At 46.3% G+C, this 288358-nt stretch overlaps 1 protein-coding gene across 1 annotated transcript; it reads right to left on the minus strand.

Annotated features, from left to right (window-relative positions):
- Positions 1 to 9850: 9850 nt before the first annotated feature.
- Positions 9851 to 146919, minus strand: LOC147733253 (choline kinase alpha-like). Its single transcript, XM_086957815.1, has 13 exons — positions 146326 to 146919; positions 126240 to 126348; positions 109790 to 109843; positions 107383 to 107496; positions 105048 to 105181; positions 101023 to 101127; positions 83998 to 84056; positions 72283 to 72370; positions 58252 to 58360; positions 51821 to 51927; positions 33299 to 33380; positions 12110 to 13084; positions 9851 to 11920 (listed from the first exon to the last, which is right to left on the minus strand). The coding sequence occupies exons 1-12, from the start codon at positions 146562 to 146564 to the stop codon at positions 13025 to 13027; spliced, it is 1260 nt and encodes a 419-aa protein (XP_086813941.1). The 5' UTR covers positions 146565 to 146919; the 3' UTR covers positions 9851 to 11920; positions 12110 to 13024.
- Positions 146920 to 288358: the final 141439 nt, after the last annotated feature.

The raw sequence follows: 288358 nt of genomic DNA on the forward strand, positions 1-288358 counted from the left end.
TGTGCAGATGGAGGGCACACAATGCACACAGAGTGTGGGTCAGCCAGTGCCATCTTCTTGTCACAAGAAGGACATTTCCGGAATAAAGTGTTGTGAACGTATCTAGGACCCTAATTAAATATTCCCGATTTATGCCCTTATGTGGTTATAACACATCATATCCTTATAAAGGCATAAGAATCATATCCATATTTAGTCATAGCCAATGCAGTCCAAATACGGCAAGGCTACTTCCCTAGACTTCTAGAAAGTACAACGCGTTCTTTAAACAAACCAAACCTCCAGCAGCCCGGGAATTCCCCCTGCTTCTGTTTTGATATGTCCTAGAACTCCTGAGAGTCCTGAAAGAACTGCCAGTTCTTAGTGACAGGGCTTAGTGACGTCTTATGTCCTTACGTCAAACACGGCACCTTCCAGGTATAAATATACCAGCATTTGCCTTAAGCAAACACACGTTGGTTTGGAGCAGAGCGGCTATCTACTTACCCAAAGCCCAGCTAATGCGAGTGCTGAAGGAAGCCGCCCCTCCCATTTGATGCACTGAGAAAGACGCTGTCTTTTCTCCTGCTGAGAAATCCAGCTCCAGTGTTTCCAGTCACTCTTGCTGGTTGCTGGGAGATCGAGTCCTGAGAAAGAGATACAAGACCTCCTTCATTGTATAACCAAGGTACGGAGCTGATTAGATCTTTAGAGAATTCTTGATTCAGATTCTGTGCAAAACTAACTTAACTTAAACTGCAGCTCACTTACTCCTTCCCACGTACTAGGCTTAGGTTAGGTACACTGGGGTAGGCCTATTTTAGAAGCACCAGTTGAGTAAGTTTAGTCAACTTTTATCATTATATGTATTGTATATATTTTATCCGTTTTAAGTATCATACGGCTCAGAAACCATATAAATGCTTTTAAAGTATTATTTCATAATACTCCTTTTACTGTACGCACTTTACTTTATGATACGTATTGCAATTGTGGCAATTCATTTCTCTTGCATGAGAAAGAAGACTGCTCAATAAACAACAACTTTAATTGAAAACGCCCGTCTCTCTATTTCTCTGCACTCTGGTGAAACTAAGCATGCACGACTGACTGAGTGAAATAGCTATCTATTGTTTTCACACAACTCTGGAGATATACTCCTTATTCTGGAGGGAGCAAAGTTGTCATGTTTATGCGGTTGTCAGAATCTAATCCCTTCTTGTCTAATCAGGAAAGTTAACTCCTTCCTGTTCATTCGAGAAAGTTTCTAGTGACCTCTGAGCTAGCTGGCATACCTAATTAAGTCTAACATATTCAGTAGAGACCTAGTCAACCTCAGTCCTACGTCTAAACTACCGTTTATGTTATTCCAATGCGCAGAGCCTATTGGGAATATAGGAACTACACTACAAAAGCAGGCATTCTGACAGGAAATTTTTGTGGAATGCCACAAAAAACCAAAGTAGAAGCCTTAATAAACTAGAAGATGTCGAATTTTCTGAAAAAAATCAGTCAAATTAACAATTTCAGTCAAAAAATGAAGAGCTCAAGCTCCAGGATCCTCACAGAAGGAGCCAGAAAAAAGAACTGGCCCAACTGCCACCTGTGGTGCATCATGGGAGCAGGGGTCGCCTTCAGGTCTTAAAGGCACGGTACCCCTACTCTAATGCCTTAAAGGCAAGGTGTCAGTCTTTCTTTGTTTCTTTATACTCTACTGCAGCCTACTGGCAAATGCCTGCAATTACAGGTTTTTCTATGACAATAAAGCATTGTTGTATGCAAATGTTTACTGCTCCCTTTCTTCCTTAGGGGCTGGGAGAGTACTACTGTGTGTAATTCATGTAATTTTGCGGCAGATTTGCCAGTTGGGAAATGTTTTAGGCTGCAAATATATGTTTTCACATATATTATATACATATATATTTATATGTATTTTCTATATGCTCCGGGATCCCGCATATAAGCGGGGATTATTCATAGGTTACGACTATTGATGAGTATCCCCTGGATGAGAAAAATACTTAACACCCCAGATGCAATGGGGAAAACACGAGCAAAATGAGTAGTGGATGTGGGTGATCTCAGGGACTAGGAATGGCAGGAGACACTAGTGTCACCCTAAGAGGAGGCGATCCGAACCAGATTTAAGTTTATCCAACTCAAACTCCTACATAGAGCATACTATACAAGTTCAGCATTGGTCAAAATGGGTGCCCTGGACTCCCCAAAGTGTCCTTGGGGCTGTGGGCAGAGAGGAACGTACATGCACCAGTGGTGGGAATGCCCGCTTCCCCAGACATAGTGGGGGAAGGTAACATTGGCGCTGTATTCAACATGTTAGAAAACAATGGAGATCTCGCCCCGATGGTGCCTTCTTAACATGTGGGGGGCTATAGACCTCTCAAGGGCTGAGAGAATAAAGGTCTCTCTGGGGTGCATGACAGAAAAACACAATATAGCGAGATCCTGGAAGGTAACTACTAGACTCAAATTCAAAGACTGGGAGACAGATATGGACTGGTGCATGCAGACAAAGCAGGAGATATACGAGGGAAGAGGGTCCCCGAAAAATGGACCATAATCTGGGGAGCAAGGAACAAAAGTCAGGGAATGCCATGTGCACTGTTCAACGACACTTCTCACCATGCAAGGGACCACTTAGATCAAAAAATGTATAAGATGGAGAATGTCATCAGAATTGATGTAATGGAACTGGTCTCATTTAGCGTATTGTTGGATATTGTACTGAAAAACTTGGCTTGGACAAAGACAATGATAATGCACTGTACTTTGTTTTTCCTGGTTTAATAAAAAAAAAAAAACTAAATGTGATGGCGGTGTGCATGGACTGGCGCTTTGCTAGCGGTGTGAGTGGGCCCTTGGCTGGTGGTGTGCGTGAACTGGCGCTTGGCTGGCGGTATGCGTGGACTAGAGCTTGACTGGCGGTGTGTGTGGACAGGCGCGTGGCTGGGTCTGTGCGTGGACTGGCGCTTGGCTGGCGGTGTGCGTGGACTGGTGCTTGGCTGGCGGTGTGCGCGGACTGGCGCTTTGCTGGCGGGTGTGTTGACTGGCGGTGTGCGAGTAGTGGCTTTCTGCTGGTCACTACACACACTGGTAGCCAAACGGAAATCCAAACAATCAGTCAGCTGGTGTGGCTGCTGTGTCAGGCATGTGAAAGTGATGGGCCCTTGAATGGCGCTGTCTGCTGATGTGAGACTAGTAATGTGAAGGGCCCGCGGCTGACGGTGGGAGCGGTTTTGTATGTGTCACACATATGAAAGGTGTATGAATGGCCTGTAAAGAGGTTGGTGCTTTATGATGGCTTTACAGCTCACGAGCTGCGAGTCAATGGTTCAGTTTCTTGTCTTTTCAATTATTAACAGTGCATTTCATTTTCGTGAAATCTTGTTAATAAAATTGAATATACTGTACCATCACTCACCCTCATGCCAAATCCAACCAGTGTGTATGTGTCCTTGGGGAATAGATGGTTGTGCAGTAATATTTCTTTTCTGTCTTTCTCAAGCAGGGTGTACCTTGTCCCTCTTTGTGAAAGTTGTAATGTGTTGGTTCCGTGCCTCGTGGTGTGAATGGTCTTGTGTGTATCAAGTACGAAAAGTATTTGAATGGCCTGTAAAGCGGTAGGGGCCTTGATGCCGCTTTATAGCTCATGAGCTGAGTCTCACTGGTTCATTTTTTTTATCCTTTCAATTATTGACAGTGCATTTAATTTTGTGAAACCTCTTGTTAATAACATTTTATAGATGAGCCATCACTCACCCTCGTGCCAAATACAATGTGTGTGCTTGAGGAATAGATGTTTGTGCAGTAATTTGTCTTTTCTGTCTTCCTCTGCCAAGGTGCACATTCAATCTAAGAAAAACCTACCAACTCTACATAGTCTCGTAAACTAAATACCCAGAGGAGTACATGGTGAGGTCTCTCTTGTGGATCCCAACAAGTCATCTTACCCACAATGTCCTGCAAAGCTCAAAATGTGACTGTCATATTTTCCTTGTATTACTGTGCCATAATTTCCATGCTTCAAAAAGAAACAACACATTTCCTACCACCCAGCATTTCCACAAGTCTCTCAAAAATGGTACCTCACTTGTGTGGGTGGACCAAGTATTCTAATCTGCCGAGGCATCACAAGTTTTTATATTTTTACAGATATACACTCAAAGGAGACAGGACTCCTATAACTTTGTATACTCAGGATACTGACAGAATTCAAAAGCTCCTACAGTTCAAGACCGAACAATACTAAATCTTTATTTCTGAAATATTCGGTCAGAAGCTCCAAGGCACTGCGAAAGCTGGTTGTTGGGGATAGTCAACTCACACGTACAGAATTTGTACACGCTTTAGTATTCATGAGTAGTAGGTAGCAACCCATTAATATACCATTCGGCTATACACTCAGGACTGCATCGCCGTGGCATCTCGCAAAGCTCCAGATGGAGCAGGGCTACAGGTTGCATTTCAGCTTTTTTTGTTTAAGCGACACATACCAATCTGGTGATACATCTTGCGCAGCAACATTCTGATGTTCTTCCTAAAAGTGGGTATATAACATTAAATAACAGTGAAGTCCAGGTACCTTGGACTCATGATTTTTTTGGCCAAAGAGCTGCTTCTTCTATTTCCAAAATTACTATCACACAAGTCTTACTATGACCCTTTCCGTCATCTTTTTATCAAAAAAAGTACACAACCCTTGCATACGACCAAGTTTATAGCTTGGTCCGCTCAAGTTTCGGAGCTGAGAGCACTGAACAAGACCTTTACCATATCAGGGTAGACATATTTCTTTTCTTCGGACAGCCCATACACCACCCTTACCACTTTATATACCTTGTTTTTTTCGCTACTTGAGGGTTCCCCCCTGCTGGCTCCCTATAGGGGATATCAGTCGAGGCAGATCCTTGAGGCAGTGCACGTCCATCCCACAGCAGAGGTTCTTGTGAAAACCTGTAATGTCATAATCCCCATCTTTAGGGGTGCTCTGCTACGCATTCTCACCCATGACCTCCGGTGTCAGGTTACGATAATATCAATAGTGTTCAAGCCACCATCTAAAGTATCCTTTTTGCTGAGATGGTTGTAAGTCTTCATAATGACGGAGCGATATCTTTCTACAGGACAGCTCTTGGTTGTTGCATTGCCCGCATAAGAGCTCCATATGCACAAGTTACTTACCTTCGGTAACGATTTATCTGTAAGAAACAGTAGTTAGTATTAGATTCCTTACCTTAGAATATCCCCAGGCGTCGCACTGGATCTGGAAGCTTTTGCGTAGCAGTACCCTTGCGCGTCGGTAGTCGTTGTCTGCGGCTCCGCGTCCGTCGTCGCCGCCAGGATGACGTCGCCGGAGTACTTAGACGCCGCCCCCGCGTGCTGACGTCAGTTCTTATACACAGCTTTTCCGCGCCAGAAAATCTGAGCCATGATAAAAACCAACAATGGTGCCATGAAACTAGGGCCCTGAAAGGGGATGACTGTAACCCTAGATATTGGTTCGCAGAACGGGGAGGATGGGTGGGGCGGTAAGGAATCTAATACTAACTACTGTTTCTTACAGATAAATCGTTACCGAAGGTAAGTAACTTGTGCATCTGAAAGAAACAGGTTAGTATTAGATTCCTTACCTTAGAATAGATACTCCAGCAATACCAGCCCCGGTGGTGGGTCAGCAAACCCATAATCACACCAGAAAGTCCTGAAGGACGGAACGGGCAAAGAAGCCATCCATCCAGACTTGACTGTCCAAGCAGTAGTGTCTTGCAAACGTGTGCTGCGAGGCCCACTTAGCTGCCTGACTGATGTCCTGCAAGGGGACTCCCCAGCCCAGGCCAGAAGTAGCAGCCATGGCCCGAGTGGAATGGGCCCTCAGCCCAACAGGTGGCTCCTTCTTAGCCAAGGAGTAGCATGCCTTGATGCACAACACGACCCACCGAGAGATGGTCCGTTTGTGCACCGCCCGTCCCTTCTTAGCGCCCACGTAACCAACAAAGAGTTGGTCATCCACCCGGAACTGGAGTGTGCAATCCAGATAGTATGAGAGCGCACGTTTTGGGTCCAGACAGTGAAGTCGCTCTTCCTCTTTAGAGGGAAGCGGAGGCGGAAAGAAGGTGGGCAAGGTGATGGACTGCCCGATGTGGAAGGCTGTGAATACCTTGGGCAGGAAAGAGGTTCTTGTCCGCAACACAACCGTGTCCGGATGGACAGAAAGGAAAGGAGGCTTGGAGGAAAGAGCCTGGAGCTCACTCACTCTCCTGGCAGAGGTGATGGCAACCAGGAAAGCAGTCTTAAGCGTAAGAAGACGGAAAGAACAGTTATGAAGCGGCTCAAACGGAGCGCACATCAGGTAAGTCAGAACCAGGTTCAAATCCCACTGGGGCATCACGAAAGGAACAGGGGGGGAACATATGAGTGATGCCCTTCAAGAACCTATTTACAATCAGGGACTTGAACAAATAAGGTTGATCAGGTAGCCTAAAGGTAGCCCTTGATAGTGCCCAGAGCAGAGCCCTGCTGGGCAAGAGAAAAAAGGAAGAGAAGAACCTCAGAAAGGGGGGCAGAGAGTGGATCCACAGCCTTTGCTGTGCACCATGCCACAAATCTGTTCCACCTGCAGGCGTATACCGACTTTGTGGAGGGACGCCTGGCTGCCAGAATCACATTACAAACTTGAGGAGGCAAGTCAAATGGCCTCAACTATCACAGAGGTGGAGACTGGACAGGTTCGTGTGGAGGACCGTCCCCTGCTGCTGCGACAGAAGGTCCTCCTGAAGAGGCAGACGAATCGACAGACATGCGGAGTAGTTCGGGATACCAGTATCTTCGTGCCCAGTCCAGAGCCACAAGGTTAACTTGGGCCCGGTCGCATCTGATCTTCAGCACTCTGGGCAGAAGTGGTATAGGCGGAAAGGCGTACAACAGACCGCAGCTCCACTTGCGACGAAAAGTGTCTCCGAGCGAGTGCCGCCTTGGGAATTCCAACGTGCAGAACTGATGACATTGCGCATTCTCTTCTGTGGCAAATAGATCTAACCAAGGCTCTCCCCACTACTGAAAGAGGCCTTGCGCCACGTCCGAGTTCAGACGCCATTTGTGATCCATCATGCTCCGACGGCTGAGTTTGTCCGCCCTGGCGTTCAGGGAACCTGCCAGGTGTTCAACCACCAGGGTCACGCCCTGATGTTCCAGCCACAGCCAGAGGCGCAGAGCATCCTGGCATAGGGTCTACGACCCCACCCACCTGTTTGTTGCAGTACCACATGGCGGTGGTGTTGTCCGTGAACACTTGCACTACACTCCCCCGGACAGAGGGGAGGAATGCCTTCATTGGAAGCCGGATCGCCCGCAGCTCCAGAAGGTTGATGTGGAGCCGGGACTTCGCCGGAGACCAGAAGCCTCTGATCTCCGCCTCTCCCATGTGGCCCCCCCCCAGCCCTGGAGGGACGCGTCCACCACAACTACGTGCTCCGGTTGGGGTAGGGAGAGGGATCTGCCGCTGACCCAATCGCGGTCAGTGAGCCACCACTGCAACTGTCTTGCAGTGCCCTCCGAGATCAAGACATGGTCAGACAAGTTGCCCTGATGCTGGGCCCACTGAAACTTCAGGTCCCACTGCATAGCCCGCATCCGCCACCTGGCGTGAAGCACCAGAAGGATGCAGGAGGCCATTAGCCCCAGAAGCCGCAGCGTCAATCTGACCGAGACTCGGGACAACGGATGAAAGATCGGAATCAGAGCCTGAATATCCAGAACCCGCTGTTCGGGAGGATGAACCCGAAACTGCGGCGAGTCTAGAACTGCTCCGATGAAGAGGAGATTCTGAGAGGGACACAGGTGTGACTTCGGCACATTGATGGAGAACCCCAGCAGGTGCAGGAGGTCGATCGTAGCCTGGAGGTGGCGAACCCGCCTTCAACAACCAGTCATCGAGGTAGGGGAAGACTGAAAACCCTAACCTGCGAAGTTGAGCTGCGACCACCACCATCACTTTTGTGAAAACCCGTGGGGTGCTGGTAAGGCCGAAGGGGAGCACAGTAAACTGAAAGTGCTTGTGGCCTACCGTGAACCGCAGGTAACGCCGGTGGGCCGTTAGGACTGGGATATAAAAATAAGCATCCTGCAAGTCCAGCACTACCATCCAATCTCCCGGGTCCAGGGCAGCTAAGACCTGAGCCAGTGTCAGCATCTTGAACTTCTCCTTCCGGAGGAAGCCGTTGACGTTTCACAGGTCCAAGATAGGGCGTAGGACCCCTTTGCCCTTCTTGGGTAACCAGAAAGTAGTGGGAGTAACAACCACACCCTACTTCTGGCCCAGGAACGTGCTCGATGGCCCCCTTGGCCAAGATGGCCGTAACTTCCTCTTGTAGAAGTTTCAAGTGATCCTCCGGCATGCGGTGGTACTGCGGTGGCATGGCTGGAGGGGTCGCCTCGAAGGGGAGGGAGTAGCCCCTTTGGACGATTTGCAGCACCCACTTGTCCAATGTGACAGTGCGCAAGTGGAGGTGGTGATGGCGAACCATGCCCCCACTGGCATCACATGGGCCTGAAAGCTCGGACTAGGAGGCTTTTGAGGCAGATGCTGTAGGGGCAGGTGTGGACTGGCCTCGCCGTTGTCCCCGACCGCCGCCACGGCGGTTTCCACGTCCACCACCGCCCTGGATGGTAGTCTGCGGCCCGTGGCTGGCAGGACGTGTGGGGGCGCCCCTTCCTTGGCACTGAAAGGAGCGAAAGGCAGCCGTTTGCTGGCGTGGGCCGAGAGGCCCAAGGACTTGGCCGTAGCCCTGGAGTCCTTAAAGCGCTGAAGTGCATGGTCTGCCTTGTCGCCAAAGAGGCGGCGGCCATCAAACGGCATGTCCATAAGGGTGTTTTGGACATCAGCTGAAAAGTTGGCGGAGCTCAACCAGGCGTGGAGACGAATCGCCACCGTCGTTGCGATCGCTCTGTCCAGTGAGTCCATGGTATCCAGCCCACACGGATGGAATACCGTGCCGCATCTCGACCCTCCGCAAAGGCGTGGGCGAGTTTAGTACGGACCCCCTCGGGACATTGTGGCAGCACGTCCGAGGGCGGGGTGCCCGTCACTTTTTGGTTTGATAGAAGGTATCCCAGTATACTACCACTGGGTATGTTGCCCAGTGGGCCCAAACTTAGTCCAGTACCCAGCATGTACCCCATAAAGGTTGGCTTGAACCTGTCACTGTGTCCTGGTCCGGCACGGCCAGAAAACTCAATTTGGCGCTGTGTTTCAACTCTACGGATTGCATTTTTGTTGGTCTCGTAGCATGTTATTTATTAAAAAGCAGTTTAGATTTCTAGAATGTTGTGGGTTTTTTCTGGTGTGGTGTTTTCACTTTATTACTATTTGTGTGCTGCATAAATACTTTACATATTGTCTCTCAATAATGCCCGGCTGCTTTTGTGCCAAGCTACCCAAGGCCTATTTAGTACCTTTTGTGGTTCACCCTGACCAGGATAGTGGTTGTTGCTTGAGAAGGGTTAACACACCCTTAACCAAGAAACCAATATCTCCCACCATGCTTTAAATGAATCGGGAGGTCAGTGTAAAGCTTTGTTAAACATATACAGATTTCTCTTACTCTTACTGCAAAGTACTCAAAAACAATTTGTTTGGAATATATTTACCATACTTGCCATTTTTCAATCTTCTTTCTGTTTAACCCCTTGGGTGCTGCAATTCCATAAATCCCACTTTACATGACAAAGCCAGCTCGTCATAAGCACAGCGCAGGTAATGCCCATGACGAGCTGGCTTTGTCATCAGCGCTGAAGGGGTTAATTAGGGGCTGTAGAACATTTTTTTTTCAAAAGTCAATAACCACATCAACAATATCTCAATGTTTTTTATTCTTAAACATACAAATACATAAAAGGGTAGCAATTACAAAAATGTATTTCATTTTGCTGACAAAATAAGCATCTTAGATTTCAGAATAATTTCAAGATAGGCTGCAAGAGAAAATAGCACAATTTAAAGAATACAAGTCATATTAGAAATTCAACAACCGCAGATTCACAGTACACATACATATCACAAATACGTATTTTAAAAGAGCATTTCTCAGGGGGTTGTAAAGTTTACCCCTACTCCAGCATCGGCAGTTACTACCCAGAACAACAAAGGCTCACATAATTGAACCACATTTAAAAGCTGTAAAATACTTCAACATGCTTGGTGTTCCCATGTGTCACTTAATTCAACAAATATTTGCATCATTAGAATAACGTTGTTGGCCTGCTTGCATAACCAGACTGCAGAAAAATGAATAAAACACATGTCTTACTTCAAGAAGACAGTTTGGCAACAGGTTCTGAAAGTGCAGTGGCAAAATGTTCTTGCTACCTAACATTCTGATAGTAACATGGAATAATAAATGTGCTAAATTCCAAGTTATTACCGAAAGTGTGCAGGTAACTAAGCACATCCTCCGCAAATGAAATTGCCCCAGCAAAAACAAGGGAAAAAGCGACTTTCCTTCAAACTGCACTGCAGAAATATAAGACGTTTTACCCTTTTAACCGCTTTCATATTATTTCCAACTATGGATCCTGAAGTTGTAAGTTATTTGCTGCTTGCAGAAGACACATTCATCTGGACAAGTTAAATACAAAGATGTGGTATCTGTAATTGCAGCAGCATTTATGAGTTTTCCGCTATTCCAAGAAGAATTTGACAATAGGCATCACAGTTGTAGTAGGCAACTTCATTTTCTATCGAAGTCAGTTTTGGTATATCGAACACTGGTTGTTACCAATTAAAACTTACTAACTTTTACAAACTTATAAAATGTGTTATCGAACATAGCAAACTATAAAATCTACAAACCCAATATAACAGTTAAATTATCTATGTGCAGCTTACTTAAACCTCCTGTTAGTTAGGAGTTAACTTTCCCTCTGACAGAAGGCATTCATACATAGTGCATTGTAGCCAATGCAAAAAAAATAATTTTGATGCAAAAATTTGAAGCATTCAAACTATGGCTCATTGAGGATAAAAAAAAGAAGACAACCGATAACCGTAACGATAGACGAGTTAACATTAATACATTCACTATCATACAAAGTGCGTTAGTGGGTGGTTTAGAGCTAGTGGTAACATTACACCAGGCCAGGAATCAATTCACACTTTCGCTTTTTAGTGACCAACGGGTCAGAAACAAAAGTTCTTTTTAACCTCAGGCTTAGCCAGCCTAATGTACAACTGAATAGGTTTTTAGAAAAACTAAAGTTCCATGCACTGGAATATCCAACCATTTGTTTAACTGTAAACAAAGGTTGTATTCTATATTTCTGTGCACACAAAGCATTTAGTTCTGAGGGTCCTAATCACTAAAAGGACATACTATGTGAAATGGAAAACTTTTTCCAATTGAGTCTACAATGTAAAATGCAGTAGACTACATGAATGTTATAAACCAAACAAAAAAGAAAAGAAAATACCACCAGAAGTGCATTTGTTTGTGGCTTTCAAAATGTGTGCAAACTGTAAGGTACATGATACCAAGCTCATATAAACCATTACACTGTAAGCCGCTTGGTAAGCTGTTACCAAAACTAGCTTCAAGAAAGAATTGACACTGGCGATTTAGGCACAAGCTATATTCCAATTTTGCAGTTTCAGCACACATCCCACTATATGTTTTTTTTGTTTTTTTTTTAAACAATCCATGTTTGCCTTGGTTGACTAAGAATGTTAAAGAGGCAGCTGAATGTTAAATGAATATCTGTAAGGCAAATGTCAGTGTTCAAGATTACTAAAAAATTGCATTTTTACTGAAATGCTCAAAATACCTCAAATTGCATTATAAACAGCAGGGGAAAGTGAGACGTCATAAAAATTCCAACACTGAAACACCAACAAGAGCCACTGAAACATATCTTCTCATGGTCGGACTGACTGCTACAAATTGTTGGAATATGGATTAGTCAAATGAGAGGAAAATAATGATGAAGCGACATGGTTAAAACTGAAGTAAACGTTAAATAATTGGAGTAACGAAAGATAAACGAATGGAACTAGCATCCATAAACACGCAGTGCAGCTGGGGAGTGGAGGGTTAGCCATACCCTCCCCACAGACATGTACGAAAGGGCAATCAGGCAGAGCCCAAAGGGACGGTCTGACAGATCAGTGTGTGGGTCGTTTTTTTAATTTAGAAATTTTTGGGCCTGGTTTATGGCCAAATGGGCCAGTTTTTACTGTTGATTTCCTGGATAGTACATCAAACAGCCTACAGCAAGCACAAATGCGTGTAATCTCCCATAACTAACAAAATACTCACACATAGTCTTTACAAGTTCAAAACTGGCATGGTTTGCAAATGTGGGCTACTTTTTAGCTATTTTTCGATAATGGGAGCCCCTTTTATTTTGGTGCCCGGGTATATTTATTTGTCCCTTTGCGACCCAGTCTACTCTTAAAGACATTCCAAATTAAAATGCAAGTTGTAGACACGGTAACGATAGTAAGCGAGCAAGGGAGCTTAAAACAGCCATTATAAAACAAAATGTCTCCTTTAAGGAAAGCCGCAAAATATGGCCAACCTGTTTCTTGCTGAGTCAAATGTTCAACATGAAACAGGATAGTAAATTCAAACTATATTCTCCTGAGAAGCCAGCAATGGCAGAACATAATAACGTTTTTATTTTATCATGTTTGCTTACATCAAAATACATCTTAGGTCCTCTTCATACAAATTCTAAGATAATTATACGTTTTTATCTATTTGGTTAGATGGCTGTTACATTGAAGTGTAATTTTGTTTTAACCCGTGCCCTGATGCATCAAGCTTTCAAGCTACCATTTCAGGATTCTACTGAAACAGTATACAAGATGCCAAATAAATATCTCTCTTTCTGATCTTCACAGTATTTCCACATTCAATGAAATCAGTCAGATATCACCAAGCAATAGAGGACCGTATACTCTGGGTTGACGTTCCTGCACACTAAGTTCAGGATAGGACAGATTTTAATTGTCTTTCTGTGAAACATCCCGAGATCACAGACCCAGCTTCCTTTTCTGAAGAAAGTATGCGTCAAATCTTGCCATCGCATATTCCTGCAAGACAAAACGGTAGATCAGTTTAGTAACGTTCAAAGAATGGTGAATGCACGCTAATGAAATGATTAATGGTGGGGATTTGTCAGCTACAGAATGGTTTAGTATAAACCAAAATGATACTTACACTTGTACGTGGCATGCAGTGCTGTAGATTCAACATGCTGTACACACTCCTGCCATCTAGTGTTGGGCTTTGACTTGTACAACTTGTTTTCCTCAGAAGAAGTCTAGCCTATTACTGAAAATGGGCATGGACAACGACCCCAGTGATTGTTTTTTCTCGCATAGGGTGAAATTGAAGATGGTGCATAGTAATATAGCACCGAAGACAAAGCAAAGTCATTTGAAGATAACATTAGTAAGGAACATCTGGAACAAACCCAGGTGACCCGGGAGTGTTGGTGCATGTGAATCCACAGCACTACACACCACAAATAGGTGCTTGCAGGCTAAGTTTTATTTTCCGTTCGTGGCATGTGTGGCTGTAGATAAAAGAGGAAGGGATGGTTGACCCGAGTGGATCAATGAGGCACCCCTAACTTTGACTGTGTCGCAATCCTTAAGTTGACCTAGAGATGCTGAACTTCTGGCTTTAAACCAGAAACAAAGTAGTAGTAACGTTGCCGAGATACACATTTAAATCAATCAAGCATCACCATGACATCAAAAATAAATGCATTTTAATTTTATAATCATTGCATGGTTATAGAAGACAGCATGATTGTCTGTACATTTGGTAAGAACGGTGCTTGAAAAGAGGGGACAGAGTGCTCAGGAGGGAATGTGTGTTTGTGAGGGTTGTAGAAAGGGAAAGGCAATGTGCAATATGTACATCAAGGTTAACTGAAACCTATTCAGCCTGATGAAGGCAACATAATACAAAATAAACATAAGAATTATATACACACAGATGATAAATCGAAGTCATCTGAGCTTGAAGATTAAGGATCATCGACATTTTGACCGCTATGTGCAGTGAAGGTAATTGGATCCTTAGCCCGGAGTCTTTATCAGGACGAGAGAAGGGGAGCATTGATTAAATGACAGCATGATACATCAGGCATGTGATTAATAACGGTGGGCCTTCAGACTCTGCAATTAGTGAGGTTGGATCATGAGCTATCATTTGAAGTGAATGGGCGCAGAGGCCTCGTATTCCAGGGGGTTGATGGGTCACGAGCGCCACAATCCAAAACAGATTGGTCACTAGCTTCCTTCCAAGTAATTCATAAGGAGGGGGACCCTCTTTGAAGATGGTGCGAATCAATCTGCACCAGCTGTCCAACTGCAAAGATGGACAGTTGGACGGCTTTCAGTGCCAGCTGGATCATTCAAAGCCCCAACAGGTATATATGGACCCAGGACTCTGCCGGAGACCAGAGTCCTCTGATCTCCACCTCTCCCAGATGGCCACACCATCTCAGAAGGAACACATCTGTCACTACTATGAGGTCTGAAAGTGGGGAAGGAAAAGGGGTCCGGGCCTGCCTCTGACTCAATAAGTGTTTCATTGCCACCACTGCAGGTCTTTCACAGTGCCCTCCAAGATCTGGACCAGGTCGGTGAGATTTCCCGGAAGCTGCGCCCATTGGAACTTCAGATCCCATTGCAGAGCCCGCATGTGCCATCTGGCATGGTCCACAAAAAGGATGCAAGAGGCCATGAAGCCAAGCAACCTCTGAGTCATTCGAAATATCCAGGATAGAGGCTGAAAAATCTGTATCATAGCCCGAATTTCCTGGACTCACCAATCAGGAGGATAATACCAACACTGCACCATGTCCAGAACTGCTCCGATAGAGGGGAGTGTCTGAGAGGGAGTCAGGTGTGACTTCCGCACATTGATCGTGAACCCCAGTGAATGTAAGAGGTTTGCCCTGGTCTAGAGATGTGGGAGACGGCTGCCTGGGATGAGCCTGCCTTCAAAAACCAGTAGTCGAGATAGTGGAAGCCTGGAACCCCTAATCCCTGCAGAGAAGGTGAAACCACCGCCATCACCTTGGTGACAATGGTGAGGCCAAAGGGGAGCACAGCAAACTGAAAGTGCTCCTGGCCCACTGTAAACCGCAGAAAGGGACGATGGGCCGGCCGGATGGGAATGTGGAAATAGGAGACCTGCAAGTCCAACGCTACCATCCAGTCTCCCAGGTCTAGGGCAGATAGTACCTGAACCAGATGAGCAGTAGTTGAGGGCTCAGAGGTCGAGGAAATTTGGAACCAGGAAATAGTGGGAATAGAAACCACAGCCTATTTCTGACCTGGGAACTCTCTCTATATCTCCCATGGCCAAGAAAGCCTCAACTTCCTCGTGGAGTAGCGTGAGATGAGCCTCCGTCAGCTGATCGGGAGTTGGATGCATAGAGGGAGGGGTAGTCTTGAAGAGGAGGAAGTATTCCATTCAGACTATGTGCAACACCCACCTGTCAGAGGTGATGTCGCACCAGTGGTGGAGGTGATTGCGTATCAGGACAACCACTGGACGCTTGTGACCCCAAAGGACTGGACTAGGAACATTTTGCAGTGGAGGAAGGGATGGTGGCTTTGCTCGACTTCTGGCCTCCCGAACCTAGAGGTCGGGATGAACCATGGCCTGCAGAGGCTGCTGAACTTGACGAACCCGCTGGCTGGAATAGGGTGGCGTGGTTGAAAGCCCCTTCCATATCCACGAAAGGAGGGAAAAGCAGATGCAGACCGGGGTGTAGTACTGTAGCTCAAGGATTTGGCCATAGCCTATGAATCCTTGAAGCGCTCAAGCACTGCATCAACCTAGTCTCCAAAGAGATAGGAGCCATGAGAAATGAGGTTTGCCTGGACATCCCCCATAAATTCAGAAGTCCTCCGCCACGCGTGGCGCCGGATGGCCACCGAAGAAATCTATCTACACAGCAAGCCAGTCGTGTCCAAGCCACAGCGAATGGCGGACTTCGCTGCATTTCTCCAGTCTAATATTGCTTTGGGAGAGAAGGATCGGACCTTCTCTGAGAACCTAGGCAGCACCTGCGCAGCCATATCCCATATAGAATGGGAATAACAGCCCAAAAGGCATGCAGTGTTCACCGACTGCAATGCGAGGCTGGCCGAGGCGAACAAAGGGCTCCAGCAGTTTAGAGTCCCTGTACGGAGAGGTGGAAGGGAACACCACGAGAAGTGGAAGCCTGGACCCCCAGGCTTAGGGGGGTGGGTAGTGAGGAAAGCTAGGTCATCCTGTGCCAGACGATGGAGGTGGGCAATCATCCTATTCACAGGATTCCTTGTGCTGGGTTTGGATGAGGTGGCCAGAAGAACATCTGTTAAGGCCTTGTTAAAGTTAAAAATCAGCAAGGATTCAGATGAGGAGACACCAGACTGCAGGACCTCCGTTAAGACATTCGTCTTGACCTCCACTGTAGGAGGCTGCAGGCCCAGTACCTCTGCAGCCATATGCACCACCAAAGCAAACGATGCCCTTTCCTCCGTAGCCAGCTTAGGGCGAGACAGCATGCCAGAATCTGGGTTAGTGTCCAGGCCACTGGCATTACACAGCTCCTCAAATCAGTCTATGTCCTGGGGCTGCAGGATTTCTAGGGGATCCAGCTACCCCACCTAATCTTCTTTCTCCAAACATAAACCTTCAGAAAGGGGCTGGTTAGATGGTAGGAAGCCTCAATGGACGCCAGACCGGCTTTGTATTGTCAGAATGGAGGAGGCGCCGCCGGAGACCTCTGCGTCGGAAGAAGTGCCATGCAAGGTCGCTGTGGAGGTTCAACCGGTGCTGGTCCAGACCCAGGAACGGGTCTGACAGGAGGCAGTGGCTGGAGCGGAAGGTGCAGGACCCATGCAATCTCCTTCACCTGGGCCTGCAAGGCGCGCGGGCAGTGTCCGACCACCCAAACAAAGCACACATCGTAAAATTCCTAAAGTTGGGTGGGGGTCGCTCCTGTCCATGGAAACGGAGGAAGGCGCGGAGTCGACCCAGGTGACAGCTCCACGGAATGTGTCCTAGAATGCAGAGGCTCCTCAGTCTCATCGTGAGGCGGACAAGACTAAGTCGAATATGAAGCAGTACCCTAAAATTTGTACTGTCGGTAGTGGATGGAGGGAGACATGCAAATCCTAAATGCATCAAGTCAGTCCATTAAAAAAGAGACGTGTAAATATGCAAATAGCCTTCCCATCCTAGAAACTTTAAAACATGTCCACAACAATACATGAAGCACTTACATCCTGATATGTACATGATGCAATCAATGAAAAGTTTATCAACGGAAATTGAATTTTTTTTTTTTTTTACTTGCTAGAAATAACATTAGCAAAAGATATTAAGCAATGCTATGCAAGTTGCGATAAAGCATAAAATTCCTCCTTTCTAGAAAGAGGGCCACCTTAAATAAAGAGATGCAGCTTTGGGTCAAGCGGTTCCGCTTCATCTTCACGTTGCATAGATTGCAGACAGTAGTACTGCGTCAAAGTGTAGCCACTTGCCCATGCTGCAGCACAGCTAATTTTCTTCAGCATCACTCCGGCGAAAAGAGCTGCCGACGTGATCACTACCTTGGTGGAATGTGCTTTAGTTCTTCTTGTTAAGGGCTTATTGGCCTTGTCATGGCAGAATTATATTACTGAAGAGACCCATCTTGAGACAGTTACTTTAGTAACTGATGTTCCTTCCCGGTCCTGTCGTAGGCCACCAGCAGCTGATTAGTTTATGTCTTTTGTAGGTAGAATTTTAAACATCTTTTTACATCTAGCTTGCTCTGCAGGAGTAGGCTGCTTTGGGAAAAAAGACTGCAGTATTACTGGTTCGTTAAGATGGATCTGCATCTGGACTTTTGGAATAAAATTTGGGTTTGTCCGCAGAACCACATAATTCTCTGAAATGAAGAAATGGTTCTTGGTCTGTAAAAGCCTACTCTCCTTAAAGAAGTGAGACCCAGCGGAGAGCTACTTTGCAAGTTTGAACCAATTCACAAAGCTGAACAGAAGTTTCTAATGGTTGTCTCATCAGTTGTGGGAGGACTAAGTTGAGTTTCCACTCCGGAGGGGGTGCACGAACCATGGGGATGGCAAGGACGAGGCATCTCATTAATTGTTTCACAAGACTAGAAGCACAGAGAGATGCAACTTGAGGAGATCTTCTGCATCGGAAATCTGAGCGAGGTGCACTGAAGAGAATGTGCGATAGCAAAATCTAATCCGGAGGCACTTGAAATGGGTGCAAGTTGTTCTTTTGGCACCACCAGCTGAACTGTTCCGACTTTAGGCGGTACATTTTGTTAGTCCCATAGCTTCCTTAAGATAATATCTGGGAAGGATTGATGGAAAGTAATTCCCTTTGAGAGATTTGGTTTGTGAAACCACTATTGCAGGGCTTCTTTCATGCGTGTTGTCATCTGTATTGTATCGTCGAGGGATCGCGAGGCCTGCAACCATTGCCTCAAGTTCTTCCTGAAGAGGCCTCATTTTTAGCTTGACTAGAGGCACTAGATCTATCACTAATAAACACATTCACAGGAGCTTTTTGTATGTCCGAACTGAAACTGACCCTTTTGTGACAATTATTTTGCTAGTTGCTGCAACGGTATCTGCATGTGTTGCGATAGGAAAGCTTTGCAGTGGATGGTGTCCATTGTAGCTCCCAGGAACGTTATGACCTGACTAGGAAGAAGGGAATATTTTTCTTTGTTTACAGTGAGGCCTAGAGACCCGAACAACTGAAGGCAGGCTTTTGTAGTTTGTGTGGCCTTCAGTGCTGTTGGTGCTTTGAGCAGCCAGTCGCCCATGTATGGAAATACCTGGAGACCTTGAGATCCAAGGGCTGCAGGTACTGGGGCTAGTCTCTTTGTAAAGATTATTGGCGCTGACTAGAGGCCAAACGGGAGTACTTTGAATTGATAGTGGGTACCAGCTACCGTAAATCTCAGATGTTTCTGATGGATAGGGATGTGAAAATATGTGTCTTCCATGTCGAGCGTGGTCATGCAGTCTCCTTTGTAGAGACCGCAAAGAACCTCAGAGAGCATTACCATTCTGAATGTCTGTTTCCTGAGGAAATTGTTGAGACCCCGGAGATCCAGTTTTGGTCTCCATTAACCCGATTTCTTTTCTATCAATAAAAAACGAGAATAGAAACCTTTTCCTCTTTGTGATAAAGGGACCTCTTCTATCGCTCCTTTGGAGAGCATGACCTGGGCTTGCTTGTGCAGTAAGTGAAGACGGGGTGAAGGCTCCTCTGGGGGGAGTATTCGGTGGGCAATGAGTGAATTCCAGGGTGTGTCCAAAGGTGATGAGGTCTCAAACCCACTGATCTGTCATTCTATTGTGCCACTGTTGTACATGGTTAGAACTGGGGGTCTCTAGTTGGCAGAGGTAGGTACCTTTGACCAATTAGGGACCCTTGCTTCTAGTCAGGGAAAGAGGATTACACTCCTGGATAACTCCTGCTCACCCCCTTTGTAGCTTGGCATGAGCAGACAGGCTTATCTCAGAGACAGTGAGTTAAGCATTTTGAACACATACAGTAATACAGTGAAAAAACTACAGATTGACACCACACAGGTTTTATAAAAATAAGTATCCTTTATATAGACTTAACACAAGACCACAAACCACAAACATCCACAATACTAAGTCTAAAAAATAGACTTAAAGATGGTGGAAGTAACTTAGTTCAAGTTGATGATAAATGCAACACGTTTCTCACAACAGTACCTTGGAGCATAACGCAAAACAAACAAAAGGTGAGTAAGGAGGGTAATGAGTCGGATCCTTGCTTCGGGGGGGTGGGAGGGGGGGGGGGAGGGTGATGAGTCACGTCTCAATGCTTGCGTGGAGTATGGGATGAGTCTGTTCCTTACCGGAGAGGAGGCGATGCGTTGATTCTCGTACTGCGTTCCAGTTACGATGCGGCTAGATGGCGCCTCGATGCGGTGCGACAATCCCATGCGATGCGATAAGATGGCGCCCTTGATGTGATGCGACGATGTGAAGATGATGCGTGCACGCCCGACGGCTGTGTGGCTAACTCTGTAACTTTGGAGCCGCGGCAGGCCCTGCAACACACTTCTTCAGTGATGCGACAGCGACCCTTGCAGTGGCGACACGCTTCTCCTGTGATGCGACGGCAAACAGCTGCGACGAAGACACGCTTCTCCAGTGATGCGGCAGCAACAGCTGCAACGGCAACACGCTTCTTCTCGTTGAGCCGCGCTTCCAGCTCCCAGTGACACGCATGCTTCTGCAGACAGAATTCCCAGCACGGAAATTCAGAGGGGAGCTGGTGGTAAAGTCTTGTTGCCCTGAGACTTCAGCAGGAGGCAAGCACAAGTTCAAGCCCTTGGAGAAATATTTTGCAGGGTGATGAAAGTTCCTTCTCTATTCCTTGGCAATGAAGAAACCACTGCAGGCCAACCCAGCAAACAGCACACTGGCATAGGAGCAGTCCAAACTCCTGCAGCTTCCTTGCTTCTTCTTGGCAAAGGTTTGTCTTGTTCCAAAAGTAATCCAAAGTCCTGGTGTCTGGGCCCCAATATTTATACTGCAAAATCCTTTGTCCTCTGAAGGCAGAGGGTCCTGTACCTAGTTCAAACCAGTTCAGGGTGCATTCTGCCAGTGCACACCTTCTTCCTTTGTCATGGTGAGCCAGGGTCCTCAGACTCACCACAGGAGGTGGAGCCAGCATTATGGAAGGCAGGCACAGCCCTATTCAGGCCCTGGTTCTTCTCTTATCACAACTGTACACGCAGATAGGTCTATTCAGCCCTGTGCTGACACACCCTGTCTCCTGGAGCCTCCCTAGCCCCGGTCACTCACAAACCAGACATGCAATGCACAAGCTAGCAGAGGCAGGCTGGATGGTTAGGGAAGAAAATACCCACTTTCTAAAAGTGGTATTTTCAAACACAGAATGTTACAACCAACTTTACTAAAAAATGTATTTCACCATCAGGACATGCCACACACGCACACCAGAGCATGTCCTACCTCTTACACCCTGCCCTTGGGCCTACGTTAGGGGTGTCTGATATGTAGAAAAGGGAAGGATTAGGGAAGGCATGTGTGCGTACTTGCCAAGTCGACATGGCAGTACTGGACTGCACACAGGCTCTGCAATGGCAGGCCTGAGTCACACTTTACAAGCTGCTTTTGTGGGTGGCACAATCTGGGCTGCAAGCCCAACAGCAGCATTTGATTTACAGGCCCTGGGCATACGTGGTGCACTGTACTAAGGTCTGAAAAATAAATTAAATAAGCCAATCATGGAGCCACTATTCAATTCATCAATTTAACATAGGGAGTACTTGCACTGTGGCACTGAACAGCAGGGGTGCAGTGCCCAAAGCATCTAAACCAGCAAAACATATCAAAAAAAAAAAAAGGCAACCAGAGGAAAAAATAGAAGGGGGACTCACGCCAATGGTACAAAGTCTAACATATATGGTTGGAAATTCACACCCACAGGTTAAGAGGGAAGGGAAGCTGGTACCTGGGCGAGATCATAATTTCCTGCTGGAGCCACGACCTTTTGCTGCCCCCTTGGCGAGAGAAACCAGCTGTTGAAGACTGGTGGTAAGTTGGGAGGTTGTAACCTTGTCAGTATTGAGACTGATAAGGTGGATTCTGTTGGGTTCTTTGGTAACCTCCTTTATACGAGGTAAAACCTCGTCCTGTAGCCCTCTGAATGGCGTTTTACGATATTGCATCGTGCCTAATAATTTCGCCATATCAGTATCCATCTTGATTGCCAAAAGTGACTTGTCAATATACTTTTCAAATAGTCAATCCCCGTCAAAAGCCATATTAAGGTTTTCGTCTGTACCTCTGGCCTAAAGGTGGTCGCCTTCAACTACCCAGTCTTCTGAGCACAGTGGCACCTGCCAACTGTCAAAAGCCAGTGTTTACTATTTCGAGGGTGCAGTCAATGGTTTCCAATGCTGCGCGTTCTCCTTTTTACAGGATTTTTCTTGCCATCTGTTTTATTATCTACTGGTATAAGATCCACCCGATCTACCATATCCGACCACATCTGTTGGTCATATGAGCCGATGATGGCTAATGCATTATGCATGATGGACTATGAGCTACACCAAAACCACCATCATCATCTTCATAAGAGTCCTGTATGTCTAAGAGATGTGATGGGATCAACGGTGACCATACTGTACTCAGCCATGGAAGTACGTAATAAAGGAGCAACCCTTGTTGACTGTGTCGTCGATGGAACAGTCTAGCAGGAAGAGCAGATTCCTTCGTAAACTGTATCATTGATGGTTGACTGTAGTGCAGTTGATGTGGTGGCCATCCAAGGGACGCCTGCCGACAAATCGGTCATAGATGTTTACTCATCAACAGGAGAACGTCAGCGGCCGTCGATGAAGATCCCAACTTCGACAGGCTCTTAAGTGAAATTATAGTAATTGGAATAGGAGCCAGTATTGCCATCGAAGTCACGGTTGCTGTCGTCGATGGTGCAGACGATGTCACACTTATCGTCGTCGTCGAGTGTGGTAATGTCAGACTATCGTTTTTTGGCAGATTCTGCCTCACATTATCTGAGAAGGAGGTTCTTGGATGGTCTTCGTCCTTTCTGGAAGGCTTGGAGAGCCTTTTGGTGTCATGAGAAAGTTTATGGTGTTTCCTACCTTCTCCAGAGGAACTGTCCCTCGACCTGGTCCTCTTGCTAGATATGGAGGATCTCTCACTTTTATCAGAAGAAATTGTTTGAGGCATCGGGAAAGCTGCTTTTGTGGCTCCAGACCACTATCTATCCTTGAGAGTTTTTTAGGAAAATTTACAACAGATATTGCGTTCCCTGACCTCATGTTTAAGATGGAGGCTACATGTGTTTCCACACAATGTGTAGTGAAATTCTGAAGGAATCTGCCTCTGCTGGGAGTGTTCTGTAGGGTGCTGAAAGTCATAGATAAGATATCAATAACATGGCCTAGAGCGAACTGCTTTCTTGTAAGTTTTCTTGAAGTCATAGAGGAAGCATTCAGACTGCACCGTGGACATGGGCAGTTCAAATCTCTTAGCGGCCCTTTCTATCAAATTATGGAAACTCCCTAGGTCTGCAGGGGGAGAATCAACTGTCGCGGTGAAGGAGAAGCTGGAGCTGGATCAGGAATGACAGTCATCTCACTCTGCGTCTGGATCTGGTATTGTGACGTTGCCCTGGTCCTCATCAGAGCTTTCATCCTGAATGAGAGGCACAATAGGAGGCACATCCTGGGCCACAGGCATTGGCTGAGGCGGTGGCAATTGAGGGGTAGCAGGTCGAGCAGGAGGAACAGCTGTAACTGGCAACACAACTGGAGCTGAAGGTTGTGTTGCGAATCTCCTCCTATAGTCAAAAAGCATAGACTACAAGTCCGCCAGTATGGAGGAAGGCATAGAAACCATCTCCTGTTGGTAGTTTTCCTGATAGTCTGAGGAAGGATCATATTGCTGTTTTTTTTCCACGTATTCCCCATCCGAGTCCCTGTCCTGACACTTGACGTGTAATTGAGAAGGGCTATCTGCATGGGCAAACGGCCCATCATCCTCTTCAGATCCCTCTTCTTCGAGGAGGAGTGCAGGAGGTAGAGGAGTCACCCTCCTGGGTGAAGTTCTCTGGTCTAATCTGGCACTTTGACAGAAATGGAAATTTTTTCCTTCGTCGACAAAGAAAGGGACGTAGTCCAATCCGTCGTCGAGACCATCGTCACCACAACCGTCGTTGTAGACGTGGTAGCCGTCATCACCATCGACGCCAACAACCTCGTCAACGACATAGCCACCACCGGCGTTGAAGTCGTCGATGCTGAAGCGTCAGCGCCGGAGACGACGAAACCGCCGTCGATGAGCCCGTCAAAGGAGTCCGCGTTCAAGAAGAACTAGACTGTACTTTTGATGATTTAGTCGACAGAGTCGTAGACAACATCGTCGAAGAGTGGATTTTCTTCACAGATTTTACCTCAGAAGAAAGAAGACTTTTTAGAAAGTTTTTGGAGGCTCTGGAGGAGAAGTTGGAGGAACAGAGCTGGATTTCCTCCCAGATACCACTCCTGCGGACAGTCCTTCCTTCTCCTTTACACCTCAGTGAGGAGTTTCGCCAAGACTATGCCCTTCAGACCTATGAGAGGTCTTTTTCAAGGAAACCAGAACGTTCTTCAGAAGGCGAAGGAGAAGCTCTACCCCTTTTGAAAGACCTTCTGGAAGATATAGCAGAGGATGCCTCATCACTGTCACTGGAACCTGGTTCCTTCCTTGACTTGAGCTTCTGTAGCCAGGTTAAGAGACGCCCCTCACGGTCTCGCAGAGTCTTTGTAGAAAAAAGGCGACATATATTTTACAGAGTGCTGCCTTATGGTCTAGGTACAGACAGTAAATACAATTCTTGTGCTTGTCCTCTACATACAACCTCTTCTTAGCACAAGTTGCACAAGTCTTAAAAAGGGCTTTCTTCTCCTTAGCAGACATCTTGACATGAAGTCCATGCAGGTTTTGAAGAAAAACAAGTGAAAAGCTGCAGTAGCAAGGATAACAGGAAAAAACCTGAGCAGAGCTCAGTAGAGACTCCCTTGCACAATGTGCGGTAAAAAATCTGAGGCTCTGAGCTTCTCTCAGGAGGGTTCTAAGGGGTGAGGCTGATCTGATTGTTCACTTTATTTGGTCTCTTTTACAAAAGGAGGTGGATATGTTACAAAACTAGAATGGGTCTAAGACTAGTTTCTGTTTCGGTAATGGTTTCTATTGCTATTTTATGTATACCGGCGACTCCCAATCCGACGACGGGCAATGATACAAGTATGGGAATCTATTAAAGTTCCAATACTGGAGTAACTATTTTCTCCTTTAAGGATCTTTTTAATAGTAAGCACAGTATATGGCATTCAATCCAGCCATATGCACCCAACAGCCCGAAGCAGCAGGTGGTTACAGTAATATGAACAAAGGCAATCTGGTTCAACCTATTGATGGACAGATGGCTAAGTAGATTCTAAGGTGAGTTGACACTGCAACAAGGTTATTACATTGTGCCGTGGATCCACATCTTCCCAAGTATCCAGCCTCTTCGATTCCCTGTCAGGAGGAGTGGTATGGAATGCACCAGGATTTAAATTGGAAGTAGAGTCTTGGACCACCAAACTCTCCGGGATGGAATGTGTTGTAAGTAAACTTGGATCCTTTGGGTGGGAGACGACGGCTGGTAACCTACCTAGTCACAGGAGCTCATGTGCGGCGTTTGGAACAGGCCAGAGTAGGACGTCTGGGAGGCCTTTGTTAAACAGGAGAAGCAGCTCACATGTGGTGACTCCTACCTGAAGCACCTTTGTCAAGACATTCATAATGACAGCCACAGTGAGGAGCTGAAGGTCTAGGACCCCAGCTGTCCTTCTCACCACCACAGGAAACAAAGCTCCTTACTCCCACGGCAGTTGGAGAAACCAAACCGATATCTAGGGAGGTACAATCTGCAACGGACAACACCCATCCGGCTCTGTATCAGAGTCGTGGAGTAGTATAGGGATTGTACCATGGGTGGGTACCTGGGACGTCAACAGTGGAGCTGGCCCGGGGGAAGGTTAAGGAGACCCGACCGGTGCCACTTCAGATTCATCCATCCATGGATCCAAGGGGACCAACTGGTGCAAGGGGCGTTCCACCGGCAGAAGATCAGTAGGGGCCCCTCCCGAGCCCACAGGGCCAAAAGGCACAATAGCAGGGAAATGCTGCCCTAATAGGAGGTGCATGGCCTCAAAATTAATGACATTGGGCAAGAGTTGCTCTGGCTCCTGAAAACTTGGGGGAAGCCAGAGATGGCACAGGCTCAACCATACAGCCAGGTTTCAAATGCCAATGCTCCCTCGTCTCATCGGATGAATATGACGAACCGGGTAAAGTCGAAGACCTCTTTGACTTCTTGCTCTTCTTCCGTTTGAGAGACTTGCCTGAACGCCTTCGATAAAGAGCACTTGGAATGGCTCAAAAGCCGATCCCGGGATCTTCCTCTTGACTGGGATTGAGCCTGTGGCGGCGTAACACATCAAGCAGCCAGGAGCTCGAGCAACGACTCCCTCAAGACCTTACGGTGCACAGCACAACTGTCTACGCAGGTCTTAGCTTCATGGTCACGCTAGAGGCACCAAGAAAGACCAGGTGTGGGTCTGTCATCGACATTTGCTTGTGACAGGCGCCACTGGGCTTGAAACTAGCTTGTAGACATGCCTGCCACAACAAGAGGCAAAGTTTCAAAAATTTGTTGACAAAAATTAAAGTCAGTCAAAAAAAGACTATGGATAGCTCTTCTCCGGAAATGCGCTGACTGGCACAGGAAGAAAAGAACTGATGTTGGCGCACTGAGGTCTGGAGGCAAGTTAAGATATCCGAACTCTAAGACTTCAGGAGCCAGATCGCTAGGTTCATCTGATTGGGAGCTGTAGCGATAGGCGCAGCCTTTGGTAAGGGACTACTGAGAGTTCTAGGAGTGTTGTGTACCATGGCTGTCTTGCCCATGTGGGAGCAACTAGGATCATTGTGAGGGACTGTTGCTTTAGTTTGCGTGCCACTAATGGAATCAGTGGGGTTGGCGGAAAAGCGTACGCAAATCTGCCTGACTAGTTCATCCATATCGCATTACCCTGTGACAACGGGTGTGGGAACCTGGCGGCAAAGGACTGGCATTTTGAGTTTTCTTTTGTGGCAAACATCTATCTCTGGATGCCCCCACTTTTTGAAGAATGGTTGAAGGAATTGAGGGTGAATCTCCCATTTGTGTATCTGTTGGCTGTGTCTGTTTAGTAGATCTGCGATCTGATTGTCTATTCCTGGTAGGTGTTCTGCCAGGAGAAAGATGTTTTTTGGAATTGCCCACCTCCATATGCTCTGTGCTAGGTGAGACAGCTGCGGAGAGTGTGTCCCTCCCTGTTTCTGTATGTAGTACATGGCTGTCATGTTGTCCATCCGGATCAATACAGCCTTGTTGTACAAGTATTTATGGAAGGCTTTCATTGCTAGAAATACTGCTAGCAACTCAAGGTGGTTTATATGCAGTGTCTTCTGCTTGACTGTCCAGAGCCCTTAGACTGTTTATTGAAGTAGGTGGGCTCCCCAACCTGTCAGTGATGCGTCCGCTGTTAGCACTACCTGTGGAACCGGCTCTTGAAACAGTCGCCCCTTGGAAAGGTTTTGTGGGTTCCACCACTGCAGAGAGTTGTAAGTGCGACTGTCTACCAACACTAGGTCTTTTAGTTGTCCTTGAGCTTGGTTCCACTGCCGTGCTAGGCATTCCCGCAATGGACGCATTTGAAGTCGGGCATGAGGGACAATGAATATGCAGAAAGCCATCATGCCTATGTGCTTCATGAACACTCGAGCTGGCAAGGAGTGTTGTGGGTGAAATCTTTGAATTAGAGACTACATGTTGGCTATCCTGGCTGGATGTGGATATGCTTTTGCTACTGAGGTCTCTATTGTTGCTCCCAGATATTGTTGTATGTGGGAGGGCTGCAGATGTGATTTTGTGTAGTTTATGGAAAAACCCAGACTGTGCAGCAGCTGAATTGTCTGGGATGTGTGGCTTGCACACTGTGCGTATGAGTTGGCTTTTATGAGCCAATCGTCCAGGTAGGGGAACACATGGATGTGTTGCCTTCTTAGGTGTGCTGCTACTCCTGCTAGGCATTTTGTGAAAACCCTTGGTGCTGTAGTTACCCCAAAGGGGAGAACTTTGAATTGATAGTGTTGACCTTTTATCGCAAACCTGAGGTATTGTCGTTGACCTGGCTGTATAGGAATGTGAAAGTATGCATCCTTGAGGTCTAATGTAGCAAGGAAGTTGCCTTGTTGGAGTAACGGGAGTACTTGTTGAAGAGTGATCATATGGAAATGCTCTGAGAGTATGTATTGGTTCAGAGGTCCAATATTGGTCTGAGGGACCCATCCTTTTTGGGAATAAAGAAGTATAGAATATACTCCTGTCCCTTGGTGTTGAAAAGGGACTGGCTCTATGGCTCCCCTTTCTCGCATGGATGTTACCTCTTGTTGTAACAGCGTGACGTGTTCCTTGGCCATAGGAAGGTGTTTGGGTGGTATGTTGGGTGGAGTAGAAGTTAGTTCCAGGTAATAACCATACTGGATAATTTGTCTCACCCACCTGTCTGTGGTAATTACGTTCCAGACTGGTAGGAATTGTGCTAGTCTGCCTCCGACCGGTGCTGAGTGGTCTGGAGGGAGTGTGAACAAGTCACTGTTTGGTGACGGTGGAGGCTATGGTGGTGTTGTTGCCACCACGTCCTCTGCCCTTGTTATTATTGCCTCTATAATCTCCTCTGTTGGAGCCTTTATTAAAGGTTCTCTGGGTATTACTCTTGAAAGTAGAGGAAGTTTGTGATGTGTTGCCTCTACCTGAGCCTCGAAAGGAGAAGCGACAAAAGGAACTTCTGGATTGTTGGAACTGAAGTGCGCCCATTAACTTAGCAGTATCAGTATCCTTTTTCATCTTTTCCAAGATGGTATCTACTGTAGGGCCAAACAGAAAGTTTTGGTTAACTGGTTGGTTGAGTTGGTAGTGTTAATCGACCTAGCTGCTGTGTCAGCTGCATCAAGTGCACATCTAATGGAAGCATTTGTTATAAATTTGCCTTCCTGTATTAGGTCCTTAGCTTTAGATTTGAATGGTTCTGGGAGGTGTTGTAGTGAACCTTCCAGCTGGCCATAATGTGCTCTATCGTATCATGCTAATAGAGCCTGTGTGTTTGCAATTCTCCACGTGTTTGCTGCTTGGGATGCCACTCTTTTGCCTGAGGATTCTAGTATCTTTGACTCTGTCAGGAGGGGGAGCATCTCCTGTTGTCTGTGAATTAGCTCGCTTTCGAGCGTTTGCTACCTCTAATGAGTCTAAAGGCAACTGTGATTTAATAGTGTCTGTAGGGGCTGCCTTATACTTTTTCTCAATTCTGGGATTGAGGACACACCCTCTGGCTGGATCTTTAAATATGTCTGGCGCGTGTTTTAGTACCCCTTTTAACATAGGGAGTGTACGTACGCTCTTTTCTGAAGTAGGAAAGGTGTCTAATAGGAAATCTTCTATTGGATCAGTGTGCATGTCTACATTGTGATATTTAGCTGCCCTATCCACTAGTTGGTTAAAGACAATGGTGTCGCCAGCAGGTAACGGCTTTGTGGGATATGTAGAGGTGTCAGGGATGGGTTGTGGGTAGTATGTATCATAGGGATCATTTTGTTCATCCCATGAGTTATCCTGCACATCCTGATCCTCAGGGTCTCCAAAGTTATCTTGAGGATCGTCCCCTATGTTTTCTGCCTCATCATAATGTGAAGGAGAGTAAGGTACATAAGGCATGTCAGGAAAGAAAGGAGGAGGAGTGAAAGGCCTTGAGGGAGATGTTGCAAAGTCTTTCTTCTTTGGAGGAGCAGGGGAAGAAGTGTCCGTGTCCAAAGGTCTCTTCTTCCTATGGTAAACTGTTACCCGTGCTGGTTTAGGGTCTATATACAGTTTAGGTTGTTCTTCCACTGGATCAGGGTGGAAAAGTTCTTCCTCAACTGTCCGTGGTTTTTGAGCCGATGATTTTGGCTTAGTCACTTGTTTTTGAGTCTTTGGCTCGAGGGCCTTAGGCTGTGGAGCATCTTTCGGCTCGACTGCAGTTTTCGGGTCGTTGACCTTTTTCGGGTCGGCGACTCCCTTTTGTTCGACGTGTTTCGTCTTTACCATCTTTTTTGGTTCGACGACCTTCTTTGGTTCAACGACCTTTTTCGGATCAACCGTGTTTTTAGGTTCAATAGTTTTTTTCGGATCGACCAGTGTTTTCGGTTCGAGCCCTTTCTTCGGTCGACTGGTGTTTTCGGTTCGATAACCTTTTTAGGATTGACCGTTTTTTTTCGTCGACTCGGCTGCCTTCTTCGGGTCACCAGGAATTTTAGTGTGACCAGTTTTTGGGAGGTTGACGCTCTTTTTCGGCTTGACTGCCTTTTTCGGGTCGACTATTCTCTTGGGATCGACAACCTTTTTTGTTTCAATGGTTTTCTTTGGGTCGACAACCTTTTTTGGTTCGGCTGCCTTTTTGGGAATAGTGTAGCTAGTTCCCGGGGTCGCAGAAGGCTTTTGTTTGGTCTTGGGAGCCGAGTCGACGGAAGGCGGTGTCTCTGAAGGGGTTTGTCAATCTCGGCTAAGGCCTTTAGGCGACGCTTCGACCGAAGCCTTGTCTTGATATGGAAGCGGGGTAGAGTCGTGGTACTCGCGGTTTGCCCCGGTGTGATCTGGTCATAGGAGTCCGACTGGTCTACTACGGTGACAATTTCGAGGTCGGAGTCCGCCGCTTCTGGGAGGTCGTGTTAGTCATCGAAAATGTTCTCCGGTTCCTGTGCCTGCTGCTGCATCTCTCTGTCTAGCAGCCTGTCGGTTCCGGATAGTTTTCTTCGACCGGAACTGAGCACAAGCTGGACAATCTTCCTCGTTGTGCTCGGGAGAGAGGCACTTGTTGCATACTGTATGTTTATCAGTATGTGGGAACTTGGAGTGACATAGTGGGCACCTTTTAAATGGGGTCCTTTCCATTGGCAGCAGGCCCACGTGGCGTCGAAAAGGCCCAGCGGCCCACGTCGACGACCGGATCGAGATGGAAAGTGTAATCGACTATAGGTTTACGGAACAAGAACAATATCGTCGAGGTAGAAGGCCTTTTGGCCTTAGAAAGTTGAAAAGTTTTGGTTCCGAAGTTGGAGTTGCGGAATAGCATCCGAACCCAATGGCGGAAAAAAACAATCTGAAGATGGAGAAGATGCCCATGCGCACTGTAGTCCAGGGGAGGAGTCACCTATCTCGTGATACTTCGAAGACTCATCCAGGACAACAAATTGCAAACATCCGGACCCAACACTAGGCGGCGATCTAGGCTAAGATATGAATTCAGCAGCCCACATGCCTCGAACATAATGGTTTATTATTACTATGAGCTCGCATTGCTCCAATGTTAAGCCACCATTGCAGTATTATGCCTCCATCGCAGTTGCTCATTTTCATATAATGTTGGAATTGTTTTCACTATAGACGGTTTCATGACAAAGGCAGAAGTGCTGAAGACGCTTCTATAATAGTTTCTTATTACTATGAGCTCGCATGTTAAGCCACCACTGCACTATCATGCCTCCATCCCAGTTGCTCGTTTTCATTTATTGTTGGAATTGTTTACGCTATAGACTGTTTCCTGACGAAGGCAGAGTGCCGAAACGCACATAGTTGTCATCTACTGCTAGCCTTCATCAATTTTGTCCAGAAAGAAACAATAATTGATTGCACCAATTGGATTGATTTCTTTTAATGATTTTGGTGGATATGCAAAATTATGCAACTGATTAAGATTATATATATATATATATATATATATATATATATATATATATATATATATATATATATACAAAAAAAGATTTAATAAATTAAAAATATTTTTATCATAAAAAATAAGATCTTGCTTCAGTTGGTTGTTATCAATGGTTTTTCGTGTGGTTATTCTTAACGATATGATGCCTAGAATGTTTTAACTCCATATCTAATTGAAAGCTTGCTATTGTTTCTTTACTTAACAGATCCAGTCTGTCACCTGGGGAGGATTCGAAGGCAAGCATTCTGTAGCTAGAAGTCTCCAACAGATAATGTTTCAAGGTCAACTGTTGTTAAACTGAACCAGAATTTGCTGCTCTGGTTTCCTGAGTAGGTGGGTAAGTTATGTATGAATTCAGCCAATAGTTCCTTGATGGATTACAAGTAACCCTTCCTTCTTCAACATGGATATTCATGAGCACAGAATAGAGCATGCTCAAATCTCGTAATTGTGAAAAATATTAGGAGATCAATGAAGGAGGACACCTAGAAATGTACCAATTATTTGGAGATGCCTATACCATTTGGGGATCCAGACAGAACGTAGTGATGTCCAGGCACAGGCTCTGCAAAAGCCTGCAATAGTTATGTTTCAGAGTACAGATGCACTAGCTGCCTTTTTTGTGGACAAAACCTTTGGTCTTGCGGTCAGTGGTTTCTTAGATTTTAGCCTAAAGTTATTATAAAGGACATACTCTATCGCCATAAAGACTACTTAGAGGTTGCCCTGCAAGTATGGGCCAGACAATATTTAATGAATTGTTAACTTCAATGGTTTGTCTAAATAGTGCCTTAGTGTTAGTTCAGACTTGTCCTTGCAGGAGACGAATCAGGGAAGAACGCAAGTATCAAAATGGCCTTAACTATGAAGATAATGTTGCATTATTCTGGCTAAATGGGCTTCCTGCTAAAAACACTTTCAGGAGTCGGTCCATCCAGATATGGAGTTCTGAAAAGGCCCTTTATTCTATGATGAGTTGCTATTGACAATATGCACTTTAAGAAGACTCACTGTAAAGATTTGAAGCAACGTGGTTCTCCCTATGGCCTCGTGTGTTTCTCGGTGATGGGCATATAAATATTTTTTAAGACGCATGGAACATTTCCGATCTATTTGAGAGGACAATCTAGTGAAGGTATTCTTATTTTTCACCCATGAGTTGATTACTCTAATTCAGAATAGATTTGAATTCCCTCTTCAGGCATTTTTTCCTCAACAAAAAGTAACTCCAAGAGAAACTTTGCGATCAGAAGTACTCATTGTGGACAAGAACAATTTGTCTGTGTTAGGCTGTTGCATTTTATAAACTGGATTCCTAGAAGTCATGATTTGAGCCTTTTTGTGTGCATTTGCCTCAATTTGTCTTCCAAGTAAGATGACATGGTCTCACTTACCAATTGTGTGAGGGTGAGGATGTAGAGACAACGCCACTTGTTGGCATTAGTCTGTTTTTCCTGCTACGGCCGATAGCTTTGGCTTCCTTAGTATGAAGGTCACTGTTAATGGAATTTAGATGTATGTGGATATTGCTGGAACTGATGTTCAGAAGCCTGCCAGAAGCAGTGATTAAAGTGACAATGGCATCTGCATTATGTGTGCCATCAGCAAGTACAAAGGTATTCTATGAATCCCTATTACTTTAGTGTGTTAACTCCTGCTTTAATCTTACAAATTGAATTACCAGTATGAGATCCACAACAAACATTGTTAATCCTCAAATCAGTCTCCATCAGTCGAATGACAAGATTCCAACTTATTTAATAGCTCTACTCACTTTGTACTTTAAAAAAAATTCAATTATTTGATGCACGTTCTTTACAAAGGGGAACAGGGGGAGGATGCCTTTGCTTACCATGTATCCAAATTCGATAGAAGAGATCTTTGCCTGCACTGCAGCCCAGAGCCCCCAGAAGAAATGGGATGCAAGTGCAAACCTGCAAATCAGAAAACAATTATTTTTCAAAATATATTTTGAAAAGAAAATGTACAACTTTAGTAATGGTACTAAATCAGCCACTGTCTGCTCCATACTCTAACTGATTTGCATTCATCCACTCCAAATTATTGCAAAATAAAAAATACTCGAGAGTATGGACAATTAGGGTCACAGCTTAGGACGTTCAATGGAAGAGCAGAGTGTCCCCTTACATTGCTTCAAACTCAAAATAGCTACTTTTTCAGCTTATACATATTAGCTACTACTTAAAAAAGTTAAAATGTAAAAAAAAAAAAAACTTGGAAAAAAAGCAGTCTCTCACCATATGTTCACAACACACCATTCCTTCAGCCCAATCAATATTAAGATACCCTTAAAATAATGAAAACCATCTAAACATTGAATAAACCCTACTTGTATAGGAGGTAATTTCCTGTTTTAAAACCTTCTAAACATTGGACACCTTCTTAAAATGGTATTGTATTTTACATAAACATTTATAATTAAAAGACCGAGTTAGTAATAGAACTTTGCTAAAAGTATCACAGCTATATCAAATACAAAATGCGCCACTTGAATTGATACAACTAAAATGTGAAAAAGAAACTACTAACACTATAGTTTTGGAAATACCTTCTGGTTAATAAAATGGCATAGTCCTCAATCAATCAATCAGGGGTTTATCAAGCGCGCAACTCACCAGTGAGGGTCTCAAGGTGCTGTTGGGGGTGTGGGGGTGGGGTGCAGCTCCGGATCAGTCAAAGAGCCAGGTCTTGAGGCTCTTCCTGAAGGTGTGCAGAGTAGGCGAGCGTCTGATGTTGACTGGGAGCTCGTTCCAGGTCTTTGCTGGGAGGTAGGAGAAGACTTTTCTGCCTGCTCTGGTTCTGCAGATGCGTCGGAGTCTCAGCCAGGGCGAGGTCGGCGAAGCAAAGGTTCCTTTTGGGTACGTGGAAGGAGACTCTTTCTTTGAAGTATTTGGGTCCGATGCTGTGGAGGGATTTGTAGGCGTGGGTGAGTAGTTTGAAGGTTACTCTCTTCTCGATGAGGAGCCAGTGGAGGTCTTGTTGGCTCTGGGTCATGTGCTTGTGTCATGGGGTTCAGAGGACGAGCCTGGCTGCGGTGATCTGGATGGTTTTGAGCTGGTGCAGTAGGGTTTTGTTGATTACGGCGTAGAGGACGTTACCATAGTCCAGTCTTCTGTTTATGAGTGCGTGGGTGACAGTCTTTCTGAATTCATGGGGGATCCACTTGAATTTCTTGTGGAGGGAGTTGAAGCAGGTGGAGGCGACTGCGTTGATCTTGTGGATCATTGTGAGGGAGTAGTCTAGGATGATGCCAAGGTTTTGGGCGTGGTCTGGAGTGGGTGAGTGTCCGAGGGAGGAAGGCCACCAGGTGTTGTCCCAGGCAGTGGAGGAGGGTCCAAGGACAAGGACCTATGTATTCTCAGAGTTGAGTTTAAGGCAGCTGTTCATGCAGGCTGCAACGTCTTTCATTCCTTCCTGGAAGCGGAGTCTGGTGTTCTGCAGGAGGGAGAGGATGAGCTGGGTGTCAGCGGCGTAGGATACTATGCTGAGCCCATTCTGTCTAACAATGGCGGCGAGGGGGGCATGTAGATGTTGAAGAGCGTGGGGCTGAGCGAGTATCCTTGGGGTACTCCGCATGTTGATCCCTGTGGGTTCGGAGAGGAAGGGTGGGAGTCTGATCCTCTAGGCTATGCCAGTGAGAAAGGAGCGGATCCAGTCGTGGGCGGTTCCTCGTATGACGGTGTCGTGTAGTCTGGCTGTGAGTGTGTGGTGGAAGACAGGGCGAAGGCTGCAGTTAGGTCTAGTAGGATGAGGGCCGCAGTGTGGCCCTGGTCAAGTACATGCAGATGTCATCGATGGCGGCGAGGAGGGCGGTCTCGGTGCTGTGGCTCCTGCGTAATCCAGACTGAGGAGTCGAGAATGGCGTTCTCTTGAGAGTGTGGTGGAAGACGGTGTCGAAGGCTGCAGTTAGGTCTAGTAGGATGAGGGCCGCAGTGTGGCCCTGGTTGGTCAAATACATGCAGATGTCATCGATGGCGGCGAGGAGGGCGGTCTCGGTGCTGTGGCTCCTGCGTAATCCAGACTGTGAGGAGTCGAGGATGGCGTTCTCTTCGATGAAGGTGATTAGCTGGGCGTTGACGAATCTCTCTGTGACTTTGGCTACAAAGGTAAGGAGAGAGATGGGCCAGTAGTTTTTCAGGTCCGTCGTGTCAGACGAGGGTTTCTTGAGGAGGGGCTTGACCTCTGCCCACTTCCCGTCGTCGGGGAAGATGCCAGATTCGATGGAGGCGTTAATGGTCCTGCCTAGTTCGGGTGCTATCGCGGAGGCTGTGGTAGATGTGTGGCGGGCAGAGGTCCAGGGGGTTCCTGAGTGAATGTTCATGGTTGTGGCGGTGTGTACGGTGGTAGCCAGTTTAAAGGTGGTGATGGTGGGCTGGTTGTCAGTGGATGAGAGGGGGTGGTGTCTGGGGTCGGTTCGTTGATTTGGTCATAGAGGGCCTTGATTTTCAGGTGGAAATAGGAGCTGAGCTTGTAGCAGAGGTCCTGGGATGGTGTGACGTCTGTGGCTTTGTTGGGGGGTTTGGTGAACTGCTGTACAACGTTGAAGAGTTATTTTGCGTTGTTGATGTAGATTTTGTTCTTGATAAAGGTCTGCTTGGTGGCTCTTATGCGCTGGTGGTATTCCTAATCTTTAGTATTTTAAATGTTTTGGTCTCACCTGAGACAGTGCATGTCGCTTGAAGCCTGCCCATTGCTTACCACTGGTTAGTTTTGTTGTCACTCGTATTTCCATGCTTTTGTTTGGCTTGTGCTGGTTTTATTTCCTCTTTGTGAGCTTGCCTATACCATTGTGCATATCCAAAGTACTGCTTTTGTTCTCACAGAGTGTCCTTCCCCTGCTTGTTCTTTGATGTCTGTCCTATTTTTTCTTTAGAGAAAGAAATCCATAATATTACATCTGTGAAGATGCTCTCCATAATACTTAATATGTTTGCAGGCGTCACCGTGGCAAAGAAAGTTTATTTTCACCTTGCACATGCTCATATTTTTCAGAATTTTGTCTTTCTTGTATGACTATTCCACACAAGTGCCCTTAACCTGAAATCAGACTCATCACATAGAAGTAGTCCTTTACTTATAAATTCACAGTTGATCACGATATTTGCCACAATGTCTATTAATGCATTATGGTAATAATTCATATGTGTGTGCATTCAGTGTAATAGGGATTATATCGAATGTTTCCATATTATTATGATGATTTGTTTATATAACAAACCTGAACTGTTAAAAACAATTCCTTCTTTCTTTCTAAAAAAAAGAACTTGCATACAAAACTCTCGCAAAATTAATATTACGAGACGTTTTTCGTCCAAGGGTAGTTCGATAAAATAATAGTTCAAATATCGCCATCACTTTTCCAAAACAACGGGTGAACAATAAAGTTTTCGTTGACATCAATATAAAAACGAAAACGCACGTTGTAGTCCTTTTTTAGTGACTACCATCCAGTTGCTTAAGTGTAGGATCATTCTCAGTCCGTTTTTAGTTTCCATTACCCTGGTCTCCATCCTGATAATCAAATAAGTCCTTTGTTAGTGTTTACTAATACCACCAAAGAAAAAGGACTTCCCTTACGTGTCGACACACGAAGGAGAAACGCTGTCTATCCGAAACTTTCGTATTCACGGATAAGCTTCTATGCGACTTCTTTTTTGGACAAGAATTGCCAAGCACAGAGATTTGTTTTGGAATTAAAACCGACCACCCCTTCTCATTTTTTCAGCTACCGTGTTCATGAGATCACGCTACCACCTAAATCTGAATACCCCGTACAGTTTTTTAAGTTCACGCAGGTGAGTTTAAACAAAGCGTACTAGTGTTGTTAACTCACAACACTGTTGCAAAAACTCGATATTTGAATATATTTCATTCAAATCCTCAGGTTGCCATCGTAATTCCACACTTCTAATGACTGTTTAGACAGGTAAGCCCCAGTTTTGCGAGAAAGTATTAAGCAAATCTACACCAATCACTGTTTTAAACGACATATATGTTCATTCGCATACAGATCCAAACAATGTCGGATTTATCGTATGGCATTTTCGTGTGTCCTTGAAAACCAATTGTTCTAATTAGGTAAGAGAACTACTCTTTTTCCAAAAAATTTTTTAAACGAGTCAGGTTATCAATATCAGAATTTAAATGCCAGGCAGTATAAAATCAGCTAGTTGCGTTTGAGTATCACATGATTGATCATTTCGCAATGCAAAAATCATCAGCTAACAGAAATCTATTTATAAATTGAGCATTAAACATATAGCAATTTCATACAAACGACTAATATATAAAAGCATCGCTTTAATACGTTTCCTTTCTTTTCTTTTCTCCTCAACAGAACCCCTGACGAAGGAACAATAGGTTCCGAAATGCATTGGGTCATTCATTTGAAATGTATTTGATTGTATGTATTATGTTTTCATCGTTGATGTAATGTAGAATGAAATGTAAAACAAATGATTGATGAATAATGATAGCTTGAATTCCTGTGATACATGATTAAAATGTTATAAAGGAATACCACTCTTCGTTGTTGCATGTCAGAGTCCTAGCAGCCACTTACGGGCTAGGCCACTTCCAATTTCTTGTATGACAGACATGTCCCTTTGTTTTGCCTTTGCAACATCCCTCCCACTTTCCTGTAGTGTTGCTTTTGCCTTCTCCCTATTACGGTCTGTCCCTATGGCTTTTGACTCCTCTCTCCGTACCTTGGTTACTATTTCATAGACACCACACCATAGTTAAGAAAGCTTGTTTTTGGTGTGCGCACGTGTTAGACCCGTCATTCTTAGGGTAGCCTTGCCCTAAACATTTTGCCTTCTTTACCTCTTCTTTTTGTTGGCCATAGGACTGAGCACTTTACCACTGTTGACCAGTGCTAAAATGCAGGTGCTTCTCTCCTAAACATGGTTGCATTGGTGTATACTCAATTGATATTTAGTTTATTTGTAAGTCCCTTGTAAAGAGGTATACCATATACCAAAGGCCTGTAACGTAAATGCTACCAGTGGGCCTGCAGCACTGATTGTGCCACCCACACAAGTAGTCTTTCAAACCTACCTCAGGCCTGCCATTTCAAGGCCTGTGCGTAAAAGTTACTACCACTTCGACTTGGCATTTAAAACCACTTGCCAAGCCTTAAACTCTCCTTTTATTGCACATAAGCCCTAAGGTGGGCCCTAGGTATCCCTATATCCCTAAGGGCAGGGTGCTATACAAGTAAAAGGTAGGACATGGACTGTTAAGTTTTGCATTCCATGGTAGTGACAAACACCCAAATGTGTTTCTCACTGCTGAGGCCTACTTTTCTCATAAGATAGCATTGGGAATTAGTTACTTCACTTTTAAGCTGCAATTCCTAATTAGAAAGGAGAGGCTGCATCTTGCGTCATATCTTAAAAGGTCATGATAAATTCTCTTTACTGTTAATGTTGGATTTAACATTACGATTGTAGAAATGGCACTTTTAGAAAGTGGCCATTTTTCTGCTCTTACTGCTCTGCGTTCCTTGCAGCCTGTCTCCAATACACATCTAGGTGGGGGGGCGGCTACACTTTGGGCATTGCCTCTAGACAGCCACAAACACAGAAAAGGTGAGTGTGACAGAACTCAGATAGCTATGTCGCCATATGTACGAACACAACAATCACATTGGCACTGCATATGTATAAACCTTGAATATGGTGTCAAGGTAGCATGATGGTGTTCCTGCAAAGTTGTTTCGGTAAGCAAGTTTAGTTTTCCAGGACACAAGTCCAAGCTGTCACAAATGCAAATGTGTGTCAAAAGTTATTGTGAAAGGGTGTAAGCAACTTTAGTAAGAAACCTGTGTCATATAGAAAAGACAGTGTTTCCCTCTAGGCCTAACTGGCAAATATGACATTAGGGGATCCCGCATGGCTAGTTCCTCACATAGAACACAGGCAGATGAGCAGGTACACTGTATAGCCTTCTGCTGGCACAGTTATACAATCTGACACCCAGTCACTAAGCAAAGTGGGGGACTGGCCTTGCTACAGTGTTTAGGACCAAGCAGGGGGGCAGGGTTGTGGCCCAGGTCGAGGTGGTGTCCCCGCTATGCGTGCTTCACACAATTTAATTATGTTCCTCAAATGTACCCCTCCCCACTGAGAATATACAGCAAATATGGGAGCTTGCTTAAGGACTTCCAAAGGCGTGGGCAGGCAGATGTGGGGTTCTACCTCATTTGGTATTGCTTGGAGATGCAGGGTTTGGGGGCACAAATAATGACCACCTTTGGGATAGCAGACCGCCCGATCTAGTGTACACTTGTGCTCTGCCTACTGGGTTTCATGGCTCGATCCAAATCCAACCGGTTGGAATGCAGATTTTTGGATCGGGCATTGGTATTGTTTAAGAGACAAAACCACCCCGGCCTGGAAGATGTCAACATCCCCGGCGGTAGCCCTATGGACCTGAGATTTACTGAAATCGGCTAGGGTGGAGGCTGACATGTTAACGTTGCTTAGACTATAGGGTAGCTGTGCACTAGAGGGGCGATTGTGGGATGTGTATGTTGAGTAATCGGTGGCTAAGGATTCCAGACCACCCTAACTTGCAGGACAGACCCTAGTTGCTTTGGTTTTATTACATTCTGCTACTGATCGGAGTTGTGTCCTAATTGCAATAGGGGGACGAGAGTGTACAGGAGTTTACATGAGAAGTCTAATTGTGCAGTATTCTGCATGAATGCACAGTTGTGTTACTATTTTAAAAGCAGTCAAAATATTTCAAACAAAAACTTTGGAGTATATATTAGGATTAATGACTTGGCATTTCCCACCTGAAATCTTCCCTTCCTATCTTGTGGCCAACTGAGCCACTACAAAGGGTCGGGAAGTTTTTTGATAAACCAATCCCACCATGTCCAAAGTAGTAATTTGTTTTATTTTTACTTCTTTTGGTACTCTGTCTTGCAATTGGCAAGAGGGCACATGGTCAATAGTCATCTGCCTTAGTCCTCCTTGTCCTGCATCAATTTGTGTGACAAAGAGCAGTAGGGCAGAAGACAGTTGTCCCAGTATTGTGTAACGATTTACAAACTGTGTCCAGTGGCAGATGTTATTTGTCTCAGTCCTCCTTCACCATCCAAATAATGAAGTAGGAGAACCCCCATAAGTTAGCAATTGCTCTGCTGCCCTATTGGCTGCTGTGAACAGAAACAGGGGCAGATCTCTACAATTTGAACATGACAGCTAAAAAATTAAAATTCAACAGACACTCCTCTTGGGATGAATATGATGTTAGTGGGTGGGGTAAGGATTTGGGGCAAGACCAGGATATGGTTTTACTAATGATTCAGGACATCCCTCGTCTCTCGCAGAAGATTAAAAATAATACTAATAATGAAAACAAATTATGCTAGCGCCAGTACGACAACTGCCCCCATCATTACATAGCAATGAAGCATTTTGCGAAACAAAGAGGTGGAAGATTGGCTGTCAGACAACCCTCCCAGCAGAAGGCTGGGCTGGCTGTTTTCATATTGGGCCAGCTCCAAGCAGTCCTGGAAAAACTGAAATAAAGTGAGTGACAAGCAACATCCTGGTGGGAGACAAACATCACTTTAGCATTGGGCAAGGGTTGGAGGGCTGGAAGACATCAGGAAGTGCTTCATCCTCCCTGGATAAAATCAATGTAAACAGGGCGAGGCCTAGCAGGGAATGGAGTAGGATGTGTCTAGTCAGTCCTCCAGGCCCCCGTAAGCATCCTAGCGGCATTCTCTACACTAGGATGGCATCCTGGCGGCTGCTCCCACAGCAAATCGTTGGCGGGGGGCATGTTTTCTGCTTAGGTGGCCGCCCCAAGCATCAGCAACACAGCCCGGTGCCACTGCCTATTGGGACCAGGGCCGTCATCTTGCGGGAAAGCCTACCGCATCCTGCAGTCAGTAGAGTGGGGAGTGAAGCCCAGCCGAAGCAGAGGGACCCGAGGCTATCTGCCTGGCCTGGGAATCAGTGCAGTACAGAGCCGGAGTGTGCCCGCTCGCACCTGCTCCTGACACAGTGGTACCCCCAGCAGCAATGACTAATGAACATAGGGCTGCAATCTTGAGGCGCCCCATGCAGTGACTGTGGTGAGCACTAAAGCCCAGCGGCGCTCCTTCTGGTGAGAAAGCCGGGCGGCAGACATGGGTGACGTCAGGCCTGACTGGGGTCGCTCCGCACTATGTGGGGCAGAGGACTGCCATGAGGGGCAGCAGCCAGTAAGGAGATTGTTTACCACACTGAGCCCAGAGAGGCCCAACAAGGTCAGCGCAATGTTGCACAGAACCGACCCCACCCTGCTGTGAGGACAAAAACGATAACACCAGACTGGGTGGCGGGCCTACACTTCATAGAGCTTCCATCCCCCAAGTGAACTTGATAAGCTCTATTCTGAGGGTGTGGCAGGCAGGAGGGGACAGTTGGAATCCCTCTAGAAATTTCCCCATACCAGTTTGTGCTGGGGGCATCCTGGGGACCTCCCGTGGCAGCCTTGCTGGGCTGCCCCTTGAGGTATATGCAGCAAAGGGTGCCTGGCTCGTGTGACCCTGCCACCTGGCTAAACATAGCGCCTGAGACCCTGACCAATAACACAAAGCTGATCAGTGCTAAGTGTGGGACTGACCCAATGGCATACTGTGGGCAATAGCCTGTGGATCCCCCGGCGCTGAGCCTTGCGGCCGCCTGTGAGAAGAGAAAGGAGTTAGGCTGCTGGATCAGAGGAAACTCAGGATGGCACTGAGCTTGTGCTGGCATTTACACTTCTAGCAGTGAATGAGACAGGTGTGGCCAAGCTGAGCAACAGGCACTCCTTGAGGAACTGGTCAGACCATCCCTGGTTCCAAAACGTGCTTGTCTGCCGAAGCGAACCAGTAGCCAGAGACAGCTCCTATTGCGGCTCCCTAGGTTGGGAAGGTCAGTGTTGCGGACCAGTCTTGTACATTTACTGTTCTGGCCAGACCAACTAAAGCACTCCCATTTTTTTCCAGCAGCTCAGGTATTCATATGGGTTGCCCACGTCCCCGACAGTAGTGAGGCCCAGATCTTCACCATTAACTAAGCACTTCTAGCTCGGATGGTACTGCACCTTGCTGCGCTTCAAGGCCACCAAAGACAATCCAATTACTTCTCTGGAACAAAGCACCTTGGTGGCTTCAGAGACGGCGGGTCCTTCTGATGCATCCATGACCGGGGACACAACCTCGCTGCCCATATCACAGTATTACATGGAGCAGTTTTTACATAGAGATTCATTCTGAATGTGGCTCGCTCAAGGCAGACTTTAAATCTTGTATTAAAGACATCCCCTGTTATGTCCCTGAGATGGGGTACGGATCGATGACCTGGAATGTACAGTGGATGCTATAAAGACCAGGAGATGCTCTGGTGGTGAGTAGTGACACTAGAAGAACAGCAAATAGAGTTGCAAGCTAACTAGGAAGACCTGAATGAATGAATGAATGAATAAAAACTCATAATGTGCGACTTTGCCAGAAGGCATCAAGGCCCCTATAAACAGATGATAAAAGAAAAGGCAATCTGATGACTAAGGATAAGCTTTGGCAAAAAGCCAGGTCTTCAAGGCTTTTCTGAAAGACTGCATCGATGGCAGAGTCCTAATGTCGCAGGGTACAGAATTCCACAATCTAGGGGCGAGGTTCGAAAAGGCTCTGCCTCCCCACTTAGCTCTTCACACTCGGGGAACCAGAAGAAGAAACTTCTTTGAGGAACGAAGGTGTCTAGAAGGAGCATAGGGAGTCAGCAGATCTTTTACTCCTCCTGTCTCCTTTCTGGACAGGGCTCCATATACCAGACAGAGGACCTTGAAGGAAATCCTGGCTTCAATTGGGAGCCAGTGTAGAGATCTCCGGGCAGCAGTGGCTGATGACCTCCTAGGCAGATCTAGAACAAACTTAGCCGCATCATTTTGCACGATTTGCAAGCACTTATTTATTCCCGCAGATAGGGCATTACAATAATCAAGCCGAGAGGCTATCAGTGCAACCACCGTTTGTTTACGGGCTTGTGCGGATAGATAATGCTTAATCTTCCGCAAGATCTTAAGAGTGCCCCAACAGGTGGAGATTGTCCTATTGACTTGACAATCCAACGCAAGGGCTGGGTCAATCATGACCCCCAGGTTTCATGCTCGGAGGGTAGGCACAGGGCAGGTCCCCAGGGATGTAGGCCACCATTCCGTTGACCAGATGTCATCTTTCCCGCCGAACACAAGGATCTCCGTCTTCTCGCCATTTAGCCTCAATGAATTGTCAATCATCCATTGAGCCACTGCCTCCATACAGTGTCTAAAATTGGAGGCAGAAGAGCTGACGGACTGGGCGAGAGACAGCAAGATCTGGGTGTCATCGGCATAGGAAACTACCTCCATCCCAAATGATCTAACAAGCCTGGCCAGCGGGGTCACATAGATGTTAAACAGGGTCGGACTTAACGCCGACCCCTGTGGGACTCCATACTTGACCGGCAGGGATGGAGATAGAAACTCCCCCAGCTTCACTCTCTGTTCCCTCTGGCACAAGAAGGAGGCCAAGAGACTAAGAGCAGGCCCCTCCACCCCTATCTCCCTCAATCGAGATGTTATTACGAGGGGAGATAGGGTATCAAACGCAGCCGAAAGATCTAGCAGGATCAGCAGAGTACTTATGCCCTTATCAACTGTGGTGCGGATGTTATCAAGCACCACAGTGAGGGCCGACTCAGTGCTGTGTCCCTTCCAAAATCCGTGCTGCGAGTGGTCCAAATGGCCAGAGGCTTCCAGAAAGGATGCAAGATGCTGGTTAAGATGGATTTCCAGCATCTTACCTGGGTCAGGGAGCAACGAAATGGGGCGAACGTTTTTAAATACCTCCGGGTCTAGGGTTGGCTTTTTCAAGAGGGGTTTGACCACCGCTCTCTTCTATTGAGAAGGGAAAATGCCATCCCTCATTGCCCTATTCATAATCTTCAATAAGGGGGGCAAGAGGGTATCCTTACACTGCTTAAGAAGTTTAAGGGGGCAAGGGTCGAGAGGAGAACCCGACCTAGTCTTAGCCAGGAGAACATCCAATTCCTGCAAAGAAAGAGGGGGAAAGTTAGATAGACCGACCGTGATGGCGGGTCCACCAGATAATTCAGAGGCCGTGGCCTGAGATGTAGCAGCCTGAAAGATGGGGGAAGATATCGAGGCCTTTTGTAACTCTAAGGCCGAGACAATGTCAGCGATTGTAGTGTGAAAATAGAGGGCAATATCATCACACATCTTCTGAGTGCAGATGACGGGGTCCAGGGTCTGCAAGGTAGTCAACTAGTCAACAATATTGAATAACTTTCGGCGAGGTAAGGGCAGCGGTGAGATTCGAGAAATACTCCTGTTTGACTTTTATCACCTCAGCCTTATATTCCCTCAGAAGAATTTTATGAGTTTTCCTATCATGTGTGTTCCAACTAGCCCTCCAAAGTCGTTCCTGCAGCCCTGTCTTAGATGTCTTAATGACTCCGAATACCATGGGGCCGACGGCCTTTTTCTGGCCAAATAGCGTAGGGAGGCAGGTGCTAATTCATCCATGGCCACTATGATAGCATTTTCAAGCTTACTAACCGCTGAACCCACATCCTCCTCTGAGGAAATCGCCATGAAGGGAATTAAGGGGGCCAGTAGGTCATTTGTTATTCTCTTCAAGTTGTGCCTTGATTCCATTTTACTAGAGCCCTTCGGGATGTTATCTATAGAAGTGATATCCAGTTTCACGGGAACTGCAGAGTGATCTAACCAGGTAAGTGGAATAGGAGCTTCTGTGGTCAACCGACTATCATTTGAGAAAACTCCATCTAATGTATGACCTCGAAAACAGGAGTCAGCAGAACAACATGCATATCAAGGGCTGCAGAAGGTACCAACATAATGGTGTTCACTAATGAACTCCTACGAATGATCCAAGGAGACAAAGAAATCCCACAACCGGCTCTAGAGAGGGCCCATCATGTAGCCTCAGCTCCTGAACCCCCTGCCACCATCCCAGACATCTTGACACGTGTCCACTTCACAGAAAAAGAAGCTATCCTACAAGCCTACAGGGGCAAAGTGGATCTGGTATTCTGGGGCCACACCATACCACTGTTAATAGGTCTCTCCCCCCAGTAACCCTATGACGCAGGCATGACTTTCGACTGATCACAAACAGGTCCCACAAGATGGGGAATAAGATACCACTGGGACATCCTTTTGCACTCTTGTACACCTGGAACGGCAAGAGGTAATCCCTGCATTTTTTGGTGGAGGCGAAACAGCTCCTGGGGCTCTCCACAGACACCCTGAATAAGGACATCTTACTATTACAATCCTATGTCAGATAAGACCTGCTACCTATCTGGACCACGGTACGGCCTACTCACTCTGACAGGTGACTGAAGGAGGTGGCATCACAGGAGACGAAACAAGTCATACAGCATCTTCAAAACATGAAAAAGATCCTTCGCCGCCCCTGTAATCTACTGCTGCTACTGGATATAGAGACGCTGACCTCCCCCTTTGCTGGACCACTTGAAAGCATAGCCGCCCAACGTCAGACACTTTGTGCTGCGGGGGCCTGGAAACTAACTAGATTTGCCCGCTAGTACAAACTGGAACACCTGCTGATGGCGGCATACCACTGAGGGTGACTGCTCAAGCGGGATGTGGGCACCTTGATGAAGATTTCCATGAGATGGGAATGACTGTTGGACATAGCTGGTTGGTTGGTTGTTATGGTCACCATTTTCCTTCCCAGAGTCAAGCATGACATTCACTAGTGACTCATTTAATGAAGGCTAAACAGGGTAGATTCACCCCTCCACTAATCGTTATATCGTCAATTTGAGTTATGCACAGATAATTGCCGCATCTATGTCTCCGGGGAGGAGCATGTCTGCCCCGCACACAATGTTGGAGGGTGAAAGACTTGTTCGCAGACCCCTACTGCCTCCCATGCCCTGGCTGACCCTACAGGTACCTAACCTACAGTCACTCATTTCTAGGGTATCCATAAATGAAACTGCAAATTACTCTCACTTAATTTTAGTGACTTTAGCTCACCCAACAAATGCAAACAGGTATGGCCATACCTATTGTAACATGATCCAGACATTCTCCTGCTGCAGGAGATTCACCTCCTAGGGGCCGATGATAGCAAACTTTAAGTACCAAGTGACATATTGGGCGCACATATCCAAGAAAACACTAGGAGTAGGAGAACTCGTTAAGGCGAGCTTCCGTACCTCTCTCTCTCAAAACTAGTGAAAGATAAAGAGGGACAACTACTGGTACTTCACATGCAGAGACCACAGACCTTTCAAGATTCTCAATATGTATGCTCCAAACCAATTCCCGGACCTTTACATGCGATGGGCATGTGGAAAACATTGTTGGTTGGGACTTCAATTTAGTGTGGAATGCCGACATCGACTGAAGTACAGCCACATACCAGGGCACTGGGGCCGTGTCTACACAACTAAAAGGGACATCACAGGGAGCCAAAGCGGGATCGATGCTTGCTAGACTGCTTAGACAGGCAAAGGCAAAAGCCCACATTGCCAAATTGCGGGTAAAGGACACAGGATGGGCAAACTCTGAACATGACAACAGTGGGTGTTTCAGGACTACCATCAAACACCATGTGAAGGAAGAGGACGTTCATTCCTGACAAAGGAGTACCTGTACTTTTGCGATTGGGAGCCTGTTCACGCCCAACACGTGTAGCTACTTGAAGCTCCAGTCACCCTGGCAGAGCTTCATAGCAAGTTTCAGACTCTCCCTCTAAGTAAAACTGCAGGCCCTGATGGACTACTGATCATCTTGTATTGCCTGTTCTAATTGAACTGGAAAAATATGCTTCAGCAGAATCCAGGTCTTACTCCCAAAATGACAGCAGCAGCGATATCCCTCATACCCAAACAGAGGAAAAGCCCAACTATGTGCTCTTCCTACTGCCCCATAGTGCTTCTTAACACGGATGCGAAGATCTATACCAGAATACTGGCTACCCGGTTAGAGCGCTACATACTTCCAGAACCCAATCAAGTGGGCTTTATCTGGAACCGATAGGGAGCAGACCATTTGAGCCGGATTGCGCACCTAATTGAGAAATCACATACCCATAACATCCTGGCTTGCCTTCTCTTACTTGATACAGAGAAGGCCTTTGATAGGGTTAACTGGGCCTTCCTCCTGGTGGTATTGATCAAGTTCGGTCTAGGACAGTGCACAATAGCCAAAATTCTGGCCTCCTATGTCACTCCTACTGCCACAACACAGGTAAATGGGCACCAGTTGGCCGTATCAACAGTATTAGGGTCACACGCAAAGGTTTAATCTGGTGGTAGAACCCCTCACCATCACCATTCACCATACAAATGTGATAGGCATCCCCTTTGGGGGTCAGCTGTACAAGATAACTTTACTGGCAGACAATCTTCTGTTCAAACACAAGGAGATGATGGACGGAGCGCTGAAACTTTTCAGACACTCATCCCCAGTCACAGATCTGGGTTGAATCCTTCGTTCTTTAGCTCACTTCGCCACCGTAGTTTAGACCAAACTATATGCAAATCAGTCTTGACCCTGTGCCTCATGGGAACAGTACAGGCCAAACTGCCAAGTCAGGGCTTCCCTGGACCGAAATATGCATCCTGGGACCGGTTTAGGGGTAACACCTCTCATCAGCCAGGCGAGCTTGAATCCAGTGGCAAAGTGAGCAAGGGACCGCGATAATGGAATCAACCCAGATCTGTGACTGGTGGTGAGGGTTTGAAAAGTTTCAGCGCTCCGTCCATCAACTCCTTGAGTTTGCTTTGTTCGCCCTCAGTTGGCAGAGTATGCTCAGACTTGGGTCCCTTGCTCACTTTGCCACTGGATTCAAGCTAGCCTGGCTGATAAGGGGTGTTACCACGAAATCGGTCCCAGGATGCTGCTTTCCGGTCCAGGGAAGACCTGGTTTGGTAGTACGGGCTGACTGTTACCATGGACACATGGTCAAGACTGATTTGCATATAGCTCGGTCTGAACTGGAGTGGCGAAGTGAGCTAAAGAACAATGATAAATTCAAGCCAGATCTGTGTCTGAAAATTAAGCGATACGTCCATCATCTCCTTGTGTTTGACAATCTTCTGCTCTCCATCTCCCAGCCTGTCACCTCCCTATCACAAATTATCACCAATCTCGCTAATATTGAAGCAGTATCCGGCTTCAAAATAAATATGTCCAAGTCTTGTGTGCTTAACCTGACCATCCCTCCGCAAGCTCTCCCCGCTCTGCGAACACTAGCACTATTTCAGCAGTCACCTGGCAAGATAAGATACCTGGGTCTCAACTTCACATCTAAACGGTCTTCTTGGACGCAGGCCAACTGCCTGCAACTTCGGAAGGCTAATCTGGAGCACCTCAGAAGGTGGAAACACCATCACATCTCCTGGCTAGGCCGCAATAATGTCAAAGATTAACATCCTCCCATGAGTCCTATATCTGTTTCAATCCTTACCTACCACGGATCCCCGAGGATGACATATTTGGCCTACAATGGGACCTACCGATCTTCCTTTGGAAAGGGAAGCTGCAAAGAAACTCTACCTCCCTGCTATCAACTTAGGGATAAGGGTGGCCTGGCCTCATCTCCTTCAATATTATTGGGACACACACCTATGATACATCTCGGGTGGGTAGTGCGAGAGATTGAGAAGCACTGGTTCCATATGGACAGTGTTGTGGGGGGGATGGGGGGGAGGGGGATTTGTCCGATACGGAGCAATCTTTGTGGGACTCTCCAGGAAGTCCTTTGACCACTGTAAAACTGACTTCCATCTCTCTGAAACCGCCCGGCTACAGTATGTCAGCTATGACACTGGCCACTTCACCCTTTCAATTATTCCTACACCCCCTTTGAACAAATTTGTGAGAGCATACATGGGCTCTAAGGAGCTGATATCAAAAACATCACCTACTCCAGCACTCATCAGGTCCCGGTATGTATCCATAACAAACTTACTGGCAGATTACCACCACAAAGTGCATCTTGCTTAAACAATGGGACACCCTATGGAGGGATATTCCCAAGACTTATAGGAGTCTATCACTTCGAGAGTCGGCATACAAACCTATATACCAATGGTATTACATGCGGGCCCGTCTCTTCACTATATACCCCTCTACATCATCTCTCTGCTGGCACTGTGGGGGAGCAGTAGGGGAAATCCTGGGACACAAAGAACTACAGGATATCCCATACTGCCTTCTTATCTCATCCTTGGCATGCAACCTCTTACACTAGATGCAATGGCCTAAACTGATTTGGAACTCATTAGTCACATGCTCCATGCAGCATGGCAGATCGTTCCTCGAGTGGAAAAACATAACAGCCTACTCTAGCGCTCAGTGATTCACACGCCTCTTAGCCATGGAACTACTCTCATAATCTCCCACACACACACAGTCCAGATTTCAGTGCTCACCCACTGGTAAAATCTCACGCGTCAAAGAGTTGTGCTTTCAAGCCCCACCTCGGATTGAAAGCACTACAACTCTTTGACTGACCCCCCTTCAACCATAGTACTGAGCACCTAACCTTTCATTTTGCCTTGCTACCATCTCTCCCTTAATTCGTGCCCCACACTAGAGCACCACATCCGCATTTAGTCCTACCTATTCAGCTTGGACCAGGACCAGTTATATTTTACCTGCTGGTCTATTTCTTTTACTTAATCAGCCTGAATCACACTGGATAGCACTGAGTCACAGTGGCTTTTCTGGTGTGTATTACTGCAATACCATGTAATTCAGAATTGCAGCCGATTACTGCAGGTGAAACATGTGCCGATTGGTCTTTTGTAATACTCAGCAAACTAATACTGCCAGGTCGGCCTGTATTTCAAAGAAAATATTCAGTTAAAAAAAAAAGAAAAAGATGCTGAGGAAGAAGAACAATGGAAAATAGGGTTAGAATGCTTCAATCAAAATTGCCACCCTGTAGATCTGTACTCTATTGTTTTGAATACTCCATTATATATTAGCAGACATACACACAATACACAGATATGCAATGGCCAGTTTGTCACTTAAAATGGGTGAAAGAAAATGCACCCCACCTAGTCTGACAGAACAAGACAGTTTCCACAATATCAAAAGAATCTACACCACTGAATTTTAGATAATAAGTGAAAACCAAAAATGTTTTTAGTGACCAAATTAGGGACAAAAGTGGATCCCTTGATCACTGTGCCACTGGATTCAAGCTAGCCTAGCTAATGAGGGGGTGTTACCCCGAAACCGGTCCCAGGATGCTTGTTTCTGGTCGAGGGAGGTCAGACTGTTCCAATGAAGAGCAGGGTCAAGACTGATTTGCATATGGCTGTACCCAAACTATGGTGTGTAGTGAGCAAAAAAATGATGGAGTTAACCCAGATCTCTTGACGGAGGTGAATGTTTGACTCATTCAGCATCCCGTCCATCATTTGTTAACTTAGCACGCAACTCATAGTGAAGTCAGCCAATGGCAGAAGTGGTTGGAGCAAAAATGTGAATGACACTAACCACATACTAATGGATGACGTCTGGCTGAAATTCTTGTAAGTAACTATGTATACACATAATTTTACTATCATTAAAAAGGTCTTGGCTAACAGACCTAAAAATTTCAGTCTGCCATTTGCTGCAAGCCTCTTGCCTTTGAGAAAGAAGGAAAGTCAGAAACAAGTCAAGAAAGAAAAAAACGAAAGGCAGAAACAAGTCAAGACAGAAACATGTAAAGAAAGAAAAGCAGGATTAAGTCAAGAAAGGAAAGAAAGAAAGAAAGAAAGAAAGAAAGAAAGAAAGAAAGAAAGAAAGAAAGAAAGGCAGTCCAAAATGAATTTACAACAGCACTGGCAGGAGATGGCATCTGATAAAGATGGAATGTGCCCTGTGTTCACATCTGCAGGGACAACTATCACATCAGCCTGTAAACAGAAAGGCAAGACTAAAGTCATTATAAAGTAAAAACAAAAACACTGGCACTGAATGGAACTAGCTTGTGTGCAGAAGTGCTCCCTGTGAAAGAGCAAATGTAGTGAAAGTGAAATTAACCAGAAAGTTAAGTAGGCTGACCCACTGCCCTATGCATAGTAGGTGAAAGCAAAATGTTAATACGAAATCAGACCAACGGATGGAGGAGGCTGAGAGCCCCTATATACAAGAATTTTATACATATTTTAGTAAAATTTACAAGTAGACCAAAATGATTTTTTTTTAAAAAGCAAATGTACTTATCTAGCGAAACAACCAGAGCACAATCACATGTAAATTAAACATTAGCATCCATCAATAGCTGGTGAAAGGATCAGATTACCTGTTTATTTCATTCAACATTTCATTTTCTATTTTAGACTTCTCTTCATTGCTTATATTCTCATACCCATGTTGGAACTCTGCCAGGTAACTAGAGATGAAATGGATCTGACAAATATAATAAAAACAATTGCAACAGTCAGTGCATTCAATTTCACACAGCTGGTCTTGCAGATGATACCCAAGGCAGATTGCATCACATTTTGAATTTTACTCGCTTATAAGATAAACCTCAGAAAGATGATCTGTTTTTGTGAGACCTAGTAAACGCAAATCTAGTCAGAACAATTCTCTCCTTAGACCTGTTCAAAAAGGCAACATTTACCTGCTATTTTCAATAGTAAATAAAGGATCAGAGCTGAGGACCAGCAATTTGAATCATCTTCGAGTACCACATTAAAATTGTGCATAACCACACTGTAGTCCTTGGCTTAAGACTATTAATAGTCACTTAAATTAGTCCCACAAAACAAACAGGAGGATGTGGCTGTGGGGGGCCTGGTGGTAACCTAGATAAGTATATATATATATATATATATATATATATATATATATATATATATATATATATATATATATATATATATATATATATATATATATATATATATATATATATATATATATATATATATATATATATATATATATATATATATATATATATATATATATATATATATATATATATATATATATATATATATATATATATATATATATATATATATATATATATATATATATATATATATATATATATATATATATATATATATATATATATACACACATATATGTATGTATATATATATATATATGCACACACACACATATATATACACACACACACACACATATATATATACACACACACACACATATATACACACACACACACTATATACACACACACATATATACACACATATATATATATATATATATACACATGCACATATACACGCACACACACACACACGTAAAATTCATAGAAAAAACAAAGGTTACAGGGACGTTCTAGTTACATTCAGAAATTATACACACAAAACCAGAAAAATTCAGTAGTTAGAGTTATATCGAGAAACTAGGACTTGTGCCCTAAGGTAACTACAACTCGTTGACCATGCCATGCACAGTTTTCTCCTCGGTTTTACAGCAAATGTTGCACTGATATCAATTATGTCATAGAAGAGGTCATGAGTGTTGCAATAAGTGGGGTAATAACCAGTGCATGTCGAGGGCAAGAGTTATAGTTACCCGAGGGCACGAGTTCTGTTTTCTTACCGCAAAATGCATCCTTCTGTCCATTCTGGACAAGAGTATCCATTTTGCACTTAGAAACAAGAGTTAAATGCTGGAAGTATGTTGGAGGAAAATACTACCCCAAGTGCACATTTGGCGAACACGAGCAGCTGCTCACAATCGCTATTCGTGTTCTGTTGCATTTAGCGCTATTTCTTAAGAGCGCAAAATGCATCCTTGCAGCCATTTTGGACACAGGGGGCTTTTTGAGGTAAGAAAATAGTGCTAACTGCAGAAACACTTCTTGCGTAATCGCACAGAATTTGAGTAATTCTGCATGAGTGTGCTACACAGAACAACAAGAATTACACCCACCCGTACTCATGACCCATCAGTTGGTTCCAACCCACAGATTAGGAAATGCTTCAATCACACACTGTGATAGAATGTATGGTTGACTCACTCAAAGACTGTTCAACTTGCTGTCTCAGAATTTTCCCTGGATATTTGAAAATAAATTACTGCACTTTGAAAGTCTTTAGTTTTTATAGAAAGTCTCTATAGCACTACATACCAACCCTCACATTTGCATATTCCATGAAAGTAGAATAATGTATTATAAGGATAAGCTTTAGTTTTGTTCACATAGGTTTAGTAACAGTGCTTTGAGTTTAGGCACAACCTACTTGAAATGCACCACTGCAACCATCACAAGTTGTGCTCATTCTCTATCTTGCTTTACAGAAGTACTGCTTGCACTTAAAATTTCACGAGCAGCAAAAATGTGAATCATAAAACTTTCACCATTCTGAATGTGACTTTTCTCCAGTACTACAATATTTATAGTAGCAGAACAGTAGCTTGGATGTCAGCATTATGAGACTATTTGAGATGTCAGTGATATCAATAATGATGTCATTTACCATGTGATGAGAGGCTATATGTAAGGTTATAAATAGTACATGGTTGGGGGTTATAGTTAGGTCATTGAAGATTTAACCTTTGTTTAGTGATTTTACATACATTTAAGGAAACAAAACACAGAAATAAATTGATAAGACCACACTTAAAGTGAAGTTAAGGTCACAAAAGAAAACCTATAATTAGGTATGCTAACCATAACATGCACCCCCATCATGCTTATGCCTTCCATATAACACTAACAATGGCATTGTTATCGTCACAAATTACATCACTAATGATATTTAAGATACTGCGGTGGACATCAAATTGCAAAATAATGGTATGCAGCAGGGCTCAACTGTTTGCAGAGGTATAAAAAATTTGTGTGTGTCCAAAAGTGATTCTAATTTTAGGTGGTTGAGTTAATAGGATGCTGTAGCGTATTAGTAACAGTCTTGCATATGGATACAAGAGTGGCATGTAGTTTGTGACCTTGCATGTGAATAACTCATTGTCATGCCCTTTGTGCACAGTCTTCACATCACTATTTTAGAACAGATAAGAGATCGTGTAGTAGTAAAATGATCATAGGCATGTAGATGGCACAGGTACGAGCTCGCAATTAGGCATGGGCAAGCATTGTTTCTCTGACCCATAGGTCAACTGATTATGTATCTTGAACAAAAAAAGGAGTTCACACTGAGAATCATTTACCTCCCTAATGTGTAGGATCAACTTTGAGTCCAAGACAGTCTCCCTTCAGGCTTATTACCCGTTCAAAAATATGCAATTTGGTGCAAAGGTTGGTGATGAGCACTTCATGGTCGCAGTCAGCGCCTCAAAGTATTGCCAGTAGCAGCCCTGCCTTTTGGATCTCAAAGCTTGGGAAGAATAGCATGGAAAGTTTCGACAGCTGCACACGTTCAACCGTTGTGGCCTTCAAGCTGGTGGGTAGTCCTCCGCTGTGGCAGTGTTGCTTGGACGCAGAGCACATCAATTTGACACTGAATGATGCTTCAACATAGGATTCATCGTCCTTGACGTCAAGATTTCTCGCCATCAACAAAGTTCTAGAGAACAAGCACATTGATGGATATCTGACCTCTGCATAAGGACTTCAGTGTTGAGTGAGAGCAGGATTAGAAGTTGACTCTTCTTGGATCTCCACTACACGTGAAGGCCAATAGTGTTTGATAAACTGACTCATTTGCAAGCATCTCTAGACTTCAGAGCATTCTTCCTCTGCTTTCAGGTGCTTCTGAACCTTCTCCTGCTTATCATGAAGTTGAATCTTCTCACTGTTATTCAAGGTCCTCCTTAACATTTGCAGCAAAAAGGACACACCTTCACTGCGTGGGACTATAACAGAGTACATAAGGTGTAAGGATCTGTTTAGGCCTGTTTGTGACAAGTGCACTTCACAAAAAGAAGCCATTTTGAGGAAGATAAAAAATCAAGTCAAGTGACAATAACAAAATAAATTCAAAAAGGATGATTTTGTGAGACTTTGCAATGAATAGAAAAATGTTAGAATTCAATGCTACAGAATCCAATTTACAGAGAAATGAGGCAACTACTGGAAATAATGGAATACTGGTGCTAAAGACTCACTAAATGGTGTAGTATCACTTTACAGTTTATACAGGCTGAAGTCTGACTAGATTACCCTTTTGTTCTTCATGTACCCATTAAAAAAAAAAATGTTTAAGGCTATGTATCTGTATAGGCGGCAACAATAAAAACAATTAGAGTAGAATACTTTTCCTGTAAGGGCTTCTTGATCTTCCGTATCCTATCATACCTTGGAGGCCACAGTTGAGCCAGTTCTTTAAGAGGATAGGGTTAACCATACTTTAGCTCTTCCATTGGGGAGGAGGAAGAGTAGCTTATGATTTCAATGGAGATTCCCTTGAGAGAGAGAACTAGGATTTCTGGTAAGAAACCATTCCTTTTCTCTCAGGAGATCTCCATTGACTATCATAAGCACTTAAGAGATTAGAAAGCTCATCCCCAAAAACCCCTACAGGGTAAGAAATAAATGAAGTAGTATTTTTATACAAATAGAATTCTTAGAGAGGCTTGCCCGGGCATCTGCTCTTGCATCCGAATGAATACAATGGGGTCTTTTAAAATGGTGAACAGATCTCCAAGTTGAACGTTTGCAAGTCTCAAGAGACTGGAATGTTTGAAAGTAATGCAGCAGTAGTTGCTTTACCTCTGGTGGAAATGGCTTTAGTTTTCCCATGTAAGGCTATGTTGGCTTTTTGGTAACAGGTTTATATGCAGGAGACAATCTAGAAAAGGATTATTTGATAGTGGCAAATCCTGGCCCAAAAAAGGACCATAGTTTAAACAATAGTAGTTTTGACATTGTGAAAGTTTTATGTTTTATCTGGATAAGAATAAACACCCCCCCAACCCCAATAGTTTGGAGAGCTCTCTGCAGGAGAAGTTGGGTTTGGAAAAAAGCTAAGTAAGGAGAAAGTCCGATTGACGTGAAAATCTGAAACTACTTTAGGGAGGAGATTTGGATGTGCCCTCATCATACCTTATTATTATGAAATACTGTGTAAGGTAACTGGGAAGATGGGGCCTGTATTTCACTAACTCTACGTGCAGAGGTTATGGCTACTAAGTTGGAAGCCTTCTAGGATAATTGTGAAGGGAGACTTTATGTATAGGTTCAAAGGGAGAACCCAGAAAGCTAACAAACATATTGGGCTCCCACAGAGGGGAAGGTCTTCTGAGAAGAGGTTTTAATGCCCACCATGAAATCCTGGACTACAGTCATTTTATAAAACGACATCTGTGAAGGACATCAAAAGGACTTGATTGCTGAAAGATGTACTTTAATAGATGAAAATAGCAGCTTTGTTAAATGTATGAGGTACCAGAGAAGGTAAGAGGACTGAAACTGGTTTGAGCACACTATATGCAGAATCCTCACCATTTAAAAGAATAGGACATTGTTGTAGATCGTCCTTTGGTTTCTCTCAAAACATCTATGCACTCCTGAGGAAGATTAAGGTGACTATACTGTTTAGGAGGCAAGCTGCTAAGTTCAATGTAGGAAGGTTGGGGTGTTGAATTTGTGAAGAATGTCGGGCCTGCACAGAAGCCTCCTGTGTAGACGCTAGGATAGGTGAAGAAGGTCTATGAACAACCAATGCCAGGCCCACCCAGGAGCAATGAGAATCATTCTGGGCTTTGAGTGCAACAACCTGATGAGGACAGCTTGATCATCACTGTTGGCAGCAGGGGGATTAGAGGAAAGGTATAAAGCAATTTGCCTGGCCAATCATTCACAGGACATTCCCCAGTGTCATTAGTTGGTCAAACTCTAGGTGAAGTTTGTGCATTTCTTGTTTCCCCATGTGAAAAAAGATCTATTTGAGGGAAACCCCATCCACAAAAAAGGGCTTGAAGGACCGTGTAGTTTCATACGCATTCACAATTCTCTTGAATGGTTCTGCTGCGAGAGCCCGCTTGAACCTTTTGGATTCCTGGTAGATGCACCGCGTGATCCTGAGATTTCTGGAAATTAACCATTTCCAGGTTCTTTGCGCCTCCAGGGACAGAGGTCTGGATCTCGTCCCTCCATTCTTGAGATAATGCATGGATTATGTATTGCCTGTTTTAACATGAAAAGAGTTAGTCTTGAAGGCCGGGAGGAAAGCCTTCAAAGCTTGGTGCACTGCTTTCAACTCCAGTAGGTTAATATGGAGACCACATGCTGTGAATCTTAAGTGGTCCATGTGAACACCCAGGGAATGAGAATTTGTATCGCCCGACGCCCTGGGCATGAGAATTTGTGTTGTGGACAAGAAGTTTTATTGTCTACTTAGTCCTCCGGACAAGTAGACATTCACTCTTGCCCTTGGGCACCTAATAAAGTCACAAGCAAGTTATTCCAGATTGAAGGCTGAAATTGTATTAAATGCGCCTGTTTTATAGGCGATTAGGGTAACCAAGCTAAGCTTGGCTGCAGCTGTGAGCATGTTCATGTTCACTGATAATCAGAGAGTGAGCGAAGCCAGCTCCCATACTAATATGGTCCCAGTTGCTAAAATTGTTGCTGTTTCTTTGAACGTTAAGGCTACCAGACAAAACTATACTCTACTATATTACTTATTCGGACTTGCATCTTGAATATGAATAAACATTTCAATGTTCAACAGATTGCATCCTTGCCACACCTAAAACAGACTGAGTGCACAACCAAAGAAACCTAATACAGGAAGAGTTGTATGAAGAATTAATGAATATTAAAAGCGGTCCACATACCTGTTGCTTCTTGTTGGGGTACCGTGCAAAATTTGCTTTGAAAAATGGATATTTCTCATAGGTGTAGTCATAGATCCATTCACAGAAATGATTTCCTATGTCAAATCCCCTAGAAAGAGAACAATGTGGTATCACAAATTAAATGTTAGAATAAGAAACAAACATGTTGCCTACTCAGTGTCTCCAACAATCAATAGTTGCAGTTGAATGGTAGCTAGAGGGAACATATATTCTAGCAATATATTTTCTATGGTGTTTATTTTTTTATGACTACCAAACTAGACAAATAAGCATTGGTGTCTTGAGAAGAATCTGGAGCCCAATACCCAATGTCCAGGTGGTTCTCCTCTCAAATCAGGGAACCTCCATCTGCGAACACATCAACACAGCTTATTAGGAGCTTGTTAGCCATAAAGATTGAATAAAGCAAATCCTCCTATCAACTCAGATATTGGCCCTTACTGTCTACCTAATTCTGAAACCTTCAAATAGTGGATCACTGTAGCAAACCCATCTTTTTCAAGTGTGACCGTAAGTTTGATTTTTGCAGACAAGACTTCCTGATGTTTCTGAAGTATGGGTAGTGTGGAATTATCAAAAATCCTCAAAGCAAGTTTTCTTTAAGTCAGCGCACTATAACTGCATACAAACTGTGTAAAAGTCAACTCACATGTGACCAAAAACATGAGCTGAGAAGCAGCCACATGGAACTGCAGGCCAGGCCTTGGTACTGGGATACCAGAAAATACTTTTTTAGGATTCTAAATAGTAAACCTGAAATTAGGTAAGTGAGGTGCCGTGTGTCTTTTAATAGTTCCAGCAGCAAAATGTCTTAAAACATACAAACTGTATGCACTGGTTTGCTAAAAGAGTAACATGGGCCACCATATCAGCAAAGCTACAACACTTTAAACATATGTAAACTTGTGTGGTTTCAAACCCCCTTCAAAGTTTCAAAGGTTCTTTAACCTTTGACTTGGAAAAGAATGGGTTTGCTGCATATAAACAACTGCCAAAACTAAAGTAAACTATCAACATGGATGTTTAATTTATGTATCACAAGAATAACATTTGAAGAAGTGGTTATATTTCTGCTTAAGTAACAAAAATTGCGGGGGCGTGGCTAAGCAAGCCACGATGGCGGCTGTGTCTTGCTGAGGCTCCGCGATCGGGCTGGCATCCTGCCCATTACCTGTGATCGCCGGGAGCCTCAGCTTCCACACATGTCCTCTATGCTGACCTGGGGCATCCCCCAAACGACCTTCGGGAGCAACTGACGGACAGCGCGCCCTGGAGGGTCTTCTCCAGAAGCCGAGCGCCGATTTGAAAATGGCGGGCGCAGCCCCGTCTCCCGGGCGCGGAACCCGCTAAGAGCCGACACCTTCAGCGACGGCCGCAGCAGATACTGCCAGCTGGCGGCAGTGAGAAATCCCGGGGATACTGTGGGTCCGACCCTCGAGGGCCCACCTTGAACGACGATCGGGTCCACCCCTGCACCTCCGGTGCACAAGATGGCGGCCGCCTGCACCTAGGCTCCGCAACCCCGACGCCTACACTGCATCGGAGGCCGGATCAGGCCGTGATATCGACCGACCCGCCGCAGCGGACCACGAAAGGCCGGCGGACGTGCCGCCCGAGCGGGGCTGTGCCTCCGGGGGCCCGCAACACTACACTCCTCGAGGGCGGTGAGTGCCCCCCCCCGGAGCCCCGACACCGATGCCTGGCGGGACCCCCCCCCACCTATACGAGGCCCTGCAGGGGTGCGCAGCCCACATAGCCACCGGACGGAGGGACCCGGTACAGTCTGCGCTGGGAGCTGGGTGGAGAGCCCGAGTGCCTGACCCTAACATGGCGCCCACGGAGGCCTAGGCGCCGGGAACGCTACGAACCTCGCCCCCCCCGGGCCGCTACCACCTGCACCAGCCGGCCGGACTCTGACTCTGTGATATACATCAGCGAGGGACAGGGCGCTCCCGCGACCTCCTGGCACCGGGCACTACCGGCCCTGACGAACCACCTCTGACACCCCGGACCGATGGGGAGCCCCACTTAGAACCCTTGGGGCCCCACGTGGGGACGCGGCGCGCACCGCCGGCTGGCCTGGGGACCTGGGGTGCTCCCACTACCCTGCACCGTTCGGCGGACCCGAACGCCTGACCCTAAGGTGGCGCCCACAGAGGCCTGGACCTCGAGATCAGCGCGAGCCTCGCTGTAGGAGTGGGGGAGAAGCTCGAGGCACTACCGGTGGCTGCCCGCCGCCTGAACCCCCCTTGGATTCCCAACACCTGACCTCTGGCCCCCCCGGACGGTATTGACGCTGCGCCACACACCGGGGGGTGGCCCGCAAGACCCTCTGACACCAAGGCTGTTGACCCCAGCAGCCGCGGGCCACATCTGGCGCCTTGGACTAGTGGAGGCCCCCTGAAACGGAGGGGAGTTGTCCTGAACCCGGAGGGGACAAGGGGGGACCGGCTGATACTAGCCTGCCTCTGGCCCAGCTGCGTCTGCTGTCCCCGGAGTGCGCGAGGGCCCGGTGGCCCACTCCACGACAACTATGGGGAAACCAAAGGCTCCGCAGGCGACGTCTGTCCCTGAAACGGCCATTGAAAAGATGCCTCACACCAGGATGTGGACGCAAGCCAATGCGTCGCAAACGGACCCTACACTGACGGCGAAATTGGACCAGGTGTTGGCGGCGATCGAAATGTCTCGCCTGTCAATGGAGGAGAGGTTGGGCGTCCTGACGACGGACATCAGCTTGATCCGCGACGAACACCGTAAGCTGGCGGACAGGGTGAAGGAGGGTGAACGAACAGTGACCGAGTTACAACCAGTGGTGAGAATGCAAGAGGAAGACATGAGAGAGGTCCTGCGTCGTGTGGAGGCCCTAGAAGAACGCACGGTGGACTTAGAGGGACGCTCGAGAAGATGCAACATCCGCGTTTTGGGCCTACCGGAGGGGATTGAAAATTCGGATCCTCTGACCTATATGGAATCCTGGACCAGATCATTCACCCCGGGGAGCGAGAGATCGCCGTACTTCTCCATCGAAAGGGCCCACAGAGTCCCGGCCCGGGAACCCAAACCCGGCCTCCCTCCACGGCCCATGCTGGCTAAATTCCTGCATTTCCGAGACCGAGACGCGGTACTCCGAGCGGCCCGAACAGCGGGCCCTCCTGCAGGTAGAGGATCAACATGTTATGGTGTTCCCGGACTACGCCAGGGAGGTCCAGCAGCGGCGATCCACCTTTCTGGAGATCAAGAGGCGCCTTCGTGCCAACGACCTGCAGTATTCCTTGCTGTTCCCAGCCCGCCTTAAAGTGCTGCACAATGGGAAAGCCCTATTCTTCACTACGGCGGCGGAGGCACAGGATTGGACTGAACTACACTGCCCACTGATCCCTAAACCTGGACCCCAGAGGCCCCGCAACAACGACTCCAGGCGATCTAGAAGACGGGGTGCGAGCCGTGCCCGGTCTGGCCGCCCCAAAAGCCAGACGTCCTCCCCCACAGGGTCACCCGACCTCGCGCAGATCATGAAAGAGCGACGAGATGCCCTGCGGGCAGTAGCCGACCTTCACACGTCACCCCCAGCGTCGGACCTGGAGAGTCACCCACACCTGTTCACCCCAGAGAAAGACCGTGACAGCGATGGAACGATGTCGGGATTTGGCCCGATCTCTTCCCCACTTGTGGCGGCACCTGTACTGGACGCTACCCTGGCCGACCAACCTAACACCTCCTCATGAACAATGAACTGTCGATTTCTGTATCCTTCTAATGATTACCCGCTGTATTGCGCGATGTCTAGGTGCCTAGACTGCTTTGCCTGATTATTGAATGCGCTCCCGCGCGATGGACTCTTCTCCTGCAAGAGCCCGACCCGCGCACAGGCCCAGCAGCGACACATGCCACCACCCCCGCAGTTCACTGTTGTGTTTCTCCCCTAGTGGGATACTAGTTTGGATATGCCACCTTTGGTGCTGTATCCCCAGTATTGGGACTGTTGCCCACCCAAGGTTTTACTAGTTGTTACTCCCCCTAGTCCCTCCCCTACGATTGTGGAAGCTTGGCGCGCAGGAACACACGTGACAAATACATGCTGGCGACCCTCGGGTACTACAGGGGGGCCCTCATCCCTACCAAGACACCCCAGGAATGGCAGTTCCACGCTCAGACATTAATGTCCTCACTCTGAATGTACGAGGCCTACATACGCCCAGCAAACGATACTCTGTGTACGCTTACATTAGACGCATGTCAGCCAATATTGCACTCCTACAGGAGACTCACATAAACGCTACCGAACTCACTCGCCTGCAATCTAAATGGCGTGGGACCCTCTGTGCCACGCAATACTCAGCGTTTGCGCGCGGCGCATTGATCTGGGTTAGGCCGGGTACTCCCTTTCGGGTGCTCCGACGGGTGGTGGACAAAGAGGGCAGATATGCGCTTCTAGAGGGAATACTGGACGGACAGAGTATACTCCTGGGCAGCATTTATGCGCCTAACACAGACCAAGATAAGTTCTGGGATCACCTCACGGGCGTTTTGGCCCAGTTCACCACAGTCCCATGGGTATTGGGAGGCGACTTTAACTGCACACTGGACCCCACCCTGGACCGCTCACATCCTCCTCCCGCACATTCCCCGGCCCCCCGGCAGGCAGAACTATTTAGGACCTGGGTCACACACTGGGCGCTCACTGACGCATGGCGACACCTCCACCCACTGGCTCGCATTTACTCCTTCCACTCGATCCCACACAACCTCCGGGTCCGCCTGGACCGCTTCCTCTGTTCTGCACCGATTCTCCCTATGATCACGTCTACGGACTACCTAGGCCGGATCCTCTCGGATCACGACGCTCACATTATACGTCTCACCTGGCGCCCACCCCACCCACCGGTCCCCACCTGGCGCCTCCCTCGGGATTGCCTGACCGACCCAGTATTCAGAGACGCGCATAAAACTAGCATACAAGACTACTTTACACATAATGCGAGCACGGCGTCGTCGGTATTAGTGGAGTGGGACGCGTTTAAGGTGGTGGCTAGAGGAGAATGCATCAAACAGGTGGTGGGGGTACGCCGCACCCTAGAGCAGACACTCCTGACCTCGGAGCAGACTTTGGCCGCACTCACCAAACGGCTGGACGACTCGGAGGAGCACGCTGTGCTCACGGCTGAGGCTAAGACAGAATACCAGGCCGCCTGCGCTGATCTCCGGAAGTATAACTTTAGGGCTTACGCCTCTAGGATGCATAAGGACAGGGACAAAACGGGGGCGCTACTGGCTTGGATGGCGAGGCAGGACACTGAAATTAAGCCAATCACGGATATTGTCAACCCAGACGGTGTGCTGGTGCGCTCACAAGCCGAGATTCTCCTAGCGTTCCAGCGTCATTATACACAAGTGTACGGGACCCCGACCCAATACTCCCCAGCCTCAGTGGACAATTTTCTAGACCCTCTGACCCTTCCCACAATATTGGACGCCGATAAACGCTCCCTCGACGCCAAGATTGCCCCGTCTGACATCACCCAGGCAATACGAGCCATGTCTCGTAATAAAGCACCGGGGCTGGACGGCTTCCCACTGGAATACTACTCGACATTCTCTCCCCTGGTGGCCCCTCGTCTGTCGCGGGTGTTCGGGGCGTCTCTTCATCTCGGCAGGCTGCCCCAGTCACTACGGGAGTCCGTGATCGTCACCTTTCCCAAGCCCCACAGAGACCCACTCCATATGGGGTCGTATCGCCCCATCACGCTCCTGTCGGCCGACTGCAAGATACTGGGGAAAATCCTGGCGGACCGATATGCGCAGATCATTCGCCCATTGGTCCACCCCGACCAATGCGGCTTCGTGCCGGGCAGAAACACCTCCCAGAATCTCCGTAGAGTCTTCCATGTTCAGGATCAGGTGCGGGATCGTTTTCCTCGCGCCGCCTGTCTCATTATGGACCTCGAAAAGGCATTCGACACCCTTACATGGCCCTACCTCTTCTCTGTCCTGCGGCGCCTTAATATCGGCCCGACGCTCATGGCATACACACGCCTCCTGTATACCGATCTCACCACTCGAGTTCGGATCGGGAAACGTATATCACCAGCGTTCGGGGTTCGGCGGGGCACAAGACAAGGGTGCCCCCTGTCGCCGCTCTTATTCGCGTTGGCGGTCGAACCGCTGGCCGTTCGGCTACGCCTGGAGGGGGTGGACTGGGGCATTCCCCTCGCGGACGACATGCATTGCGTGTCCATGTACGCGGACGATCTCCTTATATACGTCAGGGACATCGAAGCGGACCTGGCCCCCATAGGAGCGACATTGGTTGACTTTGTAGACGCCTCGGGCCTACAGGTGAACTGGGACAAGTCCACAGTTTACCCCCTACACCCGGGCCTACCCCCCCGGGAGGTCGAGCTCGGTCCGCACAAACTCTCGTGGTCCGCGGAGGCTCCCCGGTGGCTTGTACCACTCTCCGGCGGCCATGTTTGAAGGTAATCACCGCGCAGTGCTCGCTAGCCTGCGCCCGACTGTCGCCTTCTGGAATAAACTCCCCCTAGCCCCGATAGGACGGATAGCCCTTGCTAAAATGGTGATGCTTCCCCGGCTCCTTTACCACTTCACAAACTTACCGGTTATACCGCCCAGGTCCTTCTTCCGCGCTGTCGATTCCCTCCTGGGTACCCTTATCTGGGGCGAGGGCCGACACCGGGTCGCCCTGAAAACCCTCCAGCTTCCCACAGCGCAGGGTGGACTCGGGGCTCCATCCTTTGAGGCGTATTTCCTCGCGGCACAACTCCAATGGCTGTCTTACTGGACAGCGGACCGCTACCCTCAGGAAACGGTCACTTCGGCCGGCAGAGTCGCAACCCCAGAACTCACCCGTCTCCTCCTCCCGGGCACCAAGCCTCGGCGCACATACCCCCTTCAAGTGGCAATAGCGCGCCGGTGCATGATGCGAATCCACCGGCTGTCCCCCAGTAGGCCTCCGTACTCCCCGCTACTACCACTGATAGGCAGCCCCAGGCAGGACTCCTACTTCACCGCTCCACTGTTCACCGAGTGGTCACTCTGTGGCATCACGGATCTAGAATCGCTCTTCGAGGAAGGCCAACTAAAATCGCTGGACCGCCTGACCGCTGAATACGGACTCCCCCCAGGCCAATTCCTCAGATACAGACAGCTACTCGATGGATATCGGCCCCATTTTAATCTCTGCACTGGCGAGCCAGACACGCATCCAGTAATACACACAATCCTACACATGGGGGTGGGACGCCACTTAATCACTTGGTTGTATAAATCTATCCGGGAACTCTCACATGCTCCCCTTACGAATTTGAGAGCCACATGGGAGGAGGATATAGGTCGCGCACTACACGATTCTGAATGGACTAAAGCCCTGGAAGCCCCAAAACGCGTCTCTAGGAACGCCCGCTTCAAAAACATTCAATACTACATCCTACACAGGGCATACCTCACCCCAGCGCGACTACAGAAGTTCTATCCCTCCACACCATTCCTCTGCCCCAGATGCTGCTCCCCTACGGCGGATTTTCGGCACATGTTCTGGAGTTGCCCCAGCCTTCACCCCTTTTGGCGGGCGGTACACGACACACTAGCGGACCTTACGGGTCTCACTACACTAGCCACCTGGGAGTCCAGTGCACTAGGCATCTTTCATGTCCCCAGGGGAGACCCAGTCTGTAAACGCTTTGTGTCATTAGCACTCCTGTTGGCAAACAGGTGTATAGCCATGCGCTGGCGTTCCCCGGAGGGTCCCTCTGTGGCGGCATGGAAGGGTGCGGTCGGTAAATGGGCGGCGGCGGAAGAGGATGCCCTTAGAGAGGAAGAAGCCAGGGGCGCGCGTAAAATTCCCTTGTCCATGGAATGGGCCATGCTCCTCCACAGCTTCCGACAATCCGCGCATGCAGAAGACCAACCTACTCCACCCCTCCCCCCCACTCAAGAGAATCCATGACCTCCACATGGTAGCAAACATCCCGGGACCGTCTCCCGGAACCCTCTCCGTCCTGCACAAACTCTCGTATGCCACGCCACCCACCTCGATGCCCGCATCCCTGGGGGGTACTCATCCCCTGCTCGCCCCTCCTCCCCCCCCCCCCCTCCCATGGGGCACAGACCCCCTAGCCCCGAGGCCCCCCCCCTGACACCCGTCGCCAGTATCCCCCTGATTAGACCCTGTTAGCGCCCACATACTTCCCACCCACGGTTTTTGTCCCCCTGGTTCTCAGGTGCCACCACTACATAGACAGTACAGGCCTTGATCCTGCGCATTCAAGGCGGGATCCAACATACTGGCTACTGTCCACCGCCCTATCGGCGATATAGATTTACTGTTTCCCGGCCAGCGGACATGTTTGTACGATCTACACTGATTGTTTGAGAAAATGTGTGTTTGCACCAGTTATATAGATTCTAGAAAACGTTGCACGCTTAGCTGTTCGTGGCTGAATGTTGAGGCCACGTCAGCAGATCAATTGCACTGTACCTATATACTTTGATGCAACAATAAAATAAATTTCAGCAAAAAAAAAAAAAAGTAACAAAAATTGCTGTGATGGCTGGGATCCTGACAGTTCAGCAGTATGTATTACTCTCACACCTCCCTCCAACCTGGCTCGAAAAGGTGTGAGGAGATATTAAGTTGGAAGCAGATCTAAAGCTCCCCAGGACAAAATATTTCCTGAGCTTCAGATTTCTCCTGTTTGACATCAAAACAAAATCAGAATGCTCAAAGGACTGAGTTTGCAACTGCCTTGGTTTGTCAACTTCTGATGGATGATCTTGGACATATCAAAAGGTCAGCATTCACAAACAGCATTTGGTCTCTTGCTTAGCAACTAGACTTCAAATTAGAACAACCACACTGGATACATTTGAAACTATGAGGTTTAACAAACAACCAGGAGCCTCACTATGAGCGGAACAGGACAGTAAAGTCCTGAAGTTTGTGCATTTCAATTTGACTTTGTACAGAAAGTCAGCTACTTTTAGGCTGTCCGCATCCCCGGCATCTTGAGATAACCAGTGTGCAGATCTCTAAATTGGGACAGTTTTAGATGGGGAAAGGTGTCTAATCCACAGAATGAGGAGCTGGGAGATTTGGTGAGGAACATGCAGTTAACAGTATCCACCAGAAAGATCATTGCTAAAAAGGTAAGTAACTTGTTCTTTTGAAGGATTGTTCAGATCACAGTTTCCTCACCAAGTAAATAGATGCCATATCAGTACCTCCAAAGTTAGTGAGTCTGTAAACTGGTGCAGACCAAAAGTCCTGCAGGGCCGAGTGGGCAAAATACTTCTATCGACAGACCTGACTGTTATGATAGTAGTGCTTTGTGACTGTATGAACCAAAGCCCACATTGCCATCTGATAAATGTCCCAGACAGGCCCTCCGCATGCAAACGCAATAACAACAACTTTTCTTCTGGTTGAATGAGCGGTATGTAACTGTTACCACAGATTTTTTAGCACGCATTACCGTTACCACGGATCCATTACCACGCAGGATCCATTACCACGGATACCTTTACCACGCATTTTTTTACAACGCAGGTACTATTACAACGCATACCAGTTTAGGTAAGTTTAAAGGTAAGTATTGGGGTATTGGGTTTGGGTTTTGGGGTACAGGGGTATTTTTAGGTTTTAGGGCTGGGTTTGGGGGTACAGGGGTATTTTTAGGTTTTAGGGCTGGGTTTGGGTTTTGGGGTACAGGGGTATTTTTAGGTTTTAGGGTTGGGTTACAGGGGTATTTTTAGGTTTTAGGGCTGGGTTTGGGTTTTGGGGTACAGGGGTATTTTTAGGTTTTAGGGCTGGGTTTGGGTTTTGGGGTACAGGGGTATTTTTAGGTTTTAGGGCTGGGTTTGGGTTTTGGGGTACAGGGGTATTTTTAGGTTTTAGGGTTGGGTTTGGGTTTTGGGGTACAGGGGTATTTTTAGGTTTTAGGGCTGGGTTGGGTTACAGGGGTATTTTTTTCGGTTTTAGGGCTGGGTTTGGGTTTTGGGGGACAGGGGTATTTTTAGGTTTCAGGGCTGGGTTTGGGTTTTGGGGTACTTTTAGGTTTCAGGGCTGGGTTTGGGATTTGGGGTACAGGGGTATTTTTAGGTTTTAGGGCTGGGTATGGGTTTTGGGGTACAGGGGTATTTTTAATATATATTTTAAAAAATTACAATTAAAAATAATGTCATTAAAAAAATTATTTAATGATTAAATAATGAATAATTAAATTAAATATTTTAAAAATAATTATTTAAAATATAATAATGAATAATTAAATATTACCAAAATATATTTTTTTTAAATATATATACTTACCTATACTTACGTTGTAATGGTATGCGTTGTAATAGTATGTGTGTTGTAGTGTATTGCGTTGTAAGGGTATCCGTTGTAACATGACCTGCTTTGTAAAAAATCTGTGGTAATGGTATGCGTGCTAAAAGTACGCGTGGTAACGTCATATATCCGAATGAGCGTGTAATTGAATGAGCTGTAAGCCTTCTGTGGGCTGTTTTTTAACGAGTGTGTAGCAAAACGTTATGTAGAGAACAATCCATCATGAGATGGTCCATTTGTGTACTGCCTTGCCCTTTTTTACCCCAGAGAACATAACAAAGACGACTGTTCACCCGATGCTCTCTGGTGCGATCATAAAAAGCTTAGTGTCCTTTTAATGTTCGAATGATGAAGACTTCTCCTCAGAGGGTTTGGTTGGAGCAAAGAACACCAGAGTATAACCTAGCATACATGAAATTGCAAGATAAGAACCAAGGATTCTCAACAACAAATTATCAGTGAAAAATGTTGTGTAAAGAGGGTTAACGGTACAGGCTTGCAGCTCGCTCTCAAATTACCTACTATTTTAGTGATAAGGAAGACTATGTTCAATGTCAAAAGTCTCAACTGACAACTATGCAGCAGATCAAAATGTACGAACATTAAAAAAGTGAGTACTAAATTCAAGTCTTATTGAGCCATCACAAAGGGTTTGGTGGAAAATAAATATGGCACACCTTTGACAAATCTCACATGCAACAAATATTCTTTTACAACACCCAAAGCAAATTCTTGTTGGGCCAGAAACAAAATGAACGACCAAACCTCAGACAAATTAGCTTGTAGTGGGTCAGACTATCGAGTGTAGCACCAAGCCACAAATATGTCCCAACGACTGACATAGATCAATTTTGTAGAGGACAACTTCAGAAGTAATGTCAAAAGAGGTCAACTGCCAAACTCCAAGCATGCAGCTAAAAATTGTGCAGGCCTGGGTACAGCACCCCATCCTGCATCTGCAACAGAAGATCCTCCTGAAGTGGCAGCTTGATCGAAGGGCAGAGGTCATGCCCAGGAGTTTTGGGTCCCATTCTTTCCTGGCCAAATTCAGGGCCACTAGAATGATTCAGGCCCGGTCGTTCCTGAACTTCAGAACTAGTGGCAGGAATGGAAGCAGAAGAAAGGCATGCAGGTGTCCAGAGCTCTACTCCAAGCAGAGTCTGATTTTCGGTGAGCTTCTTAGGAACTCCAAAATGCAAAAGTGCAGACATTGCTGTGCTCACTGTGACTATTCCGGGGGAAAGGCATGAAACTGTACTGTATCCAGAACAGTTCTGATCAACTTGAGCATCTGCAAAGAGTCACACGTGACTTTGGTGTATTGATAATGAACTCCAATAAGGTTAGGTTACCAATCATGTGGAGGTGGTAGATGACAGCCTGGGGCAATCCTGCCTTCAGCAGTCAGCCGTCGCGATGGGGAAGCCTCTGAAGGTGCACTGGGACCTCTTCCAACACTTTCGTGAACATCAGAGGGCACTGGTTAAGCCAAAGGGGAATGCAAACTAAAAATGCTCCTTGCCCACGATGTACTTCATGTAGCACCTGTGACGAAGACATAGAGATGGCACATCCTGCAGATCTAATGCCACCATCCAATCACGGAGGTCTACGGCAGACCGGATCTGTGCTAGTGTGAGCATACTGGATTTGTCCTTCCTCCAAAGGCTTTGAAAGGGCAAAGTTCTAAAATAGGACCAAGGACTCTGTCCTTGGTCACAAGGAAGTAGCAGGAGTAACACCAGTACCTACCGCTGAGACCGAAACCCTCTCTATGGCCCCTTTGGCCAAAAGGGCCTAAATTGCTATTGCAAGAAGGACAGGTTGTTGTCCACCACCAACTGTGTTGGTGGTGGAAGGTGTGAGGGTAGAGAGAAACTGAAAACAGTGCAGCCCCAATGTACAGTTTGGAGGACACATAGCAGGGACAACTAATGTAGTTTTGTGGCTGCGGATGCTAGAGGCGCGGGTGACTGAGCTGCACATTGTTGTTGGTGCCCTGGAGGTTGTCTGTGTGCTGAGACCTCAGCCATGAAACGGGTGAAAGGCCTTCCGCATTGGCAGAGGTGAAACTGAAACCCCTACCATAGCCACAGATGTGGTGAAATGTGCTAATGGGGGCTGAGAGACAAATGTGATTGTCCCTGCGCTCTTTAAAGCATTTTATGCTGAATCTCCCTCGTCGCCAAAAAGGCAAGATCAAATGGCATTAGGGATGCTTGTACATCCCCGGAGTAGCCCATAAACCTCGTCCATGCGTGGCTTTAAACTGGTACCAGTCTCAAGACCAAAGAAAGTTGGCATTCACTGATATCAGGGCCAGCCTACGATTGCCAAAGGTTGCTTTGACTAATGATCAGGTGGGTTGGTAGTGGAAGGCGTTTGGATTTACCTTACTGGTAGGGGCCTGCATTGCCAAGCTCTGGCCTAAGATCTTGCATAAGAAAAGCTGGGTATATTGCCACTGGCCAAAGCGGTGAGCAACTGGATGACTAACCAAAGGTCCTGAACATGGTTTTGCCCAAATGACCGACGGGATATCAACAAGAGCCTCAATAAATAGTGATAAGTTTGTGTTTTTGATTTGTACGGCGCATGGATGCTGGAGATGAGGCGCCTGAGAGCTAGGAAAAAGTCTTCATTTGGTTGCGGAGAGCAGAAGCTATTAAAATAGGTACGTTTTCAATCGCTTTCAAAAATCAGGTGGAATCTGGTGAAAATGAAGTGGAAGACTTTCCAGAGTTAGTCGGTCAGATATCTGAAAGAGAATCCCTTCTTGCCTGGGTCACTTTATTTTGATCAAGAAACTGCATTTTTCTTTCTGTGATGAGGACTATTATGGCAACTGTCATCGGTTTGAGGATTATGCAAATAGCATTTACCTGGGCCTCCCAAACTGTGATATTGCAAGATGACAACTGCTTCAGAATGCAGCAGCAATGGCAGATATTCAAGATCCCTCACAGATCACACACCTCTTTTGAAACTACTTCACTGGTTAAGCACTGGTGAAGCAGTGTATTTAATTTCAAATTAGCTGCTTAGTTTAAGGCTTTGGATGGGATGGTCCCCAAATTTCTTGACCAATCGGGTGGTGAGATATGCTTCGCAGAGGGAACCCCACTCGTCTATAGCTAATCTCCTGGTGATGACGAGATTTGCATCCATGAGTTCGAGGTCGCAGGTTATCAGTGATAGCCCAGACTGCATGGAACTCCCTCACACTGAATATTCGATCTCTTACTAAAATAAAAAACTTCAGGACTACTTAAAAAAAAAAGACCTGGCTCTTCATAAGAAGGCATTTGATTTGCACTCTTAAGGTGAGCCTCACGCCCTAGTATATAAATCCCTCTCTCAAGGTTAGTACCATAATATCCTCGGGTGAACAAGTGCTTTGCAAATATCAGATAGCATAACATATAAATTAGTAACCTATGTAGAGAGCAACAAAATATCAGTATGCTGCAAGGGCTATCCAACAATCGAATTTGGGTTGTGATGACTCCTACTTTCCAAGTTATCAAGCCCAAACATGAAAGGCTTGGCTAAGGATAATACACAGTAAACCACATTATTAGTGACATGACCAATGTTGCTTTTTTGTAAACCGTCATCTACTAAAGATATTGCAACAGTAGATATTAATCAAAAAATCATACCTATAATTGTAGCTGCTATATTCAAAGTCAATCAACATCAGTTTTTGTTTGGGCGAATTTTCCCGACCATCAAGGAGTAAAATGTTGCCTGAAAGAAGTAAGCAGGATAAATAAAAGTTAGAAAGGAGGGTTAAACATAAAACGAACATGCTTGTTTGAGGATGTTAAGGTGTCCGATACAATTCAGAAAAGGAAACATGACTTTCCTGTTGAGACTTTGGGACTCTCAAGTCCTTGATCTCCTTAACATATTTGGAATCATCTGTGGTTACAGACAGCACCAAATATTTCTTGCAAAGTAGAAAGCTACCCTTTCAAAAATCCTCAATGGCACCACAGTGCATCTCATGTAGGCGTTCCTTGAAACGAAAAGGCAGGAGTGAACCTCTTGGTTTCTTTTTTGGGAACAGCTTTGAATAATTCCTGTATCAAGTAGTCCAAATTGATGGGCTCAGTCCACTCAAGTAAAATCTGGAGAGAGGAACCAAACACTGAATTTTATGCCCATTATGCATGCTATCTAGTACCCATCTGTTATTCACTCTGCAAACTATCAAGCACTCATCTGTCATTTGCTATCCTCTGTCATGCCCTGAGATAGTCCTACCAAATGTCTTGCAGACTGCCTCCGATTTAAGAGGGTTTTAGGTGCTAGAATTACTTATCTGGTTCTGCAGGCGGTCAATTGCAACAGAGATCATAAAGACACTGGGGAAGGTTTACCTATTTATCAGCATTGGATCCAACGGGAGAAGACCCAGTGACTAGTAGATTCACACTATTTTGCTGAGCTTGTGATGATGAATAACCGAGACTGAGGAAGTATGTGTACCACACAGAGAATAAAGTGGTTGGTCATGCCACCTGCTCAACTGGTTAACAAGCTAGGTACAGAATAGAATAGCCATTTCTGGCTGGTGTCGGGTGTGTAAAGTGAGACCTGCGAGGGAAGTCAAATGGGGGTGCAAACTACAATTGCAATCAAATATCTGCGTCATCAGCAAGGCATAATAAAAGTGGTGTTTGCACAAGTCACTGCAGGTAAAACGATTAGGAAACAACAGTCCAATCTGCTTTGGTAAAACTGACTGCAACTTGTGAACACTGGCTTTGCTGAGGTTTTTTTTCCTCATTTCATTTATTCAAAGTGCTGCCAGTTTGTAAGGAATATTTCCCTTTACATAATTAGCCCAACATGGAGGCGGATATCGCAAGACTAATCAAGCAGCATTTGCTTCAACTGCACCTTAGTGGGTCAGTTACTCTTCCTCACACCTTCTGTCCATGATCTCCTTTCTCTAGCCGCCACAACCTAAAGTTGCCAGTTAAGTAACACTCAATACTGGTCTACCGCTATCCTAAACTCTTAAATCTCTCCTCTGCTCCCTGGGCATGCAGGTAAAGGGCAGAGAGGGCTAAGGGCTTAAAGGATAAGAGCAGAGAGGTCAAGGACATCCCTTCCTATTAAAGCCTGGGCTAAAGCGGACAGTCTACATATCCTTAGACTTGATGTCCTCCTCTAATAACTTTCATGTTCTTTCCACAAGTAAAGTTAACAAGTTACATTCACCAAGCCTAAAAGCACCCACTTCCATGTGTTGCTAATGTACAGCTCTTGGCTGGACTTGATAGTTTTCAGGTGCCTATTTCTACTGGCTGTTTTTCTTAAACTTCTAAGTGGACATGCTAAACATGCTACGGCTGGTTGTATAATAGCGATTCCTATGAATATGCTTATAGGCCGATCAAAAAAGCATTGAGTACAATGGGTATAAACCCCTTTTATTTGGGTTTCTCCTGAAGCTGTTGCACAATCTCTACAACTAACAAATTGAAATGCAGATTGGAACATCTTAAAAATGCTGCAAGACCAGCCATGATCGGGAGTTTAGGATGATCCTCACTATCAGAAAAGGTAAACAATCGAGTTTCTCTGAGGCACTAGTGGAAGGCACCTTTTCTAATCTCTTTAATTTACACAAGTTTCCTTTTTAATTAAATTTCCTATATGGATATCAGTTTCACCAGATGCTACACTTTTCGTACTGTTGGTCTTTAAATCACTGGAAAGCCTACCAGAAATGCAGTGTGCAAAACATCAGAATTGTACAGGATTAAACGCAGATCTGGGTAATCCACAGTAGAAGCAAATTCTTTACTTGCTTGGTGTCATGTATATGGAATGTTGACCTACTCAGATTTACAAAGTCTAAAACTATTGTTTATATTCCAAAACAAATTAGAAATACAAGTCCCTAATAGGTTTCTCACATATGAAGTTCCCACCAACAAGTATTTGAAGCGATCAACCAGCCCTTTCCCATTTAACTATAGGAGTCTTGCACATCTTTTTTTGTCTACGAGACTTATTTTATGGAGTATTATTCCTGGTATCCTTCAGACCCTTATCTTGCCTCCACCATGGTACTTCTTGAATCATACCACAAACATTCGGAGGTGCAGTTTGTGATGGACCTAGTGCTTTAACGTCTACATATTTGTTCATAGGGAGAGGCAGCCAGAGATTTTGTACAATTTGCAGAGGAAAAAGAGGAGTATGGCTGGAAACTGTGCACGAGTATGCCAACCACAACGTAGGCCATAAACTATTTTCTGAAGTTCCTAGATGACGTGTTCTTCACGGCCAAACTGTCTGAAAGGACTATATGTAGGGCTCCCGGTTTTATGATATTTATTAAACATTTCCGTCTGTATTTATCAATATTTATTTTTGGGCCATCTTATTGGTATTTTTTCATGTTTATTTTAATTTTTTGAGACTAAATGGAGACGAAAAATTGTATCTTTCAATATTTAACTCCTAAGCATGCACACTTTGATACCCGTCACGTTTTAGCTAATTAAGCAGCCAAGTATAACAAAACACTACATCCGCAGGTAAATATTAGCATTGTATACTAATATTTATTAACCTGCTTGTATTTAAGGAAATTTAATTTTTTTTACCTCTCCATGATGCCGATCTGCTGTTGGCCTAGAATTCATGAAGGATAACATGGAGGGACACACAAGCACAATTTTCTGTATTTTTCAACTTTTAAAAAGAAATACAGACTGAAAATCATTGTTTACAGACTGTATTTATTTGTGAAAAATAAATACAGACTGGAAAATCATTGTTTACGGACTGTATTTATTTCTAAAAGAAATCTGTAAAAACAGAACACGGAGCCTTTTTAAAATAAATGTGTTTATTGACGTTTTTCCAAACAAAACACATACAACACAGTAGAACAAGCCAGCAGAATATCAATCATTAAAGTAGCTTATAAAGCACAGTCTCAATAATGCACAGTTCTTATCAATGGCACATACTTAATCAGCCCACCTCCATCAGTAGGATTAATGTACATCAATAATCTAGACAATCACAGAGAGCAGCAAATCATAGCATCAGATTAATAGGATATTTCTCAGTACCTCAGAAAGGGCTTAATAACTACTTGTACATTACTCTCAGACCACATTTCGAAGGTGCTTCAACACATAGATAGAGACTAGAGGCAACAGTAGGGTTAAGTTGCATTATGGCAGTGTCACATTCTGAGTGTCTCCAATGGCTGGTGTAACATTCGATGTCAGCTGCTTTTGGAGCCATGTTAGAAATGGTTCCCATATGTCACGGGGCCTGGAAGAAGGCGGCATCAATTCCCCAAATTTACTCAATTGCGTGTGACCATAGGTGACCTCCCTAATCCACTCTTTAATGGAGGGCACCCGTCTCCTGCCACAGTGGATTGCAACTTGTCTTTTTGCAAACAGTAAGAGGAGTGCATGAAGCTTGCGCAGCTTGGGCGGTGTGTCTTTGATGTATCCCAAGAGACCAAGAACGGGGGATAGGGACTGTGATGCATCCAGGATGCAATTTATGGAGTCAGAGACTAGTAGCCAGAACTCGGCAATTCTGGGACAATCCCTTGCGACATGCAAAAATGCAGCTGGGGTGTACCCGCAGCGCCAACAACTATCGTTTTCACGTATACCCATACGATGGAGGCTCACGGGTGTCCTATAAAATCTATGTAAATATTTTAAATGAACCAGCCGCAACTTGTAATTTGGTGAGAGTTCGGTTAACTGCCCACAACAAAATTCCCATTGGGCTTCGGTCAGGAGGGTCTCGAGAACTGGGAGCCTTAATTATATAGTTCTTGAATAAAAACTGAATTTCCCGCACATGCCACTTTCCACAAGGTTCTTAGTGTCAGGTCATGTGGGAGTGATGATTAGACGAAAGGAGTGAGTTAAAACAGTTATTTATTAGAGCTAACTTGGTAAAGGCCATTATGGCAAACTCATTTTTATTTAAATCAATGTTTAAATCTGTCTCAGACATTGAATGATACATTATGGACAAAGTCATCAAAGTACATCTTTTGTTCACGAGCAGTCCTCGCATCCTCCCTCATCCGCGGATGAACTAATGGAAGTTCCATGTACCCCTCTTCCAGACCGGCTCATGGTGCACTGACTCCTATTTATTCCAGCCCACGACTCAAATACTGACAGGGATATAACTGTTCAATATTGAATGCCATTTTGCAGTTGTATTATAATCTATTTTCTATTCACTTGTATATACACATAGCACACATTGTTGCCAACCTTAGTGAGTGACAGAGGGATCTGACCCTTTCCTGACGAAGAGGCAGTCAGCCTCGAAACATGTTGACAACACCAGGAGAACTAGCCCATTGTTAAGCTAGATTGTCTCAGCCACACTATTTTTAACGATACCAGCCTATGACTAATAAAGAATGTTTTGCTTTCATAAGGCTAGGTATTCTTTTAAATCTCACTTTTCCATATCACTCCTGACCCTACTCACACTCACTCAATACACTTCACATAGCACTTACAATATCTAAGTGCTCCAGCGTAGTCGCTAGTAGTAGCACGCCCCGTCTCGCAGCGGGGCAGGAAGACCCCGATGATGAAGCATGACACCAAGGGCCCTTTTGGTGTGTGAGGGGTATTTTAACAAATACTGTGTATGCCTGATATACTCTGGCTCACAGGAAACCTTCTAGAGGTGGACCTTGTTGTTTATTTATACCATTAACTGGAGGAGGGTGTGCCCACCTGAGTGCTTTGTAGCACTTCCTCTTCATTCCCCCTTTTGATTCTTTGTTGACATCTTTTATACCACAGCTTACCATATTATGGCCTCATGGGATCCTTGTCTAGACCCCGTTGTCTAGGGGTCTGACAAGGATCCCATGAGGGATTTACGATTTGAGTCTTCCTGTGATGATATATTGGTACATATGAGGTAGTCTGCGGGATGTGCCCTGTTGGCATTCTAAATGCACCGCATTCTGTAGACCTCATAGGTCCCATTTTTTGAAGTCCTTGGCTAAGCAATTCAAGAGACATTTAAAAGAAGCGCTGTGTATAAGCATGTACACTATGCCGTGATGTGACACACACATCGCATAGAACATGTGACTACTCTACAGTATTTGACAGTCAAATCCCTAATGCAGAAAAAAACACTGATTCTCCAGTTATACGTAACCAACCTGGGTATTACTACCACCGCTATATGCCCCCACATATTACATCAATGGTGACATTTGAAATCTATGGCGGTGCAAGTTATGCTTGGGTCATTTATGCATCACTGGTGAATTTCAGTTTTTTTTTTAAAGCTGCGTTTTTACTATTAGAATACCTATGTATAACTCCACTTTAAACGTTATTTTCAGTGAACAGTATATATGTATGCATGCATCGGACCCCTGGATAAGTGTTGTGCATCTCTGATTTAAACAAATGTACACACTGGATTATTTCTAATTTTTTTCTCCCGCACACTAAACTTAACACTAAATAAACTCCTGTCCAGTCAGTGTCCCAGCTCAGTGATGATTTTATGCTTTACAACGCACTCTTGTCTCCTGAGACCACGGGTCCTCTTTATCTCGTGGTTCAGAGGTTCTGAAAACCTCATTTATCCAAGACTGTACCTGTCTCGTATATTTTCTTTCAGATCCCACAGGGGCGAGCTCTATCGATCCGCCTCTTCCGCTCCCTTTGCAATGTACTCCTGTAAAGAGAGGAAGTGTGGGAGTTTGATTCTTTGGGTTCGGCAGGTAAGGAAAGAGCAGATCCATTCGAGGGCATTCCCTGTATGCCAGCTTCGTGGAGTCTGGCAGTGAGTGTGCAATGGGAGACTGTGTCGAAGGCTGCAGAGAGATCTAGTAGGATGAGAGTCGCCGTGTGGCCCTGGTAGAGGAGAGTGCGGATGTAGTCTGTGGAGGCTAGGAGGAGTCGAGGATGGAATTAGTTTCGATGAAGTTTGTGAGCTGGATGTTGACGATCTTCTCAGTGACTTTGACTGCAAAGGGGAGGAGAGAGATGGGTCTGTAGTTTGAGGTCTGTCAGGTCTGTGGAGGGCTTCTTGAGGAGGGGCTGGACTTCTTCGCATTTCCAGTCGTGGCGGTGTCTTCTGTAGAGACCGGAGTCCAGGCAGAGATGGTAGGCTGGCTGGCGTTGCTGGAGGTAGGTGTGGCTTCGGTCTCAACTATATGCTCGATGAAGTTGCCGTAGAGGGACATGATTTTGAAATGGAAGTAGGAGCAGAGTTTGTTGCAGAGGTACTGGGAGGGCGTGACGTCTGAGGCTTCGCTGGGGGTTTGGTGAATTTCTGTATGATGCTAAAGAGCCCCTTTGAGTTGCAGGAGTTGGCGAGGATCTTGTCCTAGATGAAGTTCCTTTTAGTGGATCTGATGAGTTGGTGGAGTTCCGTCATGGCATTCTTGTAGCTGGTTTGTGCTTCCGGGGTTTTCTGGTTTCTCCGTACTTTTGAGATACCTGTAGATGCGTCTGGATTCTCAGGAGGTCACCGGTGAACCAGGTGGCGTTCGTGGGGCGCTGTCTGTCAGAGTTCTGGAGGGGGGTCGAGCTTGTCTGCGCAGTCGGTGATCCATCTGTGGAGTTCGTTGGCTGCAGAGTTGACATCGGTCGCGGTGGGAGGGGTGTGGCTGAGGGTGGACTTAAGGTGCTCTTTGGCGACCTTGCTCCAGTTCCTGTGCTGGGAGCGTGGTGTAGTTTTGTGTGCAGTGGGTTTTGAGAAGGGGAAGTGTACACAGTGGTGGTCCGTCCAGAGGGGTTGTGTAGTGTGGCTTAAGAGGATGTTGTTTCCTCCTGCGAAGGTGGGGTCGAGGGTTTGTCCTGCCTTATGGGTGGGGGTGGTGATGAGCTGCTTCAGTCCGATGTTAAAGAGGTTGCCCAGGAGGGCGATGGAGTTGGGGGGGGGGGGGTCGCTGAGGTTGTCGAAGTGCCAATTCAGGTCTCCGAGCAGTACGTAGTCCATGTAGGCGATGGAGTGCGGCGCGATGAGGTTAGTGATGGTTGCGGCGAACACGGTTCGTGGTCCGGGAGGTATTTAGGCAAGGGTACCACGTAGGATCGTTCTGGGGTTGGTCTGGATCTCGAAATGGAGGTGTTCCGTGGGGGACGAGTCGTACGTGTTGGAGGTAGTGAGTCTAAGGGAGTTCTTGTATACGATGGATAGTCCTCCTCCCAGGTCGTTGGGGCGGTCATTTATCTGGATCTTGTACCCGTCAGGGATGGCAGTAGAAATGTCGGGCAGAGGTGGATTGGTCCAGATTACTGTGAGTAAGGAGACGTCTGGTGAGATGGTGTCGAGGAGGACCCAGATTTCTACTGCGTGTTGGTGCAGGGAGTGTACGTTGAGGATACAGTTCAGGGGTTTGGGTGCTCAGGCATCCGGTGGGTGGTGGTCCTGGGGGTCTGTAGGTGGGTGAAGGGGAGGCTGCAGTGTCGGCAAGAGAACTGGCCGTGGGTGGTGTTCGGCATCAACAGCTGTTCCTTCAGGGTTGAGTGTGTGGAGTGAAGCTGAGTCGTAGCCGTGGGAAGTTGGATAACAAGGGTCCCTGGCGCTGGTCAGGTGCAGATGGGCTTGACTTTGGCATGCCAGCAGCCGCCATTAATTAGGGAAATGGGAGGGAGCACATCTGGGAGGCGGGAACTAGTAGGAACAGCAGCGGTGGGAAACCAGGCAAGGGGAGAGTGAAAAAAAGGGCACAATAAGACAAAATAGACACAAAGAGCACAGATAGAAAAAAAGGTAAAAGCACGAAGCACAAAAAAGGCAAGAGTACAAAGCACAAGAAAAGGCAAAAGCACAAAGACAAAAAGGCAGAAGTGCACGAACGGGGCAGAAAAGACAAAAGGCAGACAGACCAGGCTGGCAGAGCGGACCAACAGAAGAGCAAGGCTCTCCCACTGGACCTCCAGGTATGAGGTGCAGGCAGGAGCCTACGCGTGGAGGAGGGCCTCAAACACCTACCTGTGACCAGAGTGGTGCTGGGGCAGCAGCGTAACGACGGAGCTGCTTACTGTTATGTTAATTTTCTATTAAAAAATTACTTGAGCAGTTCCCAGCTCTGTGCAAGCAAGCCAGAGGGCCTAACAACGCACAAAACATCACTACTTTGGGAAGATATGGGTGTTCAATCCTTTCCTAAAAGTCAAATGGTTGCTTTCCACGCGGAGACTCAAAGAAGGGAATTCCATTTCCTTGTCACAGATGTATATATTGTTTAAATAACAGCATATTGCCAATTAAAATTCCAAGGTTTTTGACCAAACAGGAAGACAACCAAGTAGTACACCACACATCAGATGGATCATATAAAACCAGAATTTCTATCTTTATGGAATTGATCTGGAGCACATTCACTGGCATACATAATGCCACTATGGACAAACATGATTTGAAGCTTTTCTTAGTATTGGTACAGAGTCATCAAGCCTAACGACAATCTCATTGTCATGACATAAGTCGTAAAGAACCTACAAAAATGCCAAGGGGGTGATACATATATTAGAGTTAGACTCAATGACAACCTGTGTGGAATGCCTTAATTTTCTGGATGCAAAGCCCAATGAAAGGAAAATTGTAGTCGTTAAATTCTGTCAGTTAAGTAGAAAGCAAGTCATTACAGTGAGCTTCCACAGATGCCTGCTTGATGAAATTTAAACCGAACATCAAAGGGTATGGTTTTGAAGGCTCAGACAGATCTAATAAGATCAAAGCAACTCTGTCACCTTCGTTCAACATTCATTTAAGCTCAGTGACAGACTAAAGTGCTGTTTCGGGGCTATGTAATGGTCGAAACGCAGACTGAACGTGGTCCAAAAGATCATTTGACTACAGCTAAATCTGATGCCTAAGCGTCATTATGTCAGGTTTCTCTTAAAAATATATGAATATTGTGGTTACATTTTTTTTTGTAAATTTCAATTCTAAGCTTTGCTAGGGAGATCATATTTAAGAGGGTCAGTATCTAGCCTGATATTTCTATGGCCACAACAAGGATTTAATGTAACTGGAATATGAGACTATGTGCTCTTGGTTCTGTCAAGGTCAAGCAGCTACTGAATGTGCTCCAAAATGCATGGTTTTTAAACAGAGCTATTCACTAGCACTCTTACTCCTTTGAAACAAACACCTCATAAAACTAACGAAATCTAGGCAATCTGCATTAGCAAATTAGGTTAATGCACAAGCAGCACGATTGGTAAAACCCTTGAGTAATAGCACGCAAGACCTCATCTGTTACAGTTAAAAACTACATATCAACCAATTCCATTACACATCAGACTCACATGATGTGTAGACTGTTCATGAAGGTACTGCATTGAAACAAATACTCCTATAGTTAGCACTCATGGCATTAAAAACAAACCAAACTAGTTTACTACACTTACCAGGCCTCCAACAATTAATTTTTCATTTAGGAGTACAGCATTCATTTGCTGTGCTGGTTTCTCAATAAGTTAACATTATTGTATTAAGTGGGGCTCAGAAAACCTAAGCATCTCCTGCAGTAGTCACTACATCAGGTTCAAAGTCCAATGGCCCGACTCAGTCTTCCATTGTTCAAAGGTTGATAAAATGAGAACCACTGAGCTAGGGAATAACAAGCATCTCATTTGTCAAAAGAAAACAGTCTCCTTAAGGCAACTGCATACTCTACTTTTTTTAATCCCTACTTAATTTTCATTGTGGGATACAGCAGTGTTGTGGTAGTCACAAAGCAGGAAATAATGGACTCTGGCCTAACTGCATAAGCAAGTCTTTTCAGGTTATCCGGACATGTGTTCCCAACTCTACTACTCCTTCAGTGACATGTTTTTTAGAAGCAAATCTGTCATGTATTTCAAAACACACCCGTCCCTAGTGTCATTTACAGACACAAGAGACTATTCCTCAGTTCAGCTAAAATTCAGATGCAATTGCTACCACATGGTCAATTCCTCTCCAAGACAGCTCACAGGGCCAGATGTACGACCCTTGCAATTTGCAAGTCTCAGACACTGTTTGCGATTCCTAATGGGGTCGCAAATTGAATGCCTCATTAATATTCATGAGGCAGATACAATTTGTGACCCCATTGGGAATGGGTAGCACTCTCAGGGATGGCGGGCTGCTGGGGTCAGCAGACCACCATGTCTGACTGCTTGCAGCACGTTTTTCTTCTTTAAAATGCATCTAGTTTTTCCTTTAAGAAAAAGAAAATGTTTGTTTAATTTATTAGGAGTAGGCAGTGGTCCGTGGGACCACTGCCTGCTCTTAAAAAATATTTGCGCATCCTTTCACAAAGGGGAAGGTGTCCACTGAGGACACTTTCCCCAGTGGCTTATCACATACTTCAAGTACTGCAAGTGTTTTGCAACCAAAATTGAGGTGGCAAAACAATCGTGCGTTGAAGTGAGAGTTGCTACTAGGAAGGGCCTCTTCCCAAAAGGAGTCAAAAAACCCCTTTTTGTGAGCCAGTAATACCTAAACGACTCGCAAAATAGGGTTTCTACATGGGGCAGACCAATTTTGCGGTCGCAAACGTGCAGATTTTCCGTTTGCGACTGCAAAAAACGGTCATACATCTGGCACACATTTCAGAAATGATCCTAATAAATGATGGTTGTGCTGTCAAGTTGCCCCATGTCATGTTTAACACTTTCAAGCCAGTATGAGCTCTTCAGCCAGCAGCCACTGCTTTCTGGGATTGACATATTTGCAGTTTTTCTATTCACATGAGCTCATTTTCCCCACCAAAAATAAATTAGAAAAAAGCATGAGGTGGCTACGGTTGTAGTACTTGAAGGGCAACTAACAAGAAATCAAATCACTGCTCCCAGCCCTACCACATTGATGTTTAAGGGGAAGACAGTCATACATGTAATAACATATAAATTAGGTTATTTCCACAAGTCAGATAAGTATTGACTAGGTAAACATAAGAATTACTAAGATTATTTGCACATGAAAACGGAGCATGGCATTTCCATTCTTAGATATATGGAGTGTTTTGGATACTTGCCAGCACATGAAAAGCAAACACACAATCAAGTTGTTAGACTCACAGTACTTGTAACTGGCTCTGAAAGGTTCCTAATCAACTTAAAGGGATGTTGGCACTGGCAAATTTATTTTTCACACATGCGGAGATAGTCATTAAAAATTAAGAGACCATTATTGGAAACACTTGTTGTGGTCATTTGAATCAATTACACTATACTTAAACATTATACAATTAAGGATACAGTTGCGTTGTCTGGTTCATCTTTGCAATAGAATATATTGCACCTTCTTTCCCCACAGTACAAACATTTTTGTCATGTAGCCTTATCTGCTATCTAATTAAATTTAGAGGTGCTTACCTTCCTGGCAGTCATTGTGACAGAACACAACGGGCGATGAGGTGGCTGTCAGCAGAGATCTGAAAAACATGAGGAAATTGGCAATTTTTTAGGAAAGCGTCAAAGTCATGTCATTATTTCATTTGAAAGAGTCTTCAAAAAGAAGTTAGAACAAAGTACTGAACCAGTAACAGAACTACACATAATGGATAAGTCCATGGTTTCACAATCTTTTGTGAAATATCTAATAAGCCTGGTTTTAAAAATACAAGTTGAAAAAAACAATACGGTGTGTAAGCCTCAAAAAGTCAGATTTTACTTGTATGGAGGCAAGTGACTGAGTTTGTAAGAATATGCGAACGGATTCCAGGTCAAGGTTAAGAATATGGTCTTCATCATGACCTTGTAAATTAGTCTTCGCTCTTCCTGCTCCCAAAATGTTAAGAATTGCCTGCAAACACTCTGGATACCAGATTCTAAAAAGATGTAGCTATTTTTTTTAAAATATTTGATGGCCCAAGAGTGTGTTATTTTATCCCACTAGGCAAGATTGAAGCTTGCCAAATGGTTCAAGTGCATAAACAAGGACACTTATCAAGATGAAGCTCGGACTGTGCCAGAATCTGCATTAAGGAAATTGTTCCATACACCACTCATTTCACAATCCATAAATGTTGTAAATGGAAGACGGCACACATTAAACCAGTCTTTAGGCAAAAAGGCGGAGTAAAAACCCATGACAGAAATCTGCATCTTTTCTGGAACATGCATCATTAATAATGCTTAAAAACACTCAAAAGGATCATGTTGCTGTCCCATAGATCTGGTGGGGTCACCTTGAAGGAAACCATCACTCTGGCAATGGTATATCTTCCTACCTGGCAAGTGCACACTAAATTGGAAAGGGCAAATTCCTTGGGAGTTTCTCACCATTTGCAAACAGTATTTAGGAGCAGGGTTAGCATCTAGACTATATACAATCTCCCAGGCCAAGAAAAACTTTTCTGTACTGGGCACAGTAAAGATTAAGGACCTTATTATGAGTATGGCAGTACTCGCGTTGGCAGTCCGACCACCACCACCCGTCCAACCTTGAACAAGTGTGGCGGTGGGACCGCCACATTACCATTGTCTCTGCTGGGATCAAGGATCCCGCTGCAGTGGTGGTCAAACAAAGGCCTGAATTTGCTGGCAGTGCTCATGCCGGCACTGCCGAGCATATTCCGACCTGCATATCCACTGCACTTTTCATGGCAGGGACCATAACAGGGCCCCAGCTGATTCGGAGTATGGGGGTGCATGCAGAGTGTGTGGGGGCACATGTTATGCCCCCCCTGTAATTGCACCCTCTTTCCTACATAGTGTGGCATGCACGACATGGTGCATGCCACACCGTGGAGGAATGTGCTGCAGGAAATCACGGCAGCAGTATGCGGGTTAGGCTCTCCTATGTGCCTAACACAGCCACTCCTGTGACAGCCGCAGCACCACCCGCTCTGGATTACACTCATATTCTGACGGGTGGGCTCACCAGAGCAGTGGCGGTCTTCCTCGGGGGTATGATGTGTAGAGGGTTTGAAGCTGGTTTAATAGGTAATGGTGAAGAAGGTGGAGGGGTTTGAGGAATATTAATAGGGCTAGTAGCCATTTCCTTTTTCTTTTTAAGAGGGATTTTATATTCAGTGTCTATTTTCCTTTTGAAAGATGGTATTACTGCATTAGTTGTAATGTGTCAAGGTTTATATGGATTTTCTTTTGGATCCAGCTATTGATTCATGGTTTCTAGAATACGCTCCGGGGGCTTTAAAGGAGCATCTTTAGGTTTCAGTGGCGAGCTGGATTTGTCCTCTTAAACGTTCGAACGTTTCAGAATCGAAGGAGTGTCATCTCTGCTCAAGCATGGTCCGGAAGGCTCGACTTGCTGTTTCGGTGCCGAGCAGGAATGCGGGGAGTTGGAATCAGAGTCTCAGTGCCTACCCTGGGCTGATGTCAGTGGTGGCCCACCAACCTTTTGTTTGTTGGAAGCGGGTTTGGTGGGCAAAGGGGTTTTGGTACTCATGGCACCCTGTCCTGCTGGAACGTCGTGGGAATCTAGCTCAATCTCCCATTTCGAAATCAGAGTCATGGATGGAGAAGGTGTCCTCTTCCGCTGCAGTTTCCATTTCTTGGTTCTCAATATCTTCTCCAAAGATATCGGGGTGTCCTCGATACTCTGTTGCATCTTTGTGAAGCCAAACAGTCCCGCAGAGGCTTTTTGGATAGAGACGACTGAGCAGTGTCGCCATCTTCTTCTTTATGCTCCGAGGAGAAAGAGGTTACAGAGCTTATGAAGGGCGGTATACAGGTATTTGGAATTGCACAGAGGACAAAACTGAAATGCCGCCCAGTCCATCGGCAGAAGACTCGACCAAGGATTTTCGAGTGGAAGTAGGTTGAGGAAAACGAGCTAGGCCACAATCCTGCGGTTAAAGTTTCCAGACTAGATAATTAAAGTTTTAGAATTTCGCCACGCAGAAGTTGGTCGCACTATCACCAAAAGGAGGAGTCACCTTACCTCATGGCTGGAAAAGGCTTCTTCAAAGAAAAACAACTGGCAAACATCTGGACCCAAAACTAGATGGCAGGAGCAGGCAAAGCATGTGTATCTACAGCACACATGCCTTAAACACTTGTTTCTTGTTCTAGCCTTTCCAACCCTTTAACATGTACACATAGGGCTCAGTCTTCAGTTTCCGTACTCTTCTTGGAGAGGCAAAGAGCTCTACAAATAAACACTACATGGTTATTAAAGTGTCAAATTTGAAGTTAGATAGTCCCTGACAAGACGACTGACTAACTCTTCAATGAATCACACAAATGTTCACCGTTTTATTGTATTGTTTGTTTTATTGAAATCATTAAAAATAAAAAACTGTAAAAAGTCCGTAGGGGAGAAAAATGGAATGCCCCAGAGCAAACTGCTTTCCCATGAGCCTTTTAAAAACGGACCCAATTTTTTGGCCAGTAGGAGGTGGATGGGGATAACATCTTGATCCCAATCTCTCATTTGGTGTATTCTGGACTCACTTCTGCAAAAAAAATGTTATGCCTTTCATGCACTTCCCATCATGTTGACAGATAATGGATCTGCAACATGTTTACTGCACAGGTTTATATTGTGTGAACAACTGTGGACAATGCAGGTATATCAATCGATCAATCAAGACACCTGAAACATTCCCACTGCTTTTAGCATGGTTCATTGTAGGCATCTAAAAATGGAAGGTCTGGAGGTTTTTTTAAGGTTGTCAGATCAGGTTTTTGAGGAATGGATTTCCAAAGAAAGGCGCTCTAAATATAGAAATCAGGTCCTCAGTTTATAAATGTTAACCTAGGGACATCCACAAGTCGCTGATCCAAGCCTCTAAGCTTTATAATTAGGTCAAACGAAGCCAAATTGTTTATTGCATTTAACACAAGACAGTTCAAAACCGGTTCAATCTTGAACTGGAAGCAAATTATGTGCAAGCTTGGACTGTGTGACACGCACCCTTTGCCCAAGCCCAGAGATCAATAAAATAGCAGTATTTCAGACATGTTGTACATACGGATTAGAAGTCCACTTACTATTGGTGGCAGTAGTCTATAGCCAAGTTTACACCCTCTCATATGACTACAGCTTTATGTTGGAATGGGGCAAACTAGGGTGTGAATATGTTTTAATTTACTTAGTTGATGAAAGCAGCTCCTACACCAAAGTGCACATCTTTAAGTGAAATCCTAAGTGTCTCAGCATAGCAGAAAAAGTAAAAGGTTACCTAAATAGTTCATTGATCGGAATAGTGACTAGGGTGATGCATCTACCCCTAGTATCTGTACAGGTGTTGTAAAAAGCTATTGTACATCTCAACTTACAGGAGATTTTAAAGCGCCATACAGGGCCTCTGTACAGGTGTTGTAAAAAGCTATTGTACATCTCAACTTACAGGAGATTTTAAAGCGCCATACAGGGCCTCTGGTCTTGTACTCATTAACCATAAACGTGGATGTTTCGAAATTACGATTGAATGATGAACTGTACATGCCAAGAGATGTTACAAAACGTGAGGGATATTTTAATAAAAAAAGGCAGAAAAAAAAAGATATGAGAACTGTGGAACTCCACAGGTTAGCTGCACTTCCAGGAACAAACATTTTTATTCTGACCTACTCAGACAACTATGTGTACTTCTTTGATTTTATCTACAAGACTGTACCACTGCATCCTCTGCAAAGCACTCATAAACCTGAGCTATGTACAATTGATAATGTATAAACGCAGAAGGAAATCCAGAGAGGGGGACTATTTAAAAAAACTGATTCACTCATTTGCTGTACTTCCTTACAATGACAAAAGTTAATACATTACTTGAGGAGAAGCAGAATTCTGTCCTACTCAGGCCCTCATACTGATAAAGCCAGTAAAATAATGTAATACGGCACAGGGAAATATAGATTCAGAAATGTTTGGTTACTTCCATATGTAGTATCACACTGCAAAGACTTTAACAGATGGAAAAGGGAATTAAACTATACCACGCTTTCCCCTCTTTGAAGCCTCCAAACTGGGATTAATAAGGGTCAAGGGGTTGTTTCTGCACGCATGTTATCAGGTTTTAGCTGCCAAAACGTGTGCAGGGAAAACTACATAGTCAATACAATACTTCCTCACCAACTGCAAACTCAAATCAGGCAAAAACTCCCATATCCTTCCAAATCAGTTTACTGTTGCCCTTAGACTCAAGCCCATTACAGGTTATCGAGAAATTATTTTTAAAAGTGAGTCTACATATATGTTATAGGGAAACAAAATAATGAGACAGCAGAGCAGAACACGTATGGGAACTCTGAGAACTTTTCCTGAAAAAGATAAAATAGGAATAGAAATCTATCAGCTAACATCTGTTTTTTGCAAAAAGAATATTCATGTGTGCCCTTCTTAACTTTGGGATTCCAATATCTGCACATGAAGCAATATAACTGTCACTTAAGCAGCAGCTAGAACATCTATGTGGAAAATACTTCTTGACGAGTGGATCAGTGAGAACATTATTTCAAAAACACCTTCCTCTCCACCTTTCATCAGTGCAAAGCATTTGTTTCTGCAGAGTAGTTATCCCAATCTCACAACAAGACCTAGATTGAGGAGGAAGTCATGGTATCACAGAAGAGACACATCTACAAAGAAAGTGAGAAGACCAAGAAAGACCTCAAATGTGATAGAATGTGGCTGGAAACAGACTAGGAAAAATGATTGGTTTCTCATCTATAATCCTAGTACTTTCTCAGGGAAATCTCCATTTAAACGGTAAGCATTGAATAGTGCCGCCCATGCGGATGGATCCCGAAGCACTCATTTAAAATCTCCTCTGAAGTGTAGATTTTGCAGGCATTGAAGTGGGCTATATTGGCAAATCCTTTAATTTACTTTCAAAAAAGGTCCAATAAGTAATAAAATCTAGGACAAATTACAATAATCTATAATGTTTCCTTACAATTCTCTTCGAAGAAGGAATAGGGCAAAGTAGACACATAGGGTACAGTTATGTACGTATGAAAACTGACTCTGCGCCTTTAAGGGCTCATAGCTATCCAGTATACCACCATACCCAGCAGGTGCAAATTAGAGACAGAGAGGAGTACTAATGAAAGTAAAATGTCAGTTAATTATCTTAGTCTCTTCCACCAGGGAGGAGGGAGGGTTGCTTATGATTTCAGTGGAGATTACACTGAGCGAGAACAAATATTACAGGTAAGAAACCTTTACTCTTCTATCAGGGGATCTCTAATGATAATTGGAAGTACAGAATATAGTACCACACCCATACCTAAAAGAGACAGTGGAAGAGTAAGTTGATCCACAGTAGAAACTAGTCAAAGAGAATCCTTAAGTTCTAGCATCTGAGTCAAGACAATAGTGTCTCGTGAAGGTGTTAACAGACCTCCATATGGCTGCGTTACAGATTTCTGCAAAAGGAATATTTCTATTCAAAGCAGCTACAGAAGCTTTACCTCTGTTGGAATAGGCTTTTAATTTGCTAGTTAAGATCTAGTTTGCTTTTAGATTGCAAGACACTATTCACATGGATATAAATTGTTTAATTAGACATGGGTAGATCTATACGCAAGGGTCAATAATTCACTAACAATTGTTGGCATTAACGAATATGTTTGCTTTTGTCCAGACAGAATTTTAAGACCCATCGCACAAGTGTAGAGAGATTTTTCTGATACAGTTGACCGATTCTGAAAGAACGTTAGTAGATAAATGGTTTGTTCAATGTGGAAATCTAAAAATACTTTGGGCAAGAATTCTGGAGGAGCTCTCACAACTACCTTATTGCTATGAGGTATTGGGTATGGTTCATGAGCGAATAAAGCTTGAATCTGGATTACCCTAGTGCTGAAGGGATGGCAACAAGAGAAGAAGTTTTCCAAGAGATGTTGCAATGAGACTTTAAGAACAGGTTCAGAAGGAACTGCCAAGAGGTGTGAAAGTATGATGGTCACCTCCCAAGGAGGGAGAAGGGCAGTGTATTGGGGGAAAACATTTTTGATGCTTTCTAAAAAGTATTTACTATTTAAAAAAGAAAAAAAGTTTGTGAATGACATTTTCAACAGGCAGTTATAGCTGCCAAATGGACTTTAACGGAAGAGAATTGTAATAGCTGCCAAATGGACTTTAACAGAAGAGAATTGTAAACCAGATTTAGCCAACTGAAGTAAGTATGAAACTAAAACTTCTTGGCATGTTGTTGGATTAGTGTTCTTTTAGAGTACCAGATACAACATCTCTTCCATTTGAAAGAACAAGAGTTTTGTGTGAATGGACGCTTAGCCTCTTTCAGAATATCCATACATTCTTGTGGCACATTTAAGTGTTGATAATGTATGAGTTCAGGAGCCGTGCTGCCAAACTCAAAGATGGAAAATTGGGCTGAATCATCTGGCCTCCAAACTTCACTAGAAGGTCTGGTCAGCACAGAAGCCTTATGTGGATATTCTGACATGTCCCACATTCTGGCTTTTGAGTAAGATGGCTTGAGGATTACTGCTTGAATCAGGGGTATCGGTGGGAAAGTGCAGAGAAATTTCCTGGACTAGCTGATCTATAGAGCATTCACCATGGTCCTTTATTGGTAAAACCTGGGTACATTTTTTGTTCTCTGTGGTTTGTGAATCAGTCTATACGAGGAAAACCACAGGTGCAGAAAGCGTAATGAAAGATGTTTAGTACCCACTCGTGGTTTTCTTGACAAAACCTGCAGAGGCAACCTGCTTGGGTATTATAGAGGATGGGCTGTAGTGATCCTCAGGTTCCTGGCCAGCAACCAATTCCATATTGTTTGGGCTTCTATTGATAAGACACTGGACCTCGTCCCTCCTGGTTTGTTCAGAAACTACATTGTGGTCTGCCTAAATAAAGAGGGAATCCGTCTGGGAGGTCTGGAAAGAATTTAGGGCCAAAAGAACAGATCTCAGTTCTAGAAAATGCATACGATAGGTCACTTCTTTGATGGACCATGTCCTCTTTGTTTGAAGATGAGCCATGTGCGCACCCCAATCTGAAAGGGAAGCCTTGCTTGCTATTGTTTGTTATGGAACCTCCTCAAACATATGCCCACATCGATTACTTTTTTAGCACATCTGGACTTATTTGTGACACTGTCTTTGTGGACATCGGGCGGCAGCCCTGTCTGACTACTCGCCCATCAGATTGCATCTTGAATTATGGGGGCAGGCGCGGGTTACACCAACCTAGCGCCTTAACACGAAACATCACATATGAGCAAATACGATCAGACACCCTGGGCGCTTTAACTACTTTCCTGGACATGAACACCACACATGCGACCACTCTGGCTATATCATGGGAGACACATAAAGCGGTGATTAGGGGTCACTTCATCGCAATAGCCATGGTTCATAAAAGGGAGAGGCAAACTAAATGCTGCCAATTAGAAACACAGGTTAAGGAACTTGAGGCCAAACCTGAGTTCAGGATCGGCGGTAGCACGCCACCAGCTAACAGCTGCCCAGAAACAACTCTGACAGATTGATATTGGTAAAACAGAGTACGCGCTACTTCACATCCGCCATAAATATTATGTTGGTGGCAACAAGGCAGGGCGGATGCTTGTACACCGCCTCCGAGCTCAAGACATCGAGCGGACAGTCCCTGAAATAGTGGGAGCAGATGGTGTTCCCCTTTACCAAGATACGGAAATAGCAGATGCTTTTAGCATTCTCCTAATCTTGCTACACCGCGGAGCCCCTACTGCGGTCGGACACGCAGACATACGTGTCTTAAGTGTCTCACACGGATGCAGGTGTGACCATGATTTCTGCATTGAATGCGGATATCAAAACCCAAGAGGTCTTAATGGCCATCCAGAAGTTACAGTCTAACAAGGTACCAAGCCTGGATGGCTATAGTGTCGAATTCTATAAGGCTTTCGCCCTACGACTTGCTCCCTCCTGGCCCACTTGTTAAACACGGTCAGTGACACAAGCACATCACCTGACTATGTATTTAGCCACAATCACAGTGAGCCCTAAATCCGTCAAAGACCCTAAATGCTGTGCTTCCTACTGCCAGATCCCTCTCCTCAATGTTGTTGCTAAAATCTTTACCAGTGTACTCACCCACAGACTAGCCCCCCATGTACAAGGATTAATAGACCCCAATCAGGCTGGGTTTTTTGCCGAGCGGGGGTGTAGTGATAACTCAAAGCGGTTGGGCCATCTGTTCGACAAGGTGTTGTGCACTCACACACCAGCAGATCTCCTTTCTGATGATGCCCAAATGGCCTTTGATCAGGTGCACTGGCCCTTTCTGCACAGTTTCCTGCAGAAAGTAGGCATGGTCTCCTGGTTATGTAAAGCGGTCTGGTCGTGCTACCATGTTCCTCGAAATAGTGTGCAAGTAAATGGGGTGAAATCCACCCAGTCCTCATTACACACGGGACAGGGCTGCAACCTCTCTCCCTTGTTTTTCTTGCTCTATATGGAGCATCTAGCTGAGAATATAAGGAATTGCAGGCATATGGATGGCTGGGAGGGAGCACAAGATCATGCTCTACACAGACAATGTCCTTCTGACCCTTACGGACCCCGATCATTCTTTAACAGCTGTAGTGAGTGAGATAACTGAATTCAGTGCCACCTCTGGATTTAAGACTAACCTGAAAAAGTGATTAAACCTTAGTGTAGCCATCCCAGTGACGGTGAAGGCTCGATTGGCGCTACTCATGCCCTTTCAGTGGGAGGAGAACGGGATCCCATTTCTGGGGCTTCAGATCCACTCTACACTCCTGGCTACAGTGGCTCAAAACGATGGCCTCCTCCTAGCCAATAAATGCTCTACTCTCACCACTCCCACAACCTATCCTGGCTCGGGCGAAAGCAGCCATTAAAATGACAATATTAACTAAGCTACTCTATGTGATGCAAACTCTTCCCTCCAAACCCGCTGCCCCGGTCCCGTCCGACACTCTTGGACAAACTGCAGACCCTGATCTGGGACTTTATCTGGATAGGCAAACGCGCTAGGATGGCCAAGACTCATGCCTATTTGCCATTACAAGGAGGTGGCTTGGGGATCACGGAACCTTACTGCTACTATCAAGCAGCACAATTGTGCTACATGGTGGAGTGGCACGGAACCTTAACTGAGAAGCATTGGTGTTTTGTGGATCAGGCGATTGCGGGCATGCCCATTTGAAAAATTCCCTGGCTTCCAAAAACTCAGCCTGCCTAGTGTCTAAGTCTTAATGGTGATCCGAGACACTATTGGGGTTTTGGTCAGCATTCAGCTGCGACATAGGCTCTGTACGCCAATATCCCCTGTGACTCCACTGATAGGCAGTCCACATTTCCCACAAGCTGCCACAGGTGTGGCATATAGACTGGAAGGATGCCAACTGCAAAGGTATTGGGGATTTGACTCAGATGGTCTCATGGACTTCCCCAAGCTCCAAGCCTCTTTTGGCCTCCCTGAAGACACAAGCTGGCAATACTTGGAGGTAGCCCACTGGATGACAACCGTGGATCCGACTGCACGCCAGCAGTGTTGACACCCTTTGAAAAAATGGCTGTTCACGACACAGTTAACAAAATACTCTGATATCTACATCTTTCTAAATGAATGAATGAATGAATGAATACCCTCTTGTATAGCGCATGGCTACTCTCGAGCATCCCAGCGCTGTAAGATCAGAGGACATAGAAAGACACTATTAGAACAAGAGTGTCTTTAATCGCTTCCTGAAGGCAAGATGGTTAGACTCATGCCTGATGTTGTCTGGGAGTTTGTTCCATTCTTTGGCTGCGTGAACAGAGAGCCGACGGCCACCCATCCGCGCCCGCTTCACCCTGGGGGCTACAAGCAAGTTCCGCTGGTTAGATCTCACTGATTGATGGCGACGAAACAGGGGATCAAGAATGGACGGGCCAGCATTATGGATAGACTTATGCGCCATGCACAGGGCTTTAAATATAATCCTTCCCTGGATGGGTAGCCAATGGAGAGATTGAAGTGCGGCCTTAGCTGAGCATCTTTTGGGGACTTTCATGAGCAGCCGAGCTGCACAATTCTGTACAGATTGCAGAATTGTTATGGTGCCGACTGGAGCCCCCATATAGACGGCATTTGCATAATCCAGCCGCGACAAGATCAGCGACTGGACCAGCAATCGTCTAGCTTCAAATGGCAGGAGATCTAAGACTTTTTTTAAGACTCTCAGCAGTCCATAGCAGGTCGCGGCTACCTTCTTAGCCTGGTAGTGAAATCCTAGCGAGGAGTCTAACCAGATCCCCAGGCTTTTTATTTGGGTCTTAGGTACCGGAGGGGGTCCTAGGCAGTGCGGCCACCAAGGGTCCAGGTTAATTGGGGCTTTGTAACCCAGAAGCATGATGTCCGTTTTGGCCCCATTTAGCTTTAAAAAGGAGGAGGTCATCCATTCCAGGACCTTGGTGAGACACGGGGTCAGATTATTGATCCCCTGATCTAAAGCATCGTCCCTCACCAAAGACACAACCAGCTGCATGTCATCGGCGTAGGTAACAAGTTGGATTCCCCAGGGAAGAACCACCTCAGCCAAAGGTCTCATGTAAATATTAAACAAAGTAGGGCTGAGGGAAGATCCCTGGGGAACACCGTGATTCAATTGCAGCTGGCTGGATGACACCTCTCCCTCAAAGACGGAGAAGCTTCTGTCTGATAGAAAAGAATGGAGCCATTTGATGGCCAATCCAGAGACCCCTGTGAGATGCAGCCGGTGCAGCAAGAGAGAGTGGTTCACAGTATCGAAGGCTGCGCTGAGGTCCAACAGGACCACAGCAGCACAGCCTCCTGCATCCACAATACCCCTGACTGCCTCAACTACCGCCACCAGAGCTGTCTCTGTCCCTTGTTTTGCTCTGAATCCTGTCTGGGTGGAGTGTAATCCATCAGTGGATTCAATAAAGGAAGAAAGAGCCTGGTTCACATGTTTTTCAGCTATTTTGCTGATGGCTGGTAATAATGAAATAGGCCTGTAATTGGCCAGGTCTTCAGGGTCCAAGCTGGGTTTTTTCATCAGGCCTCTGACCTTAGCCTCCTTCCAGTTGGGGGGCACTACATCCGAGGCCAGAGACGCGTTAATGACCTGCATTATCACTGGGCATACTGTCCCTGATACCTGTTTAAGGACTGCCGGGGGGAATGTACCGTAGTCCCTACTAAAATCACCAGGGCGCACCGTTTGCTGTCCCCTATAGGTAAACCGGTCCGGTCCTCGGATGCTTGATTCCGGTCTGGGAAAGATATGGCTGTGTAGTTCGGACTGGACTGTTCCCATGGGGCACAGGGTCAGAGCTGATTTGCATAAAGCCATTATCTAACCCAGGGTGGTGTGGAGTGCAAAAAACGATGGATTTAGGCCCAGATCCTTGTACTGGGGTGAATGTAAGACATTGATCTACATTCTGTCCATCAAATTGTTTTTTGTAATTTTCTCCCTGAGTGTACTGGGGTAGCCCAGACGTGGGTCCCAGAGCCTCCACACCACTGGAGTCAAGCTAGCCGGGCTGATGAGAGGTGTTACCTCGAAACCGGTCCGGTCCTCGGATGCTTGATTCCGGTCTGGGAAAGATATGGCTGTGTAGTTCGGACTGGACTGTTCCCATGGGGCACAGGGTCAGAGCTGATTTGCATAAAGCCATTATCTAACCCAGGGTGGTGTGGAGTGCAAAAAACGATGGATTTAGGCCCAGATCCTTGTACTGGGGTGAATGTAAGACATTGATCTACATTCTGTCCATCAAATTGTTTTTTGTAATTTTCTCCCTATAGGTAAAGCCATCACTCTCGCACTTCCTCCTCCGTAGCAAATGGGGCACCAAAACTATCCCAACACATTTAAATTAGCTACACAAATTATGGGACATAATCGGAATGGAGAAGCTAAGGGCATTGGCAATGCAGCGTCCTCCCCTTTTTGATAAAATGAGGCAACGCTGCCTTACATACCAGACTACAGAGTTTCAGGAGCTATCCTGTCCCTGCTACCTACAAGTTCTGCGTTTAATACCAGCAGTTTCACCCAAATAATATCACATTACCTGATTGCACCCCCTAGACTTTACTTCCAATGAGTAACGGCCCCCCATCTCTCTCCTTAACTGACTAAACAATATCTACACCTATAATGTTCCCACAGTCTGATACTTACATCACCACCAGCCAATGGAGGTAGGTGGGCAGTATTGTATGGAGTCTAATTTGAAATAATAAAAACAGATCTAAATCCTAAAAGGCTACTTAAGTGGGTGGTAAAAGGTTTGCTGTGGATCCAACTGAAGTATGTAATTTACAGGCCCTGACAACATGAAGTACCACTTTACTAAGGATAAGGACTTACAAATAAATAGAATTTGCTAATTGGCTGTAAGTCAATTTTACCATGTTTAAAGGAGAGAGCACATGCAATTTACAACGGGTTAGCAGTAGTAAAGGGTACAGAGTCCTAAAGGCCAACACACACTGGTGCAGAAAACAGGAGGGTCAATGCAAAAAAAGTTTGGGCAGGATCCTGCACAGAGGGCCACGACCAACACATTTTCTTTTTTTTCTTCTTTTTTACACTGCTTCATCTGCAGGCTGATGGTGTCCCGTCTGCGGGTGTGCCCAAAATTACCAGAGATTGTGAGCTTGTCTGCAAATAAGCAGGGGTGCAGACTAATGGCTTTGGAAATAATGTAGCGTTTTTTGAAGGTGCTGTGGGCTGACAAAGGGAGCCAATAGAGTTCCTTCAGGGTATAGGTGATGTAATCAGGTTTTTTAAGGCCCTGGATGAGACATTCTGCAGATCCCCCCAAGTGGTGCCAGTGAAGTCTGAAAGGCCCTAGAGTTGGGCATTAGCACCATCCATATGAGACAGTACAGTAGAACAGAACAGTAGTTCTGAAGCAATGGTTAGGCTGGTACCAGGTCCCTGTTATTTTTTGGCACTGTGTTTCTTAAAGGAGAGATTGGTGTTTGGGTTGAATCCAAGTGATTTGGTATTCGGGGAGAGTTTGGATTCCAAAAAGCCATCAAGCTTCATGTCATTGAGCCAGATTTGTACTGCATCTGGTTTGTTGCTCTTGGCACATAATAGAAATTCTATCTTGGCTGAAAGGAGCTTCAGGTAGGTGCTTGACAACCAGGTCTGAATTATATGTAAGCAGTGTTTGAGGCACTGGGTGTCTGAAGCAGTACATACTGATACGTTTATCTACGAGTAGAGCACCAGGCGGTTGAAGAGGAGAGGAGATAGTATGGAACACTGAGGGACTGGATATATGGGATAGGGATCTTTTGTGACCTGGAGGTGTTCATGTAAGCTAACTGATATTGGCTGAAATGGAAGGAGTATCACCAGTCAAGAGCACGGTTGGTAAATCCCATTCGCAACTCTCAGAGTGCGTATGGGAGTGGGATGGTTGACTGTCAAAGGCAGCTTGTAAGTCCAGCAACATCAGGGGGATAGGGACATCTTCATCTATGGTCAAGAGGGCATTGTCTACAAAGTGCAAGTTGGCGTTCTCCATGCTGCAGTTTGATCCTAAGACAGCCACGTAGTAGTATAAGTGATGGATACCATTAATATGATCTTAGAGTTGACCATAGACTGCTTTTTCAATGACCTTGCAGATGAAAGGCAGGTCAGTGACGAGGCGTTATTTATTGAGGTCATCAAGGTCTAGTGTCGGTTTCTTTCGGAGAGGGAAGATCTTGCAGTATTGAGAGGTTAAGAAAATGCATGGAGTACAGGAGGCATTAACAATGGTAATCTTTGATGAAGGACAGTGGTTTATAAGTGGCTTTGGAGAACATCAGTCAGATTTAGGAGAGCTAGGGCTTTGAATGCTGAGCAGTGTTGGAATGGGCTGGATGTGAGAGATTAAGCAGGCTTTGTATCGTCAATACGCAAGTGGGATTTCTGTATTTTTTCACTGAAAAGATTGAGGTATTGCACTTTTCTATGAAGCGAGGAACAGGCGGGTCTGGCAGGGGTGGATGCAATGCTTGATTGTTTTGAATCATTTTCTGCTTCTGTTGGTGGCTTTATTTATGGTGTTGTAAGAGTACTGTGCTTAGGCAGATGCAAGGAGCTGTCTCTGCTGCACGGAGGAACTTTGCTATCAAGAAGTCCTTGAAAGTTTGGTTTTCTTATATTTTCCTGTCTGCGCAGTCCGCACAATAAATGCTGTAGCATGTGGGAAGAAAATCCAGGATGTGCGAAGATATGGGGGTGAGCCAGGTTTGTTAAGAAGGCGTCAAGGTTTTCATAGCGAATTAGGTTTGAATTGTCTGGTATGTGGAGTACTGCAGGATGAGCACTAATGATTGAGATTTCTGTTTGAAGGTGTCTGGTAGTTAGTAGGATATGTATGAGGTTGGGTCTATGTGTTGTGCAAATGCTATGTAAATACCTAAATAAATATTCATTAGGAAGGAGAGCACAAAACCCTTTGTAAAGTGCTATATTAGTTCCAATCAAGCGTTGGTGTGCGCTACACAGGTCAAAATGTTTTATCAAAGATATTAGTGTTGCATGCCAGGGATTACGGTCTTGGCTACCCTAGGCTAAAATCCCTATGTCTCTCAGACCTAAGTGAATAGTCTTGTAGTTCTGAATAGTTGAGAAAACAGGTAGGCATCTCATCACATTGTGCGGATAATTAAAGAGGTTTCTTCAGAACCTGCCAAGACTTGCAGGGTTTTTTGTACTCAGGAATTTTATTACTTAAACACTGAAAAGCAAAGTATTACCATAATTGAACACAAAGTAGTATTATACACACATACACTATCATTAAAGATGCAAAATAAATACCACAATTGTTTAACTGGAATTTTTCCCTCTTTTTTTAAATGCAGCAAACAAATTCAAAATAATAATGTGAAAGATTTTACTAACACCTTAGCGCAGGAAATTATTACATTATGAGAAAATGAAACGGAATCCTAGCATTTTAAAGTGGTCTCGAGGAGCTTAGATCATGTTATATGACACTATTGAGAAATACAGCCTATCCCAGAATGCCTCTCCCCTTCAATAATGAAGATTGCCTTCTTAGCAAGACAGACTGTGCATTATTGGAGATGTTCTTATTCACTGAAACATACTCAATATCAAGACACTTCATAAAGCACAAAAGCAGTAGTTTGCAAAAAATAAAAACACAAAATGGCTACAAAGTACTACTTTGATCAGGAACGTTTTACTGGCTCTGTCACTGTATTGTTGCAAGTAACTTATCTACATCTAACACTAATTGGGACTAAATAAACTGGTTTGCTGATTAAATAAAATTAGTTATGATGATCTACACTGCATCTGTGCTTCACTGTTAATCATAGTTATTATGAATGGTCTCTGGATTAGCTATTGTCCTTTGAAGACCCTAGCAAACATGTGTTCTACATTCTATCCCATTACCCTGGTTCCTGATAGGTCTAGTCGGTAGCCTTCTTCTGTTACAATTACATTAGTAGGGCATTCTCCCAATCAGCACTGACTTCTCTTGCATGAAATGACCTCTCAAACGTTTAAACCCTGAATTTATATACACAGTTTGAAAAAAGCACAAAGTAGCTTTCCTACTTCCAAAGCTGATCATGTGTACATAATGTGAAGAATTTAAAAGCAGTAAAGGGCAGCATGTGTTGAATGAAGGCAATAAAAATGCCCACTTATTTAAATTCCAAATATTTTCGCAATCGTATCATCGCTAAAATAGACTTTTATAACACCCCACTGTAATGACTTTATATTATGTGTTATCCTACACTTAGACAAGCACTTGTGGTCAAAGGTTATCTACACTCAACTCTTACAACCTAAATGAGGCAATTAATGCTGCAACGGCCCTATGTTCCTAAACAAATCTTGGGCGAAATCTCTTAGCCCCTTACTTGGTGATCTTTACTCTTTATTTACATGCCCACTGCAATAATTGTGCCCTCTGATTGTACCCCCACTCATTAAAACGAAGGATAATTTTTAACTTCGAAAGTACTGTTAGGCGGTCTATTCAGCCCTCGGTCAAATAGCAAGCCATGTTTTTTTAGCAGCCAGAACAAGTTTAAGCGCCCCTCTGTCATAAAACATTATTTAACATTATATCAAAGGAACTCGAGATTGAACAATAATTACAGGTGCAACAGAGCCCTCTACAGAAATAGGCTTGCATGGTGGCAAGAGACTAGGAGGAGAGCATGAATGAAAGTTACAGTAAAAAGACAATGTCAGACAAATGTGGAGGGGTGGGGGGTGAGGGGACATGAGGACTTGCTGCAGGTGTAGCCTGCTGTACGCTTAGGGCTGAGGTAGTGGCAAAATCCAACAACAAACTCCAGAATTTCACAGAAAAATCAACTTTTAACGCATGTTGGATTTCAACCTGCATTGATGGCAGTTCTATTGTCATAAGCAAGAGAATGCAGAAATCATACTCAAAGTTAAATATAGCTTTTACAGAGAAACATCTGCTACCTACCTTAGGTTTTCCATTTCCATTGGCAAATTGTAACTCAGAAGTCTGTCCAGCTTTCGAATATGAGATTCTCTAGTGAACTTAAGTTTCAGCACTTGATTTAGATACCTGTAAGGAAAATGTATACTTGCTTCAAGAATATGCATATACAAACACATTTGCAACTATTTCAATAACTTTTTTTCTTGTTCAAGTCATGGCTATTGAGGAACTGAAAGACGAAAAAGGTATTTACAAGTTACCATGAGCAGAATGCTATTCCAAAAGAAATAAACACTAGAGGCAAGGTTTCCTTCAATCAATAAACTTGCTTAATCTCAATGAAAAAAGTTTACAGTAAGTGACATTATGGTTGAGAAACTATGAATCAGTGACATTTGCTGCTCTCTGCATCAATCTAAAGCTACTGGTCCCTGAATATATGCTGTGCGTTCCACCACAGACATTCATTTAATGTGCCTTTTGGTGCACAAGCAGGGTTTTTTGGTCCATATGCGACAAGCTATAACGATTAAAATAGTTCATGAACCAGTTCAAGGTGTTTTTAAACCTTACATGATTACAATCAGTATTTTGTTAATCAACACAGACTTCTTTTTCCATTCATGAAATGTTAAAATTGTCTTCCCTTCATTTTCCATTCATGAAATGTTAAAATTGTCTTCCATTCAAAAAAACAACAAAAAAACACCTTTCACCATTTCTTTCTTTTCCAGTTCGGATTATACCTCCTTAAATAAGAAATGGATTGGTTCACAAGTTGCCCTAGGGTTCACAAACAGATTCAAACTTGTGAACAGTCAAAAAACTGAATTGAAGAGAAAAACTGATTTTGTTATGGCATCTAAGACATACAGTAGGGGTTTGCAGGTGGGTGGTACTGTAAACATTTGATTTTTTTGACTCGCTAGAAAATGGCTCTTGTGTAAAATGTATTGTTTACCATTTTAAGTGACCATAGTAATTTTTGCTCTCCTGTTACAGCACAAGCTGCTGAAAGAATTACAAACTTTGCATTAAGACAGACAAAATAATTTTCCTGTAACTCCAGTTCTCTTGTGGGGGAATTTTCATTACAGTCTTAAGGACTGAATAGTCGCAACCACGTGCGGGGACCCCAGGGCACTTTCAATATACATCTTATTAAATGTTAATTTTCTCCTCTGTTTGGAAAGGCCTGCAGAGACACTTAAGAAAGAAAACAGATAATGCAGCCTATAGACATAGGCTACATTGGCCCACTTATTCATAATGAGCTAAAAAAACAAAAAGGACACAAGGAAGCATATATGCATCAATTTATGATGCCTTAGCAAACAGTTTAAATCTCCCCTTTTTATGGTCGAGTAGACCAGACAGTGTAGGCTACCATTAGATGGTTAAAATTGTAACCATCTTTAAGAATCCAGAGACCACCAGTATCCCACCTTGTTCAGCAGATGGCAGTTGCTTCAGTTCCTTACCTTTGTAATGCAATGCTTGATGATACGTAGCTCACAAGGTTACCTCTATTCACTCCACTGTGCTTACACCTATAATGAAAATTCCCCTACAAGAGAACTGGAGTTACAGGTTAAGAAACTATTCCTTCTCTCGTAGGGGATTTCTGTTTATAGTCATAGCACTGAATAGAGTAGCAAACCCATCTGACTAAGAGCGGCGGAGAAGACAAAGAATCCACAATGGTAGTCTAAGAGAATACATTTCTGAGGGAAGCCTGCCCTACATGAGCATTTGCTCTAGTGTCTGAGTCTAGGCAATATGGTGCTTGGTGAATTAACAAACAGATGTCCACGTGGATGCTTGCAAATATCTGGAATTGGAATATTACTTAATAAAGCAGCAGTAGCCACTTTAGCTCAATTTGAAGAACCCACTGGTGCGAAGTGATGGTCTTCCAAGTTGGGGAGGTCGAGGGGGGGTGGGGGGGGTGGGGGGGGGGTGGGAGAGCAGGACCCCCCCACCCTTCCTCCTCCAGATTCAGGTTGGTATTGGGGGAGAACACTAGAACTACTGGTGCAGCTTTTGCAGAGGATAGTATTGAACTTGCTAGCAACATTAGAATCTCCCTTGAGAAGCCATAAAAAAGCCAAAATTGGTGAGAATCTCACAGGGGATGGTAGCTGTAGCGCGAAGGAGAATGCTTTAGCTTTACTGGTGTGGAACCACTCCAGTGCCAAATCAGCTTTATCATCTAACAGTACTACATTGAAAAGCAGAGCCATTATATTGGCTTGGATGTAAGGGGAAAAGTTACAAGTTCAGAACTAGGCATGTCTCCGGAGAGGGACCCAGGTCTCAAAATTTGCTGTGCCCAGACCAGATTTGAAAATGTGATGTAGGCATTTTGGCATTCTTGGAAAACCTCTTCAAAATAACCCTTCCACTACCATTTGTGCCCTACCCCACAAGGCACAAGTGTACTGAGCAAGGAGGACTTGGAGTAGATGTACTTCTGGGCCATGCTTTCTGCTGAAAAAACGTCCTTCCCCATCTGCTTTAATTCTCTGTCAGAAGTTAGGGAAATTCCCCGTGGACTGACCAGACGAGTAAGAGACTTCTATAATTAAACTTTCTCCCTGAAGTTGAGAAGTTGATTAAAATACTGTCTAAGATTAATGTGCAGCATATTTTGCCCTTTTTGAACCTTAACGTAGATAACCTTGCCACAATCCTAGTGACCAGGACAATAGGAAAGATATACAAAGAGATTTGGAGGCTGTCAAGATGACAAAAAGTATATTGCACAGAGAACAGTTCCTATATGTCCCGGTTCCCTGTGAAATACGGTCTTATACATTGCAATTTGTGCAATAAAAGCACCCAAACATTACATACTTATGCCATGACTGAAAAATGTGGCCAAGAACACATTTAGCGAGTGTACTAAGAAAAACACTAATACATTTTTGCACTACATCAGAGCCAGCCTGGCATGAGAATGTACTGCAAAGTCCTTCATACGCAGCAAATTACAATTATTCTACACTGTGAAAAAATTCTCCAAATTGCTACAAGGTCTCTTTAATGTGTTAACTTCCAGCGCAAATGTTTATAGCTATATATATATATATATATATATATATATATATATATATATATATATATATTTATTCCCCAACTGAATTAAATTGAGGAGCCAGCACACGTTGTTGTGGGGGTTCTTCCCGTTTATTTTCTTAGTTACAGCATTCACACGAACATATGTGTGTATATATATATATATATATACACACACATACACACGTGTGTATATATATATATATATATATATATATATATATATATATATAGTGTATATATACACACACGCACATACACACCACACACACACACCCTTATATGCATGAAAGCTTTCCTAGCCAGATTTGGTGCTCCGGCAAAGTAGTGATTATGCCTGTGAGTGCAATTTCAAACTTTTAATTCTCAGATCTAACAAAATTATTTCATGAACATTTTGTCACATTGGCTTTTGCAATATGCAATGCAAAACTAGCAGGATTTCGAAGTGTTACTTTAATCATGCTAGTAGAGCAATAAAGACATCTAGCTTACTGAAGGTCAATAGTTTGAAAATTCCTAATCTTTGCACCTAGACATGTATACATTCATTTTAAACAATTACACAGCATATAGCAAACTGGGCAAAAAAGTATGTGTTTTTTCTGTGCATGAGAATTTGGTACCATGCTGTTTAGGCGGCTTAGTGTTCGCCATCGCAAAAATGTGTATTGATGTTTCAGCACATCCAAATTGACACTGTGTTGTGCTATTTGAAGCCCCAGGTAAAACCTTGGAAAACGTTAGATAATTTAACAAAAGTAAATAACATTTTGTAAGGTTTCATGCACACAAAAAAAAAAAAGTTGTCCAAAAACAAACCACATTCACAGATATAAGATCCTCAAATTCGGGACAATTAATATTTCAAGTTAAATAACAAAACTACATTGAGAAAATGCCCAGTTGTGCCCTTAAGTTCCTCCCCTCAAGATATTTACTTCCAATACAAACTTAAAGATGCTTACTTTTCCATTGTACCGAAGAGCCACTTTGGTTCCTTATTAAATGGCATTCTCATGCCGTGAAACCGTGCCATCTTCTCTGCTATTTCTGCAGATAAATCCGGCAGACCGAGTTCTTCTACTTCCAGCTTCCGACTCTAAAACAAGAAGAAATGTAGCACTTTACGAAACCCTTCAGCATTTGTATGGCATCACCAACAGCAGGAGGGGAATGTATTTTAAGACATTAATATGGAATGAAACCCGGCTAGCCTACTCACCCCATTCTCAGCAAGTAGCGCAGACCACATCCACACAAGTATCACTAATATACTTACTTTCAAAACAGGTTGCTTCTAGATGGCCCACTTTTACTGACAAACAGATATAAAAGCTTTTGTTTGGTTTGGTTTACTTTTGTTTAAGGAGAACATTTATTAAAATAAGAACTATAGAGTGAGAGCACTGAATGACTCCAGAATATGGTTGAGATAGTTTTCAATTTTTATGGTGTAGAACTCTGTAAAATGCAGAAAAAGGACTAATCATAACTCTTCAAACTTTACATGAGCAAAATAGAAAGTATGCAGAGCTCCACTTTAGCAGTGCCATTTAATTTTTCATGTGGTCATTAAGACACCACTTTCTCTAGTGAGATATTTTTCATTCCCTTTTCGGTCATTGCAGGTTTTCCCAGCACCTTTGTCCTGTTCCCAATGTAATTATCAAGGAATGTCACAAAAATAGTTTTCTTTATTTTTTTTTACAATAGTGACAGTACCACTTCCATCCTTTTATGTTGCATTTGCAGTTTGGAAAAGTACACCAATACAGAAAGTCTACTTTTCTGCTTTAAGTTCACCAGTATGAAAAGTTATAACAAAACTAAAAGCTAATACTTTTGTATTTTTCAGTTCCCGCCAATATCATGAATATACTCTTTTTTTTAATCAATGAGCAGCTCTTTCAGGCTGCAGCTGTGCCCACCAAAAATCATCCAGTTTTGGTGTGCACTGTTGGCAATACAGCAACAAGGGACACCGAGGATGGGATGGACGAAGAGGTTCTGGCCTGGGACTTGTATTAGAATTTCACTATTTAGCATAAGCGCAGTAGAGGGTCAAGACCAGCATAACATCAACAAGTGATGGGAGGTGGTAGTAATGTGGACTGTTAATGCATTGTGATGTAGTGTTTAATTGGAGCAGCGTTGGGGCGGTCTAGATGGATTTGGAGATGTTGTTCCAGATTTCTGGTACATAGATTGAAAAGGCCAAATACATGTTTTTTTCTTTTACACACTTAAGTCTGCAGTCTGACAGTGTTCTGGATACAGATGTGCAGAGAACTACCAGAGTTTGTGAGCTTGTTTGCATTATAAGCTGGGGTGCTAGTGTGGATGGCTTTGTAAATTATGCAGCTGGTTTTGAAGATGATGCAGTCAGGAAAGGGGGGACAATTGAATTCCATCAGGATGGGGGTGATGCGATCATATTTGTCAGGACCAGGACGAGATGTGCTGCAGCATATAGTATGCTCGTAAGTGGTGTCACTGGGAAGCCTAGGAGTGGAGCAGGGCAGAACCACCATCCAGATGTAAGTAGAAGAGCTTGAACAGCAGATCAGAAGTCACTTTCTGGATGTCTTTAATTGGAATTGATTTGGAACAGGCAGTCTGTTTTTGGCAGTGTGTTCTGGAGGCACAGTTTGGTCTCAAAGGTGAATCCAAGTGACTTGGCATTCAGTAAAATTGGTGTTTAAAGCCGTCAATATTCAGGCTATTGAGCCAGGTTTGCATGGTTTGTTCTTCGAAAGTATTGATCACTTTAGAAGTGACAAAATCATATGTATGGCAAACTAAAGAGAAAATCCCTGGCACAAATTTACTTGAACCTAAAGCACAGTCACCATTCTTTTTTTGCAGCTGAAGCTCACCATCAATCGGTAGCTTTGATTTTATTTTAAAACTGCGATGGACTAAGAAAGGCATGGAAAAGGAGATCCTGAAAATGAAACCTAACTTCATTTTATTTAGGATGCTTTGAGCTTAAATATGGAGAATCTAGGGTGTTAACAAAAGCTTGTAAAATACTCCAGGAGAAGCCAGATTCAGTAGGAATTAGCCTACAAGAATTTAGATTGCCAATTTTGCACCAGTTTGTATTCAAGTGCATATTGTTTGAACTCCCTATATGTTATTTGCAATGAAGAGCAAATGGCCTTATGTGACCATCATTACTTTGATTCACAATTTAAATGTTTCGAATTTACCACTCGTAGTATACAAATTAAAGTTGTATCCAAAGTTTGTAGAAATCTTAAAGAAATTCACAGTTGAAAATAAACAATTACTCCTCACCGGAATGAACTGCTCGAGGCGACCTTGGGGAAAGATGCCATATAACTTTGGCCCAAGAGACCTCTCAGCCAAAATGGCAAACATTACTCCTTCCATTACCATGGCTTCTGCACCCTGTAGAAAAAACAGATGCTGGCTAAATACAAACAAAAATACTTCGGCAAGTTGAGAATATACAGCGCAAAGTTTGTAAATGGACTATTTAGTTTAGCAAAGATCATACATACTTTATTGATATGAACTTTTACAATATTCATACAGTAACATCTTTGACTACTTTTGCCATCTTATTCCTGTACAGACTGCTTCATGAAAACATCCATTTCATAGAAACATGCACTAACAAAGCGTAGGGCACAAATTAATACTATAGAATATCATGACTGGACATTAAAGATCCAAAGCCACATGTATACTTTTTTCTGATTAGCTAATGCATAAAAAAGCATTTTAAAACTGCATTACTGATTGGTCGCAATACTTGTGCTTTGGATACCATGTGTGAATGTTTGTGTAGAAGGAGCTTGTTTTTTGATTATACCTTCAGCTACAACTTTCCAGCATTGGTTTTTAAAAATAAATAAATTAAGATGCTGCAAATAAACAATGGTCTGGAAGCGGAAGTGCCTTATTACCACCAATGTCTATTGTATTCCTCCAAATGAAATGGGTAGTTCCAGCCAAAAGACCAATAAGCTTTAACTCCACCCTGAAGATTTAAATTTTTTAAAGATGCTTGTACATGGAAAGTACAAAAACATTATCCACCTCCCAGCAAGATACAAAGTAGGATGAGTGAGTATCTGACCCAGGCAGCTTTAATTCCAAGTAAGACACATTCTTCTCAGGCACTGCATCTTTGAACCCCTCTTGTTCCTTAACAGTTCAATATGCTTGAAGCTGTAAATAGTAGTTATCACTATGTTGTTGCCTAGGATGAGAATGCAATGGATGATAAAAAAAGATGGCGGTTTGAAAGTTTTTCGTTTGGTATATATATTTAAAGGTCCTACAAAAATTCAGGTTCTGTATTTTTAGGCAAGTAAAAAATGAGCTATGATCAAAAACTCCAAGTTATTTCAAGATCAAGTTCTGTGGAGGCGTGGCTGCTTAGTTTATTCCACCGAAACCTCCAGCAACGGTGAAGCAGCGCAGCTGCTTTGCTCCTGTTTTGGCCATATGAAGGTAAAGTTGGCGCATTCTTATGCACCACATGTGTCCAAACTGCTTGCATCTTGTAAAGTCTGTAAGCTATAAAAACCTACCCTTCACCACTCTGCTCAATAATAAGACAACAGAAGTCTGCAAATTGCATGTCCTAATCACCTATACCAAACCCTTCCAACCACTCCATTGAATTAGCAGAAACAACAGTCGCAGGAACTGCTATTTCCAACCTTGATTGTCCATGGAAATGAAACAGCACCATGAGCATCAAAAAAGCCCCCTAAAATGCTTTAGGACAGTTATGAATAAATACTACCCAAGGTGACTCCCCTTGCTACGCAGCCTCGTCCCCAGATCTTACTCCTTGATATGGAGACTTTGATATAATATCCATAGGGTCATCTATGGTGAGCCTAAGCTGCATCACTGAACATTAAAAAAGCCCTTGTTGGGGTTTGAAGGGGCCAACAACTTTCTTAAATAGTTAATGATTCATGGATCCTCCTAAATTAGTAGTGGAAAGCTAATTGGCCACTAACACCAAAGTCACCTTGTCCTACCTCTAAAAAGAGGTCTCCTCTTCCTTTTTTCAGAGGAAAAACAGTGACTGAAGACTGGAATTTACTCCCAGAGCTACGAGCATTCTTCCGCTTTTTGGCGCTGATTCCACTGAAGGACACCAGTCGGAGAATTGGTTCCAGAACACGCCTTTCCCTCACTCAGAAGCAAGCTTGATCAAGCTTGCAAAAACTGCTCTTTTGAATGTTGGGCCTTCAGTGCTATCAGGAGAAGCATTTAATTTTGGGCTGGAAGGCTCAAATACCACATATCACTGTTCAAAGATGAAAGTTTATAAAATTCAAGCATTTGCTACAATCATGGGAACCTGAAGTACATTTGCAAAAAACAAGAATAAAACAATTTGAAAATGGAAAGCAGGTAAGTGCATTTTTGAATTTCAACTCCTCTGCTTAATATAGGGAAAAAGAGGGTTAGAGGAGCCAGCACACTTTATGTACTAGGGTGTATAAATTACAGCTCTAAATCATGTTACAGCTAAAGATCCAAAATCCCATCGCGGTTTGGAATAGTCAAATAAAAGAATCTGCAGAGGAAACTGAATCAATAAGAAGTGCAATGTTTATGTAGAGTAATCATGACTGCATGATGGTGCAACAACTAACCTAAGAATGCTCTACAGAAATACTTTAAATGTATTACAACAATTGGAAATGCTTACTTTAAAGAAGTTATCCCTCTGATCCTCTTTGGTTTCTCCTTTATTACATGACATCTATCAATGAGAAAATGAAAATATTTTACAAACAAGAAAAATATTACATGGCAACCAAAGTGAAAGGTTAGGGCACCTACCTGATTTTCTCCACAACCCAAATAAATTCAGCTCTTTCAATTTACTAAGAAGTACCAAAGGTCTCCTGAAAACCTCATCCATTACAACCCTGCTGAAAAAGTGAGCATGAAAGGGCAGTTTCAAAAGACTGTGCCATGGAGAATGCCAATTAAGGACTTGAAATTACCTTTGATTGCTTCTAAATGTCAAACAATTAAATTCATTGCCGAAAAGAGGAAGCATTATTTACAGTTAACGCATATATGTACTTTCAGTAGTCACTAAGTGAGCTTTATTTCCTTATGGTGAATGATTTTGAAAATTAACGGAAAATACAGGTTTTTTTCACTTTTCTTCATTCAAAACACAAAATCATAGTAGGCTAAAAATGTACCCATATTTCTTCTCCACCCCAACCCCATCTAAACAAGAAACTTTCCAGTGCTACTGTGGATCAAATATACGATTGAGCAGTCTCTGAGCTGCTGTTGAACACAGGAATTTAGTTGAAGTTCAGAGATACAAAGACACACGCTGCTTGTCATTGACCGCTGCAGTTACTAAGCCCATGAAGCCAGACTATAGAGAGTTACTGCTAACCACAGCGTTTGGTCTCTGCTACCTCTTATTGTTTTTTAAAATATTAAGTGGAAGTCTGAAACTGGCTATTTGAAAAAGAACATATACCATGCCATTTCTCACCTAACTATTCTTATACTCCGCAAGCGCCGAGATGCCCTAGGGTGAGTCGAGCGCTATTTAAGAACACACATACATACATACATATGGTATGATGTGTTATCTAGGACTTCATAGACTTGATATGCTCACTCAACATAACATCAGTATCATACTTTGTGGTACCCTTATTCTGAAAATAGCACCGGAGCAGTCTAAATATACTGGACTGCATGCAGTTGTGTAAGCAAAACAAATATATTCCCACTGACGGAGAAGGGAAAAGATGCAGGATGGTTCAAGGTGGTCTGCAGTTCTGTGTATTTATATATCATGTCGACCACAAAACTGTGTCCATACAAAGCAGGAGTCAGCAAAGTTAGGCAGTCTGAGAGGCAGACACCAAACAAAATATCTTGCACTGCTCTCAGAAACTGAAGTGAATATTTTGTTGATTAATTCTCCTAGCTGGCAATCTTAACATTCTTGATGAAACAACTGCAAGAACATTAACCTGCATGCATAATAGAATGAAAGGAAATTATAAGTTTAGTAGTTTATCGGACAATTTATGCCGGTTTATATTGGTATGGTTGTTGTGTAGCTCAGTATGAGGACTGGTCCAGTTACCCCGAACGGTGGTACAAGAGGATTTAGATCATACTGGTGAGGATCCCTTCCCTTTATGAAGTGTGTATGGGTCCTACAAATTAACAAAAGCGGCTATAAAAATACAACTTCATGAATTATGTGCTATGGCAATTTGAATCACTGGAGTGAACAGAAGGAGCAAAACTAGTGCTGCTAAGCAAAAGCTTATGAGCAAACAAGAAAAAAAGATAAGCTAACCAGACCTTTTTCATTGTATTAAGCCAATGGTGTCTCCTAGCACTTAGACACCATGGTGGTTAGAGCAATATATTAAAAATGCGGAGAGGATTGGGTAACATTTTGGATGACGCGAGCGTGAATATAGTCAAGGGAGAATCAGCCTTCGACCGTTCCAAGATCAGTAAATGGGGTAGGTAATTTACTCCATAGAGATATTGCAGAAAAGAAAAAGAGGTTAATTTGTTGAAAATGGTCTATAAACAGGGTCTACTTATTTGACATAACAAGCTTTCTCAGAAGCTGGTAATACTAGCTCATAGCTTTTTTTTTAAGGCAATATAAAAAATAACAAAAACTAGGTCTAAACATTTTGTAAATATACTAGTTTCATCTCAATTATCCTATCAAATTTGTACTATTAATATGAATATTTTCATTGTAAATTAAGATTCAATCTAAAAATCTATTTACCAATCATGCTACATTTTAGCTAACTTGCAGACCTCCATGGCACAATCTTTTAATTTAAAAAAAATGTGTAAGGTGAGAAAAAACATTGGAAGTTAATTTGTCAACAGTTGATGGTTGAGGGGAGTGAGATTCCATATCCAACACCAATAATGTTAGACATCCTGTGGTACGCATGCTTTAAGAGAGGCCAGCTTACATGTATCTAAACATGGACAGCATGTGCACTACCAGCCCTTCCCTCAAATGCAGAGAACTTAGACACCAAAGACTTCAATGTATGAAACAATGCACACGTAAATACAGTAAAAAATTCACTTTTCTCGGAAAAATAGAGCATGGCTGTGGAATCTTTTCCAAACGTTAATTAAACCATGTCAGCTGTACAATGTGCCAAGAGCCTCTGATTTACCCAGTAACTTGCACAGCCTAAATTAGATTGTGACCTGAGAGCAAGCCAAGTGGAGCATGCCTTTCGTGTTTACATATTTTACTGAGAACACAATCTTAAATGAAGAGGGTCAGTTTATGCAATTAATTATCTTAGTTATGAGCAACATTAATTCTTTTTATGTATACCAGACTATAATCTTAAAATAGTCTTGTTTGTATAACATGTACCAGATATATTACACACAATTATGGGTTGCTCATATACTGATACATATAAATAGTTTCAACCCAATAACTATTGGTGCCCTCTTAAGATGTGGATACTAGAAGCACACAAAGACTCAGAACATAATGTCCAAATTAGGATAAACTAGAATCCAATTAAAACCTTGATATTGGGCGATATTATTCATGAAAAACATCTTGAAAAGATATAAAGGCTTGTGATTTTAATGGAAAAAACTAATTTTGGTGTACATAATTTCGGATGCCCTACTGTGTTGTTTTCTTGATGCCACAAAGGTTTGTTATGAAACCAAACATTAAAATACATGGTGTGGCCTCGATATATTAAACAAGGTGTGGCCACGACTGGGTCTGCAGAGTCAGACGGGATTAGATAAAAGAGGAATAATCTTTTATAAAAACAATACATGTTGGTAAAGGTGCTGATTTAGTTACTGTGTATTGCAAGAATCGTGGCACAAAATGCTCTGCTGATTACACAAAAATAAAAGAAATTTTAAAATATTTCTCCCAAATATGAGAGGCATAATTGAAGTAAAATCGGTATAAAATGCTCCATTTCCTAAGATCTCATACTATACCGTGAATCGTGTCTGTCACCTGGAAACCAGAGTGCTTTAGGCACGATAGCATGGGTAATCCTGCAGCAGAGAACACATGCACAAACAAACTACAGTGGTACATTACTCCAGCTCATGCTCACTCCCACCCCGCACCCCGATGCTACCACAAAGTTAAACAAAAAGAAAATGGCGCGTCTGTCTTGACCAGCAATGAAACAGCTCAATCTGATGAAGTGACAAACATGAACCTGCATGCTGGTAGTATTAGTCTGTTTATGCTATGAAGCAATAAGACACTTATAACTAAATACAAATAAAGTCCATGATTGGACCCTCTTTCTTTGAGCCAAGAGGTAAAGATCTGCTTTCCAAATTTAATGGGCTGAGGAACTTGAGGGTGCCGTTGTGCAAACAAACTGAATATTTTTACCCCTGCGGGAAACTCAAAAATCAAATGCAATTGCAAACCACTATAGCAGTAGCAGCCAGTGCAAGTTCCTCGCAACCAGATACATGCCTGGTTTTCTGGCGAACCACTGAGTATTCACAATAGATCAATTTGCATAAACTGTATGCAAACCGCCAACCAACTGAATGCCATTTATAAAAGTCAATTGTAAAATGTAAATTTAACTTACGTGGACATCTTCAAAATAGAGAATGCAGTCCTGCATTCTTGGAACTTTGTTGGACAACCCTGCATTAATCATCTTGCACTATCTGGAAACTTCAGAAGCCATGGTGAAACATGAGAAATCATGGCAACTATTTGAAGACAGTAATGGCCACATGCACAAAGCTTGTATGAGGTAGCAACCGGCCCAATTCCGTGAATTGGGCCAGTTGCTACCGCAAAAAATGTTTTGTTTAATGAACAAAAGTCAAACTGAAAATGGGTAACTTGTTATCGAATTGCAATCTGAGTTTGCGATTCAGTATTTGTAAGGGACATGCCTAGGACATACTTTCCGAATACCTATTCGCATTTTTTGCAACAGTCGCGAAACATTAATATTTTACATACACCAAATGTGGTAACCTATTTGCAAATATGAAGGGGGCTCTCAAGGGAAGAACGTCAAAAAAATTAAAAAATTTAAGAGCAGGCAGTGGTCCCACGGATCACGGCCTACTCCTAAAAAAATTTACCTTTTTATTTAAGGAACATGGGCTGCATTCTATAAAAAAAAGTTGGTTTTATTAAAAAGCAATCAGACATCGTGGTCTGCTGACCCAGCAGGCCACCATCCATGTGATTGCTGAGATTTCCAGTGGGTCACAAATTGCGATCTAACTCATTAATATTAATGAGGTAGATCGATTGGTAACCCCACTAGGAATCGCTTTTTTTAAAATAATTCTTTAGTACATTAGGAATTGCGATTTCCAAATTGTGATTCGGTAAGAATCTCAATTTGAAAATCACAATTCCTAATGTTAGTACTCACAAATGCCCCAAAGAAACAAGATGTTTGTGTTGTGGACAGCCTGCTCCGAGAAGAGACCTTGCTAGAGCTTTTAAGTCAGACCCCACCTTTAAATGTAACCAGACTGCTTTACAGTTTTGTAGGTCTCCCACATAAAACAGGCTTTTAATCTAGGGGCTATACTGCAGTGCTAACATTAACTATCTCTGAGTATGTATTATGTAAGGGCTGCCAAACATGAATGCAAGCCAATACAGAATAGAAGATTGAGGTCGGTGCATTGAGTTTAATTAACCTATATTAAATTTAACAGAAACTAGAAATGGCACCAGACTTTAGATTCATTCTGTTTGCGTTTCTTATAATGTACTTTGTTTCCACTATACTGGTGCTTTAGATTGGTTATTATTATGAGTGCTTATTACAGAGTTCAGAATGACTACATACAGTTTAACACAGTTTATTTAAGTCCAAGTGTAGAATGTTGCCAAGACTGTTTTACTACAACGGCAGCCCTCTAAAGGTTTGTTAATGTTCAAATAAATAAAAGAAAAGGGGATTTGTTTAAATAACCTGAACAACCTCAAGTCGATGGATACCACATGCCCTTTAAATTTGTAAGCGTTTATGACACAAAAAACCCATTCCCCCGTTTTGTCATCGGAGAACAGTAACACAACTTTAAACACCGATGCCACGAATTAAGTATATATGCATAATTAACAGCTTTAAGCTTCAAGGGAGTCATTCATGGTTAAAGCAAGGTCCAACGTGCATTTATAAATCGGTTTGTCAAATTTGTTTTTTCACAGGACTGTGCGAGATACAATAGCCATGTCATAAGTACACATAACGGAATGCATAAAAATGGACAACCATTCTAATACGAGTTCATGCAGGATTACACAGAGTCTTTTGCCATTGCTACAGAATACTGTAATGCCATATGAAATTTGGACAACAAGGTTTCAGGTTTTAGCATCGAGCTACTGGACTGTAGATAACACTACTGTCATTAAACAGACTTTTTCCATCACCAGTTGAGTAAGATTAGCGATACTATCTTCACGCGTACATCTACATGCCTGTCCTAAAAAGCAAGTGCAATATAAAGCTTGGCAAAGGTCTTGGCCCAAAATACTGGGCAGCTCCCAGGACCAAGGCTAAATGTCTAACAAGTTTGGAAAATATATCTTTTTTAACTTAAAATACATTAAACACTAAGGTCGGCACAAAGGCATTAAAGAAGGCTTTTAATTTATAAGGGCAAACAAAGATTTGGATTGAACGTTTTACTCATCACAAGTCACTGATGAGGTCTTTTAAGTTTGAGTGAATTCATGAGATAAGAGACCCTACACAGATACTGCATATTGTATCAGCTTGGTACTGGATAGAAGGGTAACTACTAGGATTTATGAATCCTTTATTCCATGACCGGTTTGTCAAACCTAATATTGTTTAGATCATGGAATCCACGTAAACACACATGTTCTGGAGTGCAGAATACATTCAATCACTAATGGATAAGTATTTGTGAAGGCCTTTAGCAGGTGGAAAGTAAAATATGGAGACCACAGCTCTTGATATGGCAAGAAACACCAATTTGATTGGAGCTCAAATTGTCAGGGATCTTGTTAAAGGCTCCATTTCCGTTTTACTGACAAGGCACTCCCTTTTGAATGCACATTCAAAATCAATGGGCGACTGCTTCAAGAAAGCCTATAGAAAAGGCTGGAGCCCCACATCTCAACATCCATAAGGATTATCAGATCAAAGTTGAAGCAGCTCAAATCACACACAGCAACCTTTAATTTTGATGTTCTGAATGCTTAAGCAACATCTATGATGGCTACTGCAAATGATCCACAAACGTAAAATGAAGCAACTTTTTTACAATTTTAGAAAGATTTGTCTGCGGAGGCCTTTATCGGAGTCTGGTTAAAAATCTGCTTGGTGCAAGAGATTAGCTCTCTTTGAAATTATAATTAAACAAGAGCACACTCTACGATAAAATAAAAACATAATATTAAACTCATTGAAACACATGAGATGCTCCAAATGTGAAAGATGCAGGTTATTTTTTTCTTTGAGCCTCGTGATCCTGTGGCATCTTTTAAACCTAAGCGTTTTACAATTATTGGATGTTAAGTGTGATTTTATGAGTTGAAACCCAAAAGCAAATAATTAGAGGCTGGTTTAATGACGGGAGCAACCTGTGTACAAATCTACATACAGTTTTAAGAGCAACACGTGACAAATGCCTGAAATCTTGCTTGCCAGGATTAAATAGAAAGGCAAATCTTTTCACCTGTGCACGTTAGTCCTTTGAGTAATGCTGCATGAATCAGGATTGACATTTTCTACAATTTAATCCCGCTTCTGTAAATTTAGTGAACAACGCTAAACTAGGCTGAAAAGTCAGACAGGCAGACTATGAAATCTGTTTGAAGGACTCCGAAACATTAGCTCCCCAATTTTATATTTGACAACAATATTCTCACCTCACATGTACCCCAGTGACTTCAATGTAATATCTTGAACACGTTATCAATTAGCTAAAAAACAAATAGCAAGTGGGGGTACCCTTCTCATAATTGCCACTTACTTTGTTTCGACATTCAGAAATCCTGGCCATCTTGAGGTCACTGTCAAAATCCCCCAATCTTATTTAATTCCCCTTTACAGGAGGTGGTTAAAACAACAATGTGTTGTAACTAGAGAACGCCTCAATATAAGCTGTGAATGTTTACCTTTAGGCGGCTTGCTATAACCTTAAGTGAGCTGGACAAACAAGAACAGTCGTTTCACAGCCACTAAGGAAATAAAGGGAGTTAGACATCCAAAAAGGCATTCTTGTCATTAGCATTTACACACCAAACAAAAAAAGGTCTAAACATTGTACTTTCAGGCATGCTAAACAAGCCCTACAACACAGCAAGGAAAAGCTACTAACCTGTAATAAAGGTTTTCCAGAAGTGATAAATTACAAAGCAGGTTCAGATCCTTATTCTTAGCCCGTGAAGCCTTTTTTATTTAGGATTTATTCCGACTAAATGTTTTATAGTGAAGAATGGAAGCGGTCAGATTTAAATACGATTGTGCCATCATCTGTTGCCCAGTCAATACATTAATTTAGAGAAGTAGCAGGACTCTCGGTGAACAAATGCATCATTAGAGGATGGTCAATGAGCAGTTGATCATCCAAAGTACGATCAATTTATGGGTGATGGCACGACCATGAACACTGCATGTCTAATCTGAGTGAGAATTGTACATAACATAGAGCCTGGTTAAAAGCGGCTCAAGAAAACTTTTCACACTAATGTTTCCCTAACACAGTTGGTTTTATTAATTCAAATAAAAGTAGCAAGTGATCTAAAAGCACATTTGATATAGTTTATCGTCACAAATATGCCTAAAAGTTCATTGAGCAATTAAGTTCATCAAATTTGAATTGTTCAGTGTGACAGCTTTGTATTCACGACTGATAAAATATCGATAAATAACTTGTGGGCACATTTTTGGAATGATTGTGTGCCACGCATTAGCTTTTGGAGTTAATCCTAAATGTCAATGTACACTCTTTCCTATATTAAACAAACTGGTCTGTGTGGATTGGCATTCATTTTTGGGGAGTATTCATTTGTAGATTTCTTACTACCCGATCTCAAAATAGTTAGATAACCCTTTGATTGATAAGAGTGCTTTGACGATCTACTGATGTTCCCATACCACCTAATGTATTGACTTCAGAATTTGAAAGAGTGAAACCAATCCACTAGAAGGAATTTGGTAGTTTTACTAAACGATAATGGGTCCAATGCTCCAGGCGTCCCTAGGGGGAAATAAAGAAACTGGAATAGAACATATTACTATTTTCTTTTCTGATGTCTGCCATATGCCACTCAGGAGAGCATTCTTTATCTCCTGAAAGAGCTCTTACAATGTTTGAGGAACTTTTAGCAGAAATGCTGAGAATGAGAAAAGAAAGTGCAATTCCCTTATTAACTGTTAAATCCTACCAATCCCAAGTGATTACCAGCCACTTGAATGGAAAGCAGACTATCACCTGACCCAGCCACAGTGGGCATGCATGCTCTCTGAAGGCAGTGGCCGACAGATGCAGCAATGTATGAGGCAATGTATGCGGATGCACTTTAGATATGCTGCAACTTGTTTCAATAGTGGACAAAACCAGTTTATCAGAAGAGTATTGTTTCACAGAAGAGATGCAACTCAAAGAATTTGCTTTTGCCAGTCTTGCTTTACATTACTCTAGATTATCTGAGAGGCGGGGTGGTACAGTACACTGTAACCACAAATGGGACTCTTTCTCCTGAACCTTGTGGTGTGCATTATACAATACAATGACACTTATAAAGCGCCTGGTTACACCAGCTGGTGGGTCCCTGTGCTTCATGCTGCTAACAGACAAAACAAAGGGGGGCAAGCGGAACCAGGAATAGTGACAGACATATCAGAGCTTATAGTTGAAAAAGCCAAGTTTTTTGTTTTTTCCGGAAAAGGTTCTCCGACTGTTCCGCACGGAGAGCCAAAGGAAGCGTATTCCAATTTTTAGCTGCCAAGAAGCTAAAGGATCGTGCGCCCATCCTGGTTTTTCTAATCTTGGGAACTCTAACCAGGTGAGTCCCGGTGGATCTGAGATGTCGGCCTGGACTATAAGGAGTGAGGTGGTCCGCAGATAGAGCGGGCCTTTCTTCTGTAGAGTGCGGTGGCAGACACACAGGGCCTTAAAGAGAATCCTCTTAGCTCTGGGTAGCCAGTATAAGGATTCAAGTGCTTTCTTAGAGAAAGCTTTCCTGTGTAGATTCAGAGCTAGGTTTGCTGCTGCGTTCTGTATGCATTGCAGCCTGTGTAGACATTTAATTGTTGCACCTAGGTAAAGCACATTCCCATAATCCAGTTGAGATGTCACAAGAGCAAGGACCAGGGTTTTCCTAGCAGGTTGAGGCAAAATGTCCAAGGTTTTCCTCAGCATTTTCAGGGTTCTGAAACATTTGCTTGAAACTTTCCTGGTCTGAGTTTCGAAGGAGAGAGTACAATCCAGCCAGAATCCTAAGTTTTTCACCTTGGTCATGGGGCTGGGGACGGGACATAGAGTTGTTGGACACCAGGCTGAAGACCAGATTGATGGAGATTTCCCTACTACCAGGATTTTTGTTTTGGAGCCATTCAGTTTCAGGCAATTGCTTGTCATCCAGGATGCCAGGTCTTTTAGGCAATCTGCAAAATTGTTAGCTGCCTTCGATGAATTAGGAGAGAGTGACTACTAGTTGCATATTATGTGCATACTATAGGATGTTGACCCCATGGTTCTCCACAATCTCTACTAAGGGGGGAGACGTGGGGAGACAAACAATGAAGAGGGTGTGGCTCAAAATTGATCCCTAAGGCACCCCTTGAGATAAAGCAATGTTTTGGAGGTGTGTGGAGGTTAAGTGGCCCAGAAACTGCAGTCCTGTAGGTAGGAGGTCATCCACTTCAAGACAACACCGTCCAGACCTCCTTGTCTGAGACGGTGTAGGAGGATTGTGTGGGACACCGTGTCAAACACTGCACTAGGGTCCAATAGGACCAGTGCAGTGAGCAGGCCTTCATCCACCCTCATACGTACTGTCTCTGTGGCAAAGAGTAAGGCAAACTCAGTCGAGTGGGATGCTCTAAAACCCGATTGGGACGGTGGAAAAGGTTGTGTTGGTTGATGTGACCCACCAGTTGTGTGTTAGCCACCTTTTCTGCTATTTTTGAAAAATAAGGGAGCAGTGAGACAGGTCTCAGGTTCTCATGTAGGTTCATGTCTGCTGAGGGTTTTTTTTTCAGGGGGAGAATAGCTTGCTTCCATGTGTCGGGTAACCTCCCAGTTTGAAAGGAGGTTTCTAAGAGCTGCTGCACACAGGAAATTATGCTCTCTAGCCCTATGCTGATGACTTTAGGCGTGGTAGGGTCTGACTGGGAGCCTGATTTAATGCTTAAAGCTATCTTTCCCAGATCTTCTAGATAGGGAAGGGAAAATTCTGACAGACAGTTCTCCCCCCACTCCGGTTCTCAGTGTGGCTAGGCACTCAGTGCCATTGCAAGCCTCAGCCGGGAAGGCGTCAGATTTTTGATACCTTTGCGGCAAAAAAAGTCGGCAATTTCATTTCATGACTCCTGCGAACTGGAGGCTGGAGCCACTGTTCTCTCTAGAGATTATAGGTCCTTGAGAATAGCAAAAAGTTATTTGGTGGAATTATCTGCTAGCTCAATTATATCATTGTAAAATGCAGTCCATGGCTTCTTGATCAGGGAGTGATAGTGTTTTAAATTTCTCTTGTAGGTCGCCTTGTTTATCTCGGAAAAGTCTGTCCTCCATTTAAGTTCTAAGCGTTTGCAGGATTGCTTAGCCATCCTTAAGGCATCATTAAACCAAGGTGCAGATTTCGTACGTCTGCAGGGGGCCCTGGATGGCCATGGGGCAACCGCATTCAGTGCCTCAGTAATCCATTTATCAACTACTCTACTTGCCTCATTAATTATGAATAACTGTTGCAGGAATGGGCTATTTCCGTATGAGACACAGCTGCACCAAACCCAAAAACAGGAATCACTGCTACCAATGGTTTTGGTTTCTGGAAACCAGATGAAGCTTAACTAAACCTCAAACAAAACCCTTTCCCTGGGATTTGGTGGTGGTGTTCGAAGGACTGAACAGTTTGTTTGGTGTCATTACATGTCAGGAGTTGTTCCTCCGAGGAATACTCCTAATGCTGTATGGTGAAAAGGAATTTTGGCATTACAGGAAGACAAGTTTGGAAATCCTAATTTTCCACCAAACCTTACACACAAATGCCGGAGTCAAAAGAATGGCCATTAAGAAAGGGCAGTTGAGAGCTATGATAGCCATGCTACTGAGTGTGATACAAATCAGTGATTTGAAAGTGAGTGTGTGCACTTGTAGAAACATGAAAGAGCTGAAGTTCCTGGTCTTGGGTGCAATCCGAAAAAGGTTCCAGGACACCAGCAAGTTCTATTCTGCAATTATCACCGCTTTCATGTTTACAGCTCGGTTCAGAGTCGCAGTAAATTAACAGGACTCACTAACCACACAGGAGGCTGCTGCAGTGTATCTGAAATTTCTCAGACCTACTGTGCCTGTCAAAAACTAAAACTCTACATGACGTCATAATCTAGGTTAAGGTTCCAAACATATTGCCCAATGTTGTAGATTTGGTGGCCATTTGTTTACTTTATTGCTTCTTCCTAATCTCTGCCTTTGATCCGGAATCTACATTTATGGCCTACATGCTGTAAGAAGGAGCAGTTGGGTGGTTTAATTTAGCTTTTTATAACTTGTAAACTTCCCCCAAGGAGATCATATCTGTTTTCAGGTCATTATATCCATCCTCAGGTTTTTTCAAGATTTTTGCACCGGTGATCTGATGGTATTTTGTAAAGTTAAATAAAAACTCAGATGTTTATTAAGAACAAAAACAACTTGGATTGGAAGAAAAGAAGCAACAAAAAAAAAAAAACAATTGTACCAGAAAGGCATCCCCTTCACCAAAGTTGCATTTGGCACTCGCTTTAAAACAAAACTCTGTTCCAATGGTCCAGAGGGTAGTTGGACTCAGTTAACTGGAAATTATGGTGAATCTACATGAATTCAATAAATATGCTTGTAACATGCAACGTTTCCTTCTAGGAAATTACCTTAAAAAAAAAACAGCAAGTTTATGCCCTAAAAATGAAGGAACAATAAAACTAATCATAAAGCTAACCGTTTGTGACTTAGGCCTAGCAAAGTGTCAGAATCCATTAACGAATATATGGCAAATCAATAGACTCCTCTTCAAGTGGCCATGTGCAAATTGAATTGATAAAAGCATTAAAAACATTAGTAGCTGCTTTACTTATTGAGGTGTTAGCTATAGAAGTGCCCGAGAGGCACCTCTTCACCGCATGGCCAAATGCAGCATTCCATGGCAGCATCCAACTGGGAATGGATTGTTTATACCTACCTACGCTAGGACTGATAATTCCATTATTAAGAAAGAGTTCTTTAGATTTTCTAATAGAGCTCTTTATATTTTTTTGTTTCTGTATTGGTACCAAAGGGCTTTTATACATCCAGTGTATGAAGCAACATCTTCGCAGATAACATAAGGAAGAGAAACAACTTGGTTCAGATAAAAGTAAAAAAATAAGAGTTGGGAGAAATGAAGAATGCGTTCATAAGCAAACTGCATTGTTATGCAATTCATCATAAGGCTTATGGAAACAATCCAATATTTTGCTCAGCCATCTAGTTAATGAAATGGCAACTAATAATACCTTACAAAACAGACGATGAAGGTCAAATCTGCGTATCGGTTCAAAGAAAAGGCCATTCGATCTACAAAACTACATTTATTTCCTGGGTAAGAAAGTTCTGTCATTGAGAAAGCATCTTCAGACCTTCTAAATGATCATTTTGCAAGCTGCAGTGACCACCTACTGACATTTTATACAGGAAACGAGAAGGTAAAGAGGGAAGTATCGCAGTAATGTCTCTTTCAGACAGGTCCTTCAATCAATAGGTTTGTATCCGCACCAGACTAGCATATTCATTTTAAAAGCTCAGAGGATCTTGAAGTTAGCCACTTCACCACTTGAATATTCATACACAGCATGGCCTGACAGGGTCAGATTAGTGATACCTTATGGTCAAACTCAGCAACTAAGACTGGGGGTGAAAGCTTCTGCTGTTTTTTTGCCCAGGGTATTCAGTCTGCACAGGAATCTCACATGGATGTATTCATCAGAAGTAAATCTACATGCCACCACAGGGATGACCCGTCTGGTATTAGGAGGATATTAGGAGGATACTCCACACCGTAGGCTCTGTTTCATAAGTACACAAGGGAGATTTCCAGAAAAAAAGTTTTTCAACAGCTGAGCAAAGGGGTGAGCTACTCCTATGAGGTCGGTTTTGGATATATGGATGTCATACCATGTTGTGTTTTCCTGCCATACAAATGAGGGATCTATTTCAGGGGTAAACCACTGCCAGATCAGTGAAGTTCTACCATGAGATTTCTGGACAACACATCTGCTTTTACATTCTCCTCCTACAAAAGTAGGATTACAGCGAAGGTAGGGGTCAATTCAGAAGCAAAGGATTGTTCACCATTCTCCGTAGAGAAGGTCCTTGCCTTGAGGCCTCTCCCTTTGTTAACATAGCACATTTTGTTGTTCTGCTCAATGACTAAATTAGGAGTATCTCCAATGGAATAGCTGGCCGCAAAGGTTTGAGATCTAAAAGAACAGCCTTTGACTTTAGCACGTTGATGTGGTATACTTGTTCCTTTTGAGATAAAGTTCCTTGAGCTATCAGATTAATATGCAAACTTCCATTTCAACATCAGGGCATCAGAAAATCAACTGAAACGGTAATCTGCTTCTAAAAAGAAACTCACTTCAATACGCAGTGTATATCAGTAGTAGGGGGCCCGGTTTCCATGGCAGGGTCCCTTTAGTCTGGTTTCCTATGCCTTCACCTGAAAGAACTCTGGATTGGATTTTTAACATCAGTAGAAACCAACAGCTCTCCGAGGCCACACTACTGGCAAAATGTGCAATATGCCAATAACTTAGGGGCTCATTACGATGGCTCATAGATGCAGGGACTGTGACGGCCCGCCAGGCAGCGGTCCCGCACGTCTGATTACAATGAGACAGCTACGGTCAAGTCAAGTCAAAAATTGTATAGCGCACTACTCACCCAGAGGGTCTCAAGGCGCTTGAGGGGGGGGGGGGGGGGGGGAGTTCGCTACTTATCATATAGCCAAGTTTTGAGTTGTTTTCTGAAGGAGAGGTGGTTCTGTGTAAGGCGGAGGTGGGTGGGGAGAGAATTCCAGGTACTGTGATGGTGCATCATGCATGGTTAAAATTGTGGCGGGTGCTGCTGGTTGCAGCACCCTCTGCAATGCTAAATATGCATGTTGTGCGTTTCCCTGCACTACGCGACAGGCACTACGTGGTGCCTTCCACCTGGTGCAGGGAAATGTAGGACGGTACCCTAGGTACCCCCCCAGTGCACACCCACCTCCCCCAACACAAGGGGGGCCTGCAACGGGCACCCAAATCCAATCCCCACCAGCTTTTCCATGGCGGTTTCATGTTAATACTGGAGAGGAACTTAAAATTTGCATATCAATTTTGTAAAGGATGCTTTGATACATATTTAAATTGATTACTCAGATTATAGATGAGGCTGGTTGTGAGAAAGAAGGTACGATAGTGACAAATTCCTGAGTATCATACATTTTCTCATGAAAATATTACCATACATTTTTGTGGATATAAGAAATGCACTGTTAATTACTTTTGTTCTTGCCTAACACTTCATAAATATTACAATCCTTCCAGGACATTGACCACAGCCTTTATGCCTATGTAATAGTGCAGACAAATCAAAGTATAGCTGACCTTAATCTGATGAAGTTGCAACAAAATGTGAAATGTTAAAACACATTTTAATACATTTTAAAAATGACCTGCAGTTCTATGGTAATGTGGCTAGCATTATTTAGTTTGGTCTCATGAGGGTTATATCACAAACTGCGTACCAGGGGGAAGTAAAGAGCAAGGCGGATTGTGGGAAATAGGTGATCCTGAGTAAAGAGTAAGCAGTCCAAAATTTTTAAACCAAATACTTGTGGCTCAGAGACTACCTAAAGTACTAATTTAATGTATTGTAGCCCACAATCTTAAATTTGATTTGTAAGGATCTGTAACTGGTGCGAGATACAGTCCAGTTTCCATTTAAAACCTAATTCATAGTTCAGTGAGTCAACATTACCCCAACCAGTATAAGGTAGGGAGGTGTGCGTTCCAAAATGGAATTGTAGCAAGTGTGGCATTCATTTAATTCTATTTATTGTAAAATGATATTTAAGAATCTACACTGCCAACCGAAAAGACATACAATAGGTTTTTTCTTTAAATTTAACAGCAGCATTCTGCAAAGTCTATATAGGGGCAACTTGTTCTGTAATATACTTTACAATTTTCTCTTTTCCACGGGCCATTACAATTTGAGTGGGCCATCATTAAAATTGCACTGAATTTCATTAAACAATTTGCACTGTAATGTAATACAATTTAAAAAAACAAAAAGTAAACAGCTCACAGGTACAAAGCATCTGTGCCTTTTTAAACCAGTCAGGAAACGTTATAGGTAATGTTACTGACTGACATGATCTTACTGAGGAGAAAACGTATTCAAACATGTCGACATACTGGCTACGACAATCACTTATGGAGTAGAACAATAGATCACTAATTGATCAAAGGAAACGAAACAGAACAAGACTTTATGAAAACTCTAAATGTACAAGTGACGGAAGTATTTAAAGAGGGTAAATAAAAAAAAGGTGTGCTTTGTACTTGTTTTCATATTTCCTCTTAACCATTATGTTCAAGTCTTGGTCTTGATAGGTTGCATTTTGAATAACTCTTGGCCCTTCTCGATTTACATGCAGACTTCTAGAAACTTAAGCATTTCCCAACACTTTAACTGAAAATGATACTCATTCAAACAGATGTCTTGAACCAACACCATCAGTTTCCGAACTGGAACTAAGCGTTATTAGGTACACTTACCCTTTTTTTAGACCATTTGCAAGCCCCACACTACAGAGATGTGGAAGCTTATAAAAACAAATCAGTACGGTCATGCGCACTCACCTGGAGGATTGCACCATACAGTCGCAGGAGAACACAATGTGGCTCATCAGCAACAGTCTTTTCTGTGTCTGGCAAAGAGCAAAGATATAGCACATTGCTGAGGCCTCCTCTGTCAGGGAAAAAAGGGATATTAGCAATTCTGCTACATATGCCATTGCCGGAAGTCAAAATATATACTGGACATTTGTTATGTGCATAACCTGTGTAGGAAGAATATGAACGAATCTAGAATTGACAGACTAGACCCTAAACAGTGAACCTCACTTCTAATGAAATAGGCTACAGAAACAATAGTCATTAAGCCCTTTCCATAAATTGTTTGAGTACCTTACTCTCACTTCGCGGATATTTGGTGTTGATGTGGTTTTATGTGCTTTCTTTGTAACTCTCTTTGACAGACCGTATACATAAAACTACTGTCTTGTGGCCATTTTCAACCAAGCATTTATTTTGGCTTGTTACTCAGAGCATTCTTCCTAGAAAATAGTTGTAGTGGGGTTTAGTTAAGGTGCACGCTCCATAAAATTGGGTCATTTAGAGACCAAGGCATAGGTCTGTTTTAGTACTACGTCCTGCAATTCACTGGCCGAGACAGCAGATTGTGTCCAATGTGCTCTCAGTTGGTTGTGTAAATCTAGACACAAGAGGAACAGGTTGAAGCCTTTTTAGGTCTCGCCTAGAGCGTAGTGCTTCCCTAGTAGAGACCTTTAGGAATCGGTCAGCTCTTTTCACGCACTCGTACTTGTGCTGGGATCCACCTTGCGGGAGCTAGCAGCGGCGCGCGTGCGAATTGAAAACAAATGGCCCGCACGCCTCTGCTCCCTCCTGCACGCCCCTGCTCGCTCCTGCAGCCAGCACAAGTGCTTGAAAACAGCTGCTACTTTGCCCGTCTTCCTCTTTTCCTAATGCATGCACTTCACTGTCTGTGATGTCCGGCACAGTGAGTCTCGCACAATGTAGTACACATTGTCCCAGTACATACATCAAACCCTAACACGCACCCTACTCGCACAGCTTGCACTTCCAAGCACAAGGCACTTTTAGACTCTCTGCTCACAAACACTGCCCTTTCTTGTGCTTAGCCTAGATCACTGGCACAAAACACTAGTTCACAAATGGCCCAACTTGTGCCTGGAGGTCCTTCTTCAGCGCTAGTTGCTGGTCTACTCACCAACGCAGGTAAAAAAAAAAAGTAAAACACACAAAATATCACAAGTCTTCACGCCACATACTTTAGAACGGATTTAAAATTGTAAAAGAAAAAGAAAAACTCTGAACTAAAAAACTTTACATCGTTTCATTACACTAGGTGTTGAAGAGCTTTGTGCAAACAGATGCAAAGCTGTCACACCTTCGTCCTGTGAAACATCTAACAATGTTAGATTACTCGCACTGCAGAGCCTCGCACGCACGCAATTCCAAAGTGTGGCATGTTATTGGAACATGCAGATAATACTCATCTGTGTACACATCTGGCCAAGGTCACCCGTTAACCGCACATGTACAATGCACAACAGCATAGGCTTTACACCCCTCGTGCCTGCTGCTCATTTGCAAACCGCCCAACGCACCCCCCTTGGGAGAGCTTCTCAGAGAGCCCTCTCTGACCCCAAGCCTTGGGTGGCCCAAGACCTCTCTGCCCTCAAGCCTTCCCTGCCCCAAGCTCCCTCTCTGTCTCTCTCCCTCTCTCTCCCTCTCTCTCTGTCTCCCTCCCTGTCTCTCTCCCTCCCTCTCTCTCGGTCTCTCTCCCTCTCTGTCTCTCTCCCTCCCTCTCTCTCTCCCTGTCTACCTCCCTCAGTCTCCCTGTCTACCTCCGTCTCCCACCGTGTCTCTCTCAGTCTACCTCCGTCTCCCTCCGTCCCTCCATCTCCCTCTGTCTCCCTCCGTGTCTCCCTCCGTCTACTTCTGTCTGCCTCCCTCTGTCAGTCAGTCTCACTCCCTCCCTCTGTCTCCCTCCGTCTGCCTCCCTCCCTATGTCTGTCTCCCTCCCTCTATCTATCTGTCTCCCTCCCTCTGTCTAGCTGTCTCCCTCCCTGTCTGTCACCCTCTGTCTGTCACCCTCTGTCTGTCTACGTCCCTCTGTCTGTCTATGTCCCTCTGTCTGTCTACGTCCCTCTGTCCCCCTTGCCTACCCCCTCTCTGTCTGTCTCCCTCCCTCTTTCCCCCTTCCTCCCTGTCTGTCTCCCACACTCTGTCTCCCTCCCTCCGTCTCCCGCCCTCTGTCTCCCTCCCTCCATCACACGGTCTGTCTGTCTCCCTCTGTCTGTCTGTCTCCCTCTGTCTGTCTGTCTCCCTCTGTCTGTCTGTCTCCCTACCTCTGTCTGTCTCCCTACCTCTGTCTGTCTCCCTACCTCTGTCTGTCATTCTCCCTCCCTCTGTCTATCTGTCTCCCTCTGTCTGTCTGTCTCCCTCTGTCTGTCTGTCTCCCTCGGTCTGTCTGTCTCCCTCTGTCTGTCTGTCTCCCTCTGTCTGTCTGTCTCCCTCCGCCTGTCTGTCTCCCTCCGCCTGTCTGTCTCCCTCCGCCTGTCTGTCTCCCTCCGCCTGTCTGTCTCCCTCCGCCTGTCTGTCTCCCTCCGCCTGTCTGTCTCCCTCCGCCTGTCTGTCTCCCTCCGCCTGTCTGTCTCCCTCCCTCTGTCTGTCGCCCTCCTCCCTCTGTCTGTCGCCCTCCTCCCTCTGTCTGTCGCCCTCCTTCCACTATCTGTCTGTCGCCCTCCCACTGTCTGTCTGTTGCCCTCCCACTGTCTGTCTGTCGCCCTCCCACTGTCTGTCTGTCGCCCTCCCACTGTCTGTCTGTCTCCCTCCGTCGGTCTGTCTCCCTCCGTCTGTCTGTCTGTCTGTCTCCCTCCGTCTGTCTGTCTGTCTGTCTGTCTCCCTCCGTCTGTCTGTCTGTCTCCCTCCGTCTGTCTGTCTGTCTCCCTCCGTCTGTCTGTCTGTCTCCCTCTGTCTGTCTGTCTCCCTCTGTCTGTCTGTCTCCCTCCGCCTGTCTGTCTCCCTCCGCCTGTCTGTCTCCCTCCGCCTGTCTGTCTCCCTCCGCCTGTCTGTCTCCCTCCGCCTGTCTGTCTGTCTCCCTCCGCCTGTCTGTCTCCCTCCGCCTGTCTGTCTCCCTCCCTCTGTCTGTCGCCCTCCTCCCTCTGTCTGTCGCCCTCGTCCCTCTGTCTGTCGCCCTCCCACTGTCTGTCTGTTGCCCTCCCACTGTCTGTCTGTCGCCCTCCCACTGTCTGTCTGTCGCCCTCCCACTGTCTGTCTGTCTCCCTCCGTCGGTCTGTCTCCCTCCGTCTGTCTGTCTGTCTGTCTCCCTCCGTCTGTCTGTCTGTCTGTCTGTCTCCCTCCGTCTGTCTGTCTCCCTCCGTCTGTCTGTCTCCCTCCGTCTGTCTGTCTGTCTCCCTCCGTCTGTCTGTCTGTCTCCCTCCGTCTGTCTGTCTCCCTCCGTCTGTCTGTCTCCCTCCGTCTGTCTGTCTGTCTGTCTGCCTCCGTCTGTCTGTCTGTCTGTCTGCCTGTCTCCCTCCGTCTGTCTGTCTCCCTCCGTCTGTCTGTCTGTCTCCCTCTGTCTGTCTGTCTCCCTCTGTCTGTCTGTCTCCCTCTGTCTGTCTGTCTCCCTCTGTCTGTCTGTCTCTCTCCGTCTGTCTCACTCCCTCTGTCTGTCTCCCTCCCTCCCTCTGTCTCCCTCCCTCTCTCTGTCTGTCTCCCTCCCACTGTCTGTCTGTCTCCCTCCCACTGTCTGTCTGTCTCCCTCCCATTGTCTGTCTGTCTCCCTCCCACTGTCTGTCTGTCTCCCTCCCATTGTCTGTCTGTCTCCCTCCCATTGTCTGTCTGTCTCCCTCCGTCTGTCTCCCTCCCACTGTCTGTCTGTCTCCCTCCCACTGTCTGTCTGTCTCCCTCCCATTGTCTGTCTGTCTCCCTCCCATTGTCTGTCTGTCTCCCTCCCATTGTCTGTCTGTCTCCCTCCGTCTGTCTGTCTGTCTCCCTCCGTCTGTCTGTCTGTCTCCCTCCGTCTGTCTGTCTCCCTCCGTCTGTCTGTCTGTCTCCCTCTGTCTGTCTGTCTCCCTCTGTCTGTCTGTCTCCCTCCGCCTGTCTGTCTCCCTCCGCCTGTCTGTCTCCCTCCGCCTGTCTGTCTCCCTCCGCCTGTCTGTCTGTCTCCCTCCGCCTGTCTGTCTCCCTCCGCCTGTCTGTCTCCCTCCCTCTGTCTGTCGCCCTCCTCCCTCTGTCTGTCGCCCTCCTCCCTCTGTCTGTCGCCCTCCCACTGTCTGTCTGTTGCCCTCCCACTGTCTGTCTGTCGCCCTCCCACTGTCTGTCTGTCGCCCTCCCACTGTCTGTCTGTCGCCCTCCCACTGTCTGTCTGTCGCCCTCCGTCGGTCTGTCTCCCTCCGTCTGTCTGTCTGTCTGTCTCCCTCCGTCTGTCTGTCTGTCTGTCTGTCTCCCTCCGTCTGTCTGTCTGTCTCCCTCCGTCTGTCTGTCTGTCTCCCTCCGTCTGTCTGTCTGTCTCCCTCCGTCTGTCTGTCTGTCTCCCTCCGTCTGTCTGTCTGTCTCCCTCCGTCTGTCTGTCTCCCTCCGTCTGTCTGTCTGTCTCCCTCCGTCTGTCTGTCTGTCTGCCTGTCTCCCTCCGTCTGTCTGTCTCCCTCCGTCTGTCTGTCTGTCTCCCTCCGTCTGTCTGTCTCCCTCCGTCTGTCTGTCTGTCTCCCTCTGTCTGTCTCCCTCTGTCTGTCTGTCTCTCTCCGTCTGTCTCACTCCCTCTGTCTGTCTCCCTCCCTCCCTCTGTCTCCCTCCCTCTCTCTGTCTGTCTCCCTCCCACTGTCTGTCTGTCTCCCTCCCACTGTCTGTCTGTCTCCCTCCCATTGTCTGTCTGTCTCCCTCCCACTGTCTGTCTGTCTCCCGCCCATTGTCTGTCTGTCTCCCTCCCATTGTCTGTCTGTCTCCCTCCGTCTGTCTCCCTCCCACTGTCTGTCTCCCTCCGTCTGTCTGTCTCTCCCATGGTCTGTCTGTCATTCTCTCTGTCTGTCTCCCTCCCTCTGTCGGTCGGTCTTTCTGTCGCCCTCCTCCCTCGGTCTGTCGCCCTCCTCCCTCTGTCTGTCGCCCTCCTCCCTCTGTCTGTCGCCCTCCTCCCTCTGTCTGTCGCCCTCCTCCCTCTGTCTGTCGCCCTCCTCCCTCTGTCTGTCGCCCTCCTCCCTCTGTCTGTCGCCCTCCTCCCTCTGTCTGTCGCCCTCCCACTGTCTGTCTCTCTGTCTGCCTGCCTCCCTCCCTGTCTCCCTCCCTCTGTCCGTCAGTCTGTCTCCCTCCGTCAGTCTGTCTCCCTCCATCTGTCTGTCTGTCTCCCTCCGTCTGTCTCCCTCCGTCTGTCTGTCTCCCTCCGTCTGTCTGTCTCCCTCCGTCTGTCTGTCTCCCTCTGTCTGTCTGTCTCCCTCTGTCTGTCTCCCTCCGCCTGTCTGTCTCCCTCCGTCTGTCTCACTCCCTCCGTCTGTCTCACTCCCTCCGTCTGTCTCACTCCCTCTGTCTGTCTCACTCCCTCCCTCTGTCTGTCGCCCTCCTCCCACGGTCTGTCTGTCGCCCTCCCACTGTCTGTCTGTCGCCCTCCCACTGTCTGTCTGTTGCCCTCCCACTGTCTGTCTGTCGCCCTCCCACTGTCTGTCTGTCGCCCTCCCACTGTCTGTCTGTCGCCCTCCGTCTGTCTGTCTGTCTGTCTCCCTCCGTCTGTCTGTCTGTCTCCCTCCGTCTGTCTGTCTGTCTCCCTCCGTCTGTCTGTCTGTCTCCCTGTGTCTGTCTGTCTGTCTGTCTCCCTCCGTCTGTCTGTCTGTCTCCCTCTGTCTGTCTGTCTCTCTCCGTCTGTCTCACTCCCTCTGTCTGTCTCCCTCCCTCTGTCTCCCTCCCTCTCTCTGTCTGTCTCCCTCCCACTGTCTGTCTGTCTCCCTCCCACTGTCTGTCTGTCTCCCTCCCATTGTCTGTCTGTCTCCCTCCCACTGTCTGTCTGTCTCCCTCCCATTGTCTGTCTGTCTCCCTCCCATTGTCTGTCTGTCTCCCTCCGTCTGTCTCCCTCCCACTGTCTGTCTGTCTCCCTCCCACTGTCTGTCTGTCTCCCTCCCATTGTCTGTCTGTCTCCCTCCCATTGTCTGTCTGTCTCCCTCCCATTGTCTGTCTGTCTCCCTCCGTCTGTCTGTCTGTCTCCCTCCGTCTGTCTGTCTGTCTCCCTCCGTCTGTCTGTCTGTCTCCCTCTGTCTGTCTGTCTCCCTCTGTCTGTCTGTCTCCCTCCGCCTGTCTGTCTCCCTCCGCCTGTCTGTCTCCCTCCGCCTGTCTGTCTCCCTCCGCCTGTCTGTCTGTCTCCCTCCGCCTGTCTGTCTCCCTCCGCCTGTCTGTCTCCCTCCCTCTGTCTGTCGCCCTCCTCCCTCTGTCTGTCGCCCTCCTCCCTCTGTCTGTCGCCCTCCCACTGTCTGTCTGTTGCCCTCCCACTGTCTGTCTGTCGCCCTCCCACTGTCTGTCTGTCGCCCTCCCACTGTCTGTCTGTCGCCCTCCGTCGGTCTGTCTCCCTCCGTCTGTCTGTCTGTCTGTCTCCCTCCGTCTGTCTGTCTGTCTGTCTGTCTGTCTCCCTCCGTCTGTCTGTCTGTCTCCCTCCGTCTGTCTGTCTGTCTCCCTCCGTCTGTCTGTCTGTCTCCCTCCGTCTGTCTGTCTGTCTCCCTCCGTCTGTCTGTCTGTCTCCCTCCGTCTGTCTGTCTCCCTCCGTCTGTCTGTCTCCCTCCGTCTGTCTGTCTGTCTCCCTCCGTCTGTCTGTCTGTCTGCCTCCGTCTGTCTGTCTGTCTGTCTGCCTGTCTCCCTCCGTCTGTCTGTCTGTCTCCCTCCGTCTGTCTGTCTCCCTCCGTCTGTCTGTCTCCCTCCGTCTGTCTGTCTGTCTCCCTCTGTCTGTCTCCCTCTGTCTGTCTGTCTCTCTCCGTCTGTCTCACTCCCTCTGTCTGTCTCCCTCCCTCCCTCTGTCTCCCTCCCTCTCTCTGTCTGTCTCCCTCCCACTGTCTGTCTGTCTCCCTCCCACTGTCTGTCTGTCTCCCTCCCATTGTCTGTCTGTCTCCCTCCCACTGTCTGTCTGTCTCCCGCCCATTGTCTGTCTGTCTCCCTCCCATTGTCTGTCTGTCTCCCTCCGTCTGTCTCCCTCCCACTGTCTGTCTCCCTCCGTCTGTCTGTCTCTCCCATGGTCTGTCTGTCATTCTCTCTGTCTGTCTCCCTCCCTCTGTCGGTCGGTCTTTCTGTCGCCCTCCTCCCTCGGTCTGTCGCCCTCCTCCCTCTGTCTGTCGCCCTCCTCCCTCTGTCTGTCGCCCTCCTCCCTCTGTCTGTCGCCCTCCTCCCTCTGTCTGTCGCCCTCCTCCCTCTGTCTGTCGCCCTCCTCCCTCTGTCTGTCGCCCTCCCACTGTCTGTCTCTCTGTCTGCCTGCCTCCCTCCCTGTCTCCCTCCCTCTGTCCGTCAGTCTGTCTCCCTCCGTCAGTCTGTCTCCCTCCATCTGTCTGTCTGTCTCCCTCCGTCTGTCTCCCTCCGTCTGTCTGTCTCCCTCCGTCTGTCTGTCTCCCTCCGTCTGTCTGTCTCCCTCTGTCTGTCTGTCTCCCTCTGTCTGTCTCCCTCCGCCTGTCTGTCTCCCTCCGTCTGTCTCACTCCCTCCGTCTGTCTCACTCCCTCCGTCTGTCTCACTCCCTCTGTCTGTCTCACTCCCTCCCTCTGTCTGTCGCCCTCCTCCCACGGTCTGTCTGTCGCCCTCCCACTGTCTGTCTGTCGCCCTCCCACTGTCTGTCTGTTGCCCTCCCACTGTCTGTCTGTCGCCCTCCCACTGTCTGTCTGTCGCCCTCCGTCTGTCTGTCTGTCTGTCTCCCTCCGTCTGTCTGTCTGTCTCCCTCCGTCTGTCTGTCTGTCTCCCTCCGTCTGTCTGTCTGTCTCCCTCCGTCTGTCTGTCTGTCTCCCTCCGTCTGTCTGTCTGTCTCTCTCCGTCTGTCTCACTCCCTCTGTCTGTCTCCCTCCCTCTGTCTCCCTCCCTCTCTCTGTCTGTCTCCCTCCCACTGTCTGTCTGTCTCCCTCCCACTGTCTGTCTGTCTCCCTCCCATTGTCTGTCTGTCTCCCTCCCACTGTCTGTCTGTCTCCCTCCCACTGTCTGTCTGTCTCCCTCCCACTGTCTGTCTGTCTCCCATTGTCTGTCTGTCTCCCTCCCACTGTCTGTCTCCCTCCCACTGTCTGTCTCCCTCCCACTGTCTGTCTCCCTCCGTCTGTCTGTCTCTCCCATTGTCTGTCTGTCATTCTCTCTGTCTGTCTCCCTCCCTCTGTCGGTCGGTCTTTCTGTCGCCCTCCTCCCTCGGTCTGTCGCCCTCCTCCCTCTGTCTGTCGCCCTCCTCCTTCTGTCTGTCGCCCTCCTCCTTCTGTCTGTCGCCCTCCTCCCTCTGTCTGTCGCCCTCCTCCCTCTGTCTGTCGCCCTCCTCCCTCTGTCTGTCGCCCTCCCACTGTCTGTCTCTCTGTCTGCCTGCCTCCCTCTGTCTCCCTCCCTCTGTCCGTCAGTCTGTCTCCCTCCGTCAGTCTGTCTCCCTCCGTCTGTCTGTCTCCCTCCGTCTGTCTGTCTCCCTCCGTCTGTCTGTCTCCCTCCGTCTGTCTGTCTCCCTCTGTCTGTCTCCGTCTGTCTGGCTCCCTCCGTCTGTCTCACTCCCTCCGTCTGTCTCACTCCCTCCCTCCGTCTGTCTCCCTCCCTCCCTCCCTCTGTCTCCCTCCCTCTCTCTGTCTGGCTCCCTCCCTCTGTCTTTCTGTCGCCCTCCTCCCTCTGTCGCCCTCCTCCCACTGTCTATTTGTCTCCCTCCCTCTGTCTCCCTCTGTCTGTCGCACTCCTCCCTCTGTCTGTCGCCCTCCTCCCTGTCTGTTGCCCTCCTCCCTCTGTCTGTCGCACTCCTCCCTCTGTCTGTCGCCCTCCTCCCTCTGTCTGTCGCCCTCCCACTGTCTGTCTCTGTCTCCCTCCCTCCCTCTGTCTCCCTCCCTCTGTCTGTCTGTCTCCCTCCCACTGTCTGTCTGTCTCCCTCCCACTGTCTGTCTGTCTCCCTCCCACTGTCTGTCTGTCTCCCACTGTCTGTCTGTCTCACTCCCACTGTCTGTCTCCCTCCCTCCCCAGTCTCCCTCCCTCCCCAGTCTCCCTCCCTCCCCTGTCTGTCTCCCTCCCCCTGTCTGTCTCCCTCCCCCTGTCTTTCTGTTTCTCTCTGTCTGTCTGCCTCCCTCTGTCGGTCGGTCTTTCTGTCGCCCTCCTCCCTCTGTCTGTCGCCCTCCTCCCTCTGTCTGTCGCCCTCCTCCCTCTGTCTGTCGCCCTCCTCCCTCTGTCTGTCGCCCTCCTCCCTCTGTCTGTCGCCCTCCCACTGTCTGTCTCTGTCTCCCTCCCACTGTCTGTCTGTCTCCCTCCCACTGTCTGTCTGTCTCCCACCCACTGTCTGTCTGTCACCCTCTGTCTGTCGCCCTCCCACTGTCTGTCGCCCTCCCACTGTCTGTCGCCCTGCCTCCCTCTGTCTCCCTCCCTCCCACTGTCTGTCAGTCTCCCTCCCTCTGTCTGTCAGTCTCCCTCCCACTGTCTGTCAGTCTCCCTCCCACTGTCAGTCTCCCTCCCACTGTCTGTCGCCCTCCCACTGTCTGTCGCCCTCCCACTGTCTGTCAGTCTCCCCCCCACTGTCTGTCAGTCTCCCCCCCACTGTCTGTCAGTCTCCCTCCCACTGTCTGTCAGTCTCCCTCCCACTGTCTGTCTGTCACCCTCCCACTGTCTGTCTGTCTCCCTCCGTCTGTCTGTCTCCCTCCGTCTGTCTGTCTGTCTCCCTCCGTCTGTCTGTCTCCCTCCGTCTGTCTGTCTCCCTCCGTCTGTCTGTCTCCCTCCGTCTGTCTGTCTCCCTCCGTCTGTCTGTCTGTCTTCCTCCGTCTGTCTGTCTGTCTGTCTCCCTCCGTCTGTCTGTCTCCCTCCGTCTGTCTGTCTGTCTGTCTTCCTCCGTCTGTCTGTCTTCCTCCGTCTGTCTGTCTCCCTCCGTCTGTCTCACTCCCTCCGTCTGTCTCACTCCCTCCGTCTGTCTCACTCCCTCCGTCTGTCTGTCTCACTCCCTCCGTCTGTCTCACTCCCTCCGTCTGTCTCACTCCCTCCGTCTGTCTCTGTCTCCCTCCCTCCCTCTGTCTGTCTCCCTCCCACTGTCTGTCTGTCTCCCTCCCACTGTCTGTCTGTCTCCCAATGTCTGTCTGTCTGTCTCCCACTGTCTGTCTGTCTCCCACTGTCTGTCTGTCTCCCACTGTCTGTCTGTCTCCCACTGTCTGTCTGTCTCCCACTGTCTGTCTCACTCCCACTGTCTGTCTCACTCCCACTGTCTGTCTCCCTCCCTTCCCTGCCTCCCTCCCTCCCCTGTCTGTCTCCCTCCCCCTGTCTGTCTCCCTCCCCCTGTCTTTCTGTTTCTCTCTGTCTGTCTGCCTCCCTCTGTCGGTCGGTCTTTCTGTCGCCCTCCTCCCTCTGTCTGTCGCCCTCCTCCCTCTGTCTGTCGCCCTCCTCCCTCTGTCTGTCGCCCTCCCACTGTCTGTCTCTCTGTCTCCCTCCCTCCCTCTGTCTGTCTCCCTCCCACTGTCTGTCTGTCTCCCTCCCACTGTCTGTCTGTCTCCCACCCACTGTCTGTCTGTCTCCCACCCACTGTCTGTCTGTCTCCCACCCACTGTCTGTCTCCCACCCTCTGTCTGTCGCCCACCCTCTGTCTGTCTCCCTCCCACTGTCTGTCAGTCTCCCTCCCACTGTCTGTCAGTCTCCCTCCCACTGTCTGTCTGTCTCCCTCCCTCTGTCTGTCTGTCTCCCTCCGTCTGTCTGTCTCCCTCCGTCTGTCTGTCTCCCTCCGTCTGTCTGTCTCCCTCCGTCTGTCTGTCTGTCTCCGTCTGTCTGTCTCCCTCCGTCTGTCTGTCTTCCTCCGTCTGTCTGTCTTCCTCCGTCTGTCTGTCTTCCTCCGTCTGTCTGTCTCCCTCCGTCTGTCTCACTCCCTCCGTCTGTCTCACTCCCTTCGTCTGTCTCACTCCCTTCGTCTGTCTCACTCCCTTCGTCTGTCTCACTCCCTTCGTCTGTCTCACTCCCTCCGTCTGTCTTACTCCCTCTGTCTGTCTCCCTCCCTCCCTCCCTCTCCCTCCCTCTGTCTGGCTCCCTCCCTCTATCTGTCTTTCTGTTGCCCTCCTCACTCTGTCTGTCGCCCTCCTCCCTCTGTCGCCCTCCTCCCACTGTCTATTTGTCTCCCTCCGTCCCTCTGTCTCCCTCTGTCTGTCGCACTCCTCCCTCTGTCTGTCGCCCTCCTCCCTGTCTGTTGCCCTCCTCCCTCTGTCTGTCGCCCTCCTCCCTCTGTCTGTCGCCCTCCTCCCTCTGTCTGTCGTCCTCCCATTGTCTGTCGCCCTCCCACTGTCTGTCTGTCGCCCTCCCACTGTCTGTCTGTCTCTCTCCCTCCCTCTGTCTCACTCCTTCCCTCTGTCTGTCTCCCTCCCTCTGTCTGTCTGTCTCCCTCCCACTTTCTGTCTGTCTGTCTCCCTCCCACTGTCTGTCTGTCTCCCTCCCACTGTCTGTCTGTCTCCCTCCCACTGTCTGTCTGTCTCCCTCCCACTGTCTGTCTGTCGCCCTCCTCCCTCTGTCTGTCTGTCGCCCTCCTCCCTCTGTCTGTCTGTCGCCCTCCTCCCTCTGTCTGTCGCCCTCCTCCCTCTGTCTGTCGCCCTCCTCACTCTGTCTGTCTGTCTGTCTGTCTCCCTCCCTCTGTCTGTCTCTCTGTCTCCCTTCCTCCCTCCCTGTCTCCCTCCCACTGTCTGTCTGTCTCCCCCCCACTGTCTGTCTGTCTGTCTCCCTCCCACTGTCTGTTTGTCTGTCTCCCTCCCACTGTCTGTCTGTCTGTCGCCCTCCTCCCTCTGTCTGTCGCCCTCCTCACTCTGTCTGTCGCCCTCCTCACTCTGTCTGTCGCCCTCCTCACTCTGTCTGTCGCCCTCCTCACTCTGTCTGTCGCCCTCCTCACTCTGTCTGTCGCCCTCCTCACTCTGTCTGTCGCCCTCCTCACTCTGTCTGTCGCCCTCCTCACTCTGTCTGTCGCCCTCCTCACTCTGTCTGTCGCCCTCCTCACTCTGTCTGTCGCCCTCCTCACTCTGTCTGTCGCCCTCCTCACTCTGTCTGTCGCCCTCCTCACTCTGTCTGTCGCCCTCCTCACTCTGTCTGTCGCCCTCCTCCCTCTGTCTGTCGCCCTCCTCACTCTGTCTGTCGCCCTCCTCACTCTGTCTGTCTGTCTGTCTCCCTCCCCCTGTCTGTCTCCCTCCTCCCTCTGTCTGTCGCCCTCCTCCCTCTGTCTGTCGCCCTCCTCCCTCTGTCGCCCTCCTCCCTCTGTCTGTCGCCCTCCTCCCTCTGTCTGTCGCCCTCCTCCCTCTGTCTGTCGCCCTCCTCCCTCTGTCTGTCGCCCTCCTCCCTCTGTCTGTCGCCCTCCTCCCTCTGTCTGTCGCCCTCCCACTGTCTGTCTCTCTGTCTGCCTGCCTCCCTCCCTGTCTCCCTCCCTCTGTCCGTCAGTCTGTCTCCCTCCGTCAGTCTGTCTCCCTCCATCTGTCTGTCTGTCTCCCTCCGTCTGTCTCCCTCCGTCTGTCTGTCTCCCTCCGTCTGTCTGTCTCCCTCTGTCTGTCTGTCTCCGTCTGTCTGTCTCCCTCCGTCTGTCTCACTCCCTCCGTCTGTCTCACTCCCTCGGTCTGTCTCACTCCCTCTGTCTGTCTCACTCCCTCCCTCTGTCTGTCGCCCTCCTCCCACTGTCTGTCTGTCGCCCTCCCACTGTCTGTCTGTCGCCCTCCCACTGTCTGTCTGTTGCCCTCGCACTGTCTGTCTGTCGCCCTCCCACTGTCTGTCTGTCGCCCTCCCACTGTCTGTCTGTCGCCCTCCGTCTGTCTGTCTGTCTCCCTCCGTCTGTCTGTCTGTCTCCCTCCGTCTGTCTGTCTGTCTCCCTCCGTCTGTCTCCCTCCGTCTGTCTGTCTGTCTGTCTCCCTCCGTCTGTCTGTCTGTCTCCCTCCGTCTGTCTGTCTCCCTCCGTCTGTCTGTCTGTCTGTCTCCCTCCGTCTGTCTGTCTGTCTCTCTCCGTCTGTCTCACTCCCTCTGTCTGTCTCCCTCCCTCTGTCTCCCTCCCTCTCTCTGTCTGTCTCCCTCCCACTGTCTGTCTGTCTCCCTCCCACTGTCTGTCTGTCTCCCTCCCACTGTCTGTCTGTCTCCCTCCCACTGTCTGTCTGTCTCCCTCCCACTGTCTGTCTGTCTCCCTCCCATTGTCTGTCTGTCTCCCTCCCACTGTCTGTCTGTCTCCCTCCCACTGTCTGTCTGTCTCCCTCCCATTGTCTGTCTGTCTCCCTCCCACTGTCTGTCTCCCTCCCACTGTCTGTCTCCCTCCCACTGTCTGTCTCCCTCCCACTGTCTGTCTCCCTCCCACTGTCTGTCTCCCTCCCACTGTCTGTCTCCCTCCGTCTGTCTGTCTCTCCCATTGTCTGTCTGTCATTCTCTCTGTCTGTCTCCCTCCCTCTGTCGGTCGGTCTTTCTGTCGCCCTCCTCCCTCGGTCTGTCGCCCTCCTCCCTCTGTCTGTCGCCCTCCTCCTTCTGTCTGTCGCCCTCCTCCTTCTGTCTGTCGCCCTCCTCCCTCTGTCTGTCGCCCTCCTCCCTCTGTCTGTCGCCCTCCTCCCTCTGTCTGTCGCCCTCCTCCCTCTGTCTGTCGCCCTCCCACTGTCTGTCTCTCTGTCTGCCTGCCTCCCTCTGTCTCCCTCCCTCTGTCCGTCAGTCTGTCTCCCTCCGTCAGTCTGTCTCCCTCCGTCAGTCTGTCTCCCTCCGTCAGTCTGTCTCCCTCCGTCTGTCTGTCTCCCTCCGTCTGTCTGTCTCCCTCCGTCTGTCTGTCTCCCTCCGTCTGTCTGTCTCCCTCCGTCTGTCTGTCTCCCTCTGTCTGTCTCCGTCTGTCTGTCTCCCTCCGTCTGTCTCACTCCCTCCGTCTGTCTCACTCCCTCCCTCCGTCTGTCTCCCTCCCTCCCTCCCTCCCTCTGTCTCCCTCCCTCTCTCTGTCTGGCTCCCTCCCTCTGTCTTTCTGTCACCCTCCTCCCTCTGTCGCCCTCCTCCCACTGTCCATTTGTCTCCCTCCCTCTGTCTCCCTCTGTCTGTCGCACTCCTCCCTCTGTCTGTCGCCCTCCTCCCTGTCTGTTGCCCTCCTCCCTCTGTCTGTCGCCCTCCTCCCTCTGTCTGTCGCCCTCCCACTGTCTGTCTCTGTCTCCCTCTGTCTCCCTCCCTCTGTCTGTCTCCCTCCCACTGTCTGTCTGTCTCCCTCCCACTGTCTGTCTGTCTCCCACTGTCTGTCTGTCTCACTCCCACTGTCTGTCTCCCTCCCTCCCCAGTCTCCCTCCCTCCCCAGTCTCCCTCCCTCCCCAGTCTCCCTCCCTCCCCTGTCTGTCTCCCTCCCCCTGTCTGTCTCCCTCCCCCTGTCTTTCTGTTTCTCTCTGTCTGTCTGCCTCCCTCTGTCGGTCGGTCTTTCTGTCGCCCTCCTCCCTCTGTCTGTCGCCCTCCTCCCTCTGTCTGTCGCCCTCCTCCCTCTGTCTGTCGCCCTCCTCCCTCTGTCTGTCGCCCTCCTCCCTCTGTCTGTCGCCCTCCCACTGTCTGTCTCTCTGTCTCCCTCCCACTGTCTGTCTGTCTCCCTCCCACTGTCTGTCTGTCTCCCACCCACTGTCTGTCTGTCACCCTCTGTCTGTCGCCCTCCCACTGTCTGTCGCCCTCCCACTGTCTGTCGCCCTGCCTCCCTCTGTCTCCCTCCCTCCCACTGTCTGTCAGTCTCCCTCCCTCTGTCTGTCAGTCTCCCTCCCACTGTCTGTCAGTCTCCCTCCCACTGTCAGTCTCCCTCCCACTGTCTGTCGCCCTCCCACTGTCTGTCAGTCTCCCTCCCACTGTCTGTCAGTCTCCCTCCCACTGTCTGTCAGTCTCCCTCCCACTGTCTGTCTGTCTCCCTCCGTCTGTCTGTCTACCTCCGTCTGTCTGTCTGTCTCCCTCCGTCTGTCTGTCTCCCTCCGTCTGTCTGTCTCCCTCCGTCTGTCTGTCTCCCTCCGTCTGTCTGTCTCCCTCTGTCTGTCTGTCTCCCTCCGTCTGTCTGTCTCCCTCCGTCTGTCTGTCTCCCTCCGTCTGTCTGTCTGTCTGTCTGTCTTCCTCCGTCTGTCTATCTCCCTCCGTCTGTCTGTCTGTCTGTCTTCCTCCGTCTGTCTGTCTCCCTCCGTCTGTCTGTCTCCCTCCGTCTGTCTCACTCCCTCCGTCTGTCTCACTCCCTCCGTCTGTCTGTCTCACTCCCTCCGTCTGTCTCACTCCCTCCGTCTGTCTCTGTCTCCCTCCCTCCCTCTGTCTGTCTCCCTCCCACTGTCTGTCTGTCTCCCTCCCACTGTCTGTCTGTCTCCCACTGTCTGTCTGTCTGTCTCCCACTGTCTGTCTGTCTCCCACTGTCTGTCTGTCTCCCACTGTCTGTCTGTCTCCCACTGTCTGTCTCACTCCCACTGTCTGTCTCCCTCCCTTCCCTGCCTCCCTCCCTCCCCTGTCTGTCTCCCTCCCCCTGTCTGTCTCCCTCCCCCTGTCTTTCTGTTTCTCTCTGTCTGTCTGCCTCCCTCTGTCGGTCGGTCTTTCTGTCGCCCTCCTCCCTCTGTCTGTCGCCCTCCTCCCTCTGTCTGTCTCCCTTCTCCCTCTGTCTGTCGCCCTCCCACTGTCTGTCTCTCTGTCTCCCTCCCTCCCTCTGTCTGTCTCCCTCCCACTGTCTGTCTGTCTCCCTCCCACTGTCTGTCTGTCTCCCTCCCACTGTCTGTCTGTCTCCCACCCACTGTCTGTCTGTCTCCCACCCACTGTCTGTCTGTCTCCCACCCACTGTCTGTCTGTCTCCCACCCTCTGTCTGTCGCCCACCCTCTGTCTGTCTCCCTCCCACTGTCTGTCAGTCTCCCTCCCACTGTCTGTCAGTCTCCCTCCCACTGTCTGTCAGTCTCCCTCCCACTGTCTGTCAGTCTCCCTCCCACTGTCTGTCAGTCTCCCTCCCACTGTCTGTCTGTCTCCCTCCCTCAGTCTGTCTGTCTCCCTCCCTCAGTCTGTCTGTCTCCCTCCGTCTGTCTGTCTACCTCCGTCTGTCTGTCTCCCTCCGTCTGTCTGTCTCCCTCCGTCTGTCTGTCTCCCTCCGTCTGTCTGTCTTCCTCCGTCTGTCTGTCTCCCTCCGTCTGTCTCACTCCCTCCGTCTGTCTCACTCCCTTCGTCTGTCTCACTCCCTTCGTCTGTCTCACTCCCTTCGTCTGTCTCACTCCCTCCGTCTGTCTTACTCCCTCTGTCTGTCTCCCTCCCTCCCTCCCTCTCCCTCCCTCTGTCTGGCTCCCTCCCTCTATCTGTCTTTCTGTCGCCCTCCTCACTCTGTCTGTCGCCCTCCTCCCTCTGTCGCCCTCCTCCCACTGTCTATTTGTCTCCCTCCGTCCCTCTGTCTCCCTCTGTCTGTCGCACTCCTCCCTCTGTCTGTCGCCCTCCTCCCTGTCTGTTGCCCTCCTCCCTCTGTCTGTCGCCCTCCTCCCTCTGTCTGTCGCCCTCCTCCCTCTGTCTGTCGCCCTCCCATTGTCTGTCGCCCTCCCACTGTCTGTCTGTCGCCCTCCCACTGTCTGTCTGTCTCTCTCCCTCCCTCTGTCTCCCTCCTTCCCTCTGTCTGTCTCCCTCCCACTTTCTGTCTGTCTGTCTCCCTCCCACTGTCTGTCTGTCTCCCTCCCACTGTCTGTCTGTCTCCCTCCCACTGTCTGTCTGTCTCCCTCCCACTGTCTGTCTGTCTCCCTCCCACTGTCTGTCTGTCGCCCTCCTCCCTCTGTCTGTCTGTCGCCCTCCTCCCTCTGTCTGTCTGTCGCCCTCCTCCCTCTGTCTGTCGCCCTCCTCCCTCTGTCTGTCGCCCTCCTCACTCTGTCTGTCTGTCTGTCTCCCTCCCTCTGTCTGTCTCTCTGTCTCCCTTCCTCCCTCCCTGTCTCCCTCCCTCTGTCTGTCTCCCTCCCACTGTCTGTCTGTCTCCCTCCCACTGTCTGTCTGTCTGTCTCCCTCCCACTGTCTGTTTGCCTGTCTCCCTCCCACTGTCTGTCTGTCTGTCACCCTCCTCCCTCTGTCTGTCGCCCTCCTCCCTCTGTCTGTCGTCCTCCTCCCTCTGTCTGTCGTCCTCCTCCCTCTGTCTGTCGCCCTCCTCACTCTGTCTGTCGCCCTCCTCACTCTGTCTGTCGCCCTCCTCACTCTGTCTGTCGCCCTCCTCCCTCTGTCTGTCGCCCTCCTCCCTCTGTCTGTCGCCCTCCTCCCTCTGTCGCCCTCCTCCCTCGGTCTGTCGCCCTCCTCCCTCGGTCTGTCCTCCCTCGGTCTGTCGCCCACCTCCCTCGGTCTGTTGCCCACCTCCCTCGGTCTGTCGCCCACCTCCCTCGGTCTGTCGCCCACCTTCCTCTGTCTGTCGCCCACCTTCCTCTGTCTGTCGCCCTCCTCCCTCTGTCTGTCGCCCTCCTCCCTCTGTCTGTCGCCCTCCTCCCTCTGTCTGTCGCCCTCCTCCCTCTGTCTGTCGCCCTCCTCCCTCTGTCTGTCGCCCTCCTCCCTGTGTCTGTCGTCCTCCTCCCTCTGTCTGTCACCCTCCCTCTGTCGGTCACACTCCCTCCCCCCCTCTGTTTCCCTCCCTCTGTCACCTCACCCTGCGTGTGTCTCCCAGGCACATACACAGCCACACCCCAGTACTTCACAGGTCTTTAAAAGACCATTCGCTTGTTAACGAGGCTTCGTTGTATTTCACCTCTGCTTAGCGCCCCTGCATCTCCACTCAGACTATGGCTGGAATCGCCCTGCCCCCACAGAGCATAGTCTCTCAGTCGTGCTGCTGCAACCGGCAGTGTTTGCGGACACTTTAAAAAAAAAATGTAAACACAGGTAAGATGTCTGCAAAGTCCACGGCCCGCCAAGGAAGGTTTGCTGGGCCGCTGGTGGCCAGCGGGTCGTACTATGAGTACCCGTGGCATAGCCAATAGGTCTCGCCTTTGGGACCTGCTGCATAACTAAATACTTATAAGGTCCCAAAGGCGAGACCTATTGGCTATGCCAATGCTTGTTGAAGTATGCCTTAGTGGCAGTGTTTGGAATTATCTTGTCTATCCTGCAAGCACCAACCAAAGCCCCTTCTTAAAACTAATCTCATTCCCCTCCGTTCCTAATTGACGTGTAATATTCAGTTTTCCTTGAGATGAAAGTGTTCCATGCATTTCCCTAAAATGCATACAACTGCTAGACCTATTCACTCCAACAAGAAACCTGGGGACTACTTACATGGTTTGAACGTTTGCCTAATTTGAACCTTTAGCATACTTTTTTTTAATCTGAAGGAGGGATCTGTTCCGACTCCCCAACAAACTCAAGTGTTTGATTACCTTTGAAGGAAATTGAGGCACTTCTTTTTTTCTTTAAGGTTTTCAAGAGTGGTGGTCTTTAAAGTGTGAATGGGGACCCCATAATGTAGTTAACTTGAAGGCATAAAGAAACGTGAGGGTTTGGCAAAGATTATGGTTACCTTAAACTACAAGCGTTGAGTATAATCGAACTGTTTTGTCACGACACTACTATGCTTCAGAAAATGTACTTTTATACGGCATGAACACGATGCTTAAAGACATTCATTGTGATGAAATAAAAAGGTGGTACTTAGCATCATTTTCGGAAAAGATTTCTCATAGGATCTCCTCTGACACCGCTCCGAAAACTTCTCTATAAGGATTAGCACTCATCTGCAATGTTTTATATTTCTCGTTTATTTCAACCCACATTTTAATAGATAGTCCTTAATCCTAAAGTTTTAGCATTACATACCCGGGAGGCAAAGCTAAAAAGTGTAAAGGTAATTGCTAACAAGAGACGTTCGCTGGTGAAAAAAAAGGATGACTCCACAAAATCTCTCTAGTGCCCAGCATCATTTTATATTTTACATCTGGTGCTTTTCTACACGTCACCGTTATTTTTTTCACTCTCAAGTAATTTTCTAAGCATATTTCACCCTTTTTGGTCCCTTGAATTTCTTTGCAAATTATCAAGAGGCATCACTCATTTCTTCGGAGTCTGATGCTTTAAATTCTCCTATTCTGTTTTGCTATGTATACTTTTTCAACCATGTTTTCTAAGGCGTATTTGTATCAAAAAATTAATTGTATATTGTTCCCGTTAGCCCCAAAATCAGCTACTCAAAGTCCATTTGTTAGGCTGATTCCTCGTTGTATCTTTCTTATTTTAGTGTTTCTCTTTCTCTAGCCTTTTCCTAACTTAGCCAAAGCTCATCCTCATTTATTTCCCTTACTTTTATTACAGTTTTGCTTCTCGTGCCGTTTCATTTTCGGTTCTTCTCTGACAAACTATTGCCTTTCGTGTAAACTTTCGACCTCGTTCTTGTTATCTCTACTGCTCTTCTCTAAATAGACCTGTCTCCTTAAGGATGATGCATTCGTTTTTTTAGCCATTTTCAAAGTTCAAGAAGGGTGACAATTATCCTTTTTTGTGTGTTGAAATGTTATGTTGTAACACCTTCAACTAAGACTAAGAAAATCGTCCACATCAATAATTGCATTGACAAGCTTCATACATGTAATCTTCATTAAAAAAAAGTTGAATGCATTTACTCCCGTGCATAGACAAGCCATGCATAAGGTAACCAACCCTCTACAGAAAAAGACTACATACATTTTCCAGCTTGAACTAAGTGCCTATCATAGGTCCAGAGGCGAAACTAGAGCCAAATTTTGGGGGGCAGGGGGGGGCTAAGAAAAAATGTCGGGGGGGGGGTGAACCTTTAATCAGTAGGCAGAGTGGAGCTGCAGGGGCTCTTAGAAGGGGTGAAACAACTGCAAGGCCCAATTAACATTCAAATGGTCTTTTAAAGACCTGTGAAAGGTTCGGGTGCGGCTCTGTGTGTGCCCGGGATCTGTCTCATCCCGGGCTGCCACATACGAGGGGGGGGGGGGGGGGGGGGGGGGGGGAGGGGCTGAAGCATGGTGAGTCCAATGGGTATTGCGCGCCTGGTCCACACAAAAACTTAATTTCCTCACCCCTACCGCCCAACTCCCACCTACCTGATACTGCGGATGATGAATCGTTCCTCACTCAGCTTTTTCCAGGCGCCAGACAGAAATTCGCGGCACCAGGTGAAGGCCTTCTGGCGGGTGCGGTGGTCCACACACTCTTCGACCTGTATATCCTCCTGATCAGGCTCAGTCTCCAGTCGCTGTCCGGATACCAGACCCCCGGCGACACAGATCAGACGCTCCAAAGCGGGCACCGCCTCGCCGGTGGAAGAAAACTTGGTCTTCATGATGCGGTCTTGAGGCTGGCGAGATACGCTGGGAATGGAGTCTGTGTGGGGGCGTGAAGCAACCGGAGGGTCGTTGATGGAGTTCTGGACGTACCGATGTCTATGAACCGTTAACACGGATTGAGGAGAGCGGGGTCACCGCTATATAACCTGCGTCACCTAGATTTTTACCAGAAGGAAAAAAACACGTTTTCAATTTCCGGAAGATTCTAGTTATAAGTTCTGTTTTTAAAATAATGGCTTCCTGAAGATCTGCCAAAAGATGCGAGGATGCGATCCGAGAAGCGAAATGAATGAGCGACACAGTCTCAGAACGAAAGTCTGCACTGAAAGCCGCTCGCCGTAATTATGCCAATTTCCAGCAGTACGCTGCAATTTATAAACTCTGACTGGCTACGCCACAGCCCGGTCTTTGCCGACAGTAAAATTCTGATTGGACGCCGGGAGTGATTGAAACCCCGCCCTTCTTTTTTCCCCTGCAGGCTGCGATATACTGCTGCGCAGCGCTCAGACAAGTAGATACAGTCTAGCTGGCGTTGCCTTGGAAACAGACAGCCAATCGTCCACCTACCAGACTTAGTTGAAGTGGAGAGAACAATATGGCGACTGCCTTGGCAGGATTATCACCCTGCAGGTTTCTTTCAGAAATGTGAGGAAAATATGTGTATTCAGCCAAAGTTTGAGTTTTGTAATGCCCTCTTAGTAAAAAATACCTTACGGGGTCATGCAGGTAACACCACCCTGGACTCCCCTGGATGTCTAGGTTTCAGAAATATCTGTGTTTGGTAGGTTTCTCAGTATGCAGCTGACCCTAAACCCACATAATGCAGCCATTCAACATGGCAAATTAGATAAATTGGGATTTACTTCCTTCTGCTGGCCGGTATGTAAAAACTGCACCCAGAAAAATAATGTACTCTCGCCACAGGAGTGGGGCTTGTTTAGTACTCAAGTAGGTTAACCAGCAGAGTTCCCTTCCCACGTCAGCCCTTTCAAAACTGTGAAAAATAAAACGTGTTTAAAACTTGTTTTATTATTGTTTTCTTTTTCTTCTGTCAAGTCTTGGGGCGGGGCCAGGCAGGATGCGGAGTGGTAGGCACTGCCTTCACTGTGCATGTGGAAGGCTGGCCAAACCCACATGCACAGTGAAGCTCTCTCCAACCACAGCTGCATTTCTGGGGTTGGAGCGCGAAGGCACAGGCTCCGAGTCCGGCCTGGAGCACAACTCATCAGTGCTCAAGCCAATCATGATGATGCTCTCATTCATTAGAGCCGCTTCAGGATGGGCAGGCTGGGAATCTATGCCTGCCTGCAGCGAAGAGGAGCAGAAGAGCGTGTCACAATGCTGGAGGGTGGTAGATAACTTCTTTTTATTTTTTTCGATTGGTCTCCGTTGTCCCCCATTCCCCTACCTCCCCCGCCCACCTATTTTCCCTGACACAAACCGCTCATGGGGACCATGCATCCCATATTTGCCCAGACAGTCCCTGTTATTCAAGAGTAGTCCTGGCAGATTTTGGGGAATTACGCTCAACTGAAAGAGTGGAAGGTGCGTTTTTCTGTTTTCTAATGCAGGGATGGTTAGCAGCTGTTATAAGAAAGCTATTTAATTTATAAACATGATACTGGCTGTAAAAATAGCATTTTATTGATTTTGTTAGTGCCTTTTGTGTAATTCTATGCTGATGAGCACTGTCATTCAGTGCGTTCGGTTGATATCAAATTGTACTCCTTCTATTTTTGCTAAATATCCCGGTTTTAGGTTTTAAAAATCTGGTCACCCTATACTCAGGGGAACAGAAAGACTGTTGAGACTTTAGGGGTGGGGCACAATGTAGTGTGGGTCAGACTTTGCAATTATTTCATAAAAAATATTTCAGGCATCCAGTGGGACATCTGCCCCATCCGTGGCCCAAATTGGTGCAAACCCCCTGTCTGTCCCCAGACACAACCACACACACACACAACCACACACAACCACACACACACACAACCACACACACACACACACACACACACAACCAAAAACACACAACCACACACACACACAACCACACACACACACAACCACACACACAACCACACACGCACACACACAACCACACACACAACCCCACAACCACACACACAACCCCAAACACAACCACACACACACAACTATTTTGAAAACCAACACATAAATAAAAAATGTGTCATTTACAATACCAATAGCTCAAACGTTACCGAAGATATTCTTTTTTCTCGACATTCTTAGCCTCGGTATTCAGTCATACAGTGGGTATCTAAGTGTTTAGGGCAGATTTAGGAGTGCTTATTTTATTCTCGTGGGACAAATCTTAATAAAGGTATACGACTATTCGCCAGCATGGTTGCATGTATAGCACAGTTAGCATATGGCTCTTGTTACTGGATAGTATACAACATTCTGTGTCTCTGATAACTCCTATAAACCCACATAGTCAACTATAAGCCAGAAATATTGAACAAACAAACGATATATGAAGTTTTAATAGAAACTCAGAAAAATAAAAAGGGAGCTGCAGCCGAACATAGTATTAATTAGATCAAAATTGATGCTGCAGCAAATCAAATTTGAATGGGACTGCACTAGCACTTTGCCTACAGAAGCAGAAACACTCAAAATGGGCCGAGTGTGATGTTTAACTTGTTTTTTTTAATTGCCTACACCCAGTGACTGCAACACTTTTAATGTTGGGCCAGGCTACATATTTTCCCAAGTTTACTGACAACGTGGCCTCTGTTTACAGTAGATGCTTGGCCACAGTTACTTCCAACACTTTGAACTGGCACTTCTTGGGTTGCCTTGTCCTACAGCTAAATCCGAACTGTTCTGAACTAGAGTCTCTTAATTTTCACAATTTTGAAGTAAAACGATCAAAGAGGGACTAACTTAATTTCGACATCATTATTGAAGTGCAGTTTATCTTGTCTTCCTCAGTACTTCGTACATCTCTCTAGAGATGTGGCCTAACGACCAGAGCTGCCATCTAAGTCACGTAAATACAAAACATGTTGCATTACAAATGCTATAGGTGTCACATTCGCGAAAGTTATAACTATTGGCATTGTAAATGACAAAGCTATCAATTTAGCTATTTTAAAAACCAACACATAAATAAAATATTTGTCATTTACAAGACCAATAGCTCCAACTTTTCTAATGCGAGACCTATTGCATTTCCAATGCTTGTTTATTTTAATAATTTAGGGCTAGATGTAGGTAAATGGAATTTATTGATTCGTAAATACCGAATTTTACCAATTCGGTATTTACAAATCGGTAAATGCCATGTAGGTAAATATTCGGTAACAATTACCGAATCGTTAAGATTCGGTAATTACAGAATCGGTATTTACCGATTCGGTAATTGCCATTGATTCCTATGGGCCTTGAGGCCCATAGGAATCAATGGCAATTACCGAATCGGTAAATACCGATTCAGTAAAATTACCGAATAGTCAAGGGTGGCAGGGTGTCACTATGACACCCTGTTACACCCCTGATTCAGGATTGTGTGCCATGTGACACACATACATGCCCTTAGGGCATGTATGTGTGCCACATGGCACAGGTGTACATGCACTGATTTGCATGTACACAGGTATTCGTTATTTACCACCAAATAATAGTTGGTGGTAAATAACGAATCCTTAAGGCCCTGTGGCACTGTTTTCAGTGCCACCTACATCTCATATTACTGATTCAGAAAATTTACCGATTCGGTAATTTACAGAATCAGTAAATTTACCGATTCCGTAAATTTACTGAATCTGTAATTTTTAAGGCCCCCTACATCTAAAACTCCAAATACCGGTCGGTAACGGCCGAAATGGGCTGTTACCGACCGGTATTTGGCCACCTACATCTGGCCCAAAATCCGTGGTGAATGGGCTTTCTGCCCCAGGGGGCGCTGATTGGGGGAAAATCCCCTAGTCTGCCTCCCATGGTGCAGGGAGAGTCTAGATTGCCTCCTTTTGGTAGGGGAGCACAGATCTATGCCAGGGTGGGTAACATCCATCCTTTTTAAAAAGATAGATCCCCCAAAATCCTTTTCCATGATGTGCCTCCTATCTGGCTGATGTCTTCTGGGCTTTCTGCTCCCTCTGTAGCGGAAAGGGGGTTGGGTGCAAAGATTCCTATCTGTCTTCCGGGGGACAGAAAGACCGCCGTGCCTATGGGTGGGAATAGCACTAGCCTATTGGGGGGGCGCTCCCCCTCCTCAAAAGCCATCTCTGTTGTCGGGGGGTTGGATCCAGTACTTAATTTGAGCCAGTGGTTGCCGGTGAGGTCCAATGGTACTCATTTTTGAAGACAGACACTTATTTTTCCTCATCAGACATTTCACAATAGCAAGAAAGTAAACAAGCACTGGCATAGCCAATAGGTCTCACCTTTGGGACCTTATAAGTGTTTAGCCATGCAACACTTGATGTTGTTGCACCAAGGATATTGTGCTGGATAACTAAACTCTTATAAAGGTCCCAAAGGCAAGACCTATTGGCTATGCCAATGCTTGTTGGTGTAAGCCAGCAACCAGGGAAAATGGAGGGCACACATGACAAAATGGTAACCTTGGCACAATGGAGGTCGTTTTTGACATATGAGGATAAGGGGCACCCAAGGCACATTTTGAAAAAAAACGGGGGCAACTTCTAGAGAGCATCAAGTTTCATTATCTTGGCACGCAAAGTACAACTTTATGTGAAAACTGCTTTAAATGCACTATTTTACCTATTTTTTTTAGGTGGAGACCCTCCCCCCTAATCCCACTAGCAGAGGTCCGACTTACTTGTTACAATTCATGCTATTTTGCTCCACCACTTTAAAAAAGTCATTTCGGCCCCCTATTCTAAGTGGTATCTAAATTGACAGTTGTCTTTGTTGTGTCATACTAATAATGTAATTATAATGAAACTTGAGCAATTATTATGATGTCATCATGGTATCAGGGTTAATTTAAGGTCATGTGACAACTTCCTCCGAATACTCGTGGTCAAAGGTCACATGATGCCACTGCCCGTGTTGTAATTAGGGTTAAACGGTCTGTGAGGAAATTCGCTAACACTGACATTTTAGTAAATCTACATCAATGTCCTTCCGTGAGCCGCCAATGACCAGAAATTATATGCTTTTAACACACGTGGACTATTTGCACACTAAGTACAACTGCAGGTAATGTGCCTATTCACGCGAGGCACTGGGTTATTTTATTAATTACACATTTTATGCAATTATTATATTTTTGCTGATGTCACCTGTAACGTCATTCGCGTAAAAGACCGTGACACGATTTCTTAGGACTCGAACAAGTACATATATTAAAACTCCTAAAGACTTCTAATACGTGAGGTCTAAACATCCCAGCAATCTAAACATGAATTTATTAATCTTACATAAATCCACTACATCCAAAGGAATTTAGCAGCCGTCCACACACCCAGTTCCAGGAATCCTACGCGCAAGTCATAAATGCCCACCGCTGTCAGCTTCTTCCCTATATAACCTCTCCTCCTTGACGCTGCCAGGCGCTCCCTCCACAGGCAAAGTAACCCACGCCATTCACAACTGCAACAAAGGAACGAGGGGAGAAATGTCAAGCGTGTGCGAGGGAAGAGACCAGTAGCGAAGTGAAAAAGACTTGCAGGAAGTAGTCAGCAGCTCTGGAGGTTACGCTACAGCCTCTTTATGGCTGGACATAGGCATCAGTGTTGCTGAACTGTCTATGCTCACTCAATACTATAGTATACGACAGATATGGGTGTCTGGGCATTAAAATGTTTGCAGCATGATTGGAATGCTCTACTGGCCCCCAACCGTCTTTGCCAAGCCTCAGTGCTGCTCCCCTCTCCCACCCGCACCTGTGCGCCTTCTGCTGCTTCCAGGTGCTGCCTACCTCTTGCACTCTGTGCCGCGGGCAGCAGTGGGTTAAGATCATTTGTATTCCACTCTTTTACTGCTAAGAGAGAGAGAGAGAGAGAGAGGAGGAGGTGGAAAGAGATGAAGGACTGAGTGTCATCTCTTGTCACATGTCTGCTTAAGCAAAGTTTGTTTTTTAGGCATCCACATTATGAGCATTGTAGTTTCATTATCTCCATTCTAAGCACCTGGGTAGATGATGATGGTGATGCTGTCGATATCAGTCCTGTTAGTAAAGCATTAATGAATTGTGTGGCAAGCACTGACGCCAGACAAGAGATTGCTTGACAGCTGCGATGGGAAGGCGGGTAAAAGACATTGTAATTTACAACACCAAAAGCTCCAACTCTAAAAAATGAACGACATTGCATTAAAAAATATTGTTTTTCTAACCCTTTTTGATGGCAAGTAAAATTGTGTCGTGAGGAATTTCAGCCACTCCTTTACCAATGGAGAAACAACGTTTTCACCACTATCTTCTTTAAGGACTGTGCAAGGAGATAACAGTCAGTGTTAACTGCATCACTTCACAGCATCAGTGCACCTACAGGAAGAATATGACAATTCATCGTAGTCAGTTCTTATGTTACCTACAACTGCATCATGAACTCATACCATACATTTGTGGCCTGGTAGAGCTAACAGACTTCAGACTGATGAAGCCAGAGATCTTGGGTCCTTTCACTGATGATGGCTGGAGGGAAGTGTGTTTCCATGGGTACTCTGCGATAGCATCACAGTTAAGATTTATACAACTAAAATACTTGCATTGTGATTATTTTACACAGGACAGCTGTGGAAGTTGGGGATGGTCGACTTGCCACTTTGTGATGTTTAACACCCCAAAAAAAGAGACGTTATAATTAAAGTCTGCAGTTGTGATAAAAAATATCCCCTTTTAGAAGGGGGGAGCTCTTCCCTTTGGTTGGGGGTATTGGGCTGGTAGCTTCCTTTAGACCTTAAAATGACCCTCCAATGTGTTAATGTAGATTTAGATAGGAACAACAGGTATTAGTTGGCTCTGTTGTGGATTAGTCTCCTTGTGGCTAAGACAGATACTGCCAAATTTAGGAACAACCTGAAGCCCTTTCGTTGGAAAGCTGGATGAGGGGATTGAATCACGTTATGAGCCTAGAGAGGCCAAACTATGCAGCCAGAGGTTGTCCGCAGGAGCATCATAAAATCTGCAAAGACCAGTGTCAGTACAGGGAGGGGTATGCTTCCAGGGCTTTCAGAATGCCAATCCTTGTCTTTGAACATTGAGATATTTACTTATAGGACAGACATGAGATTTTGTGATGCCGATGTTGCTAATTAACCATAACCTGCCAGGGAATTCTGTATTTCATGGTACAAAACTCATTTCTTTAATTTGAAGGGGAAGAAATAAATCAATAAAAATGATTACAAAAGAAAAGAATGGAACATATGTTCATTATGCCAGCAAGCATGCCTTCGTGTTCTAAAATAGGCCACAGTGCACATCATTCACACATTTTAAAAGTTAAGTACCATGCTTTGCGGGTATGAAACATTATCATCTCACCATACTCTTACAGTCTTAGCTGTCCAATTGCACCCAAAGCAAAAACGTCCAAACAAATTTGGTTAAGATGGCGGAGCAGTTTTGGATAAAACAATGACAGGCACTTCAGAAGGAGGAATGTCGTGTCTTTTCATCTTGTTGGTAATCTCCAGTAACTCTGTGCTTATCGGTGTCTTCCCGTTATTAGTACTCGTCTCGGACTCAAAGTTTTGGTTGTCGGATTCCGAGGTGTCCGAACTGGCAGACAGACCTTGCTGTGCAGAGTTTTTATGTTTGTAAGTCTTCCACAGACCCTTAAGGGAGTGCCTCATATTTATGGGGTATGTGAATTTCTCCAAGACTTTGTTACTTTAACTGTTATCTCCTCGTGGGGAGTGATCACCAGGGTGGGAACAACATAATGTGATGTGACTGTGATTTGTTTGTCTTCCTTGTTGCTCTGGAATACCCGACTCATCTGTACCTGACTGTTCGGAAAACATCCGAATGACCGACGAGTGCACACATGCTTGCCATCTCCTCGGGCTGTTTTGCTATCTCTTACATCAGAAGCATAAGAATTTTGAACACGTTTTGTATACATTAAAGACATTGTTTACAGATGTGAAAACGTGTTGAGTTTTAAAGAAGTAAACACCTCCCTTTCCTGTTTAAACCAAATGTTGCCTGCAGTTTCATAAGAGGTGTTCTTATTACACGTACAGAAAAGGACTCCTTTAGTCAAAACAAACACAAACAAGCGAACGCGCCTCAGGCTGAAAGGAGGCAGCAGGGGGAGGGTAGAGAGGAGGCGGCCTGCGTTTCCCTTGCGGGAGCGAGCCAGGGGCACCATGTGTTTGTAAGTTAATTACAAACATATGGTGTTGAGCTCGCTCCCGCAAGGGAATCGACAAACGTGCACGCATTGTCATTGAAGGCAATGGAATGCATGCATGTTTTTGGCTGAAAAGCCGAAGCGTTTGCTAAAGATCTTTTGCCTATCCAGCTCATGCACGCTGTGTAGGCGAGACCTAAAAAAACACAAAGGGGAAAAAAGTAAAAAGACAAAGACAAAAAAATCGTCACAACAGGAGAAAGCAGGACCTCACAGTAGTGAGATTAAGGGCCAGGGAGTATCCGATAAGCACTTAAAGAGGATTAGGTGGATTCAAGACTTTTCAGCCTTGGTATTTGGCAGGCCAACATGTAATAGCGCCGGCCACTGGCCTCTGAGCAGAGCTTTGAGCACTGACACTTATTCTTTTACAAATTAAGCACTAGTTGGATCCCTGCTTGGGGATCAACCTCTTGCTGGATATCATTGAAAGGGGGGGGATTCTCCACTGTCAAAAGATACCTATCCCATTGAAATCTGTGCACTGGGTTGAAATATGACCACGAGCACAGATGCAACTACAATTTTACTTTCGATTTCAATGTAATGATGTCAGTGTGTATGCTCACTCATCATCATCAAAAAATAAAACATCCTTGATCTGCTGGGAAAGCTCTTCCCCAGCAGCCTAACTCAAAAATGAAAGAATGGAATCCCTCTGGATCCATCACCAGAGGGATTCCTTGTCCTAGGTTCCTTGACGTGACCTCACCATCAAGAGTGTCCAGCCATGAGAACTCTTGAAGGGGAGATTATCCCACTAGTGTGGGAGGTGTTAACATGTGTCCATTGTGCCAGCTCACATAGTAAAAAGCATTGGCAATCACAGTACTTGTTGATGAGTTCTGGCACTCAATAAGCCATCAAACATAATGTTGAGGCCGTCAAATGACATCCATGTTTAAATGTCAGAGTGCTGAGCACTAGGGTACTCCACACAAATGAATTATAAGACCATAGAAAGGGAAGTTGGCATAAATGAGTTTGGTGGTTCTGCTGCTGAGAAGTGTACACTTTGATGTTGTGACCCTGTTGGATATAGTCTTATATTTTCAGATCACAATGCAGGTTAAATCCATCAACACCATTAGTATTATTTTGAGTGTCTCCTTAGAATACCTTTACACCAATTTGGAAGTTATTCACTATTTGTTTTTTACTTTCTTCTGTTATGATATTCCTCCCCAAATTTCTCCCTCCCACTCCCCCCTTCACTCCTGAAGACATCTTATCAGATAAGCGTTTACTGCCATTCAGAAAGGAGGGTTGTGAGAACTTGATTCAGAGTTCCTATGTGTAGCACTCAGAAGATACTCTCAGAAAAGGACACTGCAATCCAGACTGGCCCAATGAGGATGAAGGTGACTGTGCCCTAGCTCTTTGCCAGGTAGAATACAAAACACACTTTCTAAGGCGCCACTAAGTAAGAAAATCACTTCATCTACAGTGAATAGAGGAAGCTCCAGATAATACTAGGGCATTCACAAAGGTCACTCATGAGCAGCTTTGTGTGTGATTGCAATATATCACACATCAACATATTCAAGCACTACCCTGGAGGTCATGAAATGGAGTGCACCAAATTAATGGTCTTGAGATTGAGATACTGGAACAAAGAAACATTTCTGACACTGTCCTGACTATCCAATCCACTAAGGTCTACAGAAATGCAATAAAGGATTTTCGATAACCCATCTACCAATTAACTTGTGAATAATTTACATTTGTGCTATGCATACATGCATAAGCTCTGCATAAAGGGTGCATGACTGCACAAATGAGTGCTAACAATACCATAGGCTTGAACACTTGCATCTCCAGGTCCACTAAATGATCATTTGCACGATCACCAGCATGGCCTCCAGCGTGATCAATTGCATAACTACTCCAGGAAAAATTAAATGACGTTGGATAACAAATGATCTGACAGTTTGTCGTAACCATATAGAAGACTGCATAACAAACTCTATGGCAGACTGCTTATACAAAGCATGTAGACTGAACGATAAACTGCTTGGATAGATTACATTCATTTATTTGCTTTTAAAGTTAAAAAGGATACACATTTCCTGCTTTAATCGTTGCACTCTCCGGAGAACCACCAGCTCACTTCTACTCTAGTTAACATTATAACATCTTGTGCATAGTTTGCAGGCTACATCCAGATGTAATCGTACCATGTTAGCAACAGATTGATTCTCAACACACGACAGATGTCAGAGCAGTTGCTGTCTCCCTTACTACTGTTCTTTCTCAGTGGAGAATTTTTGTCCTCAAAATATTTTGTACTGGAGCAGGTCACATTAAAGGGCCAGATTTAAAGTTTGACAGATGATATGCCATCACCCTGACCTTCCAGTGATCTTTGTATCTATATGTGCCATGGCGGTTCTTGTCAAGGTGCAAAAGGTGCGGTGGACAGCCCCCATTTATGAAACTTTACCAAAGTTTTGTTTTACAAATTGCCACTGAAAATTTGTTTTTGAAAAGCAAATAACTAATGACTCCAACGCCCAGGAAGTTTATTCACTGGTTGTGTTGGTCATTATTTGTGTTTTTTTATTTCTATCGCTCACCGCTAGCTTTTACCTGACAGAGCCGGACTGAAAAAAGGGCACCACATTAAGTAGGGTGGATGGTGTAATGCCCTTCCGCCAACGACCTCTACTCTATCAGGGCATCAGAGAAGCATTCTGACGTCAGACCTAACAGGAGTTCTGCTCATGGAAAGCTGATAATTCTCCTGCATCATTTAGAGATGAGTAGACCTTCAGCTTTTCATCAGCAGATTTGGTGAAAAGGATACTCTAACTGTGGCCCAAAGTGTTGTAAACTTTCTTAATGATGCACATGACCTGTGCAGAATGTTGACACTGCCAGGTTCCATCTTAATAAACTCTGATGCTAGAGCCATATTTTCACTATCTTTGCTTAACATTCACCATTGTCTGCAAAAAGGACCATTTGTAGTCATCCACAGAATAAATATTCGGCCAGTCAGGCGGTGCCACTCTATTTTTCTTTCCAAGTTGACATTTGTTGAGTTGTGAGTGTGTTACTTACAACTGAAAGAAGCTCAGTATGAATTAGATGTTCCATTATCAGTGCCTGCAAGTGCTTCATCAGTGCAACATGGAATTCCGAGTGTTTATCAAATCTGAGATGTCCAGCCCAGGCTTTGTTAACCAAATAATCTGTATACATTGACATCTGTTTCACAGTATACTGTACCGGGCTACTATACACTCTGTCTTCTTGAGTTAATTTATAAGATAAGCAGTTTTTCCATGTTGACCCTTTGTTAGACATAGCATTTTTTGGCGTGTTTTTCCCGAGTTTTTGATTTCTGCCCTCCCGGTTTTGACTCTGTTTTGGCTGGTATAACGTTTCTGCACGCTTTTCACACTGCTGATCAGTGGTAAAGCGCTGGTGCTCCTGTGATCAATTGTGTTATGATTGGATGTGCAACTTACTTGTCAGCCCCCAGTAACGGGCAATGCGGGTGCCGGGGCTTGTGAGTCCACCGCTGCTCGTGGGCCTGCAGCACGGATTGTGCCACCCACGCATGTAGCCCAAAAAAGGTATAAGTGAATGAAGTTTGGTATGCCTTAACTCAGCGTTTAAAGACGCAGCCTTTAGCAAGTGTGCCATTTTTATTCTGAGATCATAAAGGCCACTTTTAGAAAGCGGGTATTATTTTGCTCGTCATCCCATGTGCCTCTGTTGGAATGTGGATTGCCTGTCTGGTTTTTGGGTTGACAGATGGCTGGGGAGCGGGGTGGCTCCCGATAGTTTAGGTAGGTCAGGAAATGGAAGGGAATGACAAGGAAGGGAATCTCCTTGCACCTCAAATTGCCTGGTCTGCCTCTGACAAAGCCGTCTCTACCTCCTGCCAGGAATTCACACCAGAGGAGGTCCAACTGGTTCTGGCCAGACACAGACATCCTCTACCTGAAAGATCAAAGGATTTTTAGTTACTAATGCTGGGTCCCAGACCCCTGAACTTTAGAACTCATCTGGATGAAGAAGACTGCACAGAAGAAGAGCCAGAGAAATTGCTGAAAGGAACGACCACTGTGCTGCGTGCTTTGCTGGGCTGACTTGCAGTGGCTGCTTCTGTCATGGGCAGTGAAAGCCTGGACTGAACTTTCTGCAACCAAATTGGTGAGGCTCTCCAAGGGCTTGAGGTAGTGCTTGCCCCCTAATCACGAAGTCTCAGGAACAGCAAAGACTTCAGGTTCTTCAACTCGCAGCACTGGAAACTGTGTATTTTGTGCTGCAAACCGAAGAACGCCCCAACGACGTCTACAACGACCCTGCCGAACCCGTGTCCTGAAGGCACAGCAGAGGGCACCGCCGCAACACCACACCGCGACCCTGGTCTCACCGACGACGCCTGCTGACGCCATCACTGAGCCTCTGCTCGCAGCGCAACCTGTGGGCACCGCACTCCGCACCGCCTCACTACATGACGACGCCGTGGCCTGCCTGACACTGCCACTTCCCGCCGAAATCGACGCCGCTGCTTGCACCGTGGTTCGGGGGCACCGCTCGTAAGTTACACAATGCACCGCCCTCATCCCACACTGCAGCCTTGGCCTACCGACGCCGGCGCCATTAACTCCAGTTGGTCAGCCGACGACAGCGCTTCAGCAACGACAACGCCACTGCTTGCACCGTGACCTGCTACTACCGTGACGAGCACCGCCTCCATCTCGCATCGCGACCCTGGTCTCACCGACGACGCCATCTGATGCCGCCACCGAGCCGCTGCTCGCACTGTGACCTGGGGGCACCACAGCTATCGAGATTAAGGAACTATTTTGATAAGTGAAGATATTGAAGTATAGTATTTTTTTTTTAATCATATTTGGTCTTGTCTTAAGTATATAAAAATTGGATATTTTTCTAAACTGGTGTGGTGTCCTTTAGAAGTGCGTACACTGTATTACTGTTGGTTATGTGCAAATGCCTCTAAGATAAGCCTGGCCGCTCGTGCCGATCTACCAAGGGGGTGAGCAGGGGTTATTTTAGAAGTGTATTATCCTTATCCTGACTAAAGGGGTGGTTTCTGCCTCGCTTTGGCGCAAGTTTCAGCTAGCCAGAAATCCCAGTTCTAACATTGGTTGTCAACGGTGAGGATCGGACTTGCGTTTGCACTTGACTTACAGTGATTGGTGTGCACTACTGCCATATCACAGATCATTACGTACCACATACTAACCCGATTGTTTTTTGGGCCGATTTTTGTGATCTTGCCAGATGAACTTTCTGCTTCATCATGCCGGAATCAATAGCATCATCCGCTGCATCCATGGACATTGCCTTTGAGGAGGTTAGGTTGGGGCTCTACATGGTGAGAGATTTTGTGTGGAAAAACCTCAAAGTCCAAGCCAGAGGCCTCACTAGGAAGGACGAGCTACAAAAGGCTGAGGGCCTGGGTAGCAGCCAGAGACACAAGTGGGCAACCTGGTGACCATAGTGGAGAGGTGGGGGAGTCTAGTCCTAGGATTGATGTGCTTTTGGGAAGGGGGAACCCTTTCAACCAGGCAGCAGTGGCCTGTCCCAGAGGAGTGGATGGACAGGCAGGAAGCAAGGAGAGCTGCCACGGAGCTAGAAAATATTAAATTGGTCATGGAGGAGAAGAGAATGGTATTGGAACATGAATTTAGGATTAAGGAGCTGGATCGAGAGAAAATAACTAGCTCAGATGGTGGCAGCAACTCGTCGAGACAGGCAGACCGAATCGTGCACATCCCTAAGATTGTGGGCAAGGAATTCAAGAAGGGGGATGACATATAAAGGTGGTTTCAGGGGTACGAGGCAGCAATCCACATGAATGGGGTCCCTGAGGGGAATTGAAGAGCTGGATTGTGGCCTCTCTTCCCTGAAGAAGCGAGGGACACTTTAATAGCTTTGGGTAAGAGGTATCACCTCACCTATCCAGACATGAAGGACGCCCTCCTCACTAAGTATGGTCTTACCCCTGAAAAGTACAGGGACCAGTCTAGGTCCAGTAAGAAGTCCGATGCCAACACATGGTTGGAGTGTGTGGATGTGTTTTGCTGATCGTTGGATGGCTGGGTAAAAGACAGTAATGTGACAGATTATCAGGGGCTCTACAATTTGATTGCATGGGAGCACCTGTCCAGTCTATGTTTTGCAGATCTGGGCCAGCACCTACTTAATAGTAAGCTGACTGACCCCAGGAAGCTTGCTATGGAGGCAGACCGCTGGGTAAGTACTAGGGTCCACAAGAAAGCATTTGGGGGAGACTCAGCCAAAGGTGGGCAGGGTCCCCAGCAGAAAGGTTGGGGGACAAGGGTAAAACACAGGAGTTCTCTAAAGGGCCCCAAAATAACACCCATGGTAAAGGTTCCCTTCCCCCCAAAGATAAGAAGCAAGTGGTCTCAACCGGAAAGCCGGCTGAAACTGGCCCCGTAGATGTTTCGCATGTGACCAGTTGGGGCACATGAAGGGGGCCCCAGGTGCTCAAAGGGGGCGCAGCCACCCACCAGTGGGCAGTCCAAAGTGTTGGCAAGCATAGCGCATGGGGAGGAGGAGGAGTACCCACAGGAGGGTGGGGTCCCCACAGAAATTACCCTTGTCTCACTAGGGGACAGTGAGATGGTCCCAGGAGGGTGGCCATCAACTGGAAAAGGGTAGAGGCTCTCAGGGATACTGGAGCCAGTGTGACCTCAGTTCAGTGTCACCTGGTCCCTGAGACTCAGGTAGTCCCCGGGGCATTCGTCCAGGTTATCGCAATCAACAATTCAGAGCGCCAGTGTCTAGTGGCACAGGTTCCCTTCGAGTGGGGGGGGGTCTCAGGTCCTTTTAGGGTGGTTGTAAGCCCTTCCATGACTGTCAATTTTCTGCTCAGTAACGACCTAGAGTAGTCCTTATGGAAGGATGTTGAGCTCAGGTCCCACTTGGAGATGTTGGGGTTGCCAGAGTGGGCATGCGTATCCACTAGGTCGATGGCGGCAGAGAGGGTGATCAGAGGGACCCGGAGCCTGAAACAGTGGCCCAGGTCCCTGCCAAGAGAAAGGGCAAGGGGCGCGGGAAACCAGCCCGAGAGACTCCCATGGCCTGGGAGGAGGCGGACCTCGAGGGGGATGCCCCGGTGCCTACAGGGGAGCAGGTAGCCAAACTGGGGGACATCTCTGAGCTGACCCATTGGCAGCAAGAAGGGAGTCCCCCCAGGGAGGAGTTCTGCCGGGAGCAGAAAGAGTGCCCTTCTCTGGAGGGTCTATGGCGGCAGGCTGCAGCCCAGGCGTCTGGTGACCGGGTCCGTATCACATTGGATCTATTAAGAGAATGATCTCCTGTAGCGAGCCTAGGGTCGCGGAACCTGGATCGGCCCGTGTGCTGGTGGTACCCCAGCGCTTCCGGACATTCCTACTGGGTCTGGGTCATGACGTGTCTTTAGCAGCACATATGGGGCAGGACAAGACCTTTGACCGGCTTGTCACCCACTTTTTCTGGCCTCAAATGTGAAGGCAGTCGGATGTGCATGGTTGGTCTTGCCAAACTTGCCAGGCGAGTGGCAAGAGTGGGAGGAAGGCCAAAGCGCCTCTCCAACTGTTCCCCGTGGTGGGAACACCCTTTGAAAGGGTAGGGATGGACATCATGGGGCCACTGGATCACAAGAGAGCCATGGGCAACAGGTACATCCTGGTCTTGGTGGACCATGCCACCCGGTACCCGGAGGCAATCCCTCTCAGGACAACGACGGCACCAGTGGTGGGTCGGGCATTAATGGGGATCTTACCCAGAGAGGTGGTTTCCGACAGGGGGACCAACTTCATATCAAAGTATATGACATCCCTGTGGAAGGAGTGTGGTGTTAGATACACGTTCACCACTCCTTACCACCCCCAAGGTAACACCTGGTGGAAATGTTTGACTGGACCTTACAGGGCATGATCAAGGTTCTCACTGAACCCATGAGACCTAAGTGGGACGTCCTCTTACCATGCCTGCTCTTTGCATACAGGGAGGTACCCCAGATGTCTCTCGGGTTCAACTCCTTCGAGTTTTTGTACGGTCACCCCGTGCAAGGGCAGCTCAGCTTTGTGAAGGAGGGCTTGGAGGCCGCTCCCAAGAAGACACCCCAGGATGTGTTCAGCTACATGCTGGCCATCCGCAACCAAACTGCCCACTTCAGGAAACTTGCTGAGGCGAACCTCGAGGCTTGCCTGGAAGAAATGAGGAAGTGGCACGACCAGAATGCCACTCTGGTAGAGTTTCAGCCTGGACAGATAATGTGGGTTATGGCCCCTGTGGAACCGTGTGCCTTACAGGACAAGTGGACGGGGCCCTTTGAAGTGGTGGAGCGCAAAAGTGAGGTCACCTACCTGGTGGATTTGCAGGCTCTTCGGAACCAGTTTTGGGTCCTCCACGTGAACCGCCTCAAAACCCACTTCGCGAGTTCCGAAGTGAGCATGCTCTTGGCCACAGACAAAGGGGAGGAAGCGGAGAGTGAGCCTTTCCTCGACCCCCTGTCCGCCCAGAGGGGAATGGATCGGTGGACGGTGTGATCCTCTCCCCGGCCCTGACCGTGGAGTAACAGAGTGAGTGTCGTCAGTTGTTGGAGCAGTTTTCCCCCCTGTTCTCCTTGACCCCCGGTATTACTCACTGGTGTACCCACAATGTGGATACCGGTGACAGCCCCCGGTGAATCGTGGGATTTACCCGTTGGCTGGGCTGGAGGAATTCAGTGCTGCATACCTGGACGACATCGCAGTGTTCAGTTTCAGTTGGGACGAACACCTGCAACACCTCGGGCAAGTGTTGAGGGCGCTGCAGATGGCAGGCCTCACGATTAAGGCCAGTAAGTGCCAAATCGGGCAGGGGTTGGTGGTGTACTTGGGACACCAGGTAGAGAGCGGCCAGGTGTTTGTTAAGGGATAAGGCACCATTGTGGCCCCCTTAACTGAGCTGACTTCCAAGAAGCAGTCGAAAAAGGTGATCTGGACTGAGTCCTGCCAGAGGGCGTTTGATACCCCCTGAAGGCCGCCATGTGCACAGCCCCCGTGCTCAAGGCCCCCGACTTCTCCAAAGAATTTGTCATGCAGACCGACGCGTCAGAGCATGGAGTGGGAGCAGTGCTCTCACAACTGAACGAAGAGGGCCTAGACCCGCTGGTAGTCTTCCCTGCAGGAGACTATTCCCCAGGGAGCAAAGGTGGAGTGCCATAGAAAGGGAAGCTTTCGCAGTGGTCTGGGCGCTGAAGAAGCTGAGGCCCCACGTGTTTGGGACTCACTTCTGGGTTCAGACCGACCACAGGCCCCTCAGATAATGCAGATGAGGGGGGAGAATCCAAAACTGCTGAGGTGGTCCATCTCCCTACAGGGAATGGACTTCACAGTGGACCACCGTCCCGGGACAGAACAAGCCAACGCAGATGGCCTGTCTCGGAGCTTCCGCCTTAGTGAGGAAAACTCCCAGGAGTGTGGGTAGTTCCCCCTACTTTCAGCTGGGGGGGACATATTTTAGACTTCGCATCTTTGGCGTGTTTCCCCCGAGTTTATGCTTTTTGCCCTCTCGGTTTTGGCTGGGATAAATTTCTGCGCGCTTTCCACACTGCTGATCAGTGGTAAAGCGCTGGTGCTCCTGTGGTAAATAGTTTTTTGATTGGATGTGCGACTTATTTGTCAGCCCCCAGTAACGGGCACTGTGGGTGCCAGGGCTTGTGAGTCCAGGTATGCAGCGCTGAATTCCTCCAGCCTGGCCAACACTTGGTTGACCAACCTCTGAGACGTGGCAGGGGCATTCTACAAGCCAAAGGGCATCACACTGGACTGCTCGTAGGCCTGCAGCACAGATTGTGCCAACCACATACATAGCCCAAAAAAGGTATAAGTGAATGAAGTTGGGTATGCCTGAACTCAGCGTCTAAAGACGCAGCCTTTAGCAAGTGTGCCCTTTTCATTCTGAGTTCATAAAGGCCAATTTTAGAAAGTGGGTATTATTTTGCTCGGTCATCCCGTGTGCCTCTGCTGGAATTTGGATTACCTATCTGGTTTTTGGGACGACAGATGGTTGGGGAGCGGGGTGGCTCGCGATAGTCTAGGTAGGTCAGGAAAGGGCTAAATAGACCTGGGTTACGATGGGGTAAGAAGGAGGGAATCTCCTTGCACCTCAAAGAGCCTGGTCTGCCTCTGACAAAGCCATCTCCACCTCCTGCCAGGAATCCACGCCAGAGAAGGTCCAACTGGTTCTGGCTGGACACAGACACCCTCTGCCTGAAAGATCAAAGGACTTTTAGATACAAATGCTGGGTCCCAGACCCCTGAACTTTAGAACTCACCTGGATCAAGAAGACTGCACAGAAGAAGACCCGGAGAAACTGCTGAAAGGAATGACCACTTTTCTGCATGCTTTGCTGGGCTGGCTTGCAGTGGCTGCTTCTTTCTTGGGCAGTGAAAGGCTTGGTCTGGACTTTCTGCACCAAATTGGTGAGGTTCTCCAAGGGCTTGAGGTAGAGCTTGCCCCCTGTTCACAAAGTCTCAGGAACAGCAAAGACTTTAGGTTCTTCGACCCGCAGCACTGGGGACTGTGGGTTTTATGCTGCAACCCGAAGAACGCCCCCCCAACGACATCTACAACGACCCTGCCAAACCCATGTCCTGAAGGCACCGCCGAACCGCAACCCTGGTCTCAGGACGACGCCTGCTGACTCCATCACCTAGCTGCTGCTCGCACCGCGATCTGTTGGCACCGCACTCCGCACCGCCTTGCTTCACAAGAAAGCTTTGGCAACGTAGAGGGCACCGCTGACATGCCGCACCGTGACCCTGGTCTCACCAACGACACCTGCTGACGCCATCACCGAGCCGCTGCTTGCACCGCGACCTATGGGCCCGCACTCTGCACCACCTTGCTACACAATGACGCTGTGGCCTGCCTGACGCCGCCACTTTCCGCCGAAATCAACACCGCTGCCTGCACCTTGGTTCGGGGGCCCGTTCATAAGTTACACGACGCACCGCCCTCATCCCACACCGCAGCCTTGGCCTACCGACGCCGGCGCCATCAACTCCAGTTCATCAGCCGGCGACAGCGCTTCAGCAACGACAATGCCACTGCTTGCACCGTGACCTGCTACCACCGTGACGAGCACCGCCTCCATCTCGCACCACGACCCTGGTCTCACCGACGACGTCATCTGATGCCGCCACCGAGCCGCTGCGCGCACCGCGACCTGGGGGCACAGCACACTGCACCGCTGCGCTTCACACCGCAGCACCCGACGCCTGTTGGCGCCAGCACTCCGGATCCCATCAGAAAGGAGCTCAACCTGCAACGAGAGTGACTTCAAGGGCCCCATCGCACTGCATCGCTGAAAGGTTCACTTTGCGGGTCTTCCCGACACCGTAGTTGGCCTGCAACCCCTCGGTCAGCTGGAACTGTTTTTGGATTTGTTGTTCACTACACCGTGATAGCCCCAGACGGAGCTACCGACATTAAGGAACTATGTTTAAAAGCATATTTTGATAAGTGAAGATTTTGAAGTATAGTATTGTGTATTTTTATCGTATTTGGTCTTGTCTTAAGTATATAAAAATTTGATATTTTTCTAAACTGACGTGGTGTCCTTTTGTAGGGCGTACACTGTATTACTGTTGGTTATGTGCAAATGCTTTACACACTGCCTCTAAGATAAGCCTGGCTGCTTGTGTTAAGCTACCAAGGGTAATTTTAGAAGTGTAACTCCCATATCCTGACTGGTTTCTGCCTCGCTTTGGCGCAAGTCTCCGCTAGCCAGAAATCCCATTTCCAATACCCTTTCACTGACTACTATCTTAGACCCAGTCCTAAAATTATGGTCACATATGCCAAGATACTACCAGACTTTGATGTCAGAACTTTGTCCACTTAAGGGGAACAATATTTGCCATGACTTTTTACTTGTCTCCTAACCATGTTGCCTGCTGCTTCTACTTTTATCAAAGCCTCATGGATAATCTAGTAAACTGCATGACAAGTGTAACGCAATTTCACAACAAAGTTGCTGATGTGTGCATCCAATGGAGTAGTGTACTACCTGTCTGGAAAGTTCTTCAATGCCTAATCAAGGGGTAGAAAGCCATACATAAGTTTCACTTCAATTCAACATGATGCAGCCATTACAACTAATAGCAGCACTTCCCGTTGGCTTTGTCACAGCTTGTTAGCATTGTTTTTTATTCAACATACTGTAAACTAGTACCACTAATATTATTCTTGTGTATAATTAGAATAAAAATATGAGATGGTGATTATAACACAGTGTTAGACTTGGCTGTCTCTAGTTGGCAGAGGTATACACTTCTGACAAATAGGGACTCACCTCCTCTAGTCAGGGCAAGGGGATCACACACTTAGATAACCCCTGCTCACCCCCTTGGTAGCTTGGCAAAGCAGACAGGCTTATCTCAGAGGCAGTGCGTTAAGCATTTATGACCACATACAGTAATAAAGTGAATACACTACAAATGGACACGACACAGTAGTATTATAAAAATAAGGATTTTTATATCAGGCTTAGCACAAGACCAAATAACGACAAAAATATACCACAATCTAAATAAATACTCTTGGAAGGAAAAATATTAGTTCAAGTGTAGTTTCTTCTTAGCACAAAGTCTCTAGTAACAAAAGCAACTCTTCTTCTTTAAAGCACAGTTCTTGGCAACAATGTAACCCACACGGGAGTCACACAACGTCGAGGCAAAGTTAATCCAAAGGTTCGGCGTCGACCGCGAGGAGCGCTACGTCGAGCCCGGAGTCACACGGACCCCCCACAACACAGTACCTTGGAAAAGCGAAGCACACGATGATCAGCGACGTCGAGATGTCCGGCGTCGCGTCTTCGGCGTCGATCGGGCCTCGGAGTCGGGGCGATCTGCAGCGGCGTCGACAGATGTCAGGCAGGAGCAGCGCTCACGAGGCGAAGTAGGATACGGCGTCGTCGTCGATGTCGATGATGATGTTGCAAGAGTGAGCAGCGCTTACGGTGTTGAGAGGGCTCGGAGTTGATGCGATCAGCGGCGGTGCAGACACGGGGTCACTTGGAGCTGGAGCCGAACTCACTACTCACTGGCATCGCTACTGGCGTCGATCGGGCCCGGCGTCCGGCGTCGAGGAAACAGGACACTGGAGCCGTTACTCACGATGTCGAGCTGGATTCCGCGGCGTCCGTCGGCATCGAGATTGCTGGTTTCTTTCAGAGGTGCTGGATTCTCAGGTTCCAGCAATAAGCACTTTTAGCAGGTAAATGAAGTCCTTTAGCCCTGTGACTTCAACAGGAGGCTGGCACTCTTCCAGCCCCTTGGAGATTTTCTTTAGCAAAGTTTGAGAGTACACACTCAGTTCCTCTCTCCTGGTTCCTTGGCAAAAATAAAGAAGCACTGCAGGATTCCCCCCAGCAAACAGCACTCTGGCAGAAGGGATAGGCAAGTCCTTGGATCAGCAGGCTTCTTGTCCTTGGTTCAGGTTTCCTTGTCAGAAGTGATCTAAAGTCTTGGTTCAGGGGTCCTTCTCATATACCCCCTTTTGGCTTTGATCCCTTTGTCCATGCACGGGAATTCCCCTCATCCTGGGTTTGTTGTGAGTGTAGCCAGGCAGAGGCACCTGGCCTATTCACTGTGCAGGGCTGGGTCCTCAGACGCCCAGCAGGAGGTGGAGCCAGTATTGTCACTGGCGGGAGCAGAGCTATCAGTCGCCCGGCAGGAGGTGGAGCCAGCATTGTATCAGGCAGGGCAGGCTATCCGGAACTACTCTCCCCCTACTCTCAATGCAAATGCACCACTCACCCCACACTGACTCATTCAGAACTCTGGAGTCACCCAGCCCCTGTCACACACACACCAAACCAGCAGAAACCAGAAATAGTTAGACAAGAAAATAGCCACTTTCAAAAAGTGCTAGTTTCAAACCCAGAGTCCAAAACCATCCACACAAACGGATGCGTTATTAAACTCCGAGTTCAGGGATACCAAACTCGACATTGCACCATGCTCCCCGAGCCAGCTAGGATTATAGCATTAATAACCCCGGCAGCCCATTCTAACTAATGGAGAGCAGGTAACCTCGCAATAGTGAAAAACGAATATGGCTGTAATTCACTATTAGGACATGCCAACCTAGTCAGGCTTGTCCTACCTTATGCTTACAACGCACCCTGCCCGTGGGCCTACCATAGGGGTGACTAGCATGAAGTTAAGGGAAGGTTTAGGGACTGGCCAGTAGGTGTACTTGCGCAGGCAGAGTGACAGTACCAGACTGCACGTAGGTCTAGCAATGGCAGACCTTCAGACATACTTTTACTAGGCCGCTCTTGTGGGTGGCACAACATGTGCTGCAAGCCCACGAGCAGCATTTGTATTTATAAGCCCTGGCACTCCTGGTGCACTAGACTAGGGACTGACAGTAAACCAAATAAGCCAAACATGGAATTCAATCAATACAGTAATTTTACATAGGGAGTACTTGCACTGTGGCACTGATCAGCAGTGGCACAGTGCCCAAAGCAATATACCAGCAAAAACAGAGGAGGCAAACAGAAAAAAATGGAGGAGAGACTCAGACCAATGATGTCAGGTCTAACACACAGCCAGAAACGAAAGCCAGATTCTGGAGATTACATAATAGTTTGGGTGAGGTCCACTCACTGCAGACGGAAGCAAGGGACAGGGAAACTAAATGGAGCTGAGACTGACTTGAAGCTTTAAGGAGTGCTCATCATCCGTTTAGACTTGAAGGAAAACATGCTGGCTTCTGAGAACAGCAGGATTGATTTCTATATTGATTTTAGTGTCTGCAATCAGGTTCCCAAAGTTATGTTACAGTTTGATGTCAGGCTGCATTAGAGATGTTATACACAGTTTGACCTCAGGCTCATGGATTGCTTTTTAGGTCGAGCCTGGACAACGCATGCGCTGCTCTGCGAGACATGATGTATTGAGGTATGGCATACAAGCTCCACCCATTTCCTGCCCATCTTTTTAATTGGCTCCTTTTACTGTAACGTTGCTTTTTATTTGTGAATAGACCTGGTCCCTCCTTCGTACCTCCTTGTCTGCATTTGTGACCTCCCATAAAGACTGGACTTTTTACTTGTGTTGTTTCACGTTCTGCTTATGTAGTCTATGAGCACTATTTTCTTTAATCATCTTCCCCTATTCCACGCACGACATCGCAGCACACCACATGCTTTTTTATTATCAGTAATGTATTTATTTAAATTACAGCGCGTCCGCTTTAACAATAGCAGACGCACCTATTTAATTATTTAATTTACAGCGCAAGTCACTTTCACTTTAGCAGTCTTGCGTATTTACTTATTTCATGAACAGTGCAGGCTGCTTTCACTTTAGCAGCTGTGCTACAGAAGCTTTCTTAATTAAAAAAAAATGTTTCGCTTTGGGTGAAAGTGCCTCATACGCATTTTCGCTTTAATGTTGGCCACGCTCCTTTCTATAGACGCTGCTCACTATAACCTGAATAAGGTCCGCAGCGTCTAAAGAAATGGGCGTGGCCACCATCAATCAATCAATTAATCAATCAGGGAAGTGTGAAGCGTGCTACTCACCCGTTAGGGTCTCAAGGCACTGGGGGGTTGGAGGGGATGCAGTTCCTAGTTATCCGATGAGCCAGGTCTTTAGGCTCTTCCTGAAGGTGTGCAGAGTGGGGGAGCGTCTGATGTTAGATGGGAGATCGTTCCAGGCCTTTGCCACAATGTAGGAGAAGACTCTTCCACCCGCTCTGGTTCTGCACATGAGCTGGGTTACTGCTAGGGCGAGGTCAGCTGAGTGGAGGTTTCTTCTTGGTATGTGGAAGGAGACTCTTTCGTTGAGGTATTTTTGTCCAGTGTTGTGCAGGGATTTGTAGGCGTGGGTGAGTAGCTTGAATGTTACTCTCTTCTCGACAGGGAGCCAGTGGAGGTCTCATAGGTGTTGGGTGATGTGATCATGTCGTGGGATGCCGAGGCGAGGAAGGAGCGGAGTCAGTTGAGGGCGGTTCCCTCTATGCCAGCGTCATGGAGTCTGGCTGCGAGAGTGCTTTGGAAGACAGTGTCAAAGGCTGCGGAGAGGCCTAGTGCGATGAGGGCCGCAGTGTGGCCTTGGTCGAGGAGCATGCGGATGACATCTGTGGCGGTGAGGAGGGCGGTCTCGGTGCTGTCGTTGCCGTGGAATCCGAATTGGGAAGGGTCGAGGATTGGGTTCTCCTCAATGAAGTTAGTCAGCTGGGCGTTGGCGATCTTCTCAGTGACTTTGGCCGCGAATGGGAGAAGAGAGATGGGTTGGTAGTTTTTCAGGTCCGTCTGGCCTGCAGAGGGTTTCTTGAGGAGGGGCTTGTCTTCTGCGCGTTTCCTGTTGTCGGGGAATGTGGTCTTCAGTGGTTTTGCTGTTCCTCCATCGTTTTTCAAGATGTCTGCGCAGGTGCGTCTGGAGTCTTGGAGGTCGGTGGTGAACAAAGTGGCCTTCATGGGGCGCTCTCTGTCGTGGAGAAGTGTGGCTCACTGGTTAGAGGAGGCAGACCTGGAAGCAGAGGTCAGCCCGGGACCAGGGTTCAATTCCTGGCTCGGAGGGGTCTTGAGTCCTAAAAAGAAAATGTCCAAGGACTCGACAATTCTCGCTCCGGTGCCTACTCGATTCACGGGTTCACACTCTGCGACTCTGGGCAATAGCTTGCTTAATCTCCACAACGGCCCCTCGTGGCGGGATGCCTGGCTTTCACCTTGTGGATACCCTGCAGGGGTTATCTCACAGGGGAATACCAGGATGGGTTACCTAAGCAAGCGCTTAGAAACCGCTTGGTGATTTGCGCTATATAAATTCCTTTACATATACATTCTGGAGGGGGACTCAGCATAGTATCCTCCTGCCATTAATGTGGTCTCGCATTTGCGAGAGATAGAACTACTGGCATTAGAAATAACAATGCCTTTTATATATGTGTTGCTTTCAAAAACACATAAAGAAAAAGCATTGTCATTTGCAATGCAAATATCTTAAACGCTCCCAAATGCAAGACCTATTGCATTGAAAATGCTTGTTGTAGCCTGATGCCAGGTTCCGGCAATGTGATCATAGTCTGACATTAGCAGGTTCCAGAAGTGATGCCATGGATTGACTTAGGTTCCCTGAAGTGATCTCAATGTCTGATATCAATTTCCGTAAACATCATCACATCATGTTTCTTTCTTCCACCCCTTTCTTCCTGTCTCCATACACTACTTCCTGTGCCCCCCTCCCCCCACCTTTTACGAATAATGTCTAGACTGTTATCATAGGCACCAGAATATAAAGACTCGCAGAGGTTAGGCCTCACCATTAATTTATGATAAGTACCCAGGACCTTTTACATTGTTTTGTGACTGGGCATAAGCGAGGCTGGTGTATTGCCTGACACATGCATTCTGAATGACAAGGTATGAAACAGCGATCATCATTTCAAAAGGTGGGATGCCAGAGACACACGTAAGGCTGCAATTGAAAGCCATCTCTTTCTCAGACCATGTACACCCAATCATTATAACATTCAAATCAGAAACCTTTTTTTCTTGATGAAAAACTGCCCTCTTTAAATGGACTAACCAAGCATATCCTCTTATTTGATACTGTAATTTGGACTCATTCATACAGGCTACTCCTCAATATGTGGAAAATATGCATATGACTTACAATAGGGAAAATAATGTAACTGTTCCTTATACAGTTCCATTTGGTATAGTATCTATTATTTTATTGATCTCAAGAAGTCAGGCAGCATCTTTAAGTCGCCAATAAAAACAAGCACTGGCGTTGCCAATAGGTCTCGCAGTAGGAAAGTTGGAGCTATTGGTTTTGTAAATGACAAAGCCCTTTACGTATTTAAAATGATAACCAAAGTGAAAGGCATTGTTATTTGCAATTGTAATGGCTCCAACTGTCGTACTGCGAGACCTATTGGCAACGTGAGTGGTTTTTCGTGTGTGAGTGGCGTTGTGTGTGTGAGTGGCGTTGCGTAGTTGCGTGGCGTTGCGTGGTTGAGTGGCGTTGCATGTGTGAGTGGCGTTGCATGTGTGAGTGGCGTTGCATGTGTGAGTGGCGTTGCATGTGTGAGTGGCGTTGCATGTGTGAGTGGCGTTGCATGTGTGAGTGGCGTTGCGTAGAGTGGTGTTGCGTAGAGTGGCGTTGCGTAGAGTGGTGTTGCGTAGAGTGGCGTTGCGTAGAGTGGCGTTGCGTAGAGTGGCGTTGCGTAGAGTGGCGTTGCGTAGAGTGGCGTTGCGTAGTTGAGTGGCGTTGCGTAGTTGAGTGGCGTTGCGTAGTTGAGTGGCGTTGCGTAGTTGAGTGGCGTTGCGTAGTTGAGTGGCGTTGCGTAGTTGAGTGGCGTTGCGTAGTTGCGTGGCGTTGCGTAGTTGCGTGGCGTTGCGTAGTTGCGTGGCGTTGCGTAGTTGAGTGGCGTTGCGTAGTTGAGTGGCGTTGCGTAGTTGCGTGGCGTTGCGTAGTTGCGTGGCGTTGCGTAGTTGCGTGGCGTTGCGTGGTTGAGTGGCGTTGCATGTGTGAGTGGCGTTGCATGTGTGCGTAGTTGAGTGGCGTTGCGTGGTTGAGTGGCGTTGCATGTGTGAGTGGCGTTGCATGTGTGAGTGGCGTTGCGTAGAGTGGCGTTGCGTAGAGTGGCGTTGCGTAGAGTGGCGTTGCGTAGAGTGGCGTTGCGTAGAGTGGCGTTGCGTAGAGTGGCGTTGCGTAGTTGAGTGGCGTTGCGTAGTTGAGTGGTGTTGCGTAGTTGAGTGGCGTTGCGTAGTTGCGTGGCGTTGCGTAGTTGCGTGGCGTTGCGTAGTTGCGTGGCGTTGCGTAGTTGCGTGGCGTTGCGTAGTTGCGTGGCATTGCGTAGTTGCGTGGCGTTGCGTAGTTGAGTGGCGTTGCGTAGTTGAGTGGCGTTGCGTAGTTGAGTGGCGTTGCGTAGTTGCGTGGCGTTGCGTAGTTGCGTGGCGTTGCGTAGTTGCGTGGCGTTGCGTAGTTGCGTGGCGTTGCGTAGTTGTGTGGCGTTGCGTAGTTGCGTGGCGTTGCATGTGTGAGTGGCGTTGCATGTGTGCGTAGTTGAGTGGCGTTGCGTGGTTGAGTGGCGTTGCATGTGTGAGTGGCGCTGCATGTGTGAGTGGCGCTGCATGTGTGAGTGGCGTTGCATGTGTGAGTGGCGTTGCATGTGTGAGTGGCGTTGCGTAGAGTGGCGTTGCGTAGAGTGGCGTTGTGTAGAGTGGCGTTGCGTAGTTGAGTGGCGTTGCGTAGTTGAGTGGCGTTGCGTAGTTGAGTGGCGTTGCGTAGTTGAGTGGCGTTGCGTAGTTGAGTGGCGTTGCGTAGTTGCGTGGCGTTGCGTAGTTGCGTGGCGTTGCGTAGTTGAGTGGCGTTGCGTAGTTGAGTGGCGTTGCGTAGCGTTGCGTAGTTGCGTGGTGTTGCGTGGTTGAGTGGCGTTGCATGTGTGAGTGGCGTTGCATGTGTGCGTAGTTGAGTGGCGTTGCGTGGTTGAGTGGCGTTGCATGTGTGAGTGGCGTTGCGTAGAGTGGCGTTGCGTAGAGTGGCGTTGCGTAGAGTGGCGTTGCGTAGAGTGGCGTTGCGTAGAGTGGCGTTGCGTAGAGTGGCGTTGCGTAGTTGAGTGGTGTTGCGTAGTTGAGTGGCGTTGCGTAGTTGAGTGGCGTTGCGTAGTTGAGTGGCGTTGCGTAGTTGCGTGGCGTTGCGTAGTTGCGTGGCGTTGCGTAGTTGCGTGGCGTTGCGTAGTTGCGTGGCGTTGCGTAGTTGCGTGGCATTGCGTAGTTGAGTGGCGTTGCGTAGTTGAGTGGCGTTGCGTAGTTGAGTGGCGTTGCGTAGTTGCGTGGCGTTGCGTAGTTGCGTGGCATTGCGTAGTTGCGTGGCGTTGCGTAGTTGCGTGGCGTTGCATGTGTGAGTGGCGTTGCATGTGTGAGTGGCGTTGCATGTGTGCGTAGTTGAGTGGCGTTGCGTGGTTGAGTGGCGTTGCATGTGTGAGTGGCGCTGCATGTGTGAGTGGCGCTGCATGTGTGAGTGGCGTTGCATGTGTGAGTGGCGTTGCATGTGTGAGTGGCGTTGCATGTGTGAGTGGCGTTGCGTAGAGTGGCGTTGCGTAGAGTGGCGTTGTGTAGAGTGGCGTTGCGTAGTTGAGTGGCGTTGCGTAGTTGAGTGGCGTTGCGTAGTTGAGTGGCGTTGCGTAGTTGAGTGGCGTTGCGTAGTTGAGTGGCGTTGCGTAGTTGCGTGGCGTTGCGTAGTTGCGTGGCGTTGCGTAGTTGCGTGGCGTTGCGTAGTTGCGTGGCGTTGCATGTGTGAGTGGCGTTGCATGTGTGCGTAGTTGAGTGGCGTTGCATGGTTGAGTGGCGTTGCATGTGTGAGTGGCGCTGCATGTGTGAGTGGCGCTGCATGTGTGAGTGGCGTTGCATGTGTGAGTGGCGTTGCATGTGTGAGTGGCGTTGCATGTGTGAGTGGCGTTGCGTAGAGTGGCGTTGCGTAGAGTGGCGTTGTGTAGAGTGGCGTTGCGTAGTTGAGTGGCATTGCGTAGTTGAGTGGCGTTGCGTAGTTGAGTGGCGTTGCGTAGTTGCGTGGCGTTGCGTAGTTGCGTGGCGTTGCGTAGTTGCGTGGCGTTGCGTAGTTGCGTGGCGTTGCGTAGTTGCGTGGCGTTGCGTAGTTGAGTGGCGTTGCGTAGTTGAGTGGCGTTGCGTAGTTGCGTGGCGTTGCGTAGTTGCGTGGCGTTGCGTAGTTGCGTGGCGTTGCGTAGTTGCGTGGCGTTGCGTAGTTGCGTGGCGTTGCATGTGTGAGTGGCGTTGCATGTGTGAGTGGCGTTGCATGTGTGAGTGGCGTTGCGTAGAGTGGCGTTGCGTAGAGTGGCGTTGCGTAGAGTGGCGTTGTGTAGAGTGGCGTTGAGTAGAGTGGCGTTGCGTAGAGTGGCGTTGCGTAGAGTGGCGTTGTGTAGAGTGGCGTTGCGTAGTTGAGTGGCGTTGCGTAGTTGAGTGGCGTTGCGTAGGTGAGTGGCGTTGCGTAGGTGAGTGGCGTTGCGTAGGTGAGTGGCGTTGCGTAGGTGAGTGGTGTTGCGTAGTTGAGTGGCGTTGCGTAGTTGAGTGGCGTTGCGTAGTTGAGTGGTGTTGCGTAGTTGAGTGGCGTTGCGTAGTTGAGTGGCATTGCGTAGTTGCGTGTAGTTGCGTGGCGTTGCGTAGTTGCGTGGCGTAGTTGCGTAGTTGCGTGGCGTTGCGTAGTTGAGTGGCGTTGCGTAGTTGAGTGGCGTTGCGTAGTTGAGTGGCGTTGCGTAGTTGAGTGGCGTTGCGTAGTTGCGTGGCGTTGCGTAGTTGCGTGGCATTGCGTAGTTGAGTGGCGTTGCGTAGTTGAGTGGCGTTGCGTAGTTGAGTGGCGTTGCGTAGTTGCGTGGCGTTGCATGTGTGAGTGGCGTTGCGTAGTTGAGTGGCGTTGCATGTGTGAGTGGCATTGCGTAGTTGAGTGGCGTTGCGTAGTTGAGTGGCGTTGCGTAGTCGAGTGGCGTTGCGTAGTCGAGTGGCGTTGCGTAGTTGAGTGGCGTTGCATGTGTGAGTGGCGTTGCATGTGTGAGTGGCATTGCGTAGTTGAGTGGCGTTGCGTAGTTGAGTGGCGTTGCGTAGTCGAGTGGCGTTGCGTAGTTGAATGGCGTTGCATGTGTGAGTGGCGTTGCATGTGTGAGTGGCGTTGCATGTGTGAGTGGCGTTGCATGTGTGAGTGGCGTTGCATGTGTGAGTGGCGTTGCATGTGTTCGTAGTTGAGTGGCGTTGCGTGGTTGAGTGGCGTTGCATGTGTGAGTGGCGTTGCATGTGTGAGTGGCGTTGCGTAGTTGAGTGGCGTTGCGTAGTTGAGTGGCGTTGCGTAGTTGAGTGGCGTTGCGTAGTTGAGTGGCGTTGCGTAGTTGAGTGGCGTTGCGTAGTTGAGTGGCGTTGCGTAGGTGAGTGGCGTTGCGTAGGTGAGTGGCGTTGCGTAGGTGAGTGGCGTTGCGTAGTTGAGTGGCATTGCGTAGTTGAGTGGCGTTGCGTAGTTGAGTGGCGTTGCGTAGTTGAGTGGCATTGCGTAGTTGCGTGTAGTTGTGTGGCGTTGCGTAGTTGCGTGGCGTTGCATGTGTGAGTGGCGTTGCATGTGTGCGTAGTTGAGTGGCGTTGCGTGGTTGAGTGGCGTTGCATGTGTGAGTGGCGCTGCATGTGTGAGTGGCGCTGCATGTGTGAGTGGCGTTGCATGTGTGAGTGGCGTTGCATGTGTGAGTGGCGTTGCGTAGAGTGGCGTTGCGTAGAGTGGCGTTGTGTAGAGTGGCGTTGCGTAGTTGAGTGGCGTTGCGTAGTTGAGTGGCGTTGCGTAGTTGAGTGGCGTTGCGTAGTTGAGTGGCGTTGCGTAGTTGAGTGGCATTGCGTAGTTGCGTGGCGTTGCGTAGTTGCGTGGCGTTGCGTAGTTGAGTGGCGTTGCGTAGTTGAGTGGCGTTGCGTAGTTGCGTGGCGTTGCGTAGTTGCGTGGTGTTGCGTGGTTGAGTGGCGTTGCATGTGTGAGTGGCGTTGCATGTGTGCGTAGTTGAGTGGCGTTGCGTGGTTGAGTGGCGTTGCATGTGTGAGTGGCGTTGCGTAGAGTGGCGTTGCGTAGAGTGGCGTTGCGTAGAGTGGCGTTGCGTAGAGTGGCGTTGCGTAGAGTGGCGTTGCGTAGAGTGGCGTTGCGTAGTTGAGTGGTGTTGCGTAGTTGAGTGGCGTTGCGTAGTTGAGTGGCGTTGCGTAGTTGAGTGGCGTTGCGTAGTTGCGTGGCGTTGCGTAGTTGCGTGGCGTTGCGTAGTTGCGTGGCGTTGCGTAGTTGCGTGGCGTTGCGTAGTTGCGTGGCATTGCGTAGTTGAGTGGCGTTGCGTAGTTGAGTGGCGTTGCGTAGTTGAGTGGCGTTGCGTAGTTGCGTGGCGTTGCGTAGTTGCGTGGCGTTGCGTAGTTGCGTGGCGTTGCGTAGTTGCGTGGCGTTGCATGTGTGAGTGGCGTTGCATGTGTGCGTAGTTGAGTGGCGTTGCGTGGTTGAGTGGCGTTGCATGTGTGAGTGGCGCTGCATGTGTGAGTGGCGCTGCATGTGTGAGTGGCGTTGCATGTGTGAGTGGCGTTGCATGTGTGAGTGGCGTTGCATGTGTGAGTGGCGTTGCGTAGAGTGGCGTTGCGTAGAGTGGCGTTGTGTAGAGTGGCGTTGCGTAGTTGAGTGGCGTTGCGTAGTTGAGTGGCGTTGCGTAGTTGAGTGGCGTTGCGTAGTTGAGTGGCGTTGCGTAGTTGAGTGGCGTTGCGTAGTTGCGTGGCGTTGCGTAGTTGCGTGGCGTTGCGTAGTTGCGTGGCGTTGCGTAGTTGCGTGGCGTTGCGTAGTTGCGTGGCGTTGCATGTGTGAGTGGCGTTGCATGTGTGCGTAGTTGAGTGGCGTTGCATGGTTGAGTGGCGTTGCATGTGTGAGTGGCGCTGCATGTGTGAGTGGCGCTGCATGTGTGAGTGGCGTTGCATGTGTGAGTGGCGTTGCATGTGTGAGTGGCGTTGCATGTGTGAGTGGCGTTGCGTAGAGTGGCGTTGCGTAGAGTGGCGTTGTGTAGAGTGGCGTTGCGTAGTTGAGTGGCATTGCGTAGTTGAGTGGCGTTGCGTAGTTGAGTGGCGTTGCGTAGTTGCGTGGCGTTGCGTAGTTGCGTGGCGTTGCGTAGTTGCGTGGCGTTGCGTAGTTGCGTGGCGTTGCGTAGTTGCGTGGCGTTGCGTAGTTGAGTGGCGTTGCGTAGTTGAGTGGCGTTGCGTAGTTGCGTGGCGTTGCGTAGTTGCGTGGCGTTGCGTAGTTGCGTGGCGTTGCGTAGTTGCGTGGCGTTGCGTAGTTGCGTGGCGTTGCGTGGTTGAGTGGCGTTGCATGTGTGAGTGGCGTTGCATGTGTGAGTGGCGTTGCATGTGTGAGTGGCGTTGCATGTGTGAGTGGCGTTGCGTAGAGTGGCGTTGCGTAGAGTGGCGTTGCGTAGAGTGGCGTTGTGTAGAGTGGCGTTGAGTAGAGTGGCGTTGCGTAGAGTGGCGTTGCGTAGAGTGGCGTTGTGTAGAGTGGCGTTGCGTAGTTGAGTGGCGTTGCGTAGTTGAGTGGCGTTGCGTAGGTGAGTGGCGTTGCGTAGGTGAGTGGCGTTGCGTAGGTGAGTGGCGTTGCGTAGGTGAGTGGTGTTGCGTAGTTGAGTGGCGTTGCGTAGTTGAGTGGCGTTGCGTAGTTGAGTGGTGTTGCGTAGTTGAGTGGCGTTGCGTAGTTGAGTGGCATTGCGTAGTTGCGTGTAGTTGCGTGGCGTTGCGTAGTTGCGTGGCGTAGTTGCGTAGTTGCGTGGCGTAGTTGCGTAGTTGCGTGGCGTTGCGTAGTTGAGTGGCGTTGCGTAGTTGAGTGGCGTTGCGTAGTTGAGTGGCGTTGCGTAGTTGAGTGGCGTTGCGTAGTTGCGTGGCGTTGCGTAGTTGCGTGGCATTGCGTAGTTGAGTGGCGTTGCGTAGTTGAGTGGCGTTGCGTAGTTGAGTGGCGTTGCGTAGTTGCGTGGCGTTGCATGTGTGAGTGGCGTTGCGTAGTTGAGTGGCGTTGCATGTGTGAGTGGCATTGCGTAGTTGAGTGGCGTTGCGTAGTTGAGTGGCGTTGCGTAGTCGAGTGGCGTTGCGTAGTCGAGTGGCGTTGCGTAGTTGAGTGGCGTTGCATGTGTGAGTGGCGTTGCATGTGTGAGTGGCATTGCGTAGTTGAGTGGCGTTGCGTAGTTGAGTGGCGTTGCGTAGTCGAGTGGCGTTGCGTAGTTGAATGGCGTTGCATGTGTGAGTGGCGTTGCATGTGTGAGTGGCGTTGCATGTGTGAGTGGCGTTGCATGTGTGAGTGGCGTTGCATGTGTGAGTGGCGTTGCATGTGTTCGTAGTTGAGTGGCGTTGCGTGGTTGAGTGGCGTTGCATGTGTGAGTGGCGTTGCATGTGTGAGTGGCGTTGCATGTGTGAGTGGCGTTGCGTAGTTGAGTGGCGTTGCGTAGTTGAGTGGCGTTGCGTAGTTGAGTGGCGTTGCGTAGTTGAGTGGCGTTGCGTAGGTGAGTGGCGTTGCGTAGGTGAGTGGCGTTGCGTAGGTGAGTGGCGTTGCGTAGTTGAGTGGCATTGCGTAGTTGAGTGGCGTTGCGTAGTTGAGTGGCGTTGCGTAGTTGAGTGGCATTGCGTAGTTGCGTGTAGTTGTGTGGCGTTGCGTAGTTGCGTTGCGTAGTTGCGTGGCGTTGCGTAGTTGAGTGGAATTGCGTAGTTGAGTGGCGTTGCGTAGTTGAGTGGCGTTGCGTAGTTGAGTGGCGTTGCGTAGTTGAGTGGCGTTGCTTAGTTGAGTGGCGTTGCGTAGTTGAGTGGCGTTGCGTAGTTGAGTGGCGTTGCGTCGTGGTGTTGCGTAGTTGCGTGGCGTTGCGTAGTTGCCTGGCATTGCGTAGTTGAGTGGCGTTGCGTAGTTGAGTGGCGTTGCGTAGTGGAGTGGCGTTGCGTAGTGGAGTGGCGTGGCGTTGCGTAGTTGCGTGGCATTGCGTAGTTGCGTGGCGTTGTGTGGTTGAGTGGCGTTGTGTGTTTGAGTGGCGTTGCATGTGTGAGTGGCGTTGCATGTGTGAGTGGCGTTGCATGTGTGCGTAGTTGAGTGGCGTTGCGTAGTTGAGTGGCGTTGCATGTGTGAGTGGCGTTGCATGTGTGAGCGTTGCATAGTTGAGTGGCGTTGCATGTGTGAGCGTTGCGTAGTTGAGTGGCGTTGCGTAGTTGAGTGGTGTTGCGTAGTTGAGTGGCGTTGCGTAGTTGAGTGGCGTTGCGTAGTTGAGTGGCGTTGCGTAGTTGAGTGGCGTTGCGTAGATGAGTGGCGTTGCGTAGTTGAGTGGCGTTGCGTAGTTGAGTGGCGTTGCGTAGTTGCGTGGCGTTGCGTAGTTGCGTGGCGTTGCGTAGTTGCGTGGCGTTGCGTAGTTGCGTGGCGTTGCATAGTTGCGTTGCGTAGTTGAGTGGCATTGCGTGGTTGAGTGGCGTTGCGTGGTTGAGTGGCGTTGCATGTGTGAGTGGCGTTGCATGTGTGAGTGGCGTTGCATGTGTGTGTGAGTGGCGTTGCATGTGTGAGTGGCGTTGCATGTGTGTGTGAGTGGCGTTGCATAGTTGCGTGGCATTGCGTAGTTGCGTGGCGTAGTTGAGTGGCGTTGCGTGGTTGAGTGGCGTTGCGTGGTTGAGTGGCGTTGCATGGTTGAGTGGCGTTGCATGGTTGAGTGGCGTTGCGTGGTTGCGTGGCGTTGCGTGGTTGCGTGGCGTTGCATGTGTCAGAGGCTAAATGTAGCACAGGGAGACCTCCAGCGGTAAGACAATCAAAAACAACTTAGAAAACATTTCACAGTATGAAGAGATCAAACTCATGAACGAGCGTGATACACCTCAGCTAAAAATCATGATAAATAACAACACATTAGAAGTGAAACTGCAAGTACAGAAGGACCAGCTTTGCTTGTTTAAAACTCCCACTTCAGGCAGATGAGTGTAATGTGTAAAGCAGATCAGAGTCTGGAAGCAAATACAAACAAGAGGAATGACTGAGGTGCATTGGTGTGAAGCACATCAAAGGGCTTCTCCTCCCCTAATTAGGTGAGGAGAAGCCGTTCCGGGCCTGTGGCCGGCCATGAATAATTAGGGGAGGAGAAGCCCTTTGATGTGCTGGGCTGGCTGGCCCTGAATGCGCGTGCATGTTATCACGTGGTTCACGTGAACAGCATGAAAACCGCGGGGCTGAAAGCCCTTTGGTTTGAAGAGAAAATAGCCGACTTGAATTCTCCCCATTTCCCATTCCTGCGGAATGGTAAAGGCGAGACCTAACAAACCATGATTATAAACTTCTGAGATCCTGCATGTGTTCTATAATGAAAATATGTATTGTAAACTGTATATTTATTGCATATATAATACACATTGCTAAGTTTTTACCTTACCTATGGTAGTAAAAGGGGGTTCCATATGGTTGTGAGAGCCGTTCCAATGATGAATTGACATAGATAGATGCACATTGCCTACGCAAATTATTCCTCAGCTATTTTTAGTGGTACTTGGTCCCTGCTTTTGGGGCTAAAGGGAAGGCAAGCTTGGGTATTCAGCACTGCTTGGTCGCAGCCACATGAACTGGATTGAAAAAAGTACTATTGAGTCAAGGCGAGTTCTTTCATTCCTTATCTTTTCCATCGAGCATCTTGCATTTGAGTAAGGGCATGGTGCGGGACAGTAAATAACTCCGGCGGCCGGTGCTGGTAATGATTAAATACTGACTGTGGGAAGGGCTGGTATGTTGTGTGCAGTGGTGCCGGCCAATAAAGTCACCGCAAGAAAGGCAAAGTGGATCTATGACACAATGTTTCGATGAAACCACAAAAATGCTAAAAAAAAACAAACGCTACCAGAAGAACATCTGAAGACTCTCTTTATTGTTAATTCTCTTCTAAACTCTTTAAAATTTTGTGGAGGTGCTGCAGCACCTTCCACACCTATAATTCCAGCAACACTGTAGGTTATTGGGTTGTCTTTTCATTCTCTGGACGCCTGAAATGTTTGCACGTCAGAGCTGGGATTCTGGTCAGTTGATCGCTGCCTGTGAGATGATTGGTCATGCTTTTCTGTGTCCTGTTGACATACGAATAAAGCTACGTGAAGATCATTACCTGTGTCTATGAGATCTTTACACTGGCGATGGGCTGCCAGTCAACAAGACCTCTACGCATGTGAAGACGACGCTTCGTCCATCCACTTTGTCCAGTTGGCGCTGGAATCCAGTTTATGCTGGGGACTTGAAATCACTGGATCCTGTTTATGAACTGCTTTCCTGTTCCCATGTAAGGCGCATATTTTCCACAGTGCCTGGAATGTTTGCACGTCAAGAGAAGGGAAAGAACATTGGGGAGTTGGGATTCTGGTCAGTTGATCGCTGCCTGTGAGATGATCGGTCATGCATTTCTGTGTCCTGTTGACATACGAATAAAGCTACTTGGAGATCATTATCTGTGTCCATGAGATCTTTGCATAGGTATCAGTGGAATCCCTACTTTATTTTGATGTTTGCTAGGAAGCTGCTAAGACGGCCCATCTACACTCGCTGTCAAAGCTCTCCCATCTCATGAAAGATTTCACATGAGAACAGCTTGAAAACATCAGTCAGCGAGGAAGCAGTGTGTGTGGGGGCTTTCTAAAAAATCAAACTTCACCTGGATTGCACTGCCAGAGCAAGAAAATTGACTGCGGCACAGGTGAAAGCCTGAGCTCCACCCACCACTGAGTTTACATAGGCTTTTTTTCACCTGATTAGCCCTGTCACTCCAGCATGGAGAGGTTGAAGAACCTGAATGCTGGCAATCACTGGGCAGCATATTACCCAGAGCAGTCAAATTGGTACAAGATTGAACTTAGATAAAAGATGCTGCCTTAGCCTATAAACTACCCATTTGTTATGCATTTCACAGAGCAGCGCTTAAAAATCGTTTCAGTTGGTAACATACTGTTGTATTTAGATATGCTTGTTAGTTGCATATCTTCTAGAACCTCGCTGTTGTCATGGGGCTGGTGGGGTTCGGGTTCTGTGGTTAGACAGTTGGTACCTCTCTGGCTTAGTGAGAGGAGCGGTGGCTCGACGTGGCTCGATCGGGAGGAATTTCCTTGTTGAAATCGTGCTAAGTAGCACACCAGACCCAAACGTTTGGCTCATGAAGTTTATCAATCCCATCAAAACAGTTGACTAAAAAGCGACGTTTTTGCTAGGTACATTGTTTTACCTGCACTGTATTTCTCACTTTTTTTGGAATTTCTAATACAAGTTAGAGAAACGTGAGTAAGGTGGGGATTTGTGTACCCCGTCCTGAAGAAGGTGTCTTTACACCGAAACATGTCGACACACACCAAGAGGAGGTAATGCACATTGCCTGCGTAACAACCTCCCACACTCTAATTTTAATAGCACCAGCCCGTTGGCTTATTAAATATTTTTTAGTCACCCCACGAGCCAGGTCCTTTTTTAACCCTCACCTAGTTTAAAAACCTCACCATACACTCACATAAAAAATCCCTCATCCACACCACACATAGTCTATCAAGTGCTCCCGCGTACCCGTAGGTCACAGCACGCTGTACCCCGGAGAGGGGTACGATGACCCCGATGATGAAGCATGACACCAAGGGGCCTGTTGGTGTGTGAGGGGACCCAAAAACAAGAAAGGCGCTCCCCAACTGTGGAGGATACGCCCTATACCCGAGAAGTGGATTCTGTTTGTTTATTTACATATGTTCAGGGAGAACGAATCCATTTCGATTTATTTTCTTTCTCTCCCCCCTTTTGTTATTAATCGTTGTTATTTAATAGTCTAGTTAAACAAGACTATTTCCCGTATGTGCCTTGCAGGCAATGCCTTGGTGTCATGTTTCAACAAGCGCGGCTCGGGATGCGAGGACCGTGCCCAGCATGCACAGTTGCGACCGGCACACAGGGACCTTTTGAGAAGAGTTCAGCTGTAGCCAAAGGTTATTTCGCCGTAACATGCGCGGTTGGGGTACCGATTTATCCCCAAGGACATTAACATAGTCAGACATGCCAGCCAAGATTTACACTTTTCCTGATATGTATGCAACACATGCTTTATGTGGCAGTAGGCTGCAGTCGTAAAGTGTGTTCATTAACTTCACCAGAAGAGGGTAAAGGTCCGGACACAATGTTACAGCAACCGTGTATGTATGGTTATGTATTCTGATTCCTGGGTCATGTTGGCCATGTTACATGGGTCTAGGGCCCGCGGACTGGTGGTGATCGGGTTAGGGCCAGATGTCATGGGCGCCCAATGAAAGTGGTGTTGATACCTGCACCTCTCCTACGACAGTCGCTGGTGCGGCACTAGCAGGCCATGGTTCGGTGGATTTGCAGTTCCGGTTCAGCTAGCAAATCTTGCACATTCATGGGATGTTGAGGTTCTCGTCGGGGTGTGGCCAGTCAGGTCTGCAGCACACATTTCAATTGGATCTATCAAGTAGTTTATATAGCGTCAAACGTTATCTATTTAAACTGGCATTCATTTATCAGCCCCGTTTTGCTTAAATCCACAATGTGTGAAAGTCAACCCTGGACTTTCATTGGGCTGCACCACTCTTAATTGTCAGCTCCGGCGTGTGTGACAGTCTGCCACTAGTGGGCATGGTTTGCCCAATATTGATTGACAAAGGTGATGCTTTTGAGCTAATGCAGGCAGGCGTCAAGAGAGGGCCTCTGCATACCATGCGACTCCATAAACCTAACCTGGTATAGTAACCAGGCCCATGAGGGCTCGGTGACTGAGGTGCTGGAGATGATTAGTGCATTTGCATGCCTGTCCTAGGGCTACTTTGTAGTAGATCAACTAGCCTGACCAGTTCCTTAAGAGGGATAACAGAGCAAAATCCATAATAAGTATCTCTTGGACCAAAAAGGGACCGAAAAAATTGAGAATTGGTGGGTGTCACAGCGACTACTGGCAGTAATATTAGTGCGCTGCTGCTGTGTCAAATTGCTGCAAGCAAGACAGTTATCCTGGATTCTATGGACCGGTTGATTGCAGGACTTTGTATTCTTTGTAGCCTGGCAGAGAACATTTTAGGGAGGCTAATGTAATTCATGCCATGTCCTCAACTTATCACTGGCGGAGAAGTAAGCCTGCATCCAGTGAAGAATGCTTTTATGTAGAATGCTTATGTGAAACATATTGTTATTTAATCTTCATTTAATTGTAGCAGCGCCTGGAGCCCAGTGACCCCTAGTGGCCTAAGCCTGCTGCTTATATGGGCAGTTACTGGCTTGTGTTCCCATATAGCACATGCCAGGTTAGGGATAGGTGGCCCATGCCTTTACCTAGACTCTAGGTACAGTGACATCAAGGGTAACGTGTACGCACAAGATACAGCCCACAGTGTGAGTGCTTGGGGAAACACAACAGAACACTGCACACATGCACAGCAGCAGTAACAAATATATACAGCGTAACAGGCACCCTTTTGTTGTCACGGGGCCAGGGAGTACACCATCTTTGTGGAGGCAGTTTTGGGCTTGTGGCCAGGCAGCGGTGGTTTGGGATGCCACTAGCGCTGCGAGACTGCCAGTGCAGTAGATGCATTTGTTTGGAGACACGATGGGGGCACTGGAGCCCAAACAGGCGACTTGGCAACTGCAAAGCCAGTTTTGGGTCCCGGCATCTGCTCTGCACCGAGTGGCATGGGGCAGGTCACTTGGTTCACCATGCCAGTTTATGGCTATAATCGGGCGCAGTGCAGCCGTCAATTACAAAGGGGCTCCATTTGGTGGTTCCTGTGATGGAGCACGTTGTGCGGTATTGGTGGAGCAGTGGCAGTTGTGTGGGATTGGTAGGAATGTGCACCCCTGCTCAGTGCCAGCAATGGGGTCCGGGAAGGACCCGGCTGCTACAGGGCAGGGTCAAGCACAGTGTCTGGTGAACCACAATCTACATTATTCTCAGGGGGAACTCAAGCTTCATGCAGGGGGCGTTGTTCATGGGTGGATCCTTCACCGGTGCTTTGGTGAGTGACTTGCGCAGGGGGTTGTGTTTGTGGTGCCTTTCCTTTGGAGTTGGCATGTTTGGTGTAAACCTCGGTGTCCTGCTTGGCACCTGGGTGGCGTGCGCCCTTAGAAGTCTGTTTCGTATTATTGCATTGAGTGAAGATTTCTCTGCTTGGCTAACAAGGTCCTTTAGCCACCAGGAGTTATGCCCTTCTCAATGTCTTATTGATGAATGTGCTACTGATGACAAATGGTAAAATGGTTGTCGGTTCTGGCCGGGGCTCGGCAAGTATGATTTCATCTTTCTCACCTAATACTTGTGCATTATCAGCCTAGAAGCCAAGCATACTTCAGGGGGCTCTGCTCACACCTAAGTGGGCAAAGATCACACAAAGCACAGGATGAGAGTGCGGTGTCAGTCATATACGGCGAATTATGAGAAATATGCCAGAGGTAGCGAATAAGATATCACAGACTTGTTCAGTGATAATATCATGGTTCATCTTTTGTCCCAATATAGACAAAAGTTACGGACAGGCTCTGTTTTTGGCAAAGAATAGTTATTTGTCTCCGCATGTGCCGCTTTCGCAGTACAACGAGGTCAATTTTGCCTCCAACGTCGGGATTGTGCACCGCTATTCCGTTTCCAAAGGGCTCATGCTTTACGCTTTCGGCACCTGGCTTACGTGCAGGTGACCTGTCTGGCTGTTGCTGACGTTTATTGGGTTAATGGTCCCAATTGCAGTTGAGCTTGCTACTCATCGAAGGGAGACACTTAATGCAAGGTTCAACACATTAAGGTGACACTCCCACCAGTTCAGAATGGATGCATTTTCAATATGCTACGCAGTGAAGCCTGAATTGTGGCTTCAGTTACCTTATGCAACTAACAAGCATTGTTAAAGCCAATGGTACTGGCGTGTCGTAGGTGTACTGTGGTTTTGTAGTATATATCCAGAGGCAATGTCAGAATGTCTTTGCCACCGGTTACCGGCCCAATGGTGGGAAAGTATAATTTTACACTTACTCGGGAAATTTCAACGCAAAGAGAGGCACTGCGAAATACTGAGACTGCATTGTGCAATTGCCTACGGGGGCCTTCATGGGGAACACCTGCAGGTACCAGATAGAGTCAGGTACCATGTACATTGGGTGGGCATTCCTCTGCAGCCAAGGGCAGGTATCAGGCCGCTTCAGTTAAGACATATTCACCCGCGCTTTAACCAGGGCAGCAGGCGGGTGGTGGTAGTGTCATCTAACAAGTGTGCAGTGGTGCAGAAAAGTTTAGTAAACACTGCGTTAGTGCCAAATGGCGACAGGGTATTATAGACCTTTTGGCATCCCAATATTCAGGAAAGAGCAGGTTTTGCACAGTATGTTCCCCCTGGTTCCCACAGACTTGTCTGATCCCTGGTTATCCTGCTAGGGGCTAGAACCTGAGACTGGAAGAGGCATCTTCTGCGACCGGTGTCCCAAACATGTTCATAGTCAATGCTGGGGTAGATGTACCTTGAAGGGCATGATTACTTCTTGGCCTGTCCCAAATGTTGGGGTCTAACTGGTTTGGAGTATTAAGTCCACAGTCCTTAGGAATGTTCCAGTATTCCTTCAATCCAAATAAGGGCAGTTAGCGATACATCAGTGAGTGGGTAACATACACCGGTTATCAGCGCCATCTTGCCCAGGGGGCACGCACGCTTCAAAAAACACAGAGCTGCAACCAGTAGGGAGCTGAGCGGGCAAAATTCCCATAAGGAATAAAGAATGCAGGGAAAGTGCTGGTGGGCAGCCTTGCTCCTTGTCTCATACGTCTAGTTATGGACATTCCTGTGAGCCTTGATTTAGCAAGTGAAGGGACTGTGCCAAGGTTAAGTATAATCCTTATCGCCTAATACCTTAAGTAGGCAAGCGGGTGTAGGAGCGGCCTCTTAACAAGTGAGCGGCTGTCCCAGAGATGGGAGTCACTTGTGTCCAGTCACACACGGTGCTGGAAGGGCAGCAGCTAGTGTGATCAGCAAATAGGTGGGGCATTGTGAGCCAGGATGTCTGAAACTGTCCCGCCCAGAGTTGGGGCGGAGCTGAGTCATGTGACGCAGTGGAACTTTCCCGCGTGGGGTGAATAGTGCTTGGCACAACTTCACAGGCCAAAGCGGCTTTTTGTTTCATCAGACACTAGCTGATCCAAGCCAACGTCAAGGGTGCACTGCTTAAATCAGAGATTCTATAAGCTGGTATGCCTAGGGGGTTCCACCACAGAGGGAACTGAACAGGCAAAATTCCCATAAGGAATAAGGGATACATGGCAAGCGCAGGAGAGCCCCTTGCCCATTGTCACACACTTCTAATTATGAACACTCCTGTGCGTCCTGATTAGCAAGCAAAGGGACTGTTCAAAGGTTAACCCCTTCGCTGCGGCGGGAATTCCGCCGCAGCGCTAAGGGGGCGGGGGGGTCGAGCGGCGTTCGCATGCTCGTGACGGAGCCGCTCCGTCACGAGCCGCGGTTGAGCTGTGCTCGTGACGGAGCGGTTCCGTCATGAACGCGCCCGCTCAATGGAACGCTCAGCGCAGGCGCGCCGAGCGGGCCATGACGGAACCGCTCCGTCATGAGCACAGCTCAACCGAGGCTCATGACGGAGCGGCTCCGTCATGAGCATAGAACGGGTTAAGTATAATCCTTCCCGCCATAATAGCCAAAGTAGGCAGGCGGGTGGGGGAGTGGTCACCTAGCAAGTGGGCTGCTGTCCCATAGATGGGGCTTGAAGGTGTTCAGGCACACTCAGTGCTAGAAGGACAGCAGCTATGTGAGATCAGCAAATTGATGGGGCAATGTGAGCCATGGTGTCTGCATTCGTCCCGCCCAGAGTTGGCACGGGCTGAGGCATGTGATGCAGTGTAACTTTCCCGCATGAGGGTGTATAGCTCTTGGCACAACTTCACAGGCCAAAAGGGCATTTTGTTTCATCAGACACTAGCTGACCCAGGCTAACGTATAGGGCTATTGGGATATAGATGGGGTTATCTATAACCAGTAAGGATGGTTCTCTTTCGTCTATATTTGCAGGAAGCTCTAGACAGGAGAGGTTGCTGGTAAGACTATAGCTGTTTTGGTGGAGGGCTCTGGCGGCGACGGTGGCCACCTCCAGAGCTGTGGCGGAGTAACAGGGTGATCTGGAGGCAAAGAGGTACAGAAGGGTACCTTTGCACCGCACCATGGTGGGTGCCAGAACCAAATCCTAGGAGCCTCATGGAAGGTTCCTGGAAAACCGTGTCGGAGCCCCGCTAGTCCTTTGGGAGGTTGTGGGCCTGAACAACCGGGAGGTTTGCTATGCGACGCTCCACCCTGAAAGGGGCGTGAGTAAGAAGGTACCAGCGGTCACGTGATCCGGGAAGAGGATCACTAGTAAGGGCAGCACACGCAGGGTTCGCCCCAGTGCTGCCTGGCTCATCAGGTTGCCTGCCCTTGGATCGCCCGTAAGATATCCCACCTATTACATTACAGTGTATGTAATAAACCTGCAGCAACTTTACCCAAACAGAAAATTGTGTTGTGTGTTTATTTATGGGAAATGTATATTATGTTGGAGGGGTGGAAAAGGATGCCAATGACGATACTATGCTGCTGGCTGAGACACCCACTCGAGATGTCAGCACACTGGTGTCACCGGGGCACCCCACACCCCTGCGCCCCTTCAGGGGCAGGAACTCTGGTTGGAATCCCCCCCCCCTTCAGCCTGGTTGCGGCACACGCAGGGCGTCACTTCCTGGGTGCCCAGGACTTGGGCTAGGGTATATATCCCTCCCCCACCATTTGGCAACCTCTTTTGATCGCAGCACACGCCGTCTCCCTCCCTACCACTTACACGGCGTGGTGGTGGCAGGAGGGGGGCAGTGAATATTGTAATGTTTTCTTTTTTTCGTTGCATGTGGAGTTACAGGGCGATCTGGAAGCAAAGGGGTACAGAAGGATACCTCTATGCGGCACCATGGTGGGTGCCAGAGCCAAATCTTAGGAGCCTCATGGGAGGTTCCTGGAAAACCGTGTTGGCGCCCGCTAGTCCTTTGGGCGGTTGTGGACCTGAACAACCGGGGGGGTTGCTGTGCGACGCTCTGCCCTGAAAGGGGCGTGAGTAAGAAGGTACCAGCGATCACGTGATCCGGGAAGAGGATCACTAGTAAGGGCAGCACAGGCAGGGTTCGCCCCAGTGCTGCCTGGCTCATCAGGCGGGCAGGCGGCCCAGTTGGTTGCCTGCCCTTGGACGGCCCGTAAGATAACCCACCTATTACATAACGGTGTATGTAATAATCCTGCAGCAACTTTAACCAAACAAAAAATGGTGTTGTGTGTTTATTTATTGGAAATCTATATTATGTTGGAGGGGTGGGAAAGGATGCCAATGACGATACTATGCTTCTTAAGCATTTCAGGGCACTCTGGGGCATGTAGTCCTGGCCTCCCTCCTATAGGACATCCTGGCCTGCGGGGCAGATGAGATCCTCAAGAAGCATTCGACTGCAATCAAATAATTGTTTAATCCACAGATCATTGACTGTGCGCCGCAGACCGTCAACAATCCAGTCGCGTCAGGGGAATTCATGGCAATTGCAAAGACATACAGAGGCCTTGAGCAGACCGGGGGTTGGTCGAGCGAACCAAGCCCCACTCATTTCTTTAAGTCCACCACTTATTGTCCTCTCCCTGATTTACTTTCTGGTTGTTTCAGCATTACACCGGCATTGAGAACAGATTAAGGCACCAGGGGCCGCTCCAGTGCCAAAGCTGTTTGCAACATTATATGATGCAATCCTTTGTATGACATCAAGTAAGCAAACACATCTTTTTCATTCATATGCTCACTGTTAGCAGACAATGGCAGAGAAAACATTATTTCCCATAACAATTCTTCAAGCAGAGCTTTGCTGTGGTTTGTTAAACTATTTCTAAGAGTGGTCGTTTTTATTAGACCTGGGGAAAAGGGCGACTTTTATAAAAGAACACGTTTTATGGGCAATAAGGGAGTAACATCAAACATTTAAGAAATAGAAAAGTAATTATTCGCTAGAGGACTCAGTTAAAAAAATAACTGTTTTTTGTTTTGGTAAAAATAAAACTTTTACAAATAGAAATGTTTTCGCGTGTGACCTTTCTAGTACGATTATGTGTCTGTCGCTCGCTCACTGTCCCCATACTCTATCTTCAAAAACCGTCTGATAAATGGACCTACTAAGGTGGCTTCTGTAACAAGCATCATGCACACCTCAGGCCATACCAGTTATGGTTCAAATGGAGAATGGGGAATAACGGGCAGAGGGGCTGGGAAGTAAGTGTAGACTCGCATTATGTTTCACACTCTCACCCAGCTCCCTCCCCCTCGTCTACCATAACAATAGTCTTGAGGTATTTAAATGACCTGTGTACTTTAATACACATACGTTTGTTGATTTTAAAATGATAGTAACAAGAACACAAATAAAAACGAAACATGGCTCCATAAGGGGCAAGCTCCTAGCAGTATAGACATAAGCATTACAAGCAAGCATAGATCACCACCAATATTTAGTAAATGATAATGCTGTACATCATATTGAACCAAAATATTTATTGCTACAATAAATTGTCATGGTGTACAATGGTGATATTAAAATAATTCTCTTATTTACCTCTCACATTCTCCTCTTCTGCTGTATACCCGTGCGATATTTAAATTCTTCTTGTATTCGGATTCACTACCCTCCTCTACTGAATCCACACCATAACGTATTTGCATGTCTCTCAATCGCCTCACCAGTAGCCCCGCTTTTGATCTTCATTGCACCAACACCTCCGGGTGCCCATTTATACCCTGCGGAGGGGTAACCCCTCCCACTCCTGTTCTCGATCACAAAGGGACTGATGTTCAAGCAGCTACTAATACCAAGTACAGAAACACAGAATTTGATATTTGCATGTGTGAATCTGCACCTAGTAAAATCGATGTGGGCCCAGCAGGGGTTGCTGGCACAAGCGCAACCTGCCCCCCCCCCCCAATCCCTCCTAGGGCACAAGCAGTGCGTCCAACTATCCTTCCAGCAGCCCATGGGATTGCCCTGTCTCCACATTGCCCACCGGCTCCCATACACCTCCTACACAGGTGATTCATACACAAACTAACTGACCTCTCAAAATGACTATTTATTCACCATACAACATAATTCCAAGCACACAAATATGCGAAACACCAGGCAATTCCACAACTAACAATTACAATGTAGACAACATAATATCACTACAGACAACATACTTCCACTCCACTGCAAACAAATAAACATAAGTATAAAACATTATCATTTACAGTACCAATGGCTTTAACTTTCACAAATGCGAGACCGATTGCGTTGAAAATGCTTGTTATCTAGAGGGAGGAGCAGTTGAGTATCATTAACATAAGAAGCTATTTGTACGCCGAATGATTCAACAAGGGTCACCAAAGGAGCCATATAAACATTAACGCTTAACTCTTCAAGAGGGTGGTAATGCAGTAGCAATTTGGAAGGGGTCCCCAGGGGACACCTTCTACTTTGTTACTGTCTCTGAAAATATTTGCTAAGTGAAGGCAGTGGTCCCAGGGACCACTCACTACCTGCCCTTAAAAAAACTGCATTTTAAAAAAAAACCTGCTTTATTTAAAGGCAATTCAGAAAAGGGGGTGGTGATGAACAGAGTGTCTGAATTAAGCAGACCACTCTTACCCAGTACAAAGATCAGGGCTTGATCCATCACCGTTATTTATCTCACTGCACCATCCCAGCTCAGAACCTGGCTATATGCAAATCAGTCTGTCCCTGGCCCAGTGCATCATGGGAACAGGGCAGACTAAACTACCAAGCCAATTCTTCACCAGAAAGGAGACAAGCTACCGGGGACCGGTTTCTGGCATTTCAGCCGTCTTCGGCCCGGCTTGCTTGAATCCTGATGGTGCAGTGAGAAAGGGACTCATGTCTGAGTATACCCTGCCACACCTATAGTGGCCAAAAACGATTCAGAAAAGGGGGTGGTGATGAACAGAGTGTCTGAATGAAGCAGACAAGCTACCGGGGAGAGGCTCATTAATATTAATGAGCCTCGCAATTTGCGACCCCATTTGGAATCGCAAACAGTGTGTTCCAAACTGTTGTACTTGGCATATTGAGCCTCACAAATTGCAAGTCGCAAAAGACTCATAATTTGCAAGGCGCAATTTTGAGCGTCGTACATCTGGCCCGTAATGATCTCTCACACCTCTGCAGTGGCCCACAGAATATACATGTAATGAAGAAGATAGATTTCATTAGAGTTCTCACCATGCACCTGTAATCTGCTTTGCAGTGCACCCCGGAATCACAGTACCAAGACAAGCATAGGAATTCAAGCTTGATTTGCATCATGGCACAATATACCAGAAAAGACAGTCTCCTATTAGTTTCTTCCCCACTCCAATTTACTTTCTAACTTGCTGTTACAGCCCCTTTTTGTTCCATCTCCTGCCTTTTCTGATTGTTTCTCCTTGTTCTTCTCATGTCTTTCATTCTCTCACGCTACCATTATTTTTCTTCCCCTTTCTCTCACTTTTCCTCCGCACTCTTATTTTTTTCCATTCCCTTTCATTGTTTCCAGCAGCGCCCTGTGCATATGGGCTGAGGTGCCGCGCCCCAACCATTGTCTGCCGGGCTGGCCAAGGACACTCTTCTTCTTCAGGGCAGGCAGCCAGGAGGTACATTATGTACTCAGTGTGCATGCTCCACTCTGCCATTTGTAGCAAAGTATTAATGAAGATCCAAGCAGGTAGAAGCTTGTCAAAATCAGGTTTATTCGCAGCACAGAGTAAAGCAGCAGAACACCATCTGGCCAAGCACCAACTGACCAAGCTGGAATTCTAGCTGGAATCATAACATTAGGAGCACACTAAAGATCCACATAAGAAAACAGTGAAAACAGACTAAAAACAAAGAAGCTATTTACAACACCATTCTACTCTACGCCACTCTACTTTACACCCCTCAAAACTACTCTATGCTGCTCCACATCACTTTTTGCCACTCCACTCTGCTCTATGGCACTCCATCCCACTCCAATCTATGCCAGTCCACTTCACACCACTTCATGCCACTCTACTCTGTGCCACTCCACTCTACTCTGTGGTACTCCACTCCACACAATGGCACTGTGTGGCTACTCTACACTACACCACTCTACTTCATCCCACTCCACTTTATGCCACTCTACTTGACACCTCTCTAGTCTGCACCACTCTGGTGTATGCCACTCTGCTGTAATTAATTACACTCTACTCCAATTCACTCCAGTCTATGGGGCTCTGCTCTATGCCCCTCTACTCAATGCCACTCCACTCTACACCACTCCACTCTGCACCACTCCATTCCACTCTAGACCACTCTACTGCACTCTATGCCAGACTACGGTATTCTACACCCCTCTGTTCCACTCTACTCCACAGTACGTCACTCTACACCACTCTACTCTATCTGATTCCAGTTTACTCTGTGCCACCAAGCTCCACACAATGCGACACTGCAGCACTCTATGCCACTCCACTCTACTCCATTCCGCTCTATGCCACTCTATGCCACTCTACTCTGTGCCACCCCACTGCATTTTATGCCACTCAACTCAACTCTACGCCGTTCTACGCCACTGCACTCTACTCTATGCCAATCTACACACCCCACTCAGCTCGATCCACCTCTACTCCTCGGTAATCTACTTCACTCCCCCACTCTATGCGACTCTACACTATGCCACTCTATACCTCTCTGCTGTAGGCCTCTCCATTTCATTGAATGCCACTTAAGTGCATTCCAACCCACTTTATGTCACTTTATCATAGCAAAAACAAATATAAATGACATGGCTTCAATATTTAAATTAAAAAATTTGATTAAACTAGTAGAACTCCAACCCATGAAACGCTGCCCAAAACTCATAAGACTAGTGAAAATCACTATACCCTCATGCTCTCATATCACGAACCATACTTAAATGAAATTAAATAAACACCTGTTAGTATCGACAGCTTGAGTGAACTCCTGTGGGTGAAAAAACAGCATCACAAAAATTCAATTGATGCGTGTGACAAGTAACCGCATACGCCAACCGTGTTATCATGCAATAGCCACGATATTCGATGTACATGCACAGACTGCGGATAAAAGAATGTGCAGCCTGCCTGTAAATTACAATGTAGGAGCAGGTCTTGAAGGTTTACCCTATGTGGCATTAACATAAATATCTCAACAGATTGCAGTGAAAGCCAGAGAGTGCTCGCTTCACATGCACAGACTGTGAATACCCCAAAGTGCAGTCATGCTTGTAAGGTTTGAAGGTGTACTCATACATGCACTTACCTAAATATCTCAACGAATTGCCGCCAACGCCGGTGAATACTCATGCACCCCTTTGCACCCGGTAACCCGAGTGCGTGCACCTGGAAATTATAGTGTATGCCCCATATGAGCTGCCTGATAAAAGGCTAGTCCCCCTACACAACGGAAAGTGTGGAAGGACTTCCCTTTACCGTATTACTCTTACCTCTACTGGATGCTCTAGCTCACAATGACTGCAATAGTCAGTGCTTGGCCATTGAAGATTCCCGCATACAACTAAGTGGTAAAAGTGTCCACATCAGAACACTAACAGCTTTTGTAATGGAATACATCAAAATAATAACATAAAAAGTGTTAAGAATTATAATGCAATGAAATCCACATTCATCAACTTCAGTGGTTTACAAATGTAAATGTGTGTCCAGAAATAAAACAATTAAAAGCATCATACCCGGGGGAGGAGCTTCGCGGGCAAGCAAGATGGCCGCGTAAGCTCGGAGCACCGGAGACCCTCCGACCCTCCGCATAAATCCTGACTGAAATCCTGATCCACGGCGGTGGAATATTGTTCGTGAACGGTCGTTGAGACGGGACCCGCTGTCCGATTTAAAATCCGACACTCCTGGACGGAGTTACATCGTGCTGAAGAACCGTGCCAGGGATGGGCTATTGTCTCTGTGGTGGCCAACGACGACGACACCGTAACGCATGAACGAAATTCTGTGTGAGTGACTGCTACGCTGGCCCTACGGAGCACGCTAAGTTGCGGAGTGGTCCGTCGCTGAACAACTATCGGTGGCTGCTACACTTTGCGATTGCTTTGCATAACCGGAGTGGCCTTGGTGTACCACCCTTTGTTCAGTTCCCCGGCTTCATCATGGCGGGCAGGGGCGAACCAGACAGGACGGCGAGCCGAGTTAGTAGGAAGACTACTCAACCCCAGTCGAATAAGATTGATCGCTATGCCCAGCAAAGGAGTTCACCGGGTGCGGCTGCCTGGCCAAAAGACTCTCATCGGGAGGGATGGCCAGACACGTCGGATCCGACACTTCGGGATGTTATGGGGGCCATAGCTGGCATCAAGATGGAGATGCACAAACAGCATGAGGTCCTGACACATAAAGTTGACTCTCTGGCGATCGAAATTAACCTGATTAGAGCTGATCTGGGCAAGACTAACAATAGGGTTAAATCGCTGGACATCAAAACGGCGAGCCTCACAACTGATGTCTCGGACCTGCAGACGGAGGTCCGGGACTTGAGGTCGACCAACAAACTCTTCTCGAGGCGACTGGAAGATTTTGAGGGACGTGCCAGGCGGCAGAACGTTCGAATCATCGGTGTACCGGAAGGGGCAGAGGACTCGGCCACTGATCGCTTCGTAGAAGACTTGGTACAAACTCATCTGGCCCCTGCGGGCCTCAGCCGTTTCATTTCAGTAGAGCGGGCCCATAGAATGCCGGGGGGACGTCCCAAGTTGGGCGCCACGCCGAGACCCATTATAGCACGGCTGTTCAATTTCAGAGATCGGGACGTTATTTTGCAAGCCTCGGGACGTAACGGGCCCCTCAAGTTCCAGAATGCGGACATCAACTTTTACCCGGACTTCACTAGGGCGGTTCAGCGCCAGCGTCAAAGCTCCGCGGGAGTGAAGAGGCGTCTTAGAGACCTTGGGATGAAGTACTCGATGATGTTCCCTGCGAAACTACGCATCGAACATGACGGCCGTGCTGTATTTTTTGACCTGCCTGAAGTGGTAAGCGAATGGCTGAACACCTTGCCGCACAGACACGAAGAACGAGAGGAACACTCGGAGGGCGCCTCAGAAGGCCCTGAGCAACAAGAGTAGAACTCACTTTCATAACTTTGTCGGATGGTGGCCCTGTTGGCAACGACCAATGTCATACTGCTGCACTTTACGATGTATATCCTTCTTCCCGTTATGAAGGGTGGCGGGGGGGCCTGTGTGATCTCCTTTCTCCTCTAGGGTCTTTTTGTAGCATAGTTAATGAGGCGACAGGCACACTGCTGGTTGGGGGGGCTTTTTAGTCTGATGCAGGGGTGCAGGGTGGGGGAGGTTTGATTGTTGGTTCTGTGTTTTTTCCTTCTTTCTTTTTTCTTCTTTCAAGGCAATGCAAAGACTGTTCTATTTCTGCTTGTGTAACTATGAAGCCTGCCGGGAGCGGCAAGGGCCCACGATTTGACGATGGGGGGTAGGAAACTAAAAGTGCTGTGTTGGAATGTTAATGGTTTGGGTGATCGCATTAAGAGAGGGGTGGTTCTACAACTGTTTAAGAGATGTATGCCTGACGTTATTCTGCTACAAGAGACACACTTGGTGGGAAATACGTGCCAAGCGCTTAACAGGAAGGGATTCAAGATGGTGGCACATTCAGGGTTCTCCTCGGGATCCCGGGGGGCGGGGATCATGGTGCGCGCGTCTCTCCCACTTGAGATTAACTCTAGCGTTGTTGATGAGAGGGGGCGGTACGTTGCTGTCTCGGGGAGATGGGAGGGACGGTCTCTGGTTCTGGTTTCGGTTTACGTCCCCCTTGGGTTGCAAAACAACACGTTTCAGGATCTTGGGGGCACCATCTTGAGCCTACCCGAGGGGCTGCTTATTGTGGGGGGCGATTTCAACTCGGTCTGCTCGGGGACCTTGGATAGACATCCACCCAGAGATCTCCGAAGTTCGCAATCCTGGCTACCCGATTTCCTGGACACCATGGGGCTGATTGACTGCTGGAGGCTTATGCATCCTACCCAGAGTCAATACTCATTCCATTCCGGGGCACATGGTAGTCTTTCCAGAATTGACTATATCCTGGCTCTAGCGGCCCACGCGTCGGCAGTTTCTGAGGTCCGATTACTGGCGAGGGGCATCTCAGACCATTCCTCGGTCTGGGTGTCCTTCGACTTTGATATTGTGGTAACCGAACGGGTGGTCGCGGTCAATCCATGGTACTTCCGCAGCCCGAAGACGCGTGGACTCATGGCCAAGGCTATTGAGCTCTATTTTTCTGAGAACGCGGGGTCGGTTGCATCGGCCGTCACCTTGTGGGAGGCATTTAAGACGGTCTTGAGGGGTGAGGCGTTCTCCCTTATTGCCAACGTTCGGAGACGCAGAGATGCGGATGTGGTGCGTATCGAAGCTGAGATTAAAGATCTGGACTCCCAACTGGAAGTCGGCCCGACACCGGAACTGCTCCATGTTCTCTCGCTTAAACAGTCAGAATATCGAGCTACTGTCTCTGACGCTGCCAAGGTCATGGGTAGAGAGCAACAGGGTAGGATCTACGATGTCGGCGATAAGGCGGGCAAGCTCATCGCTTGGCTGGACAAAAAGGAAAGAGCTAACCGGGTGGTTCCAGAAGTGTTGGGGGAGGACGGCTTGACTGTCACCGATCCGAGTGCAATAGTCGAGACGTTCGCAGACTACTTTGAGGCCATTTACACCTCGGTCTCTGACAGGTCTGAGACCGATTCCGGGGAGCTTTTGGCAGAGGTGGACCTCCCGTGTCTGTCGGAGACGGACCGGGATGACTTAGATAGGGAAATTTCTGCTGACGAGATAGCCCTCGCCATTCGCTCCCTTAGATCCGGCAAGGCACCCGGCCCCAATGGTATACCAGTGGAACTTTATAAGATCAAACCCGATGTCGTCTCCCTGCCCCAGCGGAACATGTTTCTGAAGGCGCGGGAGAAGGGCATGCTTCCCCACGACCAGAGGCTGGCCACCATTGTGGTCATCCATAAGGAAGGGAAACCCAGAGACCTGTGCCGATCGTATCGTCCCATTTCTCTGTTGAATGATGAGCCTAAGATTCTGGCTAAATTGCTGGCCAACCGTTTGATTGGCGCGATTGGCGACTTAGTGCACCCGGACCAGTCGGGCTTTATTCCACACCGCAACACTGCCCTTAACCTTCGGAGACTCCATGGAGCCCTCGCTAGGGCCCACACGCTCAGGGAGCCGGCCATCCTGGCGTCATTGGATGCCACGATGGCGTTTGACTCCCTGGAATGGAACTACCTGTGGGCAGTGTTAGCGAAGTCCGGATTTGGTTCGGAATTCGTGGGGTGGGTCAAGCTTCTGTACGCAAGCCCGCTGGCCAACGTAACGGTCAATGGTCGTGTTTCCGCATCCTTTGCTCTCCACAGGGGCACCAGGCAGGGTTGCCCCCTGTCGCCCCTGTTGTTTGCATTGGCACTTGAACCATTGGCCGCGCGGCTACGGCACCACCCAGATATACACGGAATACGTTGGTCCCCTGGATTCGAGGACCGAGTGTCGCTATATGCTGATGACATCTTGCTGTATCTCACCTCTCCTTGTAAGTCACTTATTGTGGTTTGTGATGTGCTTCGTCTCTTTGGCCGGCATTCTGGCTTGGTTATTAATTGGTCGAAGTCGCACCTGTACGTGCTGAGAGGGGACTGTGGCATACAGGTCGTGAGACAGGGATTTAAATACTTGGGGATCTACATCTCAACAGACCCCAAGATACGCTACATGAACAACTTGCTTCCCCCCCTCGTCCGTCTCCGACGTGACGTAGAGGGTTGGCGTAGACTCCCGCTCTCCCTTCTTGGGCGTGCGGCATTATTTAAAATGATGTCCCTGCCCAGGTTCCTGTATGCTCTACAAAATACCCAAGATCCGGTCCCAGCTAGTTACTTTAGGGAGATCGAGAGCTTGCAACGTGCCTTGCTCTGGGATGGCTGGCCACGCATAGCTATTACGAAGCTTACGCTCCCGTGGTATGACGGGGGTATAGCATTGCCTGACATCCGGAGATATTATTGGGCCTCCCAGTTGGCAGCCCTTAATCACGGCCTCTACGGTCCAGCAGAAAGCCCGGGCTATGCCATGGATCGGTGGCTTCTGGATGACGGGAAATACCAAAGGGCGTTGTACTCGAGATCTCTGGATGGTCGAATGTCTGGGCCAACGAAGACAGCGGTGCACATATGGAGGATGATCACGAAGTCACAGGGGTGGAAGGATAGGCTTACAATGGCAACCCCTCGCTACGATTCTGAGATACTGGGTAAACTGTGGCACACTAAGGGATTCGACAAATGGGACATGATAGGCATATCCAAGGTGGAAGACATGATAGTGAGAGGGGAGGTAAAATCTTTTGCTGTACTGCAGACGGAGTTCCAGCTGGGCGGAACGGAATATTTACGGTACGCCCAACTGCGTCACGCACTTCTGGCAGTTATGCCGGAGGGCGAGAAAATCCCTGAATATTCCTCCTTGGAAGATAGGGTACTAGACGGCCATATGCCTGATAGCTCTATTTCCCTAATCTATAAAAAACTGATTAACGTCCGCACTGACCTCCTCCTGGGGGTGAGAGACCAGTGGGTGCGAGACGGGATAGATGACGAAGACTGGCAATGTGCGGTGTCCTCTCCCAAGAAAGTTGCTATTCCTGCCAGGCTGCGGCTGGTACAATTAAAAATTCTACACAGAGTTTATGTTACGGGTCCCAGATTAATACACATGGGGCATTCAGTGGATGGCCTCTGTAGGCGTGGCTGTGGTGCTCTGGCCACCTTTATGCACATTATCTGGGAGTGTAGTGCTATAGCCTCCTACTGGAGGCGGATACACATGGTTATGAGTGAGGTGACCGGGGTGGAAGTTCAGGCGGAGGCCCGGCGCTGCCTCTTGAATGTCTGGGGCCCAACTGATTATAACAATGCACAAACCCAATGGGTTACCCTGGGAAATATGGTCACGAAACGGGACATTGCACAGATGTGGGGTGCGACAACAGCCCCAAAGGTGGTACAGTGGAAGGCCAACATGGATTGGTGTATGTTCTGAGAAAAGACTATGTATGTGGCCAGGGGTAAACCCAAAAAATGGCAGAAGGTATGGGGGGCCTGGAATGAGTATAGGGGTGACATTTGCATACCACCTGATATCGCCCCACTGGAGGAACGTTTGACCCCATAACCTATAACTCCAACACGCGTTCTGGTTGCATAGCCATCCTGTGTTTCCCCTCCCCCTATAGTTCTACATATGAGTACTGTTTTTGACTGTGACTGTGGTTATTGGGCCTAGCCGACTCCAAGATCGGGCCCTGTTGCACAACTGTTTCAATTGCCTTACTTCTTAGCACTAGTTCTGGTGCTTTTCTTTTCTGTATCTGTTACTCGTTAAAAAACTGAAAATTACAACCTTGGTACGTTCTAGTAACTTGCTCCTTGCACACTGGACTTCTGGTTAATGATATGCTGCCTAGCCTCCGGGATGTATGGCTAAATAGCTGTGTGCACTGATTTGAAAATAAAGGTTTTAAAAATAAAAAAAATAAAAAAAGCATCATACCCACAAATGACTGATGGGCAAGTAAATAAAAATTGTGCTTGTGCTTCAACACGTAGCTTTATTTGCTTACAAAATCCTTACAAAGTTTAACGAGGTAAAGTCAACAGAAATGTGAAAACAAACATCAACAAAAAATGAATAACTTTAAATCATCAGCAGAAAGACTTATTAACACAGATCATTCAATGCATCTGCATTTCTTAAGAAACAAGAATATTCAAGCCCTTGGTTCCATGTTGTCTAATTTATTAATACAAACAAATTCTGTTTGCAAAAGTCTTATACAATTATGAATCCCAAGCTGAGGTATTACTACTTCTAAAATCTGGAACCGCAATTATGATAAATTGTGCCCTGCTTCAACCCAAAGTGTTGCTATACTTGAATTCTTATTTATTTTTCAGATATTACTTTTATGTTCTCCAGGTTTTACATTTTATTTCTGTCTTTCCGACATAAAACATGCCGCATGGGCACTTTAAACCATACGTCAGATTATTTGCATTTCAATCAGCAGAATGTTTGAGCTTAATGATCTTCCCATTCTGGGGTGTGAAACAGTGTTCCCCAAAACAAAATTGTCTACTGCAGTAAATTCCATCATGGATATGAGTGTTGAAAGTAAACATTTCTGTGATGTTTCTGGAGCTACTATGCACGAATAATTGTTTTTCAGCAAACAATCCTTGGAAATCAGGTTTAATTAGTAGAATTTCCCATGGTTTGTGTGTAATGTTTTTTATGGCCTGTGCCTTTGTTGAAAGACCATTCTTTTATAGTCAAGTTTGATAGTTTTCTTCTGTAGGCTCTCCCTTTCCAAGGCTTGTGTTCATTATATGGATTGATACAACACTGTCTGAGGATAACCTCTGTTCAGAAACCTGGTTTTAAATGATTTGAATGCCAATCTCAAATCATCTTGATCTGAGATGATCCGCTTTAACCAAATGAATTGAGAGATTGGTAAACGTTGCTTCAAAGCCCGAAATGTAAAATATTTTTCCTGTCCGTAGGTTTCTTGTTTACACGAGTTAGAATGCCAATAGGTATTAATCTCACAAGCACATCAAGGAATAAGATCTCTTTTTTTTATTAGAACGGTAAATTGAATAGGAGAATTTCTAGACTGGTGATAACATTCTCGAGAGCAAAATGAGATCTGAGCCAACAAGATTTTCATCTTAAAACTGCTACATTTTTCCTTACATCATAGTTACTTTCAAAGGCAAGGGGGATTTTTTCTCTGAAAGAATGGTACTTCAATGGGTTTCTCGGGGACACCCAGGTACCCTAATATTTTTATTGCTAGATTTAAAGATCAATTTGTATTCAAGGGTGAGACCTGGCAGCAACATTTTATCCTTTATACACAATTTATAGATTATATTTTTTTGATTTGTGATGGTATCCAACAAGCTCTTCAGAAAGTGATGGCATCAGTGAAATCATGTGAGATGTCATGAGTGATATCACTGACCATGTCATGAGTGATGTAATATGTGATGTCCTAAGCAGTGCATTGCGGAGGGTGTAAGTTATAGTTAGCACAGGTAACTATAACTGCTGAATGTCTATGGTTTTGTGTATGTAAAATATGTGCCTAAATATAATGTCCCTAACCTTTGGTCCCTTTTTAGTGAATGTGTAATGTTAAATTTTTTTTATTTCCGAACTATAACGTTACTCTAACCTTTGGTTTCTTAAAGTGAATTCATAAGGTTTTTTTTAAATGTTATTTCCTAACTGTAACATGCCTGTAACATTTGCTTTCTTTAATTAATTTCTAAGGCTTTTTAAATTATATTTCCTAGCTGTAACTTGTAACCTTTAACACTGGATGTGTGAGTGGCTGTATTGGTCAGTGAGTGGGTGTATGAGTAGCTGTATGGGTCTGTGAGTGGGTGTGTGACTGTTTGGGTGTATGGGTGGTTTTGTAGTTGTATGAGTGGGTTAGTGAGTGTCTGTATAGGTCTGTGAGTGGGTGTGCGAGTGGTTTTGTGGTTGTATGAGTGGATGTGTGCATGACTGTATGGGTGTGTGAGTGGGTATGTGAGTGGCTGTATGGATGTGTGATTGGGTGTCAGAGTGACTGTGTGGACCTGTGAATGGGTGTGTTAGAGTCTGTGTGGGTCTGTCAATGGTTGTGTGAGTGTCTGAGGGGGTATGGAGTGGGTGTATAAGTGTCTGAGTGGGTGTGGGAGAATGTGTGTGAGTGTTTGAGTAGATGTGTGAGTGGGTACCTGAGTGCCTGAGTGGGTATGTGCATGGGTGTGTGAGTGTCTAATTGGGCCTGTGAGTGGGATGTGAGTGTCTGAATGGGTCTGTGAGTGGGTGTGAGTGTGTCAGAGTGAGTCCTTGAGAGTGTGTGTGTGTCTGAGTGGGTGTGAGAGTGTCTGTGTGGGTCTCTGAGCAGGTGTGTGAGTGTCTGAGTGGCTCTGTCAGTGGGTACATAAGTGTCTGAGTGGATGTGTGAGTGGGTGCATGAGTGTGTCTGTGAGCAGGTGCATGAATGTCTGAGTAGGCCTGTGAAAGCGTGTGTGAGTGTCTGAGTGGGTGTGTGAGTGGGTGCATGTGTGACAGATTGGGTCTTTGAGCAGGTCTCTAAGTGTGTGTGAGAGTGTTTGAGTGGGTCTGTGAGGGTGTGTGTGAGTGTCTGTGTGGCTCTGTAAGTGGGTGTGTGAGTGTGTCGGAGTGGGTGCGTTAGCGTCTTAGTGGCTATATGAGGGGCTACATAAGTGTCTGAGTGGGTGGGTAAATGGGTGTCTGAGTGTGTGAGTGGGTGTGAGAGTAGTCTCTGTGTAGGTCTGTGAGTGGGTGTGAGAGTGTCTGAGTAGGTTTAAGAGTGGGTGTATCAGTGTCTGAGTGTGTGTCTTTATATATATATATATATATATATATATATATATATATATATATATATATATATATATATATATATATATATATATATATATATATATATATATATATATATATATATATAACAACGTCGGTGCTGGGATAACAGGAGCCGGTTATTGGAGGATAAAAGTGGTGCGGGGGCCCGAGGCAGATAACACATGGTTGGTGGCCTGCCGACATGTTCCCTCCAGCTCAGTCTTCTGAATGGGCTAAGAACCTGGGAATTACAATTGGCAATGGGCTTACGCTCAAATCCCAGGTGTCAACTCTCACAGGAACATGTTTCGGCATCCTCAGGATGCTTCGAAAGTTTTTTCCATTGCTTTCTGAGGAACATCGGAGAATAACTGTACAGGCCCTCATTGGATCCAGACTGGATTACGCTAACATTCTGTATCTGGGTCTTCCGGAATATCTCTTACAGCGTTTGCAGGTGACCCAGAATGCTGCGGCACAAGCTATTTTTGGCCTGCATCGTCGAGCTAGTGCCTCGAACGTGCTGCAATCTCTCCATTGGCTCCCCATACGGAAGAGGGTAATGTTCAAGGCCTTGACACTAGCCCACAAAGCCCTGCACGCCACAGGTGCAAAATATCTACAGAAGAGGCTGGATTTTTACCGGCCGACACGATCCTTAAGATCGGAGTCACTGGCACTTGCTGTAGTTCCTCGCATAAAGAAGGCTCGTGTGGGTGGTCGGTCCTTTAGATTCCTGGCCCCTCAGTTGTGGAATTCTTTACCGCTGTCCTTACGGTCCACATCTAATCTGCTTGCCTTTAGGAAGGGTTTAAAGACTTGGTTATTTTCTGGTTAGAATCTCTCTAACCTTGGGTTCTGTTTTCCTTTTATTGTTGTTATGTTTTTCAGTCTCCTTTCTGGGTCAGGAGCACAAAGCGCCGGGACACTCCTTTGGAGTAGCCGTTGCGCTATAGAAAACCCCCCCCCCAAAAAAAAAAAACACAACCCACTGGGGTATTCATTTTACTAAGAGGTCCGAGTACGCCAGCTCACTGTAGCAATTGAACACACTACATGGACCAGCAGGCCACAGCAGTGGCTGCGTCCACATGGGCGGTACCAACAACGTTCATAAGGTGCAAAGATGAGCGTGCCGAGATCGTGAAGCCTGTGCCTCTGATGAAGTGGTTTGCACAAAACGCGTCAGGCGGAGGCTTGAAATTTTTAATGAAGTCTGTTCCATGTCCTCAGAGCAGCCTTCAATAAAGATCGTTGGCAAGATACTCACCTGTGATGTGGCTTTCTCTATCAGCAGGCAAACTTTGTTTGGAGTTGTAGCGGACTCGCCTGAGCCGCGGAGGAAGCCCGGATGCTTTGCTGCATTTCCTTATCGACGTCATAACATCGCCGGTGCATATATATATATTCACTGAAAAAACCCTAGGTTTTACACACGTTATAGTTAGGAAGTAGCATTTAAAAAACCTATGAAATTCAGTGAAAAAACCATAGGTTTGACACATGTTATAGTTAGCTGGACATTTTACTCATATAAAACCAATGAAATTCCCCGTTATAGTTACTTCAGCTAACTATAACTCGCGCGCCCGCAATGCACTGCTGATGACTTCACATATTACATCACTCATGACATGGTCAGTGACATCACTTAATAATTGTATACTTAAATCGAGCTCTAAAAATATGTGAAATCCGTATGTGTTTCAATTCACTTCTTTTCACGTTTTTAAACTTCACTAAAGAACATCGCTACTTCCAAATCACGTTCGTAACTAGATAGTGTCACCGCCTACACGTCCTGAGAAGCGCATGTAAAGTCATGTGACTTGAAAACAACACTTGCAATTGGTTGTTGGTAGTTTCTATTCTGGAGAACAACGTCGAACATCTTCCCGAATACTTTGCTGCAATGGCTACCGTTCCGCATTCATCTTCAGAATCTGAAAGAATTGAGCGACCACCTTTGACTAGAAAAACGGAGGCCACGCTATTACCATCAGAAGTGACCAGCACATCTTCTGCAGAACGACCTGTATCTCCATCGAGTGCTGAGATGGACTTGAAACCATATCTGGCGAACGTGCACATGAAATGCAAGAACTGTGGAAAACTTCTTGTATACGGAGAGCAAAGCTTTATTCTAATTAAACACAAAATTGAGAGTCATAAATGCTCCAACAAAAGTTACATTTCTTCACTTTATTTGGATAGTATGACATACTGAAGAATGTCGTAGCAACTTTGAGAAATCAAAAGCATCATAACACTTGTTTCCAAAAAAAAAAAAAAAAGAAAAAAAAGTTCTTTTCAGAACTAACTCTTTGTACCAAAACGAGCTCCAAGAGCATATTAGCTGATATTTTCTCGCCGCTTTCTTTTAGTACGCGACCGGGTGCACGCACCCACCAATCGCATAGAGGCAGCGACACACGCATGTGAAGTCATGTGACTTTAGAACAACACTTCCAATTGGTTCTTACTAGTTTCTATTCTGCAATTTACACGGAACACCACCCACTTCCCTGGAAAACCAGTTTATCAAAAAACTTTTAAAGCCTCCTCTTATGAAACATTCAACATCGTTCACATAGCACTGTACTAAATAGCACTATATACACTCCGTCCCTTAATTATAAGAGACTTATTGCTATGTGAGAACAACTTTTGTTTTCACGCGATAATGTGAAATGCTGAGCCTGTTACAGAATTTTCTTTCACATATATGTTACTATTCTCCTTCGAGCACTAACACCGTAGAAAATACCACCAATAGCGGTGATATTTTTTACACCGAGAACGGCCGATTTGTATCGCTTAGAGCCCTTGCTATCATAAAGTTTTATTTCCTAAATCTCTGATCTTCAACTGTGCAACGTGGCTTCCCTGTGTCGTAATGAGGTCCATAGACAAAAACTACAGGGCCAGCATTATACACATGCACAGAACCACAAAACCACAAGAGCCACCATGTTAATATATATCCTTAATATAATAAACCTCTGAGAATGGATACATATTTCCGTAGCACCCCATAACAGAAATTTGGCGTCCTCTGACTCTGCTCCATTACCAAACACCCTAACCCCCCGCCCCCCACACTCTTCACTAAACTCCGTACTCCACCCCACCCGGACCCCCTATTACAAACCCCCAACCTACCCTCCCTGCCCAAGCCCACCATAAACTTCAAACCGCCTCTGGAAAACTTATAAGACACAGGATTACTAAAACTCAAAGAATAGGCAACAGGCAGATAATCTAAATAGTACATAAAGGCACATATTCTTTCCATAATACTATTGAAAAACATGTTCTATTTTTTTTAAATCTATCATGCATCTGACCCTCTAGCACCACTTTCAAAACGTGAACTATAAACCTCTACATTTCATTTTCAAACCATACACTTTCAATTACATTATTTTTTTTTTTTTACAATTCATGTAATGTTACACACCTTTTCTAAAATACACCAGTCCCTGATATTTATAAGGATTTATTTTCAGTCTTCATCAGTGACACTTTCTTAACATATAATGAAAATCACTGTAACTTTTTAAACGACAATGCTAACGCGGTAAAAATAACCCTCCATTTGCTTTCCTTTAAGAATGCAGACTATCTACCCCATGCATGCGTTTTTTGATATTTGCATTTGGCAGCGAATACCGACCTTGAATCGGAAGACATGAACAAGAGCTCCATTGTCACATTTAAAAATGAACGTAGCATCTGCTCACACACATATCTTTCACTTAGCTAACATTCACAGAAAACAGCATTGATGTAAAAAAAAAATTGACCTTGCTTTACAACTTGCTCAAATGACTCCCTTATTTTTTAACGCATCCTCCACTTCAAGAAAAGCTACTTTTTTGATAACTACTAAGCAATATTTAAGTGACTAGACTCCTAGAAAATTTATCAAGTCATTCTGCTCCTCTCCACTGCATAGCCGGCGACCTAATTCTGTGGAGTTGCTATACAACCGGCAGTGCTGCGCCGTTTCCTTTACCATCTTGGGAAATTCAAAATGGATGTCCCTCCTGCCTTCGCAAACGAGCCTGACCACTTAGAACTATTTCGACAGAGAATGCTTCTGTACTACGGCACCTTACCACTCTCAACTTTGAATACTTCATATCGATTATCATTTCGATATTCGTATTTCACCTGTGTGCAGCCTGTATTTCATTGCCTGAGCTGTGATTTCACGTGGGCCCTGGATTTATGTCTCTGCAACTTGGTACCTCCTGAAGTGAATTACAATCACCTCATGAATCCGTTACTTGATCATGAACAGCTTTGTTACAACGGAGGGTTTATGGCCTTTGCAGCGATACAAGGAGTTCTGGGCCATTGGAATATATTCGCAGCGGCGCAAGATTTCCTAACAGAGAGCTACATCGAAAACCCACCGAGCTGCCCTATGATGATGGTAAAAGACGCTCCAATAATGACAGATCATGAATGCTCCTTTCATCTTCTCAATTGGATGGCTGACATGTTTTCAGATGATAACAGTGATTTCCTGTTAGAAGCACTTGCTGCCTACTTTGCCTACACAATGGACGGTTAACTCTTTCCTAACAGAGAACTACATCGAAAACCCACCGAGTTGCCCTCTGATAATAAAAGAGGCTCCGATTTTAACAGATCATGAGTACTGCTTTACTCTTTTCCATTGGATAGCTGACATACTTTCATTTCCTTTTGCTTCCCAATATTCTTCACGTTCTTTTCCATATTTTCTTTTGAAGAACAGACCTATTGGCTTTACTAACAGTGGACATTATGATTTCGTGCTGGTTAAATTTTGGTCTTTTATGTGGACTACATTTGTTTCTTCAGCTACTCGATTTCAACTTTATGTTTTTTACAGTCTAATCTCAACAATTCTATTGCATATCTTATCTAAGGTTATTTCAAACGTACTCGATGCAAAACTCGCTAATATATGCTACATGTGCCCTAATTAATGTGTAAATTTTAAACGAGTTTTTTATAACTGTAAACGCCATTTCGCATCTCAACTGCTTATTTCCGCCTCACACGCCTCTACTCCTTTAATTTCCTATAAAATTATGTTTTAAAATACTTTACGGAAAAATATGTTCTTTCAACAATATCTCCATTATTACTTGTGCTGTATTTCAAATGCAATACTGCAACCTTCAAAAGATATCTCAATACAGTAGTTCTCCTCAATAGTGATTTGCGCAGCATCCAACAGATTACATACATGCACCTCTCACCATTTTATCGCTTTTGGCGCCTTTTTTTCCCCTCACACACTGACATAACACAAACTTGATAGTGCTTCGCATGTAGACAGCTGATTGATAAAGTAATGATGTATAACCACTTGCATTTTGATATATCGTTCCCTAACTGAAAGGCCAGAAACCTTCTTCCATTTATTAAAATATGATATACTTCCTTATAAGAGTGTACAATGTTTTTTTCCAACTATATTCATTTTTCTTCAACTATAGCGTTTGTATTCCATGTACTACTGACAATACCAATTACTGTGTTTTTTGCAATTTCTGTACTCATATTACATAATGATTTGCCTTTAAAACAGTACATTTCTAAATAAACATTTCAAATATTCACGGTTTCTCTTTTAATCCATAATCTCAACTGAAATGATTTCATATTGGAAAACTATTCATGGGTTCCACATAACCTTAACTGTAGTCACTGAGGACCTTATTTATGAAGACCTTCCGCCGCCGGTGCCTCATTTTTTAAAATGAGAAAAAGTGACGCACCGGTGGCGCAAGGCCTTCATAAATAAAGTCCTGAATGTTTTCTTTTCTCGACCTCACTTACTGATACTAGAACCTGCAAGCCAATTACGGCCCGTGAACTCTTTCTTAGTAGGTCGCGCACCATACAGACAGTTATACCACTGTTAAAAAATTTTTTTTACTGTTACCAAGCACCGCCACAGTTCCGCTTCACTCAGAGCTAATCACTGCTCCCACGCTTCTACAGACCAGACACTATGTCGTATTTCTCTCCTTATCACCCTTTCATCTCCACAATAACAAACAGTTCTCCGCCTGCCACCACAGAACAGAGTCAGATGCAGAGGCACCAAAGAGTGAACCCATCACCAACTGCCATCTCCGGCTGTTTCCATGGTTACACCTCATTCTGCACCTTGCTGAAGGCACAGGTCAAAAGTTCATGTCTCAACGTTCTACAGCAAACTAAGAAGACTGTTTTCCCTCCAGAAACACCTGCCAATCCACAGCTCTGTTACATGTCTTTTTTTTTCACACCCAATAGTACTTTTCGTTTAACATAAACATTAACATGCAACGTACTGTTCAATCTCCACTTATTACAATCAACCAATCATTTTTATTTTTTTAACCACACCCAGCCTCTTCCTTTTTTTTTATTTAGAATTTCAACTTCTAACTACCATTCCACTTCCAGAACCGATCGGAGGACGACTACAAATCCCTTGAAAATGAAGGTCTGGCTAATAGGACACAGTTATATTCACTGGAGTGAAAAATATGCAGTAAGCAGACGAATTTGCAACCTCAGCTTACCAAATGTACACATAACATGGATTGCCAAAAGAGGATTGAAATGTCACCAATTGATTCCATTGGTGAAAACTTTTATGCATCTCCCAGAACCAGACCTTATAATTGTGCACTGTGGTGGGAACGATCTAGGCACACTCACTGGGGTAGGTCTGGAAATGCTTCTAAAGGACACCTTTCGACAATTGATGACACTTTTTCCTCGATCTGCCTTGGTATATTCCAATATATGCCAAAGACAGAAATGGAATTGGTCCAATCAACATTGTGCACAATTTGAGAAAGCAAGGAGACATGTAAATAAATCTGTTTCTGCGTTCCTCAGAGATTATAGCATGGGTTCTATTTACCACAACAACTTGCGATACCACATGCAAGACGTCTATAGGAGAGACGGTGTTCATTTCACGAATGAGGGAAACAGAATCTTCCTCTGCAACATCAGGCTCTGCATCGGTACTTACTTATAAATGCAGAAAACACTCAATTAACACAATGGCTCTTTTCAGAGCCACCTTATATCTAAGCACTCAAACTTCTGATTTATCTCCATTTTCACACTCTTGTAAATAGGTGTGCGCGACCGGGTGCGCGCACCCCGTATTTGTTTCGGGAAAAAATTATATCTTTTCGCGTTTAAGGGCCTTACTGCACACCCCGAGAAAACCTACGCAGCAAGACAATCTCTACCTTCTCCCCTTTCCATGTTTCAACGCTTTGAAATGAATAATATATTTACTCGCAGTGCCAAAATGGCGGTCAAAACTTCCTGATTTCCTTCGAATCGAACGTTAACAGACGTCACGCAGCAAAAAAAAATTCCGCTCACGCGCAGCCCCTTGAGTGCGCGCACGCGTGCGCGCCTATAGATATATAATTGACTTTAACTTTAATTTTCTCAACAACTACTGAACAGATTTACACCATTCCAAAAAAAGCGTAATCTGCGAACCGGACTCTACAGTTTTGCCAAATTTCTTATAAATCCATTCAGCCGTTCGACCTGTAGCCGAGTCTAAAGGTCCTATGGAAAATAACATGCAGAAAACACGTTTTGGGACCCCCCTTTTATCTCAGCCCCCACTTGACCAATCCCCCCCAAACTTTCAGGGAAGTAGCGCAGCGGACCGAGCCATCTTCTTTGAGAAATTCGCTAAGATTCTTCAACCAGAGCCAAAGTTATTCCAAATAGAATGTTGAGAATTTCCTATGGAAAACAATCCTAACTATAACTACCTACTGGCGACCGCCAGTAGGTAATATATATATATATATATATATATATATATATATATATATATATATACGGTCTGGGCAATGTCGGGGCAGGCGGGAGTGCTCAGAAGCATAAAATGCTGCCCCCAGCCCCCTTCTGACCCGGGCAACGCCGGGGCGGGCTGCTAGTCATACAATAAATTTATTCTGGTTTTGATTCAGATTCTTTCTGTGAGTAGGTGTTTCTGTATAAGAAACAAATGGGTTATTTAAAATGTCTGTGCTTATGGGTGTCTCAGTGAAAGCTACATATTTGAAAGTGTTATTTTCTGTGTGCATGTAAGAGAGTAAAACATATGAAGTGTATGTGTGCGTGCATGTGTGTGTGTGTTCATGTGTGTGTGCGTGCGTGCCTGTGTGCATGTGTATGTAAGAGTTATATATGCACGTAAGATGCTCCAAGCAACAAGGGAGGGAGGCGGGGGGCTAAATAGACTTTTTGATGATGTTGGTTTTTTACACAAAGCAGCAGAAAATCTTCTTTGGGCAACTAGCCTATAAGTTATTGCCCTGTTTAGTGGGCAGAGTCAACAGACTGCTTCGCAGAGCCGTAGGCTTCATTGGTGCTGCAGTTGCAGGCCATAATTGCTTTGCCAGTGTTCTGTGATGTTTGAAACAATGATCCAAGGGAGGGGAAAAACTTAGGCAGAGGAGACCCTCACCTTGATTTGGGCATCAAAGAGGGAGAGGGACACAGAAATGGGAGGAAGAGGGATGATGAGATATGGGCGGGAGAGGAATTGTGTGAGATGGGAGCTAATTTTACCAAACGTTAGAGATGACAGCAAGGCAGTACATATCCTTAGTGAAACCGGTGCAGTGACACTTTTGCCCAGGTGCCCACTGCATCATTATTAATAATACTTTGCAATACAAAGTGGACATGGGGGCTCATTTTCTTTGCTAGTGTTAGGGCAGATGGGGTCCTTTGCACAACAATGGGGGTCGGGGGCAGAATGCAGTAGTTCATTTTCATTCTAAAAGAGACAAGACTTGTTTCGAGCTTGAAGTGATGGTCAAACAAAAGGCGGGGAAGGAGTGAAAGAAGAAGTGACAGTTTGCTTTTCAGGGCTACAGCCATCATTAGTGCAGCAGGTGGAGTGCATTGGGGCCCACAGCACCCCAATTATGTGCCGTAGTGTTTTTGGTGAATTATTTTCTTGTTTAATGCTGTTGCATTTTTATAAGTCCCATATTTAGTGTGGGTATTGAGCTACGGAAACACAGCCCTGAAATGATCTCATGATCTTCGCCCTCTGTGATCAACCCTACTCCTCCCACTCCCCCACATCCTTGCCATATAGTTTTGGTGTGTGGGCCCCATTTTAAAACATTTTGCTTGGGGGGGGCTCAGAGCAAAAAAGTTTGAAGACCTCTGGTGTAGTCTGATTTGCACGTAATCAATTTACCAATGTGCCTTTTTGTTAGGTCTCGCCTGTCAATGCGTTTGCGCATTGAGCTTGCGAGAATATAGGGGCTTATCCAGAGCTTATCCATCGGGCGATTCCATGCAGTATCCGTGAAAAGCAAGCTCAATGCGCAAGCGCATTGACATAAAATGCGCGTGCACATGAAAGCCAGCCATCTGCCGCCAGCAGCTTCATCGCCCCCTGCTGCATCAAAGGCTTTTCGGCCGTGTCACATTTCTCCTCCCCCTCCCCACAGCAATGCCAAGAGCTTTCACGGCCGCCAGGCCGTGTCTCTCGTTTCTCCTTTCCCTTCCCCCCTCCCCACTCGCTCATCAAAGGCTGCTCACTCTCCTTCTCCCCCGCCCCCCACCCCATCCGACTTGTTTTTCTTTCATTTCACGGCCGATTTTGCGTCACACTCACTTTTTTTCCTGTTTTTTTTTTATTATTATTTCGCGGCCGATTTTTCGTTTCACGGCTGCCAATGCTTGTCCTGTTAGCTCCTTGTTTGCCACTGACTGCTACCTTCTCCTACCCATCTCCATTTCCCTTGTATGCGCCTCCTTCCCCACATCCTCGTATTACTTCCTTCCACCCTTTTGTCCTTTCACTGTGTGCACTTTGCACCCCATTCACCTAGTTTTTTAATGTTATTCGTTAGTGGCTTATTTTTCAAACCTTCTCCCCAAAATACCAGCAAATTTATTTTTGGCTAAAAATGGTATTGGTAAGTTCTGTATATTTCTATCCGTAAGAAGCTATTTTGGCAGTGCCTGCAGTCCCACCACAGCCTGCCCAAGCGCCATCGGCGGTGCCTGCAGACCCCTTCCGCCTCCCACCACAGCCTGCCTAAGCGCCAATATTTACAGAAGATCCGCGGTGCCTGCAGCCGCCTCCCACCACAGCCTGCCCAAGCACTATCGGCAGTGCCTGCATACCCCTTCCGTCTCCCACCACAACCTGCCCCAGCGCCATCGGCAATGCCTACAGACGCCTCCTGCCTCCCACCACAGCCTGCCCCAGCGCCATCGGCAGTACCTGCAGACCCCTCCCGCCTCCAACCACAGCATGCCCAAGCGCAGCATGAGTTACATACACATGGATGTGGGATGTTCTTAACTAAACTGCAACTAACAATCGTTTTTCAGTTTGTTTTAATAAAATTATTTTTGTACCTTACAAGTTTTAACATAACTGTTTCCCTGAGTTTATTGTTGCACACTTGTTTAAGCATTGTGGTATTTGCCCAGTAGTGTTAAGTGCGTATTACAAACTACAGTCAGTCGCTTTAGACTTGGAGAGCGCCTCGGAGGTTACAGGATTGGGGGTGTTTTGTTTGGCTGCAATCACTAGTGCGCTAATGCTGCTAGAATTAAAACATAGGCGCTGAAACTGCATGCAAGCATCACGTTCTCAAGACGAATGGAAACGGAAGTGTGCGGCCGATCCCTGCACCCAGCCCATGTTTTTGAACCACAGCACGGTGTAAGATGCAACACCCATTCTTTTACTCGTTATAGCAAGTACGTAGCTGAATTTAAACAGACACGTTCTTTTGTTAGATGAATACATCTAAGTCACGTACATACAAAACATGTTGCATTACAAATGCTATAGGTGTCACATGTGAAAAAGTTTAAAGTATTGGCATTGTAAATGACAAAGCTATTAATTTGGCTGTTTTCAAGACCAACACATCAACAAAAAAAATTGTCATTTACAAAACCAATAGCTACAACTTTTCTAATGCGAGACCTATTGCATTTCCAATGCTTGTTTTTGTTTGAGGAACCTCTTATTCAGTAACTTTTCTGCTGTATTTACATGCTCTGCAATTCGAACAGGACAAAACACCCCAGTCCTCTTTCCTCTCTTTTGCTTCTTTAAAATGACTTTTTACAATTAGATCTCTAATTGTTTTTGCTTTTCGATAAGTTGTTACACTAACAACTGCACTAATGCACTTTAATACTGCTATTGTACTCATGTTAAAAATGAACTATGCACTTTAACTCTTCCCGTCTGTCAGTGTTTAGCACTTTCTATTTGTCCCATTGTCACATTGCATTAGTGTTTTATTGTGCTCTGCTTGAAACGTCTTAACCGCATGCGCGCTAGCGCAATTCCGCTCCTGTGCTGAGTTTTTTAAAACCGCACTTTACGTGACGAGCTGGGCTCGTCATCAGCGTGCGAGGAGGCTACGCCATGACGAGCCCAGCTCGTCATGAGCGTGGAAGGGGTTAAACAGTGCACTTGTCATATTAACCAGTATTTTTTTTTGCTGCTCTCTAGAATATACTGTTTTACCCTTCATGTATGGTTTTACTTAACTAAGGAATGAAATGAAAAAAAATTGAGTTTGAATTTGATAAGTTATTGAAGATGTGGATCCTAAATAAGGACATAAGACAAAGTCGCTTAATAGTATCTCCCAATGATTGACCATCATTTTACGTACCATATCAGATTGTCCTGAACATGACAGGATAAACCTCACCTTTGCAGTTTTGTGTTGTCATTGTGTTCCTATGCTTATTAGATGTAAGCATTAGTTCATCTCCATTTAAATTCTTGGATTTAAATTCAGCAACTTCCAATACTCTGAATGAGTAACCTCTCGCTTTCAATTTTATCAACAACTTCTCGTCACAATCTCATATACCTGTTTTGTGCTAGAGTTTCTTTTAAGCCTGACCATGTCTCTATAATGTATATTCCCATTGTATGTGTAATGGCTGGCAACTTCAACCGTTTAAGACGCTGTTGCCAGCTCTAGCCCTTCTGTTTTGCGAGGTATGCAGTTAGTTGTCTCTAATCTCTACCTTTAGGTCTAAACAAATTACATAGACGTAGCTATATTCCATGCTCAGCTTAATGTTGAAAGAGAGAAAAGAGGACTGGGGTTTCTGCACTGTACGAATTGCAAAGCATGTAAACAGAGCAGGAAAGTTACTGAATATGAGGTTTTTCACACAGGAACAAAAAGACACATTGATAATTTGAATATATGTGCAAGCCAGACTATTTGAAATACAGAAACACTGGTGAATGAAAATGACTATGATAAAGGTTAAACTCGAGTTTGTAATGCTTTATTCTAAAAGTGTCGTCCATATCAAAGTATAATCTCCTTCCAGGGAGAAATCCATTGCAAAAATTCTTCCATTACCATGGCAGGCGATTGCATTGCCACCCGCATAGGGCTCAGAGAATGCCCCCTAAAGTGAGTGTATATTGTCAGTGCCAACATCACAGAGATATCTGACGTGCAAGAGGGGGGTTTGTCAAGATGACAATACTACTAGCCAGCGTAGCGGAAAGGTCACCTTAGAATGATGTCCACTCTGCCATTATTACTGGCAGCCAGAACAATGCTCCAGTATGGACTCGATGGCAGTGCCATAGAAGTTGCCAGTTTTTGGAATGGGATAAATGAGCTTCTTTATGTTGTACATTAAAAGCACAGGAGGCTGATGAACATGAATTAAAGGCTTCTTGCCAGGGACATTAATAAAAGCCCTCACCTTACCCATCTAGGATGGGAATGGAAAACAGGCTTCTAACTGTTTTGCAGGTTCGTATTGGCTTTTTGTTCGAGTTCTCTAAGTACAACTCATTGTTTGATGTGCCACAGCTTTGTTCTCAGTGGCACTTGGTGGTGGCAGCCTTTACAGGGCACATTATATCAATCACACAGGGCCTGATTCACAGAACTAAATTAAGACAAAATCCTAAACTTACTACCATTTTGGTATTCACAGAAGGCACTTACTCATTTTGGTATTCACAGAAGACACTTACTCATTTCGGTATTCACAGAAGTTAGGAGTCCTAACTTTAGGACTCCTAAATGCCTTCTGGGAATACCGAAAGTATTAAAGTTAGGATTTTTCTCAGTTTAGGATTCCTAAAGTTAGGAGTCCTAACTTTAGCACTCCTACACTGAGAAAAATCCTAACTTTAAGACTTTACGTATTCACAGAAGGCATTTAGGAGTCCTAAAGTTAGGAGTCCTAACTTTACTACTCCTAAACTGAGAAGAATCCTAACTTTAGGACTTTCGGCATTCACAGAAGGCATTTAGGAGTCCTAAAGTTAGGTCTCCTAACTTCTGTGAATACCCAAATGAGTAAGTGCCTTCTGTGAATACCAAAATGAGTAAGTGCCTTCCGAGAACACCAAAATGAGTAAGTGCCTTCTGTGAATACCAAAATGGTAGTAAGTTTAGGATTTTGACTTAAGTTAGTTCCGTGAATCAGGCCCACAAAGCCTAACTCTGGAGGTCTAGATCCTTTGGGTCGGGATCTAATTGAACAAGAGAACTATTGTGGTGCAAAGATGTAAATTGTCCCAGAAAAGTAGACTGAAAAGGTTCAGTGAGGGTCAGAGCTCATGCCGACCATTGTAATTCACAAACGGAAACACCTGTACCATGGCACTATGCAATTTGGAACTGAGGTATACTGCAACAAACAATGTGAAGTGTATCAAAGATTGAAGGCGACTGCACTGTCAAAATGCCAGTGTGTCATAAAGTAGCATCTCCGCTAGTGCTGATATGCAGCAGCACGTATCCAGAAACAACATTAAATCAATATGCTGAATATGTGAACCCTAATCAAAATGTTACACATTCCTAATTCAGTAGGAAGAACTGGTTTGTTGCCTCTCTCTTTGGAGAGTTTGACCCAGCTGCTTTAGTCAGATTATGGTTGATGCTGAGCAAGTTCGGCTGCACCTCTCCAGCAGTCTTGATACTGATGGAGATGCAGCTTTATGCCTGCAACATCTTGCAGCATAATGATGTCAAGTTTTTGCACACGGCTGAACTCAAGTCTGCCATTCACTGTGACCCCGAAATAGGTGCCTAAGGACTATATCTTAAGGACTATGGGGTACATGCATCAAAGGAAATTTCATTCACAAATGGTGCGAATCGCAAAATTCGGCCGTTTGCGAATGCAATTCCCATTTTTGGGATGCATTAGCATTTTTTTAATTTTCGCAATTTAAGAAATCGCAAAATTGCGATTTCTTAAATTGCGATTGCATTTAAGGAATCTCAAATTGAGATTCCTTAAATGCAATGCATCAAACTCTAAAAATTTGCGAATTCACAAATAAGGGGAGCAAAATACCATGAAGTTGACCTTCATGGTAATTTGCGAAAACTTTGAAAAATACACTAAAGTGCTTTTTTCAAAGTTCCATTTTACACACACATATGCCCCTGGGGCATGTGAGTGTGCAAAATGTACTTCTAACCAGATTTCAGGGGTGCAACAGGGTGTCCTTAGGACACCCCTGCACCCTTGAAATTGGATTCTTAATTTGCGAATTTCTAAGGATGAATTGGAAATTAAAAATGTCTTTCCATTCATTCCTATGGGCCTCTAGGCCCATAGGAATGGATGGGGAGGTATTTCTTAATTGTAATTCTCAATTAGAGAATCGCAATTAAGGAATTTTAAGAAATTGCTATTTTTATAGTGATTTCTTGATGCATTGCAGTTTGCAATTCCTTAATTGCGATTCCGTATTTTTCGCAATTAAGGAATCGCAAAATACAAAATTGATGCATGTGCCCCTATATCTGTTAGATATTTAATGAGGCACTCTGCACCCACCCTATAACCAAGGGGACCATCAGACAGAAACTAGTCAGCAAAAGTGGGGGGGGGGCAATTTAGGATTTAGATGACCCGCTGGCTGCAAAGGGAAAAGTAAACAGGGTATTAACAAAAGATGATTTAGGATAGTAATGGGTGTCTGTAGCAAGGGAAGTAAGCAGTGGTTAAGAAGAGTAGAGTAGGTACAGTATCTGGATTTTACTAGTAAACCTAAGGAAATAGCACATGCTTCAGACTAAGGTAAAATGTAAGCTGTCCCAAGTGCCAACATTCAATCCAGCAGGTAATGCATGGATATATAGCCCCTATATATAGTCAGTGGTCTATATTGGACTAGACAATTAAGCAGACAAACATTAAACAGGTGGGCATTTAAAGAATTCAATTGTCATTCTGCTACTTCAGTGGTCATAGTAGAAAAATATTTTACTGATCAATGAGACATTTTATTGACTTGCACATGATAAGCGATGGTAAGTAAAATCACAAGAGTGCTGCATGACATATCCATTGCTGGATATGCTGATACCATCAAAACACCTCTCCCCATATAGAGAATATACATAGGTAAGAGGAAGTTGAAGTTAAATTATTAACTTAAGGGTGAGGGTGGCTACTGCATGCCTTACATGATTATTACTGTGGTGGATTGTAGCTCGTCTGCCGAAAAAGTCCACACAGACCTTCAGCTGGTGAATAGCCAAATAGGAAGAATGGTCCTAGGTTTGAAAAGGGCAGACCATATAACACCACCATTCTGCTCCTTGCACTGACAACCCATGGAATAGAGATGTACATTTAAGATGCTGTGTGTGACCCAGAAATATGTGGGCCCCATGCCTATATAATCTATTTCCTCCATAGATTCTTGTTCACATCTTCCATTATAGAGGCTTTAGAGAGACAAGCCAATAGGTATGCGGCCCAGAAGTATGACACAAGCTACCTATTCCTTTGGACAAAAAAGAGATTCTAGGGGAAAATTGAAAACACCATTGTTCCATAGCACCATTGTTGAAGGCACACACAGGCCAGGCTGAGAAACTTTACAAACCAACGTTAACTAAAGCTGGGTCAACACTATCAAAAACAAATCAAGCTCTGGTAGTAGATCATAACCACTGACAAAAAGCCTAGGTTGTCAACGAGAATAGAACACAGCCCACACAACTGTCAAACTACCTGTTTGTCCATCCAGAATATACTTCGACCTGTTCTCCCTTGCATTAATTTTCCATTCTGATGATCTAATCCTGCTTGCATATGGCACATATGGAATTTGCCAACTAATAAATAACTGCATTTAAGTACAAAGGCAAACAACTTCGTTCATTTTGTTTAAACAGTAGATGTACACCTTGCTCTCTGGGATAGAACAATTTGCTATAGCAGAGCAACTTCACATTTATAGCAGATTGTGAATTCTGCCTTGAGCACTGGAAGGTTTTTTGCAGCAGGATTATAGACGGGTGTGCTGTGCTACTCTTATATAATACAGCTATGCCACCAGAGTAAGCGTTCCAAATGGTGGAATAACTGGTGAAAATCTCATGTGCTTTTTCCTGCTTTTTCCAGAGATCTAGGGACCTAATTTCATGTTTATTTAATATTGCCAAATGGTAAGGAGAGGGAAGCTATAAAGGATGGTGTATGTGATTTGCAGGTACCAGGCATTCTTTTTTCAGAATATTAGGACAGTACAGGGATGGTGATACAAAGGGTAGAATGAGAGGATCCAGGATACTGGCTGTACATTTTTATGTCTCGCCTAGCCAGCGCATGCGCTTTTCTCTTCGAGGCATATTGTTAACTTGAAGCCTACCCATTACATACCATTAGTTGGCTTCATTGTCACTCTGATTTGATTACTTCTCGTTGGTCATCCACCGTAAACTTCTGTCTTTTCTTATTGTGTTTGTCCCTCCCCTTAAGCATGGCTGTATTACGTGTGTCCTTCCACCACTACATTTTTGGGAGCTACTTTTTTTCTTTTTGAATAAACAATCCACAATAGTGCGTGCTTTTTCCAGCTGTGTCCGGTTTGTGCTTTTCTTCCCCTCCTCGCCTTAGTTTTGTGTTGCTCCCTCTTGGCCCTCACCCCCTTCTGTGCTCGGCCTCTAGTGCACCTCTCCCTCCTCTTTCTCACCTGGACCTGTGACTGCCTTGCTTCCCAATCAAATTGCTCTCCCTCTGCCCATCCGTCTTGTCCTGCCTCGCTCCTTGGGATGACTTGCTGCTTGTCCTCTGCTAACTTCAGTTTCCCTGGTCATCGCATTACCCTGTTAAGCCCAGTCACTGTTACCTTGCACCCCAATTGGCTTCTCTCTTACTTCCCCTCTTGCTTACATGTGCCTGAATATAATTGTCTCCCACCCAGCCTTCTTTTCCAGCCTCACCTCTGTGTCATGTTGTCGGCCCTATAATCCCATGCCTCTGTATTCTGGATGGTGTAGAGCGGGAATATCGACGGGAAAATATCAAGTTACCTTAATATCGTCGCAGAAATATCTACAAGAAGAAATATCGATGTCAAAAATATAGTTTGACAAGAATATCGACAGACAGGTAAGTAATCTCGATAACAATAATATAGTTGTAATAAATATCGTTTACAAAAACATAGTTTACAAAAATATCGTTTTTTAAATAATTATAAGTAATTTAGTGTTTTTAATGAGTATTGTTTGTCAAAATAGTATATTTTTCAGCATTTTATTAATTAATAATGTATTTTATGTTCAATTTAGTGTTAAAAGTTCGGTAGCGGGTTGTGGGTTTATAGGGGAATAGGGTGGGAAGTAATTTAAATATAATAAAATAATTGATTAATTAATGTGTTAATTTAATATAAGTAGTTTTATAATTATTAGTTAATTAGTTAATTAATTTCAATTAGTTAATTGATAATTAATTATGGTAATTAATTATGCTAATTGTTTAATTAAATTTTAGGTGTGTACTGGAATTTTAAATTGAAAATGTAGTGAAGTAATTACATTTTAATTGAATGATTAATTAATTATAATTAAATAATTTTTATTTTTAAATGAGTAAATACAGTTTAGTTTGTGTTGTGGTGTTTATAAGTGTATATGTTGTGAAAGCTGTCAAATAATTAATTATGTAAATATTTTGAAAATACAATCCTAATCAATAATTAATTAGTAAATATTAAATGTAATTGAGTAATTAATTTTAGGTGCGTAGGTGTTTGTTAATAATAATATATTTTAATGTATATATTAAATAAGTTTATATTCTACATTAAATTTAATACTAAATTTGACAGATGGTTTATTATTTTTTTTGAGTTCCTGCGCTTTCCCTACTGTTGTACTCACTGGAGTGGGAATAGTAATTTTTACCACTACGCTATCCAACGCTTTCCCTACTGTTGCACCCTCTGGAGTGGGAATAGTAATTTTTACCCCACGCTATCCAACGTTTTCCCCACTGTTGCACCCACTGGAGTGGGAATAGTAATTTTTACCCCTACGCTATCCAACGCTTTCCCTACTGTTGCACCCTTTGGAGTGGGAATACTAATTTTTACCCCTACGCTAGCCAACGCTTTCCCTACTGTTGCACCCTCTGGAGTGGGAATAGTAATTTTTACCCCTACGCTATCCAACGTTTTCCCCACTGTTGCACCCGCTAAAGTGGGAATAGTAATTTTTACCCCTACGCTATCCTACGCTTTCCCTACTGGTGCACTCTTTGGAGTGGGAATAGTAATTTTTACCCCTACGCTATCCAACGCTTTCCCTACTGTTGCACCCTCTGGAGTGGGAATAGTAATTTGTACCCCTACGCTATCCAGCGCTTTCCCTACTGTTGCACCCTTTGGAGTGGGAATAGTAATTTTTACCCCTACGCTATCCAACGCTTTCCCTACTGTTGCACCCTCTGGAGTGGGAATAGTAATTTTTACCACTACGCTATCCAGCGCTTTCCCTACTGTTGCATCCTTTGGAGTGGGAATAGTAATTTTTACCCCTTCGCTATCAAATGTTTTAACTAATAATATTTTTTATATTTTAATTAAATGTATGTATTGTTGTTATATAATTTAATGTGTTAAATATATGTATATGTACACAATTATTAAGTTTCTAATGAAAAAGTGTAGTTAATTTGTTATAAATAGTTAAAATATAAAAGTAATGTAATGTATTTTGTTAATAGTACTTATATTTTTTAATTATTTAATGTAATTTTAATTAATTTAAAAAGTCGATATTTTTAACATCTATATTTATTACATCGATATTTTTGACTAGATATTTATGTACTTACCTGTTTAGGTATAGGGTGTCGATATTTTTGTAAACGATATTTATACAACTATATTTTTGTCAACTATATTTTTGTAATCGATATTTAAACACCCTACCATTCCGGATACCTCTTATTCGCTTTTCATTTAGTATTTACTTCCTGCATCGAAACATGCAACCTTTCAATATGGTACTGTTGCAAGTTTCTCATTTTACAAGTACTTTTGATGTGGTGCGTTGTTTATAAGCATAGTTAAAAGTTTACTGTACGGTTTCTATCAGCAGTGCGTATAATTTTAAGAACAACTGAGCAAAGTAAATTGGAAATACATTTTGGGAGGAAACTATTCTTTTTTTTGTAAAATCTTTTTATTGGCATTTTATTGATATACAAGGTCAATGCAATGCATCGTGATAACATCGATACAGGTGTTCCATACAGCACTACAGGACTGAATGCTCTTGGGTGCAGTTACATTGGGTGGAAGCATAAGTCTTAACACAAAATCTACACTGCGCCTGAGGGCGGCGCGCAAATGCTGCATGTGTGATCTTGTGCTGTTCCCTGTAAGGCGTGCTGTTGCTCTTGTATTGACCTACTGTGTTGGTGTAGGGTATCCTCACCTATTGTGTATTCTTTTAATATAAAACATAACTCTTCAACATGGTATTTTGAACTGGGACTCACTGTGTAGAAGGATGCATGCGTTTAATGAGGGCTAGTGGGTCATAGGGACGGCGATAGTTGCTTGGCTATGTGGCACGGGGAGTGGTATGCATTGGGCTACATAGGGGGTACTGACTGCCTTTCGTGTGCGGGTTGGCGCCGGTCGCTACTCTCTGAGCGTCCGTTTTCTGGGGGGGCATGCTGTGCACCCTCGCAGCGTGCTTCCTCTGTGGGGTTTGTTGGGGCCTGCGTGGGTGGCTCATCTGTTGCTACCTGTTTGAAGGCATGAAGTAACGTGGCCCAGTGCATGGAAATGTGGTGTTTATGGGTGACCTGAATGTCTTCCAATCTAAATGCCTCCTCCTCCGAGACCCGAGACCCCCCACTTGCAAACCACCCCCTGCCACGCCCCGATCCATGGCCCACCCGGGGCTCTCCAGTGCATGGCTATGCTCCTCTTTGCTCAGAGGATGCAGAGGGAGGCAAAACGCAACTCCACCTTTTGGTGTTTAGGGTGTCTGGCTATGCCCAATGCACAGACCTCCCATGTATTGAGATCCCAGAGCCCTGTTACATTGAGCATAGTGGCATATATTGTGGTCCAGTATGCGTGGAGTTACGGGCAAGCCCAGAAGATGTGGAGGAAAGAAGCACCTGGCTCCGGACATCTAGGACAGCTGAAGCATGTGTTGGGGTAATAGCGCTGGAGCATTTCTGGGGTCAGGTATGCGTGATGCAGTATGTGATACTGCATGTTTTTAAAATGATAGGCACCTTCTTCGGGAACTCAAGAGTGCGTTCCCATTCTTTATTGTGGAGGGGCCTTTGGACCTCTGCACTGCTTCCCATTTGTCCCGGAGTGGGTTTAAGGTGATCGCGCCGAGCATTCACACCGCTTTGTACAACCATGCCACTAAGTGCCGGCCAGGACCCATCTGCAGGATCGCCTTCAGTACTGGGTGTGGGGGCGGCTCCGGGTCATTTGTGCTCCACATTCTGCGACTCTCTATCAGCAGTTGCTAGTGCGTGCGGAAGTGCCCGTTTGAAAGGCCCGTTTCGGCGACTAGGTCGGCAAAAGCCTGCAGTTGCCCATTGCAGGCTGCCCGCTTCTGTGATTCTGTGCTCGGTCAAGATGTGCAGAGCACGTTCTGCGTAAGGAGTTTGGCCTCTCGGAAAGCCCACTAGTGGCTGTATGGGAGAGTAGAAAGGGGTTGAGTGGCTCATTTTGTGTAGTCATTTCAGGCATGCTCGTGCTACTGCTATCTGGAGTGGGCAATCTTTTATAGGCTCGGCACCTAGTAGCAGCATGCAATCTTTAACTGTGGTGGTAATGGTCCCGCCATAGTGTGGTTTTCCGTCAATGCGCGGCCTGCATCATGACATTCATTGCAACTGAGCTGCCAGAAAGTATGCCTCGAAGGAGGGAGCACCTAGTTCTTCCTGATCCATAGGCAACTGCAATTTAGCGAGGGCTATCCGTCTGCCACCCGATCCCCAGATAAGGGAAACCAGGAGGGCATCCAGCTCGCGGAAGAAGGAGCAGGAGGGACCACTGGGAGATTGGCAAAATAGTACAAAAGCCTTGGGACCAGTATCATCTTGGCCACTGCTATCTTCCCTACAGGGCAGTGGTTCCCAAACTTTTTCGACCCGCAGCTCCCTTGACATGTTTGCTGCGGCTCCCTAATATTTTACTTTTGTTTGGCGGGTAGTGGGGATGTTAGCCCGGCCTCTGCAGTACTTCCATTTTTCCCCCTGAAAATAATTGGGCTGAAGCCAATGAAGGTATTATAATCATAGATGTAATCCTATCCACTGCAGAGCCCCATGCAGTGTCACCGACTGATTGGAGGGATACGGAGATCTCAAAGAGGTAAATTGTTACCTCATTGCCATGTAGAGCTCTTTAAAGAGGTGTATCTTTAGCTCATTTGTGAGCAGGGTTGGTGAGGCCCAATAGAAAGAGGAATGTTGTTACAGGATGGTGTCCAATCTGTGCGCAGCAGCACCCAGGGAGGCCATCAAAACTAGCCAGGGGCGCCGCGCACGAAGGGTATCAGTAGAGGACATGAAGCGTGCAAATTAGTATCACTCCGTGTTCGCCTCCTACTCTTGTGTGATGCTTCTGGCTTTGTGTAGCTCATGTGCATGTCTCCTTCCATGAGAACTATGTATATTATCACATGTATGCACCTGCCAGTGCCCTCAGCTACACGACAAATCTGTGTGCCTTTAGGTTCTTTCAAAGAAAGATTAGTAGCTGATAACTATCTCTAAAACTGACCAACAAATGAAGAAGCAGAAAAGCATCTCAAGCAAACAAGCAACAGGGTTTCTACTCTAGGCCTTTAGTTTCTCTGCAGGACTTGCCTGTTCCTTGTTCTGTGTCTTCTTGCGTGAGGATTAAAGAGATTGGTACATGACTTGTGGCGTATCTCTGTGCTTGTTACATGACAGCTGTGGTATCATTCTCTTCTTGTTGCATGATTGCTGTAGCAACTCCCAATTGTTGTACCAAGATTGTATTGGCATGTGCATCACCTCTGTGGTTGAAACGTCTGCTGTGGCATATTGTTGGCCTCATGTACAGTGGGATCCTGGATCACCTTGTTTTGTTCTGGAAGTATAAACACATTTGTAGTCGTTCTTCTCAATGTCATATTGCTCTTTTGCCCACATGGATCACAGTTTGTATTTTGATTGGGGGGAATTAGATATATTATGAACTTATTTGTGTCCCTTATGGGCTGCACCGCAGGGTGATACAAAAAGGGATGATGGACGGAGCGTTTGAGCCAATCAAACACTCGCCCCCAGTCAACTGATCTGGGTTTAATCCATCACCATTCTTTAGCTCACTCAGCCACCCCAGTTCAGACATGGCCATATGCAAATCAGTCTGACCCTGTGCCTCATGGGAACAGTCCAGCCCGAACTGCCAAGCCATGTCTTCCCTGGACCAGAAACAAGCATCCTGGGACCGGTTTCGGATTCATAATCCTCATCAGCCACGCTATCTTGAATCCAGTGGCCAAGTGAGCAAGGGACTCACGTCTGAGCATACCCTGCCAACTTAGGGCGAACAAAGCGATACAAAAGGGGATGATGGACGGAGCGTTTGAGCCAATCAAACACTCACCCCCAGTCAACTGATCTGGGTTTAATCCATCACCATTCTTTAGCTCACTCAGCCACCTGAGTTCAGACATGGCCATATGCAAATCAGTCTGACCCTGTGCCTCATGGGAACATTCCAGCCCGAACTGCCAAGCCATGTGGTATAGTACCTCGTCTATGCGCACACATGTATACAGTGTTGGGGGAACAACTTCTCTAAGGGAGACAACTGCGATGGGCAACAGTCCCTATACTGGGGAATTATCGCAAACGGCGATACGTCCAAACTCATGTTCGTGCTCGAAGAGAACTGCTAAATATTGGAGGGGTGGCATTGCGCAGCTGTCAGGGAGTTCTCACTGGGGCATTTGCAGGATCATTACACGCTTAGTGGTCTAGTGAAAAATACGTTGGCGCTAGCTGTGCTGCTTGGTGTGCCACGTGCCTCATCCTGCTTTATAGAGTTGCCTACCAAGTTGCCTTATGCACTTGTACTGCTAGTTGATAGTCATATCAGTGTATCAGGAGTCTGTGGTGTGACTAGCATTGGGGTTATTGAGTCCACTCTGGAAAGCGTCCCTTCACTGCTCGACTCCTCTTCTAACATGAAGATGTGTGGACCTCTATCTAGGTCCGTAGCCGGGGAAAACGGATGGAGTTCGGCAGCCGCCTATCAACGTTCAACTATGATTTGCTCCAGGTCCAGGGGCTCCAGGGACTGGATGCTTGTGACGGTGGTGACCCTGCTGCTTGGTCGTTTTGGGCAGCACCTGTTGCCGCATTTGGACGCCTGTTGGTCTTGTTGCTCACTCGGGGGGGGCTTCTGGCAATGATGATCTACCCAGTCACGGGCCTCCCCCACGACTGTGAAGAACATTGCAGTGAAGAGTATTGTATTCCCTCCGACCACAGGCGGCACTTGACATCCAGGAATATAGCTCTTTGATGCTGCAGCGCTCATGAGTAGTCTGGAAAGAGCATTATTTGCTTGTTTTCAACTTGGATGGGGCCGTGTTGTCTGGCAGCCCTGAGCAACACATCTCCGTCCCTGAAGTGTAGGAACTTCACCAACATCGGGTGGAGAGGTACCCGGGGAGGTGGCGGTCTGCGAGCTGGAACTCTGTGATCCCTTTAAATGGAGAAAAAGAGAGTCTAGTCTGCGGCTGGCATAAAGGACTTGGTCCAGGACTCCATATATACCACGCGATCCATGCCCTTTATTCCCTCCGGGAGTCCCAGGAAGCGTATGTTGTACCTCCTCGAGCAACCTTCGAGGTCATCAATGCGCTATCCATGGTTGACATCTGCCCAAGTAGGCCCTGAAGAGACTCCAGGTGCATTTTAATTGAGTGCTGCATGGAGGCAATTACTTTCTCACCGTCTGACACTTTTTCCACAAGCTTGCGATAGTCATCCCTGAGCAGAGAGATGTCTGTGGTGATAGTCCCAAGTCTCTTCTCCATCAAAACCCTTGGATGCTCATTGGCTGCCAGCACTTTTTCCATCTTTTCAGAAAGAGTCAGTTCTTGCTGGGTCATGGCTTCTTTTGGAGGTGGCCTGGCATTTGAGGAGGTGTCTTGCGTTGTTGCAGGTGGCACTGGGCCTGCCAAGGCCCGTGGCTTTTCCATGTAATTGGGCGTAGTGTTGCTGTATTCAGCTGAGGGGTTGTATCTCCTCACTGGTGGAGAGAATAGTTGCTGCTCATTGGCTAGACAGTGTGGTGTGCACCCTCGCTTCACAGATGGCGTGTCGTTACAATGGCCCCCTCTTGTCACACCCAGGAGGGAGGGGGCGGGCTGATGTCCCCAAGGTCCCAGGGCAGCCACTTACAGGGTACCTAGACCTCACTAAGGCATTAGTGTGGACCACGCCCACCTCAGTGTTCCCCTTCTCATCAGGTGAATGACTGTACTCCTGTGCTGGGGTCGGTTTCGCCGATTAGATGGAGGAGGAGAGGTAGTGCTGTCCTTGCCTTCCCGCACGGGCGATCTGCCGCATGGCCTTGTTTTGCCTCATGCATTTGCAAGCGCTAATTGCAGCCTCCTTAAGAGGGTCCCAGGGATACAGCTGCCGTGCGGTGGCCACCAAATGAATTCCTGGCTCAACTGGCACTGTGTACGCAGGGATCCTCCTGTGGTTCTTGCCCCCATGCTGTGAAGGTCTCCCTCGCAGGATATGCAGTCCTTATTGTGGCCCACCCGTGCCCAGATCTGATGCCCCCTTTATACCACTCTGTATACTATCTCGGGCTGGATCAGAGTTTCCTGCAAAGTGGAAATAAAACACATAAAATCAATTAAAACAATGGTAGTCAATGGTCATCGCGTGGTCCCAATACATTGGAGTGCCTCTTGCACTACAGGGGGAATGCTGCCATGACCTATATTGTCCACAATGGCCTAGCTAAACAATAGTAGTAGTTAGTTGCTTACTCACTAACTTAACTAGTTCAGTTCACTCAATACTAGTTGTCTTACCTGAATATAGACAAAACAATAATAGGAAAGGCATCACAGCTTCACAAGCGAGGTCCCACTTCCAGTTCAACCCAGGTGAGCTCCAACTGTAGGTTTAATCGGAATAATTGATTATCCATCATTAGCAACTCTTTGGAAATAAAAGACTGAGTTTGTGGCTTATATTTTATCAAAGCTTTACAAAGAATTGACATCTGAGTTCTATATGATGACACATTGAGAATGCCTGATAGTGCTAAAATACAAAAAATAGCAATGCTAGTTTTGGCTAATGGGGAGCTAGTAATATTATTTTACAAAATACTTGAGTTATAAAAACTGTCTCAAAGTCTGGAATGGACAGGCTTAGGTTAGACGTGTATGGTTACGCAGCACATGGCCTGAATTATGAAACTCGCGACTGATGTTGTTTATTCTACATCTAAAATATGGATAACTTTTTATGGACTGGTGGTTAAATGGGGACATTGTGGGCTATTGCTGAGAAGATCCTGCAGTAAGTTGGTGTGGCTTTCACTACATCCTCCACATCAAGTGTGTGATCCATTGATGGTGTCAATTAAACCATACCTCAATAAATCACACAGTCCAGGGGAAGAGGGTTAGGGATCTGATAAGTGGATGGGAAGGGGGATTTGGGGAAAGATTTGACAAAGATAAATACTGCAAAAGGATAACATTCATCTGGGCAATGAGCAGCACATCATTCGTCATCAGTCTGTTGTGGAAGAAAACAAAGGAATGAGTGTAACAGAGCACAGATAAATGCATTGCAAATAGTCCTATAGCCCGAGACCCAAGTTATATGATATCTAAGTGTTCTGTGTTCTAGGCAGGGGAGTGATGTTCTCTCCCACCCAGTTCTCTAAATATGATTGGTAAAAGAAAAATGATACTGTATTGCAAATCTTGGTCGGGCATCTATATTATCCCTGGAATGTCCACTTTTGGGTGCCTGTCTGGACTGGTTGGTGGGTAAGCAGGAGCGTTGTTGAGTTCCGCTTTCACCTTTCATTCATGCAGGATACTGGAAGAAGGTCTGAGGATTAAAAAAGAGAAACTGTATTTTAGAGTCAAGGAGAAGGACAGAATGAAGGTAAGCTTCATGAGGAGTGTATCAAGAAGACACAGAGGCAGGGCAAAACAAACAAGAGGGGGACTCAGAGTTTTACTTTTGCCACAAGTCTAACACACACACGCACACACAGCAGCAATTCACAAACGCACCCCTCTCCATTCCACAAAGCTGCTAACTAGGCCTCAGACTCTTGGTTTACACTTGAACTGAATTTGATAACATCTTGCTTAAAGATGTTGATGATGTAGTCCTGCAGCTCCCACCCTGAGTTTTTCCATTCTCCTCCTGATTCCTGACTCCCAGTAACTCCGTCCCAGACCAGTCATCATCATGACCCGAGTAAGATAGACGTGTAATGCACTGCTGTTGATGAAAAAGTAGAGAAACTGAATATAAGTATTTTGCATAGGTCTTTGTTAACTAAAATGACTGTTTTGCACTCTAAAGAATTAGAACAAGGAGAGGACCTTTTAATTAAATCTGGCTAAGTGTGAGAGGACCAATATTCATCTCAAGAATTGTCCCGTATTACAGTTCAACACACCTTTACTCACTGTCAGCCACCATATCAATCATCACCCACAGTCTAATGACTTATTGGTGCAGTGGTTACCCATTCCAATCCAAGCACGGTGGCATGTACACTATCTACCCTTGATGCAAGCAACAGATTGGAATTTGGCAGTCTTGTAAATCAAATGATTGTCTGGGACAGCCATCCTAGATGATGAAAAAAACAATAAGATCATAGAAATGAACCATACATGTTAAATAATTTTTGCTAAGTAAGTTTGTAAAAGTCAATCACCCGGAGGGAAAACTTGATCACCCATCACTCAGGCCCCAAACTTTGCAAATCAATCATCTCAAGCAAGTTCCCATATTACAGCTTAGCACCCTTTCTCACTGTCTGCCAAAAGAACCGGTAGTTTATGTATTAGGTATTCATCTTTGATGCAGGCAACACATTGCGATTTGGTATTGGCAGGCAATCTTGCAAATCAACGATCTTCTGGGGCAAACATTATAGTGCTAAATGATGCAAAAAGGGATAGGCAATAGGCATGCAAAGGGGGGCAGACATTGTCCTAAATGTCATGAAGGAATTGTGCAGGCTTCTTCAATGCACACTGGTCCAGCTACAACCTGGCAATATATGTGACTAAAAGATGGTGGGGAAGCATAAATCTGACACAGAAATAATATTGTTCAACTATTTTTTTTGCAACGATAGAAGTTCAACAAGATGTAATTACAAAGTTCTATAGGGGCAATGGCATACTTAGTCTGGGAAGTAGAGTTCAGTTGCAAACTCAGGTGATTTACGCAGAAGTTGATCAACTAACACATTTGATTCAGTTTCTGACCAATCACCCTCCTCTTCCTCCTGTGCTGCTGTTTCAGGAACAATATAATTGTTTGTTCTAAAATGTTGTTTCGTTTTGAACATAGTCAATCTCTTCTCATTTTGAGGGGAGAGACTGGTCATTCTCACTGTAACAACCGCACCACCTACACCGAATACATGCTTAGCAGACAAACTGACAGCAGGACAAGCCAGATACTTTTTTGCCCGCCTGCTGAGTTCTGGCCATTGGCGCATCTTCCCATACCAATACATCAATGGATTTTGATCCACTTAGACCTCTTTTGGATTATCCAGATACTCCTGGAATATCCTGTGGATGGTCATTGGTACTGCCGCTTGCTTATGCTGTTTTGCCATCGCCTCTGCACTGGACCTGAGCCCTGCCAATTGAAACCCATACAATGCAGAAGTTGGGTATGGTCGTTCTGTTGCTGTTGTTGCTGGTGTTCTGGTTGATGGTGTGTTGAGAAAAGACTGCCTTTTCTAGAAGTTGAAGGCAGCACCCCTGAACTGCGGGGTAGGACCCGAAGTTCCAACTGTTCTTCTTCCAAGTCTCAGGCTTGCTCTACAATCCACCTCTTGTATTTTTTTTTTTATAAACCTTCAGAAAATGAATGAAAGTGAGCAGAATTGTTTTGTACTGTGGATCAAGTAGAGTGGCGCAGATGTACTCTTTGGACGCGGTGATATCATGTTGCAGCCTTGTATTACAAGCCAAGTGTAGGATTAAGGTGTCAACGAAGGCCTGCACTTCTGTGTTTTATCCACACCTGCAGGGGTAACCTTTCAGACATCTTGTTTACCTTGTCCTGAAGGAGATAGCTTGGCCCATCGCACTGCCCTTCTTGCTAACTTCCCATGTGAAAACCTCAAATGGGAGTAGCATCTGTGTCAGGCATTTGATTAGGCCCCACTTTTCTGCATCCATGGTCATAGCTTTCCCAACTGCATCCCCACCTCTTTGAATGACATAGTCATTGATCTGTTTGTACTGTTCAAACAGATGTTTCAACATGTAAAAGGTTGAGTTCCAACGTGTTGGCACCTCCTGTATCAGGGCTTTAATTGGTGCTCTATTATTACGCTGAACTGCTTCAGGGCTTTTAAAAAATGGCTGAAATGAGTGCAGATTCTTTTGCAGGTGGTCAGTAAGTTGCTGACTACGTCTTCTTTTTGAGGAAGTCTTGCACTGCCAGGTTAATACAATGGGCCAAACACAGGACCCTGAAATAGCCTCCGTTTGGCAAGGCCTTGACGATGTTAATACCATTGTCCCTGGCAACAAATCCTATTCTGAGACCTCTGGGTAACAGACATTTATACACCTTGCTGTTAAATTCCTTCAAGATGCTTGCAGCTGTATGTGATTTCTCCATGGTGAACATTGCCACTGTTGCATGCCGCTAAACGCTCTTAAAACATTCTTCAGGGCCAAGACCAGCAGATATTTTTTGTTTTACCCTGGCAAAAGAGATCCAGTATGCAGTGATGCACCTGAATTCAGTCACATGACAACTGGTCCACATGTCTGTCGCCAGGTCAATGGTGTGAACAGCACTTTGCTACAAAGCATGTTCAAGCATCTGTTAAACAACAAAGTACCCATGCACACTCTAATAATATATAAACAGTAATGTTAGTGTCGACATGTATAAGGCAGAGGAGACAAAAGCCTGCAATAAAAAACAAAAATAATTGTATTTAAGACTCAGGCGTTGGTGTGTGGTGTCTTTAATGTTCTTAACACGAGAACCAGCCGACACGTGTTTTGTCGCGTGTGGGACAATACGCCCGCGACACTTCAGGGTTGAACTATAGTGGATTGATGTAGAAAAGTCGCTCTGTCGGTGATAATTCCGACCCGACAGGGCCCTGGACTGCTGAGAAGCGTCTGGTTATAAACAATTTCTAGCAACGACGTGTCCGTTTTGATTGAAAATGGTCAATCGAAAGGTGAGACACTTCAAATTATGACGGTTTTTATTAGAAAGGATATGGTAGTCTAATAATTATTTGAGTCGAGTAAATCCACGACATAGTATAAACGCATAGATCACATGTCCAAACGAGGGTGTGTAATGTCTGACGGGCGCGTCTGAACACTGCCTCTCGTTCTGTGTACCGGGTGTGGTCAGCTGTATGTGATTTCTCCATGGTGAACATTGCCACTGTTGCATGTTTCCAAACGCTCTTAAAACCTTCTTCAGGGCCAAGACCAGCAGATATTTTTTGTTTTACCCTGGCAAAAGAGATCCAGTATGCAGTGATGCACCTGAATTCAGTCACAAGACCACTGGTCCACATGTCTGTCGCCAGGTCGATGGTGTGTACAGCACTTTGCTACAAAGCATGTCCAAGCATTTGCAGGACACCGTGATAGAGTGCTGGAACAGCAACTTTGGCAACATAGGTCCGACTTGGTACCTTCCATTTTGAGCAGATGGCTGCAACAAATTCCCACTCCTTCCACAAAATAAAAACCCAGGAGGTCCAGCGCTAACATTTTGACCAGCTTCCTATTGTGCAAACGTGCAGTTGGGTGGTTCTGTTCGAAGGGCTACTCCTGCCTAAACATACCCATAATAGTAGCTTGGATTTTCGTCTTTTCTGGGGCCACTGACACAGGCATCTTTCGAGGAGTAGATGGTGGTGGTATACTCAATGTGCGTCGTGGTGGGGCAGTCACTGCATGCCGGGATTCTCCATCTCACTCTGAATCTTGTTCCATTATAAAGTTACAGAGGTGGGTGAATGTGTTTGCTCACTGCTGGGGGCATGGCTGCTTTGCATGAAGATGTCATTCTCTTCTTCCTCATCATCACATGCCACTGTGATTGGACTTGTAGCTAATGCTCCCTGGCTCTCCTCACCACCACAACCCGTTCAGAATATTTTTAAGTGCTCCTCCACTTGATTGTGTGGTGTTTTTTTCATATGGGTTGTTTGGCCTCCAGTATCATAATGTGTACCAGGCTTACCTCAACTAACACTTATGCTGCAAATGCTGCATACTGCAGTGTGCTCTCCCTCTTTGCTGACCGTAAAAAAGTCCCAAACTGGAGAGGAGTACTTTTTTACTGTGCCAAAAGCCAATGCCTGGAGAAGAACTGGATGTAGGTGAGTGTGTCGTTGATTTCCTCTCGGCTTCTCCTGAGGTAGGGTTTGGTGCAGGTCCCAGCTGGGGCTTTGCAAATATGGGAGCTGGTGGCAGTGCTAACTTTGCCACTTCCCTCAGAGCTGGTTGAATAGCAATGTCATACTCCTCTGCGTCACCTTCCAGCATGAATGCTTTATCATTGTCATCCTCATTATTCCCTTCCATAAGTCTAAGTCTTTCAGGAACTTCTCTTTTCCCTTGCCTCTCCTGTTGTCTCCTGGACTCTGTCGGAGTCCACTCCATGTCCCTATCATCAACATAAGAAGTGGTTCTTGGTGCTTGGAGAAAGTGGTGGAATAGTACCTTTCATTTTCCTTGCTGGAGATCTGGGAGCCAATGATTCTAAAAGAGGAGGTTTTTGCTCAGAAGGAAGCTCAACCTCCAGTTCTGCCCCAATATCAGGCAAATGTACTATTGCTGGCTGTGGTTGTGGCTGCTGTCTACGCTGATCTGTTTCCTGAAAAGACTGTGTACTACTTTGTGAAAGGGACAAATCAAATTCAACGTCACTACTAGTCGGCATCAAAATGATTGCTGTAGCTGACTCACTGACAGGCATTGTCCTGGGCTTAGGTTGGGGAACAGTGCTATTGATGCAGGAGTGGTGCTTTCAGCTTGCTCGCCAGAGACCGGTGCGGCTGGCACACGTTTTCCAAAAAAGGGTCTGGCCGGCATACCAGTGGTCTAAATCTGCTTCTACTATTCCCCATCGGCCCCTTTCTTGGCAGCCATCTCGAAGCTATAAAAATAAAAATAAAAAAAGTAAAATTACAAAACCTAAACATTTTTAAAATACTTTATTTCATAAATAAGTGAAATTATTCTCAAGCACATCATTTATTTAACTGCTGTCTCAATCATTCATGCAAGCCTATGGCAAAGGACCAGACGGGCTGGATGCGCAAAATGAGTGCCAGCCAGTGCCACATGGTCAACAAAAACAGCACTGAGCAAGAAGACATGGGGAACAAAGTGAAGATATGCCGGCCTATGTCAAAAGCACACTGGCTGCCTATATAAAATGGCTGCCAGTCACATGGGCACAACAAGAAGCAAGAAGGCATGGGGAACAAAGAAGACATGCAAGCCTACGGCAAAAGCAAACTGTCTGCCTACCAAAATGGCCACCAACCACATGGTGAAACAGCAAAGAAGAAGGCATGGCCACAACAAAGAAGACATGCAGGCTCATAGGCAAAAGCACACTGGCTGCCCACACAAAATGGCTACTGACAACATGGTGAAATAGCAAGCACAGAGGCATGCCCAAACAAAGAACACATGCAGTCCTATGGCAAAAGCGCACTGGCTGCCTACATAAAATGGCTGCCAGCCACAAGGTCACAATAACAAGCAAGAAGGCATGGGGAACAAAGAACACATGCAGCCCTACAGCAAAAGCAAACCGGTTGGCTACACAAAATGGCCACTGACCACATGGTGAAACAGTAAGCAAGGAGGCATGGCCCCAAGCAAAGAATACATGCAGGCCTAAAGCAAAAGCACACTGGTGGCATATACAAAATAGCTGCCAGCCACATAGTCACAACAACAAGCAAGAAGGCATGGGGAACATAGAGCATATGCATGCCTATGGCAAAAACACACTGGCTGCCTACAGAAAAGGGCCACCAGCCTCATGGTCACAACAACAAGCAAGAAGGCATGGGGAACAAAGAACACATACAGGGGTATGCCAAAGCATGCTGGCTGCCTACACAAAATGGCCATCGACCACATGGTGAAACAGCAAGCAAGAAGGCATGGCCACAACAAAGAAGACATGTAGGCAGATTGCAAAAGCACACTGGCTGCCTACAGAAAATGGAGACCATTCCACATGGTGAAACAGCAAGCAAGGAGGCATGGCCACAACAAAGAAGACATGCAGGCCCATGGTCAAAGCACACTAACTACCTACACAAAATGGCCATTGACCACATGGGGAAACAGCAAGAAAGGAGGCATGGCCACAAACAATGAACACATGCAGGCCTGTGGGCACTAACTATACAAAATGGCCACTGGCCACATTGCATGGAGAACAAAGACAAATGGTGGCCTTTGACAAACACACTCACAGGCTGGCCAGACAAAGGAGACATGGATTGGTAAAACAGAAAAAATTGCATTAACTCAGCAATACCAAATACGAAAACTTACTCGGCTAAGAAATTTTGCAAACCAAGATTTGCCCATAAGAAAAGTATGAATATTTTAGACTCTGTGGTTCACAAGTGACCACCAAGAGTGAAAAAAGCTAACAACATTGTCCAGACGGCATGGGGCCTGCAACCAGGGATAGGTCATTACCCATGTGGCTTATGCGCAGTGTGCCACTTCACAAAAGCAACAAAAACTCTGAATCTTGATATTAACTTTACATGGGTCTTATAGCGACACACTAATTGCAATACCACACATGCTGTTTAGATGATTATGGGCCATATGTATCAAGCACTAATGCGTTCGCAAACGACAAAATTTGCAGAATTTCGGCGTTTGCAAACACATTAGTGTTAAATGGTATGTATTCAAGAAATCTGCAAGCAAAATAAGGAATCGCAAAATTTGCGATTCATTATTTTGCGATTGTATTTAAGGAATCGCAAATTTTGTGATTCTTTAAATGCAATGTAAGAAGCATAAAAAATGCAAATTGGCCTTGAGGAATTGCAAATTACCACCAACTTCAAGTTGGTGGTAATTTGCGAATTCCTTGAAAAATGCACTTTTTTGCATTTTTCAAAGTGCAATGTGAAGCACATACATGCCCTTAGGGCATGTATGTGCGCCACATGTGCACACATGCTTATTTCAGGGGTGCAACAGGGTGTCCTTTGGACGCCCCTGCACCCTTAAAATTATTCTCAATTTGCGATTCTCAAATTGCGAATAGCAAATTAAGAATAACTTCCCATTCATTCCTATGGGCCTCCTGGTCCATGGAAATAAATGGGAAAGTATTCCTTAATTGAGATTCGCAATTTGCTAATCACAATTAAGGAATACTAAGAAATCGCTAAAAAATTGCGATTTTGTACATACATCTCTATTTGCGATTCTCAAATAGCGATTTCTAAAAAATTGATATTTGAGAATTGCAAATCAGGTTGTTGATAAATATGGCCCTAACTGCCCCTGTCGCCTCAGGGCCACAACAAAGAAAACATGTAGGCAGATGGCAAAAGCACACTGGCTGCCTACAGAAAATGGAGACCATTCCACATGGTGAAACAGCAAGCATGGAGGCATGGCCACAACAAAGAAGACATGCAGGTACATGGTAAAAGCACACTGACTACCTACACAAAATGGTCATTGACCACATGGTGAAACAGCAAGCAAGGAGGCATGGCCACAAACAATGAACACATGCAGGGCTGAGGGCACTGACTATACAAAATGGCCCCTGGCCACATGGCATGGAGAACAAAGAAAAATGGTGGCCTATGACAAACACACTCCCAGGATGACCAGACAAAGGACACATGGATTGGTAAAACAGAAAAAATAGCATTAACTCAGCAATACCAAAAACGAAAACTAACTGGGCTAAGAAATTTTGCAAACGAAGATTTTCCCATAAGAAAAGTACAAATAGTTTAGACTCTGTGGTTCATAAGTTGTAAGGAGGTGGATTTCTGTTGCAGTAACCTCCCCCACTTTTTGCCTGATACCTGATGCACTTTTCCTTGGTGTGCCCTGGGTCCCTGCCAATCAGGTACCCAGGGCCTGTGTTCCTTCCCTAAAAACCGTACTATAGCCTAAAACCAATTGGCATCTCTGGCCACATGTCAGCCCCTGGTAAATGGTAGCCTAGGTAATTAGGGCATTGTGACCAGAGAAGACCCCTAAGGGCTGCAGCACTTATTGTGCCACCCTTAGGGGCCCTGTACACTGACACTCACACACTGCCTTTGCAGGCTGAGTGTCCTGGTGCAGAACTAAACAAAGAGTCGACATGGCACACATCCCTGTGTGCCATGCCCACAAACCCACTGCCCTGGCATATATCAGCTACCCCTCTAGCTGGGTGCCCTATGCCTGTGGTGTGGGCACAGGTGCATGAGTCCTATACCCCTACAGTACCCAGGGCCATTCCTGGGCACTGTAAGTGCAGTGATGCCATTAAGAGTATATGGTGCTTGGAGGTTGTCATTACGAACGCCACAGCACCATAATGGCTACACTGAAGACTGACAAGTTTGATATCAAACTTCTCAGCACATTAAACCCACATTTAATGTAAAATGCACTACAGAGGGCATCTTAGAGATGCCCCCGTGAAACCTAACCTACAATCCACGTCTTGTCTGAGGGGCTGCCTAGGCTGCCACAAAGCAGACATGTTGCTGCACTCCTGGGTGGAAAGCCCCCGCTCTTCTGAGCCTGCAACAATGCACATCCTGGGCGAGGTGCCAAGCCTCCTCCCACAGGATGGACAGGGGACCACTTGCTGTACTCAGCAACTGGCCCCCACCAGTTCTGACCCCCACACTGGCGGGAAGAATGGCAGGAAACCCTACATCAGGAAAAGGGATGTGCCAGCCTGTGCCAACTCCACCCCTCAGGTGGGAGAGGTGAGGTGAAGCATGACTCCGGGCTACTGCGATCTTGAGGATGGGGATCCCTACCCACTCACCCACTCACCACTAGGCTCCTGCCACCCTCCCACAGGAGAGAAGCAGGGTAGGGGTTGTACCCACCCCAGGACAGGGACCTATTGGTTCCTGCCCTCACCCTACCTGTAACACCCCTAAATTTAGTATTTAGGGGCACCCTGAACCTTCCTACCTCAGATCCCGATTGCAACAAGAAGAAGAACAAGAAACAAGAAGACCTGCTGTGCAGCTGCTTACAAGAGGACGACACCAACTGACTTGGCCCCAGAACCCTACAGGCTTGTTGCTCCTTGATCCTGCTCCTGCGAAACTCTGGCGTCTCCTGCGGACAGCAACCTTGAAAACCCCGGAGGACCTGCCTGCCTTGAACCTTCCAAAAGACTGGAACTCCCACGAGCAGTGGTTCTGCTCAAACAGCAATACCCCTGGTGCCAGCCAGGAACTGCAAATCCAGCCCACTCTGCACCCACCGAGCCCGGCCTGTGCCTGAGTAAACCAAGACCACGAGGACGTCCCACCGGTGACTGGGACTCAAAGTCCAGTGCCCAAAGACCCTCCTCGACGAACCAGACGACGCCTGGAGCCTCAAAACCAGGGACCCCTCTAACCACGACCAGCTGAGTGTAAGATTTCCCGACACCAAAAGACACCCCTGCACCCGGCGCCCCGCGGCCCGCTTTGCCTTCCTTTTGGGGTACCTACCTCTTCTCCAAGATCCCAACTTACCTCTCGAAGTGGTGGTCGCACCTGAAGAATCTCCGTCCCCGAGCCTGCAGCCTTTGTTTACTTTTTAACTTTGCCATTGGATAACATTGAGCGCCCAACGGCTCAAAAGCACCCTGCACCCAGCCGCTCGAGTGCTGCTGGAAGTGTAACTACTACCCTACTCTACTTCCCCACTTGCCCTGAGTAAGTTACCGGGAGCTCAGCTCCCACAGCCGCCTGGCCTGCTTGCTTGCAGCCACCAACCAAAGGCCCCCTACCCTCCATTGGATTGCATTGGGCCTACTCTCTATGCAACCGGCTGCCCCTGTGCCGCTGAGGGTGTAACTACTGTACCTTTTTTTTTTTGTAAAATTTTTATTTTGCAGAATATCATTTGAAACGGAAAGGGGGAGGGAACAGTAAGAGGGGAATCAGAAAAGGGGGAGAAAGACCGGCGACAGGTCGCCACTTAGCCCCACACAGGGGGCGCAGAAATAGGGAGGGTGCATGCGAAAAAGGAAGGGCGACAGGGCCCCACATTTCACAGGTAGCTGACAACAGTCCGATAAGCAACGGGGGAGTATCCACCCCGTGCTACATCCAATCCAGCCCAAGTCCGTCCAGTGTCCAGCAGCCCTCCCTAATCACAGCTGATCGTAGCGAGAGAGGGAAGAAAGAAAGGAAGAACACAAGATGATTACCCCAACTATCCCCCCACCCTCAACCCTCCCCAACAGCACCCTCCCCCCGGTGGCGGCGGCCAACAAACACACAGTGCCATGCATACATTCACATATTCAGAGTTGGAAAAGATGCAGAGACCGCAGTGTCGGCGGACACACAGCCGAAGGCAAGCCTCGGGACAGAAATCTCACAAGCGGGCCCCAGTTGTATATGAAATTCTTAAATTTCCCCAGGAAGATGTCAGAGAGGCGTTCCATGCTCAACAGACGCCACAAACGGGCATGCCACAAGGAAAGAGCTGGGGCAGACGGGGACTTCCACGCAGTTGCCAGAGTCAGCTTGGCCGCACCCAGACACAACCACATAACTCGCTTATCTGCTCTAGTCTGATGTTCAAGCAGCGGGTCCCTGAGCCCTAGTAGAACAAAGGCCATGGTGGCCGGGATCGGGTAACCCAGGATATCCTTTACGTGGGAGAGAATCTCAGCCCAGAATGGCTTGATGGCGGGACAATCCCACCATATATGGCTAAAGTCTCCTAACATCCCACAGCCCCGCCAACACCTATCTGAAGCAGTAGGGAATATACGATGTAATTTAGAGGGGTACAAATACCAGTCAAAGACCATTTTCATATGCGCTTCTCTGAGATCAGTAGAGTGATTATGCGTTGTCACATCTCTCCATAAGGCCTGCCATTCAGCAGTAGAGACGTCCCTCCCCAGTGTGGTTTCCCAGTGGTCCTGATAGCGCGGACGTGGTGCCACGGTAGAGTCTAACAGAAGTTTGTACAGGAAAGAAATCGTCCCCTTCATGGTGGAGGTGTGGAGAATAAAGGATTCAAATTTCGATAAGGGTCTGGTAGCCGCGTCTACTACGGCAGGCGACGTCGCCCAATGCAGGAGTTGGAGATGTCTGTAGCGTTCTGTCGGGAGGACGCCGTAGTCCCTCATGCAGTTGTGGAAAGTGAGGGGTTCGGCGCCATGGAATAAATGGGTGAGGGATCGACAGCCACCCTCCCTCCAAGCATCAAAGGGGCCCTCCTCCAGGGCCGGGGTAAAAGCCGGGTTGAATGAATCGGGGTGAAGGGGGACGGGAACGTGGTCCAGCGGTCATCACCGCTCACCGTGTCCCAAACCTTCAATACCGTGCTCGTGGGGGTGCTAATGTAGGCATTTTTTGGCCGGTCTGCTTTAGGCTTCCAGGCCAAGTCCCAGATGGAGCGACCCGTAACACTCCGATCCATATGGAGCCAGTGCTTCTCCGATAGCTGCTGGGACCACTCCACTATGACCCTCAGTTGGGCGGCTTTGTAGTATAAATGCATGTCCGGAAAACCAACCCCACCCTCCAAGCGCGGGCGCCGCAGGACCGAAAACGGGAGCCTTGCACGGCCACCCTGCCAGACATACTTCAGCATCATGGTCTTCAATCCGCGGAAGTAATCTAACCCTATCGGAATAGGCAAAGCCTGAAAGAGGTACAACAGTTTGGGAAGAAGCACCATTTTAAGAGCGTGTATCCTGCCTAGCCACGAGATGTATTTAGGCTTCCACCTTTCTAGTTCCGCCCTAATAGTAGAGAACATCGAAGGGAAGTTGGCTTGAAACAGGGCACGCACGGAGGGGGTCAATCGCACGCCCAGGTAAAGCAAGGACTCCGACGCCCAGGCGAGTGGGGTGAGCGGCCGGGTCAGCCGTTCCTCCCCCGCCGACAGGGTCAGATTCAGGATATAGGATTTATCGAAATTGACCTTGAAGCCCGCCACCTCCTCGTAGACGGAGAGCACCGAGTGGACATGCGGAAGCGACAGCGCAGGTTCCCTGATAGACAGGAGAACGTCATCCGCAAAGAGCGAGATCTTGTGCTGCTCTCCCGTGAAGGGAAGGCCCAAAATCCTCTCATTGTCCCGTACCGCCATAGCCAATGGCTCAATACTAAGAGCAAAGAGAAGGGGCGAGAGGGGACATCCCTGACGCGTCCCTCGGGAGTGACGGAAACTCGGGGACCTATGGCCGTTGACCAACACTCGGGACGTAGGGCCGCTGTAATTGGCCTCAATCATCCTTATGAAGGAGGGCGAAAAACCAAAGGCCACCAGCGTCTTGTGCAAAAAACCCCAGTCGACGCGGTCGAAGGCCTTCTCCGCGTCGAGCCCTATTAACACTGCAGGCACACGAAATCGTTCCGCCTTTTCTATGAGGTGTATGACGCGGCGCAGGTTATCATGGGTCTGCCTGCCTTTAATGAACCCCGATTGATCAGGATGGATTAGAATAGGCATCAGATCTTGCAGTCTACCCGCCAGAATAGAGGAATATAGCTTGGCGTCTAGGTTGAGAAGCGCGATCGGCCGGTAGGATGTGCAGAGAGTAGGATCCTTCCCCGGCTTGGGTATGACAGTGATCAGAGCGTCGGCCATAGAATCCGTGGTCCTGCCATCAACCGCCATTGCGTTGAAGAGGGAGACCAAGTAGTCACACACTTCAGAGGCAAACGTTTTGTAAAAGAGGGCCGTGTAGCCGTCAGGCCCCGGGGCCTTGTGCAGCTTCAGGCCTTTAATGGCGTCTAGGACCTCCTCTCGGGTGATGGGGGAAGACAGTGAAGCATTCCATTCTGTTGAGACTTTCGGGAGGGGCAGACCCTCCAGGAATTTGGACTGCGCGTCTGGATCAAGGGTGTCACTCGAGTAGAGTGCCTCATAAAAGCGCCCGAACACAGTCGCTTTGTCAGCATCTCTATGTTGGACAGAGCCCACGTGGTCGCGAATACCCCCTATATAATCTTTCTCACGCTTGTCCCGGAGTTGTCGGGCAAGATGGCGCCCGATCTTGTTGCCCTGGGAGTAGGAGGTGCGCCTAAGACGCAGGAGAGTATACTCCGCCCTGTTATTGTAATGGGCCCTCAATTTCCCTCGCACCGCCGTCAGGGGGCGTAGAGTCACCCTCGAGGGATTCGCCTTATGGGCCTGCTCTAGGGAAGCCAGTTCTAGTTCCAGAGCCTCTCGCTCCTTGCGCCTCAGCTTGTTCAAATTTGCATTGAGGGCGAGGCATGTGCCCCGCAGAGAGGCCTTGCATGCGTCCCACGTGGTATACACCGACGTGTCCGCGGGTGGATTGAGGAGGAAGAAGTCGCCAATTGCCTTGCGGAGAGCTTTACACGATTCCTCATCCCGCACTAGAGCCGCTGGGAAATACCACTTGCACCAGCCATCCCCCCCGGTGGCCCAGTGCAGTCCCAGAACCACGAGGCTATGGTCCGATAGTGAAAGTGGAAGAATATCAGCTAATTGGATGTCCCCCCGGAGAGCCTGACTAACCAAAACATAATCAATGCGGGAGTATGAGTGATGTACATTGGAGAAAAAAGTGTAATCCCTGGTCTGCGAGTGGAGGAAGCGCCAACTATCAATCAGTCCCATATCTCCTATCTGACGTTTAGTATCATCTGAAAAGACCCCAGAGCCTGCCCTGCGGCCCCCAGAGCTATCCAGGTCCCCGTCCCATACCATATTGAAATCTCCTAATAAGAGTAGATGACCCTCCACAAAGTCCCCCATCCTGTCAAGCAGCTCCTGCAGAAAGCCATTCTGTCCCGCATTAGGGGCATACAACACAGCAAAAGTACACAGGCGTCCACGCAACAAACCCTTCACCGCAGCCAACGGCCTTCTTTATCCCCACTGACCCCCACGGGTTGAAAATGCAAGGAAGCCCGGAAGAGTAGGGCCACCCCTCTATGCTTCGTGGTCGCAGACGCCCTGTAAATAAGGGGGTACTGCCTATGACGAAGCCTTAATTCATCTCTCCTAGCCAGATGTGTTTCCTGGAGGGCCACCACATCTAAATGATGATCCATGACGTATTTCCAAAGTTTCTGCCGCTTCTGCGGAGAGTTAAGGCCCTTCACATTCCACGTTCCTATGCAGACAGGCATAAGAGGCAACACAGAATCCACGCCATGATCACAACCAGACAGCCTCGGAGCCCGCTCCGGTCCCGTACAGGCATCAGGGCCCAAACCCACGGAAGGATTCGGGGGGAGGACCCCAGCCACATCCACTCCAAGGAACCCACATGGTCATACCGCAGGCCGCGCCCGGCAGGCATGTTCCGGAGGTACATAAGGGCCATTAAAGGGCACATCTCAAAACAACACGCAGACTTATAGGAGAATGACATCGCATACATCCCCAACACACACTCGTCCCATATCGCCGCCGCCACCCCCCGTAACCCCAACCCCACCCCAAACCACCCCGCCATGATACCCAGATGCAGGGCTGCAAGAGGCCCACCCCCTCCCCCCCCAAGAACAAAGAACAACAAAATACAACTCAAGACACTGAACCTGAACCTCGCAGTCTTCAGTTCCAGCAAGGCGTGGTTCAGAAGTCTCTCACTGGACTGGGTTCGGGGCGAGGGGGTCCACCTGGGGACCCCCAGGTCCACAGTCCGGGGTGTCTTCTCCAAAAGTACCATCGTACCCCGGGGACCTCAGGCCAAGAGCCCCTCCGACGCCACTCCATGAGAACGGGGTCACGCTGCACCAGAGCTCATCTGGGAGTCCGTCATGGTGGCGGAGGCCACTGAAGCCACTGCGGCTCCTCTCTCCTGTTCACTAGTCGCTGAATCCGGCCGTCGTCGTTCTGGTGTCGAGCCCACATTGTGCCATGAGGAAGAGCGCCGTCGCCTCCGAAACGGGGAGCTACGGGTCTCCTGCGCCGGGTCCGCATCCTCAATACCTAAGAGATCCTTTGCCTCCCGCAGGACGTTGATCTGTCGCAACCGATTCTCCCAACGAAAGATGATCCTGAAGGGATGGCCCCAGGAGTAGGATATTCCGCGTTCCCGGAGGAAGGCGGTCACAGGACGGAAATCCCTCCGTTTCTGCAAAGTCGTCGCTGCCAGGTCCTGGTAGAGCTGGGGGCGATGGCCCCTAAATAGCAATGGGGTAGTGACTCTCGCTTTCCGTAATATCTTCTCCTTCAACTGGAAATCGTGTATGCAAACAAGGATGTCAGGAGGCGGCCCTCCGCCCCTCCTGGGCAGCCCAACTCTGTGCACCCTGTCCATCTGGATGTCACGTACCTCTGGATCCTCCAAGATCTGGAGAAACAGGGCCAGGACATACCCACGTAGATCCCCTGCCTCGCCGTCCCATGGCACCGCTTTGATACGAATGTTATTTCTTCTGGAGCGGTTTTCCAAATCTTCCGTGTGGGTTTGCAAATCCAGATTCTGCTCCGTTAGGCGTATGATGTCTTGTTGGAGTTGATGCACATCATTCGCCATGCTAAGATCATGGTCTTCCAGCGTCGCCACCCTTTCGCCGATCCCATCTACGTCTCTCCGCACTTCTCTGAGGTCCGAAGCCAACTGCGTGCGGAGTTCGGAAATATCGTCTTTGATAGTGGCGAAGAGTTCTTTCATGAAGGCTTTAGTCGCCGGCGCCTCATCATCTGACTGTCTGGAGGAGCCACTGGCCCCCGGCGAGGCTGGCTGTTGCGATGTTTTGGGGGCGACCTCCTTTCCCAGCTTCCCCCCTCTGCGCTGCGAGTTGGACATGGCGGTCAGACTCTTCCACACTCCACTTCAAGCTCCAGGACACCGTCCCACGGGGGGTGGGGGCCGGGATGGCGATTTACTGCGCTAGGGCGACCCGCTGATAGCGCCGGCCGTCCACTCCAGTGGCCAGTAGGTATCTCCCCACGTCAGTGCCGTCACGCTCCTTCCAGGTCACCTCGATTTGTCGGCGCACCAGTGTCCAAGACCCCACCCAGGGGCAGAGGGCGGCCGGGGATGCCTTCACCGCAAGGCGGACTGCTAAGCTCAAGGCCTACGGTATCCCAGTATGGCCAATACCAGGGACAGTCTAGATCGGTCGGCCAGCGTAAAGGTCACTTCAAAGCAATTCCAAGTGTCCGGTCGCTACCAGGGCCCTCTGTCCGAGTGGCGGCAGGCACAGCGCTCCGTCCCCCAAAACCGTGCTGGCAGGTCGTGAATGCCCCTTTCCCTCTAGGCGCCGCCGTAGAGGCTCACCCCCAGCGCGACGGCAAGCCACTCCACAGTCTCTCGCAGCAGTGACCAGGGCCCCCGATGGCTCCAGGAGCCCAGCCACTACCGGCTCAATGCCTCCTGCCTCGCTGATTGTAGGCGTGTGCAAGCCCTCGCATCGGCCCTCCAGCCACCAGCACTGACCAGGCCCAAATCCAGCAGTACTCACGATGCGTGCGTTTGGGCGCCGACGCTGGGCCTCGCTACCTCGCAGCCTCGCCTGCTATTCCCCGCTGGTAGGCACTCCAGTCCGCCGCTCCCCGAAGCGAGGAGCCCCCCTGCTCTACCTCCGTCTTGCAGCGCTCAGGTCAGCTCCGGCTTTCAGGGGGGCGTCTCCTCGGCTCCCTCCGCCAGCCCCAAGTGCCGTACAGTCACCGGCCCGGGCCCGGGCTGCAGATCGTCCCGCTCTGATACCTTTGAAGAGCGCTCTTTTCCGCCGGCGGGTCCGGATTTTTGCTGCTCCCGCTCAGCGCGGCGGACCCTGCGCTGGCGCCGCCACAGAGCCCGGAACTGCTCCGCCTCCTCCGGCCACCAGACCACGCAAGGCCGCTGCTGCACAGGCCGCCGCCCAGCACTCGGTTCTCGCCTCCTACCGGTCACCTTCCGGCGAGGGGGGGAACCGGAACACACCGCCAGCTATCGGCAGCCCCCGCCGATCAACCAGTGCAGGTAGGGTGCCTCGGGACCCCTCAATCAGTCGCTATGCAGGATCGGCGTCGGAGAGGCTCGAGAAAGCGTCCTACTCCGACGCCATCTTGGCCACGCCCCCTACTGTACCTTTTTGACCCTGGGAGACCCCTGAGTCGCCCAGAACCCTAACTCCACCAGTTGAGTACTTACCTAAAAGCTGATAACTCATTTTCCTTCCATAGGTTACCATTAACTGGTTTCACTACAAATTTTTTCTAACTGAGGAGTTTTGAAACTTTAAAATATTCATCTAGAATCAGCCGAATAACAAATTCCGAATTACTCACCTGTGATCAGGAGAGAAGCCAGTGCTCTACCTTTTAGCCCAGTACTGAACCAAAAAAGTAATCATAATTGTAAGAACCAGTAACCTGAACTTTCTTCCATGGGAAACCATTGACTGTTTTTCTGTGAAATTTCTTCTGTCGATTTTTGCAAACTACAAATATTCTTTAAAAATCGTACCAACTACCAAAACGTAATTACTTACCTTTCTTAGGTGGAGGTCCCAGTGCTGAACCTAGGCGTCCATTCTGGATTACAAAAGTAGCGAGAACCTACTTTACCTGCAACTTGAATTTCCTCCCATAGGATAACATTGCTTGGTTTTCACTGAAAAGTTTTTAAGTGTCAACTTTGACAATACATTTATATTCCTTAAAAATCACTACTGTAACCAAAATGAGTTACTTAACTGTTTACAGTACATGTCCTGGGACTGAATCTAGGATCCAGTTTTGGGGTTAGAAAAGTAATCCATAAAGTAACCAATTGCATTTATCTAGCAAAATCCATTGAGCTCAATGTTAAATTGTGTTTGAAATTGTGTTGCCTATTGTAACCACTGTAACTATTGTACTTACAAAGTCTATTGCCTTTTTGCAAAGTTATTACCTAAAGTCACTCATATTGAGAAAAGTATATTTTGACACCTGTTGGTTCTAAAATAAAACAACTATATCTTTTGATATAACACAATTGGCTTAGAGTGCAAATAGAGAGTTACACTCCGGCAATGACAAATTTAAAAATAATTGTTTATATTTTGCCCAAGCACTCCATTCCAAAAATTATAATACATCATGAGGGCATCATTGAGACCGAGAATGAGTGAGGCTACTAGTCTTAAATGTATTTAGAACATTAGAATTTTGGGAGCTCCATTGAAAACAATGGAGTGCTCTGGGCCTATAATGGCTGGTATAAGCCTGGAGCTCCAACATTCCAATGTTTCTTTGTTCACAGCTCTAGGTGTGAACAAAGGCTTCAGGGAGCCTGAGGGGATTCTAATCCCCTCTTGCTTCCAAAAAGCTTTGTTTTTTTTGTTAGAACATTCTGTCCTCTAGTGACAGAATGTTCTAATAGCCTTATAGCCCTTCGTAGATGGGCTATACCGCTATTAAAGTCCCTCTCCCTTGTTAAAGGCCCTCGCCTTCGGCTCGGGCCTTTAACGGTGGAGAGGGCCTTTAATAGCCGGTATAGCCCTCTACGGCGGGCTATAAGGTTATAGTAAAAACATGAATATAGAGCTTTAACTACCATGTCCCTGGCGACCGGTATCATTGGTAACATGAACAAGCAAAGACGAGTCTTAAACAATATATACATAAAACAGGAGCATGTAACATATCCTAAGAGATAACCAGGTCCCCCTTTGACCCCTATATCTTCGAATATTTTGGGGGATTTTTTTAAATGTTTAGAATGTGCAACACAAAAAAATGAACAAAGAACTGATCTACACAATACGTCGACTATATCACAGGGCTCGCGTAATCACTTTCAGAAAGAGCTTTGCCCGGACATACTTCTTCCAGCAATGAAAAGAGCTGAAATAATGTATCCAGTTCCTAGATAGGTAGAGAATATAGTGAAGGCCGCTGAGGCTTATTTATCAGATTCCAATTTGTCTAAAGGCCAGAAAGAACTAGTTTTGGGCGTTCAGATTGTTGAGAGCCTTAGGGAACTTTAAGTACATTAAGTTTGCTCATTGTTTGCAAATTCCTATGAAAACGATTATTGAAGACTATTTTCAATTTCTGTGTATAACTTTCCTCTTAGCCCTCGGCGTCTTTGCTAGGCAATCATGAATATATGACACTGCAGCCAGGGCCTTTTTTTTGTGGATGTAAGTCTTGCTTGAAAAAATATTTGCTTCCTTTTGGAGTTATTGTGAAGGACATTGTGAATACAGATACATTTTGTAACATGTAAGATTATCATGTGATGGAACCCGAAGGATTCTTAAACCAGAATTATGTTTCTACATAATATGACATGTATGTATGTTAATTACTTTGCAGTGGCACAAGTCAAGTACAACTGTTAATTCATCTTCCACAGGAGTACAGTATCTTTACATATGTCACTGTAAAACTTTCATTGTGATATTTTTAAACTGTGTGTGCTTTTATGGTTTGGTTTTAAGATCAATAAAGCTGGTTTTGACTTGACTTAAGAACACAGTGAGAAAGCTTGAGGTAGTTATTCTAGTCATAGAGAGAAGTGTTCATTAACATATATATTCAAGATACCTATGTGTTGTATATTCACCAGCAGGAATAACAAACCCCACACTGCTGCAATTAAATGCAGGACTGTGATAGCCAAGATATGTCATATTGTTTAAGACAACCCACTATGCCTTACAGAAATGTTGAGCTGCACTGACGGAGTTCGATGTCTTTGATATTTCTCTCTTTCCTCATTTCCCTTACTCTGTTTTTATTACTGACCTTCATATGATTGCACATGTGGCCATTGATAGAGGCGGTGAAAATGAAAGAGTACATCGATCACTCCCATTGGATCTTGAGTACAAGGTCAATGCTCTCTGACAGACAGACCTGATTCGAATTACAGTGGTTCCTGTCGGAAATGGCCCAGGGGGTCAAAAGATTGTAAGACTGCATTGTGGTCTTGAGTAATTACACGTGACTGAGACTAAGTCAAGCATTCAAATCCTCACATTTGTGTTTTTCGATGCAAGACACTCTACAGAGATCTGGCTGTGTCTCTAATTATGTTTCTACACAAGACCAAGCACACAACTGTTTGGTAGTTACTCAAGTTTAAATATATTTAATGCTTAAAATACTGTCTGTATATTTCAATTCCCGATTAGCCAAGATCCCCTAAATAAGACTTTATCATACAGAACAATGCTTGTGATCTTAGAATGGGAACCTTTATTAGTCATTAAGTTGTCAAGGAACTGCAGCTTGAGTATTTTTGGTATTTCTTGTGTGGCATAAACCATCCACAGTCCATTACCAAGGTAGTGATTTCTAGAACAAATGAATGGCAAACTCAAACTCCTACAGTGGCCAGCTGAAAGTAAATTATCGAATCTAAGTGTCAAACAATGACATGAAGGGACAGAGATTGTGGGATTAAGTGCAGGCTTGGAATGGCTGTTTATTTGTGTGTTTTCTCCTATGGAGAAGCAATTCCATGTATTTATGAGGCATTATGAGTTATTTGTGGGAAATGATATGGTGGATACCTAGCACTCAGGGGGAAATGGAAAAATGTACATACCAACAGGAATAGGTGCCCTGCATGCAGGTTTGCAGAAGTGTGTGGAGATCTTTGCAAAGCAGGGTGTGTACATTATGTTCAAGGATAGGAGATTGATTTGAGGTTTTAAAGAAGCAAGGGAGACGGTTGTATGGAACAATACCATCTACAGAAAAAGTGTATAACATAAATATTGCATCCTTAAAATCACTTACAAAAATATTGTTCCAAACGGTGTATATTTTCGATTAACAATTCCAATCTGGCAATATTTTTGTAAGTGATATTTAGGATGCAATATTTATGTCAGATGATATTCAGACACTCAACAGCTTGTACCACACGATGGGATTTAGGTCATAGATGAACGTAAAATGGTTAAAGAGTTGAGTCTTAATGTTTTTCTTGATGGAGGGAGCTGCTTGTTTGATGCAAAGGGACATTTTTTACTTTAAAGTGGGAGAAGTTTTGTAGAAGATGAGGTGTAAGTGCTTCAAAAAGCCCATGGACTTCCTGCAGCTCAAACAGTACAGTGAGAAGCTCTCCACATTCATGCAAGTCTTGGCTTACCGATTGACTGTTCCACTGCTAATGGTGGGCATCCATGTTTTTAAGGTATAAGCAGGCCCACTGGAATTATGTGATTATGCGGCAACATCGTTTTTCGCATAATTATAGATTTTCAGCATTTGCCACATTAGGCATCATCTGCTGCATAATCTGCAGGTTTTAACCCCCCCCCATATTAGTTTCTGGCTCAAACAGTTCTAAAGTAAGCATGGGCGAATTTTGCGAATCTCGCGTTCGCGAATTTTGCGGATTTGCGAACTCGCAATTCGCAAAATCCGCGAATTCTCGCGAATTTGCGGATTTTTTTTTTGTGTGTTCGCGCGGGTTTCTGCCAGTTCGCGAGGGTTTTGTACAATTTCGCAAACGCAAACTTACCTGTCGGGTCGCAAGTTTCGCGAACTTGTTGTTTCTACGTGTCCAGCCTGTTTGGGACACTCTTCTTCATCACTGCCACTCTCTGTCACCACTGCCACTCTCTGACTACTCATGCCACCCTCTGGCCCACCCATGCCACCCTCTGTTTCATCACAGCACCCTCTGGTTGTCCAGTCAGTGTACATTATTGTGGCAAAGCAAGCACACCTTCCCTGCCTCAAGTGACCTGAATTAATTTGGGGCTGATTAATGTGTCACAGAATATTTTTTTAGCTGGCACCTGCTTCCTTAGTGCTTCCTGATTAGTGATCTTTTGCACTTGCTAAGTGCTTTCATTGTTGCAAAATTAGTTACAACACCTGCCCTGCCCCAACTGACAATAATGAATTAGGGGCTGATTAATGGATTTGAACTTCCAGCCTGGCTCCTGCTTGTCTCCCTTAGCTGTAATTCAGGACCTTTGTGGCATATGTGTAACTATTCTGAGGTTCAGAGCAGGGTAACATAATAGTTGCAACTGGCAACTGAACTCTGGAGGGGCCCCTCAGGAAGCACTACAGGAAATGGCTACTAATGATGAGCCTGAACTTTTGAACCTGGTAAGTAGTTTCAGTTTTGCTAAGATCGTATTTCTGCAATTTTGCGCTTATTCGCGGGGCGCGAAGTTGTACTGGGAAGCCGCGAACTCACGCGAACAGTGCGAGCAAGCCATAAAATCCGCTGCTCACGGATTTGCGGATTTTGCGGGAGATTCGCGAATCTCGCGGATTGCGAATTTACCGAAAATCCGCAAAATCCGCGAGCGAAATGGATTTTCCGCCCATGCTTATTCTAAAGTTACAAAAAATTCAGCAACATATATTTCTGTGCAGTGGAAGGCTTTTGCAAATTTTGACTGTCCCCTTTCTGTTGCTTATTGCTATAGTTGGCTGTTAAATTAGTACTAATGAGGTGCAACCAATATCCGGATAGTGTTAACAAGTGTAACAAGCATTTGCAATGCAATATATTATAAGCCCTGTAAGAAAAACAATGCCATTGTTTACAAATGGCAAGCAGCAGGAGAAATTCCCCGGCAAAAGGCGGAGTTTCACCTCTTTAACAGATTACTTGATGTCTCAGAGAGATAGCACATGCGCGCTGCGTAGGCGAGACCTAAAAATGACAAAATAATGAAGTACTACCATCACATAATGTGCTTCATTTTGCCGCATAATTTGCCTTTTCGTGATGTATAATTTACTAAACCCTGCTGCATAATTTGGCCCTCTCCTGCCGCACAATTCCAGTGTCCCTGGGTACAAGTGCATGACCTGAACTATTGATGTTGCTGGCTGACAAAACACTGAGGTAAATTTAAATATTGTCAGTATACTGATGAAGAGTGGTAGAAAAGGGCCCTTAATAAATAATTGGTTTACGGTTGGGAATTTGTGTATCAGCATACATGAATATACAGTCCCTGCTCCTACTGGTCCCTCAGGCTCAGAACCTTGGACGTAGGTAAGAATTAATCAGAAGCTGTAAATCAACATTCAAATCACGCATCACAATTAAAAATCAATTATTGGGAGTTAATGATGACTGACTGACTGAATTATTTTTAAAGCGCTCGTATGCCGAGGCGTCTTGGTGCTGTAGAACGGAAGGGGGTACAGAAGATGGTTAGGACGTGGAGAAGAGCCAGGTTTTTAGCGCCTTCCTGAAGCTTGTTCTGTTCTTTTCAGAACGCAATACAATGTTCCACAGCTTAGATGCTTGATATGAGAAGGATTTTCCGCCCCATCGGGCTCTCTTTATTCTGGGCACAAGGATTAGGTCTAGACTGCCAGATCTTAACGTGTGCGCAGGCACGTAGCGGGGGAAGAGGTTTTTAAGATCTTCAGATGTTTCCCCGTAGAGAGATTTGTGGACCAGACAAAGGGCTTTGAATTGAATTCTACGCCTTACTGGGAGCCAGTGAAGTTCCCGTATGGCTTTAGATGTAGGGTGTCTCTTAGGGAGGTTGAGTAGAACTCTCGCCGCTGTATTTTGGATAGACTGGAGCCTAGCAAGCTGTTTTTCCCCTGTTCCAGTATACAGTGCATTGCAATAGTCTACCCTAGACATTATTAACGAGCCCACTACTGTCTTCCTAAGAGGGAAGGGTATGTAGGGCAGGATTTTCCGAAGCACCTTTATTGTGTGAAAGCAGGCCGAGGTTACCTGACTTATTTGCGCTGTGCAAGAGAGGTCCTTATCAATCATAAAGCCGAGATTTCTGACCTTTTTGGCTGGGACAGGGCAGGTGCCGGCCTCAGGAGGCCACCATAGGTGACTCCAGATTGATGGTTTTTGGCCGAACTCGATCACTTCCGTCTTTTCGGTGTTAAGTTTTAAGAAGTGATCGTTCATCCAGTTTTTGACGTCTGAAAGACAGTTCCTGAAGCCCGTGGCTGTGGCTTCCACCATCTGGGAGAGTGACACTACTAATTGTGTGTCGTCGGCGTACGACACGAGATGAAGGCCATGGGATTTTATTAGTGTAGCAAGAGGAGTAACGTACAAATTGAACAGCGTGGGTGATAGGGCCGATCCCTGGGGCACACCACATGGGAGATAGAACTCTTGCGACTGGAGACCTCCCCAGTGGATTTGTTGTATACGGGCATCCAAAAAAGACTCTAGAAGAGCTAAGGCAGTATCAGTGATGCCCAGCGCACTTAGTCTGTTCAGTAGAACCCCGTGGTTGACAGTGTCGAAAGCCGCCGTTAGATCCAGTAGGATCAAGGCAGCTCTTCATCCATCGTCCGTGGTTCTACGGATGTCTTCTGTTGCAACAATTAGAGCGGATTCGGTGGAATGACAGGCCCTGAATCCGTGTTGCGTGGGGTCTAAAAGGTGGTTCTGATCTATGTATTTCGTAAGCTCCCAATTCATGGCTCTCTCCAGAATCTTGGCTGGTAGGGGAAGGCAGGATATTGGTCGATAGGGCTTGGGTTCCATGGGATCCAGCGACTCTTTTTTGAGAATAGGCCTTATACATGCTTTCTTCCAGCTACCAGGGAAGAGGCCGGAGCTTATGACCCTGTTGAGCAGCGGCGTCAGGACAGGGCTGATTGTTCCAGGGATTAAATGAAGTATATAGGGTGGACATGGATCCAATGGAGATCCGATTTCGTCTGGATCAGCAGACTGGACACCTGAGTATCATCTAATAGTGGAAATTGCGAAAGGTTGATTGAGCCAGGTGCCGGGTCTGTTCTGTGTGAATTTGACTTTCTGGTGAATGAAGAATGAAGATCATCATAGACCGCCTGGACTTTCTGTTGGAAGAATTGCGCTATATTTTCCACAAAGTTCTGGTCAGGGAAAAAGATGGTTTCCTGGGGGCTCTTAGCTAAATGTGCAACCGTTTTGAATAATTCCTTAGAGGAATTTGAGGTCTCTAGAATTTTTTGAGTGTAGTAGGCTGACGTTGCTTGTTCTATCTTTGCCTTGTATTCTTGTAGAACTGCAGTATATTCTTTCCTGGTGTGAAGACTGTAGTCTGATTGCCATAATCTTTCATAACGCCGACATTAAAGTTTGATTAATTTAACATCAGGGGTATACCATTGTGATGTGGCTGAGCGTTTTCTGGGCTTCCTAATTTCTTCTGGGGCCAACTCATCCACTGCTCGGATGAGCCATGTGTTGAAGTAGCTGGCTCCATTATTACTGTCACATCTTTCAAGTGAGGGGGGTTCCCTGGAGAGAGCGCTGGAGAGTTGGGCAGCTGGAAGCTTCTTCCACTGGCGAGTTCTTGCTGGGAGAGAGAAATCTCTCCAACAGGTGGTAGAGAGATTAGTATGAAGGTTAAAGTGAATGGCTGCATGGTCGGACCATGGGACAGGCATTATTGATGTTATATTTATATGCTTGTTGTTTGTAAAGACAGCATCAAGCGTATGGCCTGCTGTATGAGTAGGTTTGGAGACTAGTTGGTCCATCCCAAAACTTTGAAAGTTCTCTATTAGTGTGGTCGATTCGATGGAGTTATTCTCTTCTAAATGGAAGTTGAAATCGCCAAGGACCGTATATGTTGCTTGATCTAGAGTGGATTCCAGGGTTTTATTAAAATCTTTAGGTAAGTCTTTTTTTTATTAGTCATAAATAATAATCAATACATCAGTAATACAAAACAGAACAATTGCATAAGGCACGTTCTATATAAGAAAATCTCTATTGTGAGTCTATAAAATGAGAGAAAGGTATCTTTCAGAACCCATAAATAGTTCTAAATCAAGAGGTGAAAGAATAAAGCTTAAACAATTCAGATAGTACTTCTCATGAAGAGAAGATCGGAAATTCAGTGGAGTCTCAGCAATATAGCTCTGCAAAAAGCTAGAAAAGTCTGCTCAGAGCACAGAGCTCCAGAGTGTCAGGTTGGCTGTTTTAGGAAAATGCTTTAATATAGTCTAGGAACATGTATTAATATAACATTTTGGAATCTATAACTAAAACAAATGTTGCAGCACTCCATCTTTTCAGCCAATAGGAACATGATGTCTTCGTGGAAATGGAACTCTTACACCGACCATGCTGTCTTGAAACAAAGGCTTACACATATTAAGTGTTACATGTAACATTTATGAAAACAGTGTACAAGTAGTGGTTTGGTTCCCCCTAGCTTTTCTTCTACAAAACAAAACAGTGCACGGTTAGGTCTGTCATTCTACAAGTAAAATCATCTCCTTCTAACATATAATAACTTATTAATCTTATTTATGAAGAAACATTTAAGTACAATTATTAAATTCACTATTGTATTCTATGAGAAACATCTCTATTAGAAGGTCGGAAGCTATCTTTTTTCTATGAAATCATGTCGGCTCAGCACATTTTAACATTGAACTCATCACTTCTTCACATTACTAAGAATGTTGAGCTAAGGTCAGTCAAAATATTTGAAAAGAAAACTGCATTCAAAAGCATTTCTAACTTAACCCGCCTTTCTATGGAAGCCTAGGGTTCCCATTTGCCTTTTTAAATGTAACTTTTGGTTTTAGACCTACATATTACTTGCATTAGTTTGAATTTATTAAAAACACTATATCAACCTCCCCTCTTTGATGTTTCACAACAAAATTCACAGATTAATTCACAATTCGTTCTCGTCTTCTGTAGAATCCTGACGTTTTCTTTTCAGGTTTTCCCTTAGTATGTTCTATTCTTTGTAAATGTGATCACGTAGTTCTAAATCCTTTCTTATTTGCCTATTTCTTTCTCTATTTCTTCTCTTTTGTTTTTCCTTATCCCTTAGTATGTTATATTCTTTGTTAATGTGATCAGATAGTTCTAAATTCTTTCTTATTTGCCTATTTCTTTCTCTATTTCTTCTCTTTTGCAGGCAGGTTTTGATAGCTTTATATACTCCCAGTGAAGTTAGGAAACAAATAACTATGATTAATATGAGTACTTATACAGCTTTGAGGATTCCTCCTCTTGCTGTTGCGATCTAACCACATAGTGCAGAAGCTGCCTGTGTGAAGCATCTTACTATACTGATGGTTTCTAAGGGTTCCAGGTCAAGTTTGAGGTCTGAAATGTTTCTTGCATGTTATTCAATCTTATTGCTATTGTCAGGCGTTTAGGTGCAACAATGTTTTGACTTCAAAATCTTACAGACTCCATCTCTTTCTGCCAGCACAATGTCTAAAATATATCTATTCTGCAAAACCATAATTGTAACTATCTACTAGTTCAGTGTTTGTGACTCCAGATGTACTGGTTGCAATCTGGTACACTATTGTTAAAAGCTTTCTAATTTTCTCATCATTCAGTATCACTCCCACATCTGGTGTAATAGCTCTAAATATGTCTCCCACCAATTGTGTCCGTCACAACTTCTAATGTACCTGTATGAAGGTGACATTGTTAAAGCCTTTAAGCTATTTGCATGCTAAATCTTAGAAACAATAAGCCTAAATAACAAATACCCTCCCAATCAGCTGGTATTTTACAATTTGTGTCTTGCCTACACTTAAAATAAACTCCAGGTATTGCTAGATCGTCACTAGGGGTGGGCGGACAACTCCGTTCCACCCACAGAATATGTGGAATTTTGCCTGTTTCGCGTTCCGGGAAGTAGGCGGAGCAGGCAAATCTTCGCACACTCGCGGTCGAGCGGAGTTGGCCTCCCACCCGCCTCCCACCCGCGCTATTAAAACGTTTAAAAACATCTATTTAAAAGACCCAGATGTTTTTAAACGTTTTAATAGTGCGGGTTGGAGGCAGGTGGCGTGTAGTTGAGCTACGCGGAGTGTGCAATGATTGGTTATGTCTCCGTGACACTCCGCGTAGCCCCGCTAAGCCCACTACACCCACATGCCCAGCCCTAATCGTTACAATGTAGTATTTGCCATGCACCTCCTGATATCTGAAAAGTATGTTCACAGTTACTGTTCCCTTCATGTATCTTTCTATTTTGAAATCTTTTGCTAAAAACACATACTGTTCCTTTTTGTTTTTCATTCAGTCTTAACTTTAGATATGTCATTTTCTTTCTAAAGTCATCTTCTTCCTTCTTCCATGCATCCTTTAAAACATCTAGAATCAAAAAAGAGTGGGATCATATGCCCTGGAGGAATCCCTTTGGAAAAATCTGTGGGACCTTCAACAGTTATTTTCAGTCAGTGCTTTACTGCTGACCTGCTAGTAGCTGGTAGCATCCTCATCGGGTCTTTTTTACCTCCACCAGCAGGTAATTTCTCTGATCGAAGAGATTAGTTGGGATCTGCATCAGAATAAGAAATATAAAATCACCCCTTATCCAGGAAGAATTATTTATTGAGGGCTTACATATGGGTTAGGTTAAAAAAAGAAGAAAGGGGATGTGTATATGAGATATCCAATGTGCCCGACACATCACATAGCAAAAACTTAAACGTTCTAAGTTTTGTAAAAGTACCTTGTCTTCCCTTCTCTTCCAAGGACGGCGGTCACACCTTCTACCCCTCTGAGCCTATGGAGCCCATGTAAACAAAAGACTAGGCACTTTTTCAAAAAACTTAGAACATATATGTTTTACACACCCGAGCATTGAGTAACAAATTTACGTTGGTTTCTCATAGAGCCCTTTGTGTAAAAACAGATTTGTTATCAATATCGATTTTTTATAAAATCATCTGACTTCTTAGTACAAGGGGAAAAGATTCTGTAAAGCACGGAGAAGTGTCTTACTGCAGTGTCACTACCACGGTCGCGAACACATGGACAACACGCTATATTTACTTTGATAACAGCATGAGATAGTAGTACCGATGGAACAAACACTGTGTACTTTCACATTCGGCCAATATATAGTTGTGCATCATCTAATAAGTGAGTCAACAGTTGTCTTCTGTACAAAGGGTTTACGAGATGTATAGTTTTAAAACTGACGAGTTATTCCAGACTTTACACCCTAACAGATAACATCTTGCAAAACAGATAATTAAAGATGACTTACCTAAACATGAGAGGAACAGGGATATGGAGTGAACACAATTAAATGCACAATCATCCTAATGAACTGAACTCTAATACGAGGTATCAATATCATTGCGATAAATGTTTTGCATCAACTGGTACCCATCGGGGGCACAATAAATGCCTTTATGAATGTATCGAATGAAGACATATTTGCATATATTGTGTGTTGTCTGTTTATTTTCTCTTTCAGTAGAGAACAGTGTTTTCTCCACATCTGAAGCAAACCAAACCGCATTACATAGAACACAAGGGACTGTGTTCCGCCTGGTTTGGAAAATAAAGGGATCCCCTATTCTATCAGTCCTGATGTAGCCGCTGAAACATTCGGGTGCAGGTGGGCTGCAACATGTAAACCTGTTTTTACTATTTGATGTGAGGGACCAGGGACGGACTGGCTACCAGGCGTTTTGTTATGCTGCCGAGCTGGGGGCTGATGTCACTGGGGTTGGGGCTAATTTCGTTGATGGAGACCTGCGTGTGCTTCGAAATAAACAAAGCAAACCGAATTTCGTTCAGCACATGCAGGTCCCCTTCAACGAAATCAGCCCCCAGCTCAGCAGCATGCCAAACTCCCGGTAGCCAATCCAGCCCTGTGAGTGACACATTGTAAATCCCAGATGCTTATCCAATTGCTTCTTTTTTAACCTCATCCCTCTCTAGGCTCTCAATAAATAATTTTTGCTAGATAAGAGGTCCTTTTAAATTTCTCATTCTGATGTAGATCCCAACACATTTCTTCGATCAGAAAGATTACCTCTCTAATGAGGTAAAAAAAAACAATGATGATGCTACTAGTACGTCAGTGGCAAAGCATAAACCACAGACTGAAAATAACTGTTGAGGGTCCCAAAGTTTTTTCCAAAGGGATTCCTGCAGAACATATGATCCCACTCTTTTTTATTTTTGTGGGTATCTGTTTAAAGAAGCTGAGTGGGTTCTGTATACCTGTTGCTTCCCTTTCCCTCCTATGGTATTTATGGTTCTTTAAAACATCTTCATTCAGATTCTTACCATGTGCAATGTGTGCTCTTCTCTTTTCTAGGCCATCTCTAGATCCAATGAGGTATGGTCACGCTGAGAGACATTTTTGTCAGAAGCCTTCCCCTATCCCTGCCCCCTTGCCTTAAACGCTGACCTCAACTCTTCTTCCTGAGCGTTTTTCTCGCTCCAGCTAGTTCGAACTAATCCTGATACATGATCGGATGTCTATTGCGATTCACAAGACGGAACCTGGCGTTTTTTAAATATATGCGGAGGATAGATCTTTCCCTTCCTCTATGCATTTTTGAACTGGTTTGAAGTTCTACCCTCTTTTCTCTAGATTTCTCTTTCATCATTTACGAGATAAGTATTTCTCCTTGACTCTGGTCCTTTTTGCTGTGAATCTAAGATCCCCTAAACTGCTCTTTTGAGCTTGGCTTGTCCCACAGCCACGCCGTTGGATTTTTCTGCCCTGAGGAAGGGCCAATCACCGAAACACGCGTCGGCGTTGTTTCTACTTTATGGACCATGTCTAAACCTATGATCAATGTTCTTGATTATCATCCTTATGCCAATGTATTTTAAGGACCCTGGATATATTTGGCGCTACCTGAATATTGGAACATTTATCTGTTCTCAGATTACAACCATTGTTATGTATATCTGATAAAATTGGTCAATTTATTCTTATCTCTTGTATTGTTGCTATGAGTCTGATTAAATTCCTGATTTTTCAGGATGTTATGGTATGTGAAAGTATGAATATGTTGGTATGAATGTGTGAGTGAGTGTGGCGTGGGATGTTATATACGGTCACTTTACAAATAAGATATAATGAATTATTAATAACTTTTTTATGTTTCTAGTTTGTGCGTTGTGACATGCCTCTGTCTTTCTGGCCAGCTCCCTAGGTGTTTATATATTAGTGTTGTTTAGCGCATATTAAGTGTTATGGTAGAGAAACTTTGTTCTGAGTAGCTTGCCTGTTTCCCCTGATTTTCTCTGCCTAATTTTCATCAGGGGCCCCCTCTGATTGAGTGGCCTTCTCTCTTCTAACATCACGATAAATGCCTTCTCGAAAGGTCTCATTAGGCATGTCAAAATATTTCCATAAGCCTTAACACTGCAAATAGGAAGGTAAGGTCTGAAATAATGCCAAGCAGTGTCCATTTTCTTCCCTTGTGGGTGTAAGTTCATTTTTTTCTGTAAGGCACTTTTGAATAATGTCAATAATTAGAATGATAATATTTAAAATGCTGCTGCCTATAATCTAAACCAAGCAATATGTTGGATGAAGTTGCATTTGACAAGGAAATGTGATGGTATGTCACTTTCTCCTCAGCTGTGGTAGGTAAGTGTACACACACATGACAGTCCTTAGCATTCATAGCATGTGTATGCTCTTGTGTCAACCTAGAATACATATTAGCTGTATAATCTACCTTTAAGTATTCTACAAATGAGGTTTCAACTCGGCCTTATCTACATTAAGTACAAATGTTGTGTTATTTGATAAAAACATAGATCTCTCTTTCTCAAGAATAAAATAAATAACCAATAATATTACTATGGCTATTAATACTGCCACTAAGAATGCAATCCGTATAATAATCTTACATCTAGCTCTGGTTAAAATACACGTTTAGCTGAAATCAGATCTCTTAAAACAATGAGAGTAGCACCAAGTTAGTTTGTTCTATTTCGATTGCACAACATTATTTTTTCTTTGTAATTGTTAGTTTCTTGCAACATTAATTAAAGCATTCTTCATATAGTCCTCCTTAACCCTACTCAGTGTTCTTCTAGAATGTTATACCTACTCATCTACTGAAGCCTCGGGCCTAGGTACTTCTCTTAAATCTTCTTAGCAGCTTTATCAGACTCTACTTTTAAACTTTTTTTTTCATTTTCTATTTTTTCAATTGCCATTGGTATGACAAAAGAACAAAACTATAAAGCACTGAAGATACAAAGAAAGTAAAATTCACACACATATTTGAAATCATTAAATAATTCTAAATTAGAAAGGAAGAGGGAACAGCTAGGTTGCAGGGAAAGACGTTAAAGTGCATAGGATAGAAGGACTGAGGTAATTGAAATTTTTATGGTCAAGTATGTCCCCTAGCGTGTACCCCAACGTCTCCATGTACGTGCTTCAAGTACATGTAATTTCCCTCCATGACCGAATATGAAGACGCAAATACATTTGCGTCCAACGTTAACATGTCCTCTTTCAGATCCACCATGAATGGATCGATAATTCAGTTCCTAACTATACCATGCCAACGTCTTTACATGGTACACTTTTATGTTTTTCCTGGCTCTGCCGAGCTAGGCCCTGATTTCTGTCTCCGAGCCCTTTCTGCTTTCTGCCTCTGAAAGCTGCAGCATGGACACGTATCCCTGACCTCTGCCTTACTTCCTGCCAAGCGAAGCGGTGCCTGGCTCAACCTGGCCTGCCTGCCAAGACAGTATTTTGCCTTCAAGTTATCTGTTCAGCCTCCTCGAAAATACATTCCTGTCTAGTGATTTAGGTAAACATCTCCCCGGCTGCAGAGCAAAGAGCAAGCCTTCCTGTCTCCATGCAAGTAATTTACAGATCCCGTTGCCATAGTAGGCCCATGGCCCCTGCACGTAGACACGTAGACATATATGCACGCACTAGTATTCAGTATAGATTAGCCTCTGCCTGAGAGACCTTTTACTTCAGATAATACATCCTCCAAACATAAGATACCAGAAATGTTATAGGTCCAGGTCGTTCTGACATCCCAGACTTCTGTCTCCTCTACTAGTGTTAAAGTTCTCCCCAGTTACACGTCTATGTCACGTCATGCTAGCTGCGCGTGCATCCTCACTTCCTGCTGACTCTGCAGATTACCTCTGTGCACACACCCACCTATGACACTTTCTGTGACGTCTACATTACGTTCACATTATACGCCTCCGTGTACGCCTTCTTTCACGCCCCTTGTTACGCACATGTGTTCTTATCTTCTTCTTTTCACCTGTTACGCCTACTGTATTGGATTCAATGATGTTACTTTACTATATATAATGTGTACTGTTAATAAAACGTTGACTGTCCCTTCCCGAACCCTAGTGGTGACGGAACATGATCTCCAACCTCGAGGTTTTTCATTAAAATCTGTATGACTCAGATACCACGGACTCTGCCTCTCATTTGAATGAGCTGTCTTGTAATGATAATAATGATAATTATACGGAAAAATTGACTAGGTAAATTTATTTACCACATAATTTGGCGCCCGAATAGGGACCCCTCCCCCACCCCACGCGCCGGCGATGCGTCGCAGGCCTTGCCCCCTGCCACAGCCGTGACGGACACCTATGCGCATCTGCAGGTTTTCCTGTATCTCCCTCAGGCCTACGGAGGTGACGGAGACTGCGGTCGACATCCAGACGAGGCGTTGAGGAGTGCGGAGGATCCCGACCAGAGCCCAGCCGAGAGTAGCAGTGTCCGAGGTATCCAGAGGCCCACCTGTTCCGAAGTACCGAGGCGCATGCGTAGTAGCAGTAGTGGTCCAGTCCAGAGTCCAGTCCAGTCCGAGGCCTTCAAGTTCAAGTTCAAGTATTGCTCCCGGTGAGTACCGTTGCTAGGGACGCATCTATACGGGTGCATTAGTTTGTGTCCGGTAAAGACAGGTCTGGGTACACAGTCCTGGTCCGTACGTGTTCACTTAGGTGAGCGCGGTATGACGTGTCTCTTTATGGGACCGGTCTGTACTGTTTAGCAGTGCATCTAGTAATTCAGTGATTCAGTGTTCAGTATTCATGCCTTCAAGCATCATTTCTCGTGATCCCAAGTATTGTGTTTTATGTACTAGACAGTATCTATTCGAAATGTTTTAATGTGTTTTATGTCGTGGTATGAATGACTGTTTGCTTTTCATTACTGTGTTTATCGTGTTCGAGTCAAAATCATAATGCCGTTATTTACAAAGTTACGTCAGATAGGAACTAGGAAAGGGATACTCGAAGAAGCAGTGCCTGTTCCGCCTAGGGACACTCCAGGATATTTTATGTACCACAAGCACGGCTTAGACGCTGTGTTGTATTTAGATTTATGGGTGGATTATACTAAGAATCTGGAAGAGAAGTTTAGATGGCCTGTTTCAGGAACATGGGATGCTGAATGCATCATGAGAGTAGAAGAAGCATTATGGAAAAAGAAAGCCAGACAATCTCAGAAAGATGCCATAGAATTGTGGCGTAAAGAATCGCATAGAAGAACAGAAAAAGAATTCAGAAAAGCAGAGAGAAGTAGAGAAGAGTCCGAAAAAGCCAAAGAAAAAGAGTTACTAGAAGAAGGAGAACAGGTCAGATCAGAACAATTAGACCGTCAAAGAAATGCCCTCATTACAGGCATGTATCCAGTTCTTGCCGAGGGCCTGCCTAAGGCGACCCCGGAAGTACCCTGTAACTTGCCACCACCATTGGTTCCGACTAAAGTACGTCACCATAAGACCGCAGCAGATATTTTCCTTTCTTCCTATTTGGATGATGTAGCTCCCGCATATACCAATGTTCCCGTACGTCCTGCTAATAATAATCTGCCACAGCATATTCCTGCTGATCAAGTCACGACCCCTCCACGTCCAGGACTACTTCCCGCACCTGTTGTCACTTCCCCTTCTGCCGCTGCCACTGGTCCCCCTATTCCTGGTCCTCTTAACCCTTTTGCTACAGATTCGGCTCAGTCGTCCCCGTTAAATGTGTCTTTCCCACACGCAATGACGTCAAGTCATGCTCATGGTGCTGCCTCAGGGGGTGCTTCGGGAGGTCCATATCACACCCCGCCACAATTACATCGAGTGACAATGAGAGAGTTAGCTACACAACGTACTCCGGCAGCGATGCCGCATGAAAAACTTAAACAGTATCTTACGGATTGTAGATATGATCCGGTACCTGGCAAGGCAGGAGAGATGATGTTAGCCTCGTTACGTCTAAGACGTGTTACAGATTATCTAATGTTATTACCAGAAATGCCAGAACATCTAGACAACATATATCATTTTATTAGGACAGGAGAGAGGCCAGAATGTGTTCGAGAAGCCATGACCTATCAGAAAGTTGAGACACAAGGTTTACTTTTACGATTCTTGATTAATTGTTTGATAAGGGAACAAGATCAGACAGGTGTTGTTAAGGAAGAGATGAAAGTACTGACAAAATGAAGTCAAAATATTGCGGATGGCAAACATGATAAACAGAATTGTATAGATGCCATGTCCAGAAAGATCCGTAAAGAAATAGTAGCCATACATGCCCGACACAAGGCTGATAGGACAGCCGAGTCAGACGAAAAAGACTCCTCAGAGGAAGAAGAGTCAGAGAATCCAGACCCATCTCAAGATATAATAGCGTATGTAGGGAGAGCGAAACCTCCTAGACAGTATCCTTTAAGTAGTCCTTTCGACAGACCCATTCGTCCAGAAAGCAAGAAACGTTACCTTTCCCCGATACCAGAGCAATGTTCTCTTGAACATATATTCCAAGTTACTGACAAAATCCTGAAAGAAAGAATAGGTTATCATGAACTTACTACCTTACGTGATCAGGAACTAGCCCGGTCAGCAGTCCAATGGGCCGGGGATGACAGTATATATAAAGATGATCTAGTAGTGCAAACGTTTTTAAGTCTTACTCCAGAAGAACAGCGACTAGCTGGTATATATATGACCCAATATCTCATTACACAGTATGAAAACCAACAATCTGATCCAGGTCCATTGTACAATCTATTGCAAGACTTACTGCTGAGAAGATGGAGAGGTCTAGGTACCGATTTAATTGATATCATTTTAGAACAACGTCACAAATATAGTACGTTCCTGACTCCACGTCATGTTTCAGTTCCACCCCCAGTAAGACAACCATATCACCTAGACAGACAGAATCCCTTACGAGAAGTATACCCAATCCGGAAGCCAGATGATACGCTTGAACGTGTGTTTGTGTACACTCCTTTGACTAAAATGGAATTATTGGAAATGAAGAAAATTGTACCTTGTCACGATAAAGATCCTGCAGGTTTTCACCGTGAATTGAAAGACATGTTACTCATGGGTGATTACACATATTCAGACATTCTTAAAATGTTGAAAGTATTGTTGCCAGCAGGGATTTATGAAAAACTGAAAGAGAAGGATTGGGAGGTGGGAGATAAAAAGATTAATTGGACCGAATTAGAGGACGAAGAAAAAGGACGCACCCCAGGTTTAGGTCTTGGGGAGAAAACTAAAGCATTATCAGGATTGTTAGTACAAGTTTTGCCTAGATTATTGACAGTTAAAAAGGAAGATTGGGATGCAATCTCAGCCTGTAAACAGAAACCAGACCAAGACACTAGTGATTTTTATTCAAGATTCGAGAAATGTTTTATTATTAATAGTGGCCTGAAAACAAGTAGCGAGTCATTCCCACATCTCTTCGTGACCAAATTAGTCGAGAATTCCTTACCCCAGGTTAAGAACAGAGTATTGAAAGTCGAGAGTACATGGCAAGCTAATACGCCTTCCCAAATGTTACAAATGTTACAGTACCATCAGAATAGAATCAGAGAGGAGCACGATCATGAACAAAGACGCATGAAAGACACCAAAATGAAAGTATTAGTTGCCCAGTCTGTTCCAGCAGATGGTCAGAAGAGGGGTAACATGCAGAATACACAGACTAGTCGTCCTACAGGTCCTGTTAAAGGAAATTGTAATTATTGTAAGCAGCCAGGTCATTTTATAAATGAATGTGCCGTTCTGAAACACAATATTGCTACAGGCAAAACGAAAGAAAGACCACGTCAGCCGAGACCAGAATATGTTCAACAGAATATTCAACAGAATCCGCAACCTGCTCCACAACATGCACAGCAACAGACCGTAGCAGTTCCGCAACCTCAACCCATTGCCGCAACACAACATGTTACACAACAGATGTACCAGTATGCACAATACGAGTATCCAGATTACCAACAGTATTCATGAAATAGCCTAGAGAGGGAAGTAGGTTTGCCTCTCATCGAGATTCCTGTAGATCAAGAGGGTCCTTATGTACATAGTCAAGTATTAGGAAAAGACAGAAAAATTTTTATTGACACAGTGGCAAGCAGAACTACCATTAGTCATGACGAGGTTCCAGGGGCACCCCTCTCAGGCTCACAGAATGTTTCCCTTGGATTTTCAGGAAAACCTATTGTTAATGAAGTATCGAAACCAGTTCCCCTTGCAGTTGGTCCATTGTCCCGTACTACAGATTTATTGCTTACGAAATCATGTCCAGAAAACCTGCTTGGTATTAAAACGCTGAAAGCTCTAGGAGCTGTAATTTGTTGTTCTCCGGAAGGAGTGAGATTGTTTCTACGTGACTTTAAGGGTCACTATGTGTTGAGAGATTTTGATCCCCGATTACAGAACGTACCACAGCATTTATGGGCACAAGGTCCGACTGATGTAGGTTGTATGCATATCACTCCATATCGTGTTACTCTTAGAGAATGTGTTGTTCTGCCCAGAATCCGACAATACAAATTGCCACCTGAGGCTGTAGCAGCCTTATTGAAAATCATTGACGAGCTCATTGCTCAAGGAGTAGTTGTAGAAACTGACTCCAATATTTGTAATTCTCCAATCATTCCGATTCTTAAACGTACTGATCCAAATGCACCTCCAGTTTATCGTCTAGTGATTGATCTTAGAGAGCTTAACAAATGTATCATACCTCAGTTTCCAGTGGTCCCAGATATTTCATCCCTATTGACTGCTATTGATTCCGAAGCGGTGTTCTTTACTGTAATCGATCTCAAGAATGCCTTCTTTAGTGTTCCTATTGATCCGGAAAGCCAGTATCTTTTCGGATTCAGTTTAAATGGCCGAAGCTTTAAATTTGCACGTGCACCTCAAGGGTTCACGGAAAGTCCGAGTATCTATAGCCAAGCCTTGAAAAGACAACTTGACAGTATCCACATGCCTGCTAACACTGCCCTACTTCAGTACGTCGATGATCTATTGATCACCGCCCGAAGTGAACAAGAATGTGAACATGCATCTCTGACAGTCCTATATTTTCTGGCCGACAAGGGACACAAAGTGTCTCCTTCGAAGCTGCAATTCTGTGTTCAGCAAGTTGTGTACCTTGGTCACTTGCTGTCCAAGAGGGGGAGACAGCTAACGCCTGACCGCATCCAGTTAATTGTACATATGACACAACCCAAGACACAAAAGGAGGTACGGGCCTTTATAGGCCTCACCTCTTACTGTAGACAATGGATCCCTCAGTACGCATATCTAGCCAAGCCCCTTATACAGTTGACAACCCAGGAGGCAGCGACATCGACTGTCCTCCCTTGGACTCAGGAACATACACAAGCTTTTGACGATTTGAAGAAAGCCTTATGTCAAGCACCTGTTTTAGCGACACCATGTTACAGCAAGCCTTTTACACTTTTTGTCACAGAACGCGAAGGTACTGCATTGTCAGTACTCACCCAAGATCAAGCTGGTTCACACAAACCATGTGCTTATTTTTCCAGTACATTAGATCCAGTAGCCCAGGCTCTGCCTGCGTGCTTGAAATCTGTTGCAGCAACAGCTCTAGCAATCAGACAAAGTGATTCCATAGTATTAGGACACCAATTGACAGTACAGGTTCCACATTCCGTGGAAGTTCTTTTAAACCGAACACAGACTCAGCACTTGACTATAGCACGACTGACAGGTTATGAATTGACATTATTCCAGCCACACATAGAAATCAGACGCTGCAATACATTAAATCCTGCTACACTTTTACCGTTAAGTACAACAGACCCTATGTCACATGACTGTGTGGAAGTCATTAACACTATGACGAAGCCCAGACAAGACTTGACAGATATCGCATTACCAGATCCAGACCTGACACTTTATGTGGATGGTTCATGTATGAGAACAAGTACAGGAGAGTTAGTGGCCGCATATGCAGTGACCACTGAAACTGAAGTCATGGAAACACATCGTATTGACACACTGTCTGCCCAGGCAGCAGAACTCATTGCTCTGACCCAAGCCTGTATTCGAGCCAAGAATCTGAAAGTTAACATATACACAGATTCTCGTTATGCATTCGGAGTTGTACACGACTTCGGAGTCCTTTGGCAAGAGAGAGGCTTTTTAACTTCCCACGGGACCAAGATACAGCACGGTCCCCTTATTCAAGCTCTGTTAGAAGCAATACATTTGCCTACAGCCATAGCCATCATGAAGTGTAAGGCACATACGAAAGTCACAGATACCATTTCCCAGGGTAACGACCTGGCAGATCGAACAGCCAAGCATACAGCTCAGACTCATACTCAGATTGATATGACAAAGACAGTAGTTCCGACACATTGCATGACAGTTAGGGATCCCGCACTAGATGTAATTGACATACAGACACATGCTACTCCAGACGAAATCAAGAAATGGACAGAACTAGGAGGGATCCAGACAGAACAGGGATGGATGACGAAGGGAAAAGCCACTTGGTTTCTCCCCGACTCTATGGTTCAAGTTATCATTACCCACAGCACATAGTCCTGCACATTTAGGAGAAAAGGCCATGTTAGACAGTATTCAAAACCTTTGGTTCAATAAGCATTTACGAGCAGCCGCAAAACAGAAAGTGCGTACTTGCATGATCTGTTGTCAGTTCAACCCAGGTAAAGGCATTCCCGTAGAGCAAGGTGGATTCCATCCTCCTGATCACCCTTTTGAAGTCCTCCAGATAGATTATATCCAGATGTAACATTGTCGAGGATTCAAGTATGTCCTCGTAGTTGTATGTGCACTTTCCCGATGGACAGAAGCATATCCAGTCCCAGATTACACTGCCGTGACCACTGCCAAGCAGTTGGTTCGCGAATTTTTCCTGAGGTTTGGTTTGCCTCGTGTCGTGTATTCAGATAACGGACAGCCATTCTCGTCCGAGCTCATGAAGCAAGTTTCCCTTTTGTTAGGTTACCAATGGAAGTTCCACTGTGTTCGGCATCCCGAAGCAGCTGGATTAGTAGAGAGACACAATCAGACTCTGAAAACACGTCTTGCCAAGGTCTGTGCAGAAAAAGGAGTAGACTGGATAGTAGCCCTTCCAGTTGATCTCTTCTATATGCGAATGGTAATTCATTCTAGAACAGGGCTATCCCCGTATGAGGTGGTTTTTGGCCGGCCACCGAATATGTGGGGGACGCCTCTGCCCCGTAAATTAACCGATGTTGACAGTAATATGCTGACAGATTACCTTGCTTCCTTGATGTCTGCACTACAATCATGTCGTTCACAGGTCGCAGCAGCCTTTCCAGACAACACCGAGGTGAAGCCACACAAGATCGTCCCTGGTGATTATGTGTACGTTCGTAATTTCGACCGGTCGAGCCCTCTGGAGCCCCGCTGGAAGGAACCTAAGATCGTTTTGATGACCACAAGGACTGCAGTGAAACTCGAAGGGAGAAAAAATTGGCTCCACTCGAGCCACGTCAAAAAATGTTATGGACTTCCGCCAAAAACTGTTTCCCAGGACTGCCGCATTCCAATCGTTGATACTAAACTCCCCCTGGTAGAGAAAACTCCGTCCCAGGAGTACAAATTAAAGTTGAGGTCTAGTAAGTCAGACAGTTTAATTGTTTAAGATCAAATGTTGACATAGTGGACCAACATGCTTCCCAGGCTACTCTGTCAAAAGCCTTCTCGTCATCGAGCATGATCATCCCTATGTGTTTATTTAATTTGACAGCTACAATAGCTGTATTGATGTGGGCCGCAGTGTCTCTACCAGGAACATACCCATGTGGTTGCTAGAGACTAGCTGATGAATAAGAGGGGCCAGGTGTGAAGCCAGAATTTTAGCGGAAATTTTAGATTCAGCGTTGATCAGGGATATTGGACGATACGAACCTCTGTCCTCAAGCGGTCTTCCCTTCTTAGGGAATACCACTATGTTGGTCACACTCCAAGACGCAGGGGCATCACCCTGTATGCCACTAATCAGTTCCATGAAGACAAGTATCAAAACATCCCTAAAGATTTTATAGAACTCAAGCGGGATGGTATCCTCGCCAGCCGCCTTGCCTGAAGGTAGGGACTTAATTGCGTCCTCCACCTCGGCTAGCTCTGTATCTTTTAGCAACAATACAGACTCTGCAAAGTCAAGTCGTGGTAATTTGCTCTCCTGCAAATATTCAAAAGAGATGCAATTATTGTAAGAGGTTTACTCGCAGTATAATTCAGCATAAAATTCTAAACTGTTCAACTATGTCCTGTGGCCGAGAATAAGACAAACTGCCTTCCCCTTTGATAAATGTAATACTGGATCTAGCCTTCCAATCAGAGATCTGAATAGCCAACAGCTGGGCAACCCTCTTCCCATAATTGTACTGCAGTGTTGTATGCTTGTGGTAGTTAGCGGCGACCTTCTCTGCTAATTCTCTGTTAACCTTAGACTGTGCTTCTAGGAGCCGAAGAATACTGGCTGCTCCACTGGATCACATACTACAATTGCTTTTGTGTGTTGCCACTTGAGTTCTAAGTAATCCCGGTGGTCCTTTTCTGCCTACTGAGTTACCCACTGATTCTGTGCTAAGATAAACTGGAGAGTTGCCCCCCTGATTAAGGCTTTCATAAGGTCCCATACCACCGACATAGAGGCAGTGCCCATGTTGAATCTAAAATACTCCCCTAGAGCTAATCTGATATGCGCCTGGTAGTCTAGATGGCTGAGTAAATGTCAAGGAAACGAAAACCCTGATGAGCATCTCTGGCTCCCAACTGCTCTGTAGTGTTAGCATCACTGGATTAGGGTCAGATGTGATTTTAGGGCAGACCTCTATACGTGCGTTTTTGAATAGTGATCTCTTGATTAAAATCATGTCGATGCGAGAAAACTGTTTATGTGTGGATGAGTAGAACGTATACCCTGGCAGCATTGGAAACAGTGTTCTCCATGCATCGCCTAGTTGATGAATACGCAATAATTTGAACATAGCTGCCCTGGTCCTAAACATTCTGACCCGTGTTTTACTATTAGTAGTATCTATTTTATTATCCATTATGCAGTTGAAGTTCCCAATAGCTATCAGATCCCCAGCCCACCCCAGCAGTTCAGAAAATAAATGGTAAAAAACGTCGGGCAGTCAGAATTAGGGCTATCCACTATGCAGATCATACTTTTACACCCTGATATCAACAGCTGAGCTATTGCCCATCTCCCCTTAGGGTCAGCTAATGTACTCAAAACTGTCACTGTTAAATTTCCGAGTTTTAATATGGTGACCCCCATATGGAAACAGCTTGTGAGGTGCATGCTAAAATATCAAAACCCAGTTGTGTCAACAAAGATCTGTCCCTGGAGGCTAGATGAGTCTCGGTTAAGCCTAATATCTGTGCTCTGAATATCCGAAGTTCCTTACCAATTAATAGCCACTTTCTTTTTTTTAAAATTATTTTTATTTACATTTTTTCTCATTGTAAAACAAAAACAGTGGCCACCAGTGAGATACATAAGCATTTCCCGATAAACAGCAGCAGCATGTCCAATCAGCAGTAAAAAAGAGTCAAACAGTGTTATGATGGGTCGGTGCAGTATGGCGGGCCCAATCTTTCCCTTCCAACCATATACCCAACCGTGTACTATCATTGCGAGTCAGAGAGCATGAGTCCTTAGTGTCTAAGCCAAGGCTTCCATATTTTCTGGAACTTTTTAGGGCAGCCCCGTGCTTTGTATGTTGTCTTCTCCCCTAGCATATACATGTCCATCCTCTTCCTCCACTCAACGAAAGATGGTCCCTCTGCGGCCCCCTATGCTCTGGCTATATCTCGTTTTGTGACCACCAACCCCAATTGTAGCAAAACCAACCCAGGCTTAGGGAGGTCAATATCTGTTAATATTCCCAGTAGGACAAACGAGGGGGTAAGTGGAACTTCCGCCCTCAGGACCTTCTCAATCTCCCCCATTAGGGGCATCCAGTACCTTTGAATCTTGGAGCACTCCCACACCGTATGATAAAATGTGCCTTCAACCCCTAAACAGCGCGGGCACGTGGGTGTTTCAGCCCTCCCAATGCGATGTAATCGTGCTCTATCATAGTATGCCCTGTGTAGATATTTAAATTGGATAAGCCTGAGGTGCGATCTGATGGCTACTTTGCGAGGATGCATCAAAGCCATCTCCCAGTCCAAATCATCCATCTCCTCCAATTCCGATTCCCAATTGTATGTGCAGTTCCTGTAGTGTGTCTGGCTTATTGTTTATGATTGTCCTATACGTCCAAGAGACCGTTTTTCAGCTATCTATCCCATCAAAAGTCATCCCTCTAAAGGTGGGGAGAACAGCAGTGTCTAGGCCCTGCACCCGCCAGGCATGTTTCAACTGTAAATACTTGTAATGTTGGGTCGAGTTCATATTATATTCCATCTGTCGGTGAGCAAAAGTGACCAACTCTTTGCGGTACAGTATATCTTTAAGTTGTGAAATATCCAACAGGTCCTATTTACTAAAGCCTCGCAGCTTCCTAATTTCTGGCAGGTGATTTTCCACCCCTAGCGGGATTTCCCCAGTAACCCGTCCACCCCATTTCATCTGTCTCTCCGCTTGTTTCCATGCTGCCAGAACAATCCGCGTCGCCGTGACTAGTTGAGTAGTCCCCCCCCTATATGTAGTGTACGGGAGGTTGGTGAATTGTGCAAGCTCCAAAGCGCATTTGGGATGATCCCTCTCTATATGTTCACATTCATTCACTACTATTAAATGGACCGCCCAGTAATATTCCCGGAGGTCTGGCAAGGAGATGCCACCATTATACTGATTACGCTGCAGTGTCGCCAATGCTATCCTTGGCGGTCGTCCATCGCAGAGGAATGTCCGTAATACATCATCAATTCTTTCGAACACTTCCACTGGTATTAACTGGTAGGTGTTTTGTAGCACGTAAAGGAATTTGGGGAGCACTATCATTTTGTATAGAGCTGCCCTGCTTAGGAGGGTCAGCGGCAGGGACCTCAATCTCCCTACGTCCTCACGAAAGTCTTGTAACACCCTGTACAAATTGTGATCCAGTGCCAGTGTCGCGTTCGTCGTTACATAAATACCTAAATATGTAACGCCCTCTTGAGTCACCTGAAGCTGGCTTGGACCTATAGCGTATCCACCACGCCCACCCGTCTGATACAGACAGGATTTTCCCCCATTAATCCTATAACCCGCCTGTGTGCCATAGAGTTCACATCTTCCCATAATGCTTGGGATCGTGGTGTCTGGGTTTGTCACATACAACAATATGTCATCCGCATATAAAGATATACTCTCATCAGACTCACCCCATCCATCTGAAAACCTGTTATGTCTGGGTGTTTTCGGATTACACAAGCGAGTGGCTCCAATGCCACGGCAAAGAGCAGCGGGGATAGAGGACAGCCCTGGTGAGTGCCCTTGCTTATAGAAAATTCCCTTGAAAATACCCCATTAAATCTGACCTTTGCCACGGGTCTGTCGTATAGGATGGTGATCCATTGCCGGAACACCGGTCCAAAGCCAAATATCTCCAGTACGGACATGAGAAAGGGCCAATGTACCGTATCAAATGCCTTCTCAGCATCAAGGGACAAGATGAAATGTGGGTCATTTCTCTTACCACTTCTAGCCAGTTATGCAGCCGTCTCAGATTAAGCCTGGTTGACCTTTTGGGCATGAAGCCCGACTTGTCTCTGTGGATAAGACCGGAGATAACCCCGGTGAGTCTGTTCGCTAATACCCTGGCAAGTATTTTGGTCTCTAGATTGATCAGGGAGATGGAACAATATGAGCTACAACGGTCGAGCGGTCGTTCTTTCTTAGGGATTACCGCTATTGTGGATGCTCTCTTGTCCCTGGGGAGGCTCCCCACCTGATGCATCTCCAAGTAAAGCTGGAGGAGATGCGGGCAAAAGAGTGTTGCGTGCTGCTTAAAGAACTCTGGGGGTGCCCATTGGTCCTGGAGCCTTCCCAGTTTTCAACTGGCCAATGGCCGTCATGATTTCCTCATCTGTAATCTTATTGCCTAGGGATTGTAGGTCCTCTTCCTCTAACCTGGGGAGCTGTATCATCTGCAAATATTCCTGTATTTGCGCAGGGTCAGCTAAGGGGCGCTGTGTATAAAAGGCCTCATAATAGCCTGCAAAGGCATTGGCTATTGCAACTGGGGTAACATGGATCTGCCCTCCCTCGTCCTCTATCTGTGTCACCTACCTGCTATCTATTACTTTTCCACGGAGCCAGGTAAGCAACCTGCCCGTCTTATCCCCCATGTCGTATAGCCTCCTATGCAGTGCTTGTATGGCATGTTGTGCGTCCTTTCCTGGCCAACGCAAGATATTCTTGACTAAGAAGTTGTAGCCTATGCAGTAGGGAAGGATCATCTCCCGTATGAGCGCTTGTTTCGAACTGCAGGAGTCGGGACTCAATTTCTGTAATCTCCTCGTCATCTTTCCGTCTTTTATGCACAATGATTTTTTGTGCCCGATCCCAGAGTACGAGTTTATATGCTTCCCATAGTATAACCGCCGAGTCCACCGCCCCAACATTTTCTTCAAAATAAAGTTTGGTATCCATCCTAAGTTCTTGTGCTATCTGTGTATCTTTCAGATCCCAGGCGTTAAGTTTCCATTCCCTATGTCCGCTGTGTGTGCGGGTGCCTACTGTGAGTCGCATAGGCGAGTGGTCCGAGAGTCCTCTGGCCAAGAATTCCACCTCGTATCCCTCCCTTAGGTCTCCCGCCAGAGTAAATATGTAATCTATTCTGGAGAAGACCACATGGGCCTTTGAGTAAAAGGAATAGCCCCTGATCTGTGGGTGTTGCCTGCACCACAGGTTCGTTAGTGCCAAAGTGTCCATGAATCACTTCAACATCGTCTCTTTGGGGCCTCTTGACTGGGCAGATGTGCGGTCAATCTCCAAGTCCATCACATCGTTAAAGTCACCCCCAATAATGTGTGTGTCAGAGGCAGCCTCCAACAAAATGGTAGCAAGTTTTTCTAGTGTTTGGCGTTGGAGCTTGGGTGGTGCATAGACTGTAACAATGGTAACGTGTCGTCTGTTCCATATGCCTTTGACCGCTACATAGGTGCCACTAGGGTCTGTCCAGGTGCGTTCTAGGTGGAAGGGAGGGCTTTTTCCAACTAATATTGCTACTCCTCACGCTCTGGTGGAGAACCCCGCATGTGCCAATATTTTGTATGCACCTCTACCTAAGAAAGCACATTGAGTCCCCTTTAGGTGAGTCTCCTGTAAGAGGATGACATCCGGTTCAACCGCTTAAATTAGGCAGCCACTGGTCCTCTCTTAATCTTATTCCCCATCCCATTCCCATTCCAGGAAAGGACGGAATATTGTCCTTGATCAGGTATAGCCATCTGTATGGTGTGTAGTATTCAGCCTGCTGTCTAGCCCGCATCCCCTTCTTCTCTGCAGCAGTCTGCAAATGTATGCTGGTGTACCTTTGTACCATATTATCTTCACAAACCCCCTATACCTCACCCCCCACCCCCCCACACGCCCCCAACTTCCATCCGACTACCCCAAGGGTCAACGGGACCAACTGTGTTGTGATCATATTGGCGAGGTCTGTCGCTCACCACCCCAGCCCAGATAACTCCAATTGTGTTCAGTCCCCCTTGTCCCCTCATATAAACACACAAATCCCAATTATGCAGTCTCGGAGGTTACACCTCAGACCATCAGCTGCAGGGTCCGTCAAAAAACACAATAAAAAATATATATACAACAAACAAAGGGGAGGGGAGGGACAGGCGGGAGGGGAGAAAGGGGGGAGAGGGGACGGGCGGGGAATAGAAAACTCAGGCAAATGTAAACCAACAAAGGGGAGAAAATGGGGGGCAGAACACACGGGTTAGAGTGTAGTGCGTGTTTCGGGTTCGTTCCAACAGGTGCTCTTCCAGGCCAGTTGTTACTCATCAGCATCATTGACCGTGGATGGTGTCTGGGTGTCCTGTCCGGTTTCGCTGGTGGCCCCTCCTGTGCGTTCCAGTAGTTTGATATCTTGTAGCAGGGGGTGTTCGCCTTCCGAGTCCGTAGTAATGTCCTGGTCTGTGCAATCCACCGAGCGGTGTGTGGTAAGGTCATTGGGTATCTCCTGACTCTCAGTGCTGCCCCGCCGCAGGGAGCCCTCAGAATGTCGTGCCCCTGTCACAGTTCCTGCCATCCTCCTGCTCCAGTATGGTGTTGGTCTGAGTGCCATGTTTGGGGCAGCATTCTTTTTCTTCTGTGTCCTCTTGTTTGGCCTAAAAGTGTTATTGTTCAGTGAGGGGGCCCCTCCGGATCGCTGTAGCTCATCAGGAGGCATCCTCAGCAGGGAACGCTCCTCCAGCCAGTGCCATGCCTCCTCTGGTGTGCTGAAGAAGAGGGTTTTCCTTTGAAAGATCACTTTTGGTTTGGCAGGGAAAAGGAGCATGTATGGAATTTGCAGTTCTCGCAATTTGTCCTTGACAGAGTCAAACGTTTTTCGTTGCTTCTGGACTTCTCTAGAGTAGTCCAGGAACACCAAGATCCATGCATTGTCCACTCGAATCTCACCCTTTTGTCAGAATATCCGGAGAATAATGTCTCTGTCTTGATAATTAAGAAACCTAGCAATCAGTGGCCGGGGGGGCGCCCCGGGCTGAGGCATGACCCCAGGTATTCTGTGAGCTATCTTAATGATAAAGCATGGTGAAAAATGTGCCTCTGTGAAGGTATCCAGCAGCCACTTGTGCAGGTAAGCACTTGCGTCCGCACCTTCGTGTGCCTCCGGAAATCCAATAAAGCGCAGGTTATTTCTTCGTGCTCGGTTTTCGGCGTCATCCACTCTCCAGAGGACATCCTTCAGAGTTGACTTCAGGGCTGTAACCTCGCCCCACAATGCATGAGTAACATCTTCGACTTCAGAGATACGCTGTTCCACTTGTGCGATTTTTTCTGAAATGTTGCGAAGATCTTGACGGAGCAGGTTAACATCAATCTTAACCTCGTCGATCTTGCCCTCAAGCACCTCTCTGGAGAATGAATCACCTGGAGGAGCACCATGTTGTCGGGTGGGTTTGCCAGGGTCGTCCCGGCGCAGTTTGGTGCCTGCAGCGGTTTCGTGTATTTGTCCATCTTCCCCTGCTTCTGTGTCTTAGTGTCCTTATCCTGCGCCATCGATGGCCAGCACTCAGATGGGGCAACCAGTTGATCACTGCAAGACCCTGAGCGTCCAACGTTGCAGTGTCTTGCAACTCCCTCCCTCTGTGCCAGCACAGTTTGTTAAGTGCAGCGCGCGAGTTATGCCCCAGTCCAGCTTTCAAATCAACAGGCGATGGGGTGGAGTCCAACCTTAGTGCAATCTCTAACAGACCTCTGCTGCCCACACAACACTAGAACATTGTCCCAGACTGTCTGAGGGGCCACTGAGTGTCCAGAGGCCCCACCTCACCCACGCAGTCCAATGTGTGGCTCACTCTGCCGGTGGGTGCAATCAAAGCCTTACAGCCTTCCTCACTCTACACCAAATAGCCCAGCATTCACCACACTGCACAGACCTCGTACTGCTGGGCCGGGTTGTGAGAGGTCGTGCCAGGCCGTACCAACTGGTTGTGTGTGGCCCCTCCGCTGTGTGGCGCAGTGCTCCACTAGGTGTCCCGGTGCTCAAGGCTATCCATGGACGGCTTCCCAGTAATTTACATTGTTCCTTGTGCCAATCCAGTGGGTGGGGGCCCCTCTGTGTGCATCCCACCAGACAGTGAAGACACCAAGCGTGGAGAGAGGTCCAAAAAAGGGCCGGTTTGTGTGTCCTGCAATGAGTCCTTTTTACGGTTGTATGTCAATACAACGCAGTGTTTACACCGCACTACCATTATAACGCTGGTTTTACAACGCAAGTCGTTACCACGACTTGCGCTGTAGGGTGCTGTACTTTGGAATAGTAAGATTTCCTATTCCAACACCAGCCTACGTACAGTAGGGAAGGTGTTGGAATAGTAAATCTACTATTCCTTAGCCTGGAGCGCCCTCCAGCGCAAGTCGTGGTAACGACCTGCGTTGTAAAACCAGCATTGTAATGGTAGTGCGGTGTAAACACCGCGTCGTAATAGATGTTCCTCCTTAGCTGGTCAGTAGTCAGTGTGCGTCGGGAGGGGGGGCGGTCTCAGTATGCAGAGCGGGGGAGCACCAGCAGGGCCGACCGGCCACGCCGGTGCCGCTGTACGCACACTCCCTGAGGTCGGTAACCGTCCGGGGCAGGTGCGGTCTTCCCCTCGGCACAGCGTTACTCTTCGCACCCCCCGGAGGGGGTAGGGGGCAAGTGTTCAAATCCACCGCCCTCCCGGACCTCTGTAGCGCAGCCTCCAGACCCTCATGCGGCCGGGGCCAATCCGCCATACAGCCAGCAGTCAACCAGCCGGGAGCCCGGTGCGTCCTCACCTCATCCTCCGCTGGTCGCCTCCCCCGCAGACACCGCAAGGCGCTCTCCTCCGCTGATGTTCCTCTCACAGGTGCTCTCGGGACAGGGCCACCACCGTTCATTGAGCCGCCATTTTGTCCTCCGCCCAGCCCGTCAGAATTTCGCTGTTTAAAGGCGTCCCAGTCGGTTTTCCTCTCGGCACTTCGAACCGGAGCTTGTACCCCAGGTTCGGACACCTGAACCTTGATTTTGGGGTCCCAGATCACGGTATTAACACAGGATTAATGCAGGATCAATGATCGGCCAGCAGAGCTGGGGTCGGACGCGTCGGACGCGTCTAGTCTGCCATGCTCCTGAGCACGCCTCATTTATCGTCACTTTCTAGCCTGATTCAATCCCGCAACATTTCAAAACATAAGATTTAAATCAGACATTAAATAAACTAAATTCAACCGTCTCTCCCCTAATTCCATCCTCTTGCCATTTTCAGTCTGCGTGTGAACTTATAACTACTAAGTTGCTACTTAACACCCTCCCTTTCCCCCCAACACCCCACCCCAACCCTCCGAAGAGGTGGTAAAATTACACTCTCCAGTGATACCAACCCTCGAACGGTCCCTGCTAGATCTACCCCCTTGTACCTACAGAAAGGAATCATCCCCTTCCCTGCTGTCGCTGACTGAAAGCCTTGAAAGAGCACCCTCCCTGGCCCCTCCAGAGACCCATAACCCCACCAACCCCCCACTTCCCTGACCAGTGTTAACGAAAAAGTGCCTAAAAAAAAGTCAGAGAGGGCATCAGAAAAAAGACTCCCCCCCCCTTTGCATGTCTACCCCTATCTTTTGTGTTCATCAGGTAGAATCAGGCTGCCATCTTGAAAGTGTTTGCTTAGCATTGGATTCAGTATAAAAAAAAGCACGAGTGTCCATCTTGAGCCGGCTGGCTCCTGCAAGAAGAGTTGTGAGCAGACTGCCTTGAAATGATCCATTGGCTGGCGAAGATTCCACCGCGTATCCATTGTAGATTTACACAGATCAGAGCGTACGAAAATAGATATTGTATCTAATTTGACCAGAGTGGATGGACGGGCTTTAACGTAAATTGCTTGGTGGAGCAAAAAGTTACCTACAAATGCCAATATTGGACATGGATGAGATGACTTGGCATGATTCCCTTGTGGGATAGTAGAGGGCAATCGATGTGCCAGCTGAACCTGTGAGACCATAATATCCCAGTCCTCAAGATCTGGGAATGCTTGCTGAAATAAATGGACTATGGAGGCCCGGGGGTCGGAGCCTTCCATCCCTTCGTGTATACCGAGGACCCTCAAGATGTGTTGACGGTATCGATTTTCAAGGTCCTCAACCTTTGCTTGTAGAAACGCCAGCTGGGTCTCTTGAGTGTTGACAGCTCTTGAGGGAGAAGTGTTGACTTCTTCTACTGCTGCAACCCGCTCTTGCAGATCCATCATTTTCGAAGGCAGTGAGGCAACCTTAGTAGTGACATCCGTCAATACCTGTTTAATCTCCCTGCTGTCGACTTTAGCTTGAAGATAAAATTCTTGGGCCCCGGCTCTCTGAACAGTTAGTGCCTGCAAGTTCGTAGATAGAGGGCTCGTCACACTCGGAGGGACGGAGGCCACCAATGGAAGGCCCTTTCGTAAGATCAAGATTGAGTTGCTGCGTTAGTGTAGAAGGTGGAAATAACGAGCCAGAGGGATCGGGGGCTCTGTCCGGGTCCTCATCAGGACTATCGAGTTGTACGGGGGACAGCCACAGTGTTGAGACAGGCATGAGAGATTTTTGCTAGGCGTCCCCTCTCAGGTGCGGCTACATCTGTGTTACCAGCGTTAGATAGTTGAGGAATGATATCTTTGACCTTTCATTTTGAAGTCACCCATTTGTGTAAGGGACTGGCCCCTGGACTGGCTTTTAAGCCACTCGCGGCAGGGTCCTTAAGTCGCCCAACTAAGGCAGTGAAGGGAGGTTTTACGCCTCTGCGCCCCTTGCCTCCTTTAGCTATTCTGGAACCTTTCCCCTTCAGAGATTTACCCCCACTGGGGTACAATCCTTTGAAAAATTAGGTTCTGGGGCCTCCCCTAGATAAGTCACTTTCGTATGCTGAACTGTGGGCTCCAACTGAGCACAGGCCCAAGTGCTTAGGGTAGGATGAGTAAGATGAATAAGTTCATATACCACTGATGCCTCAGATCAAGGTGCATTAACTCCTGAGCTCAGTAGATTGTGAGACTCCGGGCCACAGATAGAGTCTGATTTAAGACTGCGGGACACAGAATTCAGCGTGGTGGTGCTCAAGTTACTTATGCACTGTTGCAGTTGTGCAGGTGGGCCAAGTTAAGCAGTGAGAGAGCTATGACACTCGGATTTAATACTGACAAAAGCTGTTTTTTCTGGACGATTATGGCCAACATCTTTTTCCATACTGTTCAAGTCTATGGGGGAGGGGCTATCCCCCGCCTAGCCCCCTCTTGTCCAAGAGCCAAAATAGCTGTAACAATAGCAGGCCGAGCCGGGGGGCACCCTTAACCCCCCCAGCCTTCCTACACTGCAGAAATAAGGACATCGGCCATCTTGGCTTCCGGGATGGATGTCTCCGACCCGCAGGACTGGAGTAAACCACCAGCCCTGCCTGTGCGCAGCAAACAAAGGATTGGCTTACCACATTGGGAGCAGGAAGCCGCCTCTGAAGCTGCAGCCGAGTCCTTGTGTCAAAGCCCAGCTCACCTGAGTTTTTGTTCAGTTCTGATCGAGGTTGAAGACAGTCCGACCCCACCCTGAAACTGCTTGTTCCAGCAGACTAGTTTTAAAACAGTGCACTAAGAACCAGAAGCTCAAGTGAAGGGGGAAGTGGATAAAATTAAAAAAGAGAGACAACACCGTTCTTGCGTTTCCACTGTAGAAGAGCTGCTAAAATCTGCGGCCCTCTCTGACTTCTGTAGAAATGGTGCCTAATGAAACATAAACAAAGAACAGATAAGTGCAACCTATCCCTAAATGTGTTCCTGACTAAACCTTAATCGTATTAGAAATTCTCATCTAAAAGTACCTCTTGGATCCTGGTCTCAAGCTTCCAGGTTTGGAATGTGTTACTGGTCTGGGATGTGCTTTCTATTACTGTAAAACTTCTGTAAAATCAAACGAATATCATTATCACAAATACCAACGTCTAACATTCACCTTAATATAACTAAAGCCTAAATTCTTAATAGCAAACTCACTTTTCACACATTTCCAGACTTTTTATAAAACAAATACTGTACTTTTACATCAAAATACAGCAGAAAATTTGTGCAAGTCCTTGATTTAGTGTTTGCCTTGCTGTCAATGGTTTCCTCTGTTCGATTCTTAAAAAAGTTCCATGTAAAACAATGTTTATTTCACAAAGTTCCACAAAGTATTCTTGTAACAAAGGTTTTGAACCACAAAGTTTGTGGGAGATATCTTGTTCCAAATTGACTTTACATGAATCCAGAAATCGCCGATAAAGTTCCTTCAGGTAATAAAAGGTTTTGCACGCTTGTTGCTGAAAAGGGATACTGATCAGTCTAACCTTGACCTCTTTCTCTTTTGCAGGTCGATTGCAGTGGACAGAAGAGGGGCTGAGACAAGAAGTAGCCGGAAACCAGAAGAAGGAAGAGCCAGAAGCCGCGCCCGTTGAAGTCAATGAAGGTCTGGAGAGAGCAGGAGTGCCAGCGCCGAAGGATCTGTTCTCAGGTAAGTGGGAGGTAGACGAACACAAGCATTTGGTGAGGCTCAGGGTCTGCCTTTCATAGACAGGGCTGGGTGTGGTTCGAAGAGCTGGGTGTGGTTTGAAGAACTGGGTGTAGGTCTCACAAGCAGCTTCAGTTATTATGCTAATGAGTTGAAGTAACACATGGCCTAGGGAGGAGTGTTCTAATTAAGCCTTGGTAAAAGCAAGGTCCAATGTTTTCTAAATAAGCCTTGGTAAAAGCAAGGTCCAATGAGCAAACAAGACAGCAATGTCCAAACTTGTGAATACATTGAGCAACATACACAGAAGTCGTAGGGAGGGGCTGAGATAACAAGAAAGGCTTTCAGTAGTATGTTTAAAGAGAGCTATTACAGAGACCACTAGTGCAATGAGAGGGGACATGCTCTTTTCTGTGCACAAACCCTAACACCTTGACCACTTCATTGCTGAATTCAGTACAATCTCTGCCAGGAACAGAGATACCATGACCAGCTGTTGTTGATACTATTGTCAGATTTTCAGATTGGCCGCGTCCCTTCGAAGTAGCAGGTCATTGTGGAGCCATACTGTCGAAAACAGCTACCTGAGTCAGCCTAAGGTCGAGGAGACAAGTAGTGTATTTCAAGTCAGAAGGGGAACACAAGCCTGTCCGGAGTCACCTCGCTGATCTGTTCAACAAAATGTAGCCGTGGTCGCTCCCAAGCCAAACCGGCACATCCACTTCCTTTCCAGATACAAGCAACGGCAGTGCTTGAGTAGTTTGTTTGTCTGCTTCCAAAAGAACATACAGAGTCCATACCCCCGCCCTGTAAGTAACAACTTTACTATCTTAGCATTTAGGTGTTCACTGGGAGGGAGGACGCCAGGGGCAGAGGGGTCAACGGGAGAGGGCTACGGGAGGCACTTGAGCGGAGTCAATCTGCCATCTTACTTTCTATCCCAAGAGAGAGACCGTGTTCTAGTCTTTACTTTTAATCTACTTGCACATTTTTTGGAATGGATTTGTCAACAAAGGATTTTCTTCCCCAAAGGCTTTTTCAAATCCAAAAGTCAAACAATTTCAAGGAGGTTTAGGCAGTTCTCTGTTCCAGTCAAGTAAACCTGAATTCAATCGCTCAATCATGACTTGCAAGGCTAATCCCCTGTGAAGGTATCCAGGAGCCGAGGATCTTACTGCAAAGTGGAACAGCCAAGTCTTGAGAATCTTCTTCAATTCCAGTAGTGAGGCTAAGATCCGAAGGTGAAGAAGGAGGTTGTTCCGGGACTTGGCTGCAAAGTAGGAGAAGGAACGACCTCTGCTGCAGCTTTGACGAATGGTGTGAGCAAGGTGGAGGAAGTTGGAGTGAAGTGTGGAGGGTTGGTGGAAGTTCAGACGATGGTTGATGTATGCTGGTCCTTTGTTGTGTATGTATGTATGTGTGTTCTTATATAGCGCTCGACTTACCCTAGGGCATCTCGGTGCTTGCCTTGGGAACCCGTCCTGGCTTTTCCCTGTGAGATAACCCGTACTGGGCATCCCCAAGGTGAAAGCCAGGCATCCCGCCGCAGGGGGGCCGTTGTGGAGATTAAGCACGCTAATGCTCAGAGTTGCAGAGTGTGAACCCGTGATTAGAGTGGGTACCGAAGCGAGAATTATCAAGTCCGTGGATAATTGGGCTCAAGACCCTGCCGCATTGGGAATTGAACCCTGGTCCCGGGTCTGACCTCTGCTTCAGGGTATGCCTCCTCTAACCAGTGAGCCACACTGCTCTGTAAGTATGAATCAGTATCTTGAAGTTGCATCTCTTCTGAATTAAGATGCAGTGGAGCTTCCTGAGGGGGGGGCTAATTTGGGTCCACTTGGGGAGGTCAAGGAGGAGTCTGGCCGCAGTTCTGTCTGGTCTGTAGTCTCTTCAGAAGTTGTGATTTGATTTCTGCCTAGAGTGTGTTGCCATAGTCCAGCCGGCTAGTGACTACGGCTTGGGTGATAGAAATTGGAACATTTAGCGCTTGGCTCATATAGTAAGTCGTTTCCGGTGCAGAATACCTTCAAATGGGTACTCTTGTTCTTTTGGATTTTCTAGGCACTTGATCACTTTCGGTGTCAATTATACTACTCGACTCTCTTTCTTCAGTGATTGTGGGTGGTATCGATCCAATTGACACACTTGATCTCAGCTTCTTTTGCTCATAGACTCTTGGCCGTTCAGCATTGAGAGTTCTTTCTGGTCTTGATATAGTACACGTACCTTCACCTGGAACTTCCTGTTGCTCTAAGAGTGTCTCGACTGCCACTGTTGCTGCATTATTTGCTCCAGCATAAGCTCCAATGCCACTCTGTGAGATATCAGGAAATTGATTTTTCTGTCTGTGGCTCTTCACCCCTTCTTGCTTGCTGCTGTGCCAAAAACAGCAGTACATTCACTAAAATTCTCAATTCTGTCCCACAGATTACTACTTTTTCATACAGGTCTCTTGTTCTCTAGGTATGTGGGTGTGAACTCAATTTGGCACTCCAGTGCACTTGACAGCAGCATTAGTGAATAAAATCACCAGGCAGAGGCCTATCTACCTTGGCTCCAGACAAGACTTTCTCACATAATTCTTTATGAGTACCCAGGCCCTTGGGTTCAAAATCATTGCACTGTTCTTGATGCGGATTTGCAGTGACAGCTTCAACCTGTCAAGAAACAGAATGCACTACATCAGCTAATCCATTGCAGTAGTTTAGTACCATGTCATCTGATACATTCACAAGTGCATGCCAATCGAGACTCTATGGTCCTGTTCATCTGCTCTACAGTTCCAGAAGCTTGAGGTTGATCGCTGCAATGCAACTTCTGTTTCGCCTGCAATGCTGTACACAACATCTTGAGAATCTCTTATTAAAATGAGTTCTTCAATCTGACTCAAGAAAAACTGGCATTCCGTACCGTGGGGCTAGTTCTCTCATCAGCAATTAAGCCATAGCGAGACTCTTATTTTTCCATGTTGGGTAGGCTTCCTCCCATCTGGAGAAAATGCACGCTGTAACCAGGATATATATCAGCCCATTATAAACAGGCATCTCAATAAATTCCTTTTGCATGCTATTGAAAGGACAGCAGACTCTGTGTAATCTGTGTTTCTTTTCCTACATTCAAATGTTGACATGTTACACAATGGTGACATGGATCCTCAGCAAGCATCCTGAATTGGGTGTTAAACCATTTCTGCCTCAATGATATGAACATAGCATCCCTGCCTAAATGAGGAGGATCATGGAAGTATTGTGTCATGTGTGGTAATAACCTATCTGGTAATACTGGTTGTCCAACTGCCAAAATCCAAATATTATTTACGTTCTTTCCACATCCTGCTCTAATCCAACACTGCTGTTCTTCCCCAGTGGCAAGATCCTGCATATTCTTAAATTCTTCTTATGTTTCCGCTATAGACATCAACCTTGAAAAG

The sequence above is a fragment of the Lissotriton vulgaris genome, chromosome 2_1 (genome assembly GCF_964263255.1).
Source record: "Lissotriton vulgaris chromosome 2_1, aLisVul1.2, whole genome shotgun sequence".
Classification (NCBI taxonomy): Eukaryota; Metazoa; Chordata; class Amphibia; order Caudata; family Salamandridae; genus Lissotriton; species Lissotriton vulgaris.

What these genes read in the sequence shown, in the direction of transcription:
- LOC147733253 (XM_086957815.1), bottom strand. Translation starts at nt 146,564, where the DNA reads ATGAAGACCAAGTTTTCTTCCACCGGCGAGGCGGTGCCCGCTTTGGAG. An exon ending in TGTATGGTGCAATCCTCCAG is followed by an intron (nt 109,844 to 126,239) that starts GTGAGTGCGCAT and finishes TCTCATTGATAG; the next exon opens with ATGTCATGTAATAAAGGAGA. An exon ending in TATAGCAGCTACAATTATAG is followed by an intron (nt 58,361 to 72,282) that starts GTATGATTTTTT and finishes TTCTCTTTCTAG; the next exon opens with GGGATTTGACATAGGAAATC.